The 258,119-nt window shown below is 34.9% G+C and overlaps 12 protein-coding genes and 1 long non-coding RNA gene across 14 annotated transcripts; 7 read left to right on the forward strand and 6 right to left on the reverse strand.

The window, feature by feature from the left end:
- Positions 1–577: 577 nt before the first annotated feature.
- LOC131845338 (uncharacterized) lies at positions 578–32,902 on the forward strand (the record flags this gene model as incomplete). The annotated part of the gene is made up of 12 exons (XM_059194388.1): positions 578–722; positions 2,455–2,578; positions 3,046–3,200; positions 23,342–23,438; positions 24,707–24,840; positions 25,053–25,243; positions 25,745–25,831; positions 26,189–26,286; positions 27,127–27,230; positions 27,995–28,174; positions 30,955–31,128; positions 31,489–32,902. Coding segments are annotated over 12 exons (1,650 nt in total), but the record flags the coding sequence as incomplete, so codon positions are not given.
- A 3,358-nt stretch (positions 32,903–36,260) lies between these two features.
- LOC131845315 (ATP-dependent RNA helicase abstrakt) lies at positions 36,261–49,592 on the forward strand. The gene is made up of 12 exons (XM_059194363.1): positions 36,261–36,700; positions 37,682–37,864; positions 38,780–38,947; positions 39,729–39,918; positions 40,306–40,442; positions 44,386–44,483; positions 45,064–45,227; positions 46,292–46,497; positions 46,954–47,070; positions 47,610–47,800; positions 48,111–48,210; positions 48,947–49,592. Exons 1-12 carry the CDS (start codon positions 36,481–36,483, stop codon positions 49,033–49,035), a joined length of 1,863 nt encoding a protein of 620 aa, XP_059050346.1. The 5' UTR covers positions 36,261–36,480; the 3' UTR covers positions 49,036–49,592.
- Positions 49,593–57,464: 7,872 nt separating this feature from the next.
- Positions 57,465–67,245, reverse strand: LOC131845307 (uncharacterized). Its single transcript, XM_059194352.1, has 7 exons — positions 67,001–67,245; positions 65,307–65,414; positions 64,794–64,906; positions 63,225–63,296; positions 61,801–61,915; positions 61,107–61,233; positions 57,465–59,813 (listed from the first exon to the last, which is right to left on the reverse strand). Exons 1-7 carry the CDS (start codon positions 67,072–67,074, stop codon positions 59,181–59,183), a joined length of 1,242 nt encoding a protein of 413 aa, XP_059050335.1. The 5' UTR covers positions 67,075–67,245; the 3' UTR covers positions 57,465–59,180.
- Positions 67,246–76,935: 9,690 nt separating this feature from the next.
- LOC131845246 (titin) lies at positions 76,936–166,099 on the reverse strand. The gene is made up of 32 exons (XM_059194285.1): positions 165,291–166,099; positions 140,003–140,111; positions 139,583–139,656; positions 114,325–114,444; positions 113,537–113,663; positions 112,918–113,034; positions 112,210–112,406; positions 108,627–108,814; positions 107,849–108,038; positions 107,361–107,486; positions 106,462–106,749; positions 104,786–104,865; positions 103,527–103,634; positions 102,864–103,003; positions 102,032–102,129; positions 100,561–100,712; positions 99,229–99,379; positions 98,052–98,114; positions 95,542–96,477; positions 94,550–95,485; positions 94,153–94,494; positions 93,608–93,717; positions 93,022–93,129; positions 92,510–92,661; positions 92,179–92,287; positions 85,219–85,364; positions 83,090–83,223; positions 81,766–81,902; positions 81,445–81,702; positions 80,493–80,601; positions 79,719–80,097; positions 76,936–78,282 (listed from the first exon to the last, which is right to left on the reverse strand). Exons 1-31 carry the CDS (start codon positions 165,636–165,638, stop codon positions 80,056–80,058), a joined length of 6,195 nt encoding a protein of 2,064 aa, XP_059050268.1. The 5' UTR covers positions 165,639–166,099; the 3' UTR covers positions 76,936–78,282; positions 79,719–80,055.
- A 934-nt stretch (positions 166,100–167,033) lies between these two features.
- On the reverse strand, positions 167,034–167,971 carry LOC131845300 (uncharacterized). Its single transcript, XM_059194344.1, has one exon. The coding sequence runs from the start codon at positions 167,915–167,917 to the stop codon at positions 167,051–167,053; it is 867 nt and encodes a 288-aa protein (XP_059050327.1). The 5' UTR covers positions 167,918–167,971; the 3' UTR covers positions 167,034–167,050.
- Positions 167,972–168,363: 392 nt separating this feature from the next.
- On the forward strand, positions 168,364–178,716 carry LOC131845299 (large ribosomal subunit protein uL4). Its single transcript, XM_059194343.1, has 10 exons — positions 168,364–168,473; positions 169,357–169,537; positions 171,915–171,996; positions 172,653–172,816; positions 173,641–173,765; positions 174,821–174,919; positions 176,040–176,175; positions 176,767–176,902; positions 177,563–177,722; positions 178,460–178,716. The coding sequence occupies exons 1-10, from the start codon at positions 168,471–168,473 to the stop codon at positions 178,682–178,684; spliced, it is 1,311 nt and encodes a 436-aa protein (XP_059050326.1). The 5' UTR covers positions 168,364–168,470; the 3' UTR covers positions 178,685–178,716.
- A 652-nt stretch (positions 178,717–179,368) lies between these two features.
- LOC131845333 (uncharacterized) lies at positions 179,369–180,771 on the forward strand. Of its 2 annotated transcripts, none has more exons than XR_009357631.1 (3): positions 179,369–179,592; positions 180,268–180,431; positions 180,640–180,771. It is a non-coding gene; the product is annotated as an uncharacterized LOC131845333 (long non-coding RNA). The 2 variants fall into 2 exon arrangements; XR_009357630.1 differs by having other exon boundaries at positions 179,369–179,539.
- Positions 180,772–182,850: 2,079 nt separating this feature from the next.
- LOC131845322 (RB-associated KRAB zinc finger protein-like) lies at positions 182,851–185,261 on the forward strand. Its single transcript, XM_059194370.1, has 2 exons — positions 182,851–182,927; positions 183,678–185,261. The coding sequence occupies exons 1-2, from the start codon at positions 182,861–182,863 to the stop codon at positions 184,736–184,738; spliced, it is 1,128 nt and encodes a 375-aa protein (XP_059050353.1). The 5' UTR covers positions 182,851–182,860; the 3' UTR covers positions 184,739–185,261.
- Positions 185,262–194,303: 9,042 nt separating this feature from the next.
- LOC131845245 (uncharacterized) lies at positions 194,304–207,868 on the reverse strand. Its single transcript, XM_059194284.1, has 11 exons — positions 207,597–207,868; positions 205,536–205,717; positions 204,109–204,247; positions 199,895–200,028; positions 198,626–199,455; positions 197,880–198,341; positions 197,520–197,698; positions 197,070–197,239; positions 196,352–196,499; positions 195,320–195,465; positions 194,304–194,648 (listed from the first exon to the last, which is right to left on the reverse strand). Exons 1-11 carry the CDS (start codon positions 207,694–207,696, stop codon positions 194,448–194,450), a joined length of 2,691 nt encoding a protein of 896 aa, XP_059050267.1. The 5' UTR covers positions 207,697–207,868; the 3' UTR covers positions 194,304–194,447.
- Positions 200,707–202,486, forward strand: LOC131845244 (putative aminopeptidase W07G4.4). The gene has a single exon (XM_059194283.1). It carries the CDS (start codon positions 200,764–200,766, stop codon positions 202,303–202,305), a length of 1,542 nt encoding a protein of 513 aa, XP_059050266.1. The 5' UTR covers positions 200,707–200,763; the 3' UTR covers positions 202,306–202,486.
- Positions 207,869–209,411: 1,543 nt separating the features above from the next.
- LOC131845312 (small ribosomal subunit protein mS35) lies at positions 209,412–211,798 on the reverse strand. The gene is made up of 2 exons (XM_059194359.1): positions 211,479–211,798; positions 209,412–210,250 (listed from the first exon to the last, which is right to left on the reverse strand). The coding sequence occupies exons 1-2, from the start codon at positions 211,701–211,703 to the stop codon at positions 209,444–209,446; spliced, it is 1,032 nt and encodes a 343-aa protein (XP_059050342.1). The 5' UTR covers positions 211,704–211,798; the 3' UTR covers positions 209,412–209,443.
- A 689-nt stretch (positions 211,799–212,487) lies between these two features.
- On the forward strand, positions 212,488–228,428 carry LOC131845248 (uncharacterized). The gene is made up of 7 exons (XM_059194286.1): positions 212,488–212,855; positions 218,354–219,961; positions 221,056–221,143; positions 221,697–223,058; positions 223,528–223,726; positions 225,415–225,601; positions 227,693–228,428. Exons 1-7 carry the CDS (start codon positions 212,766–212,768, stop codon positions 228,077–228,079), a joined length of 3,921 nt encoding a protein of 1,306 aa, XP_059050269.1. The 5' UTR covers positions 212,488–212,765; the 3' UTR covers positions 228,080–228,428.
- Positions 228,429–242,176: 13,748 nt separating this feature from the next.
- On the reverse strand, positions 242,177–247,384 carry LOC131845318 (zinc finger protein 564-like). Its single transcript, XM_059194367.1, has 8 exons — positions 247,224–247,384; positions 247,046–247,155; positions 246,066–246,555; positions 245,410–245,648; positions 244,963–245,088; positions 243,529–243,726; positions 242,760–242,973; positions 242,177–242,289 (listed from the first exon to the last, which is right to left on the reverse strand). Exons 1-8 carry the CDS (start codon positions 247,317–247,319, stop codon positions 242,188–242,190), a joined length of 1,575 nt encoding a protein of 524 aa, XP_059050350.1. The 5' UTR covers positions 247,320–247,384; the 3' UTR covers positions 242,177–242,187.
- Positions 247,385–258,119: the final 10,735 nt, after the last annotated feature.

Here is a 258,119-nt window from a genome sequence, read left to right on the forward strand (position 1 = left end):
AATCTTTGGCAGAAAATGTCAGAGTTTAAAAGACTTAACAATGGGCTACTCGAACAAATACTCCAATAGACTATTGCTATAGAGTAAAAACAACATATACATGACTAGGCCCCTCACTGGACACGGCAAATTGAATGAACATATTGCATACCTCAACTTGAACATTGTGCACAACAAAATCTGCAGATTTTGCTAAACTGAAGAGGAACGTCACTACACGGTCTGTGGTTGTAGCCCACCTAGGCGTAAACGAAATAATTCCTTTGGAAAGTTTACACTCTATTCTGAGGAGATAAAAACCATCACTCCTAAGAATATCCTTTAATTCATGTCCTGACGGGTGTAGGTAGCGAACTCTGAAAAACGGCGAGCACAATAGAATCTTTGGATTTTTATCGGTGTTACCATCATCGTAGAATTAAACAAGAATATGCACATATATACTTTTTTATGTCTTCGAAATTTGAACTCACGACCTCTTCGATGTCAGTAATGTGCATACACGACCACGTTTGAAAGATTTGAACCAAAATCAACCAATAATGTATAAAGCAGTTAAGAACACGGTTCCATTTAGTTTGCCCGTTTTCAGACCCTTCTTGTGAGACGTGGAGGGGGAGAAGCTATATCCTTAGGAGTGCCCGTGGATTCTGGAGTCACTGCATTGAGGATCTACATTGAGGGCGCTGTGGAGCATGCGGTTTTATACCCGCCAAATGACGGTAATTATTATAACAATCATTATATGAAATACGTGAAGCAAAAACTTTGTAGCCCTTTTTACGAAAATTACGCGGACATTTCCCACACTTATCATTTATATAGTGAAGGTATAGATAATTCCAATATTTTATTATAACTATGCATTAAATCTATAAAAAAAACTTTATTAAAACTATTATTATTTGAAACACACATCACAAATCTGTCTAGATATTTCTATCCCATGTCTCAGGACAATTCACACAGCGCCATCTAGTTCAAGCTAAGCAGAGCTTGTGTTTTGGGTACTAGACAACTGACATAAATAAACATAGATTTTCTTTTGTATTTACATACATTGTTTGTATCGGTCCAGGTCTTTTCTATGTATATACATACAAACAATCATACTCATAAATTCAAATCTTTGTACCGTGCGAGGAACCCAACCTGCGAGCATCAGAAGTATCAAGTAACGCTATGTGTTTAACAGATAGACCACTGAAACCGTCGAAGTTCTATACTACTACACGTTAGTGAAATTATGACATGTAATCCCATGCGAAGACAGGTCCAACATTAACCTTGCAAACGCAATTCGAGTCACAGTTGGTTTACTCAGAATAATGATAATAATCAGCAATTTGTCCGCCATGCGGCTGGTATTAACTAGTTTACTCAAATTGATGCGAAAAAACTCATTTTTACACACGCACTCTATGGTGTTTAAGTACCTGTTCTTAGTATATCCTATAATAATAATAACAATCAGATCTCTCTCTTATAATTATAATAATAATAAGAGGTCTTAGATTCTGCCCGCATTGTACGCCGGTTTCTCTCCCTGGGGCCCTGAACCCCGGCCGACTGTGTTTCTGCCGGGGGCAAGTTGCCATCTCCTCTCCTTAAGAGGGGAGATGAGAATTTTTGTAAAATAATAATAATAAATAACAGAAATAACTGTACGTCACCAACAACAGACCAGATATAACACTACATGATAAGAAAAATAAAATAGTTTACCTTATAGATATTGCAGTACCAAACACGCATAATTTTCTATCCACACATACAGAAAAAAATTACTAAGTATATACTTACTAGCAATAGAACTAAAAATGCAATGGCAGGTAGAAGCAGTAACAACTCTACCAATTATTATTTCGTCTACGGGTGTCATTTCAGCTTCACCCACTTACTTTCATATTTCATACAATGAAATTATAAGACCAGAAGCATAATCATTGTGGCACTGCACTTACTGGGCCCAACTTTCTGCTGCGTGCTGCTACACCGACCACGACAATGTACCTGTCCCGTCTACATTACGCCACTAAGGAGCAGGACATTATCGATTATATTCGTACCAAGAGTAATCTGACATTGAGGGTAACGCAGCTGAAATCCGAGTCACAACGCGAGTTTCAAAGCGTTTGTGGCCCTGGTCCCCACCGACTTTCTGCCCACCTTCATGAAAGATGACTACTGGCCGAAAGGTGTGCTATATCGGCGCTACCGTGGCAGATTGCCGTCTTCAGTGCCGTGATCACACAGACAATATCATTGTATTAGTTTATAAATATTATATTATATGTATGTTAGTCTATAAGGTATTTATAATATGGCCTAGTTGCCTGAAATAAATGAATAAATAAATAAAAAAAAATAACATCTTAGTCCTTTATATAAACAACGTAATAGAAGTTCCACAGAATAAAAAAACTCTACATATTATGTCTTCATTTAATACAGCGCCACAAATTGATCTGTATAACGAGACATCTGTGAGCGCCTTTTCACCAGCCTCCAAGAGCGAAGGTCAGGCACCAAGGGACGTCTACTTGGTGTTCCCAGGAGTTGATCTAAATATGGACACGTAAGTTGATCACCACATGTTCCATCAACTCGGAATATTTGAATAATTTCTATACCCCTTGACAATTCACACGTCATCTAGTCCTATGGTAAGCAGAGCTTGTGTTATGGGTACTAGACAAGTGATATAAATACTATTTTGTAATTACATACATCTATACATATAAATAAAATTGGAGTCTGTTTGTAATATTGATATAACCATGTTTTACAGGCTTTGTCTGTCTAGTAATATATATGTTTGTTCCCTTGTATATATTTTTTAAGATGAAATTTCTGCCAAAAAAAATTCTGTTATTTACAGACTATACGTATTTCTGAATAATAATTTACATTCTTCTTTTAGACTCACTTTCCTTACCATCCGGCTAGCTACTATCAGAAGAATTGACAAGAACCTCAACTTATACCTTATTTTGTTATTTTTTATAGCGTAGAAAGAATAATTCCCATTCTTCTGTCCTTTAGACTGTCAGTGATACCAGCACATCCGTCCAGCCTTGAGCAATATTCCGGCATGGTGGGCGTGTGGCACCTGAGCGTGCGCTGCAACACGTGCGACTACCGACTGTGCATTGCTGCGCGGGCGCAATTACACTTTGACATCGAAACTGATACCCCAGGTATTCTTTGAAAATGTTTTTTTTTTATTCATTCATTCATACTTTTATTCATATATACTCTTGTATTATTTTACGAATGATAATGGGTTGAATCACCTGTCTTCGCTAACGGCATACACTGGCGGGGCACCAGTGAAGGATGATAAAATGGGGATGAGGTCAGGACAGTCAGCGAATCATTTGAAATTTACTACGATGTTTTCAAAGTGGAACTGTGGAGGTCAACCTGACATGGTACATTGCTAGCAATGGGGATATTCGTCCACATTACTCACAATCCCCTTCCCCCTCATCAGATTTAAAATAAATAAAAATTAAAGTAAACGCGACCTTATCGCTTATTTTAATGCAGTCTTCAGCAATAGATAATAGTGATTCAAGAGTAACGTTTATATGTACAACACATGCGTGTTATAGTATTGAATAAACCGAGAAATTAAGATTTGTAATGCGTCCATGCGAAGCCGGTACGCGTCGCTAGTATATAAAAGAAAGGCAATACCATTCCTGGTAGGAATGTTTAGTATCTTATCTACGAAATTTAAGTAGTACTGCAGTTACAATCAACCAAATAGTCTCACATACTGACATGTACGTAAAAAAACAATACACAACCTTTTTGGTTAGTCGTGAAAAAATGCAAAGTCATTAAAATTCCGGGTCATTACGCTCCACAGTCAAAATTGATTGAATATTCAAAACTGACTGATTTATGACTTAATTTGACTGTTTCAAACAGGGTTGTCAACTATTATAATCTATATATATATATATATATATATAACTAGAGGGTGTGTGTGTGCGCGGGCCTCAAGAGGCCCGCGAGGCGTTGTCGTTGATTTTTTTTGTGCAGACGGTTTTCTTTTCGAATAGACTTGGTTGGCAAGTAGAGTTGTCTGTTTTGATACGATTAGGTGACTTCCTATTGTAACAGTGAATTTTTGTTTCACGTGTACCATCCTGTGGCGAAACTTTGTATTGTAATGGTCACAATACAAAACCTAACCTAACCTACCTTTTTGTTTACTATATTATTCTGTGGCTTTAATTTTTATTGCAATGGTCACAATACAAAACCTCACATTACCTACCTTTCTGTATTAGTATACAGAAATGTATGCTTAGTGTTGCCACCTAATTTTACAAAAAAATCGCATGAAACTATTAAGATGAGATTTATTATAGATCCCCGTCACTCTTATGTTAGAATGTCGAAACAAAAAATTCCCACATTTTGGGTTTGCAAAATTACCTAAAAATCGGGGAAAATTTGTAGCCTAGATAATATTTCAAACCGAAATCTACCATGGCTCAATAAAGGCCGACTCGCTGCAGGGAAGCCAGGTACCCCAAAATGTATTCCTAAATTTATCATCAGAGATAAAATACTCGAACTCGGCCGCCATCTTGGATTTTTCCTTTTTGAATACTTTTAACTTATCCACTTTGGCGATTGAAACATTTTGTCCATACATTGTACAGAGCTAAGGTGACTCCTAGTAGTTCCTTAGTACTGTTTACTATGAAAATTAGTTAATACTTCGCACCGAGAGTTTCCATTCCTCAATACAAGTCAATTCGTTGCAGGGATGATGCCACAGAACTGAATTTTAAAAAGTTCTTAAAATTGTCATCATAGATAAAGTATCCTAATTCGGCCGCCATCTTGGATTTTTTATTTTTAAATACTTTTAACATATACACTGGTGATAGAAACATTTCATCCATATATTGTACAGAGCCCAGGTTACATACACCTAAGAGTTCCTTAGTACGGTTTACTATGAAAATCGATGTATGGTGTTGCCAGGAGATTTTGACAAAAACCACCTAGGGCCCTTTGAGGGATAATTTTGGACCAATGCTTATCACTGTTTTGTTCAAATTGACGAAAAAAAATTCCACGTTTTTTTACTTTTCTTCGAAATTACCCCAAAATCGGGAAAATTTTTTGGACCAGGTAATATTTCCCACCGAGAATTTCCATTGCTCTATAGAAGTCAACTCGCTGCAACGTTTAGTGGTACCCCAAAATTGAATTTTTAAAAGTCCCTAAAAATGTCAACATAAATTAAGTACCCTAACTCGGCCGCCATCTTAGATTTTTACTTTTTAATACTTTTGACGTATTCACCCTAGTGACAGAAACATTTCGTTCATACATTGTATAGAGCCTCAGTGACTCCTTCTAGTACTATTCTCTAAGAAAACTGATGTAAGGTGTTGCCAGATAATTCTGACAAAAACCACCTAAAATCAATAGAGGGATTGTTTTTGACAGATTTTCATCGTACTTTTGTTTGAAATGTCCAAAAAATATTTTCCCACTTTTTAGACATATCTCAAAAATTACCCTAAAATCGGGGAAAATTTTTATACCAGGTAATACTTTGTGTTGAGACACATCATATCTCCATAGAAGTCGACTGGCTGTGGGGTTGCCAAGTGTCCTAAAACTACATTTAAAAATATCCCAAATTTTCTCCGAAAAGCAAAACTCCCCTATCTCTGCCGCCATTTTGGATTTTTACTTCTTAATACTTTTGACGTATTCACCTTAGTAACAGAAACATTTCGTCCATACATTATGTAGAGCCTCGGTGACTTCTTCTTGTACTATTCCCTAAGAAAACTGATCTGAGGTGTTGCCAGATAATTTTGACAAAAACCACCAAAAATCCTTAAGGGGATGACTTTTGACAGATTTTCATCATTCTTTAGTTTGAAATGTCGAAAAAAAATTTTTCCACTTTTTAGGACCTGTCTCAAAAAATACCCCAAAATCGGGGAAAATTTTCATACCAGGTAATACTTTGTGTCAATAGACATCATCTCTCCGTAGAAGTCGACTCGCTGCGGTGTTGCCATGTGTCCTAAAACAACATTTAAAAATGTCCCAAATTTTATCCGAAAAGCAAAACTCCCTATCTGTGCCGCCATCTTGGATTTCTAAAATTTCATAATTTTCACTAGATGCCGGGTCCTTCGGCTATCCGACGCCGCACAGTGCGTTGACCTAGCACACTCGTAGGTACCCTATCAATTTCAGTTTTTAAAGCTAGACCTCAATTTCAATATTTGTCCCATGATGTATGGGTGTTGCCAGCGAATTCTGACAAAATTCCCCTAAAACCCTTCAGGGGACGATTTTTGGTAGACCAACAAGACTTTTTCATTTGAAATGTCGAAAAAAATTTTTCCCACTTTATGGGACTTTTCTCCAAATTTAACCCAAAATCGGGGAAAATTTTTAGCCCTGGCAAATCTTCTTACTGAGACTTACCCATGTTAGTAGGTGGCGTTTAGCTACGGGGTTGCCATGAGCAGCAAAAACGCGATTGAAAATATCCCAAAATTTTTCCAAAAACTAAATCTCCCATAGCTTGGCCGCCATCTTGGATTTCTGAAATTTCATAATTTTCCCTAGAGGCCGGGTTTTTCAGCCTCCCAATGGCCTACAATAGGGATCGGTAGTATCCCCGCAAGTACCCTAGGAATTTCAGTTTTTGGAGAGACACCCCAATTTCTATTTTGGTCAAACCATGTATGGGTGTTGCCAGCAAATTCCAACAAAACACATCTAAAACCCTTTAGGGGATGTTTCTCGATAGGCCTTGATGCCTCTTTTGTCAAAAATGTCGAAAAAAATTTTTCCCACTTTTTGGACCATTTCTCCCAAATTACCCCAAATTCGGGAATTCTTTTTAGCGCTGGCAATACTTCTTACCGAGACCCATCATCGCCCCATAGAAGCCGACTCGCTGCGGGGTTGCCCTGTACCTAAAAAATGACTTTGAAAATAATCCGGATTTTTAGGACCAATTTCACACGCCCCCAACTCGGCGGCCATCTTGGATTTTCGAAATTTCATAATTTTCCCTAGAGGTCGGGTCCTTCGAGTTTCCTATGCCCCACAACCGGAGTCGCCAGCACCCCCGCAACTACCCTGGGAATTTCGGTTTTTGAAACTGTAGAAAATTTTCAACCAGTTTTTGGCAATTTTTTCGCCGCCATCTTGGATTTTAATTTTTTGTTTTTACGCCATATTCTGGGTCCCGCCGAGACGTGCCAAATCACTCTTTGAACGGAATCGATCCGAGCGAAACTGTAAAAGTTAGCCGCCATCTTTGTCCGCCATCTTGGATTTTCCCAAATTTCGGAATTTTCTCGTGGTCACCCTAGCCAAAGGAACATTTCCCCCATACATCGTCTCGACCCCCGGACGCTCCTTCTGGGAGAACAACTATGTCAATCAGTGAGTGAGTCACCGTAATGCAGCTTTATATATTATAGACTAGAGGGTGCGTGTGTGCGCGGGCCTCAAGAGGCCCGCGAGGCGTTGTCGTTGATTTTTTTTGTGCAGACGGTTTTCTTTTCGAATAGACTTGGTTGGCAAGTAGAGTTGTCTGTTTTGATACGATTAGGTGACTTCCTATTGTAACAGTGAATTTTTGTTTCACGTGTACCATCCTGTGGCGAAACTTTGTATTGTAATGGTCACAATACAAAACCTGACCTAACCTACCTTTCTGTATACTATATTAGTCTAGGGTCAAAGTTTTTAATGTAGAGATCATAATACGAAACCTAACCTAACCTACCTTTTTGTTTACTATATTATTCTGTGGCTTTAATTTTTATTGCAATGGTCACAATACAAAACCTCACATTACCTACCTTTCTGTATTAGTATACAGAAATGTATGCTTAGTGTTGCCACCTAATTTTACAAAAAAATCGCATGAAACTATTAAGATGAGATTTATTATAGATCCCCGTCACTCTTATGTTAGAATGTCGAAAAAAAAAATTCCCACATTTTGGGTTTGCAAAATTACCTAAAAATCGGGGAAAATTTGTAGCCTAGATAATATTTCAAACCGAAATCTACCATGGCTCAATAAAGGCCGACTCGCTGCAGGGAAGCCAGGTACCCCAAAATGTATTCCTAAATTTATCATCAGAGATAAAATACTCGAACTCGGCCGCCATCTTGGATTTTTCCTTTTTGAATACTTTTAACTTATCCACTTTGGCGATTGAAACATTTTGTCCATACATTGTACAGAGCTAAGGTGACTCTTAGTAGTTCCTTAGTACTGTTTACTATGAAAATTAGTTAATACTTCGCACCGAGAGTTTCCATTCCTCAATACAAGTCAATTCGTTGCAGGGATGATGCCACAAAACTGAATTTTAAAAAGTTCTTAAAATTGTCATCATAGATAAAGTATCCTAATTCGGCCGCCATCTTGGATTTTTTATTTTTAAATACTTTTAACATATACACTGGTGATAGAAACATTTCATCCATATATTGTACAGAGCCCAGGTTACATACACCTAAGAGTTCCTTAGTACGGTTTACTATGAAAATCGATGTATGGTGTTGCCAGGAGATTTTGACAAAAACCACCTAGGGCCCTTTGAGGGATAATTTTGGACCAATGCTTATCACTGTTTTGTTCAAATTGACGAAAAAAGTTCCACGTTTTTTTACTTTTCTTCAAAATTACCCCAAAATTGGGAAAATTTTTTGGACCAGGTAATATTTCCCACCGAGAATTTCCATTGCTCTATAGAAGTCAACTCGCTGCAAGGTTTAGTGGTACCCCAAAATTGAATTTTTAAAAGTCCCTAAAAATGTCAACATAAATTAAGTACCCTAACTCGGCCGCCATCTTAGATTTTTACTTTTTAATACTTTTGACGTATTCACCCTAGTGACAGAAACATTTCGTTCATACATTGTATAGAGCCTCAGTGACTCCTTCTAGTACTATTCTCTAAGAAAACTGATGTAAGGTGTTGCCAGATAATTCTGACAAAAACCACCTAAAATCAATAGGGGGATTGTTTTTGACAGATTTTCATCATTCTTTTGTTTGAAATGTCCGAAAATTATTGTCCTACTTTTTAGGACTTATCTCAAAAATTACCCTAAAATTGGGGAAATTTTTTATAGCAGGTAATACTTTGTGTTGAGACACAACATCTCTCCATAGAAGTCGACTGGCTGTGGGGTTGGCAAGTGTCCTAAAACTACATTTAAAAATATCCCAAATTTTCTCCGAAAAGCAAAACTCCCCTATCTCTACCGCCATTTTGGATTTTTACTTCCTAATAGTTTTGACGTATTCACCTTAGTAACAGAAACATTTCGTCCATACATTATGTAGAGCTTCGGTGACTTCTTCTTGTACTATTCCCTAAGAAAACTGATCTGAGGTGTTGCCAGATAATTTTGACAAAAACCACCAAAAATCCTTAAGGGGATGACTTTTGACAGATTTTCATCATTCTTTTGTTTGAAATGTCGAAAAAAAATTTTCCCACTTTTTAGGACCTGTCTCAAAAAATACCCCAAAACCGGGGAAAATTTTCATACCAGGTAATACTTTGTGTCAAGAGACATCATCTCTCCATAGAAGTCGACTCGCTGCGGGGTTGCCATGTGTCCTAAAACAACATTTAAAAATGTCCCAAATTTTCTCCGAAAAGCAAAACTCCCTATCTGTGCCGCCATCTTGGATTTCTAAAATTTCATAATTTTCCCTAGAGGCCAAGTCCTTTGGCTATCCGACGCCACACAGTGTGTTGAGCTAGCACACTCGTAGGTACCCTATCAATTTCAGTTTTTGAAGCTACATCTCAATTTCAAAATTTGTACCATGTTGTATGGGTGTTGCCAGCAAATATCGATAAAATCCACCTAAACCCCTTCGGGGGACGATTTTTGGTAGACCAACAAGACTTATTCATTTAAAATGTCGAAAAAAATTTTTCCCACTTTATGGGACTTTTCTCCAAATTTAACCCAAAATCGGGGAAATTTTTTATGCTTTATAAACCTTTCTACTGAGAGTTATCCAAGTCCGTAGGAAGAGACAAGCTTCGAGATTGCCATGTGCAGCAAAAACGCGATTGAAAATATCCCAAAATTTTTCCAAAAACTAAATCTCCCATAGCTTGGCCGCCATCTTGGATTTCTGAAATTTCATAATTTTCCCTAGAGGCCGGGTCTTTCAGCCTCCCAATGGCCTACAATAGGGATCGGTAGTATCCCCGCAAGTAACCTAGGAATTTCAGTTTTTGGAGAGACACCCCAATTTCTATTTTGGTCAAACCATGTATGGGTGTTGCCAGCAAATTCCAAAAAATCCCACCTAAAACCCTTTAGGGGATGTTTCTCGATAGGCCTTGATGCCTCTTTTGTCAAAAATGTCGAAAAAAATTTTTCCCACTTTTTGGACCATTTCTCCCAAATTACCCCAAATTCGGGAATTCTTTTTAGCGCTGGCAATACTTCTTACCGAGACCCATCATCGCCCCATAGAAGCCGACTCGCTGCGGGGTTGCCCTGTACCTAAAAAATGATTTTGAAAATAATCCGGATTTTTAGGACCAAATTCACACGCCCCCAACTCGTCGGCCATCTTGGATTTTCGAAATTTCATAATTTTCCCTAGAGGTCGGGTCCTTCGAGTTTCCTATGCCCTACAACCGGTGTCGCCAGCACCCCCGCAACTACCCTGGGAATTTCGGTTTTTGAAACCCTAGAAAATTTTCAACCAGTTTTTGGCAATTTTTTCGCCGCCATCTTGGATTTTAATTTTTTATTTTTACGCCATATTCTGGGTCCCGCCGAGACGTGCCAAATCACTCTTTGAACGGAATCGATCCGAGCGAAACTGTAAAAGTTAGCCGCCATCTTTGTCCGCCATCTTGGATTTTCCCAAATTTCGGAATTTTCTCGTGGTCACCCTAGCCAAAGGAACATTTCCCCCATACATCGTCTCGACCCCCGGACGCTCCTTCTGGGAGAACAACTATGTCAATCAGTGAGTGAGTCACCGTAATGCAGCTTTATATATTATAGATATATATACATACTAATATAAAGCTGAAGATTTTGTTTGTTGTATGAACGCACTAATCTCAGGAACTACCTGGTTCGAATTGAAAAAATATTTTTATACTTACAAACTTTCGCATTTATAATATTAATAAGTTAGCATAGGGGATAAATGAACTTACGGTTCACCTGATGGTAAATGATTGTCCCCGCACATGAGCATCCGCAACACGACGAGAATTGCAAGTGCGTTGCCAACCTTTTAAGGAATAAGCTTTTCTATTTTTCCTGTGCCATGTGTATGAGTACTATTAATATTATATTTTTTTTTTATTTATTTAACTTTAATGCACAAAACCAATGTGTACATATGGCGGACTTAACACCATGCGGCGTTATCTACCAGTCAACCATGAGTGGTGCAGAGAAAGATTGTTGGCGGTGCACATATATATTTGATCTGATAATCAAATTATAAGTACAGCCTCAAGTTGAAAGTAAGAAAATATATATATAAATATAGAGAGAGAGCTATAGGGAAATACCAGAAATATGTGTAAAAGGTAGAAAGACAGTATATACTAGCTGACCCGCGCAATTTCGTCTGCGTTTCATTTCCACACCTTTTACAATATTTTTCATTGCAGCTCCTATTGGTCGTAGCGTAAAGTATATAGCTTAAATCCTTCCTCGACAAATGGACTATCCAACACAAAAATAATTTTACAATTCGAACCAGTAGTTCCTGCGATTAGCGCGTTCAAACAAAAAACTCTTCAGCCTTATAATATTAGTATAGATAAGTCGACAACCCTAATCATGATCTCAGTTCAGTTGTATTACGTAGAGTTAAAGGGCGTGCTCATAGTATTCAAGTATTCATACAAGACATACAAATACACAAGATGAGCGTCAGAAATTTAAATAAGCTAACAAGGATCTTGGGTTAAGTGTGTGTCGATACACACAGAGCAAATTTAAAATAAAAATAAAAATAAAATCTATATAAATCCGGCTCGAAGGCCCAAAGTATGTACTATGTGTAAAATAAAATATGTTACAATACGATACGGTGCCACCTGCTGTAAGTCAACTGTATTAAACCTGTAACCTTCCTAAGTGCGAGCAATATGTTGACAAAGTTTTATCGCAATGAACGGTATTGAAGCGCATAATGCATTAACAAACAAACAAATATTGATTTTAGACACCGCACACTTAATATCAAAATGCATTAAGTATAAAATCTGAAATTTTTGAAATCGACTTTACATTTCGGACTGTTAAGTCCATTACGTATAATAACAATTATTTAATTATTGCAGATTATTATTAAGCCTGCAATATAAGATTTACAACCGGTGTTAAATTGATTACAATACATTATTAAATACATCCTCAAAATTCAATAAGTTTATAATTTCCCTGCAAGTCATAAATTACAAGAAAAATAAGTTAATGTACTTTTACAATAAAATATTAATGATTCATACTAGTGAATACAGGTGTTAGTGTGGTATAACGGAATAAGTGGAGGCAATAAATCAATTATTTAATAACATTGGCATAAAACATGCTGGCACAAAACAAGTCTCAAGACATTAATAAAAAAAAAATATCTAACCTCGAAATGTCACGATGACAGCGCGGGCATATCCCCAATATGGCGACGCACTTTTTCTAGGCCAAGGACACAAACATAGCACTGCTTAACACAATCTTGATTTATAATCGGCAGATTCAAATGTCGAATGCTTTCTATGTACGTTCTCGACTCAACAATGACATCATAACCAGTTTTTTAAATCTTCAAGTGTTACGTGACTACATAATACTGTTGAAACCTCTGTACTGTGTTTAAAATGTTGTCATTATTAAAATAGCGTGTAAAACTAGAGGAAACGATTATAATTTAAGGAAAAAAATCCTATGAGATTATTGCTGTAACAATGGAGTCTAATAATGATATTTTACACAAAAGAATTGTAATGACAAGTTACATTAGTATTTTTTTTAATAAATCGCATTTAGAACCGTTTGTTATAGATCGTTATAATTTATATATTTTTTATATCAAGCAATCTTTGCATTGCATTTCACATTTTTATATTGAAATACATATAAAACCATTAATCATGGCATGGCATGGCATGATGTTGTTTTGATTCGCGTAAACAACTTAAAATCGTGATATTTAAAAATATTGATACGTTTAACCCGTCTGATATGATATGAATTATATCTTTGTTTACTTTTTTAAAACATCACAATGTATCCATAGACACGAAAAATACTGGCACGTAAGAAATTAAAAATGGCGATTTTGGCGCGAAAGACGACACGTCGTGCCTCGGACAAACTAACCAGTAACTAAACATAACCAAAGTACATTTATTATCGACAGTTGTAGTTTGTTTCTTATCAATTTGTTGCTATTAGTAGCTGTTGTGCGTGATAGTTGAAATGATAAGATTATTAATAATAAATATCGATATTTTTTCATTTAATTAAAACGGCATCTTTAATTATAATTATCCCAATTTTGTATCAGCCTCTGACCTCATTTATGCTCCGATTCTGGTGAGTATATCAAGTTTATTATTATTAAATCAGTTTATATAATAATAATAATAACACAGCGCCATCTAGTCCCAAGCTAAGCAGAGCTTGTGTTATGGGTACTAGGCAACTGATATAAATACTTAGGTATATATTTTTTTCTAAATACATACATTATATAGAAAACCCCCAGACCGATACAAACAATCATACTCATAAATACAAATATTTGTGCCGTGCGAGGAATCTATATATATATATATATGAATGAACAAGATGGCGGCGTGGAAATGTATTTATGTTTTTAATTTTTATTTTCTTTATTTCTTATTGAACGAAATGATAGAAAGACTTAAGACGATGAAAAGATTGTAATACAAAATAAATAATAAACATTATAACACTATTCTTCAAATGACATCCCGTAATATTCCCCACTTACATATATATTATTAATATATACATATTTATAAATACGACAGTTTGTGAGTATGAGTGGATGTTTGTTACTCTTTCACGCAAAAACATCTATACTGATATTATAAAGCTGAAGAGTTTGATTCTTTGTTTGTTTGAACGCGCTAATCTCAAAAATTACTGGTTAGAATTGAAAAATATTTTTGTGTTGGATAGTCCATTTGTTTTTAGCTATATTACATTACGCTACGACCAATAGAAGCGAAGCATCAGTGAAAAATGTTGCAAAGACAGGAATATATATATATATATATATATATATATATATATAAATATCCCCTTGGGCACTTTGTGGCTCAGACGTGCCGTATAGGTAGTTTTTTGTTGATCCTTTTTCACTTGTTGATCCGGAGGCCTTTTGTTGATCTAATGCCAGATGACCATATGTAAATGTTGCTCCGTTTTGAGCCACAACTGTCACGACGAGTAATAATAATAATTAAGCGATTTATACACGATTTTATACAAATCCACCTTTTTGGCATACGACCACTTCTTGATCCAATTCAAACGGGCCAATCAGGGTGCAGCATTTGCCAAGGGCTTCCTCATTGGCACGTTTGGGCTACTACATTATGGCTACAGTAACTTAATAATGTCTAGCTAGTATTTCAAAAATAATAGTCTACCTAATCTAAATATTTATAGAAATCAGTCTGGAGTAACGTGACTCCAGATCAAACCTCAATACTTGTTATTTTTTGGACGGGAATTTTTCCTTTTGTAACAACGTTACTGAGCGAATGAAGAGAAGACGTAACGGCGGATCCAGGGGGGAGCGTCATGGGGGGTCATGACTCTCCCCCCCCTTAGCCCAGGACTTAGGTAGACCACTAATTGAACTAAACAATAATGAAACAGCTAAATTTTTTGCACGATCGGAGTGTTGGTGCAGTAGTATTAATTATAATTAAACATTGTTACTTAAAACATAACAGTTAAAGTACTATAACACTAAAAGCAAAATAGGTATTTTCAAAATACTTTTTCAAAATAAATTACCCTTTGAGTTTTTGTTCAAACCTCAGATATTATATTTATTTTAGGTATATCAATCAATACATAGTATAGCATAGTACAGTCTGTCTGTCTGTCTGTTTGTTGCGGCTAATCTCTGAAATAGCTGGACCGATTTTGACGGGACTTTTTTTGGCAAGTAGCTGATGTAATAAGGAGTAACTTACGCTACTGTTATTTTAGAAAAATAAAATAAAATTTCACGCGGACGAAGTCGCTGGGGCCAGCTAGTCTATAGATATACCGAGATTTAATGTTTAAGTTGCTATTATGTTATTGACAAAATTTTACTGTAATGTTACTATTACGTTATCCTACACAATTTGTATTATTTTGGATGAATAAATAAATAAATAAATAAATAATAATCTATACATCTATACATTTAATAAAAATTGGAGTGTCTGTTTGTAATATTGAAAAAACCGTTTTTTACTACATGCATATGAATATATATAAGGTACATATACCAAAATAACTATTTTTATAATTTTAGTCTGTCTGTCTGTCTGTCTGTTTGTTCCGGCTAATCTCTGAAATGACTGGACCGATTTTGACGGTACTTTTTTTTGGCAGGTAGCTGATTTATAAGGAGTAACTTAGGTTACTTTTATTTTAGAAAAATAAAGTTAAATTCCACGCGGACGAAGTCGCGGGAACACCTTGTTTTTAATAAAAACATCTTTTTTGTGGTACTTGAGAATGTTGAAGCCTGTTGTTTGTAATATTGAAATAACCGTTTTTTACTACTTGCATATGAATATAAATACGGCACATACACCAAAATAACATATTTTACAATTTTTGTCTGTCTGTCTGTTTGTTCCGGCTAATCTCTGAAATGGCTGGACCGATTTTGACGGGACTTTTTTTGGCAGGTAGCTGATGTAATAAGGAGTAACTTAGGCTACTTTTATTTTAGAAAAATAAAGTTAAAAACCACGTGGACGAAGTCGCGGGAACAGCTAGTGTATAATATATTAGAGATACCTACGTGTTTTTTTATTGATGACTAGCTGTACACGGGATTTCGTCCGTGTTGAATTTAACTTTATTTTTCTAAAATATAAGAAGTTAAATTCCACGCGGACGAAGTCGCGTGTACAGCTAGTTGTCGGTAGTCTAGCGATTTAGCTAGCACACTGCTTTGATTCCTGCTTGGTGGTCGAGGGTTCGATTCCTCGCACGCTGCAAACATTTGTATTCATGAGTATGATTGTTTGTAACGGTCTGGGTGTTTTCTATGTATAGATAATATATATGTATTTACGAAAAAAAAATCTTTGTATTTATATCAGTACCCATAACATAATCTTCAGCTAGCTTAACTTTGGTCTAGATGAAGCTGTGTGAATTGTCCTGAGATTACTATTATTACTATAATAAATCTTTTCAAATCAGCCGATGTTTATTTTTGCCATAATACGTGCTGATACCATGTGATAATATTACGTACGTACTTATTAAACTATTAACTTATTATTAAATTATTAACTATTTATACTGTTTTAAATGTGATGCGTTCATTATTTATATTTCCTTTGAATTAAAGACAAATGTATATATATATATATATATATTTATATACACTTGCACACTTAGTTGATCCAGCCACGATCCGTAGATATTGCTGATCCACTGTCTCTCTCTTTCTATCACTATCTTTGTATTCTAATATGCGATGTTGCCGTTCCGGCCGAGACCATGCGTTGTTGCCAAATGTATTCGTCGATAGTAGTAGATAGTTATACTCGATATATATTTTTTCAACAATTTCCTGCAATAGTGAATCCGTATCGGCATTTTTTTTAAATGCACAAAGATTTTTTGGCTCTGAATATATTTAAAAATCATTTACTTGTGTGTTGATGAATTTATATACTAGTACATGAAGTACCTAATACTTGTTTTGATTTGAATAGGTAGCGATATTATGAATTTATTATACGTAATCTAAAGATTTTGACGAAATAAGAGTAATTAGTTATCTGTTAACCTTGACTTCATGCTGGCACCAGTATTATCAGATGATGAACATACTCTTCGAAAACTTACAGCAGAAATATCGTGTTTGGACTCATTAGATAGATCTCGATGAATAGAGTTTAAAAAACTTAAAATAAATGGTACATTAGAAATAATGTATAAAAACCCCTTACGTAAAATTCAACCACTTTAAACTTAATAATAATAATAATTAGGAAAAGAGAAAAGCTATACATGCACTGAAAGTAATTGATGCCTTCCACACAATATTTTCAGTATTAAACAACTCTGTTTGTTCAGTAAAAGTGTAAATACACTGGTAACCTTTAATCATATTTTATATGCAAACATTACATATACAAACACTAAAGTTTTATTTCAGAATAGCCAGTAGTTTTCAAGAAATAAGTCTTTGAAATTGTACGTGTAACTTATATATATACCTACTAGTTTTTTCACCATAACAAACAACACCAATATGGCCTAGTTAGTAGTTTACCTGTGTACCAATTAATAATAATAGTAATCTCAGGACAATTCATACAGCTTCATCTAGACCCAAGTTAAGCTAGCTGAAGATTATGTTATGGGTACTGATATAAATACAAAGATTTTTTTCGTAAATACATATATATTATCTATACATAGAAAACACCCAGACCGTTACAAACAATTTAATAATAAGTTAATAGTTTAATAAGTACGTACGTAATATTATCACATGGTAACAGCACGTATTATGGCAAAAATAAACATCGGCTGATTTGAAAAGATTTATTATAGTAATAATAGTAATCTCAGGACAATTCACACAGCTTCATCTAGACCAAAGTTAAGCTAGCTGAAGATTATGTTATGGGTACTGATATAAATACAAAGATTTTTTTTCGTAAATACATATATATTATCTATACATAGAAAACACCCAGACCGTTACAAACAATCATACTCATGAATACAAATGTTTGCAGCGTGCGAGGAATCGAACCCTCGACCACCAAGCAGGAATCAAAGCAGTGTGCTAGCTAAATCGCTAGACTACCGACAACTAGCTGTACACGCGACTTCGTCCGCGTGGAATTTAACTTCTTATATTTTAGAAAAATAAAGTTAAATTCAACACGGACGAAATCCCGTGTACAGCTAGTCATCACTAAAAAAACACGTAGGTATCTCTAATATATTATACACTAGCTGTTCCCGCGACTTCGTCCACGTGGTTTTTAACTTTATTTTTCTAAAATAAAAGTAGCCTAAGTTACTCCTTATTACATCAGCTACCTGCCAAAAAAAGTCCCGTCAAAATCGGTCCAGCCATTTCAGAGATTAGCCGGAACAAACAGACAGACAGACAAAAATTGTAAAATATGTTATTTTGGTGTATGTACCGTATTTATATTCATATGCAAGTAGTAAAAAACGGTTATTTCAATATTACAAACAACAGGCTTCAACATTCTCAAGTACCACAAAAAAGATGTTTTTTTATCAAATAAACCGTTTTTATTAAAAACAAGCTGTCCCCGCGACTTCGACCGCGTGGAATTAACTTTATTTTTCTAAAATAAAAGTAACCTAAGTTACTCCTTATAAATCAGCTACCTGCCAAAAAAAGTACCGTCAAAATCGGTCCCGCCATTTCAGAGATTAGCCGGAACAAACAGACCGACAGACAGACAGACAAAAATTATAAAAATTGTTATTTTGGTATATGTACCTTATATATATTCATATGCATGTAGTAAAAAACGGTTTTTTCTATATTACAAACAGACACTCCAATTTTTATTAAATGTATATATGTATAGATTATTATTTATTTATTTATTTATTCATCCAAAATAATACAAATTGTGTAGGATAACGTAATAGTAACATTACAGTAAAATTTTGTCAACAACATAATAGCAACTTAAACATTAAATCTCGGTATATCTATAGACTAGTTGGCCCCAGCGACTTCGTCCGCGTGAAATTTTATTTTATTTTTCTAAAATAACAGTAGCGTAAGTTACTCCTTATTACATCAGCTACTTGCCAAAAAAAGTCCCGTCAAAATCGGTCCAGCTATTTCAGAGATTAGCCGGAACAAACAGACAGACAGACAGACAAAACTTGTAAAATATGTTATTTTGGTGTATGTACCGTATTTATATTCATATGCATGTAGGAAAAAATTGTTGTTTCAATATAACAAACAGACACTCCAATTTTATTTACATGTATAGATGTATAGATTAAAAAAAAAGTAACAGTCATAAGGCTAGTCGTATGCCTAATATATATAATAATGTAATAAATTCATTTAAACAGAAATTGCGGGAACATTATTTAAATTTGTAACTTTTTTACTGTCCTTCTCCTTTTTTCACATCTTTCTGTTATATCCATATAGTTCTCTCTATATTTTCTGATTTTCTTACTTTCAATTTGAGACTGTACTTATAATTTGATTATCGGATCATTATGTATTTACTTATATATAATATTTATACATTTATTATGGGTTATATTTAGATATATATTTATGTATGTATATTGTTATTTTTTTATAGAAATGTATATTTTGCTTATCTTTATTATCTTTATAAATCTTTTTTTGACATTTCTTATTTATATTAGTGCACCGCCAATAATCTTTCGCTGCACCACTCATGGTTGCCTGGTAAATAACGCGGCAAAATATTAAGTCCGCCACATGTACAAATTTTTTTGTGCATTAAAGTTAAAGAAATAAAAAAATACAATACTGTTTAATGAAAATGCGTGTTGTCTAGTGCTTTGAGATGTATCAAAATAAGGTCAACAAAAAAGTCCGTGATAGTATATGTCTATCTCTTAAGGATAACCAACAATAACCATTTTTTATCTTTTACATTTTACGGGATTTTTTTTTATCGTATGTTTCCCTTAAAATCATGTAAACTATGTTATTATGTCATAATCTAAAGAAATAATAATATTTTATAGTGACATATCCACTATAAAATACCAAAAAGTAGCAATGTAATTCGTTACGCGCGAATCAGGTGTTATAAGGTCAAAGGTCGGTGCACCCCGCGTATTTGATAAATAGTGCTTCTCTGGATGTCTTTAAGAGAAAATGGCAGTATGTCCGTGTATATGTACAAGTCCTTAAGTGTTAAGTTTTTCAAATGTACATACAGTAAAGAATAAATATTTTTAAGTACAGTACTTACGTACATTAATATAATACCTACTTTTTACTTGTATCTATTGTTATCAAAATTAAATTATAAGTTCTTAACTTGACCACGACTATGTGACCCTCTCTTGGCGCCAAAACGAGTGAAAAAATGAACAGCATACGACGACGACGCAGTACCTATAGAGTGGAGCAACTGCTTATTCAGTTTTATTCAACTATTTAGTCCCTCCACCGTTACAATGAATGGAGGCGGATATTACAATGTACGTAGCATTGCGAATATAAAATATCTAGATTAGGTATAATAAATTCATAATTCATAGGCCGTTACGGTATCAGAGCCAAAGTCTTCTTTCTTTGTTTATGTACTGTTAGATGCGACAGCGACTTTGTTTTTATATTACTATGTAATGATTGATATACCTAAAATAAATAAAATATCTGAGGTTTGGACAAAAATTCAAAAGGTACTTAATTTTTAAAAAGTATTTTGAAAATACCTATTTTGCATTTAGTATTTGAAATACAAAACACAAAACTATTTTTGTTTTTAGAGTGACATTTCTATGAATTCACTGTCGATAGCGAGCGGTGCGATGGAAAAAGATAACCGTTTATAAAAATATAATAAATAACCCTGGACAATTAACACAGACTGATACTGAACTGATATAAATAGATATTTTTATTTTGTAAATACATATATAATATACATATAAAACACCCAGACCGATGAAAACAATCGATGACCGATGAGTACAAATGTTTGCATCGTGCGAGAAATCGAACCCGCGACCATCGGATGTAAAGCGGTGTGACCACCGAGGCAGTCGAAATATATAAATAATCTTATGAATTTAATTTATTCTAATTTGTTTATGTGCGCGGGGTGCGGTGTACGGTGCTACCCCCTGCCTCCACCGTTGCTGGAGCTTGCATGTATGGAGCATTGCGAATATAAAATATCTAGATTAGTAAATTCATAATTGATAGACCGTTACCGTATCTATATATATTCGGATTAAAATAAGTATCGCAGTAAGGACCAGTATATAAAGTGATCAACACAATTAACTGATTTTTGAAATATATATACAGAGCCAAAAAGTCTTTGTGTATTCAAAAAATATCTAATTTGTTTGTGTGCGCGGGGTGCGGTGTACGGTGCAGGGGGGACCCTGCCTCCACCGTTGCTGGAGCTTGCATGTATGGAGCATTGCGAATATAAAATATCTACATTAGTAAATTAATAAAGTCATAATTGATAGACCGTTACGGTATCTATATATATTCGGATGAAAATAAGTATCGCAGTAAGGACGAGTATATAAAGTGATCAACATAATTAATTGATTTTTGGAATATATTCAGAGCCAAAAAGTCTTTGTGTATACCAAAAATTTAGCCGTTCGGAGCCATTCAGTCACGAATTATTAGTAAAAAAAGTGTCGAGTATATCGTACTATCGACGAATATATATGGCCGCATCGCAAAATAGAATGCGACGTTGCCATACCGCCTGAGATATACGCGATAGAGGTCAAGTTATTCAGTGCAAAAGGTGGAATCAGCAAGTGTTTAGGTTGTGGCGTGATCAACAAAGTGCCCAAAGAGGTGTTTATATATATATATTAAAAAAATATAATATATATATACATATACATAAAATACACATGTATGTGTTGGACAAACAGTCAAGATACTCTTGACGTCTTGTGTATAGTAAAAAACAAACTGTTTCGTCATCAATTAACGTAAATAAGGAAACATGACGTGCATCAGGCCGAGGGTTATCGCAGCCAGAGACACGACGCCACTATATGACCATAGACTAGTGATAACATTGTAGAACGACCATACAAATTGTACGTTGTTTACTGACTTCAAAAACGTGAGCGTTCTGAACTAGGGATGTTATAGATATGAAATTTTGGATACGGATATGTTTCGGATATAGGAATTACTATTATACCGGATACAGATATGAAATTTGTCATAGACCATTCATTATTGTCTAGGATACCAATTAATAAACAATAAGAATGTCTGTATAGTTACTTATATTTGTATATAAAAATTATTAGTTAGTTTCGGATACAACTTAAAAAAATAATATAACTAAATAATAATATAATAATATAACTTAAAAAAATAATATCCGTAACCGAACTTCGGTTACGGATATTATTTTTTTAAGTTATTTCAAAGTAAAATACAAATAGATAATAAAATGGTTACATAAAGTGTCTCAATTAGGCTCCGCCCCTATCCGATACTATCCCAAATATCGGATTCGGTTACAGTTACGGAGCATTCCAACATTCCTGTTCTAAACATTCTAAATGCTTTCAAGTTACACCAATAATAATAATCCTGAACAATTCACATCGAGAAAAATATTACACCAAAAAATTTGCCATTCATAAACGGATAACATATCCTAAATTAATAAATGATTTTTTATTTATTTGATTTAATTTGGTTACTCTCAGCGCCATCGCTAAACAAACCATGTGTTATGGGTTCTAGATATTTTACTGACTTCAAAAACGTAATGATTTTAAATTATTTTATGTTAAACCAGGTTGATGTACTATTAAAAGCCGGAAGTTTGGGAGTGCGAATGGAGAATTGGATTGATGGATATTTGTTACTCTTTCACCCAAAAACTACCGAACGGATTTTAATGAAACTTTAGAATAAGTAATATAGCTTTACATCAGAAAAGAGCCACACGCCGCTACAAGTTTGAACTTTATAACGAGCATGTCTACCTATTGTGATAAGCTCCTATCATTATGCTTTTTTATACTACGATGGTGGCAAAACAACCATTCGGCCCACCCTTGGGGTTTCAGGCGTTTATAGGCTACGGTAACCATAAACGCCTGAAACCCCAAGGGTGTCGCTGACCCTTAAGAAACCTGACCTGACTGTACACAAAATTGGAAACTCGTTAATTATATAGAATCACCTACATTTCTTCTATTTGTAGATTTATTTATCTATACCTCATGTATACGTTTTTGAGAATAAAAAAAATATCTGTCTATATAATAAATTGTCTGCCTTTTGCAGACATGCTGAAGCTTCGGATATCAGGACCAGTGGCTAGCATCAGGGACTCACTATTAATCGACGAGTATGGAACTGAACTCGCCAAGTTGCCGTTTACGTGAGTACAAACATCTTATAATTATTACTTAGGAGTATATCTATCCTGCTCTAATAGCAAAGACTCTTAACCTGTAGTACTATATCTCATTGATAATATCACTCATCTTAATATACTAGAGATAATACCTAGAGTTTTGACCAATTGAATGACATAAATAATTTCGCACACTTAATCATAAACTGCATTAACTCAAAATATAAACTATTTCTGAAATCGACTTTATGATTTTGCTTCAAGGTCTAATTTACAAAATGTATAATATCTGAGTTAATTCAGTTTCTAAGTAAGCGGTACATTAGTTCCTGGCAGATTTCTTGTCAGTATTTCTAAAGCAGCAGCACAACTGGATATAACTAATTTAAAACAATCACTTGGTCATGCACATCAATCACATGGTGGCATAAGAGGTGTTCTATGAATAAATATAATAATTATAAAAACCCTGGACACATATTTTGGCACATATTATCATTACACAATTCAGCCTTTTGAGAAAACTATAATTCTATGATACATAAAAGAGAGATAACAATATTTTTACGCACCTATTTAGCAATTGTCAAAATGCGTCTTTTAACCTGGAGTCACTATAGTATGTATATGTATTCTATGAATATAGAGGTAATATCAGATGAATGTAAGTAGACCTTACGACCCGAAAAGATCAAGGAATAATAATGTATTATCCGTATTCATTATCATGAATACTAACATAACATGTCATGAACTCATGATTTACTGATTGTTAGAAAGAAAGAGGAGGAGAAATGTTATCAGAGGTCAAAGAGAGACTACACAAAGTTGTCAATAGTCTGGTGAAGTTGACAGTATGGATATATAACATACATACAATGTTTCTAATCAACTTACACAATGTATTTGAAACTATAATAAAGAAAATATAGAAAACTCATTCGTTATAGTAGAGGAGTAAATTTCAATCTCATTTAGACAAAACATAGCAAAGAACACGATATCGTAGCTGAGAAATAAAGAAATATCCTACGCAAAGGTACCTACCTATATGAAATAAGTTATAATATTAGGTAAACCAAGTAATGAATGAAGGAACACTTCTTTCTTTGCTTAGCGCAAATGTACTTACTACAAGAGGTCTACCAGATCGCTAATGGAAAGAGCATAGCTGACTGTCTTAATAACTGCTCTGAATGAACAATGCCCTCAATGAAAGAAGAAAATGCGGAAGAAGACCATTTTAGATTTTACGCCGTATCTTGACGTAAAAATCTTTATCTTTTCCGCAGTTACCAACCGATGTCTACAGACAACAATGGTGAAAACATACACGTTCCCATCACGGAAGTTGTCGCTGAAGTGGATCTACCTACTGTGAAGGGATCAAAAGTGTACGCTAAGATTGTGGGAAGAGACTTGCAAGGTAATCTGAAAACTTATTGCTTAAGACAAACTTTGTACATCAGATACGACTCTTAAGAGTTTATCCCACGGATGTTTGAACTACCAGCTATTGAATTTACTGAAAAGATTATGTTCTTACTTGGTTTGTACCATATGACCATTGCCCACTCACTGCTAAACACTATGCAGGCTAGATCTTTAACTTTAACTAACAAGATCTTTAACTTTCAGGAGATCCGTTCGTTCGCCTCGCTGGACCCTTAAGCAAATCACCTGAACGTACTGGAAGATCTGCATCTATAGTGTTCCCTGATTCTAGAAACGATCTCGAAATTGCTGAGGAATTCAACTCTAGGATATACAATCAGAGACTAAGATACAATGACAGTAATATTCTACCTTATAGTAGAGCTATGTCACAAGTAAGTTACGCTTTTTTAAAGCATACCATCAAAAACATGCATAAAACTTATTATAATATAAATCGTATTTTTTTTTGTACGTAACTAATTTGTAGATATTATTATTCTTCTTTCCATAGATCTCGGATAGACGCACATACTAATTGGTATGGCATTATCTATATATAGATATAATATAGATTTCATTAACTAGTTCCTACAAACAGACAGAGAATATAGTCTTAACATTTTTTTTCTTAATTATTCTCTTTGGAGATATTAAACATAATGAGAGTCAGAATTAATGAAAGCAAATCATTCAAAATACTTCCATAACTGCTTCATTTTAATAATAAAGCCTTTTTTCCCAAAGTTAGGGTACATACTGTAGTTTACAAAATGTCGCGCAACTCGATGTACCTTTTGGCATAAGCCTGCTCCAGCTCCCTTCACTTAGCTGTGTTTCGAAATCCTATTCCAGATTTTCTTGATTGCCAAAACTTAAATAACAATGCTTTGCAGGTGGTCAACCAAGGTGGTGCACTTTTAACAACTGTACAAATCGGACTCAGCACCAGACTTTACGGTGCTCCCGGTGATAATTTACAGGTAAAATTCTTCACAAGTTGCGAAAACATTAATAACGAAAATCGAGTTCCATTTTAAAAATAAAATTTAACGACAATAAATTTAAACGCTTGCACTCTCCTGGGAGTGGTATTAGATTTTGTGACAGAACATTATAATTACAGATGCAAAACACGAAATTAAAACTATTATAACGTTGGGCACACTATCTGTGACTTAACTAATGAAATTGGTGTGATGTAGTTATAATTGCAGTCTTTGATGGCATCAAATAGAAAAAGATAAAGTCTTAAGATCAAACTTATCCATTTACCAATCCCGATGGCAAATAATTTAAATAACGAGTCAATAATATTTGTAACGATAATACCATTTCAGTTACATTTCGAAGTCACAAACCATCGTCCACAATCGGTATCGTTTCGTTTCGGTGCCGTTGGAGAACTGAGATTTTTAACGGGCATCAATCCTTCATCGTAAGTATTAAATATTTTAAAATTTCTTGTTTCACATTACTTTACATGTCTCGTTGAACAATGGCAAGTCAATAGAGATTGTAACGGATTGGTGTAATAATAATAATATCCCTGAACAACTTATACAGCGTTATCTAGTCCCTAGCTAACCAGAGCTTGTTACTAGAGTAGAATTGTTCGACATGATGCCTACAGTTACCTTTTATCATCGCATTGCTCGGCATCAACAGGGAACATGAAAACCCTGGAATCTCTGGAATCTGGGTTTCTTAAGGGTTGGCAACGCACACGTGACACCCCTGGTGTTTCAGGCATCCATAAGCTACTGTAACCGTTTACCATCAGATGGACCGTATATTTATTTGTCACCATCGTAGCATAAAAAAAGACAACTGATACAAACAAGTGTGAACCGGACTTGGTATATGGACATGGACCAGGAGTGTATCGAGAATTTGTTGGGCCCTGGGCTAAAGCTATTATACTAGCGGCCTACCTAATTATATTACTTAACTGAAAAAATACATCATCAAAATCAAGGGACGGGGAATTGACCCTGTTCCATTCAAAAGTTATACATGTATTGATTGATCTCAGAGTTGTAAACCTCATGGTAGGTTTTTTGATATGTTAGATTCTAAATATCGCCTGTGGTTTTCAGTGGGGTCTGGGCGCCCTTTGTATCCACGGGGTTGGATGGAGCCCAAAAAGTCCTTAGGCAGATCTGCCCCTGCACATTACTAAAAATCCTCTTCCTCTTGCTCATTGATTGACGATTTGATTTGTTCGGCTTGATCGGCCAGTATATGAATAAAAAGGTAATCCATATTTCATTTTCAGACAAACAATACAGTCTGGTCAAACAGTCAACGTCATTGTAAGTCTAACAATTACAGCATCGGCGCAACCCGGAGCACGAGATCTCGTCACCTTTACGGCTTACGGTAAGCAATGCCAAATTTCATTATGTAATATATTATTGCATCCCTTAGGTTATATGTGAATATTATGTTTATCGTTTTGTTTATATTTTATTGCTTATTGTTTATCTTCTTCTTCCTCTTAGCACTGTCCCACTTTATGCAGGTTTGGCTCTCCAAATTTTGAGGCGCCAGGACAATCTGTCCGGGGTTGTCAGCTGGGTTACTTTTTGTTCATCATTAATTATATTTGCACCGCCAATAATTAGTCTGTGCACCACCAATGGTTGACTAGTAGAAAATGCCACACGTTGCGACACGTTTTTCGCCTCTGAACGAGGCATCATCAGACATTGCATAGCATGAAAGCCAGTGTTGACTATTCGGCGACCAAACCGCGCGTGATTAAATATACCTAACGTGACCAGACGTCCCGTTTTTAACGGGACTGTCCCTTTTTATAATTACGAGACCCGGTATCCCCGAAATGAACTCTGGGACGCAAAATTGTCCCCTTATTGGAAAACGCGGGAAAATTTTAGCATTCTAGTTCGAGGCAGCAGTAGTTTACGATATTGATAAATTTAATGTATAATATAATATAAAAAACGTGCCAAGAGTTAAGTCAGAATGATCTGACTTAAAATCATCACCAGCTTATTAAAGCAAATCTGTTTCAATACAAATGTAACTAACAAAACTTTAGTTTCAATTAAGTTTATGGGGTATATTTTTAATCCGTAACTTTTAACCAACCAATAATGGACCCTGTACATTATGGTCAGCAGGGCAAGAAGAGGTGTCAATATCGGCGTACGTCTACGTGGTAAATTCAGGCGAGGCAACGATAGACACGTGGGCTCCTGAGTTGCGGCACAACTTCCAAGGCACCTGCTACCAACGCATGGGAGATGACTGCGCCCAGCATGTTTGGTCAGCGAGTGTCATCGCAAGGGACTCTATTGGTGGTAAGTCTTTCATTGTATATTTACCTAACGTGACGGCCTCGGTGGTGTAGCAGTTTAGCACCTTACTTCCAATGGTCGCGGGTTCGATTCCTCGTACTGCACAAACATTTGTATTCATGAGTATGATTGTTTGTATCGCTCTGGGTGTTTTCTATGTATATTATAAATGTATTTACGGAAAAATATCTATGTATTTGTATCAGTTACCTAGTACCCACAACACTAGCTTTAACTAGCTTCACTTGGGTCTAGATGGTACTGTGTGAATTGTCCTGTGATTATTATTAATATTATTATAATAGTAATAATCTCAGGACAATTAACACAGTTACATCTAGGTCCACGTTAAGCAGAGTTTGTGTTATGGGTACTAGACTACTGATAATTAATATTTAATACTTAATCCTTACTGATATTACAAATGCGAAAGTGTAACTTTCTCAGTCTATCTGTCTGTCTCGTTTACGTCAAAACTACTGAACCGATTTAAATGAAATTTTGTGTGCAGGCAGTCTAGACCCTGAGAAAGGACATATGCTTTTTAATGCGGGTACGTACGGCAGCTACGCCTATTGATCCCCCATTAATTTCAAACAGGTCTCGAAATTATGACTATTACTTATTAGAATTCTGTTATAAGAAAGGCTGCTTTTAGCAGTGTTTCATTAAAACGGATATATTAGAAGATATACTGACGGGTAAATGAAATTTTTCCTCCATCCAAAGCAAAGGCGGATCAATAAATCTGCTGTAAATAATGTATACAATTATACATGTTGTACATATCATGTAATTCAAAACTACTTTTAGCAGTATATCATTGAAAAGGATATATTAGAATATAGGCTGACGGGCAACCACTACACCCTCTCAATATAAACATCAAAAATCATCATACGCGTTCATCTGCTGTGAATATTGAATACAAGGTGTAGTATAGACATACTAAAGATATCTTAAATAACTAGTGACATTATTAATTGCTTTACACTACCCCATATTACTATACACCGGTGCCAAGCTGGCGCAGATCGATAATATAATTATAAATTGGCAAATAATTCAGATATTGCATTACTTAGTCACGATTCCATTTATTCAATACAAGTATTAAGTAAATCAAAATTGCTTTTAGTAGTATTTCATTAAAATGGATTTCAAACAAGTATCGAAATTATGACTATTACTTATTAGAATTCTGTTATAAGAAAGGCTGGTTTTAGCAGTATTTCATTAAAACAGATATATTAGAAGATAGACTGACGAGCAAATGAATTTTTTCCTCCACCCAAAGCAAAGACGGAGCATCAAAAATTAATACGCGTTCATGACAAATTAGGTGTAAATCTAGACACGCGGGAGCATGTCAAAGCCAAGTTCAAGTAAGAGAACTGTCGAGCAGCACCGTGTGCAGTTTTACACGAATCATTTGGAGCCACTTTTGACCCCCGCATAACTCAAAAACTCTTTCACATAAACCTGTCAAATTTGGTTCATATATTGAGACTTGCGAATAAATGTGTTCCAAATTTCATAAACATATCTCAAACGGTAATTTAGATATTAATGTCCAAAATACGTCATTTTTATTACTGATTATTGTTATAATAGATATCCTGTAGTATGTCTATACTGCAGGATATGTTAAATAACTTATTAATTGCTCTACACTATACCATATTAGTATGCACGCGTGCCAAGCTGGATAGAAGATGATAGATAACGTAATTATAAATTGACAAATAATTCAGATAATGCATTATTTAGAACACTAATTTTATTTATTCAATTCAAGTAGATCGAGCAAATGAAATCCTTCCTCCACCCAAACCACTACACCCTCTCATTATGGCGGAGCATCAAAAATCTATACGCGTTACAAAATCTGCTCTAAATATATCGTTATAAAAGATCTTTATATATTTTTTATAGAATATTGGTTAAACTCACTCAGTATACATATAGAAATGTATGTGAGGAGAACCGCATCTCTTTATTGTATATTATAGTAGTAATAGTAATCTCAAGACAATTCACACAGCGCCATCTAGACCCAAGTTAAGCTAGTTAAAGCTTGTATTATGGGTACTAGACAACTGTTACAAATACATAGATTTTTTTTCGTAAATACATACATATTACATACCATAGAAAATACCCAGCCCGATACAAACAATCATACACATGAATACAAATGTTTAAATTGAATATCGAACCCACGACCATAGGACGTAAACCGGTAGCTAAAGCCCTAGACCGAATAGAACAATATAGAAAATTCTTCGTCAAATAAACTTATATTTAAGCACATTTAAATGGTCATTTCTTATTTTTTTTAAAGTACCATTCATTCGGAAAGCTTTCTCATCACAACAATAATAAATCCGGGGCTTTCTCGCGAGACTGCAGCATTGGGCTCTTTAACACGTTAAAGGTCGCATGCACTAAGTTTTATTTTATTTCTTTTAAAATTTAGAGACTTGTACAATCTAAAATTACATGCCAGTCCCATTGTACCCTAAACCTAATTACTCCATTACCTCACCAGTGAACAAATTGCCGCAATTACAAACTTAGCCGCACTGTCTGAAGGCACCAACATCCAATTTATTTATCCTACTTTCTGGATGTTATTCTATTTCGTAGACTCTCGTTCCTGACACACTGCATCAGCAAATGATATACATACTCTATTGTACCACATACTTCACAATTTTGTGAATTGCTTTTTATCATCAGTTATACAAATAATTTAAGTGTGATTTTACATTGTTTTGCAGGATTACTTCGGCTGTCATCGTCCCCTCTCGGATTAATGTACGACAGTAACTTCATAGCGGGTTCCCGTGAAGAAGTCATTGCCACCTATAGATCGACTTGCTGCGCCCCAAGAGTCATGGTGACTGCTGTCGATTCGTTCGGCAACTCCAACAGCTACGTCATCGATATATCGAGTAAGTGGTTTTTTGTCATACTCGTGAACGGGTGCTGCTTATCCTGCTTACTGCCACTGATTAGACTATTTCCTTTTGACAAAATTACAAATCTCTATTCTCTCAAATTTTAATTTAAAAATATCTGTATTTTTGTAAACATATACAAGCTCATTGAAAAATAATAAGAGTTTCTTGTCAGTTCTTCTCTGCTCGAATGCACTACCGAAATGACGGTAGATTTTGCCATATCATAAGTCTGTAATAAACCTACGTGATTAAAGATATTTTGATTTTATTCGATTTAGCCACTAGGTTTTAAGGGTACCATATGTACTTTTACCTCTGTATTGCATGCATTAAAGTTATATATTTTTTCAGATTATTTCACACCAGCTGCAATAGCAGCCATCGTGCTCAGTGTATTGTTGGCGATAGCAATAATTGCATTTATTATATATCTTATCTACTGGTGTGTGAAGAGACAGCGGAAATCAAGAGAACTACCCTCATATGCAACATCACCAAGAAATATAAGTTAGAAATTACCACAAATCATTCCATATTTAAAAATCGAAGTGGAAAATAAATTACGAATATTATGAATAAAAAATAACGTTTTCTAAATTAAGTTAATGGCTGGTCAACCATACACTATTCCATTTTAAAAATTCAAAATTGAATATAGTCAATAAACCACATAACATTTTTAAATTCCATATTCAAATTAGAATAAAAAATAACGGTTACTAAAGTTCATGGTTGAAGATCATGAATAAATAATCGTTTTTTAGATTAACAACGGTTCCATATTTGAAATGAAATTCAAGACGAAGGTTTTAAGTTTATGAAATAGATAAATGATTCCATAATTAAATTTCTGACTTGGCAGCCATTTAGAATACGAATTTAATCCTTCCAAATTTCTAGCAATATTAATAAAGTATAAGATAAATATTAATAAGTCTTTCGGAATATTTATTTGAACAAAAATAATTGAGCTTTTGTGATTATAAGTTATGTTTAAGTATTCATTCATAATTTAAGAGCCACTCTTGTCGGTGGAGCTTTTGCCACTTTCCACGAACTTCCATCATGCTCTTTAAACATTTATACATCAAGACTACAATTCTGTCTTTAATTTGGTTGATGTAGCTGTGTCTTTCTCTCTCCCTCTTTCCCTCAATAATAACTTCTATAAATTCATCGCGTTGTATCAAGTGTCCTAAAGTTTTCCCTCTTCCTTTTTCTATAATATTCATTATCTGCCTTTTTTCTTTCACCCTGTGTTTGTTCATTTCTTTATCGTTCCAGCTAATTCTTTCCATCCTTCTCTGACACCACATTTCAAAGCTTCCAATTTAAGTATTAATAAAGTTAAATATTACTATTAAGTTACCTTTAGATTTAAGTGTAAGAGCTTATATTAATGTGTTTTTATTAAAATTAAAATATAATAGCTTAAAAAATGTAACATCTAATGCAAGTGCAGTAATTTTAGTTTTTACTTTATATTATTTTGTTGCTCCATATTGAGAAGAAATAGAAACATAATTTATTATATTTATTTTATCATCAAACCATTCTGTAGAATGGCATTTTTACATTAAGTAAAGTTTTAAATATCAAATAATGGAAATTGTGATTAGAATATCTTCTAATTTCATATTAGACTTCTTTACTTTTTTATAATATAAAACAAAGTTGCCAACTTTAATGCAGCTTTCGGCAATAGACAAAGTCAGTCAAGAGGAAGTTTTATATTAATAAATAAATGTATAATACAGCATATTATAGTATATACTGCATATTATAGTATACAAAATCCACACTAAAAGATTTACATGCACCCGTGCGAAGCCAGGGTGGAACGCTAGTATGACAATTTAAAAAAATATTTTCTTTATCATATTAACATCTTGACATCCAAAGTGTTTATAAAATTGTCTATGCGTTCTAGTGATTTAACAAACCATTTCAGCTCTGATTGTTACAATTAGTTTCTTGATGGATACTATTTTTTATGGTTTTTTATGGTCTAAAATATATATATTTTAGTATCAGTTGGCAACATAGCTTCTAATATGTAATAACACATTGTTTTAATTAGAGTAATTACAACATTATTAATTGTTATTTACAAAAAATCATACAGACTTAATTGTATACTGTATACTAAGCTAAAATCTAGGTAGAATCTTTGATAAAAACTAAAAACTTCCCAGAGAAACAAAGTGAAATTATTATTATTATATATTATTATGCATTTATGTGCATATATTTTTTGGGGGGTTGTCAGTAACCTCTGAGCTAGTTCATTAGACACTCAGCCGAGTCTTGTATTTGGAGTATGTGCTAGCAAGCTCTTCTTGTACTGTGGGTAAATTCTAATGGACATTAACTCCTAGTACTTTCACCCTCATTCTCACTTATTTCTATGCTTGCTTTGTAAGACACGTTTCAGATGTAGTTTGCAGGTTAGGCAGTAAAATTACAGGATAAGTGGCATGGGCATCTAAGTCCTCTCGAATGACAATGTATGAGTGGTATTACGGTTGTCACATGATAATGTGATGTGCTGTGTTTTGGTTGTAGATTTGGCAGTCAAATTACAGGATAAGAGGCATGACATAGTCCTTAATGGCAATGCAAGAGTGGTATATTATTAGTCCATCATGCTGATTACTTAAATTAAAACAGGTAGGTCATCAGTTTGTTGACTATTCATAAAAAATATTTATAATTACATAAAAATAATCAATTTTCAACTTTATGTCTTGGTGAAATAGGATTATTCTTCTATATTCCACCTTAATTCAAGCTTAGTATATTTTATACAACTAACAATGTAAAACTTTACTAATACGGGTAGCTTCTATATTTTAAGTGCTAATTTTAAGAGCAGCCATATTTTTTTGTTTAAAAAAATGCAATTAAATATATTTATTACAACTGTCATTGTATTTTTTATTGCCCTGTGATCTACAGTAATATTATAAAGCTGAAGAGTTTGTTTGTTTGTTCGAAACTCTAATCTCAGGAACTACTGGTTCGAATTGAAAAATTATTTCTGTGTTGGATAGTCCATTTGTCGAAGAAGGCTTTAATCTATATAACATTACGATACAACCAATAGAAGCTAAGCATCAGTGAAAAATATTGCAAAAACAGGGAAAATTATTCATATTTGAGAGCTTCCAAAGATAATTGCAATGGTGTTTTTGATAACAATGCAAAGTCGCAGGCACAGCTAGTAATACTATACATGGTAGTCCTCTGAAATGGGAATGCATGAGTGGTATTGCATGTATCACATGATAATGTGATGTCCATAGAGCTGTTCATGTACATAGGCAACAGTTACCATCAAGCGGGCCCTTAGTTTGTTTGTTATTTCAATTATATAAAATAACACACTTGTGATCACGATTACACCAAATTGACACATCCCTACAGATTTAAACTTACAAATAAAACATGAGTGAGATACTTCTCAACCTTTTTGTACTTGAAATTTGTCGGCATACGAATCTCCGGTACGAAACCATTGTCGAAAGGTGCATTCCTATATGACTTATACAAAAACGATGACATATTTTAACGCTGTATTTACACCTTGTTATTGTACAATATTTTTATTCTACAAACGTACGCACAGATACACTATAAAGCTGATTACAGAAAGCACAAAAAAACACTGTTATTTCCGAAAATAATAAGTGAATAGCGCAGTAATGACGCTGGTATCGCGCGCGCAAAATCTCTGTCACACAGTTGGCATGTTTGTATTACCAAGGTCGCACTGATTGAGTTTTCAACGTAGACATGTGATAAAAATAAATATTAAAACTCACCTTGTTGTCGGATCGACTCCTGGCTTTGTATAACAGGCAGCAAAACAGCGTTATGTGTCAAATCATCGAGAGACAGACCAGTCACGGCGGACGAGAGGAGAGGATTTTTCAGAACGTTCTTGTTTGTGTGATCACCAAAACTTTTGTCGGACATATTGTCATGAATTTATACATTAGTCGGAACACAAATTTTCATTAATTTACACATTTGGAGGTCGCGAAAATGTAATTTAATTAATTACGTGAAGTTACGTGTCACTTGCATATTTTGACAATTTTTTATTGCATTGATATGACAGGCTGACAGTGACACTTACATGACAGCAAGACTTTTTTGTATGGCCTTCATCTTGATTTTATTTTAGCCAAAATTCAAACCAGTAGCAATTTCAATTTCAAACATTTTATAATTACATAACAATGAACTCGTCCTCCTCCCTTCTTTTCTGGTAGTTATGCCTAACAGGGACCATAATTAATCTGCTTTCAACTTAACCACCTACTAACTAGTACATTATGGAATGCAAGGCTTAAATAATAATAACAATAAAGACATTTATTCAGCATTACATCAATATTCTTGTCCACAATAATATTTTGCTATACAACTTAAAAGTTAAAACATACTTGTAACGCTGAATGTTCTTATCTTACACGCACAATAACCCCTACTCAGCATTTATACTGTAGTAGAACTAAGTCATACAACAGTGCTGATTTTCAATATGGTCACCACACACGAGACAGCGCAAGTACAAATCACATAAAACGTTATTACTGTGAAACGATAATGGAAAATTATAAATAAATTATAACAGAGAAATTTGTATGAAGGCTCCATACAAAAAAATACAAACTTCACTGCCACTTGATCTGACTGACTTGTCTGATTTGACTGGTCTTCTGCACCCCCTGGAGGGTAGAAGGTTGGGGCCTCCGGGGGTAACAACTCCCGGGTGACTGAATTGATAGCCTCTTGGGGCGGGTTATTAAAACCTCTAAAACTAACTTTAATTATAAAATCTAAGCTAGGAGTATTCTGTGTAGGGATATTATTACACATATAAAAAAATATTAACTAAACCTAACTTCAGAAGTAGTACCATATTTGGTGACTGGTTTTTGAAAAGATTTTTTTTGTATTATTTATTGCGATTTTTTTCTTAACAAAAAAAAGATTGTAAAAGTTAAATTATGCATTATTTATATAATATATTTGATCGTGCTGTTGACATTCGGAATGTTGACACAGAGTCACAGACTCTTTAATCCTTTTCTTATCTGTGCTGTATCTGTCAAACTAAACGAATAATATTTACTTTTAATATTATTATTTCATCAAAGAGTAAAGTAAATATACCAAAAGGAATATTTCATAAAGAAATTTACCATTACATGCATTATTAAGGGCCACAAAAATACGAATATTTGTTGACAATGAACATAAATAGTTCGTGATAATTAATTATTACTAATTTGTGGTTATTAGTTTATTTTTTCTGTGGTTAGTAAAGCTGTAATGTCTGGAAAAACAGGAGATACTGCACCTCCTATCAAAAGATACAGAAGAGAGGAGAAATCCTCAGATTCAGAAGAAGATGTAGATAATTATGAACCGTACATCCCTGTTAAAGAACGCAAGAAACAGAAGTTACTGAAACTTGGTAGAATAGGCCAGATTGCTGCCGAGGCTGCCGCCGAAACGAAAAGCTCCAGCGACAATGACCCTGATGACGAGAGTTAGTATTATTCTATACTATAAATATTTTATGTAGCAGTATAGCAGTATTTTCACTCCAATCCTTGTTTATGTCAGTCACTCTTTATATTCAAATTCAAAACCTTTGTTAATTGACACATAATTACACAATTTAACAGAAGCATTTACTTCAAAGTTTTTTTTGTTCCTTGTATATCTGCAATCAGTGTACTGTAATTGGATTGGTTGGTAAATGACAAAGTTTAAATATCTGAATCTTAATAATGTTATAAACACATGAGTTTATAAGTATGCATGTTTGTTACTCTTTCACATTCACAGTCACAAGACTACTGAATAGATTTTGATGAAACTTCAGAAATATAGCTTATACATCAGGATATAAGCTATAAATTACAGGCGGGTGAAATCGCAGCACTGCTAGAATTAGAATATAAAACAAAAGGTTAATGCTCAGGTGAGGTGAGATGAGTGCTCAGGTGTCTGTGGCGGAATGGAGGGTAGCATGCTCTCGGGATTTAACTCATATTATGAGTAATATTTAACATGTTACCACACATCGCTGGCAACATAGGCAGATGTTGAATTTGTAAGGTCCTCAGTTAAAACTACTTTTTTTTATTGGGAATTTTTATCTCCTCAAGATACCTCAAGAGTGTAAACAAAAGGAAATATAAGTGGTCTACAACCACATAAAATGTGTAGTAAAACTACTTAGCAGCCTTCCTAATTATATAAAAATAAAAAATACCAAAAACAAGGGACAGAAATCCCTGTAAACTAGCATAGATGTGCATAAGCATGGGTTGGTTGATCTCAGGGTTACCAACCTAATAAGTTTTATAATATTCTAATTTTTTTTTCATTTAAAATATCACCTATTGTTTTCAGTGGGGGCTTGGGGCCCTTTGTATCTACTGGGGCTTGGGTTCCTAGCTGGCAGTGGGATCACTAGTCCCCATTATATATAATTTTACCTATCAATATAAATTACTTTCAGCATCACAAGAAGAGTGGGGCCGCCGATACAATGTATCTCTACTGGATCAACATAGCGAACTGAAGCGTATAGCTGAGGCTCGAGCACTATCCGCCGCCGAGAGACAAGCAAGAGAAGAGGAGCATATACTTGAGAGTGTTGCGCAAAGCAAGGCTTTGATGGGTGTTGCTGAACTGGCTAAAGGTATTTTTATTATTACACAATTTAGCAGAAGCATTATAAACACCATATCCAATATGTCCGATTGTCCACTTCAGGGGCACTGGATATCGCTGCATTGCTGCGGATCCCGGGCTTCTGGACGTGGACAAAGACATAAATATAAATATATGAATTAAATATATAAAATTGTAATTTACTAACATAGTTTATAACTTGTTTACTAACATAATATGGATGGATAAATATCAGAAATAAATGGAATAATAAAAAAAAAATATTATTTTTAACAGAAAATAGCAAATGATGGCCTGCCTTAAGCCAAGTAGTTTTTTATTATTGAGGGATTTGGGCTATTGTCAGGTATTAAGACTTGTTACACTGCGACCTACATAGATCTATTGTACTCACCCTTTTCCAAGATTCGTCAGGGACAAGAATTAAAGGATTTTCATAGTTGCAATGGTTTTTAAACTTTCCAAAGGAGATATTTCATTAATGAGTATGCTACACTACTACACAAGTTCGTTACCTAAGCCCTAAGTTAAGTGGTAACTGTCACCTTTATATACAGCACCATAAACATGCTTATTGCCATTGCCATGCATGCCATGTCCTTAGCATGTCTGATACATCGCCATTCTAGGGCTAACATGTCACTCCTCTATACACTGTAATTGCACTTTCATATCTCAATCCAACCTAAACATAGCTTACAGAGAACTGCTTTGGTGGCTGCTGTCCATGTCTATGTATGTATGTTGTCTATGAGGACTAAGTTATCACTCCTCTGTACTGTCACTACAAACTGTAATTTCACTGCCATATGTGCGAGGAATCGAACCCGCGACCATCGGTCGTAAAGCGGTATGCTAGAATGCTAGACCACCGAGGTCGTCACATATGCTTTTAATTATTACCTTAAATACATTTGTCCAGGTATTCAGTATGAGGATCCTATAAAGACGTCATGGCGCCCACCGCGGACAATACTGGACATGTCTGAGGAGCGGCACGATAGGGTCAGAAGACAGTTGCGTATTTTAGTCGAAGGTGAAGATGTACCGCCTCCAATCAGAACCTTTCAACACATGAAGTTTCCTAAAGGTAAGGAAGTATATAAACTCATCATGAATTGGTTCCGACCTTCTCTAATAATGATCAAACACCGACCGTTTACTAATTGGAATGGAATTAAACAAATTGTATTGTAAATCCATCAAGTAGTATGACGTAATCATTACATAGTATAAAACAAAGTCGCGGTCGTTGTCTGTCCGTCCCTATGTATGTTTAAATCTTTAAAAAAAGACAACTGTTCATGAATCAGTTTTTTAATAGATAGAGTGATTCAAGAGGAAGGTTTATATGTATAATACATGTACACCCGTGCGAAGCCAGGGTGGGTAATTAGTGTTAGATATATCAACTCTATGTATAATCTCTAGTAAAAGTATGTATTATAATAAAATAACAACTATATAACATTAATTTAACTATGTCTCTAACACAATTCACTTTAGCAATTAAAATACAACCAGAACATCCTGTGCACAAAGACCGAATGCCGCGGCCTACAAAAACCCTTCCTTTTATACAGAGAAGATATGAGTGGGGGCTATATGCAACTAGTTTAACGATACCGAGTAATAATGAAACTACCTTCTTTTAATATAAAATATCAGTTTTTTCGACAATATTGATGTGAACCCTAACACTAGAGTGTAATATATAATGTATTGTGATGAGACAGCTTGAATTAACTCATTCGGAGGGTAAATTAAAAAAAAAAGTAGTGACTATTAATAATTGCTTAAATGTATTTATTTGAATATAGAATTTTCTATTCTATTCTCATGACAATTGTAAGACTATAACATATTTGCAGGCATTTTGAGAGGACTGGAAGCTAAAGGTATCAAGAAACCCACCCCCATCCAAGTGCAGGGTATCCCGGCGGTGCTCAGCGGGCGTGACATGATCGGGATAGCGTTCACAGGCTCGGGCAAGACCCTGGTCTTCACATTACCCATCATCATGTTTTGTCTTGAACAGGAGATGAAGATGCCATTCATAAGGTTAGTTTTTTTTGTGATGGATGATAATGGACAGGTGCTCGCCTGCGTTTACGGTTTGCGCTGGCGAGGTACCAGTGGAGGATGATGAGATGAGCATGAGGTCGTCAGTTAGCCCATCGTGGCAGATTTACCTGATATTTATCACCATAGTTTCCAGGGGAAACCGCGTGGAGGTCAACCTGACGTCCTAACAATCCCCGTCCCCATCATAAGATTAGTTGAGTTTGCATGTGTCATACACTTATGTAGAGATAGTTAAAGAAACAAATATTACCTTTACATATAATGAGGTAGTTACAATTGCATACAACTTTAAATTTTGTGTCTTAAGCAAATAAAAATTAAATTGATTTCCTTTTATAATTTAAATTAAATATTTGTTTACAGAAACGAAGGTCCATACGGTCTCATCATCTGTCCGTCCCGGGAACTTGCCAAGCAAACACACGACATCATACAACACTTCGTGCGGAGTCTCAAGATGGCCGGAAACCCGGAAATACGCAGTTGTCTAGCCATTGGAGGTGAGTTATTATTGGCAGTGAGTTGTCTAGTCATTGGGGGTCAGTTACTATTGGCAGTGAGTTGTCTAACTATTGGAGGTGACTTACTATTGGCAGCGAGTTGTCTAACTATTGGAGGTGACTTACTATTGGCAGTGAGTTGTCTAGACATTGTGGGTCAGTTACTATTGGCAGTGAGAAATAGAAATAGAAATAGAAATAATCTTTATTCAAATAAACTCATTACAAGCACTTTTGAATAGTCATATTTTGATTCTACCACTCATTCGGAATGCAGATTCATCACAAGAAGAATGAGCAAGAAACTTGTGTGTTGCTCTTTTTAATAGATGTTTTTTTTTATATAAATAATTACAGTATAACAAGTAAGAGGCATGCGATAATCAACATAGAAGTCGCTACGCACTCATTATTAATGTAATCAGATAATATTGTCAGTGCTATAGATTTAAAGTTTTTCTATAAAAACATTATTATCGTTAACGAATTCTTCAATTTTATAGTAAGCTTTTTTGCAAAGGAACTGTTTTATTTGACATTTAAATCTTTTTCTGGCAGATTTATAACAGACTCTGGTATTTTATTGTAAAACCTTACGCAATTGCCATAAAACGAATTACTAACTTTAGCCAAACGACATTTAGGTAAAATCAGTTTGTTATTGTTACGTAAGCTTTTATTAGTGCAATCACTAACTCTTTTGAAACTGTCTATATTCCTTCTGGCATAGATGATATTTTCATAAATGTATTGAGAAGCAACGGTGAGGATATTTGATTCCTTAAAACACTCTCGCAATGACTCCCTGGAACCCATACCATAAATGGAGCGAATGGCCCTCTTTTGTAAAGTAAATATTGTATTTATATCAGCTGCTTTGCCCCATAACAAAATACCATACGACATAATGCTATGGAAATAGCTAAAATAGACAAGTTTAGCCGTTGCCACGTCTGTTAATTGTCTAATTCTTCTTACCGCGTAAGCGGCAGAACTAAGTCGACTCGCCAATTTAGTAATATGAGCACCCCATTGCAACTTGGAATCTAATGTGATACCTAGAAATACAGTATCGTCAACAAAATTAATAGATTTATTGTCCAATACGATTTTTGAATCTACCGGCCTTACATTGGGGAGAGTAAATTTGATACATTTAGTTTTATTTGCATTTAGTAGCATATTATTTGCCGTAAACCATTTTAAAACATAAGAGAGAGAACCGTTTACTTCGTCCATATCATCAATATGTCGATTGACTTTGAATACTAATGAAGTATCATCAGCAAACAGAACTATGTCAGCTATCTTTTCTACCATATAAGGAAGATCGTTTATGTAAACTAAAAATAAGAAAGGACCTAGAATAGAGCCCTGAGGAACACCCATTTTAATACTAGTTCCCTCAGACTTTACACCATTTATTTCAACAACTTGCATTCTATTATTTAGATAGGATTTCATCATGCATAGTGCTTCATATCTAATACCGTAATATTCTAATTTGAGTAAGAGTGTTTCATGATCAACGCAATCAAATGCTTTTGAGAGGTCACAGAATACACCGATAGCATCCTGTGACCTCTCCCAACAGTCAAAAATGTGTTTCATTAAAGCTACACCAGCGTCAGTAGTTGATTTACCGGCCGTGAAACCAAATTGCCGACTGTGAAGCAGTCTATTTATTTTAAAGTGGTGAAGCATCTGATTGAGCATAATTTTTTCAAACACTTTACTTAGTACTGGTAAGATAGAAATGGGCCTATAATTACCTACTTCAGTTTTATCCCCTAACTTAAAAAGTGGAGTTATTTTACTATGTTTCATTAAATTGGGAAAAACACCGTCAAAAATACATTTATTGAAGATAGTTACTAAATATGGAGCAATAACATCTATAGCGGTGTTAATAACTTTAACAGACATGCCCCAATGGTCTTCAGTATTTTTTAAATTTAATTGTTTAAATGTTTTCGTAATTGTAGCAATGTCAATAAATGTAAATTTAAATGTAACCGGACACGAAGCAACATTGTCAATAAGGAATGATTTAGCTGTACTTGGAGAAGAGTCCAAAGAGGACGTAATATCAGTTGGAATACTAGCGAAAAATTTTTCAAAAATATTGACTATTTCTTTTGTGGACGTTACTAGTTTATCATTATAATTTAACGTAAAATCATTATATGGACTTTTAACTTTGCCAGTTTCTTTATTAATAATATTCCACACTGTCCTAATCTTATCCTTGGATTCTTTAATTTTTTTATTTAGATAATTAGACTTTGCTACATTACATACCTTTTTAAAAGTTTTTGAGTATCTTTTTACATAATTTACGAATGTACTATCGAAACGGTATTTTTTTTGATCATATAAATCAAATAATATATTTCTACTTTTAAGAATTCCCTTTGTAGCCCATTCTGAAAATTTTGTTTTGTTACTAATACTGATAGTTTTTTTGTTAAAAGCCTTATTATACTCGTAAGAAACAATATTGAAGAAATCTGTATAAAGTTTGTTTGGTTCATCAGATTGAGGACAAAAATCTAATTTACTACGAACTGATATTTTAAATTTATTGATCTTATAACTAGTCAAGTCTCTTTTTAATAAATTAATTTTCCTAATTTTGTTTACGTGATTTGGAAAAATTACTAATTGACCACAGTGATCAGAAGGAAGGTTGTTTAATATTATTTTATCTAAATATTCACTGTTGCTAAATATGTTATCCAAACAAGTAGCAGACGTGGCTGTGATACGAGTGGGTTCGTGGAAGACATTACTCAAGTCAAAAGATTGAAATAAACTCATTAATTTAGTTTTTGTGGTGTTATGTGATAAAATGTCAACATTGAAATCACCACACACTATAAATTTTTTGTTAATATTAAATACTCTTTTTAAAATATCCTCCATTACCTCTTCAAATAAATTATAATCACTATTTGGAGGTCTATATACACACATAACTATATAATTTTCTAGTTCCACGCAGGAAATTTCAATACAACACTCAACGGAAAGATTGCCAATATCACTACGTTCTTTTACTTTTATATTATTTTTCACCAATATCATGGAACCTCCTCTATTTACTATTTTTCTATTAAAGCAGCTGACAATATTATAATTGTTTAAGCTTAACATCATATTGCTCACTTTGAGCCAATGTTCAGTTAAACATAGAACATCTATATTATTTTTTTCTAAAAACAATTGAATAATTAATTCACAGCCGAGAAAACTTTGTATGTTCTGGTGAACAATTTTCAATTCTGATAGCTTTCCCTTTGTCTTTTTCAGCAGTTTAAATCTGCAGTCATATTTAAATTATTGTAAATAAAAGGATTCTTACTAGAATCAATATTTATGTCAATATTTTCAGAATGTTTAGTATTAACATTAGTACAAATACTACTAATTGGATTAGTGCAACCCATTATATTACTTATAATGGGGTCATTTATATTATAAGCTAGTAAACTAGCTATATTTCTTATTTGTTTTTTAGGCAGATAAAATCTATCTCCAGTCATACAAAAGTTTATAACAAATGATGATGAGATGAGATGTCTAGCCATTGGAGGTGAGTTACTATTGGCAGTGAGTTTGTCTAGCCATTGAAGGTGAATTATTACTGCCAGTGAGTTTTTACTCTTGGATTAAGTTACTGAAAAAGTATTTATATTACGATTATATATTATGTGGTTAATTTATATACGGTTGAAGAGAAAGCGAGAGGTATACCAACCAAAACTCTGTACAATATTCTAAAATATCTTAGCCAATCTAGAACTGCAGTAAGCACTGTACTAGAACCTGTATCTAAGACTGCATTAGTAGGCTCCTACCAAATTTAACTGGGTATCCTAAGTACAAACATAAGTACAATGCTAGTAAAATGTATACATATATTATATTAACAATGTTGTAGGTGTGGCGGTGTCGGAATGTATGGAGGTGGTACAGCGAGGAGTGCACATAATGGTGGCCACGCCGGGCCGACTCATGGACATGCTCGATAAGAAAATGGTAAGAAAAACATCAACACATCGACGTCACTTAGTAGATAACCTGTTAGAATATTTGGCCTCTTAATAAGAGACGAAACTCTGTTAATAAATTTATTATGTGAGTTATAGAAAATATTTTACTTATCTGTTCGTTCTTTAATTTTGAACTTAATTTTTTTTACGCCTTCTTAGCAAAGAAAGAAGAAAGAAAGAAAGAAAAAACAAAGACTAATGAATGTAACTTTTTTAAAAAGATAGAATGAAATATACTTTATTTGTAACTTACAGTAAAGAAAATGCTTAAACAATATATTAAAGGACACATGTATAGTTACAATAAGGCAGCCTTATTGCTGAAAGTAATCTTTTCAAGGCAACCTTAGGGAAACGATTATACAAACAGGTAGGTAATATACAAACAGGAGAAAAATTACAAACATATAGTGATGATGAAGGAAAATAATAATAAGTATAATATGATATATATTAAAATCAACCTCTGTACAGATTAATATATGTAATTATTTCATCGTAGTATAAAAAAAAATTAACAGAATAATATTTTTAACAATATAAAATAGCTTTAAAATCGAACTCAGGTCCGCTTGAATGTGTGCCGGTACCTGTGCATGGACGAAGCTGATCGCATGATAGACATGGGTTTCGAGGAGGACGTGCGAACTATATTCTCATACTTCGCTGGTCAGCGGCAGACGTTGCTGTTCAGTGCTACCATGCCGAGGAAGATTCAGAATTTTGCCAGGTAATTGCCATTTTGTTTCTAATGTTATTGGCCGCAGCTGGCCTTTACAGCTTCACCGGACGATAAGGGATAGATTTACATATAAAACCTATTTAAATATTTCTATCAGTTTTTAATTATTTTATTTATTATATATTTAATGTCAATGCACGAGCATATAGTGTACATATAGTGGACTTAATAGCTTAAGCGCTATCTACCAGGCAACCATGAGTGGTGCGGAGAAAGATTGTTGGCGGTGACTAATATACATAAGACATGTCAAAAATATATATATAAGATAATCATTACATAGTATAAAAGAAAGTCGTTGACGCTGTCGGTCCGTCCCTATGAATGCTTAAATCTTTAAAACTACGCAACAAATTTTGAAGCGGGTTTTTTTTAATAGATAGAGTGGTTGTAGATGAGGGTTATATGTATAATACCCACAAGAATACCACGCCATCCTTGCAACTTATTCAAAAGTAAAGTTTGCAGAACTAATTTGGGTCGTGTTTCACCTGTCGTCCGTTTATCGCGCCTGTACAACGATCTTGCAGAGGAAAATCCTGATTTTGATATTATTTTTGACAATCACTCCGAGTTCATAACTAAGCTCAAAAGTTGACGTTCCTTGTCATATCACAACGTATATAACAAATATGTGTTTATTGTATTGTTGTTAGTAGCATTTAAGTTTAAATTTAATTTATTAATTAATTTTAATGACATATGTAATAGTAGTGATATAATCTTGTAACTCAAAGCATGCTGTGGTTACCTATAATTATGAGAACAGTTAGTTTAAGACCATTAGAATTGTATAGAATGATAACAAATTTATTATTGCTGTATCTTATGTCGGTAATCCTTAAAAATAAATAAATAATATGTGGTTATATGTATGACATGTACACTCGGGCGAAGCCGGGGCGAGTAGCTAGTATATACATATATAAATTTCTATAAAGAATAAAGAATTTTCTAGTGACTATATTCTTCTGCTTAGCTTGGGACTAGATGGCTCTGCGTGAAAAATACTGGATTATTATTCTAACCTCACTTATTTGTTATCACTCCAGATCAGCCCTAGTGAAACCAGTCACAGTGAACGTAGGTCGTGCAGGGGCCGCTTCCCTCAACGTTCGCCAAGAGCTGGAGCCGGTGAAAGCTGAAGCGAGGACGGTCCACCTGCTGCAGTGTCTCCAGAAGACACCACCACCTGTCCTCGTCTTCGCTGAGAGGAAACAAGACGTGGATGCTATACACGAGTATTTGTTGTTGAAAGGTGAGTGGAATTATTTAATGATGAGAGATGGCGGTAAAGGTCCATTTATAACTAACGTCACATGATATTCCTTACTGTTTTACTGTTAACAGTATAACTAACTGTGACAAAGCGGGGGATGGGGGGGGGGGCGTTGTTGTGACAATTAAGTCTTATTGTATTATCATGTATTATTCTGATGTTATATATCTAATATTCCATCGTACCTATCTATACGATTGTATAGATAGGTACGATGTTAAAGTTATATGTAATAATAATAATAATTATCTTTATTCTGATGTATATGCTATATTACTGTAAATTTGCATCAAAATTAGTTTTGTATTATTTGCATGAAAGACTAACAAACATTCATCCATTGTATCGTAATAATGTAATATGTATATTCATACATATTGATACTTGAAAATTTCCGAGTTTATAATTTTAGTAAAATTATTCTATATAATGCAGGTGTAGAAGCAGTTGCGATACACGGTGGCAAGGACCAGGAGGAACGGTCGCGAGCCGTGGAGGCGTTCCGGCGCGGTGAGAAGGACGTGCTTGTGGCTACGGATGTAGCTAGCAAAGGTAATAGGTTCATATTATTATTTTCACATATGAACTATATGTATATATATTTATTTGTATTCCCTGATCTCACGATAAGACAAGATATATATTAAATATTAATCTATTCTCAATTTAACCACAGATTTAATTACATAGTATAAAACAAAGTCGCGGTCGCTGTCTGTCCGTCCCTATGTATGCTTCAATCTTTAAAACTACGCAACGGATTTTGTGATTCTAGAGGAAGGTTTATATGTACATATACACCCGGGCGAAGTCGGGGCGAGTAGCTAGTTAACAATAAATAAACGAGTATATATGCGTGAGAGTGTAAAATGTACTATGTAGTGTTTGTAATGTTTTTTTTAATGTCTTAATACATTTTTTATGCATACATTAAAATATATTAGCATTCTCTCCTCACTCTATATAAACTATAAGTGTGCGAAATTTCATGGTTAAAGTTTTTGCTACATGTATTAATTATGGATTAATGAAATTCGATTTTTTCTGGACACACCAAAGTAATATTAATTTCCAATTAATTAATTCTCCAGGCTTGGATTTCGCTAACATCCAGCATGTGATCAACTACGACATGCCGGAGGATATCGAGAACTACGTGCACAGGATCGGCCGTACGGGGAGAGCTGGCGGCGAGGGAGTCGCCACCACGTTGCTGGGGAGAGCAGCGGATGACAGCGTGCTGCGGGACCTAGTGCATCTGCTGCGGGAGGCCGGACAGAAGGTGAGCAGGTGTTAATGAGGCCTGGGAGTAAGAATAGCTGGTGACAGCGTGCTGGGGGTCCTGGTGCATCTGCTGCGGAAGGCCTGACAGGTGTGTGATTATATAGGTAGGTTAAAAAAAACGCGTTCATTCTCGCGTTTTAATGGCGTTTGTTTTAAATAATATATACATAATTATAATATGATATCAAACTATAAAAAAAAAAATATTTATCAATTTAATTGTGTATTTAATAAAAAATAGTTCTATTCAGTATAATTATATATTGCGACTATCCTTAAAGTTGATAAGCAATTTTATATGTTTATAGGTGCCTCCGTTCCTTTTGGACATGATCGGAGAGCCAGATGTGCCTGTGGCAGATGGCCAAGGGTGCTCCTACTGTGGTGGTCTGGGCCACAGAATCACAGGTGAGATTTACACACACATATTTAATATTTATACATGATCATTCAAATTAATTTTAATAGTGGTCCTTGCAAGTATTGTACTTTAAATTATGTTTGCTTTCACTGTCCCACTCACACTTTATTTATAATGACATTGTCCATCTCACTCCAACTGAAATTTTAAACGTTACGGCCCGGAGGAAATCCATGGTTCGATTAGAATTATAATTAAAAAAAGAATTAAAGATTAGAATCATTTTTAAGTATACATGTTCAAAACTAGCTTTTATAGGAAAAAATTAAATGTTCGCAATTTAAGTAATAAATTATTAAGTGTCATATTATTTTGGAATTCTTTTCCTGTTTTAAAGTTACTTGCCAAACCCGCATAGTGTTTTTTTTTAGTCTGGTCAGTTAAAACTGTGTTATGTATTGGTTTTTAATTTTTGGTTAGGAAAAAAGTGACATTACTTTCAAGCAGCAGGTCTAAATTTTAAAGTATAGGTCAGCATTTAAAGAATTTGAGATTACAAAACAAATTAAATATTAAAAATACATATATGTAGTGAAAAGACCGTCAGTCTTTTCTGATAACTGTTATGACTCACCCAAAAATCATAGTCACAGAAATCAACAAACCGTTCAAAACAGTTCCAAATTATCGACATCTGGGACAGTCTCTATATATTTGTCACTAAAACAGATTTTGTGTCAATTTTAATTGGTAATTTAAATTTAACTTAAATTTTTTTTTCAGAATGTCCGAAATTGGAAGCTGTGCAGAACAAACAAGCGTCCAACATTGGCAGACGAGACTACTTGGCCAACACAGCTGCAGACTACTGAACTCTACTGCCGCCTCCAAATGGTTCACTATGTAAATTGATGCCTTTGTCAGTTTTCTTTGATATTTATTCATATAGAACCTTTAGGTCTCTTATGCAAATCATACTTTTGTCATGATTTTCTATAAATATTGTTTTGTCAATTAGATATAATGTCAGTTATTATTTCTTAAATTTTAACAATAATTATTGTGTCGAATTTATTGTACAAAATTATAATCTAATTCTAAAATCATAAGAATGTCGAAATATTCGTAAATTAAGAATAATAATCCTCCCTGTGATAATAATATTAACCCGACGGTTTAGCACATTAAATTATTACACTACTGAGGTACAGTAATCATTCCCATGATCCAATTTGACTACGCCAATAGGTTTTTTTTTATAAAATACATAGTAATATGTATTTATTGTAAATATTTTTGTACTTAAATAAATATGTATTTAATTAAATTAAGTTTTTTTATTCGAATATACCCCTTACAATTTGGGTATTGCAATAGTTACATTCTGCTGAATGACGATATTTTATTTTATAATTGGATGATACTGGAATAGTGCACCTGTCTGTGTTCACGATGTAGCGCGGTGGTTATCACCTCACCATTGTAGCGTTATCTATGATGTGATGTGTTGTTATAAAATATATTCGTTTGTTGTATTTTACATGTGTAATAATTACACATTACATTTATTATTTACGTACAATCAACGCGGAGTCGTAATGTGGACTGACTTTATACTGAACTTCAATCTATGTTATCTGGAGACGCAAATTAATGTAGTGTGCAGTGTTGGCACAAATATTACATGTGTAAGCACGATATACGCTGGCGGGGCTCCAGTGAAAGATTATAGGATGAGAATGAGGTTTTGTGTGCTTTGCCTTAAGAAATCTTAATAAGCCCTTCTTGAAAAACCCCATGCTTTGGTCTCTCGAGAAAACATCGGCAGGTAGTTCATTCCACAATCTAAGTATACGCGGGAAGAAACTCCTCTGAAACCGCATATGTTCGACACCACTTAGGGTACAGCGTAGGATAATGACTTCCCTGTCGATGGCGTGCGGCGCGACGGTAAAAGTGTATGTAAGTAGCCGTGGGCAACATGTAGAACAATTTCAGATCAGGTCGGTTAAGCACTTTTGAATAGTCGTTTTTTTAATCACTCATTCGAAAAACTGTCTCAGCACAAGAATGAGTAGATAACTTGTTTATTTTTCTTCCTATATGTAAAAATCAATATGTTAATATCAAAGTTGGGAAGGTTTTGTAAAAAAATAAAACAAATATACAGACTCATAATATGTAATAGTGAACACTTAAACTAATATAACATTTCTTAAAAGAAACATGGATAATGTATTATGATAAAATTTACATGATCTTCAAAACCCAAGTGTATGCAGTACATATTTCATTAAACGAAAAAAACATACTATTTTTATTTATTCTACTAAACATTATTATTCATAAAAAAAGTGTTACCATGTTATAAAATCTTCAAACAACTAATACAGCTATTATATCATGTACTTTCTATCGATTTTTTTAAATACCCGCCTACGCTAACTGTATACTCTGGCGGGGCTCCAGAGAATGATGGGACGAGGATAGTCAGGTCAGTTAGCCCACCGTGTTATTGTCACTAATAACCACGATAGTTTCCAGGGGGACCGCGTGGAGGTCGACCTGACATGGCGCATTGCAGGGAATAGAACAGTCCCCACAAATAGCCACCCCCTCCCATCGAATTATTTTCTTAATCTGAGGAAAAAAACAACAATAGTTTTGCAGAGTAGACAACACGAATACCTTTATAAGAGAAGTTGTTAATTTTAAATTAAGATATTCCCTCGAAAGATAAGTACAAAACACAATATATGTATATACAGTAAATATTTGAAATTGTTATATTACGGTAAATAAAATATTGTTGGTTTCACAAGACAAACCAAGTCACTATACAGGACTAATCGTAAAGGGTAGACAAAACCGAAAGACAGTGTTAGTATAAATGGAAATAAGGAATATGAACCTACTTATGATAATTACATTGACTACCCTATTTTACTATATATTACACTGAACAACTCATTAAGGAACAAAGTGGAAATTTATATTAATATTAAATTTATATTATATTCTTAAACCTCCAGTAAGATGCGAGACGCTGTAAATCACAGTACTCAACCTCAAGACTTCTAGTTGAAGTAATTATAATAATTACAATTAGACAATTTACACAGCGCCATCTAGTCCCAAGCTAAACAGAGCTTGTGTTATTGAGTACTAGATAACTAATATAAATACATTCACAATATAGATAGAAAATACCAAAAAAAAACAATCATACTGTTGAATACAAATATTTGGTTTGTGTTAGGAATTGAACTCACGACGTCCGGAAGTAAGGTTGAAAGAAGAATCGAAAAGAAGTCGAAATAAAAAAAAAGTACATAGTTTATAAAATATAGCTTAAAATGTACATAAATTTTACAAATAATAAATTCAAATTAGTATGAAAATTTTATTATTTATTATCATATTTCCACTTTGTTAATTTATGTATATTCTACCTTTTATTTTTAATATATATACCTTTTACAACTAATCCTGTATATATACATATATATAAAGGCAAAGTTCTATAACAGAAAATATATTTTATTATTGATTTCTGTCACTGTATAGCATTTTAATATATTTATATTCTAGTCAACAAGTTCTCCCAAAATTACAGCGCGGCAAATAGGAAGCTGGTAAGGGCTTCCGCTTGTTAATTTTTTACAGAAAGTAAATTCAAAGAACGGTCCAAATACATGTAATACAGTAGCAAAGTGGTTTTTAGTAGTAATGGCGTGAATGCAGCGTGGTAGGTTTTAGTAGTATTTGAATGGTAAACGCTACGAAAACCGTGGTAGGTTTTAGTAGCATTTACCATTCAAATGCTGCAGTAAGATGATAAATAAAAATAATTAAGTCAAGATGTACTGTAATTAATATGTAATACTATTTTTGCCCGCTACTTCGTTCGCATTACAAATTATATATTTATTGATTTATAAACAGAAACTTATATACAATTTCATACCAAATAATATGCACATGCCTAATATGATGGTTGGTTGAGTTATTTAAGAACATACAAATATTTTCACTACTGTAAGCAGAATAAATCATGAATATGGATGATTTATTCTGCATACACTGGTTTTCTTTTCCGGACTGCTCTAATGCTGTTGGCCACGGCTGGCCTTTACAGCTTCAGCGGACGATAGGTGGCGAGTGCAGATGGCACTCCAAACCAAAGGACTTATGGACCGGTTGAATGCCAACTACAACCTGATGGCTCAGGTCGTCGTAATTTCGATCCCTGTTTGAATTGGGCGGGGGATCGATCGAGGGCGTACACTGAATTAAATTATTTATTTCATGAAAATTAAGTTATATGTTTTCAAACATTTTTATTTTTGTTTATTTGGAAATTATATAAAAAAAGAATACCATAATAAGGCCAGAGTTAAAAACGCCCTTACCACTTGCTTTGCACTTGTAACTTTGTAAAATCATTGACATTATTATAACCTCCACACAATTTTTTTTATTTTTTGTCTACACTATTTGGCTATATATAAAATATAAGCATTGTTATGCGTAGTCTCAATTATAAAGGTTACACCAACCCCAAACCTAGGTAATATACCTACTTACAAACCTCAATAACTAAATTTATTACCCTCACTTGTCACAATGTCATACTTTATCAATTCTTCTTTGTCACACATTGTCATACTTCATCGATTCTTTCTTGTCACACTGTCATACTTTATCTGTCTTAACGTGTATCGTAATTTATGGAAGGTCGCCAAGAAACAAAGTGAAAATTTGAAACTAAATTTAATGTAGTACAACTTTTCTGGTCTAGTAATCAAATGACCGCGCAGTATGAAGCGTAAAAAATATATTTTCAATTTCTCACTTCACTTCTTTCAGATCAAATTTAATTAATTAATGGAACCACTAGCCAGTATAAAAACATGTATAGGCTTGGTGTAACTTTTACAACTCAACCTGTATAAAACCAGTTATTTACATATTTGTTAATAAAAAATAACTATATTGTAATTTATATGAAAAAAACCCCCTAATTTATAAAACTATTAACTATAGAAATATGCGGTCGTGCTTGTTAATTTTTATAAAAAAGTGACAAAAACACTTTAATATCTAACATTGTTTTGTAGTGTTGAAATCCAGACTTATATTGTTGTTGGCAGCTCTTAAATACTTATTATTTTTCATATTTGACGTTATTGTGAACTTCTTTGAGACTAACACACATATATCTTGGTTTTCTTAAATAATAACATATGATTCTCGTTTCAGTTATTAATATTATCAAGTTGTTTATTTCTTTGTAATGAGTAAAAACTCATTAAATAAAATACTAAACAGATTTTTATTCACATAAATAGATCTACAATCGGGAATAATATGGCCTATAATTTCATACGACGCCGCGGTATACAGTTAGTATAGTTTACCATTAACAAACACAATGTTACATTTTTAGTAGAGATCTAAACTATTTTTAAAATATCACTAAAATTCAAAGATTTGTAATATACCCGTGCGAACCAGGGGACGGTCGTTAGTTTATAAATAAGGGGGTAAATTACACAACACACTTTGTTGGTAATGACAAACAACACTACAAGTACAGGTGAATCAACTTAAAGACATTTTTGTGTTAAAATTCCGTCAAAAGTCCATTAAAAGTAGTTTTTGCGACTGTATAACACTCGTACAAAAAAGTATGTAAGTTGATTTGTCTGTACAAATAGTAATTTAAACACCATTAATATATTGAGAAATAATACTTAAAACTAATGTCAGAGCTCGATACCCAATCAGGAACGTTACGTGTTTCATAGTTTTGTATTAAAAATGCATACAGTCAAGGCGTTTCTGAGATATGAACGAGATAGCACTACATTGCCACTTTGTCTAACACAAGTATGTAAGTTGCTACTAAATAAACTGTATTCACATATGTTTGTAAACATGTACCAGCTCATTTAAGTATAAGAGCTGAGTTTCTCGTCAGTTCTTAGCTCGAAAGCACTCCAAACTGACGGTAGGTTTAATATATCACAAGAGTCCGTAATAGACCTACATGAATAAAGATTTGATTTTTAACTGCTGTAATGGATTATTTATTATATTACATATTGCGATAATAAAGAACTTTCATATGTTGGTATATTAAATTATTAAAAAAAAATCTTCACTAAATGCAAATAACTAATGACCTGTTCTGGAATCTTTATTCAGATTCCAGAACAGGTCATTAGTTGCACTTACCAAATTATACTCTAGAGAAAAACGGCAACGTTTATTAAAGTCCATTTTACAAAAATCGGTTAATTTGCATTTAGTAACGATTTTTTTTAAATTTATTAACGATATTAGAAACAGGAAATTCCATCATTATTGCAATAATAATTAATCCAATACTACGCATAAAATGAATGCAGATAATTTAGTTGCAACTTATATATATTTTAAATTCATTATTTCAAACTAATATTTTTTCCACCCAAACCGTGTCTATAAACAAAGAATAAATGATTGATCTTAACAGAATTTTCATTATAAAATGGTTCAGCAATGAAATCACTTTGATATTTAAAACAATATAAACATTATACTGACATTTATTTCTCTGATAAAAACCCAAACCTGGATTTAAACATAGTTTCCATTCCATCAGTTTTCATTATAACACTTCGATCGTAACATAATAGGAAATTAAACTACAACTGTGGCATCACAAACATTAGGATAAATGAAGCATGACAAATTTTTATATTACAAATTTTAAGCAAAATTTCTAACTTACAACTACATTTCTGTCAGTTCGTCCATTCGTTTATACAATACTCTCGCATACATTATTACATTGGACTCACTTACTGACTAGTTACGGGGCATATATAAACTACGTCACAACAATTTTACTGATTTTTAATCCAGGTGATAAAATACTTTTTTATGTTAATTTTTTTTTATGTGTATGTACTAAAATAAAAGTATGATCTTGTAACAGATTGTCAAATTAAAGTCATAATTTAGTGTTTTAATATTAAAATTGTAATGTGATCTCACCAGAAATCACTCGTAGAAAGGTCTTAGATATAATATTCACACAAAGTTTGTAACTTCATAGCTGGTTATTTGTGATACTCCCTCCTAGTGTTTTTTCTATATTGCTTGTAGACAGAGTGTAAACTAGTCAAAAGATCAATTTAAACTTTATGCTAATATAGATAAAGTCTGAAATATTTTTTAAGATAAGAGATTTAGAAATATATATGTTATTATTACCATCCCACCCCCATGTGACAATGTCACACTCTATCGATAATGTGTGACGTAATTTATAGATGGCCCCTTATGATAAACAATTGTTTATAAATGTGCAAATCACGATTCAGAAGCGTTCTTATATTGCAAGATATCGTAATTTAAATTAATTACCGAGACAAATGATTTAATTTTTGTTTGTATAATAAACTCAAAAATACTTGTCCGATTTTAAACATACTTTGACCTATAAACAGCTACGTTATCAGCTAGTTAAATTTCATTCGATACGATTCAACCAATTTATACCAGATTGAGTAACAAACACACCAACTTCCACATTCACATATTATTACGATTTTGAATAGCAATATTAATGAAAATAAAATCGTTAAAATATGATTTTTCATTGATGACAAAGTACAAATATGTATAAAACCATTTATCTAAGGATATAAGTGATTTCTGTAAAAGCGTTTATAAATTTTATTCAAACCCTTTCCTAATAATGACAACACTTTTTGAAAGGCCTATAATTTTCTAATATTGCCAAGATTTACAAGTAACCCTCATACATTTTAACCGCTGAGAATTCACGTGGTGAGTCCAATCTGTCCACATATATATACAGGATATATGGCCTCCACCCTGTATACTGTATACATATGTAGGCACCTGGACTCGCCTGTCGATGGCTAGTACTTACAAACTAAAAGTTAACAGTGTTCACCGCTTACGCCAGTAAAGGTACGAGTTAGGGGCCATTCACAAATTCCTTACTTCTGTTATTTTTTGACACCCCAGTCTTTTCACAGTTGGTCACATTTATATGACCACCTTAGATAAATCAGAATTTTAAATGTGACGTCATGAAATTGATGATGATTCAATGACCATTTCTACTCCTTTGCCACACAATGTCACATATTGTCCACCACCTTGCCTCCTTAACATGTGACGTAATTTATCAATGACCCCTTAGCATAGACGGCTTATCTACGATAACACTCAGCAGCTAAAGTGTTAATATAATATATGTATATATATATATCAGTTATGTTTACAAGTATCATTTCCATCATCACACATATTAATAAAATGCATTAACTAAAAATAAACGCTAATAGAAAACGGACTCTAAAGTTACTGTTTTTAAAATTGAATTTTCCTTATTATATATTTCAGTTAATGCAATTTATTCATCTTCCGAAGCATAGCGTGAGAATTATTACAAGTGTTTACAAGTAACAAATTATTTGCAAGCATACAAGTGACAAATCCATTACCGTGTACAATATGGACTAATATACAAAACAAGGTCAGTACTAAATTAGTACAAATATTTTTTTACATCAACAATAAGTCATATGTTGTTTATTTAAAGAAATACAACAAAAAATACGTCTACTGATACGTGGCAAATGTTTAAAAGAAGCTATATTTCCATAATTATATTTGATAAGTATTTTTTATCTGTACAGCATAGATTATATGTTATTATAATAAAAAATGAACCATACATTGTGGTTGTTGTAAAATTTACAGTCTCAATCAATGAGATATTATTAAATGACGCAACAGGCATACATTTCAATTTTAAAGGGACTTAATTTTCTAACGATATTATAAAAAAATCTCATTTGTAGCGAATAACTACAATTTTATATTACATCCCTCTTACTTGTTATTGTGTAATTATTTATTTAAATTAACATTTATTCAAAAGAGCAACAAGAAACGAGTATCTTGCTCATTCTTCATGTGATGAGTCGGCGTTCCGAACGAGTGTTAGAATAAAAACATATGACTATTGAGAAGTTCTTGTCAATACAAGCACTTTTGAATAGTCATTATTTTTTTTAAATTAATTAGTTTATTTTAATAAACAATATCTATATTTCTATTAAAGAACTATTAAACGAATTAACGAAAAATATCTATGTGGTTAATTTATATGCGGTCGAAGCGGTAGCGAGAGATATACCAGCGAAATCTGTCTACAATCTTCTAAAAGATCTTGGCCTGTCTAGAACTGCAGTGGATTCTATATTAGAACGTGTATCTAAAGCTGCACTAGCAGGCTCCTACCAGATTTGTGTGAGCAGGGAGAGAAACACTCCGTGCTCACACAAATCTGGAGCGGTCAAGGTGAATGTTGATGTACGTCGGGAGATGAGAATTAAACCTACACCCGGGTCACAAGCCCCGGGAACTGCTCGTAGTTTCTCTGCCACACGATGGACCAGGCATCCGCACCGTGAATTTATGGAATGTTAAGAATTCGTTTCTTATTGTGTAAAGATCATTAAACAGCTGCAATTGAGAAATTTGCAACTGTTCGTAAATAAATAATTGTAGCACTGTAGATTACAATACAATTGTGAAATGTTAATAACATCGTTAAGTAATTAATCGTCATATCGACCCTGGAAATGCATTAGCTAGAATATTTTCAAATATATAAATGACCATAAAAGTACCTCATATTTTATACAAAATTACATTAAATACTGGAGTAATTAATGTTGGCTTCAAGAAATATTAATATCTATCTCTATTATAGGATTTTAAATAATATTTTCGCAATATTTGAAATTCTATAATATTAAATGTACAGGGCTAGTTACAAAACGTACAATAAACTCAAAGATAATGAAACTAACAAAGTTTCACAAATAATAATGACCCGGGACAATTCACACAGCGCCATCTAGTCCAAAGATAGCAGAGCTTGTGTTATGGGTACTATATAACATATAGAAATATTTAAATACATTTTTTTTATAATTTACATATAATATATACACAAAAAAACCCTCAGACCGATACCATTTGTATCGTATTCAGAAATATAAATTTTGTACCGTGCGAGGAATCGAACTAGCGACAACTATAAAGCGGTATTGCTAAACTGTTAGACCACCGAGGCCGTCAAAGAAGCAAAGTTGAAAATTGGAATTTTAAAACCTATATACAAATTGCGCGATCACGTCATCAATTTATTTTTTTTTTTATATCACAGTGATGACAACATACGGCCCATCTTATGGTAAACGGTTACCGTAGCCTATGGAAGCCTGAAACACCAGGGGTGTCACATGTTACGATCTTAATATTTTCTAGAAGAATCTCATACTGTAATATCTAGAGAAAACCTTAGCTGGTAGTTCATTCCACAATCTAATTGTGGGCGGAAGGAAACTCCTCTGAAATGTCTGTCCGTGACCACTTAGGTTCTAAGGCAGAGCAGGGGCGGATCGTGAATTTGTGAGGCCCTGGGCTATATCTACTTAGGGGCCTACCTAATTATGTTACTCAACTAAAAAAAATACACCCACCAAAAACAAGCGACCAGAGATTCCCCGTTCCTTTCAATAGACGCGCACTTGCATGGATTGATTGATCTTATGATAGGTTTTTTAATATTCTAGATATTTTTTTATATACTAAATATCGTTTCAATGGGGGCTGGGGGCCCTTTGTATCCGGAGCCCTGGGCTGCAGCCGAAAAAACAAATAGGTAGATCCGCCCCTGGGTATGAGGATGAATACCTTGTCGCTAGCAGGAACTGCAATATTATGATTTATTTTTTGCGACTAGTGTCGTAGCGAAAGTACCTCAGCGTCATGAGTATTCTACCTGACATTTCTTTTGATATACTCTATACTGTATGAACAAAATAATTTTACAGACCTCATAAAATATTAATTCAGCTGCAATCCAAGATCGATTGAAATGTTTGTCTGTTGCGCCATCTATGAAAACAAATGAGAGTTAAGTAACAAAATCGTAACCGAGATATTTTTTATTTTTTCGCCGCACTCGAGCCGCTTTTTTATCGTCGTACTCCTCTCCATCCGGCTCGAAGGACGTCCTATCCTCCACGGCCCAATCGTCCTCACTCTTTATCCGTATCTGGTCCTCCTCGTGCACAACCGTGTACTTCTTTTTCTTCTTCTTTGCGGACTCGGTCGGCTCTTTACTTCTCTTCTTCGGCTGCCGATCTTCTAGTACCAAATGTTCGTACTCTTGGACGATATAGTTCTCCGGTTCATAACTGGTAGTGATTTCTACCCCAACTGATGGGTCGACATCGGGGAGAATGTAGTAATTATCATAATCCCCTTGTAGCGTGATCTCGTTCATTTCTGCTGTGAAGTGACGTTTTTTCTTGCCTGTATTGCAGTGTTTTATGTATGCATACTTTGGTCTGCTCTCTTCAGGTATAATATTGACCATCCATTCCCTGTTATCAGTGATAGGTATCTCTTTTACCTCTTCCATACTTATTTCCTGTTCCTCGGCGATTTCATATATGAATGTATCGGGTATGGTTGTGTCTTCCATGATTTGTAGCACCTCGTTCTGACTGGTTTGGGGTTCTGCTGATGAAGTCTGAGGTATTATCTGAAATTTGGTAACTGGTTATAGAAGAGACCGATGTAGTTTCGGTAGAGAATAACATGATGACCTTTTGCGGTCTAGGGGTTTAGTATAATGCTTTAATATCTGAAGGTCACGTGTTCCATACCCGAATCATAAATATTTACAAGGAATTACCAATTACTTTTTTTATATAAAAGAAAGTCTATGTACATGAAATTTCATTTCTATTCATTCAGGGGTTTATTCGTGAAATGGTATAATACAAACAGACACTTCTGCATTTATATCGGGAGGCATAGGCTATATTCAAATCATAATGAAATATTTCTGAAATTGATAGTGTTTCTGTCATATACATTTTTGATATAGTAGTAATTGTGTTTTTATTTATTATATGAGTATAATAAATAAAGTGTGGATATAACAAGAAAGTAAATTCGTCAATATTACAATAACTTTAATGATTATATTTACAAGGACATCAAGTTGTTACATAACGCGTCTCATGCGTTACCATTCCAGTCAGTCAGAGGTATTTTTTAAGTCACAATGATACTATTGAATAATTTTTTGTCAGAATTATTCAGTAGAATACTTTTTGTGACTTTTAAACACATCAGACTTACATTGAGAGTGAGTTAATTTGTCTAAGGGTGATAATGGAATGTTGCACCCGTCTGTGCTAACGGTATACGCTGGCGGGGCACCAATGGAAGACAATAGAACTTGCGTGAAGTCGAAGTGCTTCGAAAGAAAACTACCTATTGGTTAATTGCTGGTAAAACCACGGTAGACTAAATGGCCTGACTACATACTATCCCTATCATCCCCAACTGGTGCCCCGCCAGCATATACCGTTTGCGAAGACGGGGATATCAACCCGTAATCAAAACTGTTTGTGAAATAGACACGTCTAAAGATTCACTTTAGATGTGTCTTTTTAAGCAATTTTATTAAAATCAATTCAGTTGACAAAAATATATATCTATCGAGTACCTAGACAATTCACACAGCGCCATGTAGTCCCAAACTAAGCAGAACCTCTTCTTAGTTTGGGACTACATGGCGTAGTGTGCTGTGGCTACTCGATTACTGATATAAATACTTTATACATTTTTTCGTAAATACATACATAATATACATAGAAAACACCCAGACCGATACAAACAATCATACTCGTAAAAACAAATGTTTGTAATGTGCATCAAACCCGCAAAGCGGTGTGCTAAGCCGGCAGACCATCGTGGCGGTCAAAAATGTTTAAATAATAATCAAACGTACACATTGACATTATCAGTAAGATGATGTCCTCACCTCGATGATCTGTTTCGGGTCTTGCATCTTGGTGATGACCTGCTCTGACTGCGTGATGGATGCCTCCGCTTTGTCGGTTTCCACTCTGACCACCCACAGCTGCTTGCGTTGCAAATTCTTCAGTGAACTATCAACAAAAATATATAAAATACGAACTATTAGACGCGATATTGCTTTTTTTAGGATCTAATATATAAAATTCTCGTGTCACAGTTTTCTCCTGCGAAATTTGACCAATTTTGATGAAATTTTATATGTAAATTCAATAGGTCTGAGAATAGGTTTATAACTAATTTTTAAACTATAACCACTAGCGGGTGGCTAGTGGTTATAGTTTAAAAGCTCTTACTAAAATGTTTTTTTTTCACGTTTTATAATGTGATATTAAAACTAACCCCTATTTCTTTAATAGCGATTTCAATTTATATAGAAAAGCAATGTTTGCGGGGTGAGCTAGTTTATTTGTAAGATACTTATTATTACCCGCGACTTCATCTGCTTTTTATAAGATAATAAGTATAGGGTGGCAGTGGTTATCCTATCCAAGATGCTGACTTGTACACAGACGCTATATCTGCTCTAATAAATACAATAATAATGTATTTCTCTGAATATAGTTAAGTGTATATAATTACTATTAATATAACAGGTCTGGGTGAGTTACTAGTGTATATGATACTTGGTAGATACTCACAGGTATCCGAGCGTGTCGACCAGTTGTCGTACATTCAACCGCGAGACATTTTGCGGCGGCTCCTTCTTGACAGACTCCACGCAGTAATTGTGTTCCATGCGAATGACATCTACAGCTGTTGACAAGAAAATGTTTGGCGTTATTTATAATATAATAAACTATTGTGCACATTGAAGAAATACACTAAGATAAACAGCAAGTGGAGAATTAATAACAAAAGGCGGTCTTATATAGCTATAAGCAATTTCATACAGATAACCTAGAAGAGAGGACTAATGTATACAGAAAAGGGGATGGCACACACGACACACTAATTAAAAAAAATAAAATAAAAACCATTTTATTTTTTTATTTTTCGAGTATAGGTAGTCCTCGTACTTACAACATGTTAGGTTCACGAAATACGCAACGTAAATCGGAACGACGCAAGTCGAAACATATTTTTTTTGTATGTTCACATGTAATGCTACGTTTACATTCAGCCGCTTCTCCTGCCACTCGTGCTGCCGGAAATATTGCCGGGCGGCAACTGAGCGAGAGGGCTGAATGTAAACACACGCTGCCACTCGCGCTGCCAGACCTTTGACTCGCGCAAAACCGACAACCGAGAGAGCGCCGGGCAGCGCGAGTGGCACGGAAAGTATCGTGTTTAAACTCTCGCGCTTCTCACTTCCCTGCCCACTCGGGCTGAGTGTAAATTGGGCTTAAAACTCAAGGGTTAGTATCCAACAGGGTTAGTAACCGAAAGAACTAACTAAACAAGCACGGACATTGACCTCGTGACAAGTGATTTTACCTATGCCGGAAATAGAAACAATTGTATGTTTGAGGAATAGTGTCAAACATTGTTCGACGTAAGTCGAGAACTGCCTGTACTTCTATCTGTCGCAATTGAACATTATGTTTGTTAGATTCTCGTCACTGCATGCTCGGTCACATACATCTTACTCTACTTATACACGTTTGATAAGGTCTCTATTTATTTGATATAAAAAATGAGAACGGCTGAACCGAATTGGCTAATTTTAGTCTTGAAGTATTCGTGGAAGTCTAGGGAAGGTTTAAACGGTGATAAAATATGAAGAACTTGCATAGAGGATAGTAAAAACAATATTTTTTATGGGAACAAAACACAAAAATATTGTTTTGCGTTTAGAATTTATTGCGTAACCAAACTTCAAAATTCCTTTAATTTTGAGGCGGAATGGAGTTCATGGGGTCATCTTATTTGATAAGATCCTGAGGCATTTTGCGTTTTAGTCTGCGACCAGATTGGCTCAGTTTCATCAGTGTCTTTGTTGGATGATTTTTTTATTCATTCCTTGTATGATTTTGTTTCAAAACTTCTTGTTTGACAGTGTCACACGGACAGTACCACAGACGTGTCCTATGATTGGTAACCAGATCTGTGATGGTAACAGTACCTTTAGGAGTATTCATTAGGAACCTCTCAAATAGAGCCTGGTAGGTGTCACGAGTCGCCGCCTGGCCGCCGCCTGCAACCAGAGCGGTGGTCAGTGCAAAGCGACAGCCCTAGCCTAGTTTTTTTATTTGAATGGCAAAAAAGCTGACAGTCAAATTTTTAAGTGGGAACTATAACCTATGATGGAAATTGTAAACCCCAAAAGAATATGTGACACGTTAGAAAGTGATAGAAGTGAAGTGCATATATATCTGTACTGCTTACACAGTGTAGTCTTGTAATCTATGAAGTTGTAGAAAGTGACATACTGCATATGTGTATAGATGTATAGCACTAAGGACATTACGACTGTGGTACCTTATATGCGTTGCCATTCCAGAGAACTAAGAGGTTATGACTCTATACCCTGTAATTACACTGCCACATTTTTAACCGTCTTGGTAAAATGAAACTGAGTTGGTTCAACACAATTTTTTTAGTACGTTATTTATAAATGTTAGGTTTAACGAACCAGGATCCCCTTGGGGCTAAGTCACATAGTGTAATAGCCGCTTTGCTATCCCATTCTTACAATAATATACAAGAATGACAAGCCAAAAAAAAAATGCTGAGTGATTTCAGGAAAACCATAGCTACATATTCCACTGTCTTTCTAAGCATGGCAATGGGAATGAATGACCATAAATAACTATACTTATTTTTTTTATTTCAATCATGCCCAATCTACCTTTACCACCTTTTCTTTTTATTACTTTAACCAAAGTTTGTTTGGAACAGATTGCTTAAGCGATAAGACCGGCTTTCGTACTTTCTTACTCTGTTAATGTTTTTTGTTATATATTTCTAGTGCTATAACGAATACCATAATGACGGAAGAAAGAGTAAATAAGTAATTTGAAAACCTAACTTTACACCAGAGCCAAAAAACACTTAAAAAATAATAACTCATACCTATATGAAGATGAAAGTTGAAAATTGGTTAAATACATAATAATTTTAAACTATCTCGATAAATATATGACGATGTGCCTACACTTGTAATATTTCTGTCAACACTTGCAACCCTTCCATTAGTACCCCTCCAGATAACATAGATTTAAGTTCAGTGTACAGTCAGTCCACGTTACGACTCCGCGTCGAATGTACGCATTACATAGTATAAAACTAAGTAACAGCCGTTGTCTATTCGCTTATATATTTTAAACTACGCAACAGACTTTAATGTAGTTTTCAGTAATAGATAGTGTTTAAAGATGAAGGTTTATATGTATAATACATGCGTGTTATAGTATAGAACAAGTTGAGAAATTCAAAATTTTGTAATACATCTGTGTGTAGCCAGGACAGGTCGCTAGTTACTAATAACCCATGTAGCACACTATGTAATAAACTTACTAATGTACAATGAATAGTACAATTATTACACCTGTATACTCACTACCTACATACTATAATAAACAATATTATGTAGCGACACCTCATCACATCATATATAACGGTACAGTGGTGAGGTGATAACCATTACACTACAAGATATTAATTATTGAATTATAATTAATTAATTACAAACCTTTCTTATCAGCTTCCGTCTGGACCGGTGCCTCTTTCTCTTGAGGCATGAGCAGTTCAGGCAACATTGGAGAGTCGATCCACAGTCCCTGGGTGTCCAACTCAAAGTGGTATCTATATTAAAACATAATATAAAAATAACCATTACATATAATGTAATCCATGCTATCAGGTATATGTTGAGAAATTCTTATAGTAATAATATAATTTACTTATTTCTCGACGGTCGCGGGTTCGATTCCTCACGAGGTAATATTAGTAAACATTTGTATTCATTAGTATAATTGTTTTTATTGGTCTGGGTGTTTGCTATGTATATATTTATGGAAAAAAAAAAATTTCTGTATATTAGTATCAGATATCTAGTACCCATAACACAAGTTTTCGATAGCTTGAGTCCAGATGGTGCTGTGTGAATTATTCTGAGATTTAAAAAAATATATCTTAGTAGTTTTTAACCAAGAGGAAATTGGTCACCAGAACCTGTTGCTGGCTTCCAAGTCAATATTCTCACCCACACAGATGTAGGCTGACATGTCGCCAGAGGCACTCACTCTCCTCCTGCATGGCTCCCTCGATCCATTCCTGTCGCTTGCCATCACTGTCGTATGATGTGTTTGTGCTGAAAATGGAAAATATTTACTTTATTTATTTATTAATACTTTAATAGATAAATATAAATTCATATGACAGCCTTAGTGGTCTAGCTGTTTAGCATACCGTCTTACTTCCGATGGCCGCGGATTCCATTCCTCACACAGTACAAACATTTATATGATTGCTTGTTATTGGTCTGGATGTTTTCTATGTATAATATTTATGTATTTACAATATATATATATGTATTGTATCATGTAGCTAAAGCTTGTGTGGGAACTAGATAACTGATACAAATACATAGATACTTTTGTAAATACATACATAATATACATAGAAAATAACCAGACCAATACAAATCATCACACTCATGAATACAAATGTTTGTACCATGCGAGGAATCAAATCAGCAACCAAGGAAGGAAGGCTGTATGCTAAACCGCTAGGCCACTGAGAGGAGATAATTGGTGGTAATTAGGTTAAACATCTCATAGTCAGTAATATCATTTCAGCCCAGAAAATATCAACTGCTGAACAAAGGCCTCCCACAATAATGTGTTTATATTAATTTGTGGTATATTTGCCATGAATATCTAATTAAGCTGACTTGATGCTCATCTTGTCATACTTCACTGATGCCCCACTGTATACCATGACCACAGTTGAGAGCAACAATCCATTATCCATAAAACAAAATGCTTTTAGATCTTATTATTTTTACTGAATTAATCCATCCAGTTATCTCAGATATATTTTTAATATAAATAAGCAAGTAAGCAAGCAAATAGAAATAGAAATCTTTCATTAACATCTTAAAGTTCCATATAATAAATGGATTAATAACACTATATTACAGTACTTTGATTATTATGGATTATTCAGTTATATTTTTAATATCATGTATTATAATATTATTATTATTGTGTATTATTGTAGTGACATCATTAAACTGAATGTAAATATAGACAATTTACACAAAGCACAGTCTTCCATCAAGACTAGTAACCCCAAATTAAACACTATTCATGTAATGTTTAATGTAAATTGTAATAATGTTTAACAAAAATTGGAATACACTTGTATAAAAATGTATGTTGTACTCAAACAATGCAATCTTATTAACATTCGAGTTATTTGTTTTAATAATTAGTTCTCTATTATGTTTAACAAGGTCTTATAGAGGAACTAATAATTCAAAATTTGCTAAGTATCATTTAATTTATCAAAGATTAAGAATAACCAATAACACTATAGTACTCTGCACTGTATAATAGAAATTATTCTATACGAATACATAAATGGCAGTTTTCAACCACCAACCAATTATAAAATAATATTTATTTATTACTTTAATAAAAAATATATATATTATTCTCTATTTCTCTTAGAATTATTATTGATTTTATCTTAATAAACACAAGCCATAGTGGCAAGTACAAAAAAAAGCGGGAAATCACTATCTAATAGGAAGGACGCCCATTCAAACCATAAATACTGTATTCGACCATTTTGGGTGAAATCTTGCGTTTCGAGGTCACGCGTAATACGCCCCAGGGAAAAAGAGGTTGCAGGAGCTATTTGTAGGAGAAAAGTAGAATGTAAACAGCTTACTTGTAAAAGGAGAAGCTGCAAACCACATCGTATTCCAAATTGCAGCCCTCCACGACGCACTTTTGTGCAGTCATGATGGACCCTCTCTAAATTTAGGGCCACGCTATATCACATACTTAAACGAAACCAAAAATATCACAACATAACACTTAGCGCTAAAACTAACTTTCAAACAAACTAATTTGATGGATCTTTGGAAAATTATCAATCAAATGTCGAAAATGACGTGCTGTCACGAAAAGTCGAAAAATTTAACAAATGCCGTCAAACGCGTGCCATGAAATGGTGATGTAATTTTTCTCAATATTATATGCTAGCAACACCGATGTTCTTTTAATCGAATATTGGCTTGACTCGATTTAAAATATTAACATATCTACAAAACCGGAATTGTCTTTACTTATATATTAAAAAATATAATTACTGTGATTCATACAAATAATAATTTAATTTATTCAATATTATATTAGAGTTACTGTCTAAATTTACTTACTCGAGTTGACAACTACAACAATGAAAGTACCTAACTAATCAAAAGATAGAATTCCTTTATTAGAGTAACAAGTATCTAGAATTAAGCCTAAGCAGACAAGCGAATTAAGTAACAAATTCTGATCAAGACAATAATTTTCTTTCTTTAATATAGTGTAACTTTAAAAATAATACAAAGATTTATTTGTTCAATACTAGCTTTCGATTCGTTTTATAATATGTAAATATAAAAATAATGTTTTTATTGGAACTATAGGTTTTACCAGTTAAATACAAATAAAAACTATAACAACTATATAACATTTTAATTACTGGAATAATCGAATTGAATCGGAATCAGTAGCCGATACTCGTGTGTTGCTATACTAGAAATTTATCTATAGACAAATTCTTATGTTTTTAATTCCTACAAATATGTGTTGTCATGAAATTATATGGATACTGTAAAATTAGCTCAGAGTGCCAATTTCCTTGTAATTCGAGCTAAAATTAAGTATGTCGATGATAAAATAATTAAATACACCTAAGATTTTTTCTTATTGTAATTCTTCGAAGTATTTCATTAATGCTAGTAATCATAGACAAAGCTGATGATCATAGCATTATTACTCAATATACGTACATCCGGTAATGAATCTCTAATATACAATTGATTTGTATTGTATACTTATTTCAATGCAGAAATCTTTTTAAAGAGGCTATATTTTTGTAATTATATTCAGCGATTGTCAAAATAATGATTGACAAGATGACAAGATAATATTAAAGGTTGACAAATTGACTTGACATCTCTGCCCTGCATGTTTGTCACCATGTCAGTCAAATCGATTTGATTATTTTGATTGAACTTTGAGGAAGTTGGGGTATTTTAAGCACTACGCAGAGAGTACTAAAAAGCTACAAGGTTATTAGGATACATATGAATAAAAGTGATACTGACTTAAACTGACTTTATGTATATGTATCAAGTAGGAAGTAGGTTATCAATTATAAACACTTGATTTTAGATGTTTATTTACATATTGTAGTTATTATCAGTCTTTACTTAATACGTTCCGTTTCCTGTGGGTTTGTCTGCATGATAGTGCAATATAATTATAAATTGATATCCGTAATTACTACTTCGATTTGTTGTGTACCTAAATAAAATAGTTGTAAACTGTACCACCTTGACACCGATTAGTCTAGAAATGATGGCCAATCAGCCACCGTTCGATACTACACAATTCGATTGCGTAACCTCTCAGGCATTAGATATTTTCATAATATTAATATTTTCTTATATTGCATCCTTGTCGCTGGCATACACATGACTCCTAACCACCTATTCGGTAGACCGATATCTTATTGACGGTATGAATAACTCAGTTTAGTGTATAAAATGATCGCAAACTTCAATTCAATTTTACTTGAACTATACAATAAGCACGCTCCGATTAGAAAAGTGAAGGTCAAACATCTCCCAGCTCCATGGTTATCTCAAAATATAAGGAATACTATGGCGAGACGGGATAAGGCCAAACGGAAATACAAGCGGTTTCCATCTGAGGATAACTTATTATCCTATAAAAAGCTGCGGAATAGGTGTAATCGGATGTGTAGAGATGCAAAGAGACGCCATATTCATGAATCCATTCACAGCTGTAACTCAGCTCAGACTTGGAGACTTCTTAAATCATTGGGTATTGGCAAATCGTCTTTTTCAAATTGTCCTCCTAATTTGGACTATAATGCGCTCAACCAGCATTTCTCTTCGCCTCCTGTCTCCGTTGCTGACAGTATCAAAGCTTTTACTCTTGATAATCTTCGCCGCCAGTCTAAACCCAACTGTGAACCATTTTACTTCAAAATCATTAGCCAGTGTGACGTTAAAAAATCTATCCTTTCCATTTCCTCCAAGGCAGTCGGTGATGACAATATTTGCTTACAAATGATTCGACTGATAATTGACGAGCTCGTGCCCATAATTTCTCACATAATCAATCATTCTTTGGTCACTTGTTCTTTCCCGTCTGCCTGGAAAAATGCTCGTGTAATTCCCCTTCCCAAAACCAATAATCCTAGCTCTTTTAACGAATTTCGTCCCATTTCTATTCTACCCGTATTATCCAAAATTTTAGAAAATGTTGTTCATGAACAATTTTCTTTCTATCTATACAGTAACAACTTACTATCTCCCTTTCAGTCGGGGTTTCGTCCTGCGCATAGTACAATTTCTGCCTTACTCAAAGTTCTAGATGACATTCACCTTGCTAAGGATAATAAACAGCTCACAATCCTTACTTTATTAGACTTCAGCAACGCTTTCAATTCTATTGACTTCGATATCCTCCTTGGCGTCCTTGATTCTTTTAACGTATCTCCACTGGTATTAGAATGGTTTGATTCATATTTGAGGGGCCGCAGGCAATGCGTTCATCTGGATGGAATCACCTCAGACTGGTGCGAATTGACTGCCGGCGTCCCTCAAGGTGGCGTTCTCTCTCCCTTACTTTTTTCTGTTTTCATTAATTCATTGACAAAAGTACTCTCTTGCAACTTCCATCTCTATGCTGATGATCTGCAACTGTATCGCAGCTTCGAACTCCGATCCATAGATAACGTCATCTCCTTGGTGAATACGGATCTCGATGACATTTGTGAATGGGCTAAGGCATATGGTCTGCTCGTGAATGCTAAAAAATCACAGTCCATCATTGTTGGCAGCAAATATATGGTGAATTTATTAGATACAACGCACATACCGTCAGTAGTATATAATGGAGATATAATATCATGCGTTAAAACTGTAAAGGATTTGGGTGTTTACATAGACAGTGACCTTTCTTGGTCTTCTCACATTAAGCACGTTAGTAAGAAAATTTACGGGGCAATTCACTCCTTGAGGCGTCTTCAAAGTTTTCTGCCATTCAAAACGAAGGTCGAATTATCCAATACGCTCCTTTTACCTCTTCTTGATTATGCAGATGTTTGTTTTCTCGATGCCACTGTCGAATTGCTTAGCAAAATGGAACGTCTCCAGAACGTGTGCATTCGCTTTATTTTTGGTTTGCGAAAGTTCGACCATATATCACAGTACCGTAAACAGTTAAAATGGTTGCCCTTTCAACTACGACTTAACGTACACGTCCTCAGTCTTTTATACAATATATTGCATAATCCTTCTGCACCTTCCTATCTCCGCGAACGTTTCCATTTTCTCCATCCGACAGAAGTACACATTCGATCCCAAAATAGATTAGTCTTACGGACTCCTGTACACTCTGGGCAGGCATACTCAAACTCTTTTGTTGTGTCGGCTATTAGATTGTGGAATTCATTACCACACGAACTGCGTGACAGCGCTAGCATTGGTATATTTAAAAGCCGCTTAAAAAAATATTATCTTTCACAATGCTGACGTATTATTATACATATATATGTATTACAATTATATATTAACCGAAACCTTATATACTATTTATGTACAATTTATGTATGTCTATATATTTATATATTTGTGTATGTTTATTCCTTCTTATAGTGTGACTTATTAATATTTATATGATTTTAATGTCTTCCTTTCCCTTTTTTTTCTTCTCTTTTCTCGTACACGTATGTATGGCTGATCTAATGACCAAATTATCCTATAACATTTTCTAGGTTTGCTGGAAGAAATCTCTTTTTAGAGATAAGCTCGCCCTTGTACATTACTTTTATTTTATTATTGCTATTTTTTTTCCCTGTGTGTGTACAATAAAGAATAAAGAATAAAGAATAAAGAATAAAAAGTAATTACCTGCAGTTTTGCAATGTAGGCCGATCAGAAACGACTACACATTTTATAATTAATCGTACCGCGAATCTTGCTGTGTAGGTTGAATTTCGGTTGAGGACATACAGGGTATGGAAACGTATTTCTCTGGAATAGTAATGTCAGAATGATACTACGTGCGTTATATGAAATCGTAACGCAATACTGCTCATATTGTCCTTCAACTTGTTTGCCATACCACTTACATAAAAAAAACTAGTCGCGCCCATGAGTTATCTACATATTCTAATTATATTATAAAAATCAATCAAGCTCACAAAGTTTACGTCTTCATAATATATAGTAACGTTAAATTGCTAAATAAAACACGTGAAAGTTAAGTTTCAAAATAAAACAGGAACTGTAAACTAAGAATATAAAATAAAATAACAACATTGCTTTTATTATTAATTTATTTATCAATATAATAATATTATGTATATAGTGTATAACTTACAGCCATAAAGATCGCCCGCAACGAAGGCGCCCGATATTGCCGTGTCGGCAGTTTAAGTTGTGAAAAAGAAATTAAGAAAACATACACCAATATTATTTCCACAAGTCAGCGTTGCATGTCGGGACACATCCGATGCTGGCGTCGAAAAAGCACACTTAAAAAACTTCCTTTCAAGGGGTATCCCTAACTATCTATATTTTATATCTAATACTATTAAACACCTACGCATTCTATAATTACAACAACCAATTTGTTTTATAATTCAGAAAAAAGTACCTTCAAATTATAAAATGAAAAAAAAAATAACAATCATCCTTGGAGTATCCTAAATACCTTATGATACAGTTAAACAGCATTTTTTTTATATTTTCGTTATTACGTAATCCTATATTTTGTACCAGCTGAGACCGCGGCTTTGGAGTAACAATTGTTCATAAGTTTGTTTGTTAGGCGATTGGAACATAACAAACACTAAATATTACCACATTAGTGAAAACTGCACGAAAATCGGTTAAGCCGTTTCTGAGATTAGCGCGTACAAACGCACAGAAACTCTGTTACGTTGACAGAGTCCGCCAAAAATAGATTTTCTCATATATAGTCAATGTACAGACAGCGATCAGTTACATTTTATATGTATAGATGTGCATTACAGGCTTTCCTCTACTTTGGCATACTTATAATAAATTGCAACAATCGTCACGAATTAAATTAAAGAAAAAAAACTTAACAATAACACAATTCTCATAAGTATTCATTTGTGACGTCACGTTTTCAAAATATTTTCAGTTTTCAGACAGTCAAAATCCAGTCGTATATAGAGTTCAATTTTATTCATATATAACAGATAGTGTCTTATGATTTATATGATGATACGGTAACTTAGATACAAAGTGGCCAGTTGAGTTTCGTATCAGTTTTTCTCAGCTCTACTCCAACGTTACTAATAGAAGAAAACGTGTATTTTATAAGTTTATTTATTTTTAAACTTTGAAAGTCTCAATTAACTCGATTAAATTATTTATCATTTATACTCCCAAATTGGTTATAAACGATGCAATATAAAATGTAAAAAGCAAGTGAAATTTAATAGAATATAATTATTAAAGAATAAATAAAGGGATAGGCGGTTCATGAAACTTGAAGACAAATATGTTGTTAAAATACAAAAATGATAGTTTGCCAATATTTTTATATATGAATGTTCGTTATATATGAAATGTTCATTATTTACATATACTATTATCAATAGCATATATATATGAAAATGAACTGTTCAAAATAAGATCATAGATCAAGTTATATGGTTTATTTAACCCCAGTCTACCTTATCTCATTTCAAAAAGTATAGACAATAAAAAATAACTCCCTTTACGTGTGTTATATTTTGAATTTGATATTTCACATATGGCAAGATATTTCAATATATATATATTTTTTTAAAAGTCTTTTTTAGCCCAACTTAATATGCGTGAAACATATTAAAAATATATATATATATATATATTTTTTACAAAATATTTTGAAAACATGACGACGTACGCTCTTGATCGCTTCCTATCAATTCTAATGGAACTATGGTTAACATTTATAACTCTAAGAGTAATTTTATGGGACGGTAATTAACTAAAACAGATTGGACGCACATATGCCCATAATTATGTCCAGCAGTGCACTGCAGTGAGCTGCTGATGATGATAAGCATAATCCGAAAGAGTATTATTTTTTAAAACATTATTGATGAAGCCATTGATCTCACTAAATAGTGGTTACGTTCATACTATGCATATAATATGAATAATCCGTTACCGCCGCATTTCTAATTTAGGATTTCGCGCCTTTATTAAAAATAATAACTTTGCTATAATGTCAAAGTGTGAGTTCTTTTATTACTTTTTTTGCATGCAAATAAGACAGACAATTGCTAAACTTGATACTAGGAGTAGCGTTTTTTTAGCTCTTATTGTATGAATTGATAATCTTAAATTAAGATATATTATATTTATTTAGTTTAATATCTGCCTAGTAAATAAATAAAGAAAACACTGAAAAATAACATATGATAGTTAAATAGCCATTCTTATTACATGACATTGACAAATAATTAACGGAAAACCATAGAGTAAATTGATTTCAAGAAATTCTACGTGTGCATAAGAGAGGTAAAAGTATGCGTCCAATCATCGAGTAATTGTGAGAGAAATACAGACAATATCATTATTTATTATATATATTTTGATTTATTCTAAGTGTTCATACAAAAATCTTGCATTATCTGCAACATTTAATTTTAGTATGAACTCTTTCAATCTCTGTCTACAAAAGTACGCATTTTTAAAATTTTTAATATACAATTGAAAATGTCAATTGTGACAAACGTTTGACTAGTCTGCAGTGAATTTGTCACAAGTGTTGTCATTTTGACATAAGTGCTGTCAAAATTGACATTTACAATGTTGACAGACTACCGCTGGGACTGCGACGCGGAAATCATCCAATACAAATTGAAATTTAGTACATTTAAAATAATATTTATCAACGTTGCGAGGTTGCGAATAACTCTCGACTATTACTGAAGGATATTTTTTATTATACAAACCAAAAACACGACTGCCGCGCCATGGAAACTACAAAATAACGTATAGGAACTATTTTTATTTAGAAGCGATCTAAGCCTGCAGTTATTATATTTTTTTTTATTTTATATACTAATAGTTATGAAATAAACGCGATATATGCCAGTATAGTGTTTGAAGAATTGCATTTGCTGATTATATGACTTATTCCCCTAGTATAAGTTCACAATATTGTTAAGTTGTAAGAGAATTGTTTGAAATCTAGTAACAAAATTACATAGATAAAATAATCTACAATTACAGAAAAAATAAGAACTGTCAACATTATAATTATAATTTGAAAAAAGAACAATGGTGTCTCTTTAAAAAACATATTCTCTTTCCAAACATTTGTCAAGTGTTTTATTATTATTTTTAACACCTTCAATCACATGCCAGCATAATATCACGGTGTTTAAAAATAAAAAGCACACTTAAAAACTAAGAAACTTAAAAAATTATATCGACTCATGTTAATCTGTATTATATTTAGTAATATACAGTTATACATAAGAAATAATAATAATGTATTTATCCAAATTGAATGCAAATCATACGAAGAGTATACCAAAGACAAATTCACTCGTAATCAAATTTCAACATGATCACAAAAGCGCGCGAAATTAATTCAAAATGGGGGGGTTATTTTTTTTTTAATATAAACTCACGCACAGGTCAAAAACAACTATAGTATAAACTAAATGGTGTTTATATTCCTGACTAAACCATTTTAATGGTTGAATGACCTATAATTTCGCGTTGGTACTATGTTTATAGAATATAAATATAATCGTTCGCGCCAATTGTCTATGACTTGAATGGAGCTACTAGATGCCTTTAAAATAATATTCTCGCGATAATTAGAGCTGCTTATATCCTATTCCTTATTTACAACATTTGAGTAATTTTTTTAACCCCTAACACAACAAGAGGGATGTTATAAATTTGTTGTCCCTGTGTGTCTGTCTGTAGCATCTTCTGGTCTGGTCTGAAAGCTTTTTATTTTAAAGCTAACGGATCAAGATCGTTCTTAGCTATAATTTATGAAGGTGTTTCATAGTCAGTAGCATTTTTTTTATATTTTAGAGTTCTACTTTGTGTTGGGGGTTATTTTTTTATTTTTATTACTTGTTGTTACATTAAAACAATTTAATTATTAAATTTATAATATCTAAGGCGTAAGCACTTGATTTGTTCAAGGAATAGTGGGGTTTTAAACTGCCAAATAATTTTATTAGTCTTTAATAGCACTACATTAATACATATTCAGCGCTATTTAGTTATAGTTTTTGGCGCCGGTTAGCTGTCATTTGCTATTAGGAATCAATAGTCCTTCAATAGTGACGAAACTGGATTTCATCTCGTACTAAATAAACTATGCCTTGCTGAGCAAATATTGTCTTTGTCTCAAAGAAAATACTGCCAACTTTACAACTAGTAAATTCATTCGTTTTTAACAATTTTCGTAACTTCTAACACTATCCACATTCACCGTCAATCAGGGTGATGGTGAAGTAATTCCATTTGAAGAATGGAGAAGATCGGTATTGTAAAATTCAATTTGGATAAAACATTCCAGTGCATCAAGTCACAATCACATCACTTCATCATTTCGTACACAAAAAAAATTGAGCAAGTTAGTAATTTTTTTACATGTGAATTTTTAACATCGTCAATTGAAGATTTCGAGGTTGTCTTATAGTTCAAGCTCCGACAGCGTTTTATTGCATTACAATTTTTTGATTTGAAATCTTTAGGTGTACAACCGTGCTGTGGGATCTTAGACTACAATAGGAATCATATTAAGAACAACATTATAGACTGTTGACAATGGTAAAGGTAAAAACAAATATAAAAATAATAATGGAAAGGAAAACGAATACGCAAGCGCAAAACCTTGACGTAGTGACATTACATCTTTTAACATACACATGACACGCCTCGCATTCTCTGTGGGTTTCCTAAACAATAAAAAAAAGTAAATTTACCCCCTCATACAACATACAAATTGCAGTTTATTTACATTTTTTACAACACAGCATTGAATGACACTTTCCACAATAACCGTCTAAATCATCCATATACACAAAGTCGAAAACAAAAAAAATTATAAATATTCCACGAAGGTAACATACATTTTCGAATTAGGAAACCTGTTTCCCGTTATTAAAAATAATCATAAATGTTTTGTTTTTAAAGAAATTCGTTTTTATAAAAGAAACATATGGAACGGGTACTTGGTTATAACCGTCGTATACATCGAGAGTTAACATTACCTTTACAACTGTCAAACTTAGAAATTCTTATTAACTGTACAAGACAGAACATTACTAAATTGTGTGCTCGCTTGTGTCACCCGAACAATGTGGCAGTATAACAGGCAGACCCTAACAGATGGAGATTATTAAAATTAAAATCGGACTCAATTTTTTCCTTTTATTTTCCTATCATTATTTTCTTTTTAATACGCAGGTATAATTTGTCTCATTAAATCCTAAAATATGTCATTATCATTAAGCTTTTTTATTTTCTTTTTCTATTAAAACAGTAAACGGTATTGCTCATTGTTTAGAACGATTTTCCTGTCTCAATCATTACCTAGATGTTCAACATATGTTTGTTATTGGTCAATTAAAGATTATATGTCTTAAACAGTTTCACAAAGCAATCAGAATGTATGGTAACTATTAAATACAGAACATTACAGTTTACAACTTATTTATATTATTACACAGAAGTTGCCATTAGAGATATAAAATGTAACGCCTGTAGAATGTACCTAGATTTGCTGTAATAATCCTAGTTTATTTTGGTATCCTATAGAAGTTGAGATATGTTTTAATCTGAAAATGAAATGAAAAAATGTTTGGATTACAATAACAATGTTGGGATTACCTAATAAACATAGCAACGCCTGTATCAGGTACATCCCGCTCATAAATATATATTGCCGTGTTTTTTTTAAAGATTTATTAAGACTTTAGATGCCAAATATTACTAAACAAAAATTTCTTATTATAAGTTAAGTAATAAAAAATTTCTAACGGCAGGTTTCTATTAATATCAATGAAATCCATGAATCTATTACTTTAATATAATAACATCCATCTTATAGGGTCTGAATATAAATAATAATAATTGTCAAATACATCCAGTTATCAAACGCATCGCACAACACAATTCATTTTATTCATCAACACTTTAAAATTTATAGCCAGTCTTTCTGACGATTTACATTTCCGTAGTCCTATGACGTCTCGCTAATATCAATTTGTCTACCTGAACAATATTAACATCTGTACACAATTCCGATTCTAACGTTCTTAAATACAATACGCGTCCGGTCACGTGTGTTTGCGGGCACCGTTTTTTCCGGCGATTTCCTATAGTTACATCGAATATTCGAATTTTAAAGAGTATAAGAGACGTAACTGCCAAACCCAAATTACATTATCCATTTCGATGACGCAAACACAAGAACACCTACCATTCCTAAAAATCCGAGTAATTTTTAACTTACATACGTGCGTACGAGAACAAAAATCAAGTCCCGGATGTCTAGAAACAAAAACGCTAAAAACCGGTCCTACGGGAGAGATCCGAAAACTGAAATCCGAAAAACCGCAGCACCACTTGTGAATTAAAAAAAAGTGTTGCCACTTAAAAAACTTACCTACAAGCGATAACTAACAAAAAAAAAACGTAATTAATTACTCTTTTTTATCTTTTTGCAATATATTATTAATTATAACCTATAAAAACGAATTGGCTATCTCTGATGACTGAATTTCGGTTGATACATGTCAAAAATATATATAGTATTACAATAATAGTTAATATTAAGTTTACACACTAGAAGAAGCCAATAGTCAGACGCGCCTCGGTGATTTCTTGCTTAGCATTGCTTATTGTCGTTGCGTACAAGCTGAAAAAGAAAACGAAATGAAAAGCTTAAAAACATATTATTTGACAAGTGTTCGTCTATCATCTGATTTCTAAAACTACATCACCTCTAGCTGTGCAAGCTGTTTCAACCGCGTGAAATTTATAGCTTAAATATTATTCTGATGTATTAAGGGTACCGAAAAGTAACGTCGTATCTGCACATTTCAATACTTGATTTTCAAGCTCATTTTATTGTGAGATCTTGACTTATGCAAAATTAATTTTCCACAAGTCAAGATCTAACTATAACCTCACAACGTCTTTGCATCCCTCTAAACAATAAAATGAGCTGACAAATGACAGTATAGCATTGCATGCATGCGCAGAAACGTCATTACTTTCCGGTACCCCTAATATAAGCTATATTACAGTAAACTTTCATCAAAATCCGTTGAGTAGTTTTTGCGTGAAAGAGTAACAAAGATCTATCGATACTCACAAACTTTCGTGTTTATAATATTAATAAGACAAGATCATTGCAGCAATCCCAGAGTATATAGGGAATCCTATTGAAACTTCAATAATGTAACCCAAGGTGTAAAAAAATGTCCACATGTACTAAACCATTTCTTTTATACCAAGAAGGTCCAACTCATGACAAACGGTTACCGTTAGTGTAACTAGTGTTCCAGAGAAACCCTCAGCAGGTAGTTCATGACACAATCTAAATGTATTCAGGAACTATACAGGACTACAATATTTGTAATTACTCTACTAATATTATAAACGCGAAAGTTTGTGAATATGTATCGATATTTATTACTCCTTCACACAAAAACTCCTGAATGGATTTTGATGAAACTTCACAGTTATATATAGCTTATTATACATCAGAATAACACATGTGAATTGGGTAAGTGTGATGCAGACGATGGGCGGTACAGTTAGTGTTAAATATTTTTTTAATCAACTATCTAACAGTGACTGAGTACTAGATCTAATGTTGTAAGAGGCAAGAAACATATGCTAGGAGAGAGTTCCACTCCTTAGCTGCTCGCATAAGGAAAGACGATGCAAATATGTTGGTACGAGCAGCTGGAATGTCAACAGTGTATAGGCGGAGTGTCTAGACACTACGTCTTGTTGTACGGTGATGGAACAGTACTGGAGGAATGAGGTTATGAAGTTCCTGAGCATATTCGCCGAAATGCAGCCTATGGAACACTTATAGACCACTTTACGTCGTGGCTAAGATTCAGCCCAGATAAGTAAGCTCATCCATGTACTTATTTGTATAAAATATACACACAACTTTAACTATAATAATAATACAGTAGTGAAAACCAAATCTGTTAAGTAGTTTCTGAGAATAGCGTCAACAAATTCACAGACAAAACCATTCTTTTTTTTAGTTAATACAGATAATTAATATTCAATATCTAGAGAAATTCTAAAAAATATGACTAGAGAACTCACCTAGGCTCCATGTAATAATCAGCCTGCATTCCCAGACTCCGTTCCCATTGTCCATAACGACCGGCCGATACCAGTTCAAACCGGTTCGAGCCGGCCGCAACCAGTCACAAAACACACCGGACAAAAAAAAAACACTGAAACGTCATTGCAGTGTCCGTCAGCACTAATTTTTTTTCGTTTATGTACGTTTATTAATATTTATATAAAAAAAATGCATTCCTTTTAATTTTAAAACTACGTTAAGTAACACAAGTTCGCGTCGAGTCTATATACACTGATGAGTTACTGCGTGCTGCGTTGTCACTGCGTATTTACTGCGTGTTCGCTGCGACCGGTTTTAATTTAGATGGGGGTACGGCTTCTGGTTTTTTGGTCGACGCTGAAACAATCATTATTACTATTAAATAAGTTAATAATTATATCAGCTGTTTAGTATCGATAGCAGAAGCTCTGCTTAGCTTGGACTAGATAGCTGCGTGTGGATTATTCTGGGTATTCACTTTGATTTGCGAAAGTTTGACAGTTTTATTTACTTTTGGTTTTATGTAAGTTTTATGACTAACCTTGTACAAATTAACATTATAGAATTTAACAAATGCTACAAGATTCAATTTTAAATATAGAGTCTTAATATTTCTCTATAGGTTAATATTATTGTACTTCTGTAAAACAAAAGGTTTCAGTTCGTAATTGAGCTTAACAAAGCTTTACCAATCGCACTTTTTGTACACAGAATTAGTGGTCGGAGTGAGTAAAATGAGTGTAGAGACTTACAGCTGCGATGACGCTCTGCGAGCCGCAGGAGCCTGCACGTCCGCGGCTGTCCTTCTCCTTGTGAGAAGCGCTCACACCGCTCGTAACGCTCGATAGGGCCGCCGGCCGGCTGTACAGGTTACATACGTTACAATGCAGTCCAATCTTTATAATTACCATCGTTTTAGAGAAGTCTAATTAAGGGTAAATTACTATTTTCAGGGCTATATATTATTCTATTCTACTCTATCTCATCCGTCGAGGTTCAAACTCCTAATAGGTCTTAGATTTTGTATTCGTCCAGTAGGAGTTGCCCTTCAGCGGCAATTCCTTCTGCGCATTTGGAGTGGCACCTGCACTCGTCCCCTATCGGCCGGCGAGTTGTAATGGCTAGCTACGACCAATAGTATTAAAATAGTTCGAAAAAAAAGTTTGTAATAGTCACGCTAACTTATTCAGAGGGTCCTTGAAATTGTGTTTGATTATATAGAACTTCATGGACTGCAATATGTGAAGAAAGTCTGATAGCAAGTGAGAGTACTAGAGGTGGTTATTATAGTATTATTTTATATCTTTTCCAAGAGTCCATTGACTCAAAGGTTTTTTATATTTCAGACTATTTTAATGCTGTTGGTCGCTGCTGTCATTTACAGCTTCACCGGACGATAGGAGACCAGTGCAGATGGCACTACAAACCAGAGGAAGGACTTATAGAGCGGCTGAAAGCCAACTACCGCCTGACGGATATGACTTTAGTCTGAGGGCACCGCTAGGGTTCGAACCTCGGCTCGGGTCCTCGCAATTTCAATCTCCGTTTGAATTGGACGGGGGATCGATCGGAGGGGTGACTGAAAAGTGTTAAATAATGATGGTGTAATGACAAGTATACTTACCTGAAGTCGTTCTTGTGGTGCAGGGCGGGACAATCGATTTTCTAGGAGTCCGTAGACTGAAAAATGTGGAGGTAACTCACCACTCCTGGTTCCTGTGCGGCGGGCCGGGCTGCGGGCGGTCGCTCTCTGACACGGAGCGGTGCCGGTCGTAGGGCCGCCTGCGGGCCCTGCGTCGAGGTAACTCACCACTCCTGGTTCCTGTGCGGCGGGCCGGGCTGCGGGCGGTCGCTCTCTGACACGGAGCGGTGCCGGTCGTAGGGCCGCCTGCGGGCCCTGCGTCGAGGTAACTCACCACTCCTGGTTCCTGTGCGGCGGGCCGGGCTGCGGGCGGTCGCTCTCTGACACGGAGCGGTGCCGGTCGTAGGGCCGCCTGCGGGCCCTGCGTCGAGGTAACTCACCACTCCTGGTTCCTGTGCGGCGGGCCGGGCTGCGGGCGGTCGCTCTCTGACACGGAGCGGTGCCGGTCGTAGGGCCGCGCGTGCGGGCCGCGTCCGGCCGCCTGCGGGCCCTGGGTCGCTAGCAGCTCGTTCAGTTGCGGCTGTGTCATAACAGAACACACCGTTACACGATACGTTCGCACTACATTCCTCTATGCCATTGTTCCCGACGTGGCGCGGGGTCGCGGGGCGAAAGGAAAACCAAATAGGTTGTATTTATGTAAGTGCCATATTTGGATGTACAAAAAAAATAAATCAAATACAAAAAAAAAGTACATTATAGTCGAAGTATGGCACTATTTCTTTCATTCTTTCTTTCTTTCTAAATACTAACGCTGAAAGAGTTCAACTGCTGCTCGCATAAGGAAAGATGACACAAATCGGTTGGTATGAACAGCAGGGATGTCAACAGTGTATGAGTGGAGAGTCTTGTACGGTGATTCCGTCACCGTACAAGACGCTCCACTAGACAGTACTGGAGGAATAATATTATGGAGTTCATGAGCATATATGCCAAAATACGACCTACAGAACACCGATAGACTTCACCCTACAGCCAAATCACAGCTTACAAAGCAAGTTGTTTAGCTGAAATAAGTGAAATTGAGGTTTTTCTTTTTATACTACTATGGTGACAAACAAGGATACGGCCCATCTGATGGTAAATGGTTACCGCAGCCTATGGACGCCTGAAACACCAAGGGTGCCACGTGTGCGTTGCCAATCCTTAGGAAACCTTAATGCTACGTTTACACTCAGCCCGAGTGGGCAGGGAAGAGAGCACGGTAGTGTTCAGCGCGAGAGTGTAAACACTCTTTTTCGTGCGCAAGTCAAAGGAATGGCAGCGTGTGTTTACATTCAGCCCTCTCGCTCAGTTGTCGCCCGGCAATATTTCCGGCAGCGCGAGTGGCAGGGCAAGCGGCTGAATGTAAACGTAGCACAATATACCCTTCTTGAAAAACCCCATGCTCTAGTCTTCTGCAAAAACCTCGGCAGGAAGTTCATTCCACAATCTAAGTGTACGCGGGAGGAAGCTCCTCTGAAACTACTTAGGTTCCAGCATGTGGGAATCGATGGCGAGCGGTGCGATGGTAAAAGGTGCCCGTAGGCATCATGTCAAACAATTCCTCAGAACACAGTCCGTTGTATAATCGGTAGAACACACAAAGCGAAGCGAAGTCTCGCATCAAACTAAGTGGCTCGATACCCGCCAACTCGATAGGTACCAACGCAACGATGTTGTACATACTCTACCTATATCAAATATATACATTTGTGGTTGACTCACCTCCAAAACCCTGAAGTCCTCAATACTCTTGAACTTGGCGAGGAACCCGTCAAGTTTGGGATCCACCTGCAGCTCCGAAGCATGCTTGTAGTACTTGAGGAACGCCCAAAACTTTTCCAAACCATATAGCTGACCTGTGACATAATCATTATTAACGTAATAGCCTATATTGTTGTAGATATATTAAAAACTCAAATTTAAAATGATCTTACTAATATTATAATTTGACGACCTCGGTGGTCTAGCGGTCTAGCACACCGCTTTACGACCGATGGTCGCGGGTTCGATTCCTCGCACGGCACAAACATTTGTATTCATGAGTATGATTGTTTGTATCGGTCTGGGTATTTTCTATGTATAATATGTATGTATTTACGAAAAAAAAAATCTATGTATTTGTATCAGTTGTGTAGTACCCATAACACAAGCTTTAGCTAGCTTAACTTGGGTCTAGATGGCGCTGTGTGAATTGTCCTGAGATTATTATTATAAACTTGAACGTTTGTGAGTATGCACGTGTAGATGGATGGATGTTTGTCACTCTTGCACGCAAAAACTACTCAACGGATTTTGACGAAACATTACAATAATATAACTTATACATCAGAATAACACATAGGCTATAAACATACGAGTGAAACTGTGAACACAGCTAGTATATTCATATAGGACCTTACAGCCTCTTGTACGTGTCATAATTTTTTATCACTATACATACTGTAGTGCTAGTTTATCCTCACCACTGTAGCGTTATGTATGTTGTAAAGTGATGAGGTGTCGCTACATAATATATTATTTACTGTAGTATGTAGGTAGTGAGTATACCGCTAAATAATTGTACTATTTATTGTAGTTAGCATTTATTGGTATTGGTAATGTGCTACAATATTTATTAGAAACGCGAGTACACAACGCGTAGTCGTAATGCGGACTGTTTTACACTTAACTTAAATCTATGTTTGTGGAGACGTAACTAATGGAAGGGTCTCAAGTGTTGACTGAAATATTACAAGTGTAGGCCACATCACCATCCATTTCGAATACTTGAGTTGCGAAGAACTTGCAATAAACATCTGGATACTGTTCCGTGGCCGTGATACTGTTCATAATATGAACAGTATCACGGCTATCCAGATATTATATCGTCGGTTAAATAGAAAAAATGGCACTAATCTGAAAATGCCGCATGGTGTTAAGTCCGCCAAATGTACTTTACTATATTTTGTATATTGTGTGCATTGAAGTTAAATAAACTATTCAAACTGTACATTTTTTATAAGACAAGCATTTAAAGTTTTTTTTAATTTATTTAAATGATTATATTTTCCTTTAACGTTTTAACAAAAATTTACACCGAAGTATTATATATAATTTTAAAAGTATTTAGATAATGATTAAGACGGCCTAGTTAAATTGACTTATATAAAAGTAGGCAAATCTAGCTTCTAATTATGAAAAATGAAAATTTTCTATTTAATCAACGATATATAAGCGACGGTTATCACTTACAATCAGCTTGTTTGACATTCAAGTTAATAATTTAATATTCCAGTTAACTTCAGGATTATTATCACGATCATCGTCAACTTATACATTACTACCTGACTATAGTACCTGTAGGTCGAGAATTTAGGAATTTCTAGTAATTTTTTTTCATATTACTAATATTATATGGGTACTACTACCTGACTATAGTACCCATAGGTCGAGAATTTAGGATTTTCTAGTAATTTTTTTTCATATCTTACTAATATTATCGTACTACCTGACTATAAGTATACCATATAATATTAATAAGATATGAAAAAACATATACTAGAATATCCTAAATTCTCAACCCCTATATTTGGTTAGATCTTAAAGATTAGTCAGTTAAGGTCTAACCAAATATAGACCTACGGGTTTATAGTCAGGTAGTAATGTATAAGTTGATCTGAATAAAGGTTATAATAAATAATAAATAGTCGGGTAGTTCGTGATAATAATCTTGAATATTAACTTATTAACTTGAATGTCAAGCTGATGGCAGGTGTTCAGAGTAATCAGACTAACCAAATCAGATTATTTAAGGCGACTTACAGAGACCTATTGTTGTAATAATATTCAATTATTCAAAAAAATGTACTCACCTTTCTCGTAATCAGCTATCGTCTCCAATTGGAAGTCGTGGTACAGCTCCGGGCGGAACTTCCTCTCCAGACCGTACGAGTAGAATCTGAACAGGCACTCGAGTCCGTAGCGGAACCCTGCGCTTGCGTCCTCGTTCGCCAACGTTCTAGAACAATCCACTTCATCATCACACTGGTAATAACGTACTTAATCCTTACTAATGCGAATAGTATAGTCATTACATAGTATATAACAAAGTCGCAAACACACAAGTTTCTTGCTCGTTCTTCTTGTGATGAGACAGCTTTCCGAACGAGTGGTAGATAAAAAACAAATTGTTATGACTATTCAAAAGTGCTTAAATTAAGTTTATTTGAATAAATGATTTTCTTTTCTATTCTATTCTATTCTATTCTATTCGCTGTCGCTGTCGCTGTCTGTCAGTCCCTATGTATGCTTAAATCTTAACTACGCAACGGATTTTGAAGCGGTATAATAGATAGAGTGATTCAAGAGGAAGGTTTATATGTATAATACATGAACACCCGTGCGAAGCCGGGGTGGGTAGTTAGTATAGAATTTAATAGAACAGAATAAAATAGAATAAATCTTTAACACTTTGTGGGTACAGTAACACACTTACTGGTTTTAACATATTTTGAGAATATATGACTTAAATACGCTTTGCTCCTAAAATGAAAGCGTGGTGATATGTTTCTAAGATCGTACACAGGCCCTGTTTGTTTAACTTCCTAATATGTTATTAATTAAAACACCGGTATAGATTTGACGTATCTGTATTAAAGACTGACTTTACAACAATCATAAATAAAAAAGTAAATGCGCTTCAATCACCTAACACTAGAGCGCCATCAATTATATTCTTGGTGGGCGGAATGGCTAAAATTAGTTACAATATTTCAACATAGATGGCGCTCTAGTGTTAGGTGATTGAAGCGCATTTACTTTTTTATTTATGATTGTTGTAAAGTCAGTCTTTAATACAGATACGTCAAATCTATACCGGTGTTTTAATTAATAACATATTAGGAAGTTAAACAAACATTATGGTCCTTCAGCCGGATGTGTTTTGTGCAGTTTACAATAATAACTCAGTACATTAAATAATTTACATGAAATACTTCGAGATTCACTAAAAATAAAAACGTTAATAAAGTGACTGAGAGGTTAGGTATCAGTGACAATAAACTAAAATTAGTGCTAAAAACTCATTTAAGTGTTATTTTATTAAACATTGAACAGTTATAATGGACAAATTAAGTCAATTATTAGCTCTTCAAGAGGAACGATTGGAAATTATTAAAAAATCTCAAATTAATTATGGCAAGACGCCGAAAGCAAGAATTACATTAACTCATGTGGAAACACGATTAGAGAACCAGAAACAACATGGCAAAGTTTTAGTAGTACTCATGAACATTTAATAACAAATATTTCTAAAGAACAAAGAATCAATTTGAATTATTTTAGTACCAGTGTATATGAAACATGTGAGGAAACATACATAACCTACAAAAGTGATTTAAAAACAAAAATTCAAGATCTTTCTCTCTCAAATTGTACTGCCTTAACAAATACCAGTAAAACAAATGCAGAAATAAAGCTTCCGGTTATTTCTATTCCGCTATTCTCAGGAAGATATACAGATTGGCCGTCATATCATGATTTATTCCAATCTATCATACATACGAATCAATCTCTAGATAATGTTCAGAAACTACACTATTTGAAATCAAGTCTATCAGGCGAAGCTGAGCAATTACTCCGGACAATTTCAGTAACTAGTGAAAATTACATACAAGCATGGGAAATTTTGAGAAATAGATATAACAACAAAAGATATATATCAAATTGCATTTTTAAAAAACTTTTTGGCTTAAGAAATATAAACAATGAAAATGCCATATATATTAAACAATTATTAGATACAACAGTGGAATGTTTGAATTCACTAAAAAACCTGGGATTGCCTACACACAAGTGGGATACAATAATTATTTATTTAACAGTTTCCAAATTAGATCCAGATACTCATCGCCTGTGGGAGCAACAAGTTTCAAATGAAAAAGATGAATTTCCAAATTTTGACAAATTAAAAGAATTTTTAGAAACCAGATTTAAGTCATTAGAGATGACAGATCATACATCCAAGTCAAACAAACAAAAAACATTTCATGGTATAATAGAGACAGTAAAATGTTCATATTGCAAAAGTGCTCATTATATTTACCAATGTAAACAGTTTGCAAACTTACAGTATAAAGAAAAACATGAATTTGTACAAAATAATAATCTGTGTTTTAACTGTTTAATACCAAATCATCAGGCACAAAGATGTATGAGGAAGACGGCTTGTCGTATATGTAATAAAAAGCATCATTCATTGCTTCATCCGGAAAGAAATGAATCTGTAAGGGAAGAATGTCATAAAGACTCAAATCAAAACACAGTATCACATTTTGCATATCAACCTGGTCAAGTACTCTTAGCCACCGCACTAGTAGATGTGACTTCACGTCAGGGACAAACACACATCTACCGTGCCCTCATTGACCAAGGATCACAATCCTCTTTTGTAACAGAGGATTTAGTTCAAACTATGGGTTTGAAGAAGATAAGAATCGACGGGGTAGTGTCAGGTTTGGATGACAGAAATCAACTTCAGACCAAATACATGGTTGAAGTACCACTGCAGTCTAGACACAACCCTAATTTCACAATAATCGTCAAGGCTTCTATTTTAAAGTCTATTACAAAATACTTACCTACACAATCAATCAACATATCTAACTGGCCCGAACTGCAAGAAATTGTATTAGCAGATCCATATTTTAACACACCAAGCAAGGTTCATCTGCTGCTTGGGTCAGAAGTATATTGTAAAATCATAGATATGGGATTGATAAAGAGTCCATCTGGGTATTTAGCTCAAAAAACACACCTGGGCTGGATTCTTTCCGGTGATACTGAGGACAAACAACCTGTAAAACAAAAACAAACAATTAGCATGCATTTATGTGTATGTGATAATGAGTTATTAAGAAAGTTCTGGGAAGTAGAAAATGAAGTACTCACCTGTGAGAGAAAATTAACAAAGGATGAAAAAAGATCTGAGGAGATATATAAAGAGACTACTGTTAGAACAGAATCAGGAAGATATATGGTTAACTTACCTTTCAAGCAGGACGTAATAACTCCAGTAGACAAATGTGGAAGAACAAAGGAAATGGCAACATATAGATTTTTACAATTAGAGAAAAAATTTGCAAACAATAAAAACTTAAAAGAAGAATATAGAAAGGTCATAAAAGAATATGAAGAATTAGGACATATGTCACTAGTTGAGACAGATTATGAAGATAGTATATATTTACCACATCATGCAATAATAAGAGAAGATAAAGATACAACTAAGTTAAGAGTAGTATATGATGCTTCTGCGAAGGGATCCAAAGGACAATCATTGAATGATACCCTTCTTACTGGACCTGTAATACAAAAAGATTTATGTACATTGATTATAGAATGGCGACAACACAAAATAGCATTAGTTAGTGATATTATTAAAATGTATCGCCAAGTGTTGGTAGCAGAAAATCATACCTCTTACCAACTTATTATTTGGAGAGACAATCCACACGAAGATCTTAAAACATACAAATTGCTGACCTTGACTTTTGGAACGGCAAGTTCTCCATACTTGGCAGTAAGAACTTTAATGCAAGTAGCCGAAGACGAACAAAGCAAATATCCACTGGGTGCAAAAATTGTTAAAAATTCCTTTTACATGGATGATATGATGTCTGGAGCAAGTGATGAAACACAGGCTTTAGAGATTTATCATGAAGTAACTGCTTTGTTAAAGAGTGCTGGTTTTGTACTGCAGAAGTGGTCGAGCAACTCTGACAATCTATTGAAAAAAATAAAACAGAATAGTGAATCAACTGAAAGTTACGAAATAAAATTTGATCAAATTATTAAAATTTTAGGAATTTCATGGGACAGAAATGATGATAAATTTAAAATTTCAGTAAACCTACCAGAAGTAATGAAACCCATAACAAAACGCAACATTTTATCTGACGTAGCTAGACTATTTGACCCCTTTGGCTGGCTCTCCCCTGTGATTATTAAAGCTAAAATATTAATACAAAAATTATGGTTATCAAATGCAGAATGGGATGAAGAGATATCACATGACATAGCACGAGAATGGTTACATTTTAGAAATCAATTATATACACTACAAAATATACAGATAGATAGATGGCTTCATATACATCCAGAAAATGAACGAATTGAGCTTGTTGGATTTGCTGACGCATCAATTTCTGCCTATGCTGCCGTAGTTTACGTGAGAGTCATACAAGGAGAAAATGTAACAGTTAACATTCTTGAAAGTAAAACAAAGGTAGCACCTCTGAAACAAATTTCGATAGCAAGATTAGAATTATGTGCTGCTGTTCTTTTGGCGAAACTTCTGTCAGAAGCAAACAACATAATGAAATCTAAGGTACCTAAAAATCAAGTTTATGCATATACAGACTCAAAGGTAGTCCTGGCTTGGATACAATCACAACCAATCAGATGGCAAACTTTTGTAGCAAACCGTATAACAGAAATACAAACACGTCTGGATAATGATAGATGGAACCATGTTTCTTCAGAAGAAAATCCAGCTGATATTGCTTCACGAGGACTTGACCCTGCAGATTTAAATAAAAACCAATTGTGGTGGAGAGGACCATACTGGCTAAGTGAAAGATTACTAAATACAAAGAAGACAGTGGTACCTACAACTCAACTGGAAGAAAAGAAACAATACACAAATATATTCCTTGTTACAAATGAATCACAAACAATTATACAAAGATTTTCAGACTTACAAAAAATGATAAGAGTACTTACATATTGCAGAAGATTTCTAAATTTAAAAGACAAAAAGAATAGTAGAAAAATATTGCCCGCTTACCTTACTGCTGCTGAAATGAAGACTACATTAGATAATTGTATTAAGGTAATTCAAATTTATAATTTTGAAGAAGAAATTGCAGATTTAAAGGAGAAAAATATATTAAAAAGGCGTAGTAAGCTCATCTCCTTAACACCATATATAGATGAAAATGACTTATTGCGAGTGGGTGGTCGTTTGCAAGCTGCAAAAATATCTCAAGAACATAAACATCCAATAATAATACCAAATAAAACTCACTTGGCGGAGTTGTTGATAAGAGATGCACATAAAAGAGTGATGCACGGAGGAACTGCTCTGACGATGAATTACATCAGATCCCGTTATTGGATAATTAGATTGAAACCGTTAGTAAAAAAAATCCTAAGTAAATGTACATTATGTATCAGATATAACGCTAAACCACAACAACCACTCATGGGAGAATTACCGTCTGTACGTGTCAATCCAGGGAGACCATTTCAGTCATGTGGTGTGGATTTTGCTGGCCCCATACAGATGCGTGTGTCAAAGGGTAGAGGACAAAAATCCTATAAAGGGTACATTTCTCTTTTTATTTGTATGAAGATTAAGGCCATTCATCTAGAAGCCGTGAGCGACCTTACTACTGATGGTTTCATGGCAGCATTCCGCAGATTCGTATCACGTCGTGGTCACTGTTCTGACATGTGGAGTGACAATGGCTTGAATTTTGTTGGTGCAGCGAATGAGTTAACACAAATGTTGAATCAGAGTATGAGTGGTGTTATCAAAGAAGTCGCTGAATTACTAGAAAATGATGGAACTACTTGGCATTTTATTCCTCCAAGATCACCTAATTTCGGAGGTCTTTGGGAGAGCAATATAAGATCCCTGAAGACACATCTACTTAAAACAATCGGAGATACAACATTAACATTCGAAGAAATGTCTACTGTATTGTGCCAGATAGAGGGATGTCTAAATTCCAGGCCTCTATGTCAACTTAGCGACCATCCAGATGATTTGATTCCCTTAACACCGTCACATTTTCTTATAGGAGAACCAGTAATAATGATACCAGATAAGCAGGATACAGGAGATGTTATTAGTCCACTCCATAGATGGAAACTGGTACAAAGAATGATGAAACATTTTTGGGACCGCTGGTCCAAGGAGGTTTTACATACTATGCAACAAAGATATAAATGGAATTCAAAATCTGAAAATCCAAAAATAGGTGACCTGGTAATACTTAAAGAAAGGGACATGCCACCCTCAAAATGGTTGCTGGCACGAATAATAGAATTACATACAGGACCAGATAGAGAAGTGAGAGTTGTCACTGTTAAATGCAAAAATTCCATTTTGAAACGTCCACTTTCAAAATTAATTCCTTTGCCCAATGATATCCCCAAACCTACACAAGGAGATAATTAATGCGGTTTGGTGGGCGGATTGAGAAAGAATTATATTCTTGGTGGGCGGAATGGCTAAAATTAGTTACAATATTTCAACATAGATGGCGCTCTAGTGTTAGGTGATTGAAGCGCATTTACTTTTTTATTTATGATTGTTGTAAAGTCAGTCTTTAATACAGATACGTCAAATCTATACCGGTGTTTTAATTAATAACATATTAGGAAGTTAAACAAACATTATGATCTAAAAAAAAAAAAAAACAATGTTTGTTTAACTTCCTAATATGTTATTAATTAAAACACCGGTATAGATTTGACGTATCTGTATTAAAGACTGACTTTACAACAATCATAAATAAAAAAGTAAATGCGCTTCAATCACCTAACACTAGAGCGCCATCTATGTTGAAATATTGTAACTAATTTTAGCCAGGCCCTTAGGTATTACATTAGTGGAAACCCCTTTAAAATTTTCCATAAATTTTTATGTAATACTGAAACTCCCAAGAATAAAAAAAAATTGATAGATTCTTAAATATTTATTAAAAATATAATTTTAGTATATTATAGATACAGCTTGCTGAAATATATGTCTATTTGTAACTCACCTGAACTCATTATACATGGTGCGATTGAAGTGGTCCCTTAGGAAGAACGACCAGAATCTAAACAGGGTGTTCATCTCCTGCGATTGGCCGATGCCGAGCTTCTTTCGTTCTGTAACAATTCATTGATTATTGCGATTTGTAATGCTCTGCAAATTGTATATGATTAAATGTAATTTATTTATTATTTACTAATAGGAATAAATAAATAAAAGTGCTTATATTAAGTTTATTTGAATAAAGATTATTTCTTTCCTGCGTGAAAGGCGATTCCCGTGTGAAAGAGCGTACATATAAAGGCAGGTAATAGTAAAACTATATATATAAACTTTACCTTTAAGACACCGCGAGTGGTACTTGTGGTAGGCCTGCTGCGTGAAGTGATTCTCTCTGAGCAGTCCGTGGCTCGGATGCTGGAACGCGGGTAGCGACTGCGGCACTGAACCACACGACGAGCCCAGCGTTGGGGAGGTGCCCAGCGATGAACTAGACGTACAAACAACACGAAATTTAACACGAGTATGTTGCTTGTGTTATAGTAATAGTAATAAATTGATGTTGGAACTGTTAAACTAAAGTTTGTATGTAAATTTATAGTTTTTTTTACAACTCTGCTTTTTATATATCAGGATAATGCACACCACGCCGTCTTGTCTCTAGTTAGCTAGCTAGAACTTGTGTTATGGGTTCTAGACAACAGATACAAATATATATATATATATATATATATTTTAAATACATATGACGTGATGTAGTACCACTCAGTATTGCGTTTATAGGCAGAATTGGATGAGCCAGTAATTTCTACTGATTTCGAGTGATGTGTGTGCGTGTGTGCGTACTAACCCGGTGCTGTGTGTGCGCGGGCGATGCTCGCGTACGTCCATGATCCAGCCCACGTGGTGCTCCACGGGAGGGTTGAGGCTATGCCTCGTCTTGTGCTTCCTGCTCGTACTGTAATACAAAAATAATATTAATATACTTACCAATTGGTAATATATATTATTATAACGTAGTATAGGGTTGCCAATCATCATCATTGCCTTGCCTTTATCCCATTATTTGTGGTCGGCGCAATATGTCATCTTCTTTCATTGAACCCTATCGGTCGTGACCTTACTCTCCTTTTACTCATATCATTTTCTCACAATCCAGTCTTTATTTCGGTCGTCCTCTCCCTTTCCATCTATCCACGTTCAGGGTTGCCAACCATTATTCTTATAATTCTTTTTTGTCTATCAAGCTTATGGCCTTTGGGCGTCCATGTGATCAGTCATGGCTTACACAAAATAGCTTGGACAATAAACTGTGTTGCAGTAGCGTTATTACAGATAGACATTTTAATAAAAAAAATCTGTGTAGAATTTCTAATATCCGGCTCGACGGATCATGATCCTTCGATTCGATTCGATATAAAGAAAGTAATACGTACATGACATCAGTAGCGTGCGGGTCCTTGTTAGCGGCGTAGAAACGTGCTGTACGGCGCGGTCTCTTGGCCTTACTGCCGGTTTCTTGTGTGCCTTGTTCATTTTGAGCACCCTGTACAAGAAATACATTAAGTAACATGCCCATTTGAAGCATTTTCATTTTAGTCAATGTTTGAGTGTTAGTTAGAAGTACTAAACAATTATCTAATACGCGTATGTGCGTAGGTGTGTGAGCGTGTTATGAAAAGATTGCTTTTAGCAATAAGGCTGCTTTATTGTAATTATACATTTGTTTTTAATAAAGTTTAGTCTATCTATTTGTAATGTATATGTAGCACCCGCCATTTCCAGAAGGGTAAATACTCTGAAGATTGCGGGGGTGGTGGTGGCAGGGTGTGAGCGCGTCTTGAAAAGATTGTTTTTAGCAATAAGAGCACCTTATTCTAATCATATATGTGTTGTTCTTAACCGTTTCAGAGCCGTGAACTTTGGGGTTTGCGGGGTTGGGGTGTGGTGCGTGTGTAGGGCGGGTGTGTGGCGGACTCACCCTGCGCTGGTGGTCGCGGGCGGCGCGCGGGGGCGGCGGCGGGGGCTCGGCGGGGTTGGGGTGTGGTGCGTGTGTAGGGCGGGTGTGTGGCGGACTCACCCTGCGCTGGTGGTCGCGGGCGGCGCGCGGGGGCGGCGGCGGGGGCTCGGCGGGGTTGGGGTGTGGTGCGTGTGTAGGGCGGGTGTGTGGCGGACTCACCCTGCGCTGGTGGTCGCGGGCGGCGCGCGGGGGCGGCGGCGGGGGCTCGGCGGGGTTGGGGTGTGGTGCGTGTGTAGGGTGGGTGTGTGGCGGACTCACCCTGCGCTGGTGGTCGCGGGCGGCGCGCGGGGGCGGCGGCGGGGGCTCGGCGGGGTTGCGGGTGTGGTGCGTGTGTAGGGCGGGTGTGTGGCGGACTCACCCTGCGCTGGTGGTCGCGGGCGGCGCGCGGGGGCGGCGGCGGGGGCTCGGCGGGGTTGGGGTGTGGTGCGTGTGTAGGGTGGGTGTGTGGCGGACTCACCCTGCGCTGGTGGTCGCGGGCGGCGCGCGGGGGCGGCGGCGGGGGCTCGGCGGGGTTGGGGTGTGGTGCGTGTGTAGGGCGGGTGTGTGGCGGACTCACCCTGCGCTGGTGGTCGCGGGCGGCGCGCGGGGGCGGCGGCGGGGGCTCGGCGGGGTTGGGATGTGGTGCGTGTGTAGGGCGGGTGTGTGGCGGACTCACCCTGCGCTGGTGGTCGCGGGCGGCGCGCGGGGGCGGCGGCGGGGGCTCGGCGGGGTTGGGATGTGGTGCGTGTGTAGGGCGGGTGTGTGGCGGACTCACCCTGCGCTGGTGGTCGCGGGCGGCGCGCGGGGGCGGCGGCGGGGGCTCGGCGGGGTTGGGGTGTGGTGCGTGTGTAGGGCGGGTGTGTGGCGGACTCACCCTGCGCTGGTGGTCGCGGGCGGCGCGCGGGGGCGGCGGCGGGGGCTCGGCGGGGTTGGGGTGTGGTGCGTGTGTAGGGCGGGTGTGTGGCGGACTCACCCTGCGCTGGTGGTCGCGGGCGGCGCGCGGGGGCGGCGGCGGGGGCTCGGCGGGGTTGGGGTGTGGTGCGTGTGTAGGGCGGGTGTGTGGCGGACTCACCCTGCGCTGGTGGTCGCGGGCGGCGCGCGGGGGCGGCGGCGGGGGCTCGGCGGGGTTGGGGTGTGGTGCGTGTGTAGGGCGGGTGTGTGGCGGACTCACCCTGCGCTGGTGGTCGCGGGCGGCGCGCGGGGGCGGCGGCGGGGGCTCGGCGGGGTTGGGGTGTGGTGCGTGTGTAGGGCGGGTGTGTGGCGGACTCACCCTGCGCTGGTGGTCGCGGGCGGCGCGCGGGGGCGGCGGCGGGGGCTCGGCGGGGTTGGGGTGTGGTGCGTGTGTAGGGCGGGTGAATGTGGCGGACTCACCCTGCGCTGGTGGTCGCGGGCGGCGCGCGGGGGCGGCGGCGGGGGCTCGGCGGGGTTGGGGTGTGGTGCGTGTGTAGGGCGGGTGTGTGGCGGACTCACCCTGCGCTGGTGGTCGCGGGCGGCGCGCGGGGGCGGCGGCGGGGGCTCGGCGGGGTTGGGGTGTGGTGCGTGTGTAGGGCGGGTGTGTGGCGGACTCACCCTGCGCTGGTGGTCGCGGGCGGCGCGCGGGGGCGGCGGCGGGGGCTCGGCGGGGTTGGGGTGTGGTGCGTGTGTAGGGCGGGTGTGTGGCGGACTCACCCTGCGCTGGTGGTCGCGGGCGGCGCGCGGGGGCGGCGGCGGGGGCTCGGCGGGGTTGGGGTGTGGTGCGTGTGTAGGGCGGGTGTGTGGCGGACTCACCCTGCGCTGGTGGTCGCGGGCGGCGCGCGGGGGCGGCGGCGGGGGCTCGGCGGGGTTGGGGTGTGGTGCGTGTGTAGGGCGGGTGTGTGGCGGACTCACCCTGCGCTGGTGGTCGCGGGCGGCGCGCGGGGGCGGCGGCGGGGGCTCGGCGGGGTTGGGGTGTGGTGCGTGTGTAGGGCGGGTGTGTGGCGGACTCACCCTGCGCTGGTGGTCGCGGGCGGCGCGCGGGGGCGGCGGCGGGGGCTCGGCGGGGTTGGGGTGTGGTGCGTGTGTAGGGCGGGTGTGTGGCGGACTCACCCTGCGCTGGTGGTCGCGGGCGGCGCGCGGGGGCGGCGGCGGGGGCTCGGCGGGGTTGGGGTGTGGTGCGTGTGTAGGGCGGGTGTGTGGCGGACTCACCCTGCGCTGGTGGTCGCGGGCGGCGCGCGGGGGCGGCGGCGGGGGCTCGGCGGGGTTGGGATGCCTGTCCGGCGGCACCGCCGCCTCGAACTGCTCGCGGCTGATGACGCACACCGTGCGGTACGACGACTGGCTGCCGCCCCACTGTGACGCAGACATACACACTTACACACCTACACGCACGCGGACCGGGACTGACTCGACGTCGAGAGTCTAGTCACGCCGCGAGTTTCGAGGCGTCTATGGTACCGATATGCTTCTACGAATTATTGTACCCACACGACAATATTTTTTTTAATATTCTTTATCTCACTTATATATGTAATAAAAAGCACCATATCTATAAAAAGAGCAAGGATGGGCTCGTCTCTGAGAGAGATATCTTCCAGCCGACCTAGCGAACGAACAAATTGTTCTATTCTACTCGATAACTGACTATTCTCTTTGAAAAAATGTATATAGCTTACTCCCAATTTCAAGGGAGATAGTGGATTAATTGCTAGTTGCAATTAATCCAGGTATATTCTACCACATTTTACAAACATACTCTTGGAAGAAATTTTTAACTATTACTCCTGATATTACTACACCCGTACTAATACCCCAATTACAAATAGACAGTGCAATTCCAATAGAAACCGCAATGACTCTCAAATTTGAATTTCTTTTTATACAGATTCCAATAGAATCTGCAATAAGAATCTGTAATAATTTTTAAAGCTATTTTGAATTTTTTTTTTACATATATTTCCTTTAACATACTATACTAAAATTTATCTTCAATACATAAGAATTAACTATACAGACATAGTAAAATTACATTCTGCAATTTATTTCTTATATTGATTTACAATAAATACATTCAGATAAATCATTGTAGTACCAACATTGCACCCAATCAACCCATTTAACGAGTCACCTGGAACGCCTAGTCAGTACTATCATTTCGCACTTTATTCGCAGTGACTATATATGCTATTTTGATTCATATACAGTGGACATACAGTGCATTATCATAATTTAAAAGAACTTTTACGACATTTCAGAAAAAAAACAAACCAGATGATGTCTTGAAGTAATCTCTATATATAAAAATTACGTGTCACGTTGTTTGTCCCCGATGGACTCCTAAACTACTGAACCGATTACAAATTTGATTTGCACATTGTGTGCAATTTGATCCAACTTGAAAGATAGGATAGCTTACAATTTATAGTCGCAATATTATTTAACCTTAACCATTGGCTAACACAACACAGCAACGCGTGGCCGGGTCTGCTAGTATAATATATAATATATAGCAGTATCCATAAAACTATTATAAATGCTTAATACTAGTATAGTATAATAAAATTGAAATGTGATAAGAATTCCTCTAAGGAGAAATCCTAAATTTTATAATTTTTGGTGATTTAATTTTTTCCACAAAGTTTGTGATTGCCCCAACATCTTGTGTTACAATGTCACACTTTGTCATACAACGTCACTCTTTGACATACAATGTCATACTTTGACATACAATGTCACACTTTGTCAACCTACCCCCACCTTAATAACATATGACGTAAGTTTAAGATAATATTCGCAACTAAAGGTTTGAACGAATCTTAATGAAATTTAACGTGACAATAGATTATACAACAAGGATGGGCAAAGATTGTTTGATATCAAAAAATGCAGACAAAGTTAAGAGAAACAGCTAGTGTAATGTAACTTACCGATGTATATTCGGAATCATTCCACAAATCCTCTTCATAATATCTTAGACCATCAGTTATGACCTGTAACAAATCAATACATTGAATATTTTCTATTCAAAAAATAAAAATATCTTTAGTTATAATAATAATAATATTTATTTCAAGAAAAACATTTCACATGTGACACAGCTTTTCAGATATAGATTATAACTTAACTTAACCTATGACAATTAAACAAAGTGATCAGTTGCTTTTATTTACAACGGTCTCTGCACTAAACGTATCCTGTGTAGCAGGGGGCAGACTTATGTATTTCCAGCAGGAAAAGGGGTTGTCAGTGATGTGAACTGATACCTTATTATTGGTCTTATTGCTAGCAATGTACCACATCAGGTTGACCTCCACGCGGTTCCCCTTGGAAACCATCGTGATAAATTTTTGCTGAATTTGTCACGATGGACTAACTAACCTGATCTCATGCTCATCTTATCATCCTCTACTGGTGCTCCGCCAGCGTAAACCGTTAGCGCAGGTGGGTGCACCATTTCATTATCATAAACAGACTATGTATTTCCTGTTTAGTTTAATGTTGCTGGGTCAACTAGTAATATATCTATACAATGTTTTCCTTATATATATGTATATTTTATCGTCACAGCCACTTGCAATACGTAGAGATATTCCTCAGGGCTCAATTCTTGGACCACTGCTTTTTATAAATTACTGTCAGAACCAACTATTTGACGGTGGTCTGGCGATCTAGCACACCGCTTTACGTCCGATGGTCGCGGATTCGATTCCTCGCACGGCACAAACATTTGTATTCATGAGTATGATTGTTCGTATAGGTCTGGGTATTTTCTATGTATAATATGTATATATTTACGAAAAAAAATATCTATGTATTTGTATCAATTATCTATTACCCATAACAGAAGCTTTGGCTAGCTTAACTTGGATCTAGATGGCGCTGTGTGAATTGTCCTGAGATTATTATTACATTATTATTAACTATATGCTGATGATTTTCAGCTGTATATATCATTAATGCCTAGTGAGACTTCTACTTCTACTTAATATATAAATAAAGATCTAAACAGAATTTCTAAATGGTCGGAATTAAATTCTATTATAATATCTCTAATATTGGACGGAAGGTCGTATATTATATAGTAAGAAGTATCGTGGGTGTCACCTGCTCGAGGTCCTGGGAGATCTTGGTGCGCGTGGTCCAGTCCCCCTGCCGGTCGTGGTCGTGCTTGGCGACGCGCGCGGGAGTCTGCGTCACGATCAGCAGCCGCCCGATGTCCCGGTCCGTGAACTCCAACTCCGACTCCGAATCCGACCTGGCGACCACCGTACGTATGGGTCATTATAATTATTATTTATTTATTTCTACTCTTATAACTATTTACATAGGTGTAAAGATAATTACAGTTATTTTTAAACAGTGTCGCGATCTTTCGTTGGACAATCTAGTGACGGTAGCAGAAAAAAATAATACCATCAGATGGGTTATATGCCACTATTGTGACAAATAATAAAAAGTAAAATCTATATTATTTGAACGTTTAAATCATTAAAAAATAAAGATTTCAACTCACCAAGAGTTAGTAGTACATAAAAAATACCATAAAACACATGATTTTTATACAATTGTAGTACCAACAATGCACCCAATCAACCCACTTTGCGAATCACCTGGAACGCCTAGTAAGTACTATAATTTCGCACTTTATTCGCAGTAACTATATATGCTATATTCATTCATATACAGTGGACATACAGTGCATTTTTATATATACGGGATGACTTCTTTCAATATATATTTACCCGCGTACTAGTCTCCACTACGATCGATCCCCTGTCAGACTGGGGTGGAAATTACTAGTATCTTTATTACATGTAGTATGTAGATACTATATTGTTTTATAAGCAAATTATATTAACATACTAGTGGCCTACGATTGATCCCCGTCCAATTTGTTGTATAACAATAATTGTGTTTTTTTATTATCACCTTCATACTTAAGTACTTAAATATTGTCAAACTGTGTTAGCAACAATACATGCATTTCCATTAAAACATGACAGTACAATTCAAACAGGAATCTAAATAAAACACAAAACTGAGCAGAAGTTCTAATTCCTAGCGGTGCCCTCAGACTAAAGTCGTATCCGTTAGCGGGAGTTGATCTTCAGCCGCTCCATAAGTTCTTTGGTTTGGAGTGCCATCTGCACTCGCCCCCTTCTGTATTATGTAAAGCTGTAAAAGCCAGCTGTGGCCGAAAGTTAGAATAATTCGAAAAAAAATAAGAAGGAAGTACGATTATTTCATTCTTTAAACAGTTTAACGTTGTATTCATGCTTATGTAATGAAATAAAATGAAATGAAATGATATTTATTCAGTAGAAAACTAAAACACACATTAAACAAACATATGTCTAAAGACGACGCTTACCATTCACCAATAAATGGACTATCAAACAAATGCCATTCAAAAGATATAAAACCAATGACACTAACCAGGTATCAGTGAAGGTGTTGTGCCTCGGCGGCGGTAGGTCCAGCTCCTCGTCGAGCTGAAAGTGCAGCTCCTCGCGCTGCTCCTCGTACTCGGGCTCCGCTGACGGAGGAGGCGCTCGCTCGCGGGACCCCGCTTTTGTGCGACGTTTCACCTGCACATTTAAATAAACATTAACCATTTCGAACTAATCTTAATAAATTAGAATTAAAAATCAATCTGTATTTTTATAAAAACATGTACAAGTTCATTTGTAAATAATAAGAGCTGAGTTTCTTGTCAGTTCACAGCTTGAAAGCACTCCGAATTGACGGTAGATTTGACATATCATAAGAGTCTTTAATAGACCTACATGAATAAAGATATTTAATTTCTTACAAATACTGTGTTATTCAGGGTTGTTTACCACGAAAGTAAGTAGTGCAGTCTCGAATATATCAGTTGTCAAGCAGCTTTCTTACTAAGATATGTTATGTTGTTGGCTAAGATATGGCACCACGTTATCATGTAACATCTTTGATACCACTGATGTGTTGTCATTCTAGAAGATTGACTTCATGGCACTTAGACTGTAATTTCACTGCCCAATATGCAGTCTATACAATTATACATTCGTGTTTCAATGACACGACAAAACAAGCTTGGCGACTGAAATAAGTGAGTCTGGGGTAACCACAAAGACGATTTTCTCTCCTACTAGTCTACTGATAGTTATTTTCTATTGGATATTACATTGTAGCGTCGCGTATGAGCCGTAGAAGGCAGTGCGCCTTCTCAGTTCGGTTGCGCCGCGTCTCTCTCACCTCGGTTCAAAGTGGCCGCACTCGGGATGCGACCACTATCGTTACGAGGTTCATAGTACACTAATGTACAACACTAGGCACTACTAAACAATTCCTTCATCAATATCATAGAATAGAATAGAAAATTCTTTATTCAAATATACTTAAATTTCAGCACGAATAGTGATATTTATTTTATTAATCTACCGCTCATTCGGGAAGCTGTCTCATTACAAGATGAACGATCAAGAAACTTAATTGCGTGTTGCTCTTTTAAATAATTGTTGTAACTAGATTTTTAAGTTGAAATGGGTGTATACTAACTACCAACTAGCTTAGTGCTAGTTATTCATCAGTTCATAAATATGTTAAATACACATACAATCAAAATAATAAATATACAACCAACTAGTTAAGCAACTACAGTTTGTATTTTAGTCTCGGAGACAGGTGTAAATGTAAACTTTTCAAATAATGTTACCAGGTATAGCAGGATAGTGGTTTACTGTCTAATCGTAAGTTTTTATTTTTGAATATTAGTTTTAAAACTTTATATATGAAGTTTCCACAACATATTTTTTACTTTATGTACACCTACTATTGTTTCAATTACTGTTGCTGTATTGTACAACACAAACATTTTTTTATGTGTGTGTATATATATACATATATGATATTATACAAAACTCACCTCAGTCCAGACATCGGTGCCGCTTCTTTCAGAACTGGGGCTGATCGTAGTTGAACCTTGCCGGTCCTCCGCCTCGGATTTATCGGCACTTAACTCTTCTGTTAAGAAAATATTACATTGTTAGGTATGTTACTAGGACATGTATTTATATACTGTTTTAAGCTTGACGCGGTCATTATTTATACGTATAATTAGTAAAAATCACGGGATCTTACCACGTTTTATATTTATTTGCTGAGTAAACTGTTTATTGTTTCACGTGTAAACTGTTTACCCGTGATCGTGGTGGTACGTGGTAAGATCCCGTGATTTTGACTAATTATAGGCATGTATTTACATTCAAGTGTGTTGTGTATATAGGTATTTTATTATAATCAAAGTTAATTGCAGACATAAATAGTATAAAATAATTAATAATTATTAGTACAACAACAAATCAGTATGTCTGCAGAAGCTTAAAAACTTAATTAAAAACAAAACTAAACTAAAAAAACTAATAATAATCATTGTAAATATAAAACAAACATTTTATCAATAACCAAATACTAAATCTTCCATTTATTTATATATTGAAAGTATGTAAATTCGAGTTTTTAAAACTATAGTTTACATCCATATCGGGGCACGTGTTTCGCCTCTGATCAAGGCATCATCAGGCATTGAATAGAGATCGGATATAGCTTGGAAGCCTAGTGTTGACTGCTAGGCAGTTGAGAGGCAGCAGTCTGGTTTATCAGGCATTGACTAGAGTTCGTATATAGTTTGGTATATAGTATAACTCTAGACTTTAGTCTTAACTGTTAAGACGGTTGAGAGTCGTTAGGTTTCTTACCTTGTCTCCTGGCCTGTGGCACGAACTCTGGTACATCAGGGTTGAGAAAATCGTGATGCGGAACACCACCGCTCGATCCGCCCAGCAGTGGGGGCGTGCTGCCCAATAGTGGGGTTGTTCCGCGGTTTGTCCGGAACATTCTGTATAAAGATATTTGTTTTATTTGCAGAAAGTGTATTTAGTATGGATTGTTAACATTTTATTTTCATATTTATTATTTAATGTAGATATTTATAAAACTTTATAAGCGTTGTAAATTAATTTCAGTTGCTAAACAAAATAAGTTGTTTAACGACTTAATGGAAGTCTTTAAATGAACGCCACTCCTCTGAACGGGGAGTTGATTTTGAAATGTGAACGAAGGGGTCAATGTTCAGAATTATAAACTGTTGAATACAACCAAAGTTTCATTTTGAAGATTTTTAACTCTAACACTAATATTATAAATGTGGAAGCGTGTGTGTATATGGATGGATGATTTGTTGCTCTTTCAAATAAAAACTACTGAATGGATTTTAATGAAACATTACGATAATATTTATACTAACATATAGGCTATAAATTTGTTAACCGTTTTCCATCAGACGGGCCGTATCCTTGTTTGCCATCTACGTAGTTTAAAAAGACCGTTGCATATTCGTTAATATAAAACAAAGCACATACCTGGGCAACGGTGGAGGCGGTACAGCGCGCAACAGACTCGACACCGGCGCAACTAACGGACCCCCCATTGTGGCCAGGGGGAATATCCCCACCATTTGTTTCTTGCGTCTGTGACAATACACACACTTATAAAAATGTGTATTTATGTACGTGTATATGTTAAATATAAAATTCTCGTGTCACAGTTTTCGTTCCCATACTCCTCCGAAACGGCTTGACCGATTCTCATGAAATTTTGTGAGCGTATTGAGTAGGTCTGTGAATCGGCCAACATCTATTTTTCATCCCCCTAAATATTAGGGGTAGTCCACCTCTATTTTTTATTTTTATTTTAAGGCAAAACAATGTTTGCCTGGACAGCTAGTATAGTATAACTAGCTGTGCCCGCGGCTTCGTCCGCGAGAAATAGACGACGAATAACGATTTTCCATATACAAACTTTGAATGTCATATTTGTTTATATTTAATCAACAGTTTAAAAAATTGAAGCTTCTAGCTTTAAAAATGACGATAATACCATACAATCTTTGATCTCCGCTTTCAAGTCCTTAGAACCCTTTTTCGCATTAAAAAGTCTATGTCCTTTCTCAGGGTCTAGAAAATGAGTGTACAAAATTTCATTTAAATCGGTTCACTAGTTTTGGCGTGAATGCGAGACAGACAGACAGACAGAGTTACTTTTGCATTTATAATATTAGTATAGTACATATAATCTAGTATAACGCATTACATATACTATATATAAACACTGTAGCGTCGCGTATGAGCCGTAGAAGGCAGTGCGCCTTCTCAGTTCGGTTGCGCCGCGTCTCTCTCACCTCGGTTCAAAGTGGCCGCAGTCGGGCTGCGACCACTATCGTTACGAGGTTCATAGTACACTAATGTACAATACTAGGGATTATTACACGATCCCCTTACCAATGTGAATATATTTTTTATCCAAGGATGCTGAGCTATAGTTTGTCTAACTAATGGGAAGCCAGGTATAATCCCCGAGTAGAAAATCTCCGCGAAAGTTTGTGAGTACGGATAGATCTTTGTTACTCTTTTACGCAAAAACTACTTAACAGGTTTTAATTAAACTGCAGTAATATAGCTTATATTTAAAAATAACACAGGCTATTTCACGCGGGTTAACCCGCTAGTTATACGTATTTGTGTTATTATTTTCTAATCAAATCAAGACGGTAGAAAGTTGAGAGCTCCACCGGCAAGAGCGTGGCTCTTAATTCATTCATTCATAATGAATCAAATCTTACCTCTTCTCTCCAGGTTTATCATCGGTGTGTTCCGACTGCAGTGGTGGGTCATCGTTAGAATCGCCCTTTCTCTCTGTTTCCTGAAGTAAATAACATCAAGTTGAAATGAAATGAAATGAATGTTTATTTACAAAATACTGGTAATTGCATAGAGCAGATCTTACACAACAATTAATAAGGTGTTCAGCATATTTACCATTAAAAGTGTGTAAATTATTTAAAACCATAAAATTGTGTAAACTACTACCAATATAAATAAATTTTTAAATTATAATAAAATTAGATTAATAGATATTAGATAAATATATTAAATTCTCATAAATTACAGTTAGATATAAGATCTTCTACAGAATAAAAACAATTTCGCTTTAAATTGAGCGTATGGTAATATTTTTACACCATCAGACAATTTATTGTATAATTTAATGGCCATGCAATAACCATTTCTTTGAAACATGTGAAGTCTCTGCATCGGTATCATCAATTTATTTTGTATTCTTAGTCTTCGATTTTTAGAATTAATTTCGAACAATATTTCTTTTTACAAATAAACACATTTCAAATATATATAGACATGGTAATGGTAAAATATTGTTTTCTTTAATATGATTTATAATATCTATTATAATACAACATTAAGACTTTTTTTGTAAATACATACATAATATACATTACCATAATTCATTATACATAAATTAAATACACATAATATAAGTAAAATAGTAATTATAAGTTTATATATAAATTTTACACAGATCACCCACTCACATCTCACACACACACACACACACACACACATATACAAACATACACATATACACCCACACGTGCTCAATGCACTCCACGTTTAAACTTAAAACTAGATGTATAACAAATTGATATGAAGGGGAGACCTGGTGTCTGAGGTACAGGCTGTGGCAGTTTGGGCTCCAGATTTCCCACAAATTATATTTGTGATTTTTATTGTTGGCATTTATATAAAAAAACTGGAATAATGTATTTTGTGGAGATGAAATAAAATTTATTTATTTATTATTATTACCAAACACCCAGACCGAAACAATCATGTTTACATCGTGCGAGGAATCGAAACCGCGACCATCGGAAGTAAACTGATGTGCTAGCAAACAAGCAACAACAAGACCACCGTGGTCGTCAAAATAAATAAGTACAGACTGAATAGAATAGAATAGAAAACCCTTTATTCAAATAAACTTACTTTAAGAACTTTTGAGTAGTCATAGTTTCTTTTAATCTACCGCTCATTCGGAAAGCTTATTCATCACAAAAAGAATGAGAAATTGCGAGCTACTTTTTTAAATAATCGTTGTAATTTTACATTTTTAAGTCGAAATGTGTGAATACAAGCTACCAACTAGCACTAATTTATTAGGGTCAGAATATTAAATAGACAATAAGATTAAATCAGTCGTAGAGGAAGACCCCTACTAACTTGGCAGTCTGTTATCAATAACGACCTGAAGAAAACCGAAATAAGTGTCTCGACGACCCTGGACAGATATGCCTGGCGAAGAAAGACTAGGAGAGCCATCCCCCAATGAAATGAGAAATGGTTAGACAGAGAGAGATAGAGAGAGTGGAGAGACGCAGAGGGGGGGAGGGGGGAGCGTAATAGTGATTAGAGCAAACCCTACATAATCATAAATCAAACTCACCTCATCTTCCCCCTCAGCGCTAGCTGTGACTTCACTATCTTCTACGACTGTCTCGCTCGCACCCTCTATGCTCGGTGCTTCTTCTGCTACCTCATTTGCAACCACCTCAGGCGTTTCTGGCTCTGTCGGCTTTACTTCCTGTACGGTTTCTTTCGGCGTGGCTTGTTTCTCTTCTGCTACCGTTGTTTCTACTTGGGACACGGTCGGTTCTGTTTGGGCTACGGTTGGTTCGTTTGTGGGAATGGTTGATTGGTCATCGGAGCCGTTGGAGGCTTCAGTTTCGGATACCTTTAAAATTGAAGTATACCTTTTAATTTAAAATCAAGATGTGTCATAGGAAATCAGAAGCTAACCATTATATATTAAGTGTCATTATTGATTGTAGACTTTTTTAGCATACGTCTGTTTAGTTGGGCCGTAGATTAAATAAAAACATTAGTAGATTAAAAATGTGCGTAATAAAAGGCAGAGGGACAGAATCACCCACGATTATTCTATATGCAGACAGTTAGATTGAACAAGCTCTGCTTATTTGGGTCGTAGGTTAAAAAAATGGGTTTTTAAAACATTTAAAACATGTGATGCAATTATATATCTAAGATCTATCAAAATTAACATTATAAACCTATGCCAACAGGCTAAGTCTAATACTATTATTACTGATCATGTTGCAAATATTTTTAGTGTAATATAACCCATTTACCGAGAGAGGCTAAATAGGATTACAGCTACAATTAAATATGTTACAAATACAGGGAAAATATGACGCGAAGCCGAAGTTCCCTTGAGGCAGCTAGTATATTTATATATTTTTTAAATTCAACTTCATTATAACATTTTTTTTAAATCCCAGAAACATTTCGTTTTTATTTGATCATTAATGTTAATCTTAATCTTACCTTCGTATTATCTTCGGCAACTGTCGGCTTCTCTTCGGGTAACTTCGACTTCTCACCGTCGTCCGAATTCGTGCCTGACGCGATATCCAAGATCGGCCATTTTGTCGGCTCGAACGCCGTTCGCACCTGCAAAATAATATACAAGTATATATATTATGTATATGTATATATACTATATTTACATATAGAGGAAGGCAACATCAAATATGGTATGAAATCATAAACATTTTTATAAATATCCTATCTGTAGAAATTAGGTCAGCACTATATTGAAATGGTAAACAAGCTTATGGTCCTCTTTATGTCAGCAAGCATAGTGCATTAGGCCAATTGAAGTCTTTATGGTCATCATTTTAATAATTATCAACGGAATAGCAACACTTATTGAATAAGTCCTCAATCTAGTTGTAAACAATGTAAAACTGAAAACATTTTTAAATTCATTTGGCAAATTAAAAAAAAAATATAATAATTTAATAAGGGCTAACCTTGAACCCGGCAACAAGCTGCAGCTTATCCGAGTCCTTAATAGCATCTAACACGAGCTGGACGTCAGCTGTAAGAGCGCGGACGCGGTGGAACGAAGCTATTAGCGTAACTGGTATTGTACCGTCCGCCGCCATCTTGCGACGGAGGAAGAAGTCGCGGGCCAAATTGTCCGGACTGAAGTAGTATTCGCTGTGAACAAATAATCATTTTAATAATACTTTATTTATTTATTAATATGCTGATCTGCTAAACCAGTAGACCACCTAGGCCGCCCAACATCAATCAATATAAAAACCCATACTTACATCTTATTTATATTATTAACCGGGTCTTAACACGAATAATTTTATGGCAAATAAAAGTATTTACCTATCTCGACGTTTCGACTAGGTTGCACTAGCCGTGGTCACGAGCTGACTGCAGTAACAGCGATTTAGATAGATGAAAGCGTGGTCTTCTGCATGGAATCCAGTCATAAATAAATTCAAGCAAAGTTCAGTAGCATCAACAGTCAGTAAGTATACGGATACCGTAAGTGCTGTGTGTGGCGAACTTTCGTTGAACAATCTTGTGACTGTAAATGAAAACTCTGCTGGACCCTATCTACATTGACATCACTAATACTCCAGTCAGCTCGTGACCACGGCTAGTGCAACCTAGTCTTTCAACTAGAGAAGTAAACACCTTTATTTGCCATAAAATTATTCGTGTTAAGACCCGGTTAATAATATACATAATGTATATTAAACACGAAAGTTTAAAAATAGCATCACTCACATCTGCTTCTTGATGAAGTCCTTGAGCGTAGCCTGGTCGAGACCCATGCCATAGGGGGCTGCGGTGGCGGCGGCCGCGCCGTAGTAGAAGGCCTGCGCCAGCGGAGCGCCCATCGGGGCTCCCAGCGGAGCCAGCGCCGAGTACTGCAGCACCAGCCCCTGTGCCACGCCAGCTTGAGCCACCCGCAGCTGGAGGGGGAGGGAGGGGACCAGTCAGACGGACTGCCTTTGGTTTTTGTTGAAACTAATGTCAATTACGAATTTTTAAGGTAAAATGTATTTATTATACATAATATATACGGGATTTATTAACAATTATAATTTCATTTGTAAACTTCTGTATAAATAATACAGAAAGTATCCCGGTTATATAATTGATATAATAATAAACAATATTGAAAAAAAAAAGTATAAAACAGTATTCGGAATACATTATCTTTAGCAATATTAAACCGCAATAGAATAGAATAGAAATAACATCGAGTACTATTTATAAAATAGTCTTAAACGTATATTTTATTTTCTTTTGTTATTTTTACGTACGCTGTCTCGTGTGTGGTGGCCACACTGAAAATCAGCGCTGTAGTATTTAGTTATACTACAGTATAAATGCTGATTGGGTCACATTCAGTGTTACCAGTAAATATAGTAAATATTATTGTGTATAAGAATACTGATGTAATACTGAATAAACATCTTTATTATTATTAGTATTATTACTGTATTTTTTTATAAACATTGTATATGTTTTATAAACAAGTACTGCAAATCAAATATACTAGAAAATAATTAGCAACAGTAATTTTTAATAAACTTTTAGTTAAACAAGTATTATTTCTATTTTATTCTATTCTATTTCTAAGGATAATATTCAGTTTATTTTGTATTGAAAACCAAAGACATTTTGTATGGACACCCATCATTCAGACATGGAGGTGAAACCGCAAACCTCAGTAATGATCAAATGACATTCCAATATATACATAACTATTATATTTCAATACATATATACATTTTATAATATATATAATATAGGCCCATCATATTTTTGTGTATTTTGAGAACCAATATACTTTTTAATTAATACTAAATCATACATATAAATGAAATTGGAGTGTCTGTTTGTAATATTGATATTGCCGTTTTTTGCTACATGCATATGAATATAAATACGGTACATATACCAAAATAACATTTTTTTCAAATTTCGTCCGTCTGTCTGTTCAGGCTAATCTCTTAAATGTCTGGACCGATTTTGACGACACTTCTTTTGGTGGGTAGCTGATGTAATTAGAAGTAACTTAGGCTACTTTTATTTTAGAAAAATAAAGTTAAATTCCACGCGGCCGAAGTCGCGAATAATGCTAGTTAGAAATATAAATCAAGAGCTTATATGCGTAAATAAATGTAGCATTGCTTAGAAGCGTATATGTATGATTGAATGAGGACTGCTTGGAATTAAAGGCAAAATACAGAAATTCTTCATTTAGTGACAAACAAGCTAACGGGATGAAAAGTGCCAAACGTCTATATACACTAACAGTGCCATGGACATTTGCCTTAGGTATCCTTCATATGCTTCTGAGAAGTAAGGTTTCATGCCTCTTATCCTGTAATTGCACTGCCATATCTCACCAAATCAACATACAACAGCATGGCAGGTGTAGACGGAAGATTACCTTTACATGTTGCAGTAATAAAACATAGTAGTTTACAAGTAACTTTTCAAATTTCATCGTTTTATTTTATATTTTAGTATGTATTATTAAGTTAATAATAATAAATTAATAATTACAGTGTAAAACTTAAAAAAGAAGAATAAAAATCCACTATAAAGACTTCTTAATAACATTAGCGTTAACAAATTAACTAATATAATAAAATATTTTTCTTTCTTTCTTTCTAATAATATAAAAGCGAAAGTTTGTGATTATTGAGTTGTTTTTTCATGAAAGAGTGACAAACATCCAACCATACCACAAACTTCCGCGTTTATAATATTAATAAAATATGCAGAGATTATGGACTGTAAGAAGTTTAGCCTTTAGATAAATTTCAACAATGTTATAAAATAGTTCTGTTAATATATCATATATTTTATAAATTCAAATATATATGTTAATTATATAAAATTGCATATTATAAATAATTATTGGTTAATATTTCAAAAGCCCAACAAGCATGATTTACTTATGTCAATGATACAAAATGGAGATGAATTCAAAGGAGGGATAGGAATACACTACGACTTATGTACCACTCTTCTTTTCTTAACGATTATTTTAATAGCAGTTAATAATATTCCTTTTAATTTAAAATCAAGGTGCGTTATAGGAAATTAGACGTTAACCATTATATATTAAGTAACATTATAATTTGTAAATATCGTTTTTATAGATTTTAAATATTTAAAAACACTATAGTTGCAAACAAGCGATTATAAACTGTATTTCAACCGCGTATATTAGTTTCATATATATATGATTTATATATTTCATTGTAACCATTAAAACTACTGTTTAGAAGAGAACTCATTCAGAATAGTACATAAGTCATAGACAAAATAATGCTCAGCAATTATGTACCTTAACATTTTATTAACTAGGGTCAATTTATAAATTACGTCGCACCAATTTTAGTCATTTTACATTTACATTTAAATTTGTGATTTCCTCAAATTCTTGTAATACTTTCTTAACCCCTGTTTAAGGTGCGACGCAAATTATGGAAATAATGTAAAACTTTAAACACTTTAAATACAATTTTTTTTAAATTCTGAAACATAAGACATGCTTACATGAAAATGGTCGACTTATTAACTCAATCACATGGGCATGGATGACCCTGATGGCGTCCATTAAAGTAATAATAATAAAGAGAAGAACTGAGAAGGGCTTGTTTTGAAGTTTCTAGTTGAGATTTCTTTTGTAAAGCTAGTGTAGTTTGTCTTATGTTTAAGCTTTAGCTACGGAAAGTATCAGGCATAAAATGCGGTTAATTAACCGTTAATAACGAAAAATGCATTTTTACAAGCTTGATTGTTGCTTGTTGTCCTCTGCCGGGTACGGGCCTATGCGTGTGATAACCCGGACGTATTACTGGGGTAAATCACCCACCCCAGCGTCGTTCGTTAAAGCCGTTGTGGCGAAGCCAGCTACGGTTATGTAGCCGGCTGAAAAAGTACTGGGACGAGAGTGAGAGTTAAAGTCGCTAGCAGGGTTGACGTTGACCACCGCCCCGTCGCGAATGAATGGATGGAAATGGAGAGTAAGTCGCGAGTTACGTCCGGTGGGCGCCCGTTGTTCGCGCGTGAGAACTTCGCATGCGTCAACCGGGCGACAAAATGCTCCACCGTGAGGATCTTAAGGGACGTCATTCCGAACGTCCAGCATTTATACACAGACGTAGTAGTTGTTCTGTTGGAGCTGTAGTCTCCACCACTGTGAAGCCGAGCACACTGCGTACCATTCGGGGAACGCATATATGAGCCGCGAACGAATGTAGATTTTAGATATTTCCACCTTCGTCTGTAGCTGCAGTTCAGACTGTATGGTGTTTAATAACCGTCTTCGCATGTACAATACCTGCGCGAGGTCCGGGTGGTGCGGGAAGTCGTGCGGGTGGAAGGGCAGGTGCGCGTGGTGCGGCGCGGGCAGGGCCGACGCGGGCCTGGGGCGCCGGGCCCCGGCCCGCGGCGGGCCCGCGCCCGGGCCCCGAGCGCCGCGGCCCCGGCCCGGGGCCCCGCGGCTCCGGACCTCCTCGCCGTTCAGCGACACTGTGTCTGCCAAAACATTTGTTATTAAAGTGGATAATAACTCTATTCAAACTACAGCTTGATTAAAACGCGATGTTTATATTGGATTTACAGAACGTGTGGAAGAATCATATTTCCTAATAATTAACCATAACATATTTTTAATTCAGTTTCATGAATACTATACTATCACTAGATTAACTGCATATACTTTTTATGATCAACATGTATTATCTATATAGTAATCACATTAAGCTTCGAGGATCAATGCAATATACACTACTACATAGAAAAACTATAATATACCCGAGTGCGTAACCCAACGTCTCTATAGAGAAGTGACGAGAGGCCTAAATTACGGGATAACATTTTGCAAGTACAGCCACAATAGACAAATCATCATACTCGGGAAGGTTGACGAGTATGACAAAAATATAAATAATTTGCATTTTAAAAACCTACAAAATTAACTTTTTAAAAATATCATATCGTGAACGTTCCCGAGCATGACGTACATAAGAAGAATAAATTTAAATACCATGGTCGGGCCTCGCATTGTGCTGGGGTCCATGTTTGCCCGGCCTCGCCGCCTTCACGTCTATGTCCAACGGGACCCATTTGTGTTTCCCGGATTTGCTTCCGCCTTTTCCAACACCTGCAGAATATTCAATTACAACGTTTACAAATCGCTTATTTTATAACATTCAGGCATAAGACTCACGTTTATAAATCACCATCGTACCTATCTACTTTTTAATATATTAGTAATGAGATCTAGTAGCCCCATTGCTAGCAATGTAGGGTACATTCTGGGTACATCAGGTCAAACTCCACGTGGTGGTAGATACCATCATAGTTAATTCCTGGTGATATCGCCACGATGCGCTGACTGACCAGACTTCGTCCTCTTCATGGTGATCAAATTCCGACTGTCATTAAATCAATAGTCATAATGGGGCACGTGTTTCGTCTCTGAACGAGGCATTATCAGACATTGAATAGGGTTTGGATGTAGCTTGAAAGCATAGTGTTGAATATTCCGTTCGGCGACAAAACTGCGATTCGCCGTAAAGGCAATTGTTTGGCGGCTAAAATAGGTGAGACTGAGGTACCGACGCAAAACGACTTTTTACATTCTACCTCTGGCATGTACCAACCTGAGGCTTTCGCTTTATCTATGTTCTTTTCGTGTTTATCGTTGTGGGCGTGATGGTTGTGCGTGGGCTCCAATTTCTCCACCTTCGTCTGATGATGATGTTCCTCCAGGGGTTTACGTTCTTGGTCCTGGAAACAGACAAAGTTTTTGATGTTATTAATACATTATAATAACCCGGGACAATTCACACGGCGTCATCAAGTCTCTAGTTAAGCTTGTGTCATGGGTACAGACACCTGATAGAAATGCTTAAATTCATTTCTTTATAACTAAATATATAATATACCTAGAAAACACCCTGTCCAATACAAACAATCATAATGACGAGTATAAATCAACCCTTAAGAAACATTTATAAACCCTTCTTGAAAACCCCATGCTGTAGTCTCTCGAGAAAACCCTCGGTATATAGTTCCACAGTCTAAGTGTACGCATTGTTCGAGATCACTTACGTTCCTATGTCAGGTAGACCACATGCCATTCACCTGGAAACCATCGTGATATCCTGGTGAATGTGTCGATGGGCTAACTGACGTGAGCTCATGGTTATCTTATCATGCTCCACTGGTGACCGCCAGCGTAAACCGTTCGCGCAGGGAGCTGCACCATTCTATTATCATCAATTAAGATGTTCTAACTCCTACACTCTTCTCCTCGTACTCGTACTCGTACTCCTTCTAAACTCCTAGTTCGTACAACTAACCAACTCTACCAAGTACCAAGTCTACCTTGGAGAAAGCTCGGAAGTATATTAATAAAAATATATATAGATAAAGAAACTGTACTCACCACGACGCCATTGTGATGGGATGAGTCTCCATCTTGTGGTGGTGGAGTGGAGTGACACCGAGCTCCGGCCACAGCCGCTCCAAGTGTAGGCCAGTCGCCTATATCCGTGAAATCGGATGACTGTGAACAATAGAAATAATATTTTATTCAAATAAACTTAATATAAGCATTTTTAAATAGTTTTTATATTCTACCACTCATTCGGAACGCAGATTCATCACAAGAAGAACGACCTGAGAACTTGCGTGTTGCTCTTTTTAAATTAATGTTGTTCAGATACAGTTTAGAATTAGGTTAGTTCAAAGGTCTGACTAGGATCTTATGACTTTATTTTTACATAAGAGGAATGGCAATGGCAAACAAGCTGACGTCTCATCCGCTGGTAAGTGGGAACCGTCCACGTCGTCTAGATACATGAACTTCACTACGGTCATCACGTTAGTGATGCCACTCATAGGTTGCCATCCCTGAAGATTAAGATATCATGGCTCTAATCCTGTACTTTCACTGCCTAATTTGCACCCTAAACCAAAGCAGCTTAAGAAGCAAGTTGCTTGGCGGCTAAATTAGGTGAGACAGGTACACGTACACGCGCAAACAACATTTACAATATCTCAATACAAATTTATTATTTAACTAAAGACAGACTATATCACGAGGTTGAACATGAGCTATCTTGAATCACAAAGCAGACGAAAATACGTACAGCCGTTAAGTCGTAACGTACGACAACTATTGTATATAAATATTACAATGAGAAGGTTTGTTACCTTCTGTAATATTAATACTGTAATATTTAACATAGAAAGACAGACACATTTTCGTATAATATTAGGTTGGATGATATAAAATGTACATTAGGTACATTTCATAACCGAGTTTTATGACGATTACTGGATTTGGGATTATATTCTTTACATTACACCCTATATTTTACAGTTTCCATTTTATTGTGGGCACGCGACGTAGGCAAGTCGTAACAATTTTCATAACTTACATCCCACACCTCAACATATTCACCAATGGAAACATTTTAAGAACTTTTTTTGGCTGATATATAATATCTCTTGACAGTTGGAGTGTATATTCTGCAGGTCTAAGAATTGGACGTAACTATTATATAGGAGGAACTATTATAAGTGTTAAAGATGGCCCATCTCAATTTTTTTTATTATTATTTAGACTCTGCTTTCATAATTCCACATTAAAAAATACATACAATCGTAAACTTACACCATTCTACGATCAACTATAGATATTTAGAATCCACATATCCGTAAAACATATGATAATACCTGTGCATCAGTCTCAATTCTAGCCCAGCTCTTCCTCGCCCGCGACTTCCTGCGTGTCGCGACGCCAGCTGTCATTCTGACGGTTGTCACACTTGTCACACTCTCGTCATCGTCACAGTTTACAACTTGTCACTTATCGTTATAATTCGTCACTTGATCGTCACAACTTATTAATTATATTAACAATATTTTGTTCTAATGTTGGCATATGTTCTTTATTGGAATGTATATATATTTATTTTCTATATAAAACATCAAAAATATTATTAATAGGTAAAAATGGTATATCATACATACAGTTGCACAACCGCCGCCGCACCAGTGAATAGTAAGTAATACAGTATACAGTGTATACATATATATAGTATACAGTATACAGTGAATAGTAGTGAATAGTAGGACGAGCATGAAATCAAATCAGTTAGAATACCATGGTTATTCGCCAGGGTCAGCAGAGCGCATGTGACCTGGTGTTTCAGTCGTCTACAGGCTGCGGTAACCCAATTGATGGGCCGTATACTTGTTTGCCACCATCGCAGCATAAACAAAAAATAATAACCGCAACTGTATCCAGGTGTTGCCATTCTAGAGGACAATGATGTCATACCTCTGTATCCTATAATTTCACTGCCCTATCTCCCTTTCACATAACAAAGCAAGCTGCCTGGCTCATGAAATAAGTGAGACTGAGGTAGCCACGCAGAGGAGTTTCTACAATGTGTATCTCTGGAAAGCTTAAGTATACTTTGCTTTTCATATAGCAACACCTATTACAATTTTATGAATAACATTCTACATTTAAGTACACTTGTATACATATTTTTATTATATCTCCTACCAGTACTATTCCACGAGGTGGACAATTATATAATTAATATTTTATATAATACAATACGGCAAGCGAAATCTTATCACTCTTATTTATAAATACATAAACTTCAGAGACCGTAATGACCTAGTGGTTTACTATAACGACTTACGTCCTAAAGGTCAGGAGTTCCAATCTAAAAAAGTATGTATCTATTTATATATCTGAGTCTTGGTTTTAGAAACCCTGATTATATCAAATTAAAATGTAAGACTGTGCCGTCTTTGTCAAGTTTAATTCAAATATACTGTTTTAGCCGATCGTTCGGGGGGTATGGCTAAAGCAATCTGTTCACTGGTGAGGTAATGGGGTGATTGGTTTTAGGGTACAATGGGACTAACATGTACTTAGATGGTACAAAGTCCCTAAATTTAAAGAGATATATAAAAAAAAATCAAATATACCGAGCGAGCTGTGGCCCTATCAAGTGCTGCATTTACCAAACATCGGCAGCTTACAATGCATCGTGGTGCACGAGAGATTGTTAGTAAAAAGAGGTAGTAAGAGGCCCTATGTATTTTTTTTAACATTACCATTCAGCACTGTTTAACGTTCTAGTAAGGCTATAGACAAATAATATCAAAGACAAACAATATTAATCTATTGTCAGTTTCACCACAGACTATAGGGTTTATGTCTGTGTATGTCAAATACATGACATTGCACATTGTTTTTGTTTTATTAATTAAATGTATTTTTTATAATTAAAAAAAAATATTAGCATTGCACTATCTATATAAAAAAAAGGTGTCCGAAATTTCACATACTTACATCAGCGTAACTTCTTTAAAAAATAGTATAAAATTTTGGTTTTACGTATTAACACAGATATCCCTGACTACACCGTCTGTGATAATAACCGTAATGGTATACAACAAAAATGGGTATAAACAAATCAAGTTTTTGGACGGCATTGAAAGCTCGACCGGCGCTCCACGGCCAGTTTATCAAAACGAAAAGACAATATTTAATTAATTTATGTATATGTATACGGTTGACATTTTGTCTGCAGTATAAGGAAACGATTAACCAACTGGTTGTTTCGATCAAAACCAATATATCAACTTTGACAATGCTCTTATTTTTAGCATATGTTTCTGTGACTGGAATAGCAACCGAGACATCAGGCCCGCCTGATGGTAAGTGGTAACCGTCGCCTATAGGGGGGAAGAGGATTGTTAGTAATGTGGGCTAATGATCCCATTGCTAGCAATGTAACATCATGTCAGGTTGACCTCCACGCGGTTTCCCCTGGAAACCGTCGCGATAAATTCTTTGTAACACCGAGGTCGCCTATATACATGAACAGCTCGCACAGACATCACGTTATCATGTGACATCCGTGTGTACTCCTCTCGACCATTCTAGAAGTCTAAGACGTTATAAGACATTAAGGTTTCTTGAGGGTCGGCAACGCGACACCGCTGCTGTTTCAGGCGTCTATAGGCTCCGGTAACCTTTTACTAGTAGATGGGCCGTACGTTTGTTTACCACAATCGTAGTATAAAAATACACCTAACCTTGTAATGCTAAAAATAACATGGTATTTTATTTTTTTAGTCTCTGTGATACGAAACACTGATAAGAACTCAAAATTATTTATTTATTTATTTATAAACTCTTTATTGCACCAATCGAATTAATACATAAGAGAATTAGACAGAAAAGAGATATGGAAGTACAAAAGGCGGTCTTATCGCTAGAAGCAATCTCTTCCAGACAACCTTTAGGTAGAGAAAATATAACAAAAGTGGTAGGTGGCGCATGAATAGAATGTAAGAGGAAAGAAGAAGAAGCATTGGCTTCTTAACCTTGTAATGCTAAAAGTAATTTCTTTTTTTCTGTCTCTATTTCTATGATACGAAACATTGATAAGAAACCAAGATTATGTAATAGGAAAGAAGCATTGGATTCTTCTTTTTATTATAGACGTTAATGTTAACCATGTTAAGTCATACTAACATTGGTTAAGTCACTCACATTTACTTCTATATATAATAACTCTAACAGTACCCGTGGCTACGTCCGCGTGGAATTTAACAATAAACTTAATTAGAGATTTTTTATAAAATAAAAATAGCTAAGTTACTTCTTATTACATCAGCTACCTGCCAAAAAAAGTCCCGCCAAAATCAATCCAGCTATTAATAATATAATTTAGAGATTAGCGGGAACAAAGAGACAGACAGACAGTCAAAAATTGTAAAAAATGCTATTTTGGCGTATGTACCGTATTTATATTCATATGGATGTAAAACCCGGTTATTTCAATATTACAAACAGACACTCCAATTTTATTTATATGTATAGATGTATAGATGACCATAAAGACTTATAAGGACCTACTGCACTATGCTATTTGAATAACGAGATTTACTGCTTAAGTTTCTATTATTTGTTGACGAAAATTTACAGTAATGTTACTATTATGTTATCATACACAATTAGTATTGTTTTGGATGAATAAATAAATTTACTATTGAACTGTTCTATCTCTCTCTGTCGCAATGACTTCTCAATTTGAAAGAAAGTAACAGAATGCTATTATAAACAAATAGATTATTACAACAATACCAATATTAACTATACATTTAAGTAACTACTTAACTATCTTGAAAATTAAATTAAATTAAATTACATAAATCATTAAAATAACTTGTCAAAAAATTAATTATTAATTATTTTACACCATAATTACTTTAATTCTAATAATTGTTAAAGTCAATTTAAATTGTATAATATACTTAGGTTTTCATTTGCATGAGTAATGTCTTTAAAAATTACATTTAAATAAATATATTGTATGGGAATACTATTTCATACATCAATGCAAAATTGGTTAAAATAGCTTCTCAAGAAATTAATTCATTATTCATTTACATCATAATAATTATAATAATTGTCAAAGTCAATTTAAATTATAATATAATCAGACTTTCATTTGTATGAGTAATGTCTTTAAAAATAACAAATAAGTATATTGTATGGGAATACTACTTTAACTTCATACATCAATACAAAATTGTTAATTTTTTAACTTCTTATTTATTTAGGGAGAGTTGAGCCTTGTCCGTACTTTGTAAGTCAATCCTATCGTACTTTAATTTATCTAAATAAAAATTGCATATTTAGTTAAAAGGAAACTTGACAATTTAAAATAAATTAAAACCTACTTATAACTATATCAGACACAAACCTCACTACCTCAGTCGAGTGTCAGTCAGAACAGAACAGAATATGCCTATAATATTTTTGCAAAATTGTCAAGAATAAGATCTATATTAATACCATAAAGAGACACATTTCACTATCAAGAAAGCAAACTCCACAACCACTTATTTGCACCAACTCGAATAATGCAAGTTATAATTCCCGAGCGACATAGGTTATATTAAGTTAAGACATAAAAACCTACAGTTACTACCATCCATACAAAGTCGGGGTACGACCACTAGTAAAGTAATAAATATGGCTGACCATTATCAACCGTTTAATCAATCCTATTATCAATATCAATCAACCATTACCCTATGCAATACGCAAACATAATGCAACATCAGAATAAACACTATTTATTACACTAAATTAAGAATTAAAGCACTTAACACACAACAGTTTCAAACCAAGAGTGAAACAATAAAACAAAGGGCAAGGAACTGAAATAAAAAAAAAAGAACCACGAGACACCAACACCGAGCAGTTACAAAATGAACTTAACCTAAAAACTTAAAACGTGGTAGACACGTTGCGCGCGCGCCGGTATCGCCGTCCCGCACTAACCCGCACACAATCATATCTGCGTCTCGTTCCGTCCCTCTCTCTTGCAAGGCCGTATCGACCATTCGATTGTTACTTATGATATTTTATTCATATCTGTCACTTTTGGTCCTTGATATTATTACGATATAACTTGTTCGGCAACTTTAATAGTGTTTTAATGAAAGTATAATAATCAAAGATATTAATAGGTTTATATTAAACTAGCGACGCGTCCCGGCTCCGCACGGTTGCATTACAAATCTTTGAATTTCTCGGCTCGTTCTATACTATAACAGGCATGTATTATACAATGAACCTATGGTCATATCATAACACAATAAACCTGGACAATTCACTAGTCCTAAGATAAATAGTGCTTGTGTTATGGGTACTAGACACCTGATATTAATACTTATATGTATATTTTTGTAAATTCGCACATAATATACATAGAAAACACCCAGATACAATTATACTCATGAATGTATAATAATAAGTAAAAGTTTCTGTGCGAGGAATCGAAACCGCGACCGGTGTGCTCAACTGCTAGACCACCACGACCGTCACGTAAAGCATATAAATCTGAGACTGTCTACGTATATATTACAATTGTTATACAATCTTTATATATAAAAATTACGTGTCACGTTGTTTGTCCGCGACGGACTCCTAAACTACTGAACCGATTGCAAATTTGATATGCATATTGTGTTGTATTTGATCCAACTTGAAAGATAGGATAGCGTCCATCTCAATTTATAGTCGCAATATTATTTTATTCAAGAACCTCAACCATAGCAACGCGTGGCTGGGTCTGGCAGTATTAGTATATATAGTATAAATTACAATCCTTACTCCTTACTAATATTATAAATACGAAAGTAACCCTGTCTTTCTCGCTTTGACGTCAAAACTACCGAACCGATTTAAATGAAATTTGGTACACATATAGTCTAGACCCTGAGAAAGGACATAGCCTACTTTTGAATGCGAAAAAAGGATTGTAAGATGCTCAAAGTGGGCATGAAAGATTGTATGCAAGAATCGTCATTTTTGAAGCTGAAAGCTTGAAATTTATTTTTGAAGCTGTTGATTAAATATGAATAAATATGTCATTCAAAGTTTGTAAAAAATTTACCATTAAAGGGGTTAAAATAAAATAGTGGATGAAAGTTTTTACGTCAGAATAACATATAGTCTAAAAATTAAAAATATATTATGTAAAATGGGTAATATATAATGATAAGTGTGATGCAGACGAAGTCGTGCGGGTCAGCTAGTTGTATATATACAACTCTATTCTTACGTCTACAGTTTAAACCCCAATAAATAACACTTACAATTATCTAATCACTCTCTAATCTATATACGAACGATTTTAATTTGAGAATTCATTCTTTATCACTTAAATTTTCAAATTTATTTATATTTTAATTAAAACTGAAGTAGACTTATTGCAAAGTCATCTGCGTGGATATACTGATCTTATTTAAAGGATGATAATGGAATGCTACACCCGATTGCGATAACGATATACGCTGGCGGGGTACTAGTGGTGGATGATGAGATCATGTTTGTTAGCCCAGCCTTACAAATTCACCTGGAATTTATTACGATGGTTTCCAGGGACCACCTGGAGATCCCTGGAAACCATGATCTGACATGGTGCATTGCTAGCAATGGGGCCTCCGTGACATAAACATCGTTTTACCAACCGAAGGGTCATAAAGATGACTCTGCAGTACCACATACCGTCTCCAGGCCTGATAAGTTTGGGACTGCATGGTATTTTTTTTATTGAGGATTTTGGCCTATTGTCAGGTGTTAAGACCTGTAGCACTGCAATCTATTGTGCACACCCTTTTTCAAAGTTCGCTATCTACCCGTCAGGTACAAGAATTGGAGGATATTCTTAGGAGCGATGGATTTTATCTCCTATATATCCTGGATATACTTTCCAAAGGCGATATTTCGTTTATGCATGAGTGGGCTACAACCACATAGGATGTGCAGTGGCGTTTCCTCTTCTGCTTGGCAGAATCTAAGTTCCTTACCCTTCCTAGACCCCTTAGGGACCATAATTGAAGAATTACTTGCTAACTTGATTTATTGAACTTAAAACTTTAACTTGATACGACTTTGTTCAAAGTCTACTTTGGTAACATTCATTCATTAATTTCTCAGACATTATTTAGGGAAATAACATATTATAAACAGATAAGAGACTCGCCTATTACTATCCTAGTCTAGTAGTACACAAACGTAAACAATACTTCATAGTATAAAACTGATAATATATACCTAGTCTAGTCTAGGGTTGCCAACCCCAAATTTCAGTTTAAAAGCAAGACGCAGAAATAGCATTGCGTTATAATAGGTAAAATGAAATTTAAGTAATTAGAATAATCATATTTTTAATGCGCGTGGACTTTATCTTTTTATTTTTCTAAAATAAAAGATTTTTCTGAAATAAAAGAAGCCTAAGTTACTCCTTATTACATGAACTACTAACTAAAAAATATCCCGTCAAAACTCCAACCGTTTCAGAGATTAGCCGGAACAAACAGATAGAGAAAAATAGTAAATATATATATAGCTCTTCATTATTTAAGAGCTGGGCTCTTGTCATTTTCCACGATTTCATTTCATCTCTTTAGTTGTCGATACAATAGGACTCTTTTCTTTTTCTTTTTTCTTGATCTGCTTAATATAGCTATATCTTGGTCTAAGTTCGTCGTGTAGTATCTAACATTCCTGTCTCTGTTCTTTAACTCTTTACAGTACTTCGTTATTTCTGATTTTATCTTTCCAACTAATTCCCTCAATTCTTCTGCAACATCACGTTTATACATAGTATAGAATAATAACATACGTGTTAAAAAATAGTTATTAAAAAATCTATTCAGCACACTGCAAAACCTAGAACATGTCCTGAGAAGTCAGTACATTTACAACTCTAATATAATCAAATTTTCACTCGTAACTAGTAGTATATTCTATATACATACACGTATAGATACATAAGAGATAACAGCTATGATCGTGCAAGGTCGTATTGCGCAATAGATACTCAAATAGCCGTATATATACATACATAAAACATACACGTAATACAAATCAATTTGCGAGCGACTCCATTAAGACTCCACTCACACTGACGCAGTAATAGTTGCCACGCGATAGCAAAATGTAAATTTTTATTCTTACTAATATTACAACCAGAGAATGAATTTTACTAAGACTTTACATTAATATCGTTAATAGATGTATATAAGATATTACATAGATTTTTTCGAACTATTCTAATGCTGTTGGCCGCAGCTGGCCTCTACAGCTTCACCGAACGATAGAGGGAGAGTGCAGATGGCACTCCAAACCGAAAGGACTACTGGCGCGGTTGAAGTCCAACCCCTGCCTGACGGATACGACTGTAGTCTAAGGGCACCGCTAGGTGTTCGAACCGCGGCACAGGCCTTTGTAATTTCGATCTCCATTTGAATTGGACGGGGTTTCTATCGGAGGAGGCAAAAATGTCATAAAGACAACATTTAGTATAGTAACTGCACTTTCGTAGTGTAAATGAATTGGCAGCCACCCAAATGCTTCGGCAAATTAAAAAAATGCAATAAATTCGCAGTGCATTCCTCTACATCTATTTTAAGAATTATAATGGTCTACGTACTGTAATAGGTTTGACTAGATCTGAATAGTCTAGACCAGTATTTTCCAATCTTTTCAATGTTTTTTCTGTGCAAGGCTAAATTGAACATGACGGGGTAAATTATTGGGTCTTGTCGCAGCTCAATCTACAATAGATAATAAATAATAATAACTTCAGGACAATTCACACAGTGCCATCTAGAACCAAATTAAGTTAGCTAAAGCTTGCGTTATGGGTTCTAGACAACTGAAACAAATACATAGATTTTTTTGTAAATACATACCTATTATACATAGAAAAGACACACCCAGACCGATACAAACAATCATACTCATTAATACAAATGTACCGTGCGAGGAATCGAACCCGCGACCATCGGAAGTAAGGCTTAAACCGCTAGACCACTACGAGACTTAACGTCAATACTAAATATATGACCCTAGTTCATAAGTAACTTTAAGCCTGCCTAGATAACATTTAAATATGTTAGCAATCCTATAAAATATGATAAATATACAGTGAATATGAAGAAAGTATTGTGTCTAAATAATTCACCTTGAATTAATAAGTTTCTTTTGAATAATTAATACAATTAAAAATTGAAATACCGATGAAGCAACAATCAGTATGACAACTTACAGTGTGATTAGAAAGCACACGTAGTTTTGACTTATTTAATTTATTGGTCAATCTCTATTAATTAAACATGAGACCTATTACAATGTTCGTAGCATTTATTGGTCTATTTAAATTCAAATTCAAAATATCTTTATTCATGTAAGTCTATTACAGGTAATATGTCAATCTACCGTCAGTTCGGAATGATTTCGAGATGAGAAGAACTGACAAGAAACTCAGCTCGTATTATTTTCAAATAAATGTTGTACATATTTACAATAATATAGATCAATTTAAATTCAAATTTGAGTCCTCTTTTTATTAACTGAGACCTATTACAATGTTTATAATTACTTAATTTATTGGTCAATCTCTATGTATTAAACATGAACCCTATAACTATTAACTTCATGTCATTTTTTAAATTAACTTAGTGCCCGTAATAGAAATAGAAATAATCTTCATTCAAATAAACTCATTACAAGCACTTTTGAATAGTCATATTTTGAATCTACCACTCATTCGGAATGCAGATTCATCACAAGAAGAATGAGCAAGAAACTTGTGTGTTGCTCTTTTTAATCGATGTTTTTTTTTATATAAATAATTACAGTATAACAAGTAAGAGGCATGCGATAATCAACATAGAAGTCGCTACGCACTCATTATTAATGTAATCAGATAATATTGTCAGTGCTATAGATTTAAAGTTTTTCTAATAGCGTTGAATTATTATTTTTTTATATTAAAAAATCTTCTGTAATAAAAGTACATAAGTTACTCCTTCTAACATTAGATATCTGCGAGTGAAAATATTGTCAAAATCGGTCCAGCCGCTTCAGAGATTAGCAAGGACAAACGGTCAGACAGAAAGTAAAATTATTTTAAAAAATGTAACATATCAGGCTCTGTGCGTGGCGTCATCGTGTAGACTGTATATATGTATGTATGACGACTGTATGTATGACGCGTGTGTATGGGGAGACAGTGGTAACCAAGAGACGTAATTAGCATAATGCTCTGCCGGTGACATTAACAGTAATTAACGGATATAATACGACCTTGGCCTTTCGTTTGGTATTTTTGTAATGTCGCTATGTCGACAACTCGAATAGAATAGTCATAGTAAGTCTTTATTCAAATAAAAAAAATATACATACTTATCTAAATTTAAAAAAATAGTAATAATCTTTAGAACAACGAAATCAAAAACGTATATTATGAGTTTTTTAATTGTATTAATTTATGAACTTAAATTGATTAAATTAAACTAAACTGAATTTAAAATCACCATTAAAAATAGGGGTTGATGGTAGAAGGACGAAAATTTAGGGTTGTATGTATTTTTAATGCCACATTATAAAAAATTTTGTGCACAATATAAAAAATAAATGTTAGAGGTGGACAACCCTTATCACTTAGGGTTATGAAAAATAAATAGCAGCCAATTCTCAGGACTATTGAATATGCATACAAAATTTCATAAAAATCGGTCAAACCGTTTCGGAGGAGTATAGTAAATAACATTGTGACACGAAAATTTTATGTATAAGATTTTCACGTGCACTCAAAAGGGATGCAAATCGGTATTTTGGTCTCTGAACAATTTTCCACACTAAGCTTATGACTTGTTTGTATTAATATTAACAATGATACTTTATTTTTTTGTCAACGATTTTACAAAATCTGCTTAAATGAAGCGTACGAATATTTATTGACTATAATTAAACTATCATAAGTCCACATTTACGGATATGCAATACAGTTGCCGGAAATACTCGCTATTATTCGGTATTCCGCATTACTCGACATTTTTTTTTATTCGTCGAATACCGCATAATAGCCAGTATTATTCGACATTCGGCGAAAAATCGTCTAAAATAAAGTTTGAATGAAAAAAATAGACAAAACTAGGTATTCCCCGTATAATAGTATATAATAAAAGCGTTGCCAGCATTTAATGAAAAATTACTACCAATATTATGATATGAAACTGATTTTTCTAACTTTATTGCTTTCTTTTATGATAACCTTAGAAAAAACATGGTTACAGTAACAAATAAATGTGCGGCAAGTTCAAGAGTACTGTAAGATGTACAAGCGTGATATTATTATTTAATAACAATAAAAAAAAAATTTAATATTCCTTGATCATGTCGAATAATAATGGCGTAACTCGCCACGACTTCGACTATTCGCTGCATCTCTAATATGCAATTGTGTGTGATCAGTAACAATCAAATAAACTATTTATCTGTCTATACACTGTGGTATTTATTGGTTTTCGACAAATATTCGTATTTCATCGTGCTACTTGATCATGCAACTGATGTACATCAGTAACATAGATATAACAATGTATACTATACAAATACGGTGTATTGTTGATTAACAATGCCGCTGACTGTACTGGTACAGTGGAATGTAAATATTGACTGACTGTACACACATTACTTGTTCGAGTCGTGAAAAACAGAACACTCGGTTAGAATATTGTTTTTTACATAATACAAGTGCTATAGACAATAAAAATGTCTATAGATCAAGTACATTACATAATTTGTTTATGTCTATACCGAACGAATTTTTTTACCGTTCTGAGAAATAATTGGGTATATACGCTATATAAAGAAGTATTTGTGTTTCTATTCAAAAATCATTTACATTATTTATATTATTAACCGGGTCTTAACACGAATAATTTTATGGCAAATAAAGGTATTTACCTCTCTCGAGCCGAAAGACTAGGTTGCACTAGCCGTGGTCACGAGCTGACTGGAGCAACAGCGATATCAATGTAGATAGGTGACAGCAGTTTTTCATCTACCGTCACAAGACCCGGGTAATAATTTAAGTAATGTATATTAAACACGAATTTTTAAAAATAATTTTCTCAAAAATCACTTATTCATGTAGGACCTTTTAGCCGCTTATGAACGTAAAATTTTTAATATTACAATTTTTTACCTACACCGTCCTGTTCAGTTTAAATTGAGAAGAACTGACAAGAAACTCAATAACTTTTTTTTTAAAACCAGTTTAAGGGATGATAATGAAATGTTCACTGCACTAATAGTATAACCTACGCTGGCGGGGTACCAGTGGAGGATGATAAGATGAGTATGAGGTCAGGTCAGTTAGCCCATCGTGGCAGATTCACTAGGAAATTTACATGATGGTTTCCAGTCGGAGGTTAACCTGATATTGTACATTGCTATCAATGGGGTTACTAAACCACATTACTCTATGGTCCGGTGAAGCTGTTAAAGGCCAGCTGCAGCCAAAACCATTAGAGTATTCCGAAAAAAAAAATTAAATTATTATTTTTACTGTTGTTTGTAATTATTAAATAGAAATAATCTTTATTCAAATAAACTCAATATAAGCACTTTTGAATAGTGATATTTTTTTATTCTACCACTCATTCGAAACCCAGACTCATCACAAGTTTCTAGCTGATTCTTCTAGTGAGGTAGATTAATAAATATGACTATTTAAAAGTACTAAAATTTTGGTTTATTTGAACCGAGAATTTTCTATTCTATCCTTTTTAATCGGTAAATAAAACATACTTTGAACTTGTGATATCTTCAAATATATCATTAAAAGATTAATCTTAATTAAAATACGTTACCCAACTGCGTTGTGTAATAATGCGTTGTGTTATTTTCGTTAGATGTGTTTCACAATTATGTTTTGTCTTACTCGCGCTGACCTTATATTAACTGAGAACAATTTATATATATTTAACGCAGCAGATTCAATGTCCACTGCCAGGGTGACCTAGGATGGGAAACAGAAGCGTAGGCAGACCAGCTGCCAAATGGTCGGACGTCAAAAACGGCCGACCTGGACAAGATACGCCGTAGACAGAAGAAGTTGGAAAAAAATCCAAGAGGCGCATATCTAGCAGTGGACTAATATTTGCTGAAGAAAAAGACACCACGAATAGAGAGGGCTGGTGGTCCAACCCATTGGGTCCGTTTAAGGGAGCACATCCATGTCTAACGGATACTTTAGTCTGAGGGCAACGCTAAGGATTCGAACCTCGGGTTGAAGCCGTCGTAATTTCGATAACTGTTTGAATTTGATGGGGGATCTGAGGGATGACTAGGACGCGTCTCGATTGATCGAGTCGTTCCGGAGGAGTATCGTTACAAAGAGTGCAAATCTGATCTCTAAGATCGCTCCGCGTTTCACACTTCGTTCAACAAAACCCCCTCCGATCGATCCCTCGTCCAATTCAAACAGGGATCGAAATTACGACGGCCTCATGCGAGGTTCTAACCCCTAGCGGTGCCTTCAGACTAAAGTCGTATCCTTCAAGCGAGAGTTGTCCTTCAGCCGCTTCATAATTCCTTTGGTTTGGAGTGCCACCTGTACTCGCCCCCTATCGTCCGGTGAAGCTGTAAAGGCCAACTGCTGCCACAGCATTAGAGTAGTACGAAAAAAAAGCTCAATCAAAGAAAATATTACTGCAATATACCGACAATATGCAGTAGAATATGTTATTCCCCACGTCCGTTCGTGATGCTCGTTTAATAACTAGCCATTAAGGCAAGTGTAATAATTTATAAATTACGTCATTAGTTGTTGATAGATAAGGTAAAATACAACAATTGATAACAAGCTCACGATAACTCATAACTGATAGGGCATCCAAATATATATATATATATATAAAACTAAATGTCCCGGCAAACTTGTTTTGCCATATAAATTAATAACGCTATAAAAAAATAGGGGTTGCTGATAGAAGGGTGAAAATTAGAGTTGTATGTATTTTTCAATCCTAAATAATAATAAAACAAAAAATATATGTCGTAAAAATAAAAAAATATATATATTTAAGGGTAGATATCCATTACCACTTAGCGGTATGAAAAATAGATGGTGGCCGATTCTCAGATCTACTGAATATGCATATAAAATTTCATAAAAATCTGTCAAGCCGTTTCTGAGGAGTATGGTAACTAACATTGTGACACGAGAATTTTATATATATAAGATATATATATCTTGACGGCATCGGTAGTTTACAGGTTTAGCACACCACCTTACTACCTATGGTCATCAACCCGCGACCATAGGAAGAATCTGTCATTCATTTGACACACTATTAATGCGCCATCAAGTCCCAAGCTAAGTATAGCTTGTGTTATGGGTACTAGACAACTGATATAAATATTTTTTATTATAAATGAAAGTCAAACAGTCTCATACTCATAAATACAAATGTTTGTACCGTGCGAGGAAACGAACCCGCCAACATCGAAAGTAAAGCGGTTTCCTAAACCACTAATTCCTGATGGTGATCATCGTAAGACGATTAAACCGTTTGTCTGTTTGTGTAGGACGACGTCTACATTGTATATATATAGCAATTCCAACTGCTAATAAAGAGTGATATTTATAGAGCAGTCTGTTTGAACAACATGCCAACGTTTATTTAGAACTATTCGCGGAGACATAGAAATAGCTATTTATTATGATACAACTCGGTGTAATTGCACGTTTTAACTAAAGGCCATACATTAATTACGTCATTCCATTTTTTACCCCATCTCCATCCTTGTCACAGTTGGTCACATTTGTGTGACACACCCCGTTTTACTATACATAGCGAAAAAAATTGTTAGTAGTTTGAACTTCTTATTTTAATACATACTTAGACATATTAGATTTGAAAAGTGAAGTCACGAAATTAACCTCTCCCTCCTCTCCTGTGTGACAATATGTGACTAGACGGTGGACCATCTATTGTCACAATGTCACACACTATCAGTACCCTTCCCCCTGTAATAAGTATTACTTGTAATAACTACTTGTGCTATTAATATGCTTGTATGTATACATATAGCTTATTTTTATCTAAGTATTTAGGAATGTAGATTAGATATCTCAACTCTTAATAGTTTATCGATTAGATAGTTAAATAATATCATCATCAATTAAAGATCATTAATGTAATTGAGCCTATTTTTGTCATCATACATACAAAATTAAATGTTGTTTATTTATATTACGGAAAAGACAAACATGACCAATGTGACCAACTGTGACAATGACACAGTCTGTCACAACTGGAATGAAATATTTCATAACGTTATTTATGGATGGCACCACATCAGTTAAAATGATGTAACCACACAAAAAATCAAGCAAACAATGTAAGGAAATTATATAAACGGGATAATTTCCATAACAATATTACTTAGTTACCGATATTTCGACGCTGTTACAACAAACGTTCTGGTTCCGGATTGGACTAAATTTCAATCTACAGTCAATCAGAAGAAAACCCTGGTCAAGTCAAGACAATTAGATGATAATTCCCTACTTATAGGCCTAGAGGCCTCTAAGTAGTTTTTCCAGCAAATATATGTACTTGTTATCAGAGAATTATGCTCGAGACTCTACCGTTTACCATCTTGTACTTGTAGTTGTAAGCAAACCGCGACCGCCATATTGTTATCAATGGTTATATTTTTTTATAATGAAACGTCATCAGTACGGAAAAACCGTTTATAAAACCATTTCTAAATAATCTTGCATATTATAATTATCTAATCAAAAATAGGAGTGATAAAAAAACGTAAACGTAAAATATCGAAATAATTTGCATAAAATTGGTGTAGCACACTAGTGGGTATTAAGTCGACCTCCACCCCTGGAAACCAAAGTGATTTCGTTTGTCATGCCATGCCATGATAATGGAACCAGCCTGCGATAACGGTTTACACTGGTGGGGCACCAGTGGTGAAGGATAGTATGAGCATGACAAATTCACCAGAAATTTATCACGATGGTGACAAATATGCACAAAATAAATAGCACTGTCAATTTCTTAAGAATGATGAACAACTGGTACACCCTTCAGCACTAATCGTACACACGGAACACCAGTGGAGTTAACCTTTTTTTTTTTTTTGAAAAAATCCCTCATTGAGATCCGTCCGCTTCGGGGGAAGTGAATAGGTAATGTGATACTTTAAGTGACTAAAATCTCCAAGATATACAGACAAAGCACCAATTACCCAAATCATGGGATCGCAATGACAGTCCACCGCGACTCCGGCTACAAGATTCAATTAAGAGTTCATGTTGCTTACCAGGGCAACCGCGTGGGGTCGTCAATTTGATGTCCACTAGTGTACTACACTGATTACCCGACCGTCCTAACTGATTGCTGATTTATTTATAATCGTTCGCCGTGGTATGGGCATGTAATGCGTAGGAATGGATATAATATTTTAAGGAAAGTGTTACATATAACTGGATGGTTATAAGGACAGAGGAAGGTCGAAAAAGAGATGGAAGGACTGTGTGAAAGATGGTATGGCAAGAAAGGGAGCAAATAACGAGATGACTGCGAACAGGGATGAATGGAAGAGAGAAATATAATACGCCGACCACAAATAAATGGGAGAAGGAAGAAGCAAATGATGATATAATAGTATGATATACCAGTACAGGGCGACGACGCACATGTCAAATCCAATTCTCATTAAAGATTAACAGTTCCTCTTATAAATCACTCTGGATAATTCCTGGACAATTTGTGGAATTACATAATAGCCATCTGCACGGAAGCAGATAATAACATAAACATGACACGACGAGCGGTAGTAGTCGATCTCAGATTACTTAATCCAGCGGTGGGATTTGACGCTGTTCTTTTTTGTCTATTTCCAATCTTTTCATTACAGTTTAATATTTTTCCGTTACCGTTCCGTACCGTAATAGTTTGTTACCGTTGTGTTGTTTACATCAGGCCTTTAAAATTAATTGTTCGCATTAGGTGCTTGAGTTTTCCGCTATGCTAAGCCTATGGCAAACCTTTATCACCGACCATTCCTCAAGGATCCGTCAAGCCATTTCGGAGAAGTATCGTTACAAAGAGTGCAAATCTCTCTTTCATTTCTTCATCTCAATCTCTAAGATAGCTCCGCGCTCCGCTCAATTAACGATGATAATGAGTGGTGCACCCGCCTGCGCTAACGGTTTATGCTGGCGGGACACCAGTGGACGATGATATAATGAATATGAGGTCAGGTCAGTTAGCCCATCATGATAAATTCACCAGGAATTTATCATGAAGGTTTCCAGGGGGAACCGCATGGGGGTCAATCTGACATGGTACATTGCTGTGCATTTGCTCATCAATCCACTTTACTAACCTTTCCCCCAAGCAACGGGCTTAATTCCTGGTTAAATCACCACGAACTAATTGACCCGATTTCATGCTCATCCTATCAATCTCTGGTGCCCCGCCAGCGTATACCGTTAGCGCAGACGGGTGCACCATTCCATTATCAACCATATATGACTAAAAAAAACGCTTTCCAACAGGTGGCCCATTATAAATAAGTATAGTAACATTAATACAATTCAACCTTGTCTTTGACCCCGGTCAAGGTCATACAATGGAAAAACAAAAACATGGTGTTACATATTAGAATTTCGCTTTCTCTATTGTCTAATATAAAAGACATACTTTTTTTAAGTACATTAATATTTTTTACGTAACTGGATACACAAACTGATGACGTATCCGATTGAATTGATTAAAAAAAAAAGTGTATCAATGTACTTTTTTATTTTTGTTGTTAATATTACTGTGCTTTGTGCCTTTAACGTAAATAAAATATTATTTTTATCTATCTATCTATCGAAGGTGGTAACCGTCGCCTATATATATGAACAGTACATCACGATATCATGTAACCAATCGTTACCCTTCCTCAGCACTAAGATGTAATGTGCTCCTTCCTTACCCAGTAATGTCACTGCCATATCTCACCATCCAGCCGAAATACAGCATTAAAGCGGGCTTGGTTGCTGAAATAGGTGAGACTGAGGTACCCACTTAAACGTCTTATACAAAGTCTCTTATATGAATTTATAGTATATATATTAGATACATATATATATCTACCTACATTAAGTAAATTTTCTTTCTTCCACAGCATTACGAAGTAAAAGCTAGTCAATTATAGCCAACTCATTGTGAACTTTATCCCTAATATTCCGACACGGGAATCAACCCGTGACCCTTGGCAAGCACAACAATCGTTACAGTCAAGTCGACCTTCGTTCGTATTAACTCTCAGTAGGATTACAATTCACAAACAAAACTCAATACTGGCTGGAAACGACTAGAAGTAATGCACACCGTATTATAAATATAATTATTTTCCGTAGGTATACACATTAACAACGCATTTCCAATTCGCGAAACACAGTGCAATTCGAGTCACCAGAACGAATACTGCAATAAAAACACATTCCAATAAATATTACACTCGCCACAATAGAAATACCAATTTATAAACTGTGTACGCAACAAAAAAATGTCGATCGATATTAAAAAAAATATATATATGGCAGAATACCTAGAAACCAATTTAAAAATAATAACACTGGTATAGACAAATATTAGAGTGACGCGAATTTTGAAAATGGAACGTGAATTTCGAATTTGGGCATTCGAAATTCAAAAAGTACGAACGCGCGCGACCGTATGCGGTGCTGCTTCGCAAACAACTGGCGTAGTGATGTGACACGGTTAGCGAGGAAATTGGTTAATCGAATAACATCAGCGAGAAGATTAATTATTTTGTTAACTTTGTATACAATGGTGGTTGTATAATAAAATTAAACGATACGCGTTTATAATAAATCTATGTAGTATCATCTAGAGCAAGTAGAACTTACATAGTACTTATATATCATGAAACAGATGTTTACGAGTAATTTATGGAAGCAACCTTGATAAAATCAATAACAGTCGTTAAATCTTAACAGGACCTTATGATATAAATAAAATATAAACGTCATAAAAACTAAGCATAATTAAAAAAAAGTGAAATAACGTAATTTTTAAATCAAATAAACTATCTAAGTATGTATTATTTAGTAGTCCTTTTCGGCTTCGCCCGGGTGATTATATTTGTATATATCGGCATAATATACAGCCCATATATCTATACAAAGAATCAATATTTCTTCTGTATAATGTTAGTATAGATGATAAAAATTCTACAGAATAATTACACAATGTTTTGAATGCAAAAGTGAGTTTGTTACACTTTTACGACTTGATGGCTGAACCAATTGCAATCATCATTAAATTTGGAATATAGGTATATGGGAGGGAATAGGATTGTTAGTAATGTGGACCATTGCTAGCAATGTACTATGAAAGATTGACCTCCACGTCTTTCTTAAAATCGCGTGATAAATAAATACCTGGTGAATTTGTCACCATCCTCCTCATGCTCATCTTATCATCCTCTACTGGTGCCACACCAGCCTAACCATGCACAGACACGTGCAATCCATTATCATCCATAAAAAATATACCTAGCATATCGGAGTAAAGAGCTCCACCGACAGGATCGTAGCTCTTAAATTATGAATGAATAAATCGGAGTATCGGAGTAAAGCGGACGAAGTCGAGGCCAGAAACTAGTGCGTAAACAAATCAGAAACAAGTATTCTCATCATGAGACATCAATATTTTCCCGATATGAAATAGTTTGAGGAAAATATGTATTTATAAACTAACATAAAAGACTATACAATTAGTTTGCTAATTAACAACACAGGTGTTTTACGTTCATTTGTTAACCACACAATAATAAATAACAGGCTGTCTGTATATACAAATTATCATTATTACATAGTATAACTATCGCTGTCTGTCCGTCCCTATGTATGCTTAAATCTTTGAAACTACGCAACGAATTTTGAAGTTTTTTCATATTCCAACAATATATATACACCCTGGCGAAGTCGGGGCGAGTAGCTAGTATAAAATAAACTAATATGAGAGTTTATGTTATAGCGGCAAACAGTTTTTATAATTTATGTCTGTCAGTCTACATGTCTGTTTGTACACGCATCACTGAAAAACTACTGTATGGAATTTAATATAGGTACTTTTCACTGATACCTATCTATAATATAATAATCTCAGGACAATTCATATAGCGCCATCTAGAGACGAGTTAAGCTAGCTGAAGCTTGTATTATGGGTACTAGACAACTGATACAAATACATAGATATATATATTTTACGTTAATACATACATATTATACATATAGCTAGAGGTGTAACTTAGAATATAAGCTCTATAAGAAACTACAAAGTACTGTAAGAAGTATTGCATAAAACTATCTAATATCGTGTGAAGCAAGAGTGAGTCGCTAGTTTATAAGTAGAAACTAAGATAGTTGTCATAGCAACATCTTTTTTTAGTTTCATCAATTGACATGGTAATTAACTTCATGTGTCATTAGCACTAACATAATAGTTTTTCGATAACTTGACCAGAAAGCAATTTACGGTCTTGAGAATTAATTTCATTCCTACTAGCTGTTCCCGCGACTTCGTCCGCGTGGAATTTAACTTTATTTTTCTAAATATAAGTAGCCTAAGTTACTCCTTATTACATCAGCTATCAGCCAGAAAAATCCCGTTAAAATCGGTCCAGCCATTTCAGAGATCAGCCGGAACATCAGACGAAAATGCTATTTTGGAGTATGTAAGTACTGTATTTATATTCATATGCATGTAATAAAAAAAGGTTATTTAAATATTACAAACAGACACTCCAATTTTATTTATAAGTATAGATATTCAAAAGTGATTTCAATTTCTTTGAATATATACATATACTTATGGAATATGTGTAAGCAAGAGCGATTCGCTAGTTTACAAAGTGGATTGTTATGTCGTCGTAGCAACTCTTTTATATTTCCATCAGTTGATCCGGTAATTAACTTCATATGTCACTAACATAATAGTTTCTCGATAACTCAACCAGAAATCAATTTATCGTATTGGCAATATTAATTCCCTGTATCAATTTAATTCGTTATATTCAAACGTGACTTGAATAAACATATATATATTATAGGTATATACACCATTTTATATATAGCGATAATATAATCAATTTGTTATATTTTTAGTGTTTTTCTTTTATATAGTATTATAGTAATAGATTTTCCTTCATTGTTATTCAGTGTTAAGTAAATTATAGAATCAATAAATTTTAAGAGTATTCATCTTATATAAAACCAAAACCAAAACCAAATAAAAAAAAGTCTTTTAATAATACTGAAGAAAAAAATCTAGGTATATAAAGCATAGATTTTAAGTAACGATAAAAAATCTGATAACTAGCCATTGCACTGACACTAATTATTGACACTTGGTTAAACTTTGTACATTCATGGTGATAGGGAAACACTTGAGATATCGTTCTTTTGAGGCTTAAAAATTCGCGAACATATAACATATGTCATATATTATGAAGCCAAAATAATAAAATAAAAAAAAATTAAAGATTAATATGAAAGTTCATCTATAAAGTGTTGCTTGAAATATACATTAGAACACTCCTACCATTGTATACAAGTATTTATCTACATTACATTATAAACAATAAAAATATATTTATGGATACATATACCTCTATATATATATATTTTCATACTACAAAATACAACAGTAATAAGTAAATTGAATCGATCGAATGTACAGACTAACGTATTGAATTATCGAGGCATATCGATTTAAAACTGCAAAGCACAACACTAGCAATTTATCGACAATAAATTGTCCACGTTGGCGGATTCAAACGTGTTTTCGTGTCCGGCGTCGCAGATATTTACATAATTTTATTGCTGATTTAAATATAACCATGTCATCCACACAAAAGTAGATCGTTTAAATGTTACACAACAATCTGACAATAAGTCTAGATGGGACATTATGGATAATAAAAGAAATTCTTTTACCTATAGCTACATTTTATATTACACTAGCTACTCGCCCCGGCTTCGCACGAGTATCTTACTAATATTATAAACGCCAAAGTTTGTGACTATGGATGAATGTTTGTTACTCTTTCACTCAAAAACTACTCAACGGATTTTGATAAAACTTTTCAGTCATATTTTCATATAAAAATTACGCGTCACGTTGTTTGTTCACGATGGAATCCTAAACTATTGAACTGATTGCAAATTTTATTTGCACATTGTGTGCAATTTGATCCAACTTGAAAAATAGGATAGCTTACATCTCAATTTATAGTTGCAATATTATTTTATTCAAGTACCTCAGCCACAGCAACGCCTGGCCTGGTCTACTAGTAGCATATATATCAGAATAACGCATAAGCTATTAAAAATATGTTTAAATTGTACGAAATATAATGATGAATGTAAAGTAAGTGTGATACAGAAGTTTCGCGATTGAGCTAGTTATACACATAAACCTTCCTGAATTACTCGCATCTATTGTTATAAACTGCATTAAAATCCGTGGCGTAGTTTAATAGATCTAAGCGAACAGACAGCGAAAGCGACTTCATTTTATATACAGTAACTGTTCCCGCGACTTCGCGTGGAATTTAACTTTTTTTTTCTAAAATAAATGAATTTTTCAAAAATAAAAATAACCAAAGTTACTCCTTATTACATCAGCTACCTGCCAATAAAAGTCCCGTCAAAATCGGTCCAGCCATTTTAGAGATTAGCCGGAACAAACAGACAGATAGACAAAAATTGTAAAAAATGTTATTTTGGTGTATGTACCGTATTTATATACATATGCATGTAATAAAAAACGGTTATTTCAATATTACATACAGACACTTCAATTTTATTTATATGTATAGATGTACAGATAAAGATTGCGTGGGTACCTCGTACACACAGAACCATTCTTAACATTTTGTATTCACACAAACTCTCAAAAATGCTGAACAACATTAATTTAAAAGAGCTACACGCAGTCGCAGCAGCTTCACCAGACACGCAGTCGACTTATAGAACTAAAGGCCAACTCTGATAGAGATATTCAGTGGATTACATATATAGTAGTAAATATAATTTAGCTTCACCGTTACATACAAACTGACGATAGTGGGGAGTGCACATTTGACATTCTCCATCTCTACATTTAAATAACATACATAATATAAAACAATATACAGAAGAGTAAACAATAGAACTACTAGCAAAAAACATATCCAAAATTAAATCTGTTAAAATACTAATAATTTCTGTTGGACCTATACCGCCCCCTTAACAGAATAATTTTGTAATATTTGAGTCACAACTACCTTTAACTTCGGACCTGATACACATTTCGTCAAGATATCTGCTATCATGTGCCTAATAAACTCCCGCCTGACGGATAGACTTTAGTTTGACGACACCGCTAGTCGAGTCTCGACTCAGGCCGTCGTTTCGATCACCGTTTGATTTGGACGGGGGGATCGATCTGTGGGGTTCTAAAGATATCTGAAACAAAATCTAACATACTCTACATACAGGAATGTACAGTATGTTAGATTTTTGTTATCGCACCAGTACGTGCTATATTGTTACCATCATTTATCAAAATTTACTTTAATTATCCATTTAGCTGCAAAAACACAGCCCACAACCGAAACGTATCTTTTTTTTCTGTTTATTTTTTTGGGATTTTGTAACAAAATTTGACGATAACAATCCCATCGTACCTATACTGAATAACATCATCACTGCCCTGCCTTTATATCATTACTTGGGGTAGGCGGCTTATATTAAATAACTAAAAAATCAACTTAAAAAACTTAAACTATGTGATACCATGTAGTACAATAACTTGGCTGCATCGAAATAAAGCTTACAAAGCAAGCTGCTTGACGGCTAATATAGCTGAGACACATGTCCATACAGATTGTTTTTCTAATTCAAAATATCTTCATTCATGTAGATCTATTATAGACTCTTATATGTCAAATCTAACGACAGTTCGGAATGATTTCGAGATGAGAAGAACTGACAAGAAACTCGTAGTCTTTTCAAATAAATGTAGTATATGCTTACAATAACACAGATCCATTTTAAATTCAAATTAGAATAGAGTGACCACCAGAATATGCTATTGCAAAAGCAAAAAGTGTAATCAGTGCTCGTAACCTGAAGATGATTTTGTGCATAGTGAACCTGGATGAACCGCTCCTAATATCTGATAAAAGAAACCAATCCTACCTTCTGGTGAATCTTGGCATTCTTGGTCGGCTTCACAATTGCGGGCTTCGGTGCTGGAGGCGCGACTATGGGCTCTGTTGACAAACATTGTTACATTAATTACAAGTGGCATTCAATGAACAATGCATACACGACTCGCACGCAATATCCATGTATACGTGAAGCAAAAACTTTATAACCCTTCTTACGAAATTAGCGATTATGAAAATTGGGAGATTTATAAATTACTAGTTGTGTCTAAAGTTTCACCATCATGAAATTTATAGCCTACATGTTATTCTGATATACAAACTATATATTATTGTAAAGTTTCATCAAAATCTGTTCAGTAGTAGAAAAGTAACATAGATCCATTCATACTAGCAAACTTTCGCGTTTGTAATATTAATAAGATTATATACAATGGTAGGAGGGGGATACCTGGTGGTGGCTGCGCCCTGCCCTGCTGCTGCGGCTGTAATGGAGACCTCTTCTCCTCTAAGACTGCTGGGGGAGGCGGGGGCGGAGCACCCGTGGCGCCACCACGCAACTGTAAAAAAACAATCATTACATTTCTAGAAATAAGGCAACAAATCTATACTAATGTTATATATGAGTTTGTTTGAACATGCTAATCTCAGGAACTACTGGTTCGAATTGAAAATTTCTTTTTGTGTTGGATAGTCCATTTGTCGAGGAAGGCTTTATTACAATACGACCAATAGAAGCGGAAGGTCAACCTGACATGATACATTACTAGCAATAATATCATCAGTCCACATTACTTAATTAACAACCCCCCCTCCCCCCTCCTTAGAGTACGGTTATTTTTGATATTGATAATAACATCAGGAAACGCGTCAATTTCTTTGCCATTCCATTACATAAAAAAGCCGCATGCACCCGAGCGACGCCGGGACGCGCCACTAGTTCCCTATATTTGTCACCAATTCCCCACTCGGCACACATACACAAAGACTTGTGGCATTTTTTACAACGAATCCAGTTCTATCGGCGACCGGTTTTTCATTTAATTTCAAAAGTTGTATGGCGCAAATCATAAGAGTTAAAGTTCATGGCGATAAAAATTCAGACCAAAGAGTAAAACCACATTTTTAAGCAATAAATTTCATTTCACCAACAAAACAGTAAGACAGAATATTGAGATAGGTAGATAGTGATAACATATTGCTCTTTTTTACCCCTTTTATGAAATACAAATAATCTTTATTGAAATAAACTGTGTACAAGCACTTTTGAATGGCCTAATTTTTATTCAACCACTCATTCGGAACGCACATTCATGTACCTTCTGATTGCAAAACACTTCTAGTAAAATAAAGAGCTTAATCTTTAAATTGAATAAAATCGTGACCAGCCGTGTATTTTTTTTCATATGCATATTCAGTAGGTCTGAGAATAGGCTACTATCTATTTTTCTTACCCCTAAGTGAAGTGAAAATTTCCACTCTTCTATCATCAACCCCTATTTTTAATAGTAATTTTAAACGTTTCATATAAGCAATAGTTGTAAGGGCCATGTCTCCCAAAACTTCTTGTACTATACCGAAAATCGTTCACAAATAAATCATTTATTATTATTATAGATTAAGCATCAGAATAACAGGCTATGTATTACACGCGGGCGAAACCGCGGGCCCAACTAGTTATCAATAATATTTTTCATTTTAATGAATATAAAATTTATTAGATAATTCGCTAACAGTTTCAAATTGCACCACACGCCAATTGTATTAAACACTTTGTTTTTTACTGATACATACATGTTATTCTGTTACTTTTAATTAGAACTTTAAAGGCATTGAAATAAAGTTACTTTTTAAGTTACTTCTGAATGATAGCATATACATTATATAGAATATACCTACTACACATTAAAATTATTATTTAAGACTTTCTTCAGATAAAACAACTAATTGGATTGTAACCAAATTTGACAACTAGCTAACCCGCGGCGTTGCCTGTATGAAATACGAATTATGTTTGTCATTCTATCATCGTCATCATCATCTGCTTCTTCCTTATCCCATTCATATGTGGTCAGCGAAATATGTTTCTCTCTTCCATTCATCCCTGTTCGCAGTCATCTCGTTATTTACTCCTTTTCTTACCATATCATCTTTCACACAGTCCATCTATTCCAATCATATAAAAAAAATTATACGGAACCCAAAATCTAAAATAATGATGTCATCATAGATCGCCATCATCATTTACAGATCGGATGATTTATTCATACGCATAAACATTTACTCATCAACAAAACAGCACAACTCACAAACAACATGCCGTTTCAATTTGAACCTTATGCTGTTATCACAAGGTTTGAAGTCGTGTAGGAACTACGAGACAAGGCAAGATTCTCTGGACCCGGCATTATGTAGTTTCAGAAAGAAATTGCCTTTTAAATTTGAACCTTATTCTGTTTTCACAGGGTTTGAAGTCGTATAGCAAATGCGGGATAAGGTAAGCGTCTCCAAAGTCGGCATTATCAAGTTTCAGATTCAGATGAAATCATAAGGAAGCGGTCTATTTTTTTTTATTATAGTAAATTAGCTGTTAGTTATTAACTTAATCTGTTTTTGTTTGAGATAAAAATTTAAGATATTTCAGTGATTTAGGACATTTAAGAAATACAAGAAAGAGAGAGTACAATCTGTTTCCGCAAAAATTTTAATTAAGATCTGTTCAATAGTTCTACTCGTTGTTAGTTAGTTGACAAAACTTGATCTTCACCAAAATAGGCCTATTTTGGTGAAGATCAAGTCTTGGATTGTTCATAAGAATGAGCTTTTATACAGTTAGTACAGTAAGTTTTTATACAGTTCATAAGAACAATCCAAGACTGTATAAAAACTTGTTAAAATGGCAAGATATTTAAGTTATAATGAATTTTCAGAAAAACCAACGAAATACTTTATATTTTCTGTAATAATAAAATAGCCGAGTAGAGAGGAATATAAATATTTCAGCGAAAATTTCTAATAAAAGTATTGCTGTCGCGCTTGGACGAGGGCAGACGCAAGGTCTCTGAAAGAGATAGAACGAACACTGAAGAATACCTACATCGTAAATTAAAAATAAGTAATCCTGGACAATTAACATAGTTTTCCGGTATGCAGATCTTGTGTTATGGGTACTAGACAACTGATATAAATACTAAGACATTTTATTTATTGCATGGCTTAAAAAATCTTATTAATATTATAAGGGCGAAAGTCTGTGAGCATAAATGTTTGTTACGCTTTCACACAAAAACTACTGAACGGATTTTGATGAAACTTTACAGTAATATAGCTTATACATTTTAATAACACATAGGCTATAATTTAAAAAGATATGTAAATTACGCCCAATTTACATATCTACTAGGGACAGGTCACGGGCTACTTGGTGGAATAAAATTAAGAAGCAGATGGACCAGGACAAGCTTAATATACAGACAACCCAGAACAGAGTTCTCTGGCGCAGATGAGACCCGACCCCAGATAAACTAGGAACATGGGTTGGACAAAGATGTAAATTGGGCGTAATATAAGAATAAATGTCAAGTCAGTGTGATGCAGACGAAATTGTCCGGGTAAAGCTTACAGAATCATAATAATGCACGGAACACTTCAATAAGCGAGTACAACTCGCGTACACCGGCGTTTTTACAGAACTACGTTCGAAGTTTAACAAAAAGCTACGAGTGAGCGTTTTTGCGAGTTCATTGTGGCCACAAAAATAGCGTTTCATCACAAGTAACGGTTTATTTCCGAAATTCTATATCTGAAAATGTAATTAAATAAATAACCCTGGACAATTAACAGCGCCATCCAGTCCTACGTTAAGCAGAGCTTGTGTTATGGGTGTTAGACAACTGATGTAAATACTTCGATATTTTTTTTTTGTAAATGCATACATAACATAGATAGAAAATACCCAGATAGATACAAACAATCATGCTCATGAATACAAATTTTTGCACCGTGCGAGGGATCGAACCCGCGAACGTCGAAAGTAAAACGGTGTGTTAAACTGCTAGACCGCCGAGGCCGTCGCCGGTTGTATATCTTGGCTTTTTGAACAATTACCAAACACAGAGACTAATGGAAGAAACAAAAAGTCAACAGGAGATTTTCACTCTCATATAGGAGGGGTCCTTATAACTGTATATTTCGTTAAACTATATTTTAAATATATTTAAATTTCAAATCATTATATCTATCAAGATATTTACATAGTTGTAAACATAGTAACAACAAATGTTTGAAATACGAAAAAATAAAAGTATTTATAAATATTTGAAATAGCTGTGTAAAACATAATAATTTTATATGCGCAAGAAATAAAAGATGGTTATACTTTATTTTTACCTTGACTTATTATTCTTATAAATAGCTGTAGGAATGGCTACTAGTATGTTGTTTTAAACCAATTTATGCATACATGCCTATGCAATTTTGTACATTGTGAAGAGATTTTGGTATGATCTTTTTTTATAATTTCTAATTATCAAGCCATAAAATACATGTATCGTAATATATATATGTAAATAACACTATGTTACCATGTAGTTGCGAATGTAGTTAATTTTGGTAGTATCTTATACATCGCATACATAATATAATACTGACTCAACTAAAAAAATTACAAATTTTGGAAAATTTACTCTAAAGTTTCAATTTTAAAGTCTAATTTCCTACATTGTTTTGTATTAGGTATGCGAAATTACTTCTGTTGTTGGCACAAGTGAATTGTTCGTGTTTCTCTGTAATTAATCACGGATCTACTCGTTATTCAGTTAAGTGTGTCTTTGTAAAGAATTTTTGGTATTATCTTTTTTTTTTATAATTTAATACTTACTACTAAATTACAAAACTTTTCTATTATCGTATATATATATAAATAACACTGTGCCCTGGAGTTGAGAATGTAGATAATTTGGTAGTACCTCATACATCACACATACAATTCTGAATTAACTCAAAATTTATAAATTTTGGAAAATCTACTCTAAACTTTCAACTTTAAAGTCCAATTTCATACATTGTATTGTATATTGTAGTTGTGCGAAACGACGTCTACTGTTGGCACATGTGAATTGTTCGTGTTTCTCTGTGTAATTAATCACAGATACTACTCGTTATTCAGTTAAGTTTTTCAGACAAACGTGGGTAAGCACCATAAATATGAATTAATAGTAGCCATTTCTTTGCCGGTAACATTCGTGCCAACGTTTTACACGGTTAGTTGGTTCCGACGTTATCACCCGACTCAATCGAATGAAAAAGCTTAACGAAGACCATGAACAGTTTTAATTAACATTTTTCAGAATATAATAAAAAAATTATATTGACAAATTAATTTCACAAAATAAATCACGAATAATAATAATACGTAATAAATATGGTACAATAGGTATATAAAAAACAACAACAAAGATTTCATTGATATTCAAATTTTTGTTGTTGTTTTTATCAATTTTCTGGAGCCAATATTATTTAAACAATTGTTATTCAAAAGCAAGACAATGGATATATAAAAAGGGAACGTAACAAAATTTGCATACACATCGAAACAAGTACAAGTAGGTATATTTTATATCACAAAAAATACATTTAATAAACCCAAAAATAATCCCTGTCAATTGGAAAAAAAAAATTGTGAAACTCGTTTAGTTTTAGATAAAAATTTTAATTATTTATTTATTATACATAAGTAACAATTGCTGGTATAAATACAGATAATTATGTACTCTATAACCAACATATTGGATATATAATTTTAGAATATCACTAAAATTTATTGAGTCGTCGTTTGATTTTAAATTTAATTGATTAAATTCAATTAAATAGACATCGCTAATCTAATGGCCCAACAAGCAAATGGCACGTCGAGTTTCGGCCGTATAAATAAAAATGGCCGCCACTTTTTGCCGCCAAAACTGTAGTGGTCATTGACTCGCTTACGCAGCCGGTGATGAAATTGAAATAACTAAATTAAACATTATCCTACTAATATTATAAACGTCAATATTTAATGATGTTTAGATGTCTGTTTGGTTTATATTGATTAAAAGTTGTTTTAAGCTATTTGACGGCCTCGGTGGTCTAGCGGTTGACTCCCGATACTCGCGGGTTCGATTCCGCGAACGGTAGTAATATTTGTATTCGCGAGTATTGTTTGTATCAATCTAAGTATTCTATCAATATTATGTATGTATTTAGAAAAAAATAAATTTAAATATTTCTACCAGTTCTGAAGTACCAATAATTGGCGAGCTTAATGTTAAATGAAATTATTAACATTCAGGTTTAGTAGGATGGCTAGTGGCTACCTAATAAAGTGATAACCTAATTAATAATATTATAAACGCGGAAGTTTGCGAGCGATGGATGAACAGACGAACGGGTTTGTTACTCTTTCACGTAAAAACTACCAAAAATATTTGAATAAAACTTTACAATAATATAGTTTATACATCATAAAACATCATCATCTGCTTCTTCCTTATCCCATTTATTTGGGGTCGGCGTAATATGTTTTTCTCTTCCATTCATCTCTGTTCGCAGTCATTCCGTTATTTACTCCCTTTCTCACCATATCATCTTTCACACAGTCTATCCATCTCTTTTTCGGTCTTCCTCTACCCCTATAACCATCCACATTCATATGTAACACCGTCCTTAGGATATGATCTTCATTCCTACGCATTACATGCCCATACCACGATAGACGATTACTCTTCAACCTCTCTGACACCGGCGCCACTTTCATACTTCCTCTGATGTATTCATTCTTTATCTTGTCTATCCTCGTCACACCACACATCCATATAGGCTATAATTTTCACGCGGGTGCAACCACGGGCACAGCTAGTGTTTACATATTGAACTTACGCCATTTTCTATGATAAAGTATTATTTAGATTGAATTTAAAATTTTGCATGACTAATGAGGCAAAACATATATACAATGTCCCATACAGTATATATTACCTATGTTTAATGCAAAATAAATTTGATTTATAATAATTTAGGTAATTTACAAATACGCTCTAACCATAGACTACCGCAAACGTGATTGATGACTGACCACACTCCTGTAACGCAGTTATCACTCTCCTTATCTCAAGGTTTCATGATAAGATGTGAACTGTTGCTAGTTCAAATTATAAAGGGTACACCAAGTCGAAATCCAACGATAGACTGTTTTACGTAAAGTTAAGTAAGGTAACGACCAGCATGATGGTGAGTGGTCACCATTGCCTATATACATGAACAGCACTACATCACTTTATCATGTGACTGCAATGATCTTATCTCTGTGTTGCTATTCCGAAATTTATTTATTTTATTGTATTATCCTCTCCGTTCGATCCCCCGTCCAATTCAAACAGGTCGAAATTCGGTCTGAGTCAAAGTTCGAACCCTTAGCGGTGCCTCAAACTAAAGTCGTATCTGTTAGGAGTTGGCCTTCAGCCGCTCCATAAGTCCATCCTTTGGTTTGGTGTGTCTTCTGCACTCGCCCCCTATCGTCCGGTGAAGCTGTAAAGGCCAGCGGATAACGGCATTAGACTTCGAAAAAAGGCTACTATTTCAGAAAGGTACAACAAAGAACATTTACAGAATAACATATCGTGGTCTTATCGCTTAAGTACCTTTGGCTAGAGGGATAAAGACAAAAAAGCGGTAGATAATAAACAAGAATCAATAGATATATGTAAATTTTGCCCCGATTTTGATGACTATTTTTGCAATAAACACCTTTAATCTCATATTAATTTCGCCATAATTTAATTTAAGTTGAAGAACACAGTATTAAGGTACCTTGTCAACAACTTTTACCACAGGTTCCCAAAGTTATTACGTATGTTCATTAAGTTTAAACTCCTCTCAAACTCAAAATAAAATGGCGGCTACTTATTACTTTTTTATAAAAATCTAAAATCTATTTAGATATATGTATAGTGTTTTAAAACATTTTTTTAATATAATTGAAAGGGCATACGATCTTCAATAACGACCCACCTGACGATAAATGGTAACCGTATATTCAAGAACCTCACTACTGACATCACGTAATCATGTAACAATCCGGAGAACTGAGACGTCATGTTGCTTATTCTATAATTTCACTGCCTAACTCATCCTACAACCAAAACACGGTCAGGGCTAAATTAATTAAATCCTCGTAGTTAGGGAAACCGTACAACGTACCGTATGTACAAATAACAGACAATATTTGGCTAGTCATTTATGAATATGTCCTCGTCTTTTACGTTGCTTTAACACTCTCATACCCTCTCAGACTAAAGTAGTCCGTCAGGTGGGAGTTGGACTTCAGCCACTCTTATAAGGCCTTCCGCGAATGTGTACTCGCCCCCTATCATCCCGTGAACCTGTAAAGGCCAGCTGCGGCCAACATTAGAGTCCGAAAAAGAAACCCTCATACCTGACAGCCTAGTAGTGATAGTCTCCAAGGGTAGGATTATTCCGTTACAATTAAATACAAGTACTCGACACTTTAGTTTCGATACCAAATACTTTTAACATAGAATTAATCTTGCGCTTACTTGGTATAGAATTGAAAATGACATGACATCAGAAGTCTACCCCTGATGACCTAAGAAAAGAAATTCGAATTCAACATGCCAGAAAATCAATACCATTTTTGGTTATTTTAAAATAATTTCAAAACTATCGACCCTTCCGATCGATCTCCCGTCCAATTCATTTTTTTAATACTACCTAGGTGGCAAACAAGCATACGGCCCATCTGATGGTAAACGGTTATTGTAGCCTATGAACACCTGAAATAGGGGTGTTATGTTCGCGTCGCCGACCCTTAAGAAATTACATTACTATAATTCCACTGTAAATGGTTGATCTTCAAATGTTTTCGAAATTAGAAAGAAAGAAATTATCTATATCCCTATATGAATATCGATACCTGTATGGAAGTAGTTAACTTAGTTACATATATCGGTAACGAACCACAGTAGTTACATATATCGGTAACGAACTACAGGTGTTACATATATATGTAACTAAGGGGCATTACCGCCAACTTTGAGAACGACTGTCTTACACCATTTATCAGCTGGGTAAACAAATTTGGTATTACGTCAGCCATAGAAGGCAATATTTCACACATTGTTATGTCGGTGACAAGGTCGTGTCGTCACTACAAAATCGGTACATTAAACGTTACACTACAAACAATACCTGTATAGATTTTAATTCTATTGAAATTAAAATGGTTCGACAGACAGCGAATTTATTTTAATACAGCTAGGTATTACCAGACAGTAAAAAAAAATACCTGTCTCTCTGTAAGATCATTTTCGGTAAAAGGGTAGAGGTAAGGCAGTGAAATAATAGCGAACATTCTTATCACTTCCGGATTTAGAGAGTAGCGGGGCACAAGATGGCGGCCTATGAACAGGGACACGGACAAAAAGGCATTATACGAGCAGCTCGCGAACGGAGCGGACGTGTTCTGCTCTATAGGTTTATCTGCAGCTTTAAGCCGTGTTGATTGGTTCACATTTAAGCTACCTTCCTTCGTTATATATTTGTATGTTTATGCTATGTGCCTTTTATATTATATTATTTGTAACTGGTGAATAAAGAATTTATCTATCTAATTACCACGCGGGCGACTTTGTCCAAAGTTAACCTTTGTGAAGATGGGAGAAGGGAATTGTTAGTAGTGGGGTCTGATGTTACATACCATGTCAGGTTGGCCTCCTCGAAACCCCTGGATACCATCGTGGTATTTCACAAGTTATTTAACTGGTGAACCACGATGGGCTAACTGACCTGACCTCATGCTCATCCTATCATCCTCCACGGTGCCCCGCAGCGTAAACCGTTAGCGCATGCGGATGAATAATGTACCATTACCATCCATTAAAAAAATTCTCTGTAAAGAACATGTTCTTAATTAAATAAAAACAAAATGTCACAGTTTGGCACGTCTCCAAGCGGTATGCTAACAGTCTTTCAACCATTCCATCTTGTGTTCTTTCTATTTATGGTCTGAATTTGTTTTTCTAACTTTTAGAAGATTATTTATCTAATGAAGACTGGCGACGACGAACGGCGGATGCAAAAACACTTTTTTAATTTTATATCTTACTAGCTGACTGGGCAAACGTTGTTTTGCCATGTTAATTAACCTGTTATCGACAACCGAGAGTAGAAAATTATTAAAGGTTGATGGTGGAAGGGTGAAAATATAGTGTTGTATGTATTTTTTAATAAAGAAATTATAACAGAAAAATTTCTTGGGGTGGACGACTATATATGAATACCATACATATCAACAACATCCATTCAATTGTTTAGTTATTAGATACCGTCGCATTTATGATTTACTAGCTACTAGCACGGGTGTACGCGTATTATATATATAAACCTGCCACTAGAATCACACAATATATTAAAAAAAAACCGCTTCAAAATCCGTTGCGCAGTTTTAAAGATTTAAACTTATATAGGGAGGGACAGATAGCGACAGCAACTTTATTTTATACTATGTATTAACACAAAAAAAAATCACAAACACACCTTTTTTCAAGTCGGTTAAAAACTAATCAGCGACAAAACCCAACGCTATTAACAGTAATGTGGCTGTGAACAAGACGGTCCGAACAATTTGTAGAGATTTGGCAAAAGGCCAGCCTCAGACAGTGGGCAGTTTAGACGTAGGTATACCTACTTGCTGTACCGATTGTGATGTAACTTAGACGCAAACTATTATTACAGTAGCGTGTATATATATATTAAACGGCTGAATCGCTCTTAATGAAATTTTACATCAAGGTAGATTGTAGATTGATATGCGTATATATATATTACATTTCTGTATATATATACTATTTATATACGTACTGTCATCCTCTTTGAGATTCATAGGCTGTCATTTATTTCCGTCCGTCCGTCCACGTTATCAATCTTCAATCTGTCTTGGTGTCGAATTTCATTAAAATATTTATGTAATTTCATCCCCTTTTAGATTTATCTGTTCTTCTAGATAAAAGATCCACATCATCATATATATTAATATTATGATGTCAAATTTCATCAACATCTCTGCATAGCTTTGAACTAGATGACAGCGTGTAAATTTTCCTGATTAATCATCATTACTTAGTATAAAATAAAGTCGCTGTCTATACCTATATATGTTTGTACATATATAATACATGTACACCCCGTGCGAAGCCGCGGCGAGTAGCTAGTTATTATTATAATTTAAAAAGAGTAAACATTTTCTGCAAGTTCTAGTCGTTACAATTTGCAAGGGGACTTTCTTTTCGCACACTGTTGACATTGACCCTCAGTGTTAAAGGTCGCGTCCTTCTGACCCCGTTTTCCTTCGTAAACAATTCGATATCACGAAGGATCTCGAATTTATTAACGTATGTTCTCAATGTTTCTTTTATAAAAAAAATCCTTTTATTTCACTAGATGGCGCTGTTCGTTTTATAAAACGCTATAATATGGTTTTTGAGAAACTTACAAATATTTAGTCGATTGCTTGTTTCAAACATTAGTGATGATTCCAATCCTATACACGTCCGCCTTGAATCTTCTATGATGCCATTTACCAATCTAAATCAATCCTATCTCCAATTCATTTTGATCGTGGTTTTTCCGCTCTTAGTTTAAACCACGTAATTATTTTTATATATAGTTGGAATGGCTACCTGGTGGTAAGTGGCAACTGTCCTCTATATGAATACATAGACAAAAACCACAGACAATAATAATATTCCTGCACCGTGCGAGGAATCGAATCCGCGATCATCAGTGCGGTCTGCTAAACAGCCATACCACCGAGCCCGTCAAATATTGCCCGAAAGTTTATGGACTAAGTCGAGGTTAACAGCTAACATTTTATGTACCTTAAACCATAAATGTATACCCCTAAAACTTTACACAACCGTTAAAGTTGTTTAATTTTTCGCAGACACACGCTTGCCCAACATTTTTATAACAAACCTCTCAAGTACGCAAGGTCATTCCCGAGGAATACGCTTATAAATGTCTAATTATAACGAGCCGTGACCCTACCACCTCACTGCCAAACTTTACTTATATAACTTTTATAGTGGTCAAGGTGACGAGGTAACATGGAAGACAGGTGACCTTATTAAAGACGAGGTAACAGCACCCAGACCTGTACCTGACCTCACCTGTGTAAGGTACCAAACATTTCTGCTTACAAGATTCTAGAATCGCTGACCATATGTTCTTGTTAATGGTTACTCACACCAATATTTCTAGTACTACTGAGTAGCGATAAAATGGTAATGAGACTTCGTCACCGCCAATGACGGTCGTAGGTACACCGTATGGCTTTTTAGTAGGTAAGAATCCCACACACCCCATCGTCTCCCCACCAGCGGGGAGGTACGATCTTATCAATATTTGCACACGATAAAAAAAAACGAAAGAAACAATGTACCAAGTCCACGCAGTACACTTTGTAAAATTTTGCTGTTAATTCATACTAAATTGCCCATAATGGGCTGAACTTCACGCTTATCCTACACTTCACTATTTCAAGGCAAGGCAGCTGAATTATCTATATATATATTTTTTATTCCATTAAAAAATATAAAAGCAACTTTAAAATTTAAACATTACAAATTTTTCATAATAAGTAAAAGTTAATTTTCCAATAATTTTCATAATAAATAAGAACACTATATAAAGCGATGTGTGAAAAACAAAGAGGTGTACGACAGAGCAAGAGAGAGTGAGAGGAAGAAAAAATATGCGGAGAGGACAAAAAAAATAAGTAGTAACTTTTTAATCAGTTCAATTTAAAGTGAAATTTCACTGATATTACAGAAAGATATACAAAATATATTTCCTTCTCATCATATCTTTATCAGTACAATTTTCTCTTTGAATTAAATATGTAGGACTGATGCCAGTCAGCTTTTGGTAAGCGTAATATACTACGAGCCACAACTCATTATTAAAATATGTCCCAGCTTTATAGAAAGATCGCTATCGCAAAGGTTGTCGAGACTATAATTTTATAGTTCGGCAAATCCAATACATAGACGCAAGAGAAGAGACCTATTGCAACAGGATTCATAACCAACTGATGTGTTATTTTGGCTTCGTTACACTTAGTTTCGTTTGAACATCAATAATTTCATAATAGAATGAAAAATACTTGAGTGGCATATGAAAATAAACTTTATGCTAAATATACACGTGGCAGCGATAAGTCGGCCATGACAGTTTCTGATGGACGACTTGGCGAAACGGCCAAGAGTAAGGTCCTCACATAATTTTTAGGGGTAGATGGTCGGAGTCATCTACGTAGGTACCTCCGTTTTGGTCAGTCGCAAAGCTGTTTATTTATAGAATAGAAAGTCCTTTATTCAAATAAACTTAAATTTAAGTACTTTTGGATAGTATATATACATTTTTTGCTACCAGTCATTCTTATCGCAAGAAGAACGAACAAGAAAATGTGCACACAATGGGGGAAACAAGCATACGGTCTATCTGATGGTAAACGGTTACCGTACGTACCGACGTTACCGACGCCTAAAAACGCACGCTTAAATTACCTGAATTCATTACTAGTATTTCTAATAAAATAAAAAATATATCTTTCCAAAATACAATATAACTATTCAAAAGAGTTTAAATTGTGTTTATTTGAATAAATATTATTTTTATTTCTATATAAATAGTATAGAAAAGAATACAAAACCTTCTACGTAAGATGCACTAACAATCAAAATATGTACGCACTGTAATTAACAGTGCAAACATAATTCTGTTTGTTACGTAAATTAAACAGATCAGAAAAACGCTTGGCTCAATTCCAACATAATCAAACGCCATTGTAGCCTGGAGCAAACGACTGTATATTCCGAGCTTTGTGGAATTAATGGTTTCTTTCAGGTAAACTGAAATTGCTGTACAATGTTACCAATAACCGTAAATAAAAAAAAAAACCAAAATATCTTTATTCGTGTAGGTCTATTAGAAACATTTATGATATGTCAAATCTACCGTCAGTTCGGAATGATTTTGAGATGAGAAGAACTAAAAAGAAGCTCACCTCGTATTCTTTACAAAAAAATGTTGTAGGTACATTTTTACAATAATACAGATAATTTTTTTAATTTAAATTTTGGGAGAATAGAGTAACCACCAGTATTTGCTATAGCAAAAGCAAAGTCTAATCAGTGTTCTTAACCCGAACGGACCAGTTTCCAAAAGTGTAAACGAGAGGGGACTGTTAATTTTTTATGTAATTTGAATGGCAAATAAGCTGTCCTCATATTTAAACAGTAGCCGTTGCCTATATACATGAATAGCACTTTTTTTTCGGACTATTAAAATGCTATAGGCTGCATCTGGCTTTTACAGTTTCACCGGATGATAGGGGGCGAGTGCAGGTGGTTCAAATCAAAGGAACGTCTTAAGGACATCAGCCTCCCGCGTGACACTTACGATTTTAGTCTCAGGGCACCACTAGGGGTTCGTCGTAATTTCGACCCCCGTTTGAATTGGACGGGGGATCGATCAATGGGGCGACCTGGGGCGGTGGTGTAGAGCGCCCGGGCGCGGTGAACAGCACTAGGTACATTACGTTATTATGTGACACCTGTTCTCATTTGTTGCCTTTTATCCTGTAATACGTCCTTCGGCATTCCGAAAGACTTCATCTTGTAATCCTGTAATTCTTTTATATTGTAATTAGTGGCTAACGATCCCATTTCTATAACTACGTCACCGAACGCATCACAAATAATGGCGCCAGACGTGGTAGGTATGCAGAAACACAGCCAATTAAGCACAAACACTTGGCAGTAACAACCCGAGTGTGACAGAGGTAGGTCAGTTTCTTATGTCACTATTATCATACCATCTTACGACTTAGCTCATAGTCACGAGTATTGAATTGGACCTCAACTTAAAGACCCTAAGGGGCCGAAACAGAAACATAGCACGTAGAGCATGTATTTCAGACCTACTTCTAAATGCATTACAACAGTCCACCACCTAAGCAAGTGAGTCCCACCAACATGCTGCCCACCTTCATGAAGGAGGACTACTGGCCGAAGGGTGTGGTGTATCGGCGCTACCGTGGCAGATTGCCGCCGTCAGAGCCGTGATCACACAGACAATTTCAACATCTTAATTTTATATTATTTCATATGTATGTTAGTCTATAAGATATTTATAATATGGGCCTAGTAGCCTGAAATAAAAATCAGCATATTGTAGAATTAAAGTGGTAACGTCGCGTAGTCATGAACACCACCGTGGACATGTCAGAATATAAATTTGTGACGGTCTCGGTGGTCTAGCGGTTTAACGCACCGCTTTATTTCCGATCCGTCCTTTACAGTAACATTGCTTTTTTTTATACTACTATGGTGGCAAACAGGCATACGGAATTATACATCATAATAACCCATAAGCTATAAATTTGATGAGGGGGAAACCACAGACACAGCTAGTATATATAAATATTTATGAATTAGTATAATAATAAGACTGGAAATTGATAACCGGGACGATGTGTGATATTATTTAAAAAAAAAACAATGATCTAACGGTAAGCAAGACCTTAATTCAGCTTGTTCTGATTTTGATGGTCAGATATATAGCATTTCAGTGATTTATGACTGGGTACCTGGCACCAGTCCAGGTCTACGTCACAATGTCAACGGCTGGGTTCACGAGACGATGTGGTGACATGTTTATTTCGGTGATTTCTTTGTGATTTCTGGTTTTTGAGGTTTTTTTGGTAAAAAGTACCCTACGCATAATATAATATCTCTGGATAATTCACACAACGCCATCTAGTTTCAAGCTAAGCAGAGCTTGCGTTATGAGTACTACACGCTCATATGTATACACACATCGATACTTCTTTTGTAAATACATACATAATATATATAAGTAATAGCAGTGGCCACACAACGAACACAAATCCTCGGAACGGTGAGGTCGCTTCGTGAAGCCTGTGAGGACACCATGAGACTTCTGCGCTTTTGCGAGTAGCTTGGCTGGATACTTTAGTAGTCTTGGCTCTACACGCACAACGGCCCAAATGAGAGACTAATTCTAATATATTAATTCTTACTTCTAATATACTAACTAATTGGAATATAGAGTCCACCTTAAATTATACAAGTTCTGCTTAGCTTGGAACTGAATGGCGCTGTGTGAATTGTCGTGAGATATTAAGAAAATTTTGTGGTCTCACCTGTTAATGATAGTTTAATTAAACAAATTAATATAAATCGATTAAGTTCGAAAGATAATTGTCACACCAACTCAACGGTGACAGAATTTCTCACAACAACCTCACCTCTATAACGTAACTAATCTCACACTATAACTTGTACCTGTACATTTGGATTACAGTATACTAGCAATCCGCCCCGGCTTCGCACGGATGCATTACAAATCTTTAAAATTCTCAGGTTGTTCTATAACTATTGTGCCTGGACATCATCTCCGTGGAATAGACGACGAGTAACGAATTTCCATTTAAACTTTCATCCCTTATTTTATTTTACTCCCTTAAGGGTAAAATTTTTAGAAACTTTGATTGTCATATTTATTTATATTTAATCAACAGCCTAAAAACTCTTATTAGCATTAAAAAGTAACAGTAAGTAAAAAGACAGTCCTTTTTCAGGGTTTAGACTGTCTGTGTACCAAACATTTAAATAATTCGTTTTGGCATGTTTTGGCGTGACAGACAGAGTTACTTTCGCATTTATAATATTATTAAGGATATAAACCATCCTCTTGAATCACTATCCATTACTGAAAACTGCATTAAAATCCGTTGCATAATTTAAAAGATATATTAAGTGAATATAATGAAATGACTGCGAACAGAGATGAATGGAAGAGAAAATATATTATGTCGACCACAAATAAATGGGATAAGGAAGAAGCAGATGATGACACTGATGATGATGATGATGATGATAATGATGATAAGGGAAAAGAAAGCAGTGGCGAGTTTGTTTTGTACTATGTAAAGATTGTATATTATAGTGTATTGTTCTTTATATTTCAGTAGTCTTAGTTCTTCGATAAGTACGATAACCGGTGGCTACTTTGTATGGTTATCTCTGATTACCCACATTTATTACCATTAATTTATAACAGTAGATCCAATGAATTTACAATATAAAAGAAGATTTAGATGTTGTAGATGGTTTAACACATATTAAGTTTATTGCTTCCGCTTATATTCAATGCCATTCAAATATTGTAATAAATACAATCTAGACACGCGGTAGCGTGTCAAAGCCGAGTTTCAAGTAAACTGGCAAGCAGCACCGTGTGTATATTTACACGAACCATTTGGAGCCACTTTTGAACCCCTCATAACTCAAAAACTCTTTCACACAAACCTGTCAAATTTGGTTCATATATTGAGACTTGCGAGATAAATATGTGTTCCAAATTTCATAAACATATCTCAAACGGTTATTTAGATATTAATGTCCAAAAATCGTCATTTTTATCACTGATCAACTATAGATCAAAATTATAACCCACTTCCAGATGACCTAGGAAGTTCAAATTTGGCATGCAGATAGGTAATTAGGTGAATATAAAGGAAAAAATCTGAAACTGGTAAATTGTTATCATTTTACTACAATTTTTCACTTTAATTGATTCTATTTCAACTTATACTGGACGAACACTAAAATTCTATGAAAACGTCGATAGCCACCAATTGACATTGATCCCTGGCGAAATATCTCATCTTGTACTGGACGGAAACTAATATTGTATGAAAACGTCGATCATTACCAATTTACGTTGACCCCTTCACATCAGTGTCGATAACTAGCAAACTTCAAATATTGCATTGAGCGGTAAACACTAGTTGCTATAATTTAGATTCTGTCTAAAATATACTCGTACTTATAACTAGGAGTATAGTCGAATTTCGTATTTATTATGTTATTAACTGAGATTTGGTATTAATTATTGTTTCAATATTTAGCGCACATCGATAGTGTAAAAGCATTATTTTTATAAATAATTATTAAATAATAGGCATTTCGGTATATTGGCGCCGCGGCGGCGCCGTGTGGGAGCGGTGCGATAAAACTCAATGTTTTGTTTCTCGATATCTAACCTATAAGGTTGCGATTTATGCTACGAAATTCATAGCTTTCTTAAATTATACTTATATATTTGTGGTTATATTATTATTACATTATTTTAGTAAATACGTATGGTATAGACAATAGTTTAAACCAAAAATTAATAACAATTTTAGTATAGTTATAAGTAGGAATGTATAGTTAACTCGAGAATGACACCTCATTGGTAACAAATTGTTTTCTTGAGAATTCAATAGATAACAGTCAATTTGTTACATAATCGTCTTTACGAACTAAAACGTGTCAATACGAAGTTTCAGATATTAAATAATGTATATGTTGAAAGAGAACAATTCCGTATTTGCTTAACATATGCTATTACTATCCACAAATCACAAGGCCTTAGTTTTGGCAGTCCTCTTCTCAACATAGGCTCCTCTATATTTAATAAAGGGGAGGTTTACGTTGGACTCTCCAGAGTTAAAACCTTAGATGGAGTAGGTACGTCTTAACAATTTAGATCCAAGTCACGAGAGCTCTATTGTAGAGTACAACCATCTGTGGACGTTATACCGCCCCGATTTGCCCAAAAATTCCTGATACTGAATTGGCAATGCACTTGAACATTTAAAAGTTACAAGAAAATATAGAAAATAACACAAAAAAAGACAATTATACCCCGTAAATATACGAAAATACAGTAATTTACCAAAAATAATTTGGTATTAATTTAGTTATAAATAAGTACCTCGTATAATTTATGTACAAAAAGTAATGATATCCCATCAAAAACATTAATGTGAAATGATAGCCGAGTTTAATATTATGATATATGCCTTGATTATTGACTTCTACGACAAAAGAGATGAGATCTAAATGGGTGCCAAGTTCAATGGTCTGTCCTGAAATGTGTTTATAACAATATACAATATCATTTCTTCTTATAACTTAGGATAATATACTGTAGCCTAAGGTCTAACTTGGCTAGTTTTCATATACGAAATATACTGTAGCCTTCGCAAGTTCTAAACATGTTACTTGTCGGTTCCTATTTTAATATTAGTAGTAACTAGCAATCGAAAGTAATAATTGGTATATGAGAACTGGCCAAGTTAGAACTTAGGCTACAGTATATTATCCTAAGTTATAAGAAGAAATGATATTGTATATTGTTATAAACACATTTCAGGACAGACCATTGAACTTGGCACCCATTCAGATCTCATCTCTTTTGTCGTAGAAGTCAACAATCAAGGCATATATCATAATATTAAACTCGGCTATCATTTCACATTTATGTTTTTGATGGGATTCTTTTTAATTGATGAATATAGTATTTTTTTATACTACTCAAGTAGCAATCAAACATACGGCCCATATGATGGTAAATGGTTCCAGTACGACGCCTGAAACACCAGGGGTGTTACATGCATGTTGTCAACGATTAAGTAACCTAAATATACCCTTCTTGAAAAACCCTATGCTGTAGTCTCGTTAGAACACTTCGTAAATTATTACTGATCTGACAATGAATCATTGTATACATGCTTGCGCTTTTACGATGAGTATGTAGTTAAAGTAGTCCCCGAGGGTTTATTTTTTCATGTATGATAATAGAATGGTTCACCCTCCTGCGCTAAAAGTTTACGCTGGCGGGGCACCAGTGGAGAATAATAAGGTGAGCATGATGTCAGGTCAGTTAGCCCATAGTGATTAAATAACCAGGAATTAACCACGAAGGTTTCCAAGGAGAACTGCGTGGAGGTCAACCTTACACGGTACAGTGTCAGCAATAAGATCATCAGTCCACATTGCTAACAATCCCCTTTCCCCCCTGGGAGAGGTTTTTTTTTGTGAATGGTAATGGAATGGTTCACCCCTCTGCGCTAACGGTCTACGCTGGCGGGGCACCAGTGGAGAATGATAAGGTGAGCATGATGTCAGGTCAATTAGTCCATCGTGATTAAATAACCAGGAATTAACCACGAAGGTTTCCAAGGAGAACCGCGTGGAGGTCAACCTTACACGGTACATTGTCAGCAATAAGATCATCAGTCCACATTGCTAACAATCTCCTTTCCCCCCTGGGAGAGGTTTTTTTTATGAATGATAGTGGCATGGTGCACCCGCCTGCGCTAACGGTCTACGCTGGCGGGGCACCAGTGGAGGATGACAAGATGAGCATGAGGTCAGGTCAGTTAGCGCATCGTGGTAAATTCGCCATGAATTTATCACGCTGGTTTCCAGGGGGAACCGCGTAGAGGTCGACCTAACATGGTACATTTTTAGCAATGCCGTCCCCTTTCCCCCCAGGGAGAGGGTTTCCTAGTAATGGGAGGCTGACCTCCACGTGGTTCACCTTGGAAACCATCACAATAAATTCCTGGTGAATTTGTCACGACGGGCTAACTGCCCGGACCTCATGCTCATATTATCATCCATCACTGGTGTCCCGCCAGCGTAAACGTTAGCACAATCGGGTGCCATTCATTAAAAATATACGACTCACACTTGACCACATATTTTTATTTATAACAGAGACAGTATTATCTCCTAAACCGACTGTCTGATATTACAACACTACTTGTGATAATAGCTGATAAGCTTAACCTAAAAAATCATCCACGTTATGTCATTCATTACACTGTGAATACGATTTTGAAATCTTTACGTATATATATATATATAATAAAAATAGAACTAACCATTGTCTGTACATCTTATTAATATTATAAACGCGAAAGTTTATAAGTACGGACAGATAATTATTACCCTTTCACGCAAAAACTGAACGGATTTTGATGAAACTGTACAGTAATATAGCTTATACATCAGAATAACATACAGGCTATAAATATGACGCGGGTGAAACCGAGGGCACAGCTAGTGGATAATAACAATAACAGGTAGCATGGGCGTACCCAGTTTTTACTGGATGACAATGGAATGATGCACCCGCCTGCGCTAACGGTTTACGCTGGCGGGGCACCAGTGGAGGATGATAAGATAAACATGAGGTCAGGTTAGTCAGCCCATTGTGAGAAATTGATCAAGAAATTTATGACGATGGTTTCCAGGGGGAACCGCATGAAGGTCAACCTGACATGGTACATTGCTAGTAATGGGTTCATTAGTCCCATTTCCCCCCGGGCGTACCCAGTATCAGTCCAGGGACAAGTCCGAATTTTGTAGGCCAAGTTCTCCACGCATTATTTCTTCTGTAACCCTGAAACGCCGCTGGGTAGGTAGAGTATTATTCTTATGTACATATAAGCTAAGCTATATTATTGTAAGTTTCATTAAAATCCATTCAATAGTTTTTGCGTTTTGTTTTCGGACTACTCTAATGCTGTTGTCCGCATCTGGCCTTTACAGACTATAGGGGGCGAGTGCAGATGGCACTCGAAACCAAAGGAAGGACTTACGGAGCGGCTGAAGGCTAACTCCCGCCCGAAGGATACGACTTATTATGATGGCACCACTAGGGGTTTCCTGGAACCTCGGCGCAGGCCGTCTTAATTTCGACCCCCGTTTGTTTTAGACGAGGGATCGATCGGAGGGGAGGTTTTGCGTAAAAGAGTGAAAAAGAGACAAACATCCATCCCTCCACACTCACAAACTTCCGCGTTTATAATATTAATAGAATGTTAAAAAATTTTGTCATGTCCATAGACGTAGTGAAATCAGAGGCACCCATCCAGATGACTGTACAAAGTGCGGTATGCCTACAAATATTTAATCTGTACCAGGAACACAATTAAAACGAGTTTTATCATTAGTATACTTACATATCATTATCATTAATTAGAGTTTCAATGTTTTCTGCTTACATCACTAGCTTTAAGACTTGTAAATAATTTTGGGACACAATTTTTTTTTCTATTTGTGAAAATGAATAATGTATTTAATGTAACAATTTTTATAATTATATTGCATGCTAAATGGTTTATTAAGGCCAAGCAAGAAAGACTATTAAATGTTTTTATATACTAGCTGTACACGCGACTTCGTCCGCATGGAATTTAACTTTATTTTTCTAAAATAAAAGTAGCCTATGTTACTCCTTATTACATCAACTACCTGCCAATAAAAGTCCCGTCAAAATCGGTCCAACCATTTCAGAGGTTGGCCGGAACAAACAGACAGACAGACAAAAATTATAAAAAATGTTATTTTGGTGTATGTACCTTATTTATATTGATATGCATGTAATATTACAAACACACTCCAATTTTATTTATATATATAGATGATACGGTAACGGTATACGCTAGCGGGGCACCAGTGGATGATGATAAGAAGAACATGAGGTGAAGTCGGTGAGCCCATCGTGGCAAATTCACTAGGAATTACTAGGAATATGATTCGGTAAACAGCTGGTCGGTTAGAAAGTGGTACATTTTAGAATGTTATCACTCTCAGGGCATACTCCAATTTTTGTTTATTCCACAATTTAAGATATCTATGTGACCATGACCACTGAACTATATTGAATTATAGATAAAATGTAACATAGAAAAAAACAGAACATATTTCTGGTAAGAGTTAAATGTGTTGAAATTTATTTAAATGTGATTACATGTGTTGTATGAAAAAGATTACAGAAATGGACCAAGGATGTCTTAGGTTGGTATCCAAGAGAACAGAAAAGAAAATGAGGGTGACCGAAAAAGAGGTGGAAGGATGACATAAGGGCAGTGGATGGACCAACATGGAGAAGGAAAGCGTTGAACAGAGGAACATGGAGTCTTGTAAATGAACATAGAGTCTTGTAAATGAACATGGAGTCTTGTAAATGAACATGGAGTCTTGTAAATGAACATGGAGTCTTGTAAATGAACATGGAGTCTTTTGGAGGAGGCCTCTGTCTTAGGACAAGCTGATGTACCTAGGCAGAGTAATAATAAATAAACAAAACCAACACTAACTTTACTAAGGCTATAAATAAATAAAACATGTGTTGTGGTTGTATGTAAAAATGTTATAACACAGTTATTTATAACATACTGTCAGAAATAATACTACAATATTACCATATCGTTATTAGCATCATCATTTTAACCTTTTCCATTAGTAATAATGAGATAGAATCATAAATTATGTGGTTGACTTTATACAAAGTGAATACTCACAGCCTTAATTATTTCAGGCACCAAGCTGCTTGCTTTAATAATAATAATCATCTGAATTCACACAACGCCATCTAGACACAAGTTAAGCTAACTAAAGCTTGTATTATGGAGACTAGACAATTGATACAAATACGTAGATTTTTTTTTTTAAATATATACATATTATACATAGAAAATACTAAGACTGATACAAACAATCATACTCATGAATACAAATTTTTGTAACTGATGAGAAATTGAATCCAGGACCATCGGAAGTAAGGCAGTGTGCTAAGCCGTTAGACCACAGAGGTCATCACAATTTGTATGATAGGTTTCAGTCAAAGGTTTTTTTTCTATGCTGCATATTAGAAATCTGTTTATTTTTAAATAATAGTGTAATGTATGTAGCTGATGTATCTTAAATGTAAAAGCTTATATCCCATTCAAGTGATGAGGCTGGTCCAATAATGAGATAGGGCAGTGGAAATATATAGTCAGAGGAATGATATCATAATCATTCTGAATGGTAATGCATGAGTGGTCCTATGTCACATGATAACATGATGTCCATAGTGTTGATCATGTACCTAAGTAGTTACCATTTACAAGGCTATCAGTTGGTTTACTCTGAATGGTAATGCATGAGTGGTCCTATGTCACATGATAACATGATGTCCATAGTGTTGATCATGTACCTAAGTAGTTACCATTTACAAGGCTATCAGTTGGTTTACTCTGAATGGTAATGCATGAGTGGTCCTATGTCACATGATAACATGATGTCCATAGTGTTGATCATGTACCTAAGTAGTTACCATTTACAAGGTTATCAGTTGGTTTACTCTGAATGGTAATACATGAGTGGTCCTATGTCACATGATAACATGACGTCCATAGTGTAGATTATGTAAATAAGTACAGTCTGCCGTACTTCATGGTTAAAAAACATCAGGCAGTGGTTTGGTTTCAGCACCAGGTCCCTTTTCAGGACCGCCGTGGACTTAGTAAAGATTGCCATAATAACAGCCTCCGATAGGAGATGGCACCTAAAGAAAGAGAGACCATTTACCTGTAGTTGGTTTATCATTCCAATTACAAGATCATGATACTGGCAACACTAGTAATAGTTATTAGAACACTTCTGTTCTATTTTACCATTGGTCTAAAACAATATGTTCAAATTTGAATTCAAAATATCTTTATTCATGTAGATTTGACATATAAGAGTCTGTAATAGACCTACTATTGCAGATACTATTACAGACTCTTATATATATATGACGAATAAGGATTCAACCGCATAAAGATAACCTTGTATTTCCATTTTGAACCCCTTACAACCCTTTTTTCGCATTAAAAAGTAGCCTATGTCCATCCTCGGCGTCTAGACTATCTGCGTACTAAATTTCATTTAAATCGGTTCAGTAGTTTTGGCGTGAAAGCGAGACAGACAGACAGACAGACAGAGTTACTTTCGCATTTATAATATTATAAGGATTAATATATTTTTTTTTTATCTTTATGTATATTGTATTAGTATCTGTATTTTGGACATTATATTTTTATGTTTAGTTTTAATTATTTTGACATTTTCATAAAAAATATAATTTGCACATTTTAACCCACTCAACACTTCCTATGCCACGCTCTATTGGGTTGACTGGAAGAGATCTCTTTTAGAGATAAGTCCTCCTTTGTTAACATTAGCTGTAATTAATTTACTTATAAATGTATTTAAGTGCAATAAAGAATATTTATATATTGTGAAATCTCCATGATAAAGATATTTTGAATTTGAATTTGAACCATCAGTTCGGAATGATTCAAGATGAGAACTGACAAGTAACTCAGCTTTTATTCTTTTCAAATAGATGTTGTACATGTTTATATGTATGTACATAAATATTACACAACATTATTTATGTATGCATTGTGCAATAATTTACTTATTCTCATTATACATTATAACATAGTTTACATACAGTTATATGATTTTTTGTATGTTCAAGTAGTATAAAAGGAGCACATTTCTTGGCATGCATGCATATAGTAGCATATGTTTCTTTTATCTATGGTTATTTAAAAAAGCACATGTTTAAAACACAAAGTCATAAAATCCAGTTAAAGTGACATCCGATAAGCAAATAATACTATTTTCAGGTTATCTAATGTCCTTATGAGAATTAAACCTGAATCGAATACCACTGTATAATTCTGTAGCTTTTATAATTACTGTAAAAAAGGTGCTTACACAGTTTTATGCAATAAGTATTTTATTCCAAGTAAATATAATGTCCAAAATGGTTCGACTTTGCTCGTTAACTGTATTGCCGAATATTGAAAATGTGGTTGTAATACCCTATTCACATCTTTATTAATATATATCATTATTATACATGATTTCCATATTCATATTTGTACAACAACAATACACATGTATTTAAGAGCCCATTGTTTACATGTTAACACTTACCTGCCAAGGATTGACTTTCGGTATTGGTGCCTCCACAAACTTCTTTGGCTGGGCATCTTCAGATTGTTGCTGCTGTTCGGCACTGGGCTGAGGCTCGGATTGAGGCTGCGGCGTCTTGTGGGGCCGTGGGGGAGCTCGCCTCTCCCGGTCTCTCCTCCCTTTCCCAGGACGGCGCCCGTGCGATATGACCGGCACGAAGCCCTCCTCCTCCTCGTCATCATGCCTCGGTGGCGCGTCCGCCACCTCCTCTGACGACTCAATGTTTTCTTTATTGCTATCACCACCTCTAAAATTTAGCACCGACGCGTAAGAGGGACCGGCCCCCTCGGACGATACGCGAGCGGCCATGCCGTCACCACCTCGTTATGTAAGCGGGGCGCGCGCTCCGCGCCGACGGTCACGAGCGCGCGACCATGCTCCTCAGCACGGCATCGTGCCGACCTAACCCAAGTAATGGAGATTGACACACGGACGCGCACCAAGCCAAAGCCGAGCGAATGTAGATCGACTGTCACGAAGAACTGTCGCTATTTAACGTGGAACGAAAGAAAATATAGGAACACCACTCGGAGCACACCGGACTGACCCTGGCAAAACCGTATTTACATCAAAAAAAATCACTTCCGTCGGACAATTCCAACTCTTTTTGCACACTGGATGCTCCCTATGCACTGTATCTATCGATCTAGTATACAATACACTTTGAAATCGGACTTCCGGAATAGAAAATCACTAAAGAACTATATTTTGTTCACTATTCTCACATGTGGTCGGACGCCCAAAAAGGGATTTTTCCGCAACACACACGGAACTTGCAAAGGCTGTGACTTCTAAATTTACACGGCGGACATTTTGTCACTAGAGGGCGCTGTAACATCATTGACAGCAGGTGCGTTCAAATAAGTCAATAGGTATACAGTGAATATTAATTTACACATTGCAGTTTGCATAATAGAAATACACTCTACAAGTAAACCGTATAAAGAGTAATTATATAACACAATATGAACTTACAATACTCCTCCTTTACAAAATTACAATTATTGCAAAAAAATTTAATTCGCATGAATGCTATCATAGCCAAAAATCACATTCATTCTTCAAACTGAAACGTTTACGAATCTTGTTAGCGATAATCCTGAATTGCGCAATAATAGAAAAACAGAAATTACCCGTTTTCCTATGTGACCTATATTTACTTTTGTATTATATCCGGCAAAAATATTAAGACCAAAATAAGAATAAAAAGAAATATTCCAAAATAAAGTACAATATCAGCTACCAATATTTTTTTAAGGAAATATTCGTAATATTTTTTCTCTGTTCTAAATGAAATTGTAAATAAATGCCTTCAATTAAACTTGAAAATGTTTGATATTTCTTCCTTATATTTTTACCAAGAATTCATTCATTCCTAATCCACGCCTTTGTCGGTGGAACTTTTGCAGGAAATAACATATAATCAAGGTACGGTAGTGCCCCCTACAAGTCAATAAATTGTGCGTTTATGTAACTTTCATTAGTACTCAAATCGTAATTTCAGCTCGTTTACTACATAAACTTCTTGACAAAAACATTAAAAGTGTAGGAATTCTTATTTCATTTATATATCTATTTAGAACATATTGAAATAATATAAATGGCTCTAAATAATAATTAATGGAAAATACTATTTGTGATGAAAATATTTATTATTCCATTTACATACATTCAGGATTAGTTGGGCAATACATACCCAAGAAATTTCTACAATTTCTGCATTAGTGGGACACATTTTTACATGATCTCAAAATATACGGTAAAGGTGCGCAGATCCAACAACACAATAAACATAAAATTATTGCACAAAAATGCGTACATAATGTTATTTTAGTTGTTACTACAGTCATCCCTGTGTAACCGCAGACAGGGCACAGCGCTGGCATGGGTGTGAAGCCAAAGTGATGGACTCTAGGAGCTGGGATGGGAATAGTATCTAAAAAAATATCAAAAGAAGCGGCGTAATGCGGTGGAGGTGTATGGTGAACGAAAGAAGAAGAAGGTATGAATGTGCTAATGATTCTTGGCCGTCTTCTAATTGTCATTTGTCTTAATACAAAAGAATACGAGGGCGGAGCGCTACATAGTGAATCTGGTGGTGATAATTCAGGTGATTTGGAATTATCTTCAATCACCCTTTGATTTGTTGATAAATCTATCTCATTAGTAGTTTTTCTGTTGTCTAACTTTAGGACAGAAACATTTGTAGAACTTTCGTTTAATTTTGATAATGCCTGTAAAAATAAAGACTGTGGTTGGCCGGGTTTTAAAATAATTTCCATAGGCGAAGATAAATTCGTCATAAGACAAGGTTGATTAGTTATAACCGAAGAATTATTACAGAAAACAAAGGAGAGAGGTGCGGCTAATGTATTTGTACTATTTTGTAGTTGATTTACGTGTGGTGATAATGATGATGAGATACTGAACGATTTCGGGGTTTCTAAATTAATACATTCTGCAGCTTTCTCATCATTTGAGTTAGGAATAATTTCTGTTGATTTCTCTGAATCTTGATTATCTTGTGATATAGTTTGTATATTTACATCTTCATCATGGCTACACATAGGAGCTCCTTTATTATTCATTTTATTTGATTCATTTTATTCATGCGGTAAAAATTAAATAATTAAAAAATGAAATAATTAATTATTACAATTGTCAAATATGTCAGTGAAAATATATGTATTGTCATTACTTAGCTTGGTTTCCATTCATGACCGCAGATAACTTTAGGATTATCTCATGTATTATTGACTAATTAGGCATTGTATAGAATGTCTTTGCCGATTTATTATTTAAAAAGAATGTTTATAAAGTCTACACACATGTATCTCTAACTGAAATTTCTATAATTACATTAAATTTATTATGAAGACAATAATTAAACAATTACACAAAAAAGTATACAATATATATAAATTTATATTACTACTAAAAGCCTCGAATTTTAATAAATAGAATATTGTTAATAATTTAATTTCACATATCCGCATATTATTTTATATGGCAACTGTCCTTTAGCGCTGTCACATTTTTCCGAAACGTTTCCGGTCTTTTTACTCCTCCGTGGCATGGCGGATTGTCTTTACCGCCGCTAATAGTGTTTTTTTGGAGGATAACATTCGCTAATATAGCGAAATGGTAAGTTCATATCGAGAAGATATATTTAATTCCTATAAATATTGTGAAAAATACGAAATATCTTATGTGTTGGTCCTCACTTTAATCCGTAGAAGTTTGGCGTAATGCCCCACGTGTTTGGTAATAAAATCGTGAAATATCAACAATTATCATTAATAATTATTTTTTAATGCTATATTATTTCAATGTAGTGTTCATTTGCTTATTAAGTACAATTTATACAGTGTAATAACAGTACTTTGTACTGCAAGTACTATGAACATGGTTCTACGAATCATACTCCTACATCCTGAATCTATTGAACATTTTAAAGGGTTATTCTTGAATATTCGAATAATATATTGTTTGTGACAGTCATTGTGATTATAATATGTTTATTTAGTCACCTAAAACTTTATTTGTGATTCGAATCACAAAATATTTTCAGGTTAGTTTTGTCTAATTGTTATTCAATTCTTTGTTAGTTCGACATGTACTTATATATTAAATACTGAGTACTATTATCTATTTATTTCATTAATTATCAATTAGAATGTAGGTACCCCTAACTCTTCCTGGTTACTCCATCCATGGGCCTTCAGGTACAGAAAGGGGTAAATTATAGTTCCCATTGGAAACATTGTATAGTTGTTCTAACTTACATTGTGTCGACTTGTGGAACACATTTGACTACTTAATCATCAGTGTATATATATATACTTATAATTTTTCTGATAGACATAACCTTAGTGTAGTTGGCTGCATAATTTCATTTTCACAATGTGCTATCTATTGTTATTTTCTTTCTGTGAGAGGAACAATGAAGAGTTTTTAATTTAATTTAATTTCTGATTAGTAAGTACAGTTTACTATAATCCCAAATATATAATTAATTCTGTTTCAGAGTCTGTCTGTAGCCCGACCGCTCGTGTCGGTGTACTCTGAGAAGAGTGAGGTGGTAGCTGGGGCGTCGCTCTCTCTGCCCTTCGTCTTCAAGGCGCCCATCCGCCCTGACATCGTCAATGATGTCCACATTTCATTGTCTAAGAATGCGCGCCAACCCTACTGTGTCAGCAAGGAGGCAGGTGAGTCATATACTCGTGTTTCATCACATTGAACCATGAATTAATTAAAGCAGTAATAAAAATCTTTTTAGGAGACTTTTTATTAATAGTAAAAGAATAATGGTGTGCTAATTATTTACACATTGAACCAGTGGAGAATAACAATAAGTCAAGTGAAGAATTCACTAGAAATTAGACTGATTCAAGAGGAAGGTTTATATTTATATTACACTAGCTGATCCTGTAGTTGGTGTCACCACATGAAATTTATAGCTTATATGTTATTCTGATTTCTAATTTTATAATAATATATATAGGTTATACATGTATTATTAAAAATGTCATCAAAATCAGTTCAGTAGTTTTTTTGTGAAAGAGTAAGAAACATCCATCCATACTTACAAACTTTTCCGTTTATAGTATTAATTAAAAGGATGTATATCCCTACAAAGCCTGGCAGGGGTAGTTAGTAATCTTAAAATAATCTTTTAAATAGATGTTTTTTTATATAAATAAGTACAGTGTAACAAGTAAGAGGCATGTGATAATCAACATAGAAATCGCTATGCACTCATTATTAGTGTAATCAGATAATATTGTCAGTGCTATGTATTTAAAATTTTTCTACAAAAACATTATTATCGTTAACGAATTCTTCAATTTTATAGTAAGCTTTTTTGCAAAGGAAGTGTTTTATTTGACATTTAAATCTTTTTTCTGGCAGATTTATAACAGACTCTGGTATTTTATTGTAAAACCTTACGCAATTGAAACTTAGTGTTCCTTATAATCATTGTAAAGAAATTCCTTTACCATTGAATCTATATTAATGTATAAGAATCTGAGTTCTTGCACTAAATGTCCACATACAGATAGCCTGTCATGCTCCTGTGTGTTACTGCGGATTAGTGCTACAGTGACGTAATCATATGGCGTTCCGGGCCTTCTCCATAGTCGGTACGGGTGCATTGTGGCTACTACAAGTAATAATAGGTCTTTAATCAACCAGCCTGGACATATCTTGTCTGGTTGACTAAACACCTTTAGATTAAGAGGTAATACAGTCAGCAGAGATAAATTTTTTTTTTTTTTTTTTTTTTTTTTTTTCTCTCTATCTGCGATCAGCCCTTCCGGCTATAATCAGATTTTTTGAAGTTATTGGCTTTTTGAGATGAGGCCCCTCCAGTAAGGTGCCATCTCATTTACTTTCTTTAGATGTTGGCAAGGCGAGCTCTTTTTAATCTAGATGGACAGTTATTTATATCCAGTAGTTTTGAAGCTAACTGGTTCTTATGGCCGGCTAATCTGTGTTTATATCTTCCACAGGCTTTCTGTATCTCTTCTTTTACAGTTGGAATTTCTAGATGTGTATGTAGTTCAATGTTTTTTATGAACCAAGGAGCTCTGGCTATGGTTTTTAATGCCTTGTTTTGGAAGCGCTGAAGAATTTCTATGTTAGAGTGTGAAGCTGATCCCCATAGTTCCATTGCATATGTCCACACTGGTTTTATGATGCTCTTATAGATGAGGAGTTTGTTTTCCAGACTTAATTTAGACTGTCTACCTATCAGCCAGTACATGTCTTTAAGTTTTCTATCAGCTTGGTTTTTTTTTGCTTTTATGTGGTCTCTCCAAGTAAGTCTTCTGTCCAGATGCATTCCGAGATATTTTACCACCGTTTGTTGTGGCAAAATAGTTCCATCTAAGGATACTGGTGTGCAATTTCCTCTTTTCAGTGAGAATGTGATATGGACCGACTTTGTGGTGCTCACTTGAATTCTCCACTTATTCAACCATTCTTTAATTCCATTCAGATGTTTCTGAAGCTCTGTAGATGCAATATGTGGGTCTTTATTACATGACAGCACTGCTGTGTCGTCTGCATATGTTGCTGTAACTATACCATTAGTAGTGGGAAGGTCAGCAGTATATATTGTGTACAATACTGGGCCAAGGACAGAACCCTGTGGCACTCCGGCTTTTATTTCAAAATAATCTGATAGGTGATCTTCATACTTAACATGAAATATCCTATGTTGTATATAGGACTTTAAGAGCATATAAATGGTGTTGAAGTATGTTGTGAAGTATGAGTCCTATAGTTTCAATGGTAATAAAAAGGTGCACACGCTAACGGTTTACGCTGGTGGGGCACCAGTAGAAGACGATAAGATGATCATGATGTCCATTAGTTAGCCGAGAAATTTATCATGATGGTTGGAGGTCAATCTAACATTGTACATTGTAATCATCAAATATGTGTGATATAATTTACATATAGATTCTTATTGACACGCAAGACGCCAGCAGTGTGCGCTAGAGACGACGTAAGGCTTCCTTCTCTTTCCCACATTATTATATTAATTTTGAAAACTAAACAACGTCCATTTGTTATCAGGTCACCAAACCAGTGCCGAGTCCTGGGGTACCGGCCGTGCTGTAGCCCGTATACCTCGTGTACGCGGTGGTGGTACCCACAGGTATGTGTTAAGCTATTTATGATTAAGGTGATGATCTTGGCTGTCAAGTTGTTTAGCTCACCACTTTACTTTTGATAGTCATGGGTTCAATCCTACGATGATTCAATTCCTCACATGGTACAAACATTTGTATGGATGACTATGATGATTTGTATCGGTCTGGGTCTTTTCTATGTATATTGTGAATGTATTTACAGAAAAATATATCTATGTTTTTATGTCAGTCGTTTAGTAGCCGTAACAAAAGCTCTACTTTACTTGAGACAAGATGGCGCTGTGACAATTCTCCAGAGATTATTATAAGTAACATGTACAACATGATGCTCGTAGTCGACAGGGATCTCCCCAAACATATGAAAAAAATTCTATAACAAGAATCTGTGCCCTTTATACCAACTCGCAGCTGTGATAAGGACAAAATATGACAGTTTTTGGATTGTTCATATTATTGTTAAATTTTTATGAAATAATTATAATTATATGCTAAAAAATATGCTATATGTTAAACAACGTAAAACTATGCCAAATCTAGCATAATTAATTACAGCAGACCAGTCCCTACAAGCAGCAGGTTGCTACTGAAACCTTGAGACTCTTGAGTATTATGGTTAGGAATGATACTTTGAAGTTATAGGCTAATAGTAGAGTTGTGCCAGGTCCGGACAGGGTGCGTTCGGTAACATGTGCCGTGGAGGCCGCATGTTCGCGCCCACGAAGCCCTGGCGCCGCTGGCACCGCCGCGTCAACCTCCGCCTGCGACGAGCCGCCATCGCAGCCGCGGTGGCCGCCGCTGGCGTCCCCGCCCTCGTCCAGGCCAGAGGTACCGTCCACCGTTCATTCTCCATTGCTTTTACACATCAAATATAAGCACACTGGTAACATTATTTATTTTTTCATGTAATTAGAATGACATAGGTGGCAACCGTCCCATATATTTTAAGTTTTTGTATTTTATGTTGGGCTAAAAAGGACTTGTATCCAGTAAAATATTAAATAAATAAAAAAAAATAAAAATACATGAAGAGCGTCATGGACTATAGCCTTTAAACCTACGTTAGTCATGTATGTTTTAGCGCCAATTTGTCATTGCAAAATGGCATTTGACTGATAAATAAAAATATAATAATTCTCTCTTATCTACTAAGAGAGAATTATTATATTTTTATTTATTTAAGAATAGAATAGAATAGAATAGAAAATCATTTATTCAAATAAACTTAATTTAAGCACAACGAGCAAGAAACTTGTGTGTTGCTCTTTTAAATAATCCTTGTAAGTTTACATTTACAAGTCGAAACGTGTGAATACAAACTACCAACAAGCACTAATTTTTGGGTCAAATATAAATATGCAATAAGATTAAATCAGTCGTAGTGATAAGATTAAGTTCTATTTTGTGTTATGGGCATTAAGTTGTCTAATGCCCATAACACAAAATAGAATATAATTTCTTTAACTCATTTTACACAATAATGACATAAGAAATATAATCAACAATTTACTCATTAAAAAACAGAGTCAATGTGGATCACAACTCAGCATAATGCTGGAGACATAGTTTCCAGAGCTGATTTTAGTCCAGTTTTAAATATTCTATAACATAGTGTTTAAATATCTACTCTCTAACAACATTACTTGTAACAGGTCACATAATTGACAAGGTGCCAGAAGTGCCACTGGTGGTCTCCGACAAAGTGCAAGAGATCAACAAGACCAAGCAGGCGGTGATCTTCCTCAGGCGCATCAAGGCCTGGTCTGATGTGCTCAAGGTAAGCATATTTCTATATAACATAAGATGGCCTTGTGATCTAGCAGTTTAGCACATCTCTTTCCGATGGATTGATTCCTCGTATGATACCAATATTTGTATGTATCAGTATATGTGTTTTCTTTTTTTAGAATATTAATTTATGTAATTTATGTCAAGTATACTCAGTCGTCCCATATTCTATTCACATTCAAGATCCTCTTGTTTATGATTCTAAATGGGACGAGATGATATTCCATAACCAACAAACGGATTGGAACACTTTCTTTTCTGTCATAGACAATGGAATACATATATATAGAATAGCAGAGAGGGTGGACTCACGGCACCCTCTGGGTTATATATAGACCGTTTTGTCTCGATTTGTCCTTTGTCTCGATTTTGTCCTCTAAATTTTGTTATAAACCAAAGATGTTATGGATATGAAATTTCGGATATGGATAGGTTTCGGATATAGGAATGATTATCCGTTAGTTACGGATAATATTTTATTAAGGAATTTCAAAAGTAAAATACAAATAGCTAATAAAATGGTTATATTACATAACGTGTCTCAATTAGGCTCCGACCCTATCCGATATTGACCGAAACTTTTATTTCTGATTCGGTTACGGTTACGGATATTTTTTTACATCGGATATCCGATACAATCGATTGCGTTTATGGATCTCCTTAACATCCCTGTTATAAACAACAATTGTAATGGGGTAAGGGACCGTTTGGACATATGTAAAATGCATATGCCAATAGATATTGGAAGGAATTTTCTTGTTTTCACATCATCTTATTTCCAAATTACGCATGATTCCTCGCTCAGTACAAATATTGGTATTCATGACTGTATTGATCTGGGTGTTTTGTGTTATGTATGTATGTAGAAAAGACCCAGACAAACAAACATACTGATTGTTTGTATCGGTCTGTGTCGTTTCTATGTATCTATATATTTATATCTGATGTTTAGTACCCATAAACACAAGCTCTGCTTAGCTTGACCCTAGATGGCGCTGTGTGAATTATCCTGAGATAGTATTCTTATTATAATTTTTTGTACAGGTATACAAGTCGCAACGTCTGCGCGCCGGCAAGGGTAAAATGCGTAACCGCAGACGCATCCAACGCAAGGGACCTCTGATCATCTACAATAAAGATCAGGTAAGTTCCATCAAATATTGAACTACAGAAAAAAATATTGAGGGGTTTGGGGTATTACCAGGTGCTTCAACCTGAATGAAATTTGACCAGCTGTCTCACTATCTTGGTCAAATATATCACGCCTTTTTTCGACACACGTCGAAATTTGTAAGCTGCCAAACTCCTCAAAATAAAAACAGTTACATCACCTTTGACATGCAGTTTTAAGAAGGCAGTGGAATTACAAGATAACATGTAAGACGTCGTAAGCACCAAACTCCTCAAAATAAAAACAGTTTCATCACCTTTGACATGCAGTTTTAAAAAGGCAGTGGAATTACAAGATAACATGTAAGACGTCGTAAGCTCCAAACTCCTCAAAATAAAAAAAAGTCCATCACCTTTGACATACAGTTTTGAGAAGGCAGGGAAATTACAAGATAAGCTGCAAGACATCCAAAGTTTTCAAAATAAAAACAGAATTTGACATGAGTTTTAATAACAGCGGAATTTAATGATAACGTGATGATCGTAGTTCTGGTCATGTATATAGGCGACGGTTACAGCTTACCATCAGGTGTTTGTCATTCCGAATAATAAAAAAATCTCCCCGGAAAGCCTTACTGATATTGTTCTATGCAATGTTAGTTACGATAATCGGGGGTATATTGACTTTCCCAAAGGAAACATTAGCAGCAGCTGTAAGCTGGCTAGTGTGTCGACATGAGGAACACAATTATTCCATAAATTTAGTGGCATCTGGTTTCAGTATATAATTTTATATAAGCATTAAAGTATGAAAGTTAACGATAAACTTTAACATATAATTAATTTATTGGTTTACCATACAAAAATTTATGGGGTATTGCAAATATGTAACATCTGTATGTGTGAAAGAGAAGGAAGCTTATGTTGTCTCTATCGCACACTGCTGGCGTCGTGCATCCATTAAGCTGTGAACGGCTGAGAACTGTAGTGTGTGTCTTTAGGAAGACAAACAGTACAACATTACAATAGGGGGAAGGGGGAAGGGAAAATTTCGTAAATTAGACTGGCTGCAACAAAGACGGGGCCAAAAATTAATTAAATTAATATAACGTAATTTATTGATGGCTCTATAGTATTAATTCTTAATTTCCAGGGCTTGTCGCGTGCCTTCCGCAATATTCCCGGTGTGGAAATGCTGCATGTCAACAAGCTAAACCTGCTTAAACTGGCTCCTGGAGGCCACATTGGCCGCTTCATCATCTGGACCCAATCTGCTTTCAACAAGCTCGGTGAGTTCATTACTCCCATGTCACCTTCATAACTACTTAACACAATCAGGATCGCCGTCAGTTTGTCTGAAAAAAAATAATCCCCAGATAGCCTTACTCTTTTTGTTCATTACAATTGGAGTTACGATAATCCGGGGTATATTGACTTTCCCAAAGGAAACATTAGCAACAACTATAAGCTGGCTAGTGTGTCGACATGAGGAACACAATTAACTCCATAAAGGATCTTTTAAAGCCTGTATAAACAATATAATGGGTACTCGATGTGTAGGGTCAAACAAACCTTATTGGTGCTGGAAGTGAATTCAAATTTGTCTTTAAGGTGGTGCTGTCTAAACACCAACTTTGCATCCAACAAGCCTCCCAACTTTCGCTCAGTGTGTTGGTAATATAATAATACCACTAAGCTGCTAATTAAATTACTGAATAACTTAATTCACGCGGACTCTGGAGACTGCTGACTGCTGTATCAGACAACACATGATCAATCTGATTATGATAGGACCTGGTCTTCCTCCGGAAGTGAATGGATGGACCATTCACTTTCGTTCTCACTCCTGATTATCTTTTTAATAAGCACTTTAATTTCAGATGCCCTATTCGGCTCATGGAAGACCCCATCAAAATTAAAGAAGAACTTCAACCTTCCTCAGCCCAAGATGGCCAACACTGACCTCAGCCGCCTGCTGAAGTCGGACGAGATCAGAAAGGTGCTCCGCGCTCCCAAGTACGTACAGAGAATGATAATAAGACTGCTAAAAATATGTAAAATATGAGTACATATGTAATGCAATAATGTTTGTATTAAACACTTTATTGGTCCAAAAAATCTAATTGTTACTGGACCAGAATTTTAAATAACTTTTCCAAGTGTCTAGCCCCTATATTTATTAAATTAGTTTATTAAAACAGGTTAATTAACAATTCTTCATCAAAATTTATATAAATATTCTAGTTATATCCCGCGCCAGTGACCGAATTGAACACTACTAGTATTTAAATTCAAATTGAAAAATCATTTATTCATGTAGGGCATTTTTACCGCGTATGAAATAATTTTTTTTTATATTATAATTTTTTTCATGCCATCCAATTGAGAAGTACTGGCAAGAATCTTAAGTGAATAACTTTTTTCTTTTTTAAAAGCCAGTTTATTTACATATATAACATTACCCTTATATAATATTATTTAATATATATAATATTACACCTCAATAATGTAATTTTTTTATAAATTTATGATTTTTTATATGATGATATACTCTATCAGAGCATTGGGTTATGATTACCATGATTACTCAATCACGTTGACACTTTCTGATCAACATTCCAGCTTCCCAAATGCCACCAAAGTTAACCGTAACTAAATAATACAAATTATTTACAGCAAACGTGTGATCCGTGCTACGAGGAAACTCAACCCGCTGACCAACACTCGCGCTATGTTGAGATTGAACCCGTACTCGGCTGTACTGAGGAGGAAGGCCGTATTGGACCAGGCCAGAATCAACAACCAGAGGGCGTTGGTGTTAGCTGAGAAGCGAGGGGTGAGTATTTGATTCAGGGATGTTAGGGAGCTACGTAACCATAACCGAAACTATCGGCTATCCGATATAAAATAATATTCTTAACCATAACCAAATCCAAAATAAGAGTTTCGGATAATACCGGATAGGGGCAGAGCCGAATTGAGACACGTTATGTAACCAAATTATTAGCTATTTGTATTTTCCTTTTGAATATCCATAACTGAAATTAACGGATAATCCGAAATAATTTCACATCTGCATCCGTATCCGTATTCGGTATAATAACCATTACTATATCCGAAACCTATCCGTATCCGAAATTATCCATAACATCCCTGATTTGATTATCAAATATGAGTTTCCAGATGGTGTGTAAGACATTTGTGGCGTGCAACTGTTGACTGTTTTTTGTCTTTATTATGTATCTATATCTAAAGGTGCGATCTATATATAATTGTTATTTAGTTAACTAAACCACCTTCAAATATCACTACATTCCATAAGGTTGGCTGGTAGAGAATGCTCGTAGCATTAAGCCTGCCTATTATACAATTCAATTAAGATTAAACAAATATATAATGTTCAGTAAATCACATAAACAGTTTGTATCCAATTTTACATGATGATATTCTCTAACAGAGCATTGGGTTATGAAATCTATGATTACTCAATCACGTTGACTACTACTGACTACCAATCGCTTACGAAAACAACTAACAAAAGCCGAACATTGCTAATTTCATCGAATTTTCTAGATCAAGCTGCCGGCCAGCGATCCCGCGGTTCGAGCGCAGAAACTCCGTGAATGCAGAGCCAAAGCTAGGAAGGCAGCGGCCGCTAAACGACCCAAGAAGCCAGCGCCGAAGAAAACACCACCGCCGCCCCCCAAAAAGAAGGCAGAGAAGGGCAAGGACGGCAAACCAGCGGCAAAAGTGGCGAAGCCAGTAGCGAAAGTTGCAAAGCCAGCACCCAAAAAGTGATTTGGACTAAATATAAATAAAGTTATATAAAATTATATTGATGTTTATTTTTGACTAATGATTCCTCCATTCCTGTGAATAGGGTGTAAATATGAATTGGTATAGTACAATAAGTATAATCTTAAGTTGTTATTTCAGAATGTAGTTTAAACCGTGAACTGATAAATATAATTGGAATAAAAAGTGAGGTAACTGAAGTGAACTCAATCTCATTAGATTGACTTCGCCTTAGGTGGTCGCCCATTCCATTACCATCCTATAGGTTTTAATTAAACCTACTTAAATAATATAAATCCATCAGTAGTAAACCTACCGAGGTTTTTTCGCGAGACTACAGAATGAAGTTTTTCAATAAGGTTTGTTAAGAGTCGGCAACGCGCATGTGTCATCCTTGGTGTCTTAGCCGGCCATGGGCTACGGAATCCACTTACCATCAGATGGGCTGTATGCTTGTTTGTCACCATCGTAGTAAAAAAAAATATCTTCATACTCCACTAACGCCTACGGTTAGCACAGTAGAATGCATTATTCGCCCTGAACAAATTGTCAGTTGTACGAGGTTGGAGAGCCTTGATAGAGAATGTATGTGATTTTTACCTTTGGAAGAGCCAAAAAATTTTAAGATTGGCAACCCTACCAATAACCCAAAGCCGTATAAAACCATATAAAAATAAAAGTGAATCTCATTAATGTCAAAAGAGAAATTATAAAACTCTCATATTCATTTACTTAATTTGCTAAACGATAATCAACTTAGAGGAAGGTTTATTTACAAAAAACTTGTTGGTTACAAACTATTAGAGGTTTAATGTGTATACACAAATGCAAATTGTTTGCATTTAATAATAATAATTGGTAAATTTAAAAATAATTTATGACTGCAATTACCATAGGTGCTTTTTTTGTAGGTATACTATAAATTTGTTATACTATTTTTCTATATTAATATTTCCTATCAAGTGATATTAGTTTCCAAACAACCGGTTGTGCTTTTCACTTTGTGAGTTTTCTATTTACATTATATACATTATATACATATATACACTGTATATAGACTATAGCTTTAACCACGACAGACAAATAAATTACAAAATTTTAAGATGATAGGCTATGTTCGTAACATGTCAAATTTCTTTAAGTTCCGTTCAGCTGTTTATAGTGAAAAGGTAACACAGCGACAGACTTACTGACTTATGATATGGATTGTTATAATGTCAGAGGAAGGCTGAAAAAGAGATGAATGGTCTGTGTAAAAGATGATATGGTAACGGGAGTAAGTAACTAGATGACTGCGAACAGGGATGAATGGAAGAGAAAAACATATGCCGACCAAAAATACATGTGACATGGAAGATGAAGCAGATGATGATGATGAAGGAATACATGTCATGTGCTTATCATACAGAAAAAATTACTCAAATTGGTGCAGTGGTCCCAGAGTTTATAATAAAATCCACTTTCTGTTTATAATATTGGTATAAATATTCAATTAATTGTTCATAAACAGTATAAACAAGCTAATGTGTATAGTTCCTTATCCATGATATAAATAAACAATTGTAATATATATAGTTTCTTTTCAGTCTATACCCAGACATAAAAAATTACATTATACATTAAATTGGTCCACTACGAATTCTGTCATAACAAATAGAAGATGTCTGAAATATCACAGAGCTCTAAAAAGATGATAGTGGTACGGAAAATTGGTGTAAAGATAAAAAAAGAAATGCCTGATGAGAATGAGGTATGTAAACAATATTATCACCATCTTATATATTAGAGATTGATTCTACTAACAACAAAATAGTATGCCTAAGGGAGATGAATAATTTTTATTAAATGCCAACCAGTTTGAATGGCATGCTTCTACGGCATCAATGGAGAATGGTAGTATGAACATGGTTAGGTCTCATATCTATCCTTGCAAATTAACAAGGAATTATCCATGATAGTTTCCAGGGTACTGCAGGGAGGTCAATCTAACATGATACATAGCTAGCAATGGAGCTGGTATATCTCATTACTAACAATCCCCTCCCCTCTGGCAAAAGAAGAGAAATCAAAATTATAGGCTGATGACATGAATGTGGGAAAAGATTGAATGCAGACTGCCAATCTTTGAGGGTCACATAACAAGAAAATGTAAGAATAATGTAATTATTTTAATACTAGCTGTGACATTTATAGCCTGTGTGTTATTATGATGTATAAACTATATATATAATATTTATTTTTGAGGGTTTATATGTAAATTGTGACCTTAAAGAGGGACAAAGTGTGACATTGACAGGGGCTTGGATGGGTCTTAAATTTTGCAGTCACATTTCAAAATGTAATCTATTTAAGTATTAAAGAACTGTTTACGATAACTTCAAAATATTCCCATATTCAATTTAATCTCCCAAATATGACAAGGCTGGGGGGAGGGGTAAAAAAGAACTAATTTCTAGGCAAGAATGTAAAGGAAGTTGCAGTTTTGTTTAAGAATAAAAAGCCACTGGTTCTCTCTGCCTACCCCTCTAAAGAAGTTTGGCTTGAAAATACATATATGTAAAATAACTAGCTGTCCCGGAAACATTGTTTTGCCAAGATTCAAGATTGTTTTGCCATTCAAGATTCAAGATTACCTAAATATACAATATAAATTAAAATCGCTATTAAAAAATAGAGGTTGATGCTAGATGGGTGAAAATTTAGGGTTGTATGTATTTTACAATCCTAAATAATAAAATGAAAATAAAATAATATATTGAAATAAAAAATTTAGGATATGCCTTACCACTTAGTGGTATGAAAAATAGATAGTAGCCGATTCTCAGATCTACTGAATATGCATATAAAATTTTATAAAAATCGGTTAAGCCGTTTCAGAGGAGTAACATTGTGACACGAGAATTTTATATATGTATAAGATAATTTTTCTTTGGTGTTCTTATTATAATTAGATTTTGAGTGTTTATTAGTAAAGTTGTAGGTTCATATTTGGCTGCTAATACAAAAAAACTGAATCAATTTATATTACTAACTGACTAACCATTTTCTTATTTTTACTTTATCTATTCACCCAAAGTTAGTCTGTAAGAAATTGCTTAGTAATAAGACCACCTACTATATGTGTTCATGTATATTTATTATTTTAATTATTTTTTTTGTATATCGTACATAAGATATATAAATAAAAAAATTACAGTCTCTGATCAAATATTATGACAATACCTAGAAACACACACTTTGCATTGTGCAAGGAATCGAAGCCGCGATCATTAGAAGTAAGGTGGTATGTTAATCCGCTAGACCACTGAGGTCGTAATTGTAACACATTACTGGTGTCACATAATAATGTGATCTATATTTTTTATACTATGTAGGTGGCAAACAAGCATACGGCCCATCTGATTCTAAATAGTTACCGTAGCCGATGGACGCCTGAAACAGGGTCGGGTGCACGTTGGCGTCTCTTATGAAACGTTAATATACTTCTTTCTTGAGAAACCCCATGCTGTAGTCTCGTGAGAAAACTAGTAGGTAGTTAGTTCCACAATGTACGCGGGAAGAAGCCTCTCTCTTCTGGACTGTAGTGCTGTTCATGTATATAGGTGAGGGCTACATATTTAACAATTTAAAGACTGCATTGAAAAATCATATTTTTTTGTAGTTAATTACGTTCATTCTTTTTTAAATATGTTTTTTGTGCAGGGATGTTAAGGAGCTCCGTAACTATAACCGAAGCTATCGGGTAACCGATATAAAAAAATATCCGTAACCGAATCCGAAATAAAAGTTTCGGATAATATCGGATAGGGGCGGAGCCAAATTGAGATACTTTATGTAACCATTTTATTAGCTATTTATATTTTTGAAATTCCTTAAAAAAATAATATCCGTAACGAATATTTTCCGGATGATCCGAAAAAAATTTATATCCGCATCCGTATCCGTATCCGGTATAATAATCATTAATGTATCTGAAACCTATCCGTATCCGAAATTTCATATCCATAACATCCCTGTTTTAGTGTACATTATTTTTGAGGTAGACATTATTTAACCCCTAGATTAAAGTAAATTTACTTTCATTGCGGAGTTACCCACCGGTGGGTATGTCGTTTTTAATGTGATAAGTAATTAAAGTAATATTTCTTATCTACATTCCAGGTGGTAGTGCCAATCAAAATGTTTCGGCCGAGTAATAACGAAAGTACAACTGATGGAGAACACCACGACAACAAAAATATTATAAGTGAGTTTTGAACTTTATATCCATTTTTTAGATAACATATATCGGATATCTTTTTAGCAGGATTATTAAGGAGCTCCGTAACCGTAACCGATTGTATCGGATATCCGATATAAAAAATATCCGTAACCGAATCCGAAATAAAAGTTTCGGATAATATCGGATAGGCGGAGCCTAATTGAGACACGTTATGTAACAATTTTATTAGCAATTAGTATTTTACTTTAGAAATTCCTTAAAAAATTGATATACGTAACCGAAATTATCCGAAACTAACGGATAATCCGAAATAATTTCATACCCGCATCCGTATCCGAAATTTCATATCCATAACATCCTTGCTTTTTAGATAACACATTTTCGGAACAATTAAATAGAACTTGGGAAGGCTATAATATAATTCGTGATAAAAATAACACTGCTCACTAACAAAAATAACACTCTCTAAACTATAATTGTGCGAAATTTTAGATTCGTAACAAGTGATAACACTATTTGGACGCTATGTTTTTTTTTTAAGATTGAAATATAATTTTCTTGATTGTTCTTCTCGACTGAAGTAGCTAGTCAAACTGAACGGTGTGGCCGTAACTAGCTATTTAAAAATTCGAAAAATATTCATATAGGATGAATATATTTTTTTTCGGCTGTACTCATATCGGTCAACAACTTATTACTATAGTATCACTAAAAATATTGACTGTGTACAATTTAAAAAATATATTTTAATTTTTTCCATACTTTAATTTACAGAAGAAACAAACAATTCAAACAGTCAGAAGGAACTACTACAACAACAACACATGAAAATTGAATATATAAACAATACAGATAATGATACCGAAGTTGGCATAACTAACAATATAGAACAAGGCATAGATACATCAAAAATAAAGGAAGAAAATCATGAATTTGCTATTGGTTCCTGTAATTCCAGTAATAATGATGACATTGTTAATAATATTTGCGACATTAAAATTAAACAAGAAACAGAAGATAATGAAATGTATGAATTTATAGAGCCTCAAGATGATGGACAGGAATATCAAGATACTGGATCGTTGTACACTGTTGAACTACGAGTTAAAGATGAGCCAATAGACATACCCGTGAATGACTTCAACGCTTCAAATAGTGACGACGAAAGATATCGAGCTAAAACATACAAATGCGGAAGTTGTGATTTCGAATCAACATATAAACAATTTAGACTACATTTAGACGAATGTCCTTCTAGAAAGTCACGAGAAAAGAAAATTTATAAATGCAATCATTGTGGCTTTCAAGCTATACATAAAAAGTACAAGATTCATGTGGAAAATTGTGATGCAGTGAAACTACTTAAGAAGCCTCGCGTTAAAAGACTATATAGATGTAATCAATGCACCTTTGCAGGCACGAAGATGAAATACCAGGAACATATTGAAGAGGAGCACCTGGGCAATCCTGAATGTGAACAAATTACAGATTATAAATTGCATCATTGCAGCAAATGTTCCAACGATTATGTATCGATGAAGAAATATCTAGTGCATCTGTACAAGGAACATAAATTGCAGAGGTTAATGTGTGTGCAATGTAACAAAATATGTGACACATATTCTACACTGAAAACGCATATTGGGCCACATATAAAACAAATGTTTGTTCCAGTAACGGTGATAAATAAGGAGAGTTTTGGTAAATCGGAAAGAAAGTTCCGATGCAAAACCTGTAAGTCCAATGTGAGTGGAGTTGAGAAGCTGTTCTCTCATTGGGAATCACATCTGGTAATACCTGGTGCTTCAACGAGGAATTCAGATGAAGAGCAATAATCATAATGCAATAGTATTATAATTAGAGATGAAACGGATATCCGATAACTATCCGGTATCCGGCCTATTCGGCGGCGTTAATACTATCCGGCCGAATACCGGATAACTACTATTCGGGCGGATAGGTATCAGCACGAATTAAAACAAAATTCTGGGTAAAAAAATATTTTTTTTTAAGTAAATATTTGCTTTATTTAGTTAGTCTTAGTATTACATAAGGAATAAAATTAGTTTTAATTTTAAATTTTTAATCAATCAATAGTAAATGACTGTTATAGAAAAAAAAATATTAGTTAGTTGAGTTCCGCCGGATATCCGGCTATTCGGTCACATGGTTGGCCGAATATCCGGTGTCCGGTATCTGGCCAAACTGCTATCCGTTTCATCTCTAAATTTATTACAAAGTTTGTCTTTGTTATATTTCACACACCAAACAGCTAGCTTTGTAAGCTGTGTTTCCGTTGGATGGTGTGATTAAGAAATGAAAGTCCATTAATATTATTAAAGAGGCCTTTATACCAAGTGTATGTTCGATTTCAGCTATCCAGCATCTTGCTTTGGAAGCTGTTTTGAGTTGAAGGGTGAGATTAGGCAGTGAAATTACAGGTTACGAGACATGACATCTTAGTCCTCCATTATGGCTTGAGTGGTATCACTGTATCACTGGCGTCACATGATAACGTGATGTCCGTAGTATTTATGTATAAGTTCTGGCTGCTCAGAGTTTGCGTTTCTGACAGGTGAGATCTAATGGGCGATATAACTTTGAATTGACGTACAATTTATGGCAAAATTTTTAATGGTTATTTGGTCGCATCACTACAAAAGTAAACAATTGACATAACCTTGAAACAGCGCAGTTTGATGTGGTTTGACTTTTAAAAACTATTGTTTTTATATTTGTTAAATAGTTAATAATTTTAGCTAAAAATCAATGTGTTTTCCTCCATTGTACAACTTATTTTTTTAAGATCGTTGTATCTTTAGTTAATTTAAATGTATTTACTGTACAATAAAGTGTTACAAACAATGTTTATTGTAAGTTGGACTAATTATTAAATTTTTAATAACTCGTTAATAAGGCAAATAAAACATATTTAAAATTTTGCCGTAAATTGTAATATACGTCAGTTCAATGTTACATCACCCATTAGATCCTGACCTGCCAGAGACGCAAACTGAGTGGCCGGACTGTAGATAACGGCTACAGTTTACCGTTCTCCCCTCCAGAGAAACACTTTAAAAACTTTTGAAAAGAAAGAAAAGAAAGACAGAAAATGGTTTATTTGGTACACTGAAATAAATTTTTAAAATTTAATTTACATTTAATATTAATAATTAGAGTACCAACTAGGTCTCCGCTCAGCATATGTCGTGACGGGGTGCCACGACGCTGGTTTTTGCCGTATCGAATGTCGACCGAAGTATATAAATCTATTAATATACACATACAATGAATTAAATAGAATATAACAGAAACAATGAAAAAGGTACCTCTTACTCGTAAATGGTTTTTACCACTTGATGGTGGTGGTAGACCGTTAGATTGTTTGCTACTCTAATTACATTATAAAATGTTTACTGTCTGTTTATTACCGTATGTTGTTTTATGCATGTGATAGTTTTTTTATCATATACCATCTACCTGGCTTCGCATGTTCATGTATTATAAATATAAACCGTCCTCTTGAATCACTCTATTGTTGAAAACTGCACTAAAAGCCGTGGCGTAGTTTAAAAGAAGCGAAGAGACAAAGCAAGCGGCTTCATTTTATACTATACTAGTTATCCACCCCGACTTCGCACGGGTGTACATATATTGTACATATAAACCTTCGTCTTGAATCACTGTATCTATTAAAAAAACCGCTTCAAAATCCGTTGCGTAGTTTTAAAGGTTTAAGTATACATAGGGACGGACCGACAACGACAGCGACTTTGTTTTATAATAATTATAATAATGTATTTATTATCAGGCTTAATTGCCCACTTTGTTAGTAAATGCTAAATTAAGTTAAAATATAAATTAAAATACATTCACATATAAATATATAAAAAAAAATCTGTATAAAAATCACCGCTGTACTATTCCATTAGAAATAGTACAGTAGTGATTAACATACGCACAGTCCAGCCTGCCCGCAATCATGCTCAGGATGCTGTTGGTACTGGCACGTACCCTCCGCACCAGGGATGCGCATCTTTTCCGCATTGTAGCATAAAAACAATCCACACGGTACTCCGCGAACATCCCTGATGCACTGCAGAATCGCGACAGCCCCATCAACACCCTGAATGCGTTGTTATAGTGAACGCGAAGCCCGCTGTAGGATTTTCGGGTGTATGCAGCCCACAGATTGCAAGTGTAACAGGATGTACAAAATGATCTAAACAGAGTGATTTTGACATCTCTAGAGCACCGCGCAAATCTGTGCGCTATCATATTCGCCCTCACCGCCAGCGCTCTCCTTTCTCGTTCAATATCGTCGTCATCTCTGGTCAGAGTTCAATAGATGTCCCAAGTATTTGAATTTATACACCCTTTCCAGCGCTATGCCATTGAGTTTGACTTCGGGAAAAAACTATTATAGTATGTAATGATAAAGATATGTACAATTAACATTATTTACACCTTCAAGGATTTCTTGAATTAATATACAACTAAATTTATATAAACATTCAGGAAAATCTTGTATCAATAGTAGAATTGTATCAAAATTCGTTGGTATACAGCAGTATAGCAATAATCTCAGGACAATTCACACATTGCCATCTAGACCCAAGTTAAGCTAGCTGAAGCTTGTGTTATGGGTACTAGACAACTGATACAATTACATACATATTTTTTTTCGTAAATACATACATAGAAAATACCCAGACCGATACAAACAATCATACTCATGAATACAAATGTTAGTGCCGTGCGAGGAATCGAACCCGCGACCATCGGACGTAAAGCGATGTGCTAGACCGCTAGACCACCGAGGTCGTCGAGTTGAGTAATAGCATGTTATTAAAAAACAGATGTACTGTTTTTATTTATTACTTAATGAATTATTGTTTATGTTAAGGAAGATTAAGAGATATATATATATACATAATGTTTTTTATTTTGTACCTTATGACCAGAGGTAGAATGTAAAAATTTGTATGCGTGGGTACCTGTAGTCTGAAAGCCCTAATAACCTACTCGAACAAATACTCCAATAGACTATTGCTATTGAGTAAAAACAACATATGTATTATGACTAGGGCCCTCACTGGACACTGCCAATTGAATAAATCTATGGCAAATCTGGGCAGGACGCCACTACACATCCGCTGGTTGTAGCCCATTAATACATAAACGAAATATCTCCTTTGGAAAGTATACACTATATCCTGAGGAGATAAAAACCATCGCTCCTAAGAATATCCTTCTATTCTTCTCTCTGAGAGTTGTCTTGTCTAGGTAGCGAACTTTGAAAAACGGCGAGCACAATAGTAGTCGTAGTATCTATGTAGGTCGCTACAGGTCCTACAAACACCTGACAATAACCCAAACAACCCATTTAAAAAAATAATTAAAAAAGCATCTGACAATGAACCAACCACATTGTGGAATCACCTTCCAGCAATGGTATTTCCGAACCGATACGATATTAAAACTTTCAAGAAAAGAGCTTATTCCCTTTTAAAAGGCAGACAACGTACTTGCAATTCCCCTGGTGTTGCGGGCGCTCATGGGCGGCGGTAATCACTTACAATCAGGTGAGCCGAATGATCGTTTGTCCCCTGTGTTAAAAAATGGCCCAAATCCCTCAATAAAAAAAAAGAATCACCTATTTTAGCCGTCAAGCGTCTTGACTATTGTTTGAAAGCGAAACATCTTGGGACATTATATTTTACAATCATAACTTATATAGACTTGTGTTTTTTTACAAACAAATTTTATTTGTGATTCGCTTGTAGGCATTGTCGTAGCTACCTAAGAGCTAGGCAGTGCCCCGGGGCCCTCGAGCTCAGTAACGAAACGAACCCTTACCAGAAAATCTCGATCGAACTAAACTCTTGAAAATTTCTCCCATTTCCAAAATAAATGTGACAGGTTGCAATCCGACTTTAATCATGGGATCTCAGTTGAGAGAAATTCGAAAATTATACCTTCGGAATTACCCTAAATTCTTTCTGTGAGTTGTCAGTGTTGTCAATATGACGGATAGCGATATGTGGGTTTTAATAAAACTGCAATGTAGGGCTCCACTGCTAAGTAGTGGGTCCCCATTTTTTTTATTTGCCCTAGGGCCCTTGGTTACTTAACTACGCCACTGCCTGTAGGGTCAGATTAGGCAGACATTACAGGTTAGGAGGCATGACATCCTCTGAAATGGCAACATATGTGTGGTATAACGGGGGTCACATGATGACGTGATGTCCGTAGTGCTGTTCATGTGTATAGGCGACCGCGGTTTACTAACAGGTTGGCCATTAGTTTGCCATTTCGATTATATCAAAAAGTATAAATAACTAGCTGTACTGTAGTATCACCCACGTGAAACTTAGCGTCATTCTGATGTATAAGCTATATTAGTGTAAAGTTAGCGCAGGCTGGTGCACCATTCCATTCCTTACTAAAACTTCATTCCAATGTAATAAACGCGAAAGTTTGTTAGTATGGACGGATGGATGTTTGTTACTCTTTCATGCAAAAACTAGAGAACAAATTTTGATGTGACTTTATATTATCACATTAATTTATTTAAATTGGGAGAAGTGTAGTGATAAATGTCACAAAAGTGTGCTGTTGAGGAAGTTACGAGGATCAGCTAATCATAAATAAAACGATTTATAAACCTTTTCAACCCTTGCATTTTTTTCATTTGTTTGTTTTTTATATTGTAACATGGTTGAAAAGCACTGAATAAAATATATTTCTTTCTATCAAAGTTTTTAACTTATTTTTTAATTCAAACTTTTTATTAATATTATACATAATATAAATAATAATTATAATCCAACGCGGCACATCGAGGCTGCGTACACAAGATACTGGCAGCGTTGCCTCTTTGAATGGCCATACTTAGCCTTTGGGCAAATTGATGAGTTTATATATATGACAATACAATGTCAAAAATAGTTACAATACAAAATCGTTTTAAAAATACACAAAATGCTTCAACAAACGCAATGTAATGGCTCTATATACAATATTATTTGGACTGAGCATATTTCTTATTGCATTAGTAATAGCAATTATAAAGAAGATGTTTTTTCATTGGCAAGAAGAGCACAAGATCGAACGCATGCAGGTGTCCACAGTCGAACGACCAGGTAAAAAGCTATTTATATAATAACTAGCTACACACCCCGGCTTCCCATGAGTGGATATGTATTATATATATAAGACTTCCTCTTGAATCTATTACTATCCTGAGGAGATAAAACCATCGCTCCTAAGAATATCCTTCAATTCAATCACGGGTGTACATGTATTATACATATCAAACATTCCTCTTTAATCACTCTATATATTGCTGAAAACTACATTAAAATTAAAAAGTATTATAACTGTATTGCATTGTATTAGTATTATATTTGTCCATATTTAACATTAATGTATGACATTATATAATATCAGGTACTATATATATTATTATATGTATGTATTTATTTGCATTTAATATATATTATATAATACTAGCTGTCCCGGCAAACGTTGTTTTGCCATATAAATTAATAACGCTATAAAAAAATAGGGGTTGATGATAGAAGGGTGAAAATTTAGGATTGTATGTATTTTTGTATGTTGTATCATAAAAAAATAGAAACTAAAAATGTTGTCTAAAAAATAAAAAATAAAAATTTAGGGGTGGACTACCCCTAACATTTAGGGGGATGAAAAATAGATGTTGGCCAATTCTCAGACCTACTCAATACGCTCACAAAATTTCATGAGAATCGGTCAAATCGTTTCGGAGGAGATGAGAACGAAAACTGTGACACAAGAATTTTATATATATTATATAATATTTATTAGTAACCCTGTGATTGTTTTTTGACATCACTGCCCCACAACGGTTTCTGTATACCTTAAGGTTAGCTGGTGGAGAATGCCATACGGCATTAAGCTCGCCTTTGTACAAGTTTAAAGAATAAATAAAATTGCGTAGTGTAATGTAAAAATAATAAGCCTAGTATAAATCACACAAAGCCATCTAGTCCCAAGTTAAGCTGAGATGTGTTTTTGACACCTGACAGAAATACTTAAATACATACATATTATACACAAGTAGTAAACATTCAGACCAATACATACAATCATACTCATGAATACAAATGATTGTACTGTGCGAAATACAAAAAAAGAACATACCCTCACGGCTATTATGCCAGATGGGGTAGCTATTGTCAATTGTCGACCTTATGGTGAACGCAACATTTGACATGTTCACATTTCGCTCGGTATATTTTAATATAACGTGGCAGAGAGCGAGCCTACCGCTGTCTCTCGAATTATTGTTAACCCTCTTTGCTCCACCATAGAGTAAAACAGAAATATGAACTTGTACACCTGTTTTTTCTTTCTGAAAAAGAAAGAAAGAAAGAAAGAAAAATATTTTATTCAGTGCAATGTAAAAATACAATATAAACAACAAACGAAAAAAAAGAGCAAATTAAATGTACATATAATTAAACTTAATTTACCATAATTAAAAAATAAACATAAAATAAACATTTTTTACATCCAATAATGCACTGAAATGGCTCCACTCAGCTTTCTGATATAAGACAGTTTTGAATTAAGAACCTGTTGGCTGTTGGGCAAACCCTAAGCCAGGACGCTGTAAGTGTACTTATACACTTTGTACAGAATCATCGCTGTAGGTACCATAGTCGCAACTTCTGCCGCGAAGTTCCTTTGTACCGGTTTGATAGTATCAGATATGGCACTTAACACGTTGAAGACCGCATGCCCAAACCCAACGTGTAAATTTACTTTCGTTTCGGAGTGACGGGTGAGTACCCGTGGGCACTTCAATTTAAATAAATCTAGGTGTTAAATAATGTCTAGGTACCTCAAATTATTGTACACTAAAAACATATATAAAAAATAATATAGGTAATTAACAATAAAAAAAAATGCCGGTCTCTATGTGAGAAATAAGATTTTTCAATGCGATCTTCAACGTGTTAAATTTTAAAATACGAAATTATGATATCCGAGTCCTCCTGACAACACAAACTGAATAGTTGAGACCAGTGGCGTAGCTACCTAGGGCCTAGGCGGGGCAGTGCCCCGGGGCCCTGAAGCTCAGGGGGCCCTTAGCAGAAAATCTCGATCCCACTGAACTTTTCGCACTGAAATTTCTCTGCCTATTTCAAAATAAATATGACAGGTTGTAATCCAACTTTAATCATGGCAACTCAGTTGAGAGAAATTCGAAAGTTATACCTTCGAAATTCCCCAAATTTTTTTCTATGGTTTGGCAATGTTGTCTTTTTAACGGGTAGCGATATGTGCGCTTTAGTAAAACTGTAATATAGGGCCCCACTGCTGAGCAGTGGGGTCCCATTTTTTGATTTGCCCTAGGGCCCTTGGTTACCTAACTACGCCACTGGTTGATTACAGAGGAGATTTGATCGTTAATTAGCTATTTTAGTAGTTTGTTTATTTCCAGCTGTAAGTCTAATGATTTATACAGAAAAATGCGTGTTCCGCCGGCGGCTGTACTGCAATGATACCATCGTTTATGACATTATCTCTAAGAGTGACGTAAGTCTTACGAAACCTAACGAATCAACGTGACTGTTATAGCATTTATATTTTAATAATAAATAATACACTATTTATACGTTTGATTATACTTCTTAAGGGTCTTTCATAAATTACTTCACACTTCAAGGGAGGGAAGAGTGACAAAGTGTGAGATAGCGTGACAAGGTACGGGAGAAGTAATAAAATATGTGATGTCACATTTCAAAATTTACATTTTATTTACAAATATTTTATATGAAAATAAAACTAAATTCAAAACTAGTCGCCATTGGAACAGTGGTTGGAGAATCTTTCACAAATGTGACAATAACGAAGGTGGATTAAAAATTGTGAAAATTTTGTGACTTAAAATATGGGTAGCCCTCTTTCATATATAATAGTTTTTTTCTAAATCAAACGCCGATTTTGTCTATGATGATAAAAATCTTTTACCAATATTGCATCTTGTTATTTATTGTTGTATATAAAATGAGCTATTTTTAATAATTGCAACCGCAAAGAGGCTGACAGCCCACCAGCAGGTAAGTGTTACTGTTAGTTTATTTCATTATATATGTGGTAGGTAGACTACGTCTACTATTTTTCGAGAAATAATACACATTTGTCTTACATTAAAATCCGTTCCATCACACTGACAGACATATTTTCGCATTAATAATAGAAATAGAAATATTCTTCATTCAAATAAACTTAGTAGGTACAAGCACTTTTGAATAGTTATATTTTTTATTCTACCACTCATTCGGAACGCAGATAAACATCACAAGAAGAATGAGCAACGAACTTTTGTGTTATTTGTATAAATAAATATTATTCCAAGTAAATACCCATTAACAAGGATTAAACATGCGACAATCAACACAGAAACGTGAGTATCTTATGCAATCAGATAATATTGTCAACACTATGAATTTTAAGTTACATTTTTTCTACGAAAACATTATTATTATTTATAAACTCTTCAATTTTATACTAAGCTTTAATATAAAGAAAGTGTTTTATAAGACATTTGAAGCTGTTTTCCGGCAGATGAAGGTCAAATTCTGGCAATTTATTCAAAAATCCTACTCAATTCTCATAAACCGCATTACTAACTTTCGTCAAACGGCACTTAGTTTACCTAAGAATTTGACCTTCATCTGCCGGAAAACAGCTTCAAATGTCTTATAAAACACTTTCATAAGACATTTGAAGCTGTTTTTAATCAGTGTTATTAGGCTTTTATTAGTGTATAATTTGCTAACTTTTTTGAAATTGTCAATAGTTTGTTTTTAATGTATCATGATGAAACGGTCCTTCCGCTTGCGCTAACGGTTTACGATGGCTGGGCACCAATGGTATGATAAGACGAGCATGAGGATGAGGTCAGGTCAGTTAGTACATCGTAAACAAATTCACCAGGAATTTATCACGATGGTTTCTGGGTGGAACCTTCGTGGAAGTCAGTCTGACATGGTACATTACTAGTAATGAATATTATTTTATATGTGACATTACTAATAATCCCATTCCCCCCGTGTAATATTTCTGTGGACACTTGAGACCCTTCCAATTATGTAGTTTACGTCACCACTAACATCAGTGTAAAATCAGTCTACGTCCCGACTCCACGTCGACTGTACGCGTTATTAATAAACCATGTAGCACACTATCAACAAACTTAATAATGTCTAATAAATAGTGCAATTATTTTACTGGTATACTCACTACCTACATACTACAATAAATAATATATTATGTAGCACCACCTCATCACAACATATATAAGGGTACAGTGATGAGGATAACCACCGCGCTGCACCCCCAACAAAATGTCAATATTAGTATGGCTGGCGATTATTTTGCCTTATTAGGTGTACGTTATAAATAAAAATGCAATATTTTATTATTAATATTGCATTCAATAACATCAAACTCCATTTCAATATTGTCACTCTTCTTTTATCTGATATCCTATTCTGAATTATCTTCAATTCTCACTTCTTCTCTTGACTCCTCATCTTTCTCTTCTACCCGTTTCTTACTCCTTTCAGCCTCTCCACTTGGCTTCCGAAAGCACTGTATTCCATACACTGTATTTATTTTTATCAAGTCCAATTCTGATAATAGATTTTCGTTCTGCCCGAGCGACTTCATGACCGAACCGTCTGAATCCTAAAAAAATATAGTTATAATACTAAATGAGGTGGATAGAGATATTGTCGATAATAAGATATACTTAAGAAATAAATAAATAGATTTTAAATAACTCTGGACAATTAATACAGCGCCATCTAGTTCCATGGTAAGCAGAGCTTGTATTATAGGTACTAGACAACTGATATAAATACTTAGATACTATTTTTTGTAAATGCATACATAAGTGCCGGCCCCAAATTATAGGATAAAGGCAATGCACTGAATGTTACATAATATACATAGAAAACACCCAGACCGATGGAAACAATCATACTTATGAATACAAATATTTGCATCGTGCGAGGAATCGAACCCGCGACCATCGGAAGTAAAGCGGTGTGCTAAACCACTAGGCTACCGATCCTTTATACATAGATAATTTATAAGGGTTGTGATATTGATAATAGTTTATTCGTCTTTCACATATCTATAATATATCTACTCACAAATAAGGTGACGATTCACTTAATACTAAGCTGGAAGCTGATGAATTTACTGCTTTATTTCTATCTACCTTTAAACCGAAATATACTTACAAAGAAAGATGCTTGTTGGATGAAATAGGTGAGACAGGTTTTACACAGATAAAGAAACAGAATCGAACTGAGCACCTCTACTTATTTTTAGGTTAGTTTAAAACTACTCACCTGCTCTTTGTAAGTGGCGACCGTGGATATGCCAGTTTTGCCAATTTTGCGCCAAAACTGCCAAGCCGGATGCGTCGCACTGGCATAATCGTAGGGTAAAGGAAAAGTGGCGTCCTCTCTTATCTTTTCGAAATGGTGCATTTTATCTTAAAAAAATACATTACGAAAAAACGAAGAAATATTTATTCAGTGCTTATAAATAGATCAAGAATTTTTTTTAAACGAAACCGATAAATTTCAGGATAAGAGGCAATAGTAATATCTTAATCCTCTAGAATGGCAACATATGGAAGTATCACGGATGTCACATGTTGTTCGTGTACATAGGCGACGGTTACCACTTACCGTCAACTTGTTTGCCATTCCGCCACAAGGACATCGTGATGTACTGTCCATGGTACAACATATATAGCACATCAGTTCCAATAAAAGCAGAAAAAGTCACGTATAACAATTAGTTCTAAATACCTAAAAACTGTTCTATAACAAATTACGTACACGAGAGTTACCTCCTACCAACAGGTCATTCTTGTTGCGTTGAATTTTAAAGTAGGGGGTAAAAGTTACTGAAATTGGTGTGACGCAATTTATGGGACAGCTTGTAGTTTATGTGGGAAAGAGAAGGAGGTATTATGTCGTCTCTATCGCAAACTGCTGGCGTCATGCGAGTATTATGCTGAATGGCGAGTGTGAAAACAGTGGTGTGAGTCTGAGAGACGATAATTAGGAAGATAAACAGTATACTCCCCTTAATCGTGATAAGGTAATAAACAGATACGCAGACACTTACGTTACTAATGTGGACTAATGATGTCATTACTAGTAATATATTATGGCAGGTTGACCTCAACGCGGTTCCTCCTGGAAACTATCATGATAAATTCCGGATGAACATGTCATGAGGGCTAATTGACCTGACCTTGTGTTCATCTTATCATCCTCTACTGGTGTCTTGCCAGTGTAAACCGAGCGCAGGCGTGTGCATCATTCCATTATCATCCACTTAAATATATAGATCGTCAAACAACTAACCAGGTCGTACATGCCTCATATGCACTCTGATGTACTTGTCCCGATCGTGCCTGGCCACCTCGAAGTAGAAGCCAAGCATCGCCATCACCATCATGGCGGCGTGCTGTCGGTGCTGACCACCGCGGAACAGTTCCAGGCATCCAAACACCTGAACAAGTGGTAATAAGAATTAGATTGATAATAATCACACAGAGCCATCCAGTCCCAAGCTAACCAGAGCTGTCTTATGGCTAGAAGACAATTTTTGTAAATATAATCAATCAGGAGGAAACAGATTGTTAGTAATGTGTATTAATACTACCATTGCTTCTGGGAGTCCCACTGCTTCTGTTTCCCTGGAAACCACAGTGATAAATTCCTGATTAATTCTGTCACGATATGTCAACTGACCTGACCACATGCTCATCTTATCATCCTCCATTGGCCATCATTCCATTATAATTAATAAAAAATATAAACAATCATACTCATGAATACAAATGTTATACCATGCGAGGAGACGAATCTGCAACCATCCGATGTAAGACGTGCTAAAGTGTTTTATCTTTAGAAAAATTGTTAGAAATAATCCAATTATTGACGGTAAGGTTAAGAAAGGGAGTAAGAGAGTACGAGATGTCTGCAAACAGGGATGAATGGACGAAAACATATTACGCCGACCACAAATAAATGGGATAAGGAAGAATGACCGTAATGAAAAATACTTGTGCAGACTCACTTGCCTGTCCCCCACACGTCCTGTAACGTAATCTGGACTCGTGTCCAGGTGTAGATAATCGGTGTACCTCTCTGCTTCTTCCTCTGTGATCTCGTCAAGTTTCACACACGTTTTCTTTTTTAAAATGCTATTGACTTCTTCAAGACGGCGACGCATGTCTGCTATGTCATCTAAAATGTACACTTACTTTTATTTTTGAAATTTTAGTGTACCTTACAACGATTTATGCTTTGTACTAATTAATTTGTGTAAGTAACTTTGTCTTGCCTACTACTTAGTATTCTGTACTTTTAAACTTTTTTTAGAAAGAACATTTGATGTTTTTATATATATATATACATATTATAATTTAATATTTTGTTCTTTCTTCGACATTATGTAATTTTTGTCTCTAATTACTGTTTATTGCATGAACTTTCATGATGCCTTAAATATATATGTAGTACTCACATGCAGGATCGTCCTTAATAATATATCTGACGATACCATCCGGCCACTTCCTGTCGTCATAAAATTCACGGTTCTTTTTCGAAATACGTACAGTTTTAGGTATAAATTGTGCTCTATTCCTTTCTGTTTTAACTTCAGGTGACTCGACTGCGTGTACATCTATTAGTTTTAGTTGTGGGCTTGAGAAAACATTAAGAAATTATTAATTTAGCAATTTCATCTGGATCTAAAGTAGTTGATCACAAGATATATATGCCATCTTTCAAAATTTAAATTATTTGCTAAAATTATTTTAATAAATCTTTTATTATGATTTTATTCACAATATGGGTTTAATTTGATTGTAAAATAAATACATACTTTTGATCATTATTCTCTCTATATTCTTCTATACGCTTCTGTCTCTTTCGCTTTCTTTCTTTGTGTCTATTGTCTTCTCTGCTATTCTCATGTCTTATTTTCTTCGGTTTACGATTATGTTCAATATATTTGTGTTTTGTTTCGCTCTCTTTTCTTTTACGCTCTTGTATAATATATCTATGGATATTCGAGTCCGTTGGATCATTATCTTTTAAATTCTTTGATTTATCATATTGATAATCTTCTGTGTTACTTTTGTCCTTTTGATGTCTATTCTTTTTACCTTTACGATACTGATTCATTGTATGTTCTTCTTCTTCTAATGACAATGCAGATGAATCTCGTTCTTTTTTAGTAGTCCGTTTGCTTTTGACCCTGTTTAAGTGATGTATGTTAACAAATATGTAAACTTTATAGGAAAGCTCTGCCAAATTAAACCGTAAGTATTGTCTCTCTACTGCTCTACAATAAACAATCTTTAAGATACATACAACGATCTCAATGCATAGTTTATATATTTTTTAGAATTTGAAATTTTTACTCGAATACGCAATATATTGTAATTATAAACCGAATTATATAATTTTTGTATAATTTCGTGTATGTTAGATTATTTTTTATTGTTAATATTTTTTATTTAGTTTTTCATACTATGGGTGAAATTGTGGAATAGATAAACGGTGTTCAATATACAGGATCTTTATTTAACTCAAAGTGATACAGAGTTTGTTTACACTTACATCAACCGTCGGGAGTGCCTCCTATCTTCCAATTGCGCTATTCTTTTGTCATTTTCTTTTATATTTCTTTTCCTTCTTACATTGTCTGTATTTGTTTCATTATTTTCGTTTCCAGAACGGAAGTTGTGGTACGGTTTCTGAAGTCCTCTACTATCATGTTTTGTGGATTGAAAATATATTGGTCTGTGTTGCGTAGAATGTCTGACAGGTCCAGATTTAGTAGATTTGTAAGTTTTGGGGCATCTATTTGGCTCATGCCAGTTACATCTTGCACGTAAATAAGATTCAATCGAATCATATTCTTGACAAAATAACGTTAAATTAGAAACAGCATGTTTGACCATATTTTTAGCGTAATTGGCCACAATTTCAACAATGCCTAAAATGTCTGGATTTGCATTTTCAGAGTCAGTACCCATTCGTAATTTAGAACTGTTTGTAATAGATTTAGAATTATTGCAATATTTATGTTTAGCGTTATCCAAGGCCAGAGACGACATCTTATAGATTTGATCGACGATATTTTGCAATTCTTCTTCTATTCCGAGATCTTTTAATGTTTCATCTACTATAGTAATATTTGATTCATCTGCACTCTTTTCTGTGTCTTTTTTGGAACCATTTACAGTATCTGATGGTGGAGTGATATTTGGATTCACACGTAAACTTCTATTCTCTTCTACAGCTCTCTTCTTACGAGCTACTCCAGGGTAGTTCTGGCATAGTTCTATCTTTTCTTGTCGATCTCTTCGCCGACATTCAGGACCATAGACTATATCAATCTTCCGAATATCTAGACTTGTTAAACTGACTCTATCTTGTTTTACATTGTGGTCCTGAAATATAATCAATTAATTCCGACATGCATTCTGACTGACTCTATTGATAGACAATACTGATAACGAACCAAATTAATCCGAACCATGCCCCCTGCTACGTTAATTTCCATCTTTCCAGGGATGTTTAGCATTACATTCACCACAAATTATATTTTTGATAATGCCTCTGCCAACCCCATCTGGGTTGTTATTTATAGTAAAACTAGCTGTCCCGGCAAACGTTGTTTTGCCTTAAAATAAAAAAAATTTAGGGGTGGACTACCCCTAACATTTAGGGGGATGAAAAATAGATGTTGGCCGATTCTCAGACCTACTCAATACGCTCACAAAATTTCATGAGAATCGGTCAAGCCGTTTCGTAGGAGTATGGGAACGAAAACTGTGACACGAGAATTTTATACATAAAATAGTAAATAATTAATAAAAACAGTTTTACCTTAAACATGATAGTACGATGTCCATTCTTGCTGTATTCACGCTCCCCAAAATGCATTACACTGTTCACATCATAGGGTAGATGTCGCCACTCCAGCGGCAGTTTCATATCTTTCATGAACAATTGTACTGCGGCTAAAAGATATATTATAAACAGGTCAAATATTGGTTATAAATGAAGTTATACATATATACAGGGTGTCTCGCAAGGTGTGGACGAACAAAACGTCGATGATAGGAAAGTTATTAACTTTTATTGGTACCATCAGTTTTATTATCCTAGGTCTTGTTTGAGAAATACGATTTTTTATTTTTATTAATTTTTGTTACTGCTCATGAATTTAACAAAATTTTTACGAATATATTAATGTAATATATTAATTACTAATATGTAATATAAATACTAATAATTTAAAATATTGATTTACAATTGGCGGGCTTAATGCTAGCATTCTCTACTCCTAATCTTAGGGAATGCAGACATACTCGAAGATAAAATATTTTTATTATTTCTGCTTTTTATTGTTCAATATATTTACAAGGCCACTTATTTTCATAAATAAAATTATATTATATAGGCACTTTTATAGTATACTGCACTGGCAATGTCATAATGTAGCCTGGTACACAGTATATTTCCTTAACAACAGTTGAAAACAATGTATAATAACGCATAGAACTCATAAACATTGATAACAAATGAAATATATAAATCTTATGGACAGAATAACAAAAGACAAGGTATCTATCTACATATAAATTATGCTTGATAATAAAGTTGATAACAAGAGCAAACGTGGGCTAATTAAATACAAAATGATAAGCCGCAATTACTATTTCTAGTATGTTATCAAAGTTGAGACAAGCAACATGTCTACTAATGATATAGAATTTAAATTAGGTTTAAACGCGTTTGTGGAAACAAATCTGCAATCTCCTGACTACGATGCTATGATTTTGATATTATACCCTGAAGAATTGAAGGTGCAGTTGCCCAGACATATTGGGGGATTTGTCGAGAAGTGTTTTAAAGTGGACAGACATATCCATAGCACGACAACTGTGTGGAATTGCGAGTATGTATCCGGTGGTCGACTGATCATATCACCAACTGGTCAGATCAGCGCTTACCATGATGTCACCGTTGTCAAGCAGGCCGCAAGAAAAGGCATGTTAAGAGCTTTAGATGCAGGCGCCAGAAACCCATTGTTAGTTGTCCAGAATTTAGTGGAGTACCCTGATGCTCAATTGGTGTGCATTCTTGGAGCATTAGAAGCTTTGTACACTCCGTTGCAAATAAGAGAACGAGAAGGAGGTAGGAATTACATAAAAATTGGCTTTTACGCAGAAGATAAAAACAATGATGGTTTCGATAGGATTGTTAGAAACGCAATCGCTTTGGAAAGAGCTAGGGTCTTCGCTAGAGACATCGGCGGCGCTGATCCTGAGAGGATGACGCCGGAAAACGTAGCGCAGTTCGTTACAAATTCTTTCGCTGGAGACACAAATATTAAAGTAACTGTAATTCGAGATGAAAATATTATTGCTAAGGAATATCCGCTTTTGGCTGCGGTGTCTAGAGCGGCGAATCGTATAGACAGACACAAAGCTAGGATTGTAGAAATCGAATACAAACCATCTGACCCGACCAGAATAACTGAAACTGTCATGCTTGTTGGTAAAGGAGTTACCTACGATACTGGTGGTGCTGATATTAAAATTTCCGGCAAGATGCCTGGAATGTCGAGGGATAAATGTGGTGCTGCAGCTGTAGCTGGGTTTTTGAAGGCTTGCTCGATATTAAAACCACCTCATTTGAAGGTCATTGGAGTATTATGTCTTTGCAGAAATTCAGTAGGCGAAGATTCCTATGTAGCTGACGAATTGTTAGTGTCAAGAAGTAACAAGACTGTTAGAGTGACTAATACAGATGCAGAAGGTCGATTCGCAATGGCAGATTCTGTATTTAAATTATCAGAGGTCGCTGATAAGGAACTTAATCCTCACATTTACACGATTGCAACATTAACCGGTCACGCCAGAGCTTGTTACGGTAAATACACGGCTGTAATGGACAACCATAGTGCAAGAGCTGCGAATCACGCAGGTAGGCTGCAGTTTTCAGGATCAAGAGTTGGTGAAGGGATAGAAGTGTCTGTGATCAGACAGGACGATCTAGCAGTCAACGTTGGGAAATCTAAAGGTGATGATTTGGTTCAAGTTGATATGGAAACTAAATCGCGACATCATCAGCTAGCTGCTGGATTTCTGATTAAGGTTGGAGGACTGGAGAATAAGAATATCAAGTATACGCATATGGATATAGCTGGATCAGCTGGAGAAGCACCTAATGAACCAAGTGCCGTACCCATTCTGTCTTTGTGTCATTTGCACCGAGTACTATTGTTTTAATTTCATATTACTAATTATTCATCATTTTATATTTACTCATAATCTTAATGATTACTAAAGATTTATTACTACCGTAAATTTGACTAGTAGCAGCTCATATAATAATGTATTTGAACGCGAAATATCATTGAAATCTGCATTAACTAACAACTAAACTTCGAACAATTTTTCTTATTTATTATATATAATTAATAATAAAATATTAACAAGAATTTTATTAAGCCAAAATTTTTTATGTCAATAACTCCTGAGCGTCTTGACGAAATTTAATATTATTTACTACAATTATAAATTTCATATTATGATAAAAGTTCCTAAATAACTCTAATTTAGAGAATCATTTATAAACTTATACGTATAATTAGTAAAAATCACGGGATCTTACCATGTTTTATATTTATTTGCTGAGTTCCCGATATTTCGGTAGTGTTTCAACCACCATGATCATTTATAAACTTTTTTTTTTATTTATAAACTTATGTTAAATTATCAAATAGTAAATAATCTTTTGGATTATTATATGATGTGTTATGTGATGTGTTTTTCGTCGTTTTGTATAATTTATTGGTTTCTGAATCAATTATGAAAGAACTATATAACTAAATACCCGCGAGATTTTTTTTTTATTAAAATAAATCTTTAAAAACTAAAAGTAGCCTAAATTACTCTTTTTAACATTAAGTACATACGAGTCCCGTCAATATCTGTCCGACCATTTCAGAGAATTGCAAGAGCAAACAAACAGACAGTTAAACTATTTTTGTATAAATTTTTTTATGTATGGTACATATGATTATTATATTATACGTTGATGTTAGCAGACATAAGATAATATTACATAATGTTAGTGAAACAGACACATCAATTTTATTTTATTTACGTATTTGTATAGATAATATCCTAGATTAGGCTCTGTTTATAATAATACAAATAAAACGTCGCCGTATAGAGCCACAACATACTGCATAATGCATCATTATTAAACAGAGGTCAAACTAACAAAACAATGATAACTCAAAATAGGTATGCATTTATCAGTAAATTATAAATATTTACTTTACCGCTATATTATTTATTACTCATATTTTGTTTTTAACAATAATAAATCGAATATTTACTTGCAATTCGAATTGATATTGTGTAGGTATTTAGATAAAATGATTAACTTCATTCCTGATTCTGGGTGGCAGTGTTCTTCCTAATCTATATCGATCGAGGTACAGTTTGTAGAAAGTGGTCTACTTACCTACCTTACCTTACGTTATTTTAAAGGATTACTTTTTTAAAAGACATAACGGAATGGCGTAGTGGCCTATGCCATTATAAATCCTTAAAAAAAAAGGTATGAGATAGCGGGGCACTAGTGAAGGATGATAAGATGAGCATGAGGTCAGGTGAGCGAATCGTGACAAATTCACCAAGAATTTATAACGATGGTTTCCTAAGGGGAACCGCGTGGGGGTCAACCTAACATGTAACATTGCGATCCCCTTCCGTAATATTATCTTATATTCTAAGTCTTACCTATTTCAGACGCCAAACAACTTGTTTTTGAAAAAAGTTGAGGTATGGCAATGAAATTACAGGGTAAGTTAAACCTAGGTAGTCCTCTGGAACGACAATGAGTACCCTGAGTGTCACATTCTTCTTGTGATGAGACAGAATATGACTATTCAGAAGTGCTTAAATTAAGTTTATTTGAATAAATTATTTTCTATTCTATACTCGTGAAAATCCCCATGATGTAATCTCTAGTGAAAGCCCTTTTACTAACAATCCCTTCTTGCCAATGAAAAAACCTACCTGGCTCTATGTTTTCCAGCAGTACGTCAACATACAGGTCCCTACTGGCTCGGTTGTGCTCGAACGGGAAGCCCAGCGCCCTCATGAGGATCATGTCGATCTGAGGCGAACGCAGGCACTCGTAGCCAAGGATTATTTTCTGTAATAATAAATAACATAATTGTCGGCGATAAAGGAAACCAGGGACTTGTCGTAATATGTATAAATATATTGTCAATTAGTACATAGTATAAAACGAAGTCGCTGTCGCTGTCTATCCCTATGTATGCTAAAATCTTTAAAACAACGCAACGGATTTTGAAGCGGTTTAATAAATAGAGTGATTCAAGAGGAAGGTTTATATATATAGAATTCATGTACACCCGTCTGAAGCCGGGCCGAGTAGCTAGTATGTAATATACAAAGAAACACTACTAACTAGGACCAGGAAGGGAAACCGAGCGGAACAATATAAAGAAGTGACAATTTAGAATAGAATTTGGTATTTGAAATATGATACTTATAAAATAGATTATAGACTAAATGACTGACCTGTATTCCATAATGATAGTAACTCAGAACAATTCGCACAGCGCCACCTAGTCCCAAGCTAAGCGAAGATTGTGTTATGTGTGTACTATTTAAGAAATATATAGGTTATCTAGACCAGTGATTCCCAATTATTTTTACAAAAGGCCTTATTATAGCAAACACACTAATATTATAAATGTGAAAGTTTGTGAGTGTGTGTGAAATTAATGAAGGTAATGTAATAATAATAATCCTGGATGATACACACAGCGCCATCTAGTTCCAAGCTAGACATCGATCTTTTTTATGGATAATATGGAATAATACATCACCAGTAGAGGATGATAAACTGAGCATAAAGTCTGATCCGTTATCCCATCTTATCGTAGTAAACAAGTGATAGAAATATTTATATACATTTATTTGTAAATAGTATTTGCTGCGTACCACTTCAAAAAAGACCTCAAACCTTGCATACCCCTTATTGTAGCAAACACACTAATATTATAAATGCGAAAGTTTGTTAGTGTGTATGTTTGTTTTACTGTTAGCTACTCGTACCCCTGTGGGTACGAGTAGGTACCACTAATTGGGAAACACCGGTCTAGACAACTAATATATATTTTACATATTGTTATTATCCTTACGAATATTCTAAATGTGAAAGTAGGGGTGTTTGTTACGCTTTCACGTAAAAACTACTGAACCGATCATCATGACATTTTTTACACATGTTTTTTGAGGTGTTAGAATGAATATAGGAGACTATTTATAAAAAAAACAAATATTATTTATAAAAAAAAACAAAAAAATTAAACATCAGCATTTTGCTACTTCAGCGCCATCTAGCAGCCAGTAACAAAGTTATAAATCATATTTATTGTTATGCAAGTGAAGCCGCGGGAAACCTCACTTACATGAGGCTCATCCATTGAATGTCCATCAGATTCCAAGACGCACTTCCTAATTCCAGTTGGGTTTTCAAAGACCAGTACATGTTGAGCTCCTTCAGGGGCCACTAGTGCAGGCATGAATTTCAGGCACGTTTTGAATGCAAAGGCTGATAGCGTAGTCATAATCGCCAAGGATTGCTCGTAATCTGCAAGTGTGTCAATTTGTATTAGTGATCACCAAATGGTCGAGGTTCATCAGGTCTTCAGGGTTTCGGAAGATTGCTTGCGAACTCCCGTAACTTTAAAAAAAAGGTTTTTTTTCTCTTCTTTTGGCTCCGGCGGTTTGTGTTGCCATTAGCCATTAAAAAAAAAGTTAAGAGAATGAATAACTTAGTGTTTTTAGCTGGTAAGAGCCTGATAGAATTAAAAAAAAAATTAAAAAAAAATCGAAGTTTGGCCATATTTTTTGGATCCCAAACTTTCTTGGCAAATGCACAATAGTGCCATGTTGTGCATTTGCCAAGAAAGTTTGGGAAACTATAGCATTATATAGAGGACATAATTAAATTAAATTATAAATTTTAACATTAATAATAATTGACATAGACTGTTTTATAATTACTGGAACTGGAAGTCGCACAGTTCTGCCAGTTTTATTTAAGTTTGTATTCAAAAACGATTTGTTTAAAAAAACGGACTAGTGTATAACATTGATATTGTTGTGTATATCCATATACATACATTATTAATTAGCAACATATAATTAATTAGAGATGGCCTCGCTGGTTTAGCGATTTAGCACACCGCTTTACTTCCGATTGTCGCGAGATCGTTCCTCGCACCGTACAGGCGTATTCGTGAGTATGATTGTTAGTATCGGTCTGGGTATTTTTTGTATTTACAAAAAAGAAAATTTTGGTATTTATATAAGTTTTCTAGTAGCCATAATACAAGCTCTGCTTGATGACGTTGTGTGAATTGTCCAGGGTTATTTTATTATTAATTAAGAATTATAAACCGATTTTGTGAACGTTTTTAATATAACAGATATTATTTCGTATGGACAACACTTCATCGAGTTTAATCAGTTATTGTAGACAATGTAGTAGCACATATCGATGATTAAATGCCAAACGGCCACATCAAAATTTTCACTGTGATATGTTTACTTTTTTTTACGAATCTATAAGTGGTATATCTATGTGTTAGCTCTAGAATCATGTGTGTTTTTTATAATATAAAAATTATAACGATTAGATACAATTTTTGGAAATAAATAATGTCAGTTTTTTTTGTGTTGTGGCCCTGGCACTTAATCAGCGATATATTTACGTACATAGGTGGAGTAAGTATTTACTCATTGCTTTCTTGATTTAATTGATTGATTTTAGAAATATGAAAGCGTAGCGGTTTTTGTATTAATTGCCGCATGCATTCTTATGTAAAATGTGAATACTATAACTATCAGATGGCAATTGTGAGTAGCTTTGACGTGGTCTAGTGTTTTGAGTAGTCATGCTCACTAAAATGTCCAGACTTGTGGCGGCGTGGTGGGCCGGGTCATTGGGCTCCCTAAAAAAAATATGGTCGAGCGCAGTGATGGCTGGCTCATCCGTCATACTCGTGAACGGGTGCTGCTTGTAGGGACTGGTCTGCTCTAATCACTATGACTGATTTCCTCTTATTAATTGTTTAACCAGTTGGTTATGTATTCTATATTTTTTCTTTTTGAGTATTTAATTGAATTAGTGCTAATTGGTGGTTTGTATTCACACACTTAAACTTAAAAATGTAAAGTAATAATAAAATTATTTAAAAGAGCAACACGCAAGTTTCTTGCTCGTTCTTCTTGTGATGAGAAAGCTTTCCGAACGAGCGGTAGATTAAAAAAAATGTAATGACTATTCAAAAGTGCTTCAATGTAAGTTTATTTGAATAAATGATTTTCTATTCTATTCTATTCTAAGGCAGATAAAAATTGCCACGGTTATGGACGGTAGACATAGTACCTTTTATCACAAAAAAATATTTAGGAAGGGGTTGAAAGTTACGGGTAAGTGTTAGTAAGAAATATAATAAACTTACCAAAATGCTTCGGGTTTATATAAAATGGTATCGTACCATTAGGCCAGAACACAAATGTTTTCGTCGATATTTCTAGAATGAAAATCATTGTTATTTTCATGATTTGAAATTCTAAACCATTCAATGAAATGAACCATGTTAGGTCGACTTCCACGCGGTCGCCCTGGAAACCATGTGACTAATTGCTAGTGAATTTGTCACGACGGGCTAACTGACCCGACCTCATGTTCATCTTGCCATTATTCACTGGTGGTGGTGGTATCCAGTGGTGGTATATGAATAAATCAAAAAAATACTAGAATAATTTTAAAATAATAATTCAGTTATAAAAAGCTGCTATGTCAGGGAGTAAATACTAGTCTAGTATAGTGAGTGGTACTATAGACGGCCCCGGCCTTTAGCGTATTAGCACATGGCCTTACTTCCAATGGTCGCTGGTTTGATTCCTCGCACGGTAAACATATTTATGAGTATTATTTACAAAAAACTATATAAACGTAGGTATTTACAAATAAATGTAGATGTTAATAACTCTTTAGTTTATATAAGGAAAATATATTTTTTTAAATTCTACATTCCTTGTCATCGTTAGAACAATAGAAAATAAAGGACTGTAAATTTAGACTTCATCGTGAAATATAATTGTGAATATAACAAATTTTACTTTCCTCTTTTATTGATGCCCTATCTACGAACCTAATTATAATTAAATACCTATTATTATATATATATATTGGGTCTGCTGTACTGCTCAATAGTAGGTATATAAATATTTCTACCACTTGTTTACTACGGTAAGATGGGATAACGGATCAGACTTTATGCTCAGTTTATCATCCTCTACTGGTGATACATTAGTTCATATTATCCATAAAGAAGATCGATGTCTAGATTGGAACTAGATGGCGCTGTGTGTATCGTCCAGGATTATTATTATAACATTACCTTCATTAATTTCACCCCCTTCTAATTGATCTAACATACTGCAAACTGAAGATATATAATATAAAAACACAATAAAAAGGTACCACTTTCGCCACATAGCTACACTAAAATAAGTAAAATTAATTTTATTTATGATTTTATTACACAAACTGTATTAGTTTTATTCAAGTGAATATAAACATTGCTTTATTGGTTCTCGGAAAATTTGATAAGCTTTATTTTTTACAATGTTTGTTATAAAGTTGCAATTTTCGTCTGTTTGTTTCTACAGTTACTTTTAAATTACGCAACGCATTTTGATTTTTTTTCCTATAGCCTATTTATTTACATTCTGTACTTATGAGCATGAACCACTATGGCCATGCACGTTTTGTTATTCAAGTAATTGTTTAGTGTGTTAGAGGATTTGCTCAATAAATATGATTTAACAAATGTTTTGAATTTATTTAAAGCTACTTCTAGTATATTCTTTGGTATCTTATTATAAATTTTATACCAACTACCATATAAAAAACCCTTTTTCTAAAAGATAGTTATTAACAGCAAGTCTTGTTGACTTAATTTAAATAAAAAATAAAGATTAATAAATCTAGTATTTAACGACAATCTGGCTGTTGTCTTTAAATCTATACCAGACGGTTACATACCGTTGAAAAAAAAAATTAAGTGACTACAAGGGTCTTTTACTTTTTTTTTTCGTAATTGTAATGACACGTGGTAACCGTCGGGTATAGACGTATGTAATGTAATGGACTGCTATTTTCGGCATTTAGCCTCCTATCCTAAAAGTTTATGAGTTTTTAGGATACTTATAGTCTGTACTGAATATAATAATTGACGAGGGTGCAGCAGGAAAATTAAAAACATTAATTATATACTAAATCTATATTAATTACAAATTTCTATTCTACAATTTTTTTTTGTGGCAACCCTAATAACTTCCTAACAGCTTCGCCGTACTTCTCCACGGTTTCCGCACTTTCACCATCATTCATGTAACTGGATACTGCTACTTTATATTCCTCCCCATTTGGTATTTGTGTTACGTCAAAATTTGTTAACTCATCCTCTGCCAAATCTGTACTCTGGTTCTGCGTCTTTAAGTACCATTTCACTAGATTCCTTTTCGAGGGATTCTTATCCCAGTTATAATATTCCATGTCTTCTTCCATCTTCTCTCGTTCCCACTCCTCAAGGTTCCAAGACTCATGATAGCATGCTGTCAGCAAATAATTTACGTAATCCTGGTTTTGCTTCCTGACTGGACAGCGGTCTGCTGTAATCGTTACCAAATCTGTAGCTTCGTCATAACGATTACCAACTAACCTTATGAATTTGTCACGAGAATGCTTGTCGAGGTTTAAAGTTGATAGCTTAACCCTCAAAGTCACTATACGAGCTAACGGATTACGAATCGATGGACTAGCATGACAGTAATCAGATGTTATAACTTCTACAGGATAGTGGCGTTCTATTGCCTCTTCAGAGTTTAGGAGTTTTGGCCATTCTGTGCAGTATTGCTTAATAGATTCGCATTGGGCTTTAACAACAGGGGGTGTGAGATGCAGGAAGTTGGGAACCTTCATGAGTTCAGCATTGGCTTTCTTGCCAGGTGGTGCTTGGCCTTTAGGTACATACCCTTGGCGTAATGGTAAAGGAACAGATGATGGGTGAAAAGTTTTTGGTCCTGGCCAGACATTACCCCAATTCTGGAATTGTAATGAAACATTATTATTTAGTTGCACTAATAGGGGTAATAAGGATATTTTGTATTTGTTTAAATACATTGTAATTTACTAACATAGTATGGATGGACATACTAATTAAATGACCAAATAAAATAAGTATACTAATTGTTACGGAAGGACTGTATTAAGGCTGGTTAAAAATGAGACACGTTCCTAGGTGAGGTAAAATAGGTGTAATCAGCGCTCTAGCAAAAATATAAAAGACATTTTGGCATAAGAAAACAAACGGTATATAAAAACAGAATGTCAAAATATAAAATTCAAATATATATAAATATAATGAAAAAAAAAAATTGTAAAACATCTATGTTAATGAAATAAATTATTATTATTATTATTATATAAAAAACATAAAAACTATTGAAAGGTTGCCATCGGCAACACTAATATGTTATTATACTGTAAAAAGTCATCTGCTAAAGTATTTAACATGTTAATCACTATGTCAGTTATATATGTCTGACACTTTACAGCTTCCCCAAACGATAGGGTGCGAGTGCAGATGGCACTCCAAACCCGCGGATGGACTTATGGAGCGGCTGAAGGCCTTGTCCCACCTGACTGATACGATTTTAGTCTGAGGGTTTAGTCTCAGCACAGGCCGTCGTAATATCGATCCCCGTTTGTATAGGACAGGGGATCGGTCGGAGGGGACCATGGCCCATGTGAAATTTATTCTGATATTATCATGGCTGTTAGCTGGTATTAATGTGTTAAGTAAGCTGCTTTAGTTGTAGGTAGGCAGGTAGATATGGCATTGAAATTAGAGTATAATAATAATAGTCTGGACAATTCACACATAATCATCTCGTCCCAAGTTAAGCAGAGCTTGTGTTATGGGTACTAGACAACTGAAATAGATGTAGGTTGAGGCACCCATGCAGACAACCTTATTGTTAATAGTATTTTTGTCTAAGTAACTGATACAATTGAATTCTAGTTGAGTGACATGCATATAGAGTAATACCTGAGAAAAATAATTCAACATAAAAGCAAAATAATATTTTTAAATTAAGTATTTTAATTAACTGTTTTGCACAAACGGTAAGTTGTACACAGTTAGGGATAAGATAGCGCTATGTGAATTGTCCTGGGTTACTATTTAGTAATATATTTTGGACACAAAACCTTATGTAAAAAAGAACATTCAGCTGGGTAGCTGTATGCAGATTTCTGAAAATATACTTACTTGATCTGTGGCCATTCTGTCAGCCCTATCTGGCTGTATATCAGCTCTTTTATTTACTCTTCTCTGTAGCCTCTGCCTTTTCTTTAAAATATCTAAGACACGGAATTCTTCATCCTCTTCAATTTTATTTACTGCAACATCTGTGCCGGTCGAGTTGCATCGCCATATTGTATTCAAGGCAATGTTAAAGCCTCCAGGCTTGTAATATTTTATTAAAATACTCATTTTTTATTATAATAAAGTTATTTATTTACAAATTCATAAAACTCATATTTAGTATTTTAGGTTATTTAGTTAAGACAGAGAAAGTAAATAATGATAGTCTGTGGTCTTGACAGTGTTGCAAGATAAACGTCTTGCTGATTCCCAGTTTTTCTCAAAATCTTCTTCATCAGACTTTAGTCTGTGAAATAGTTACCATTTCCGACAAAAAATACTAATATTTTTTTTTTTATCATTATATATTAATTCATATTTATATATTATAGATCACGAGTTCTACTTTTACTACTTTTTTCAAAAGATTATTATTCTAATTACCTTTCAGTACACAGACAATATTCTGTTGTATTCTTGTTTCTTAGATCACAAAATGTGCTTCTGTTAACTATCAATGATATATTTGTTCACATCATTGTCTCAAAACTCTCCAAGATTAGAGGGAAAACCTTCAATCCAGCAGCACTATTTGTGAGATCTATCGTAAATTTTGGGTAACATGTAATCTTATTCACAGAGCAATTAATCACTACGCCTTGTGGTCTTGAGTATCGTCAAAAAACTAATGAAATGAAATTGTTATAAGAAGTGCATTAATTAATATAACTCCAAAAATGTACTCCTTAAATATATGTCACATAATATTGGTACATTATTTATTAACATGTTGACACAGTGTTGCAGATAATTAAAATTAAATGTATCAAATTACTTTCCGAACGTAAATTAATGTTAGTGAACTACCTACACAAGCATGAACATGTTGAAAACGTCACGAAATTTATAATCCGGGTAAATTAAAAACATTATTGCATATCAGAAAACCAATACAGCTGTGTTAGTTTTGCGGCATTAATAACATGTTAGAAAGAGATGTGTTTAAGTTTCCATGACAGATAATTTATGGAGAGAGTGCTATTTAATTTGTTGACATTTCTTTTCTTGTCGCATTTGCAGGTACTACACTAATTTTATATTATATCTCTCATGCCGAGTTCGGCTTAAATGTGGAAATAAAAGTTGTTTGAAGTTTTATGTGCTTTTATAATGTGTTTAATCTGAATCAAAATGACGGAGAATTGCAATAAGAGGTCTAGAAAGTCCAAATTAGTGCCGCGTGTGTGTCCAGACGTCGATGATAATATTCCGCAAGTGGAGGTAGGTGAATACCACCATTTTGACAACTTGACAGTGAATTCAGAAGTACCTTCACATAATATTAGTTTAAACTATAATTTTGTCAACATTGTATAAATTACTAAGAATACTCATTAATCTTACTTATTTTTTGTTATAAATATGATTACTGCAGTTATTTATATCCGTTTATGGTACTGTAAAAGAAATAATTCAATATAATTTTTTTAATTGGTGATAATGATCATGCAATGGTGCTAGAGGATGATGGGTTGAGCATGAAGTCAAGTCAAGTTATTCAAGTAACAAACGCAATTGATAGAAAATACGTAGCATTAAAAATGTACCAGTTTATTTAATTTGTTATTTTTCGTCTAAACTGCAGTGGGTAGTAGAGTTGGCGGATAGGGTTAGTGATAAAGTACATCATAAATGGCCAATAGTGTCTTATATGAATAAACAATTTTCACTTTGGAAATGTAAAAGTATAAATTTATAAATGAAAATTTGTGTGTGTGAAATTATTATAGTATTGTTTTTATTATGTAAATTTATTTTAAGGTTTTTGTTTCCAAACATGTCAATCTCATTAAGTAGATAAATCCTCAAACAATTCTTTTTTTTTATTTTTTATTATTATTTTTATCCTGCAATCGGCTTACCAAGCCTTTAACAGATTGTTTGTGGGACTGTTGACGGGAGAGAACTATACCCCCAGTGAGGAAACTGTCTCATCGGTGAATAAGATTCCATGCATTTAGTCTCTTAAGCCTTCTGCATTGCAATGGGTCTCGTAGTGCTGTTGCAAGGATATTGGTATGCGCCCCTATACAATCTCTGTATACTCTTGTTCTGTGCTCTATTTCTTCTCTGATTGTTCTCATTCCTGTGTACTCATGCAATTCTGTTGTTCTAATGAATAGAGGTGCAGCAGTTATGGTTTTATGCTTTATTCTGAAACCGTTGCAAAATCTCTATGTTGGAATGATCCCCATAACTCGATGCCGTATGTCCAGATTGACTTTATTATGGTTTTATAAATGAGTATCTTGTTTTCCATGGTTACATATGATCCTCTGCCTCTGCTGGAGCTCACTTTAATGCGCCACTTTTCCATCCATTCATGTACCTTATTCAGGTGACTCTGCAAAACCATGGACGCAATGTTCGGATTTTCATTGTTGCAAAGTGCGGCAGTGTCATCGGCAAACATAGCAGACCAATATATTATCCGATGTTGGTATGTCTGTAGTGTACATAAGATACAGAATGGGACCCAAGTTGGAACCCTGCGGTACTCCGGCTTTTATATCTTGAAAGGTAGAGTAGGTGTCATTGATTTTGACTCTAAACAATCTGTCCTTTAAATAAGATTTTAAAAGTATGTAAAAGTTTATGTGGAAGGTGTTTCTTCAGTTTGAATAGCAGTCCCGGGTGCCAAACCTTGTCAAATGCCTGTTGTACGTCAAGAAAAATAGCAGAGCAGTATTGCTTCTTCTCTAGAGCTTCTCTTATTTTGTTGACAACTCTATTGACTTGTTCAATTGTTGAATGGCCAACTCTGAATCCAAACTGATGTTGAGGGATAATTTCTTTTTCATTTAATACCTGTGTTAACCTTCGTAAAATTATCTTCTCAAATAATTTTGATAAGGTTGGAAGTAAGCTTATTGGTCTGTACGAAGACACAAGGTGTGGAGGTTTGCCAGGCTTGGGAATCATGACTATCTCTGAAACTTTCCATAGCTTTGGCACATGTCCAATCCTAATTATACTATTGAAAAGTTGTGTTATACCGACTATACCTTTTTTAGGAAGCTGTTGGAGAACTTCAGCTGTAATCAGGCAGAAGCCAGGGGCTTTATTTAGTTCTAAGTTTTTTACTTCTCTTTGGACTTCTTGTGGAGAGCAGCTTTTAAAGAGCAGCTTGGAAGAGATAATTGGGAGTCAGCCCTATAGTCAAGTATCTCTTTTTCGGCTTCTTCTTTCAAACAATTCTTAAAAATAATTATAGTATTTATATTCGGTTAAGTAATAACATAACAAATCTGCCTCAGTGATCAGAGTAGACCTACAAATAGTTATTTTTAAACTTACATGTTTAATATACATTATTTAAATTATTAACTGGGTCTTAACACAAAAAAAATTATGGTAAACTAGCTGTTCCCACGACATCATCTGCATGGAATCAAATTTAATTTCATTTAAAATAACAGTAGTCTCCCTAAGTTACTCCCTATTACATCAGCTACCTGCCAAAAAAAGTTCCGTCAAAATCGGTCCAGCCATTTCAGACATTACCGGAACAAACAAACTGACAGACAGACAAAAATTGAAAATTTTTTAGTGTATGTACCGTATTTATCTTCATATGCGTGTAGTAAAAAACGATTATTTCAATATTAAAAACAGACACTCCAATTTTTTTTTATATGTGTAGATAAATACATATAATAATGGCAAATAAATACCTTTATTTGCCATAAAATGATTTGTGTTAAGACCTCGTTAATAATTTAAATAAGACCTCCAAATAGCTTCCATTCCAAAGTAAGATCAATTCATAACATTGCACTAAATCTTATTATTATTAATGTTATAAAAACAGAAGATGTGGGTATGGATGGATTTTTTAGTAGAATAGAAAATAATTTATTCAAATAAACTTACAATTTATTAAACTGCTCTTATGTAAAGAGCACACAAACACAGTGCATTTTCAGAAATAGGGCATATACACTCTGAGTAATACCCACATACATCTTGTGAGTGTGGATGAATTTTAATTTATCTTTAATTAATTTATATATAAATCCAAGACGTTTTTTCTTTTTATTTTATTTAGGCACCAACAATTGTTACAAACTTACAGTTTATTTAATGGGTTATGGTCTAAATGCACTATTATTTATAGGCGAACATGACATGCAAATTAATATAGTATACAAAAGTTATATAATAAAAAAATCAATATAACTGTTTTTTTTATTATGAATAATGCTTAATATCTATTACTTCTTGTGTGTACATATGTATATATATTTAAATAAATATGAACTAAAAATATTTTACTTCTAAATTCTATGATGTTATTTTTCTTTTAAAGTCCCTGATAGTTTAGATAATTGTGTAATCAATGAATTTATCTATTTTTATACAGATAGAATAAAATGAGTTGTCATAAATCCATTGTGATATAAACAATGGAGTTCATATAGCTTTTTATTTATTTTGGAACTCTATACAAACTTGAAGCCTTTACCATGTTCTCATAATGTCACAAATGAGATCTATATATATAAATAAGTTGATGTTGGTTAGTCTCGCTAAAACTCTAGAACGGTTGAACTGATTTGGCTAATATGAAGAAATTGCATGCAAAATAGTAAAACGACAATTTTATTTTCCTATGCAAACTGCCGATACCTGTCAAACAGGGTGCATTCAGAAATTTATTGCATAATTAAACTTCAAAAAACCTTAGACATATTTAATTTTAAGGCGGAACAGAGTGCACGGGTTTAGCTCTTATGAAATATATATTTTTTTTTATTTATTAACACTTTATTGCACCAATAATACAAACAATTATACAAAGAACAAACAAATATACAAAAACAAACAAATAAACAAAGAACAAACAGATAATAAGGTACAAAAGGCAGTCTTCTCTTTTAAGCAATCTCTTCTAGACAACCTTTGTGTAGAGGAGAGATGTCAGAAAGTGGGAGATGAGGCAAGAATGGACTAGAGAAATAAAAAAGGCATAGGAATACTAAATAATAATAATTTACATATACTACTTACATATATAATACAATTTATATACTATTATTATAATACAATTTATATAATAGATATATTATAAATTTTCAAGAAGAGTGTATTAACATTTCTTAAGGGTCGGCAACGCGTATGTGACACCCCTGGTGTTTCAGGCGTCCATAGGCAACGGTAACCATTTACCATCAGATGGGCCATATGCTTGTTTGCCACCTAAGTGGTATAAAAAAAAAATATAGTTATTTTAAATTCCATATTGTCAAATAAATTTAATATAATATATATATTATATTTGACAGCCTCGGTGGTCTAGTGGTTTAGTACACCACTTTACTATCTAATGGTTGTGGATTTGATTCCTCCTACGGTACAAACATTTGTATTCATGAATATGATTGTTTATATCGGTCTGGGTGTTTTCTATGTATAATATGTATTTATTTACAAATAAAATGTATCCATGTATTTATATCAGTTGTCTAGTACCTATAACACATGCTCTGCTTAGCTTGGGACTAGTCCCAAGCTAAGCAGAGCTTGTGATATCGGTACAGCGCCATCTAGATGGCGCTGTGTGAATTGTCCTGAGATATTATTATTATAAAAATTCTTATATAGTTTTTTATTCTACCACTAATTCAGAACGCAGACTCATCACAAGAAGAATGAGCATATAACTCATTTAAACAAATGTTTTTCTCAGCATTACATTTTTAAGAATTTTAATGCTACTCAATCGATTTTCTGTTTTTGATGCAAGTATCTTTAAATGTCTTTTATTTTGGCAAGAGACTTTAATACCCCTTGTAATCCAATTTTTTTTATGTTTTGTTTTCAATTTTATTTTTTGTTTAGGTATGCATTTATTAATCGTTATTTTATATTAATACAAGAACCTATAAGAAGTTTTTTTTCTAAACTAGCTAGTCGCCCCGACTTCGCCTGGGTACATGCTTTATATATATAAACCTTTATATAGAATCACTCTATGTATTAAAAAAAACTGCTTCAAAATCCGTTGCGTAGTTTTAAAGATTTAAGCATACATAGGGACGGACAGACAACGACCGCGACTTTGTTTCATACTATGTAATATTGACGTTTTGAGCGTTTGAGTGTGACTGCAATCTCACCTGATGTTAAGTAATGATGCAGTCTAAGCTAAGCTAAGGTTTTTTTTTATTGGGTTGTTTGGGCTATTTTCAGGTGTTTGTAGCACCTGTAGCACTGCGACCTACATAGATAGAATTCGCTACCTAGACCCGTCAGGGACAAGAATTGAAGGATATTCATAGGAGCTTATTATCTCCTCAAGAAAGAGTGTAAACTTTCCAAAGGAGATATTTCGTTTATGTATGAATGGGCTACGGTTACCATTTACCATCAGGCGGACCGTTAGCTTGTTTGCCATTTCTATTACGTAAAAAAAGATATAAAAAAAAAACAGCAAATTGCTAGTAAATCTATGTAATTTCTTTTTTAATTTTTAAACTTTTAACATAATACTTATTGTATATAATACAAACAATACTTATTGTATTGTGTTGAATTAAAAATAAAAAATATTACCTTCATTTAAATTATAGTTTTAAAATTTAAATGATGTCCAAATATTCATAAATTAATAATAATAATAATCCTCCCGATAATAGTAATATAAAAAATAATGCAGAATAGTTACAACAGAAACTATTAATGCAATAATATTTAAACAATTAAAATTTCCTTTTCAGTATGTACCGAAAAAGCTGCCGAGGCTTCTACCAAAGTTAAACTGTCCAACACCTTCTGGAAATGCACTGAAAATCATTAGTAAGCCACCCATTAGCTTCAATATAAATATAGAAGTAGAAGAATATGATGAAAATGCAATTGTTGTTGATGAGTCTAATGATGATAGTGATAAGAATGAAGATGAACTACTCGAAAATGAATTAAAGCTGGAAAATGAAATAAACGAAACACTAACTAAAACACTCAAAGACAATGGTTCCCTTGAGGTATTACTTGATAAATCTGTACATAGTATATTAAAGAAAAATTGTGGTAATGATACAATACCTGATTATATTGATCAACATGATTCTGACACTGGTATGTACAAAGTTTTCTCTTTATCGACGAAAGATCTGGAGCGTATGTCTACCAAGGAACATGAGCAAACATCTAAAGATAATGTTGATGAGAATGATGCAACTGAAAATATAGTAATCACTAATACTACGGCTAATAATGACCAAGCATTAACTTCAGATTCACAAAAAACTGACTATTTGTCTTCAGAACCACTGTCGATAAATCATAATGAATTGTTCAGAGATGCTATTCTTATTAGAAATACGGCAGCAAATCCAGCAGATAGATTATTAGCTGTAGAATTATTGAATTCGTGGGGGCAGCGGAAGAATGGAGTAATGGAAGAGTCTAATAATGAAATGATTCTGCAAGCAGTGTTAGACAAATGGAGACATTGGCAAAGCCTCTCTTGGTGCAGAGAAACTCCCATGACCTACAAATGCTATTTATGCAAAGTAGGATTTTGGCGTTTGTCTCTATTCCGTGACCATATCGCTACACCTGGCCATGAGAATATAAAGATGGCGCTGGAGACTGTATACCATGAATGCCACATAAGTGCCTACGTGGCAGAAGATAATTTTGGCACGAATTTTACCATGCTGCATTTCCCCATTGAATCCAATTGCTTAAAGTGCAATAAAAGTTTTGATTCCCATCCAACAGTGAAAGAACCATATGATGATTATAAATGCAGGTTATGCCTAATACCTTACTTCACGTGCAGAGCCCTGAGACTCCACGAGGGAGTGTGTGGCTTTTTGACTAAGAAGCGCTGTACGAAGGACTCCATTCCTATTGATATGCACAAGTGTTCTATATGCCCCATGTTCTTTTCCAATGAGAAGCAAGTGTTGGAGCACTTATCGATATTTCATAGAGTATGGTCAGACATCCCAAATAATTCCAATTTTAAGTCTTGCAAATTGTGCAATCAAAATTATATAATTTTCCTTATGCATGACTGTCCAAATAAACATGGATCCAACGTGTGTACGTACTGCCAGACTTGTTTTCCTTCAAGATTGATGGTACAACTCCATTTGAATATGTCTAAGAGCAACTACAAATGTAGGATCTGTAACGTAAGGTTGGACAGACAGTGCATGGAACGTTTGCACTTGTTAGCACACAGTGAACAGTTCATGAAGGTGTATCGATGTAATTTGTGTGTTAACAAAATATTCTACCACTTCGACACTCTTAAATCACACATAGGCGCGGATCACCTGCGATTTTTTAATAAAAAGGGCTACTATAGTATCGTAAGTGTTTTGTTTTACTTATTGGGGTATCCTTAATTTCCGTTACACGTTCAGGAGAAGGGGGATGGCCATTGTGTGGCAAAATTTTTCTTACGGATGAATATGGTGCAACTGCCTGCACTTTTAAACATTTACTGAAATACATGTGACGTAATTTAAGGATATCCCTTACTACTTATATTAATTATAATTTATCTTAAGTCTAATAACATTTTTAATTGTGGGATATTAGCCTAAGTTGATGGTACATCAGATGAGGATATTAGGACGAATATGAAGTCAGGTCGGCACATCGTGGCGAATTACCCTGAACAACTCACATAGAGTTATCTAGTAAAGTACTGATAGATACACTTAACAATTTCTTTTATAGCAGGGGGCACAAACGAGCTTGCTTGATGGTAAGTGATTACCGCCGACCAAGAGCACACCAAGGGAATTGCAAGTGTGTTGCCGGCCTTTTAAACTTTTTTCTTGAAGGCTTCAATATCGTATCGGTTCGTAAATACCATTGCTGAAAGTTGATTCCATAAAGTGGTTGTACGTGGTAAAAAGTTTCTAGAAAAACGCACTGTGGAGGATCGCCATTCAGCCAAATGATGGTATTTTAGTTTGTTAGCGATGTTGAAATTCACCAGCTGGTATTAATCCGAACAAAACCTCAGAACAGTGTCCTGAGGTTGTGTGTGTCCGTAATATAAGCAGTAGAAAATGGGCAGATGTAACAATACTTCGTAAGGCAATTTTTTTTTCGGACTACTCTAATGCTGTTGGCCGCAGCTGACCTTTATAGCTTTATCGGACGATAGGGGCAAGTGCAGATGGCACTCCAAATCCGCGGAAGGACTTATGGAGCGGCTGAAGGTAAACTCCCGTCTGACGGATACGTTTGAGGGCACCGATAGGTGTTCGAACCTCGGCTCGGGCCGTCGTAATTTCGATCCCCGTTTGATTTGGACGGGGGAATGATCGGAGGGAAGCCAAGCCAATTGGTCGAGTCTGTCTATATATACATAGAAACACCCAGACAAATACATTCCTAGTACATTGTGTACTAAACAACTGATAAAAGTACTTAAAAACATTTTTTTTAGGTGTTAATAATGAAAAAGACCATGCCAGAATCCAAAAAAGTTATGAGTGCATCAGACGAACAGAGGCTGGCAATCGACAATTTAATGAGTGAGTACTTTTTTTTATCCTACATAATTCTCACAGCGCCATCTAGTATATATCTATAGACAATGCATAGACAAAGCACAAACAATCATACTCATGAATACATATATTTGCATTGTTAGTGATTAGAACTTAATTATTTATAGCTGAACATAATTTATACTATAAATATTTTTGTTTATGTGGATGAATCTTTGTTTATCATTATTACAAATTTAATCAGAATTCATTCAGTAGGATTTGGATGAAACTTTGCGATAATATAATTGAATCAATCAGAACTTACCTTTTTTAATTAAAACCATATAATAATAAACAACACTGGACAATCTATAATAATAACACAGCGCCATCTAGTACCACAGCAGAATTGGATTATGGGTATACATAAACTCAATTCAAAAGAAATCAATGTTCTTACCGAAGTTGACGGGGAAAAGTCAGAACATACTAATGTAATGTACAGACAAATTAATGTTCCAACAGAGAATCAACAAGTTTACCATTGAAAATGGTTTTTAATCTAATATTAATTATTATTTTCTCTAATTTGCAGAAGAAATGGACGAATCAAACGACCAGAATGATAAGACTCCAGAAAAACCAGCAATACGAGCAGCAGACATAATTACGATTAATTTTGATATGCATATGGGTAATCAGGGCTGTAAGATATCATCATTAAATTTACCTAATTCTAAAAAATTACAATCACATAGTAAAACTGCAACCTTAAATGATGATGATGGTAACAGTATACGTACAAATAATGATCATTCAAATGATGATAATGCAAATGATAATAATTTAATTGATAATAATTCAAATCCTGATAATTCAAATGATGCTAATTCATATGATAATCATCCAAATAATGACAATTCAAGTGATGCCAATTCTAATGATAGTCTACCAAATAATGCTAATTCAAATGATAAACAATCAAATAACGACAATTCAAATGATGCTAATTCAAATAATAATCAACCAATTAACGACAATTCAAATGATAATCAACCAAATAACGACAATTCAAATGATAATGAACCAAATAACGACAATTCAAATGATAATCAACCGAATGACGACAATTCAAATGATAATCAACCGGATAACGACAAATCAAATGATAATCAACCAAATAATAACATTGATGATGAAGAAATCCACAACCAACATATCGAAATGGTGAAGATCAAAGTAGAAATTAAAGAGGAATATGACGTTGAAGAACCCGATTATTACCTATCAAATATATTTCAAGTGTCCCGAGAATTGAGAAACAAGCCAGAAATTAAGGTTGAAATTAAAGAAGAACCAGAACCAGAAGAATATTATCAGGATGATATAATAGTTTTAAACAGTAATGACGCTGAAGAAGAAAACAACGCATCAGATAACGTACAGCCAGAAACAAGATTGGAAGTGGGTGAACAGGAAACAGTTAAAACCATCAGGCGTAAAATCGAGTTGGACCCAGATAATCAGGGATATGTTAAAAAAAATACTCCATTTGACAGTTTAGTTTGCACTAAATGTTTTAAAAGCTATATGACATTAAAAGGTTATGTGATTCATCTCTCTAAGGATCATAATGTTAGAGAAAAAGAGTGTCCGTTATGTGGACGGGTTTATTCAAATATGTATGCATTTATTTCACACATAAGAACTCATATAAGGAGATCGTTCTCAATTAAAGCAAGTATTGATAATCCAAGTACATCAAAGGTCGTATCACAGTGCAAGAAGTGTAAAGAAATAGTTATGGTCGATGAACAGTTTGCTCACTGGGAGTCACATTTCGAAATACCTGATGAGTGGGCAGCGAGCAGTACCTATGAGGAACCGTCGTCGCCAACTGAGGATAATGGTATGGAAGGCTTGTTAGAACCAGAGGCTCTCAAATCCCTTGTAAACGGTATGTATAGTTTTGTAAATTAAGTGGAACGATTAGAGTTTAGGTTTATAACTTATTATATTAGCAGATCCGGCAATGCATTGCTATGGCTAAGGTTCTTGAATAAAATAATATTGCGACCATAAATTGAGATATAAGCTATCGTATCTTTCAAGTTGGATCAAATCAAATTCGCAATCCGTTCAGTAGTTTAGGAGTTTATCCCGGACAAACAACGTGATTCGTAAATTATACATATAAATAAAATTGGAGTGTCTGTTTTAGTAGGTGTAGGTGACAGCAGTTTTTTCTTCTACCGTCACTAGGTTGTTCAACGAAAGTTCGTGACACACAGCACTCACTGTATCCGCACACTTGTTGACTATTGATGCTACTGAACTTTGCTTGAATTTATTTAGTTTGTGTTAAGGCCCGGTTAATATATAATGTATATTAAACACGAAAGTTTAAAAATAACTGTTTCCCGCAGGCTTACAAAAGGGCATGTCGAGCATGTCTGCATCGAAGAGAGTAAAGGCATGTCCACACTGCAATCGACTCTTCAACCGCTACCACGAGTGTAAGAGGCACATCATTGAACACCTCCTGATGGACGCATACGCCAAAATTGCGCCTGACAAAGGACTCAAGTGTCAGATATGCTCGGAGCTGTTCCAGAAGCGAGATTCGTAAGTGACACACTAACATTTTATCGCAACAAGTTATCCGTCATACTCGAACTGCAGTTCCCGAGTATGACGGATGATATTAATTTATATATTTATTATTATTATAAAACTATAACAATTTTTTAGTAACATTTAACACAATTTAGACCGCTTTACATTCGACGGTCGTGAGTTCGATTCCTATTACGTTGCAAACATTTATATTCATGAGTATGATTGTTTGTATCGGTCTGGGTGTTTTTTTATGTATATTATGTATGTATTTTCGAAAAAAAGATATATCTTTGTATCATCAGTTATACCCATAACAAAAGCATTAGCTAGCCTACCTTGGGTCTAGATGGCGCTCTTTGAATTGTCCTGAGATTATTATTATTATGAATAAATAAATAGAAATAAAAAATATTTATTTATTTACTCTTTATAGAGAACATCTCTTGGTTTTAAAGAGCGAATGTTTAATGATTCGCTTTAAAAACCGTTAAGGAGAACCGTAACCGTAACCGAAACTATCGGATATAAAAAAATAAAAAATATATATAACGAAATATCGAAATAAAAATTCTGGACAATATCGGATAGGGGCGGAGCCTAATTGAGACACGTTATGTAATCATTTTATTATCTATTTATATTGTACTTTTGAAATTCCTTAAAATATATAATATGTAACAGTAGTAGTATAATCCGTTAGTTTCGGATAATTTCATCCGAAACTAACGGATATTCCGAAATAATTTCATATCCGCATCCGTATCCGGTATAATAATCATTGCTATATCCGAAACCTATCCGTATCCGAAATATCATATCCATAACATCCCTGGTCGAAATACAAAACTGTCTATGACAATAAACTACTTATTTATAAGTCCATTCTAAAACTTGTATGGCTTACAACTTTGGGGAACTGCGTCAGTCAAATATCAACATCATCAAAGGGCCCAAAATATTATACTGAGAACAGTATCGGGTGTCCCTTGGTACATCACCATCAATGAAATTCACAAGGAACTTGGCATACTATCATTAAATAAGGAGATCCTAAATTGCAAAGAAAAATATAAAAAGCTATTTTGTTACCACCCAAATCAACTGGCTGCTTAATTACTACAAATATTTACCCCAAGCGACTAGAAAGAAGCGACATTGTGTAATGTTTGCATTATGCTTAAGGAGTAGATCCTCCCGCTGGGGTGGACATTCCATTCTTAGTTCCCACACCCAAATTTTAATTATTGTTTTAATTACTATCATTAATATTTTACATAGTGCCCTCTCTCTCTCCCCCTTTGATATATATATTTTTTGGTGCCACTGAAAACCAGCTGTATGTTCACCTAGGACATACATTAAAGCTGAGTGGAGCCATTTCAGTGCATTTTTGGATGTAAAAAATGATTATTTTATGTTTATTTTTAATTATCTACATGGTAAATTAAGTTTAATTATATGTACATTTTATTTGCTCTTTTTTTTTCGTTTGTTGTTTATATTGTATTTTTTACATTGCACTGAATAAAATATTTTTCTTTCTTTCAAAAAATCTGCACATAGTTCTGGGACTGATTGCAGATAGGAAGAGAAAAAAAATTACTCTTAATTTCATAAATAACTTAAACAAAACAAGCTATTCCTTACATAAAGGCGGTCTTATCACATAAGCAATATACAAATTAATATTACAGGTACAAGCAACACATGCGTGATCACGCATCTTTGCCTGTGTATTTGTGTGAATTATGCAACAAGGCGTTCAGTGACTCGAGCAATTTTACTAAACACAAGAAGGTCCACAATCTGTCCATCTACCAGTGTCATATTTGCGATAAGAAGTTCCAAATGAAGGCGTCCCTAGTAAAACATATAGGCATGGTGAGTATTATAATTAAAATTCTCGATTTTTTTTTAACGCAGGAGACAAACGAACGTACGGCTCACCCGATGGTAAGTGATTACCGCCGCCCATGAGAACAGCAACACAACGGGAATTGCAAGTACGTTGTCGGCCTTATAAAAAGGAATAAGCTCTTTATTTGAAGGTTTCAATATCGTATCGGTTGGGAAATACCATTGCTGGAAGGTGATTTCACAATGTGGTTGTGCGAGGCAAAAAGGTTTTAAAAAATCGCTCTGTTGAGGACCGCCATTTATCCAGATGATCAGGATTTTATTTCAGTTTCTGGCGGGTGGTACGGTGGTGAAACTCAGCAGCTGGTATTACTCCGAACAATTCCTATTATTTATGTACGTAGTTTCTATCTATTTATATATTGTATAATGTTTTGTAATTGTATAATTTTTTTAAGAGCTCGAAGTGTAATATGTAAACATTCACGTATATATGTATGTAAGTATGTATTTAATTATATGAGCCAACAGAATATCAGCGCTGCAGACTTATCTGTAGCTTCATGCTGAGTTGGTTGCCTCTTCATCATTGCGACACATGTATTTTTATTTTATTTTGTAATATTATATTGAATCTATTTATAAACTTTATGTATATATATCTCATGTATGCTATGTATTTGTAATTGTTGAATAAAGAACTTATCTATCTATCTATCCTCAGAACACTCCCCGTGATATATGCGGTATCTTCTTTTTTATGTTGAAAAAAAAATGTAGATTTGTTTCAAAACCAATTTGATAACAATAATACAGTATTGATATAACCTGTGTTACGTAAGAAATAGAAATAGAAATAATCTTTATTCAAATAAACTTCATATAAGCACTTTTGAGTAGTCAAGTTTTTTTATTCCACCGTTCATTCGGATTGCAGAGTCATTACAAGAAGAATAAGCAAGAAACTTGTGTGTTGCTCTTTTAAATAAATATTGTTTTAATTATATTTACATTAACAAGGATTAGGGATGCGACAATAAGGGGCTGTTCAAGTATTACGTAAGCAGATTTATCACAATTATTTACGCCCCATCCCCCTTGTCAGCAAAAGTAAGCAAAGCTCTTACCCCCTCCACCCATGCTTACGTAAACATTTCTTAATTAATGTATTGTTTTTTTAGCAAAGACAATGTGAGGGTTGCCATTCGTGTAAAAAAGTAAATTACGACCGATGACGTAATCATCATACAGACTCCCCCACCCCCATGTCATCCAAAATAAGCAAAGAAAATACCCCCCGCCCCCCTATAGTGCTTACGTAATACTTGAACGGCCCCTAAGCATAGAAACCGCTACGCACTTAATCTCTTTCCCTCCGATCGATCACCCGTCCAATTCAAACGGGGATCGATATTACGACGGCCTGAGCCGAGTTTCAAACCCCTAGCGGTGCCCTCAGATTATAGTCGTATCCGTCAGACAGGAGTTGGCCTTCAGCCGCTCCATAAGTCCTTCCGCGGGTTTGGAGTGCCATCTGCACTCGCCCCCTAACGTCCGGTGAAGCTGTAAAGGCCAGCTGCGGCCAACATCATTAGAGTAGTCCGAAAAACAAAAAAACTTAATCTCTGTTAGGAGGTGTGACTTCTTAGGTTTTAGCAATATTATTTATTAACTGACTTGAAGTGCTGTGTATTCCACATTTTTAATATTGTATATTTTTTTATAACAGCTGATTTGACTGACGCAACTTCTTTTGCATCACTCTTACTTGACATTTATTAATATTCTTCAGCCCAGTTTATATAATATTTTAAATTATACCCTATGTGTTATTCTACGTATTACTGTAAAGTTTCATCAAAATGCGTTTAGTAGTTTTTGCGTGAAAGAGTAACAAACATACATCCGTACTCGTAAACTTTCGCGTTTATATTTGTGTCTGCCCCGGTGTTTTCTTGTATATGTTTTTACAAAAAAATATATATCTATATATTTGTATCAGTAATCTAGTACCCATAACAGAAGCTTTAGCTATCTTAACTTGAGTCTAGATGGCGCTGTGTGAATTGTCCTGAGATTATTATTATTAATTATGTTTAATATTTCTCCTTACAGGTACACACAAATGCAGATCCATTTATTTGCGCAGATTGTTCCCAAAACTTCTACACCATGTCCAGTCTAAAAAAACACATCCGTCAAAAACACGATAAAAACAGCCTCAAGTTCAAATGCATGACCTGTAACAAGAAATTCAAGTCGCTGAAAAACAAATGGGATCATATGTGGGACAAACATAAGCAAAGATCACAAGCGGCCGACTGCCCGATCTGTGATGCTGCATTCCGGAAATACTCCGACGTGAAGAGGCATATTACAGAAACCCATAGACATCACCCTGTATATCTTAAATCATTGAATACGCTAACGAGAAATCCGGTTCTGTCCATAGAGAAAATAAAATACATGAAGGAAAATAAAGAAACCCTGTTTCCTAAGTAGTTTTGTACCTTGAAGTTCATTATATCCGGATTTCACTATATTTAACTAAAGTTAGTAATTCGTTTTTTGCGGAAAGTTTTACAACAAATTACCAGTCTATTTTAAAATCTGTAAACGTGCTTATGAAATTGAAGAATTTATAAATTATGATAATAGTTTTGTAGAAACAACTTAAAATTCATAGCGCAGATATTATCTGCACTAGGAAGGAGTGCGTAGCGGTTTCTATGTTTATTATCGCATGCCTCATGCTTGTTATTGTGTATTTATCAGGATCATATGGATAATTAACAGGATATGTGAGAGATATTTAAGCAAAGATTACAAACGGCAGACTGCCCGATCTGTGATGCTGAAATACTCTACGTGAAGAGCCATATGACAGTAATCTATAGACATCACCCTGTATATCTTAAATCATTGAATATGCTAACGAGAATGCCATAGTTACCTACATACAAAAAAACATACTCATGTTTGTATCGTGCAAGGAATTGAACCCGTTACTATTTAAAGTAAGCCTGTGTTAAACCACTAGACCATCGAGACCGTCGTATACAATAAAGACAGTCTCCTCTAACCGATCTTGACATAAGAGGACTTTTTTTTTAAAAAAAAATTATGTGCTCATATATTGGATTTCCTTTCCATACAGCGGTTGCGCTATCAGTGTATGCTCGCTAGTATTAGGAGTGAAACTCAAATTAATAATTTTGTACATTTTTACTAGACCGACGGCATGCAGCGCAATTATACTTAGTTAGTATAAAAGTATTACCAACCACCGACCAGTCATTGAAAGTTGGTTTATGTCTGATTAAATTTTTTTAATTCGCTAATTATATATTGTATATGTGCTATAAACGTATTTGTTGTGCTTTCCTTACTTGTAATTTCTTCTATTCTAACATAAAAGAACTAAAAATCCCCATCACAGCACAGGTAGAAAATAAAATACATGAAAGAAAATAAAGAAACCTTGCTCACCAAGTAGTTTTGCTAACAGTCAGTAAGTAATTATAAAAAAACGGTGTTCTAGCGGTTTAGCACGTTTTACGTTCGGTGGTCGCAAGTTCGATGCCTCACACGATGCGAACATTTTCCTGATGATGATAGCTGGTGGACTGGTGTTTTCTATGTATATATATCTTTTACAAATAAATAATCAAGTATTTCTATTAGTTGTCTAGTAATTATAATAAAAGTTCTGCTAACTTGAGACTGGATGTCTATGTGAATTGTCTAAGGTTATTATTATTATTGTGCTATATCATGTAATTTAACATATCTTACATAACAAGCTTGCTTAGCGGTATGGATAGGTTTTTGTTTATATAAATATGGGTGCTGGTATACAGTCGATCAGTAATTCCTGATTGTTATTAAAATACTTCGATTGCCCGTTTTGTTGCAGCGTCCAATTTCTATATAGAAATGCGGCGAACCAGACAACCTGGCGACTAACCGGCTGTATATAAGCAGCCTAAGAGGCAATCTTCTGTGTTGTGTTGACCCAGTTATAATAGTTATATACGCTTACAGTCTAATTATGTAATGTTAAAACCCAATGTAAAATAAATTAAGTATGATTATTGTATTTCAATTGTGTATAAAGGAATGGACTTTTAAAATATATACACTTTTAATGTAAAATGGTTTTTTAATGGATGTTTAAGGAATGTAGTACGGTCTACAATATTTTTTTTTTGCTACGTTCCTGGCAAACAAGCTTTCGGCCTATCTGATTGTAAACTGTTACCGTTGTCTATGGACGCCTGAAACAGGGGTGTCTTGCGCGTTGTGACCTGTAAGAAACCTTAATATACCCTTCTTGAAAAAACCCATGCTATAATCTCTCGAGAAGATCTCGGTAGTTCAGTCCACAATCTAAGTGTATGCGGAAGGAAGCTCCACGAAGTTATCTGCAGCAACACCTCAGTCGAGCAAGTTGCTTTGTAAGAAGTTTCAGTCGAAGGTTGAGAAGACGATACTAATATTATAAAGAGGTAAAGCTTGTATGTTTGTTTGTTCAGTGTAATACCCGATCCTACTGATCCGATTTTAAAAAATCGTTCACTTTTAATAAGATACATACATCGCAGAGTGCTATAGGCTATATAACATCACGATACGATCAATAGAAGCGAGTAGCGATGAAAAATTTGGCAAAATATATTCATCAGTAAAACGTTAGAACAAAAATAGTTTTAATAAGATTAGGCTGTATAAATTTGGTACCTTTGCATTTTTCAATGTTGAATGGAAATAAAAATATGTTGGGCAAGAAGCGGTTGCATTGTGGCGCGAAATACTTATTATATAAACATTTTAAAATTTAGAATTATTTAAAATCGAGTATATTGTACCTGTGAAATTAAAATTTACTACAAACAATTTGATCTGAAAATAAAGATGTATTGTTTTATTAAACATAATGAATGTGTGATTTAAAAATGAATTGTGACGAATACGGTATGGTAACATATTTCATCGTAAGCCATTGTATTATTTGTTAATCTGAACTTTTTGTTACATAATTCTTGAATAAGATAACCTTACTTCACTCTTCATGTGTAATTTAATATAACTTAACGATAAGTAAATTATTCTATTTCATTTTGGTATCATAATAACAAGAAAGTGAAACAAACTGTTGTAGCGCGGTGGTTATCCACATCACTGTAGCTGTATAATGTGATAAGCTGGCGCTACATAATATGTTATTTATTGTAGTATGTAGGTATACTCACTAGAGTATACCGGTAAAATGATTGTACTATTTATTGTACATTATTAAGTTTATTGGTAGTGTGCTACATGGTTTATTAATAACGCGTACAGTCGACGCAGAGTCGGGACGTAGACTAATTTTACACTTCAATGTATGTAGTGGAGACGTAAACTAATGGAAGGGTCTCAAGTGTCGACAGAAATATTACAAGTGTAAGCACACTGTAAATACGAAAACTAACTGTACTGTGTAACTGCAATATTCGAAAAACTTGTAATGAAACTTATATTCCAACATTATTAGTATGTAATATTATGTTATCTGTGTTATTAGTAACCATAGTCTCACTGATATTATAAACGCGAAAATTTGTGAGTGTCGATGGAAAGATGTTTGTTATTCTTTCTCGCAAAAACTACTGAAAGGATTTTGATGAAACTTTACAGCAATATAGCTTATACTTACATCAGAATAACACGTAGGCTATAAATTTCATGCGCGTGAAACCGCGGGCACAGCTCGTCGTAAATATTGGATGAGAACTAGAGGAAATTTAGGTATAGTTAAATTACAGAGAGAGAGAGAGACGACCTCGGTGGTCTAGCGGTTTAGCACACCGCATTACGACCGATGGTAGCGGGTTCGATTCCTCGCACGGCACAAACATTTGTATTCATGAGTATGATTGTTTGTATCGGTCTGGGTATTTTCTATATATAATAGGTATGTATTTACAAAAAAAAATCGATGTATTTAGCTAACTTAACTTGGGTCGAGATGGCGCTGTGTGAACTGTCCTGTGATTATTATTATTTTAAAAAATACGGCATGTGATTACATCGATATTTTATATAAGTCTATGTAAATATCCTCTACTAGGTTGTCTATAATAAATTGCTTATTGGGGATATGACCACCTTTTAAAATCCTTTTTTTAATAAGCATTTTTATTACTTGTTTGATGCCTGGATGCTATAAAGAGTTGGTATTATTATTATTACTATAGTACACGCTTTATCTAAAAACAGATGAAGTCGCGGCTAATAATCATCATCATCATTATAATCATTATCATTATTACATAGTATAAAATAAAGTCGCTGTCGCTGTCTGTCCCTATGTATGCTTAAATCTGCAAAACTACGCAACGGATTTTGAAGCGGTTTTTTTAATTGATAGAGTGATTCAATAGGAAGGTTTGTATATATAATACATGTACACCCGTGCAAAGCCGGGGCGAGTAGCTAGTTATGTATAAAACAAATTCATTTCAGTACGTCATATTTCCCAAAAATACGCTGTTGCTGTTGCAATAGCTGTTATAAATACAAAACCTGAAAACAAAACTACGGAGCAGCATATAGAGGATATAAAATTAAATATTAATAATGAAACAATGCTAACAGACGATCTAGATATCACAGTATGTAGTGAAGACTTTAATTTTAATGATAACAACGAAACAGAAATGATTAATGAAAGCAACGATAAAAACAACAATGATCGTGTTAAAGTTGACGATTGTGAGTTAAGTCAAGACAGTGTTACTGTACTTAAAGATTTTGATGACTATATCGAAAATAATGGAAATAATGATAAGTCAAGCAATGAATTATGTGAGGTTCTACATGTTTTAGAAGATATAGATAATACAAGTCATATAGTGGTAATTTTTCTTATTTCTATTTATTTTTTCTTATGTAATAGGAATAGTAATGACCCACTTGATGGTAAGTGGCAACTGCCTTCTATATTCGTGATATTACTTCGTCATGCCACGCTTGTGGTATTCATGCGTTGCATTTGCAGTTCCCGAGGTCTGACACACGTCATTTTACGGCTTCGGTGGTCGAGTGGTGTAGAGCATTGATTTATTTCAGATGGTCGTGCATTCGATTCGGCCATCGGAAGTAAAGCAGTGTGCTAAACCGCTAAATCACCGAGACTATCCATTTAATTTTGAAGGTATTGCTATAATGAAATTAATAATTACCTTAATTTTATATTTAAGCAAAGCAAATATAATTATTACAATGGAATTCTAACACAACCAGAGATCTACGAGAGTTCTCAAATCAGCCAATATACCGATATAGATGAAACATTTTGTGAAAGTATAGCTTGCACTCAGGAACGGTATGAACAACATATATACAATAATGTACCTGTTAATGAAGAAAAGCAAATAAACAAACCACTAAATGTAAACACACAAAATCGAAAAGACATTATACAAGAAAACAGATGTAAAGCTTTGGATTCGCAATGTACAGGAATATACACACTGCATGGCTTCACAGAAAATCTAGACTCAAATTGTAGATGTAAAAATATCGTTAAAGATACAAAAGTGGATGAAAGCAATAATTTTGACTCGCAAGCTACAGAAATCTATACAGTTCATGGATTTACACAAAATAAACAATCTATTGATGAATCTGATAAGTTAGCACATACATCTAATAAAAGAAATAATATAACTTTAGAGACTCAAGCAACAAATATGTATACACTAAATGAATTGAATATTCCTACACATTTGAATTTAAAAGCAAATCCTAGATTTATTAATAAGGATAATATAACAACTGATTTAGAAGCAACCGAGTTATACACAGTGCACGGTTTTACAGAAACAGATAATTGTAAAACTAGAAATACTCAAGCTAATATTAATATTAGAAGAAGTACCAACAACTTTAAATTTGATAGTCAAGCTACAGAATTGTATAGTGTCCATGGTTTTACGGACAATTACACCCATGTTAGTCAAAGTCAAAATAATAATGTTGTTATAACGGAAAAATTTATCAAAGGTAATGAAATATCAAATATAAACTCTAATATTAATAATAATAGGACACAAACTGATGAAAATATTAAATTACATTCGCAAGACAATTTAATAGATGCAAATGTTGTTAATGATCCAAATAGAAAGAAAATTGATAATGAAACAGTCCTCACTGAGAACACACAGATTATAAACGAAAATACATTTAAAACATTCAAAGACAATGCTCCAAATATGTCACTGCCTTTAAATAATGAAATATCATTAGAATCTGATAAAGATTTAGAAGAAGATATGTTAGAAGAATTAACAACTTCGCAAGCAGAATTAGTACCATTCAAAGTTATAGAAGAATTGAATAAAATAAAACTGTACTTGAATAAATTTGGTGAAAATAGAATGAGTAATGATGGTTCGGTTGATTCAGCATATAAGAGTGATTCGCAGACAAGGAGTCATAGGAGCGGTAAGTTTGGTGAATTTATATAGTATAGTTTACACATTTGTAAATAAGTTAATAATATTATATTTATTGAATTATCTTAATCTAAATAAAATAAATACTTAAACTGAAAGGTGACTGACGTAGTGATCTATCAACGCACAGCCCAAACCACTGGGCGGATCGGGCTGAAATTTGGCATGCAGATAGATGTTATGACGTAGGCATCCGCTAAGAAAGGATTTTGATTAATTCTACCCCCAAGGGGATAAAATAGGGGATGAAAGCTTGTCAATTTTAAACCGATCGTGCTGAGACTTCGCATGCATAAAGCTACTATGACGTATGCATCCCCTAATAAAGGATTTTGATAAATTCCACCCCTAAGGGGATAAGTAACGCGAGCGAAGCCGCGGGCAAAAGCTAGTAATATTATAAACGCGAAAGTTTGTGAGTATGGATGTATGTTACTCTTTCACGTAAAAACTACTGAACGTATTTTGATGTAACACTAATATTATAAATGTGAAAGTAGGGACGTTTGTTACGCTTTCACGCAAAAACTACTGAACTGATCATCATGAAATTTATTACACATTTTCTTGGAGCAGATAAGAAAGAACAGGACTATTTAATAAAAAAAACAAATATTTTTATTCAATGCGAGCGAATGCGCGGGTAAAAGCTAATAGGCTATATTTTATCACAGGACAATTCACACATCAATGGTATTAGACAAATGAATGAAGTCGTAGATACATTTTCAATTAAGATCAAATTAATATCAAGTATCGGTTACTAAACTGCTAGACCAGAGGTTCATAAGGGGCTCCATAAATTGGTCACTCTGATTCCATTATTATTATATATATATATATATATATATATATATATATATATATATACTAGCTGTCAAGCAAACGTCGTTTGCCTTAAAATAAAAAAATAAAAAATTAGGGGTGGACTACCCCTAACATGTAGGGGGATGAAAAATATATGTTGGTCGATTCTCAGACCTACTCAATACGCTCACAAAATTTCATGAGAATCGGTCAAGCCGTTTCGGAGGAGTATGGGAACGAAAACTGTGACACGAGAATTTTATATATAAGAGGCACGATGTATTAGTCTTCTAGAATGGCAACGGTTGAGATAAACCACGGCTGTTTCATGATGGGGTGAAGCCTGAAATATTGTTACCATTTACCATCAGGCATGTTTGCCAAACCAGTTATATAATAAAAGTGTAACTAAAAATAATAATAATCAACTACACAGCGTCATATAATCCCACTGTAAGCAGAGCTTGTGTTATGGGGACTAGACAACTGATATAAATACATAGATATTTCTTTTGTATAGGAAACGCTCAGACCGATATAAACAATAATACTCATGAATACAAAATTTGCACCGTGCGAGGAATCGAACACGGGACCACCAGTAAAGCATACCGCTAAACCGTTAGACCAAGGCCGTTGCAGAATAAAATTTTATTTTTCAGCGCTCCAGTTATCCAGCCTCAGTATGAGTCAGTCGGCCCACTGTCTCTATGAGTACATCATGCGATGCCCACTAGTGGCTACCACTAACGAAATCACCACCGAAATATCTCGGGTAAGTATAATATTTTTTTACCTCATCTGATGGTAAATGATGGCAAGACCTAGGATGTAGCGAGCTTACCCAGAAGATATCCATTCACCATATACTTGAATATACGTGCAATATGTCACACAAACACACAAGCACATGCATGCACGTTTAAATGCTTTTAGGAGGTGCTCATTGGAGGGAAATGCTAGAGCTCTACCATTCCCTCCTATCGATCCCCCGTCCAACTCAAACGGGATGCGAAATTACGACGGCCTGAGCCGAGGTTCGAACCCCTAGCAGTGTCCTCACGGAAGTATCCGTCAGGCGGGGAGTTGGTCATCAGCCGCTCCATAAGTCCTTCCTTTGGTTTGGAGTGCCATCTGCATTCGCCCCATATCGTGAAGGGAAGCTGTAAAGGCCAACTGCGGGAAACAGCATTAGAGTAGTACGAAATAAATGCTCTAGCACTCATAAATCTATACATATAAAAAAAATTGATTATTTCAATATTACGAACAGACACTCTGTTCCAGACGTTCTTAATTATCACTTTTTAAATTTACCTGGAAATGATTCAGTTACTATATCCGATTTGACCTATTTTGAGTTTCATAGATTTGGCACGAGTACATTCCATTTGCAACCAGTAGGCGAGGACACCATAGCAACTATTTTGAAGTCATTTACCTCTGATGCCTACGGAATAGATCAAATCTCAAGGTGTATGATTAATCTCACACTGCCACATTCACTACATGCAATTACTGCTATTGTAAACAGTTCCATTACTACAGGTATCTTCCCAGATATGTGGAAGATAGCCATGATTAGACCAATACCTAAAACAGCTAACCCCACACAAGAACAGGACTTAAGACCCATAAATATATTGCCTTTTCTATCAAAGATCTTGGAAAGGGTAGTGAGTGACCAGATGACAAAATACTTGGAATCTAAGCATATTCTACCTAAGCTTCAGTCTGGATTCCGGAAAGGGCATAGTACAGCTACAGCTTTACTGAATGTCATGGACAACATACTCTCAGCCCAGGATTCTGGACAGGGAACCTTGCTAGTGCTTCTGGACTTCTCCAGGGCATTCGAAACTTTAAATTCTGCACTACTCTTATCAAAGTTGTCTTATTACGGTTTCCACTGTGACACTGTTCGCTGGTTTGAAAGCTATCTTCACATGAGATACCAATATGTTGAGTTGAAAAGCGAAGATGGTCAACAAATATCTTCTAGCTGCTTGCCTGTCACAAGAGGAGTACCACAAGGGTCAATTTTGGGTCCACTATTGTTCATTTTGTACAGTACTGATTTGACAAAATGTATTCGCCATTGCAATTATCACCTATATGCAGATGACCTCCAGATCTATATTCATTCTCATCCAAACGATTTATCTGAAGCGGTAAGAAAGTTGAATGAGGATTTGGCATACATCGCTGCCTGGGCTAATAGGAATTGTCTCGTAATTAATCCAAATAAATCTAAATTTATGGTATTAGGTACTAAAAGGCAAGTTATACGAATTAAAAATCAGTATCCTCAAATTAGAGTAGAAGGCAAAATTATTCAAAATATACCCAAAGCAAAAAATTTAGGTGTAATAATTGACTCAAACCTAAAGTTTGAAAGTCATATTAGTGAAGCTGTTAGAAATTGTTTTTACAGGCTTAGACTTCTATATAGCATTAGACCATATTTAAGTACTGATTTGCGTGTCAGAATATGTGAAAGTCTTGTCCTTTCTAAACTAAATTATGCCGATGTTGTTTATGGACCAGGCATCAATGCTAAAACAGAGAGGATTATTCAACGCGTACAAAACGCATGCGCGCGTTTTTGCTTCAACATCCCTCCGCGGTCGCACGTAACCCCATATCTGAATAAGAGTAATCTTCTTAAAATGAAGTCACGAATGCAGTTGCATTTTGCAGTTTTACTTTTTGGCGTTATAAAGTCGAAATCTCCTGATTATCTGTATGAGAAGCTATCGTGGGCTAGTGGTTATAATAGATATCATACAAGGGCTTCGCCATTTCTTCTTGTAACGCCAATTCATAAAACTACTCTTTGCCGGGGATCATTTAAAATAGCGGCCTCAAAAACATGGAATGTTCTCCCACCACCTATGCGTGAAGTGAAAACAAAATATACTTTCCGAAAGCATTTTAAAGAACATTTGCTACAAGTTCAAAAAAATAATTGATAATAACGATAAAGGATTCATTAAAGGCGCGTGGGTGGCGACATTTACCTTGGCTGAAACTATTTGCTGGTACCAGAGAGCAAGTGTTATGGATATTTTTATTTTAATACTGCGATACCGTTATTAGAATACGTAAAATGCACCGTACGCATCACTGTGGGTACATGTATATATATATTTTTTTTAATTTTATTTCTTTGTAATTGTTTATTTTTTCTTTTATCCATTACGTATATAATGTTTTAGGATTATTATTTAAGATTATTAATATATAATTTTACTTTTTATTATTTATATACTTTTCTCTTGATATTATTATGTTTATTTTAATTGCATAGTATCTGATTTATTAAGTTAATGTATAAGTATTTTTTAATTGTAATATTTGCGCGTCCGTACTGGGGGCCCAACTGAAAATCAGCGCTGGAAACTATTTCCAGCATTATGCTGAGTTGTGGCCCACATTGACTCCGTTTTTTAATGTGTAAATTATTCTTGTATTTCTTATGCTATTACTGTAAAAACGAGTTAATAAAAAATTCTATTCTATTCTATTCTAATATTGAAATAATAAATTTTTACTACATGCATATGCCCATAAATATGGTACATACACCAAAATAACATTTTTTACAATTTTTGTCTGTCTACCTGTCTGTTTGTACCGGTTAATCTCTGAAATGGCTGGACCAATTTGGACAGGACATTTTTTGGCAGGTAGCTGATGTAATAAGGAGTAACTTGGGCTACTTTTATTTTAGCAAAATAAAGTTAAATTCCACGCGGACGAAGTCGCGGGAACAACGAGTTATAAATATAATTTTTAAATATTTTTTTATATGGATTCTTTGTCTCAAATTTGGGTTTTTAATCTACATATAAATAAAATTGGAGTGTCTGTTTGTAATATTGAAATAACCGTCTTTTAGTACATGCATATGAATATAAATACGGTACATACACCAAAATAACATTTTTTATAATTTTTGTCGGTCTGTTTGTTCCGGCTATTCTCTGAAATGGCTGGACCGATTTTGATGGAACTTTTTTGGCAGGTAGCAGATGTAATAAGGAGTAACTTAGGCTACTTTTATTTTAGAAAAATAAAGTTAAATTCCACACAGACAAAGTCGCGGGAACAGCTAGTTATAAATATAATTTTAGAATATTTTTTTATATGGATTCTTTGTCTCAATTTTGGGTTTTTAATTTTCAATAATATTAATATGTTTTTTAGTTAAATTGTATACCTACATTGCCCTGGAGATGGGGATAGGAAAATAATTGCAATACAGTTTTTATACAGTTACAGTTTTTATTTTATAATGTTATTGTAATAATTTTGTATTGCTTTAAATGAATTCTTTAATTTTATTTATAAGTATATATATATATATATATATATTTGTATATGACAAGGAAATGGTTTTTTTTTTACGGATGATATATATACGGTTTATGGCGGGGCACCAGTGAAGAATGATAAGATGAACATGATATATGACAAATTCACCAGGAATTTAACACGATGGTTTCCAGGGGGAACCGCGTGGAGGTCAACCTGACATGGTACTTTGCTAGCAATGGGATCATTAGTCCACATTACTAACAATCTCCTTCCCCCCGACAAGGAAATGGTGCCCCCGCCTGCACTAACGGTTTACGCTGGCGGGGCACCAGTGGAAGGTGATAATATGAGAATGATGACGACACCGAATGGGACAAAATCATATTCGGAGCCTAGACCCCTGTATTTATATGCTTATATTTCATTTGTAATATTATTACAGGTTCTAGGCCAACTGATTGACAGACTCCATGTTGAAGAGGCATGCCCATCATTTCTAGAAGAATTATTGGAACATATTGAGGCAATGCTGAATGGACTATATACAGACGATCAAGTTGTTAGTATATTTTTTATATATATAATTGCAATGGCACATAAACTTTCGGCCCACCTGATGGTAAGTGGTAATCGTCGCCTATATAATAATACACATAAACAGCACTATGGATATCACGTTATCATGTGATGTGCCGTGATACCTTTCCTACAAATGATAAATAGATGTAATTTTACTGCCTTATCTACACTATATGAAAATAACAATATTATAAATAAATAAAATTATTATTATTATTATAAACGCCAAAGTTTGTGAGTATGGATGGATTTTTTTTTCTTTATACCACTTAGGTGACAAACAAGCATACGGCCCATCTGATGGTAAACGGTTACCGTAGCCTATGGACGCCTGAAACACCAGGGGTGTCACATGCGCGTTGCCGACTCTTAGGAAATCTTAATATACCCTTCTTGAAAAACCCCATAGTCTCTCGAGAAAACCTCGGCAATCTAAGTGTACGCGGGAGGAAGCTCTTCTGAAACAGCACTGTCCGAGACCACTTAGGTTCTAGCGTGTAGGGATGAATTCCCTGTCGATGGCGAGCGGTGCGATGGATGTTTGTTACTCTGTCACGCAAAATATACTCAACGGATTTTTATGAAACATTACAGTAGATTATACATCAGAATAACATACAGGCTATAAATATGACGCGGGTGAAACCGGGCACAGATAGTTATACATAAAAAAAATATGGTAAAACTATTTTCAGTTACTGAAAAAAGAAGAGAATATCCACCGTCTCTCTCTATTCAACAAGTCTGTACACATAGTAAAGTACAGTATAGAAAAAATAACGAAAACATTAGAGAAAATACATACAAACTTCACACAAGAGGACTTGTATGAATTGAACGATATCATACAAACTGAGAACATACCATACATGTTTCATATACTAGAAATACTAATTAAAAGATGTTTAAAATCCCGAGACACATTTGAGGATATTTCACAAAAATCTCAAGATATCTCGCTTAGGAGAAGCGACATATCGGAAATATGGCGACGTAGATGGAACATCGGTTGCAAGGACCGGAAAACTGAGGGGAGTCAGGGAAAAAGTTGTGTTTTAACAAAATGTGGTGAAGTATTGAATAAGATCGTTGTGGACTGCATGAACGGGTACAGTTTAGTAGCTTTCTCTGCGTTACAGTGCTTTAATTTGTTGCAATCATAAATAAAAAACGATAAATAAACGTTAACACACTTATATCAACTAATCTAGTATGTTATTTAATCCCTAAGACAAATTTGACATTACCGATGTTGTCAGGTTTTTGAATTTTTTAAATAGTGTTGTGGCATTATCGGCAATTAATATAAATTACCCATTTTATAGGTTATTTTTATATTCAGAAATAATATGTGGGTGTTTATTTTATACGCAATATCATAAAATTAATAACGTATAGGTATTAATAAATATATGGTTGTTGTATAAAAATAGATTTTTTTTATGTTTCACTAAAATAAATGCGAGCAGCCCAAGGCCGATCGTGGTACATGTACGTAAATTTTAAAAACTGTCGTGGAAACGTCCGGTAAAGGTTTAAAACTAATATGTTAAAACAAAAGTTTCCGATTAAACAAATCGGTATCACAGGTACACCACTACTCCGCTATACCTGGTAACATTATTTGATTGAAATTTGACATTTAGACCTGTCAATTTAGTCTCCGGGATTCAAAAATAGAATATATACTCTTTCTCTGACATAATTGACCGGCCCAACGTCACTTTAGCTGCGCGATTCTTTTGATGCCTGTAACTCTACTGCGTCTTCTGGTCTCAGTGTTCCGTATTGTATCTCGTAGACAGATACCGAGCATAGATCGCTCCATTGCACTTGTAGCTTGTTGACACTTCCGGCGGGGGGAAGGGAATTGTTAGTAAAGTGGATTGATGACTCCATTCCTAGCAATGTACCATGTCAGGTTGACCTCCACGCAGTACCTCCTGGAAACCATCTGGTCAATTTATTACAATAGGCTTACTGACCTGACCTCATTGCTCATCTTATCCCCTCCGATCGATCCCCCGTCCAATTCAAACGGGGATCGAAATTACGACGGCCTGAGCCGAGGTTCGAACCCCTAGTGGTGCCTTCAGATTAAAGTCGTATCCGTCAGGCAGGAGTTGGCCTTCAGCCGCTCCATAAGTTCTTCCGCGGGTTTGGAGTGCCATCTGCACTCGCCCCCTAACGTCCGGTGAAGCTGTAAAGGCCAGCTGCGGCCAACAGCATTAGAGTAGTCCGAAAAGCTCATCTTATCATCCTCCACTGGTGCCCCGCTAGCGTAAACTGTTAGCGCAGGCGGGTGAACCATATCATTATCATCTATTAAAAAGAAGACCCTTTAGAAGTCAAACAAGTCTATACAAATATATAAAATCGCAGTGTCTATCTTTAATATTATTAATTAATAATGTCATCTTGTTCATAATAAGAAGATAATTCTTCCTCCAGCTTCTGCTTCTCACAAACTTCTCGCAAATGCCGGTTCAATTTGCTTTTTCCCTGAAAAAAAAAACAAAAGAAACGGTTGTTTTAGGGTTTAGGGGCCATCCACAAGTTACGTCAGTAAGTAGCTATAGTGTTTGTTTATACAAATGAGTAGGGCGAAATAGGTCGCCCTAACAACAAGATGGGGCCTACAACATCTATAGACCGGGCCAACGTAACGGAGTCGCGGTAGAATGATAACGCGATCTCTCAACACCGGCAATGGCACTCGTAGGTACACGGTTTTTAGTGGGTACATTCCACACAGCCCCTCCTGTCCATCCCTCCGACGGTAGACCGGTCTTATGAAAAATTTTCCGCACATTGTCACAATTTATCGAACTAACCCCATGTTAATTAATGTCACACTTTATCTAACTACCCCCCTTGTTAATTAATGTCACACTTCATCGAACCCATCCTCTCTTTAAAGTGTGATGTAATCTGTGTATATATCCCCTTATAATAAAGAAAAGACTAAGCACCTTGAAACTGAGTCCACACAGATGACACACAGCTACCTGATGCTGTTCAGGCGCATCATGGTTCCTCACATGCCGCACCAACGACTTTCTGGTGGTGTACCGGGCTGGGCATCGAGGGCACCAGTAGTTCTTCGTCGAGGAGTGGACTCCAGCGATGTGGTTGGTCAGGGAACGCTGGTTGGGGCAGATCTTGCCGCAGATCGGGCATTCTGGACTGATGAAGAATTAGAAAAATTATAATACAATACCAGCTGATCCTGGAAACGTTGTTTTGACATATAAATTAAAATCGCTATTAAAATAGGGGTTAAGGTAGAAGAGTGAAAATTTAGGGTTGTATCTATTTTTTAATAAAAGAAGTTTAAAAATTGTCCAATCAATAAATAAATAATGTTAGGGGTAGACAACCCTTATCACTTAGGAGCATGAATAGTAGCCGATTCGCAGACCTAGTGAATATGTATATAAAGTTTCATAAAAATCGGTCAAGCCGTTTCAGAAGAGTCCCAAGCTAAACAGAGCCTGTGTTATCGGTACCTACTAGACAACTGATATAAAAACATAGATACGAGTACTTATATTTTTTTTGTAAATACATACATAATAAATACATAGAAAACAACCAGATCGATATAAACTATCATACTCATACACATACAAATGTTGTACCGTGGGAGGAATCGAACACACGACCATCGGATGTAAGGCAGTATGGTAATCCACTAGACCACAGAGACCGTAAAAATACATAACAAAATTCTAAACTTACACACTTTCCTGATGATTAATAGAGTTTCTTCTATGAGCTAGCAGACTCTTCTTACTTGAGTAACTGACACTGCAAGTCTCGCAGAAGAACATGGCCGTTTCACCAGGGTTGTGCTTCTTTTTATGCTGGGTCAGAGTGTATGGACTTTTGAAGGTTGATGAGCACTGGTCGCAGTTGAATTTCCGCCGGATGTGGGTACTGGAAGGTGAAAGAAGAAATATTTATATAGTGTTCATACAAAGAAGTACGAACCGATACGATATTGAAACCTTCAATAAAAGAGCTTATACCTTTTTAAAAGGCCGATAATGTACTTGCAATTCCCCTGGTGTTGTGGGTGCTCATGGGCGGCGGTAATCACTTACCATCAGGTGAGCCGCATGCTCGTTTGTCCCCTGTGTTAAGTAAACCAAACTTAGGTTTGTTTTTGTTGATGATTTTCTTTATCCTCGCCTCTTCCCGTTACGCGGAGTCTTTTAATGGATGATGATGGAATGATGCACCCGCCTGCGCTGACGCTTTACGCAGGCGGGGCACCAGTGAAGTATGATAGGATGAGCATGAAGTCAGGTCAGTTACCCCATCTTGGCAAATGACAATTTATTTATTTATTTATATAACTTCAATGCACAAAATACCAAGGTAAAAGTACATATGGCGGACTTAACTCCTTACGGCATTTTCTACCAGTCAACCACATGTTGTGCAGAGAACTGGTAGGCGGTGCAAATGTAATCAATAAGAAAAATAATACCTATGTCATAAATAATATATATTTACTAAACGTAAGTACATATAAACATACATATACAAATACATACAATATATATAAAGCTATAGATAAATATGAATAAAATACATACCTAAATATACCATTTACATATCATATAACATACTTAATAGTCTGACAATGAAATAGCAACAGTAGATAGAACATAACAAAAAAATTTACTACGATGATTTCCAGGGGAACCGCGTGGAGGTCAACCTGACATGACACATTGCTAGCAATGTGGTTAGTCCACATTACTAACAATCTCCATCCTCTTCGTTACCCGTCGTCGGGTTTTCTAATCTTGAAGGGCCATACGTTTCGCTGGTAAACATCGTCATTTGGCAGGCTCAACTCCTTCATGTCCCTATGGACGTTAGTCGAACAAGTAGTTGGTGGCCTCATCCTCTTTTCATTGTAGCCATAGAAAGGCACTTTTTCACACACAAAAAAAATATAAAGACTGATTGAAAATTAATCATAACTATTAAAAATCTACCAGTTGAGTTTGGTGCCAGTTCTTCTAATTGAATCTCTACACTGAATTAGATGGTAGGGAAAAAATTATAATGCAAAAAATTTGACGTTCATAAGCGGCTAAAATATCTATTTTTCCTACATTAATAAATTATTTTTGATTTAAATAAAAAATTGTGACTTACATCATATGCGTCCTGACAGCTGCTTGGTTGGCGTAACTCTTGCCGCAAACGCTGCACGAGTAATTCCGTTTGCTGGCGTTCGCCTGATGGAACCGCCTTAAATGTTGTTGTAATCCGCTGGCCTCTCTAGATTTTAATATTTTATAAAAAAATGTAGCTACCTTAACAGAACACATTTTTCAGAAGCGCGCGGTTTAGGAATTAGTCGATAGTCGATTAAACTGTCAGTTAAGTTAGTGCAGGCAGGTGTACCATTCCATTATTCATAAAAACAAGTATATTTGTTTATGTATGTATGTAGTATGTTAAAGTCTGTGGTCAAATTAAGAATAGATTAATATACCGTTTATCTTTAATATTATTTGTCTATAGTTATACTGAACGTAAAATGTATGAATTCGAAATCACTAGTATTTTAATGACATTAAATATATTGATGCGACTAACCTGAAGACGGCTCCACAGAGGTGACAGGCGCGAGGGTCGCCGCGATGTACAGGCCGCGGGCTGTACGTGCTGCACGTGCTGCACGTGCAGCGCGGCGCGCGGCCACGTGCGGGCAGGCACATCGCACGTGCGCAGCGCGCGCACCGCAGCCGGCACGCGTGCGCCGCCACGTGGACACGCAGCACGCGCGCGCTCGCAAACCTCAGCGTGCAGGTTTCACATCGAAACTCGCCGTTCGACTACGGATTGTGGAAGAAACAATAATATGCCTGGACAATTCACACCAACTAGCCACAAACTGAGCTGAGCTTGTGTTGTCAGAAGTCTGATAGAAAAGATAGATTTTTTTTGTATATACATAGAGAACACCCAGATCGATACAAATAATCATACTCATGTAAATTGTAATATATGCAGTGATTGTATTACTGAGGAGAGTGCTATTGCTAGCAATGTACCATGTCAGATTAACCTCCATGCGGTTTCACCTGGTAACTATAGTGATAAATTCCTGGTGAATTAGCCCTGATGGTACTAACTGACCTAACCTTATACTCTTCACTGGAGGCCCACATCATGCCGTTAGCGCAGGCAAGTGATTAAAAAAATATTTAAAATGCAAACAGGTAGACAAATTATCATTTTATGTATCTTACCTCTTCATGCCTCATCATATGAGCTTGGTAGGTATCCTTGAACAGAAACCCCAATGCACAATTATAACATTTAAACTCTGCTTCTATATACTTCTTCTGTTTCCTATTCCATTCTAATTCTGCCTTCTGTTCTTCTAAACTTAAAATTATCTTCTCAAACTCCTTTTTTTTCTTTTTTGACTTTTTCTTTTTTGTCTGTATTGATGAGTCATTGTTTATTAATTCCTCAATATTATCCGTTTGGTTATCATCAAAAGATTCATCATTCAATTCAATATTATCATCAGCTATTACATTTGATATATTTTCAGGTAATTCTTGTTCAGTTTCTATATTGTTGGGTTCATTAGCTTCATTATCAGTATCTTCGTTATCATTATAAATATAATAATAATCATTATTGATAGATTCAAATTGATTTTCACTATCTTCACAGCCTAATGTGTGTATTTGAACTTCACTCTCCAAATATTTATATACATTAATTTCTCTAAAAAAGTTATAAAGATATATTAGCAGACTAGCTGTTTTCTGCAACTTTATCAATCTTTTTTTTTAGTTATAAGACAGCCCATAATATAGAGAAAGAAAGAAGCAGATTTCTCTAAAAAAAGTTATATTTAGAGGCACTTTAGTTTAATATTAATATGGATAACTTTAGTGACCTAAGAAAGTCTAATTAAAGGTATTTTCAGAAACCACATGAAGTTTTCAGATAATTGTTGTTTGCTCCATTACAGAATGTTCAGAATAATATATATTCCTAATACCAAGCATACATAGTCACAGCTCGTAAGCACGGCTAATTAATTTTATAATAATAATAATAATATTCTGCCCGCATTGTACGCCGGTTTCTCTCCCTGGGGCCCTTAACCCCGGCCGACTGTGCTTCTACCGGGTGTATGTTGCCATCTCCTCTCCTTAAGAGGGGAGATGAGAATATTTGGAAAAAAAAAAATAATAATAAAAAAACATACCTGAAAATTGTAGGTTCTTGGTAAAGCCGTTGTTTGCAAATACACTTGAAAATCCAAAGTTTCTTTAACAAGTGATGACAAATATAACACAAACCATAGTCAGGTAAAATCTGTAACAATATTTTAATACATTACACGCTTGTTAAACATTTTTAAATTAATATAAAAACAAACTCACATCAATTCCGATTATATCTTTAAATTTATCCGATATTTCATCATTTAGATCACACAATTCAGCGCTATGGCATACAAAACATATAATAGTAGACATTTTTATTATTTATCAAGAAATTTGTACATAAATAAAATAATGAACGTAATATAGAAATTCGAATATAATCAATTCTCAAATCAAAACAAAACAATTAAATCTGATGGATGAATATGTCAGTTTCGAAACTAAAATTCGAATAAACTGTCAAAACGTCAATCAATATGCCAAATCAGATTTAGCTGTCAAATAAAAATGTTTAAGTGATGGCCTTCCTCACTTAGACGATAACTGATGAATCTATTTTAGGACTTATTAATTGAAAAATATTTTACAGTTTTGAAATTTGTTCAATGAACACTTGCTGAATGAAAATGACGATATTTTGTGTAACAAGTAATTAAGAACATAGATTGCAATCCTGCATGGCCGATAGCGTTGACCTAAGAAAATTGCCAAATATGGGTTTTTATATTTAGAGATACTTTCATGTAAATATTTTCTTCGATATCGCCATTTAGAAATGCTATTGAGACGTTTTAATTATGTAAATTTCAACAAATCTATTTACAATCATGAGTTTTCAGTAACTAATGTTTGATACAGACACGCTCGTTTGAATAAATAATCATTATTTTTGATAATAATCACTTTAGAGTTCCGTGTTTACCGCTGATTCCTGAATGACCATGCATGGTATTCAATCCTAGATTCTTAGTAGACCCTCCTAGGCTACTCAATAATCCAAATTATTAAAATTGAAAATTAGCAATGCAAGTCGAGTAGATATCGTTACTTATTAGATTAAATTCGGACCAAAGCATCGTATCGCAACACTACATACTTAACGAAACGAATCGACACGACACGGAACATGTCAAAATTTAGAAAAAATTAAAAAAATCATACTTCAAACCCTACGTTCCCGTAAATTTAATTTCGAAATATAACTACTGACCTAACAAATATTTTATAAATTGCAACGAAGTGTTGTATTTGAAACTTTCAATATTAAAAGTGTGTTTGTGTGAATGATTGTAGTTAATGTAATAGTCTCTCGTAAGAGGCCCATACCGCGGATATGCCCTGAAATTGGCTGTGAGGACTTGTATAATAAACACGTTTGTGTAACTGCTCGCAATTGTGAGCAGTATATTCATGAACATTGTGTATAAATTCTACTAGTCACAGTTTATAGAGTGACCTCTGACCGTTTGCGAAGTTTTGCAATGTTTGTTACCGGTTTACACAATTTTTAAGCGCGAATTGTCGGTAATAAACAATCAGTTTGATGATCTACCAATTGGACGTTGTCTCTGGTGACTGTGAGTATTTTTTATTTTTTTATAGGTTAAATATCGAATGGGCTACTTCTTTAAATTCAATTATGAAGTGACGACAATGGGTCACAGGTGTATCACATATACGGTTCAATAAGATTCTAATTGGATACCGGGTGAGTGAATGGTATAATAGAAAATAATTTATTTGCATATAAAACACATTTGAATAATATATGCTAACATTTTAAGTACTATTTATGTTTCTTAAATGGTTGTATAATATTTACATGCCAATTTAAAATTGTATCACATGATACTAAGGTTTTAGGCGTGATACAGATTAGAGTTGGATATAGATACTTATTAAAATTTGCATTTTTTTTAATCTTATAACAATTAGTAGTCACTTGAAGCTAAATCATTTTAGTATAAAACTGTGATATAGGTTTTTTATATTAGGGCATATTTACAAGAAATTCTTTGCATACATTCATGTTAAAGGTTTGATTGATGTTCAATCCCATTGCCCTTAAAATAAACAATATTATTTTTACTTTTTTTTCCATTGTGATTTGTTACATAGATTTATTTTTGATTTAAGTCTTAATAGGATAGTGCTAACTCAACTTGTTTGCTATTCCAATATTTATTTTATTGTTTGTACTCATGGTTATAGTTAATGTTGGTTTTGTCAATTATTATTTCACTACCTAGGTTCCTAGCTAAGACAAGACATAGGTCTCCTCTAAAATTTCTTATAACAATTTTATCTTAAGAAATGCTATTCCAATTACAAAAAACAAAAACATTTCAGCTCTGGAAGCATTACTTGCACGCCCATTTGTCCTTACATAATTTCTAGAAAAAAAAACAACTGACTACAGACAATTTTACGATTTTATTATGTTTAAAGATGTTTGTAAATGTTTATAGAGTTGCATATGAGATAACTAACAGTATCTGAAGGAAGTGGAGTGTAGTGTTTTTATTGTAAACTTGGCAACAATCCATTGCTAGCAGCAGGCAACTGTTGTTAAACAAAATATAATTTTTACAACTTAGTATGTTTTAGTTTTTCACAACAATGTTTCAGACTTCAAAACAATTGATGTGTAAGACATGGACATAGTAAGTTCAATAAACTTCCTTAATCTATACATATAAATAAAAATGCAGTGTCTGTTTGTAAGATTGAAACAACCGTTTACTACATGCATATGAATATAAGCATGGTACATACACCAAAATAACATTTATTACCATTTTTGTCTGTCTGTCGGTCTGTTTATTCCGGCTAATCTCTGAAATGGCTGGACCGATTTTGAGGGGACTTTTTTTGGCAGGTAGCTGATGTAATAAGGAGTACATTAGGCTACTTTTATTTTAGAAAAATATAATATAATTCCATGCGGACAAAGTCACGGGAACAGCTAGTTAGTTATAAAATACTGTACTATATAATAACCGAACATGTGTGTAGATTAAAGAAAAGACAAGATATATTTGACCAAATTACAGTTATAGTTTTGGATAAAATATAATCTGTTTAAACCTAGCTTGAAGTTGGCACTTGCATGACATGAAGAAGTGCAAGCAACTGTAATACATACATACATACAATATATATATTTAATTATCCTATAATTAAATTTATGCTTTATGCTGAGTTGGTTGCATCATCTTTGTGACACATAAAGCCACCTCCATGTTTTAATTTGTTTAATTTATATTTCTATATCCCCTGTATGTTATGTGTTTGTAATTGATGAATAAAGCATTTATCTATCTGAAGTAAAGCATAGACATTACAATATAGCAATATTTGTTTATTACACCAGCTACCTGCATGGAATTTAACTTTATTTTTCTAAAATAAAAGTAGACTAAGTTACTTCTTGTTACGTCAGCTACCTAAACAGTTCTGAGATTAGCCAGAACAAACAGACAGATAAAAGTTGTAATTAATGTTATTTTGGTCTATGTACCATATTTAGATTCATATGCATGTAGTAGAAAATGGTTATTTCAATATTACAAACAGACACTCCAATTTTATTCATATGTAGGTAGAGATTTTGTGTTCTCCCAATTTTGCCAAAGATGCTATTTAAGTAGCACGAAATCTTAGATTACAATGCTTTCTTTCGAACTAACTTGCTGGTGTTAATTTGGACTAGTAATACTAAACAAACTGAAATGTAACACCAAATTAATTGGTCCAAATAGAGCAGTGGTTTTCAACCTGTTGTCCATCAAAAAAATATTTTTAGCATTGGGAAATAGTGGTTTCATTGATAACAATATGCTATGTCAGGTTGACCTCCACACTATGCTTTAAAATCCATTGTGATCAATTCTAAAATTCGCCATGGTGGGATGGTAGAGTGGGACTAACTGATCTGACTTTCTCATTACTCACAATTTGAAACATTTCAATCAAATGCATGTTGACCGGTATGGGAATGTTGATGGTGATGAGTATCATCACCATCAACGTTCCCGTACCATCATCATCAACAACACCACCATTTTTATTGTAGTAGTCTTTTGTTTATTTCGTATGTTTTATCTTGCGTTTACCTTACATCGTTGTTTTGTTTCTATCGTTTTGTTTATTATTTTGTTTTCGTATTGTTTTGTTTTTGTTTTGTCTCCTATCAATAATATAATATTTATAAAAATTTATATGTAACAATAATGTAATAGAAATCATATATCTAAGAAAAACATAAATTTACATATTTTTTTCACGTCTGCTGAAGCGAGCGTAAACCGCACCACAGCCTTAGAGTCTTTCAAATGAATTCTCAGATTAAAAAAAAAACTTTTTCTCATAGCTTTATCCTCCACTGATATCACGCCAGCGTTTATCGTTAGCGCAGCCTTGTGTACTATTCCTCTTTGAAAACTATTATTATAAATAACTACCTGTACACTTTATTTTTCTAAAATAAAAGTAGCCTAAGTTCTCCTTATTACATCAGCTACCTGCCAAAAAAAGCCCCATCAAAATCGGTCCAGCCATTTCAGAGATTAGCCGGAACAAACAGACAGACAAAAATTGTAAAAAATGTTATTTTGGTGTATGTACCGTATTTGTATTCATATGCATGTAGTAAAAAACGGTTATTTCAATATTACAAACAGACACTGCAATTTTATTTATATGTATGGTGTATTAGTACATTTGAGAACTTTTGTATAGTCATACTTATGTTTTTTAATCTATCGCCCATTCGGAAACCTGTGTCATCACAAGATGAACGAGTAAGTTGCGTGTTGCTCTTTTAAGTAATTGTTATAACTTTATATTTTTAAATTGAACTTATAAACAACTATAACTTATTATATTCTACCCATCCTCTAAAAAGTATCGGTATAAAAGGTTGACAACCACTGTTTCAGTGTATTGTACATACATGGAACGTGCAAGTAACAATGGCTAACTGTAGGTCAAGGCGAGTGGTGGCAAACAGCCGATAAATGTTCTAAATTAGTATGGTCGAGCGTTCACAGCATCGGTTGGTGGTTAATTTTTATAACGTCTGCCTATAGTTTAAGACAAACTATAAAGTAAAGGTAAAGAAAAAAACTATAAGGTAAAGAATTATTCCTAAAATATCATCCTGATCATCTAGATGAATGGCGGTCTTCCACAGTGCGGTTTTCTAGAAACTTTTTGCCATGCACAACCACATTGTGGAATCACCTTCCAGCAATGGTATTTCCGAACCGATAATCACCTTCCAGCAATGGTATTTCCGAACCGATACGATATTGAAACCTTCAAGAAAAGAGCTTATTCCCTTTTAAAAGGCAGACAACGTACTTGCAATTCCCCTGGTGTTGCGGGTGCTCATGGGCGGCGGTATTCACTTAACATCAGGTCAGCCGAATGCTCGTTTGTACCGTGTTATAAAAAAATTTTTTCATCAGATTGAACTATTGTATATAAAAAAGCAGGTTGCCAATTAGCAGTATTCAAAAAGAAAAAAAAATGTATACGCACACATGCAAACATATAATGCTACGTTTACACTCACTCACTTTAGGGAAGTGAGCAGCGCGAGAGTGTAAACACGCCATTCGCGCTGCACGGCGCACTCTCGATTGTCGGATTTTCTTGCGCGAGTCAAAGGACTGCCAGCGCGAGTGGCAGCATGTGTTTACATTCAGGCCTCTCTCTCAGCTGTCGACCGGCAGTGCGAGTGGCAGGGGAAGCAGCTGAATGTAAACGTAGCATAAGATCTATACACAAATAATCAAATGATGCACTGGAAGCAACACTAGACATTTTCACATTTCGCTCCCCCTTCGCTAATGTATACGCTAGCAGGACACCAGTGGAGGATGATAGGAATGACATGAGGTCAGATCAGTTAGCCCATCGTGACAAATTAACCAAGAATTTATCACGATGGTTTCCAGGGGGAGCTGCGTGGAGGTCGACCTGACATGGTACATTGCTAGCAATGGGAGTTACTAGTTCCCATCACTAACAATCCCCTTTCCCCCCAACCGATTGCTCCCCGTGGTTCCCCCTAGAAACCATCGTGATAAATTCTTGGTGAGTTTATCACGATTGGCTAACTGATCTGACCTCATGTTCATCCTATATCCTCCACTGGTGCCCCATCAGCGTAAACCGTTAGCGCAGGTGGGTGAATCATTCCATTATCATCCATAAAAAAAATTATAATCGTGAACACAAAAGCTAGCAATGGGTTTATCAGTCCACATTACTAACAATTCCCTTCCCTGTCGGTATGTTTGACTCCAAGATGGCAGGGGCCAGCAGCCTATCGCTTTCTCTTGGATTATATTCTGGTTTGATAACGGTGTTACCTTCACCGGGCGCCTTTAATTTTTAGTTTGATCGATGTTTCCTTGAGAGTCAGTAAGACATATAAAGATTTATGGTATCAGCCAAACTTGAATTTACGACATCTTGTATTATTTATAATTTTTTATTTAAAAGAGCAACACGCAAGATTCCCCCTCGTTCTTCATGTGATGAGTCTTCCGAATGAGTGGTAGAATAAAAACAAATGTGACTATTCAAATGAGCTTACATTAAGTTTATTTGAATAAAGAATATTTCTATTCTTTTCTATTCTATTCTTGGGCAATTCAGCGTAGTAAAATCCTAGGCCACGGCTCCGTTAAAAATTGTTTATAAATGTTTATAATAAACAGGTGTTGTCTTATCTATTATACAAGGATTTACAACATTGATGTTATAAATAAACAGATATTTAATTTGCACTGAACGTACTTACATATATATATATATATATATATATATGAATAAACCGACTCCGAAAACTTAAAAAAAAAACTATATACTGCGCTACGGTTGCCGCTGGCATTGCACCAATGGAGGATAGGATGAGCATGAGGTCAGGTCAGTTGGCCCATTGTGTAAATTCACCAGGAATTTATCACGATGGTTTATAGGAGGAACCGCGTGGAGGTCAACCTGACTATGTACCATACATTGTTAGCAATGGGGTTATTAGTCCACATTCACTTTCCTCTCGATAATCGTTATATATAGTACTTCCATAAATAGCAACACAGACGTTACGTTATCATGTGATGGTTACCACTCATGCGTTACCATTCCGAAGAACTGAGATGTATGGCTGCATGATCTGTGCTTTCAATGCTTCATACAGAATAGAATCTTATAGTACAGTAGCTACCCGCCCCGGCTTCGCATGGGTGTACGTCGTCTGTCCTTACTAATATTATAAATGCGAAAGCAACTCTGTCTGTCTGTCTGTCTCGCTTTCACGCCAAAACTACTGAACCGATTTAAATGAAATTTGGCACGCAGATAGTCTAGACTCCGAGGAAGGACATAGACTACTTTTTAATGCGTAAAAAGGGTTGTAAGGGGTTGAAAATGGAAATGCAAGGTTATCTTTATGCGGTTGAATACAATAAAAATAAACGCTTTGTACATATCACTAAAATAGTCAGTAAAATAGTGACCTTGACCAAATAATGAAAAAATAATTGCGGAAGAAGTTGCAGGTACAGCTAGTGATACATATAAATCTTCCTCTTGAATCTCTCTGTTGCAAAAAACATCATTATAGTCCGTTGCGTAGTTTAAAAGATATAAGCGAACAGACAGCGACGACGACTTTGTTTTATACTATGTAAAAAAGTTGCTTAGTTGATTTAGACAGAGGTACCCACGTAAATGACTTTTTTCAAACTCTACGTCTAGTATATGTAGCCTATATCTTTCTTCATCTAATCTGTTATCTCTAGAACTCAGTCAATAGCATTGTCGTTACAGTGATTTAGCCATCATAAAGTAATAAACAGACTGACAGACACTAGCAATTATAAATAATAACAATACATTTTTATTGCGCACAGATAAACAAATAACAATCAAAGTACATTAAACATGTTTTACAAAAGGCGGTCTTATCGCTATTAGCAATCTCTTAGAGACAAACTGATATTGATAGACAGTAAAAACAATAAAAACATCATGACTAGGCCCCTCACTGGACACAGCAAACTAAATAAATACATGGCAAACTTTTAACTGAAATATCATCCTGATCATCAGGATGAATGGCGGTCCTCCACCGTGCGTTTTTACCAGAAACTTTTTGTCACGCACATTGTGGAATCACCTTCCATCGATAGTATTTCCGAAATGATACGATATTGAAACCTACAAGAAAAGAGCTTATTCCTTCTTAAAAGGTTGGCAACGTACTTGCATTTCCCCTGGTGTTGCGGGTGCTCATGGACGGCGGTAATTACTTGATCCGCAAGCGCGTTTGTTCCCTATGCTATAAAAGCAACTTAGTACTGTCCTTAACAGAGATTTCAGATTTTTCCAAGCTAAAGAGGCAACGCTACTATACATTCTATGTAGTTGTAGCTCACTCACATAAATGAAATATCTCCTTTGGAAAGTACACATTATCCTGAGGAGATTAAAACCATCACCCCTAAGAATGTCCTTCAAGAATTGAAGAATATTCTTAGGAGCGATGGTTTCCCTGACGGGTCCAGGCAGCGACCTCTAAAAAAGGGCCAGCACACTGTTTCTCTGTAGGTCGCAGTGCTACGGGCCTAATGCACCTAGTAATAGCCCAAATACTTTAAAGAAAAATAACCAAGATTTCGTCAAACGTTGCTTATCACGTTCACATGTCTTCGCTATACAATCAAATCAAATTTTATTAAGTTTTATTCAGCGGTTTAGTCATGAAAAGGTAACAAACAAACACATTCGGATTTAAATAATAGTATGAATTATTAAACAGATTATAATATTGCAAGCGTTGAGTCATTTTATTGGATTGCTGTTATACATACATAAATTTAAATCTCTTCAATATGATAAGATATACACTCATAGATAAATCGGTTTATCTTGTCGGCAAGAGAATGTGAAAAGTGATTGATAACCAAGTTTCTCGCAGGCGCGACTGCTTCTTAGGCAGTGCTGTTTTTTGTGATTTTTTATGACAAGGGAATAAAACATCTTGCGGTTCGCGTGATGGTAAGAGATTACCGCTGTACCTGAGCACCCGCAACACCAGGGAAATTGCGAGTGCGTTGTCTGCCTTTTCAGAAGGAACAAACTCTTTTCTGGAAGGTTTCAATATCATATCTGTTCGTAAATTCCATTGCTGGAAGGTGATTCCATAATGGGATTGTGCGTGGTTGGTTTGTTATACCCGTTTTTGCTAGTATACGCTGGTTGCCCGACTAGTCGAGGATGATAGGATGAGCATAAGGTCAGGTAAGTTAGCCCATCGTTGTGAATTCACTTGGAAATAATCCTTTTGGATTCTAATGGGGATTGCATGGAGACCAACTAAATTGCTAGCAATGAGGTCACGAGTTTCCATGACTAATAATCCCTCCTCAACGTCGACAGTTGACAATGACTCTGACTACACCCCACCTAGGAGGGGGGAAAGGGGATTGTTAGTAATGTGGATTGATTATCTTATTACTAGCAATGTATGGTACATTGCTACCTTGCTGTCAGGTTTACCTCCACGCGGTTCCCCTTGGAAACCATCGTGATAAATTCTTGTTGAATTTGGCTTGGCTTGGCTTGGCTTCAGTTGACTTGAACTTGGCTAACTGACCTCATGCTCATCCTCCACTGGTGCCCCGCCAGCGTAAACCGTTAGCGCAGGCGGGTGCACCATTCCATTATCATCTATAAAAAAAATACCCCACCTAGGATAATAGTTGTGACATTGTTTTTCTCAAACTTAATATTTAAATGAATAGTAAGTATCAGTTGCCTACAGGACCAAAGCTTTGACAATCTAGGCACATATCTAGGGCCCGTAATTTAAAACTATCAAACGCAAAGTATTCATGCCTGAAGAATAGGCCGCAATTACAATGTTGTCGGGGGCCATAGGTTTTTGTCACTATTTCTTATGTGACAACCAAAAATCATAGTACCTACCCCGACAGAAATCTGGTCACCAAACAGTCAACAAAGCAGCTTCAAAACAATGTATATATTATATATCCAAACTCAGTTTATTGGCTGATTATTCTATTCCTAGTATCGAGGCGAAAGATATGACGCAATATAGGTATATATAAACAGTAATGGTTAGAAATTGATTACTAATAGGGAAATTCATAACGCTTTCATCAGCGGTGGTCAGTTATCCGCATTGAAATTTTGTGGTTTTACACATGATAATAATAGCATTATTCAACAAAATAATACAAATCCATTAAGCGACTAGTCTTCCTTATATATATATATATGAGGTGGAGAGCTGATATGAGGAGGAGAGCTGATGTAATATTGTAGAAAAATAAAGTTTATGTAACATTGTAGAAAAATAAAGTTTATTTTTCTACAATATTACATCAGCTATCTGCCAATAAAAGTCCCGTTAAAATAGGTCCAGCCATTTCAGAGATTAACCGGAACAAACAGACAGACAGAGAAAAATAGTAAAAAATGTTATTTTGGTGTATGTACCGTATTTATATTCATATGCATGTAGTAAAAAACGGTTATTTCAATATTACAAACAGACACTCTAATTTTATTTATATAATATACATATATATTCCTCTCCAGATAACATAGATTTAACTTCAGTTTAAAATCAGTCTATGTTCCGATTCCGCGTCGAATGTACGCGTTACTAATAAGCCATGTAGTACACTACCAAATAAACTTACTAATGTACAGTAAAAAGTACAATTATTCTACCTCTGTACTCACTACCTACACACTATAATAAACTAATATATTATGTAGCGACACCGCATCATATTTATATATATTTATATTATATATATAAACTACTATGATAAGCATATTATAGATGTCATAAATTTGTTGAAATATTGTTATGATAGGTATAAAATTATTCTATTGTTTTATGTTACAGGAAATCCATTTTTTCCTCTTTAATCCTGTACTTCCATTTTCATTCCAAAATAATTCTTCCAAACTAATAATTATATATTACAAACAATGACATATATACCATTCCAAAAATATATTATTAATTGACATATATCATATATTAATCTTATTTTTAAA

Source organism: Achroia grisella, unplaced genomic scaffold (genome assembly GCF_030625045.1).
Source record: "Achroia grisella isolate CSIRO2021 unplaced genomic scaffold, CSIRO_AGI_Agris_v1 utg461, whole genome shotgun sequence".
In the NCBI taxonomy this organism is placed as follows: Eukaryota; Metazoa; Arthropoda; class Insecta; order Lepidoptera; family Pyralidae; genus Achroia; species Achroia grisella.

Coding starts and splice junctions, on each gene's coding strand:
- LOC131845318 (XM_059194367.1), bottom strand. CDS start 247,319: ATGTCTACTATTATATGTTTTGTATGCCATAGCGCTGAATTGTGTGAT. Junction 245,649..246,065: donor ATATGATGAGGCATGAAGAG/GTAAGATACATA, acceptor CACAATCCGTAG/TCGAACGGCGAGTTTCGATG. Junction 243,727..244,962: donor GCTGTCAGGACGCATATGAT/GTAAGTCACAAT, acceptor TTCACCTTCCAG/TACCCACATCCGGCGGAAAT.
- LOC131845248 (XM_059194286.1), top strand. CDS start 212,766: ATGACGGAGAATTGCAATAAGAGGTCTAGAAAGTCCAAATTAGTGCCG. Junction 219,962..221,055: donor AAAAGGGCTACTATAGTATC/GTAAGTGTTTTG, acceptor CATTTTTTTTAG/GTGTTAATAATGAAAAAGAC. Junction 225,602..227,692: donor TAGTAAAACATATAGGCATG/GTGAGTATTATA, acceptor TTCTCCTTACAG/GTACACACAAATGCAGATCC.
- LOC131845244 (XM_059194283.1), top strand. CDS start 200,764: ATGTCTACTAATGATATAGAATTTAAATTAGGTTTAAACGCGTTTGTG.
- LOC131845322 (XM_059194370.1), top strand. CDS start 182,861: ATGTTTCGGCCGAGTAATAACGAAAGTACAACTGATGGAGAACACCAC. Junction 182,928..183,677: donor CGACAACAAAAATATTATAA/GTGAGTTTTGAA, acceptor TTTAATTTACAG/AAGAAACAAACAATTCAAAC.
- LOC131845307 (XM_059194352.1), bottom strand. CDS start 67,074: ATGACTGCACAAAAGTGCGTCGTGGAGGGCTGCAATTTGGAATACGAT. Junction 65,415..67,000: donor TGCAGCTTCTCCTTTTACAA/GTAAGCTGTTTA, acceptor TTCCATTTTCAG/CACAAACACATCATACGACA. Junction 61,916..63,224: donor CCTAATGAATACTCCTAAAG/GTACTGTTACCA, acceptor TCTTGTCAACAG/CTGTAGATGTCATTCGCATG.
- LOC131845246 (XM_059194285.1), bottom strand. CDS start 165,638: ATGGCCGCTCGCGTATCGTCCGAGGGGGCCGGTCCCTCTTACGCGTCG. Junction 140,112..165,290: donor CGAAAGTCAATCCTTGGCAG/GTAAGTGTTAAC, acceptor GTTTTTTTACAG/TTGCGTGGTGGCGCCACGGG. Junction 83,224..85,218: donor GATAGCTGATTACGAGAAAG/GTGAGTACATTT, acceptor ATTATGTCACAG/GTCAGCTATATGGTTTGGAA.
- LOC131845312 (XM_059194359.1), bottom strand. CDS start 211,703: ATGAGTATTTTAATAAAATATTACAAGCCTGGAGGCTTTAACATTGCC. Junction 210,251..211,478: donor ACAGAATGGCCACAGATCAA/GTAAGTATATTT, acceptor TTACAATTCCAG/AATTGGGGTAATGTCTGGCC.
- LOC131845315 (XM_059194363.1), top strand. CDS start 36,481: ATGTCTGGAAAAACAGGAGATACTGCACCTCCTATCAAAAGATACAGA. Junction 38,948..39,728: donor ACACATGAAGTTTCCTAAAG/GTAAGGAAGTAT, acceptor ACATATTTGCAG/GCATTTTGAGAGGACTGGAA. Junction 39,919..40,305: donor ATGAAGATGCCATTCATAAG/GTTAGTTTTTTT, acceptor ATTTGTTTACAG/AAACGAAGGTCCATACGGTC.
- LOC131845245 (XM_059194284.1), bottom strand. CDS start 207,696: ATGAAAATAACAATGATTTTCATTCTAGAAATATCGACGAAAACATTT. Junction 200,029..204,108: donor GCTGGAAAACATAGAGCCAG/GTAGGTTTTTTC, acceptor TATATCTTTTAG/CCGCAGTACAATTGTTCATG. Junction 198,342..198,625: donor GATAGGAGGCACTCCCGACG/GTTGATGTAAGT, acceptor TGTTTATTGTAG/AGCAGTAGAGAGACAATACT.
- LOC131845300 (XM_059194344.1), bottom strand. CDS start 167,917: ATGAATAATAAAGGAGCTCCTATGTGTAGCCATGATGAAGATGTAAAT.
- LOC131845299 (XM_059194343.1), top strand. Junction 169,538..171,914: donor CTGTGTCAGCAAGGAGGCAG/GTGAGTCATATA, acceptor ATTTGTTATCAG/GTCACCAAACCAGTGCCGAG. Junction 173,766..174,820: donor CCTGGTCTGATGTGCTCAAG/GTAAGCATATTT, acceptor TTTTTTGTACAG/GTATACAAGTCGCAACGTCT.